The sequence below is a fragment of the Mangifera indica genome, chromosome 9, assembly GCF_011075055.1.
Source record: "Mangifera indica cultivar Alphonso chromosome 9, CATAS_Mindica_2.1, whole genome shotgun sequence".
Classification (NCBI taxonomy): domain Eukaryota; kingdom Viridiplantae; phylum Streptophyta; class Magnoliopsida; order Sapindales; family Anacardiaceae; genus Mangifera; species Mangifera indica.
The window spans coordinates 12240379-12472830 of NC_058145.1; the positions used below are offsets into that span (position 1 = coordinate 12240379).

Sequence of the window (232452 nt, forward strand, 5' to 3'; positions counted from 1 at the left end):
TAACCTAAAAGGATTGGAGAAGAATTATTTTCTATTGTACACAATTCTTCCGAAGAAGCAAGTTAAAGCATACTAATGTCCAAGAATAGCAAAGGGAGAAGGATGGGATTATAGTAACTTAGATCTTGCACATGAAACCAAAAAATAGAAAAATTACTTGCAAAGCGTTTTATAGATAGTCTATGGACATTGAAAATGATATTCCCATATTATTTTAATTTTTTTATTTTTAATCGAAATCAATGACGTTGGATGCAGTACCAGATCACAAATTAAGGTTATTTTAGTTTATCTCAAATAAAAATGGTTTAATTTGATCTAAATTTAAATTCATAATTTAAATATGTTATTTGAATTTGTGGTTTAGATTCACGAGTTTACTTTATAGTTTATTAAAAAAACGACATCATTTTTTTTAATTATAAATAACATAATGGTGATTTGAAAATTACTTGACATAACCTGAATTGAGTTGCGAACAAAATTTGAACTGAATTGAACCATCTTTGAGTTTGACTCGAATTTAAATTAAAACAAATTCAAATCAAATCAAACCGAATTGAATCAATTTTTAATATTGAACTAACTTGATTTAAATTTAACTTTACCAATAACAATAGGTTTGCAAATTTTTTAGTGAGAAATTTAAAAATCTATCATTAAAAATATAATTTATTTAGTTTTAATAAAAATATAAATAATTAACTACTAAAATTATAAAAATAATATTTATATTAACAATATATTCACCCTTTTCTATTTTTTCCTCACTTTAAGTTATTATTATTACCCTTTTTTTTTCTTTTTTAAGTGTAAGTAGGTAAGACTTCTATGCGAGTAAATGAGTATATTAATAAACTAAGGTGAAATGCTCAAAATTTCAATATAAAGATAAATATATATTTATGACAGTTAAAAAATATAAACATTTATTTAGTAGTAAAATTTTTTTGTTAATATTAAAGATAAAATTATTATTTTCTTAATAAAATTAAAAATATATAAATTTATCTAATTTTCTTCTAAATTTTAAAAATTCGCATTTAATCTCAACCTTTAATTTTAATAATAACTCTTTTTTTCTAAATCCTATGGTGCACTGCAAACTCCGGTGGCGGCCAATACGGATAAGAGTTTCCTATAACCAGAACAGAAAAATGTTCTATCCTTGACCCGCACAAGAATATTCCATTATCCAAACAAAGCAACCATTTAGGTTCGCGACAACGGTGTGTAATTTTTCTTTTTCTTGAGCATTTTTTTCCTCTATCGTTGGGACTCGTTGGCTCGGCATCTACAATGGATCGAGTACATCTCCTACTTCTTGGGCTCCCACTCTTTATCCTTTGCAGTGACCTCTTAAACCTCTTTACTCCACCCCCACCACCTCCGCCGTCGCACCTGAAACCCGACCACCACCACAAACCCCCACTTACTCCGAACCCAGAATTCCCTACACCGGTAATCTCATGAATCTTTAAGTTTTTTTATTGAAAGATTTATTTTTTAATATCTAGGGTTTTGTTGATTGTATGATTATTGGTATAATTTTTTTGCTTATTGCAGAAAGCTGTGCGAGGACTCGGGTATGGCAGTACAGTCAACATAAACTTTTGTGCTTCTTGCTCGTATAGGTATTTATCTATTTTTTTTGTTGGATTCATAAGTTGTTTGGTTTTAATGGTGTTTGATTGATGGTTGATGACGGGATAATAGAAATGTGTAGCATAGACTTTATCATGTGTTGATTGTAGATATGTTCAAGGCGTGGGTGCCATTATAGTGTGATTGGAAGTTTGTTTTTATGCATGTTGATTTGGAGCTTATTTGGCAATATAAACAAAGGAAGAGTGCTTGGTTGACTTGAATTTTTGAGGCTATTGGTTATTATTTACTAACATCTAGATATATTTGTTTGTGAATGATAGGAGCTGAGTGAATGGGCAAACTTGCTTGCAATAATAGGGATATGCTTACTGATTGTTTTGGGAACTTGAGTTCATTGTCTTTGGAGATTTGTTTGTGAATGATTGGTTTTTCACTTGGGTTGGATTGCATTTTTATAGATTGATTTACCTGGGAAAGTAAAATTAGTTACTTGGTTAAAATCTCCGAATGGAAGAAAGGGTTTAATTTTCTATCCTTGTTGAGTTTCACAGGGGCACTGCAGTGACAATGAAGAAGATGTTGGACGCTCAATTCCCTGGAATTGATGTTGTCCTTGAAAATTACCCCCCACCCATGCCCAAGCGTCTGCTCGCTAAAGTGGTCCCAGTTGTTCAGTTTGGAGTCATTGGGATCATCATGGCTGGTGAACAGATCTTTCCAATGATGGGAATCATGACTCCTCCTGCATGGTATTATTCATTACGTGCTAATAGATTTGGATCTATTGCATCCACCTGGCTTCTTGGAAACTTTTTGCAGTCCTTCCTACAAAGTTCTGGGGCTTTTGAAGTATACTGCAATGATGAATTGGTGAGTGACCTTTTTGTCCATCTCCTATAACCTTAAATATATATAAAAAAATTATATTCGCCTCTTTGTCTTTCAATTTGTGTCTGCAATACATATTTGCTTGATTCAAATGGTTTTTGCACTTGATTAATTGCTATGTTTGAGACAAATTTATGTCTCTACAAGTTCATGCTGGTGACGTATAAGCAGGCAAGGCTTCTGTGCTAATAAATGGATATACCAATGAACTAATTACTGAAAAATACATTTATATAGGTGACACTATTTTGTTAGATTTTGAATGCTTGACATTGAAGATCACCAAATATCTTACATTCTGCCATTTCTCAATGGTCGAATATCCTTTACATTGCTGTTAGTTTTTAATACCACTATTTCTACTGACTGTTTGAGAAAGCTGTTTTGATATTGTAAGTGATGAAGCATCCAATGTGAACTATTTACATTTCATTTCATTTGGGTGGCTTGACACACTTAAATTTGATCTCATGTTTCATTTCCTGAACTGGTTATTCTATACTTCTGAGAAATTCCTGTGTTTGCATGTTGGGAGAAATAAACCTTTAGCTTAACAAAATTTTCGTTCTTTTTACATACGTTCCCTCTTTACATTGTAGGTCTTCTCTAAGCTGAAGGAGGGCAGGTTTCCAGGTGAGATTGAGTTAAAGGATCTTGTTGCCAAAAAACTGTCAACATCGATAGTTATGGATGGCCTTGGAGAAGTATGGCCTTAGTTCATTGTCAGGTGATGGGGGGTTGAAACCAAAGGGATTGAAGTGTAACTTATAGTAGAGTAGCACCAAACATAAACAGATGTTATGCCAGTATGTTAATGTAAATTTGAACCTCTCATTAAGGTCATTCCAGGACAAGTGATCCACTAAAGTGAGCATCAGATGTAGGGAACATGTTGATTAACTATATTTTTCCGGGGTGAGTCAGATTTTCATAGTTAATTTATCTATCCTACATTCATGTTAGATCTCTTTAATGCTTCCCGATGTAAGAGAATCATTAGGAGGCAAGGTACTTTTGTTGAATAACTTAGACAAATAGGTTGTTTCAACTTGCATATTGTTTATAGCCCCATAAATGATTTGCTCATCATAAACCAATGTAATGGGGAGCTTTAAATTCAATAGGGGTGAATTTGAATCGAATTAGTTCGAGTTTGATTGTTAACTTGCTTAATCGAATCTAAAATGAGTTGCTATAGCTTGAACTTTAAAAATTTTCAAGCTTGAGTTAAAAAAAAAAAAAATTTAAATTTATGTTTTCTATTAAAAGAATATGTGTAAAAGTCTATTTGTTAAAAAAATTGAAAAGATCATAAATACTTTCAGTGGGTAGGGTGAATAATTTATATCCTTTTCACCAATTTGGGACAATTTGGAAAAGCCTCAATGCATATTTAACTATCTATCTTCTCATTATAAGTATACACTCAACTCAGTTTGGCTTTCAGATTGGATGAGAGGAATATGAATAACTTGTTTCACCCATTACGAATTTTTTTATATTTTCTTTCTGTTTCTCACATTTCAATTCTTTCTCAGATTTTATTTTATTTAAAAATAGGAATAAATATTAATTTAATAATTAACTTTTATTTTGCTGTAATAACAAAAAGAGCTCACCCTGGCTTCTTACTTTGGGTTCAAACATTACTTTATAAAAACTTGTTGAACTTAAATTAAGTTTGAGCTCAACTCCCTTGAACTGCTAAATTCGAACAAGCACAAACTCAAACTTAACTCAATTTGAATCCACCATTTTGCGCTAAGCCTAATTTGGACAACTTTTCCCATAATAGGATTATATATTCCTGTATCGAAGTCAAATAGAATGGAAACTTTACTTCTCTTTCTATTCTACTCGCAAACTAAAATAACATTGCTTCTTTCATGCAACTACCATTCGTCAGGTGATATTTGTACAATTTGCAATTGCAAACCCATGTTTTCATAACAAAAATTTTTCAATGTCTTCCAAAGAATGAAAAGATAAGATTGTGATTTAGAATTTCTTTTACTGAATAAACCCATTGCCCAGAGTAATTTCCAGGAAGAGACATGTCAGCGAAAACCCAAAATTTCATTAAAGTCATCTTCAAATATAGCTACTAAAAGTACTCAGTCACAAAGCATGAACAAATAATTTTAACAAATAATATCCAGTTGACAATAATCATCTCATGTGCTACTGAGACCTTTGGCATACTAAACTGAAGACACAAAAATTTTAAACATATTAAGTTTATGTTTAAGAACAGATGAGATGGTTCAAATACCGACCATACCCATTAGAATAAAACTTGTTAATTCCATAATCAATAAAGTTCTAAGATTAGTCACTTCTATACTAGCAAACTCTGGATTGAAAACAGTTTTCTGCAATACAAAATCACATCCTTGACACCTAAAACATAGTTCGAAGTTGGGATATTCAAATTATGTTATCACCAAATATTGCATACTAGGGCAGATAAACAGCACTTGCAGCAGGAACCATTACATATGATAATCATCTTTTCTTAAAACCATATTTCTTACGCTCATAAAACAAGTCTGTTTTGGCACTCCCCAAATTGACAATTTTAGGACAGCCATCTCTGTCTTTTTCTTGCTGTGTACACTCTTTGCAGTAGTAGGCATCAGAGATTCCCACTCCTCCACAGATAACACATCGACCTTGAAAGGACCCATAGTTGCATTCATCACAAACTCTCACAAGTGTGCAAGGACGCACATATGAGTCACAAATCACACACTTCCCATCACACTTCTCACAAAGCCTTCCAATAGCAATACCTGGCTGCTTCCTACACATAATCAAATCAGGATGATGCTTGGCCATGCTTTCTACAATAAACTAGTAGCTCCTATACGTCCTTGTGATCTGCAGATATATGTCTAACCAACAGTGTTAACAAGCCAAAATTTATATCAGAAATGCAACAAAATCACAATAAAACATAGCAAAAACCCATCATAAATTAGCATCATGGTTATGAAACTATCATATAAAGGTAAAAGTTTAACCAAACAATAAATTTAACTGCATTAATCATTTGTGAATGATCATATTCTAAATCATTAAGCCTAGTCATAACAGGGTTTTTTTCCTTTTTTTATTAAAAAACAATATGAAATATAGTAGACCATAAAATGGTGAAGAGATAGCCCATGCAGACTTGAAAATCCACATAACAAAGAAAACATGTGATTTGCTTCTCCACAGAAAGGACTGATGCAATCAGAAATAAGATCAAATATTACATCTATAAAGTGTAGCAGCTACACTAATTCCTAGAATCCTCTATTTGATACAATCAAGCGAAAATATATCTCCATCCCTTATAGAACCAGGTAAACTTCATTCACCTGCTCTATAGGCAGACTCCCTGGCTCCAAAGATAGAAATGAAGATCTCAGATAACTTTCAGGGAAAGTCTATCACAGTCCTCAAAATCAACTGAGGTGCTTTTGATGAGTTTCAAAGCAATGGGGTATCTTTGAGTTTCAGTTATATCTTGAAGAAGGTCAATGAATAAGATCAACCCAGCAGAAAAGACACATTTTCAATGGTAAAGAGAGGAGACAAGAGCGACTCAACATCTACAAAAACAAGACCAGGGATTAAATTACCTGGTAATCTAAAGATTACAAGGCACACCCAAAAACACTTCAGCATCGTTGAAATACTCTCCAATTTACCTAAGCTAAACTCCAACAAACATCTCATCCATTCAAGGATATTAGAAAAACACGGAAATGCAAACGCAGCTCCATTAAAGTTAGTTCTTCTTGGTAGAACATGATCATAATCTACGTTATACAAACATGGCATAGAATTCATAATATTTTCCATTTAAGCATTCCAATTCTTGAGCAACTTGAAGCTCAATGAAATCAAACATAACTTCAGACATGATTATAATACATGATCAGCTCATAAAATAAAACAATAATATAAAAAATTATTCCAAATAACCTAAATTTAGAAGCAACTTCATTCAATTTCAGCTCTCACAAACAGATAAATTAACTTAACCAGCCGAATTTTCATTTCGCTACAGTATATTCAAAGAAACAACTTTTTCCTGTATTTTCTTTTTTCTCATTTTCTTGAGCTTTCTCGGCTACCAAACCAAGGAACATCCATATAATTTCCCTTTCAATGCGACTCCAATCAAGATTTAAATAAAGCGTAAAGCTTGTAGAGAAGTACCTGCACTGAGAACAGTTGTTCTGGCTTCAAGGTATGCTAAAGTGCGCCGCGCCAAGTGAAATAACGTGAGAGCTCGGAGGTTAGAATCAGATTTGGTTTTGTATAATCAGCGTTTGTGAAATAGCAGGCGGAAGCTGCAGAACAATCGAGAGATTAGACGGAACTTTCATGTGTTGGGCCTTTTGAGCCCATTTATCAATTTGGGTTTGTTCCAAGGATCTTTGCCGCCTCCTGGATGAAGATTTATTTTTTGTACAAAATTGAATTTATTAATTATTTATAAGGCTAGATGACTATGTTCCACCCAAACTTTGACGAAATATTCTTGCTATCGTTTAAGTTTTAAAAGTTTATTTTCTTACCATGTGTTAATTTTGTTAATAAAATCTTTTTTTTTTTTTTATAAAGTTGTTAAACGGATAAAAAGACTTTTTTTTGGTCTTCAATGGAATTAAATAATAGTTTATCTCCTAAAATTTATAAAATTTTTATGATTCTCCCTACACATTTTATAGGGCTAGTCTGACCATCTCTTCATGACAAATTTGACTATACTAAATAAATAAAATCTTAAATTAAATAATTAATTTCATAATTATTGTATTGGATAAATTAATAATTTAATCTTAAATTATTGTAAGAAAAAATTTAAACCTTTATTCTTTCATATTTGAATCCCCTCATTTACTATTCAAACTACTGTAATTTTACACATTTTCCAGTAGTCAAAAATTGCATTATTATCATTTTGATTATGTACATTTTTTGACAATTTAAAATTGGAGCATTCTCATTTTAATTATGCACATTTTCCTGTGGCCAAAAATTGAAGATTTTTTTTTGGTTAGTTTTGTACACTTGAAAAAGATAAAAACCCCAAAAACTATTTAAAATCAATAATTTATTATTATTATTTTATTAGTACCAATTATTTAATTAATATATTTAAAATTAATTTTTATTTATTTTATATGATTTATGTTTAAAAATTATGACAAATATTTAATATTATTTAAAAAATATATAATAATTTGATAATAAATTAAATCCATTAATTACCAGAATAAATTTAAATGGACGAAACTGTAAACCATGAGAAGTCCAAATCAATTATAGGTTTGATTTAGAGAGATCCCATCCTGATAACAAATGAGGAGCCAGAGGGTATGTGTGGCAACCCTCTTTGCGGGCATACGGTATATCAGCAAGAATCTCCAACTCTTTTGTCTCTTCTCACAGACTTGTAGTTGCGAGGGAATGCCCGCATCAAATATGGACACGTTTCGATATACTACGCAACGCAAATGGCCCTCACTGTCACAGACGGATACAATACTCCTGCGTTAATTATTCTCTTCTTCAATATAATATATATCAACATCAACTTGTGAAAAAGAATAACAAAAGTCTGAAAAATGAGCAATCTTGAGTCTTACCCACCTGTGTTTCGCCACCAGAAATTGGAGGAAACACAGATATATGATCCACTTGATGAAGAGGATTCATCAGATCCTATTCCTGTGATAGATCTCCACTGTATGGACCTCCACAAACTTGGAGAGGCATGTAGAGATTGGGGTCTGTTTCGTTTGGTTAATCACCAAGTTCCTTTGACTCTTATGAGCCAACTTCAAGAACAAGCTAAAAAGATTTTTTCTCTATCGTTTGAATCCAAACAAGGGTTATTCACTAGTCCAGTGTCCTACTTTTGGGGGACTCCTGCTCTTACTCCTTCTGGAACTGCTCTATCAAGAGGCTCAAAATATATCAACTGGGTGGAAGGATTCAACGTTCTTCTCAGTCAACTCTCTCAGTTTCAAGCTGATGAAGATCCCATGCGTCATTCTTTCAGGTATATAGTCTTCAGTTGGGTTCTTGCCATTTGTTCTTTGATTGCCTGTTATTGGGAGTTTCATCTTTTTATTTTTTATTTTTTTATTTTCTGGTTTAAGATTTCTACTTCTCTCCTGTGGCAATGATAGAACATAGATGTGACATACAAATGTTGATTGGATAGTCTGGATCTAACTTTTGAACACAAAAGATTGCATGGTCAGCGTCAAAAACTTTTCCAAGCTACTGCCAGTTACTGTTTAAACTTTAAACAGAAAATAATAGAGTGACTTTAATTTCCCATCAATATGAATTCCCCCAACCAACGTCATTTCTACGTTTTGACCTGTGACTTTGATTTATGATTTATATTGCACTACTGTGAAATTATCTAGCTAGACTGGCCTAACTTTTTATAGCCAATCAATCTCCTTAAAAATATCAGGCCCCAGCTTGAAAATTTGAGCAACTTTTGGAGACTGCAATGGCCAATCTCCTATTGCTTGAAGCTCTAAGAAACAAAGTGTTGCTAGCGACCTGTTATTTTCCCTCTGATGAAATATATTTTGATTATATTGATGAAGCAAGATTTTATTCATTTATAATGTTTGATTGCTAGAGCTTTGTTGGAGGAATATGGGAGGCATATGGGAAGACTTGCGAGAGCACTATTTGAAGCAATGGTAAAGAACCTGAAATTGGGTTGGGAAACATCCAAGTCTAATCTGTCAGAATCCACTGGGCTTGTCAGAGTTTATCGCTACCCGAGTTTACCTAAAGCCACTGAGGCTATAGGCATGGAGATGCACACAGACAGCTCAGTTCTCTCTATATTGAACGCCCCGGACAAAGTGGGTGGCCTTGAATTTTTCAAAGACGATAAATGGTTCAGAGTTAAGCCCATCCCAGGCACCATGATCGTCAATCTTGGAGATATGATGCAGGCAATCAGCAACGATGAGTACATGAGCCCCAATCATAGAGTGAAGGTGAAGAAGGAGGTGGAGAGATTCTCAATCTGCTATTTTGTATTCCCAGAGAAGGGCAATGTGATTCGAAGCTCAAACTACAAGCCTTTTACTTACAGTGATTTCCAGGAGCAAGTGCAAAGTGACATCAAGACTTTAGGTTATAAAGTTGGGCTCAGAAGGTTCAGAATTAATGGGGATTAATGTTTGAGTACATGTTGAATTCTCTCAGCATTAATTTAATCCTGAACGCTTGAAGCATAATTCTGCTTCAATTCAATATTTATATATATAAATAAGAGTCCTAGTTTATTATCTTCAAAGATGGATGGAATATAATATATTCTCAAAAGCAATAGTATTATTTTTATAAATAATAGGTATAATTTTGTTTACAAATATTAATATATTATAGTATGATCAGATAATTTTAAATTAAAAATAAATAAATATTTAATTATATAATTATATGTCATTATTTATATACAAAATTATAATATTATAATTCTTAAAATATACTAGTATTATTTATAAACTGAGGTCATACAAATATTTTTCACCTGAACTTATTGAAAACCTTTTTCATACTTTTTTTAGTTTAAAAAGTCCATTTGTCGACAATTTCAACAGAGTCACATGGAAGGGCAAAATATTCTTCTTGCACAAACATTCAAAAAATAAAAAATATACTTTATTTTTTAACCAATGAAGTGTTGACATGTGGAAAGGTCAAATAACACTGCATTGGTTCAGGGCTTCATTTTCTAATCTCAATCATGTGACACTAGCCCACAAAAACCTGTCTCCCAAAGCCTATATCTTTTTAAAATTCTTCTCTTCTCTCTCCCGAGTCCCAATCCGAAAGGAACCCCATTACCGAACCGAAACTAGAAAGAGGGATTTCAGTGACCTTTTTCTCTCTACCCTTCCAATTGCCCAGCCACTAAGCTCGAAGACCCAACCCTTAAGGTATAGAAGACCAGTATAAGTTCAGGGGTGGGAATTTAAAACAGTGACAATAAACAAGCAATCTGACACGTTGTTTCAAATGAGGTAGCTGAGGACCAATCAACAAATGGGAAATTGTCTTGTGCAATAAGTAATCCACATTTTAAGAGAAGCTTGGTGCAATCAAATGCTCTCTCCAAAAATTTATATACCCAGACTTCTTCTGTGTCACAACCAAAAAAACCGACTAGAAAAAGACAACGTCCAATCCTCGAACTTCATTCTCTTGGTTACTTGATTACAGTGTCATACTACCAGGAGAAAAAGTGACTTATGGCACTAGAAAGACAACACCCAATTGCAGAAGGGCAAATAACTTGTGAGGGTATCGGGTGTAATTGTTGTGGGAAGGTTTATTTGGGTGGCTTTGAAGTCCATGCATGTAGTAATCTCGGTAGCTTAGACACGGCCCGTACCAGCTTCAACGTGGCCCACACAATAGTCTTTTGTACCAAGCTGGCCCACATAAAAGTTAAGGCCTACGGCATGGCCCGTGTTTAAAGGTCATGCATGCGAATTTTTCGATTCTTTTTATTAGTGAAACATATGAACAGTAACTATTTCGGATCTCAAATGTCAGATAAATCAAAAAGACGTAATTAAAAAAATAAGTTTTAATACAGCATCATCGATAAAATAAGAAATTTTTTAATTAAAATACGATCATTAATAATAAAAATTGATTTTACATCATTTGAAAATGTAAACAAAATATGATTTTGAGAATTGGCATGTTATTTACAATAATAAGTTATATTAATTTGAAAGAAAATTCTTTGAATTTAAGGCAACCTTTGATTGGTTGGTAAGCTACGATATGAGCAGGAGTGGAGTTGGTGTTGGGAGCACAAGCAATAAATCTAATTGTGCAAATTAATTAAGGGAAATACCAATTGCATACAGAATATAAAACAAAACAATCATAAACAAGAACATAAGATTTTTGTGGAAAACCCTCCGTTGTAAAAGGTGAAAACTATGAGCCAAATTTCAAATAAAATCTACTATAAAAAAAAAACCTAATTATAATCATTCTCAAGTTAACAATGAATTTGAGAACTTCGATAAAAAAATACTTAAATTATCTCTAGCTAAAACTCCACAATACTTTGTAATTATGAATCAATACAAAAAAAATAATATTTTAAATAATTCTTAAAATAAACCCAATGATTTTAATAATACCTACTGATGAATCAAAGACTAAAGAAAAATTTGATATTCTCTTTTTTAATTTGCATAGACAAAAGAGGCAAATTCTCTTATATACAATTCTTGCTTCGTCTGTGTCACCCAAAAAACCAAAACGAAACATATTTTTATTTCTTTATATTAAAACCATTAATGTAAAATTGGATTTTATGAGTAGTTATCCAATTTTAGCATGGGTGACCGCTCTTCAACTCAAGGCCATTAGACCAACAGTTGGCAGCTCCAACACTGTTTCATTTTAGAGTATTTATTCCGTCTAGAGGTTCCTAACAAATATGCTTGGTTCTTTTGGTCAATTCTTTTTTGAAGCACTTCTGTTGCAGAGGCAAATCACTAAGGAACCCATTCTAAAGGAAACTGGTGTCGCAGCAAGAAGTGTGAATAAGAATCTACAATTGTCTTTCCCTCCAATTGAATGATTTGTACAGTCATTTATTGCTTATTGTTAATAGTTATTGGTACCTAAACTTATTTACGTAATTTGCTTTGTAGTATAAGTTGTTACGTTGGAATACATGGCTATCAACAGAAGGAAAATTTTTATTGAAAAGTTCTCCAGCAGAAGTGAAGCTATCAACAAGTATGGAAATTTCAGTTACTGCATTATCTGAAGGAAAATTTTTTGTCACCATCCAACCTCATAAATTTTGTCTAACTTGGCAATTCACAGGATCTCAATCTGAAATTGAGAGTGTTGATAATGTTGATCTTGCTGAGTCTAGTCCTGTTTCTGAAGTGTGTCAAGCAGAACAGATTGGTGGAGTGTGTTTCATCTCTTTAATTAGATAATGGAATATCAGAAGCAAAATACATAAATTAGCGTAAGTGCTTTGTACTTAGGAATTCTATGTAAATGACGCTTGTGATTTTTCATTTTTTGCAGTGCTGCAGCGGAAAATGGCATCAGTGGTAGTGAAGGCTGGAATCTTCTTGTCACAATGGCACTTCTTCAAATGCCTGAGATCCCCCACCACCCTTTTTGACATGTAGTTTGACCTCAGGAGAAGCAGCTGCCATATCGGAATGTGAATCACAACATACCCACATGAGTCCACATTGTTCAGTTGTGGCTGCCACTTATAAGCAAGAAAGCTGGAATAAAGGAGATGACCTTGGCTGCTACAAGCGGAGGAAGATGGTAGCAATTATCAACTGCCACTGTGAAAAGGAGGAAGTGTGAGCCACACCAGTCTAGAATAAAAATATTATTCTCAAAGTCAGATCACATTGCTTATGTATAGTTTTGGTGATGTGATTCAAGTGAATACACAATTGATCATTGAGTTTCCTAATTTTTTGCAGAGATGAATGTTCTTAGGTGAATTGTAGAAGTTGCAGGGTTCTTTTTTTTGTTCATCAGGAGCCTTTACTCTGTTGTAAGAATATTTTCATCTTGTAGGCTGGAAGCTCTTAGTTACAATTCTTAATAGCAAGTGCGCATTACTCTTTGAATGCCTGCTGATATGTTTATTAGATCTATGTAGCCTCCCCATTCAGTGGAGTCTTCTTTGGATTGAGCTTCTTGGATAAATGCAGCAGCAAATTTTGCAGCTTATACACCCATCAAAATAGCACCATCACATGCTTTATTATCTCCTAACCTACACGACCCAAACTTAAAATGGTAACAAAAGTTATGTTACAGTAATTTGATGATGCATGAAGATTGCACCAAGATATTTTAAAATACCTTGACTCAAAGAGAATGATGTTCCATGCTTCATGAGCGAAGGAAAGCAAAGAACATGTGCTTTTCAAAAATATTCATTCTTTGTTAGAAAGGGGGCATGGCAAGAAGTGCTTTTCTTTTTGGTCGTCCGGCAAGTATTCTTCTCCTTTTTTATTAACAAGACATATTATTAACAAGATAAGACATATAATGCATTAGAGGTAGATTAAGTGGTAAAACATTTATAACCCCCAAGAGGAAGGTTTGAGTTCAAAACTCGACGGCAATCACTCTATCCAGAATTGTGCCTGCTCGGAATCAAGGACAGACCATTTTTCCAAGTGGGTTTTGAGTCAAAATTAATATCTCAGATATAAATACATAAAATACCAGAACTTGTGGACAAAAGGACTTGCTGACAAACTGCTTCACAAGTAGAATTAAGGAAGTCTTCTGAGTTTCAGAAGTCCAAATCAAATTCACCAATCCATTAACTCTAGTGATCCCATCTTACCTACCTTCAGATGCACACAGCAATATAAAAACCTCACTCTTTTATATGACTAAATACAAACTAAACCCCACTTTGTTATATATATAAGTATATACATTACAAAACATATACTTCCCTCCTCCCCTCATACTCTTTCTTCTGTTTAGCTTTTGCTTTTCTAATATGTCTCTTCTTATAATTCATTCTGAATCTTCTTCTTCTTCTTCTTCTTGCCATCTACTTGCTTCATTTTTTACTATCTTATGTTTGGTTTTGTTAGTTCAACCTCTGGTAGCTTCATCTGGTATGATAATGAGCAGGAGAAACCACCATATTAATCATCACCATAGAAGGCTAATGCTGCAAGCCAACCAAAACACATGCGCATTGTTTACAGGCACTTGGGTTCGTGATGACACATACCCCATGTACGAATCTTCTCAATGTCCCGTTATTGATGCAGAATTTAACTGCCAAATGAACGGTCGTCCTGACTCTGGTTATCTCAAATACAGATGGCAGCCTCTAAATTGTGAGCTCCCGAGGTAAACACAAAAGAAAAAAAAAAAAAAAACTGTGTTAAAACTCAACGACCATATTTAACATAGAATTCTTCAGGGCTTTTTCTTCTTAAAGGCTCCCAGTTGAAGTCTAAATTTTAAAGAAATCAGAATTTCCGCAAAAGGTTGACGTTATAGTAATTTTGAACTTCCCATGGCAGGTTCAATGGGTCTGAATTTTTGCTGAAGATGAAAGACAAAACAGTGATGTTTGTTGGTGACTCTTTGGGGAGAAATCAATGGGAGTCGTTGATTTGTATGATTTATGGAGGTGCACCAAGAACACAGACACAGATGATTAGGGGGGATCCTCTCTCTACATTCAAGTTCTTGGTTAGTCTCGTTGATTTAGATAGCTATTAATTAGAAGCATATATTTACAGTAGAAAAGATGTGGCTCTTACTTTGATTCTCTGTCAATTTCATGCAAAAGCTTGTCTGGCTCTTTAAAATTACTGAAATCATAAGTTTTCTTTTTGGAATAATGAAAGCAAAAGTAAAGTTCCCATCTCTCATGAAGCAAAAAGATACGCTCAAGAACTATTGCTTTTACCGCATTTTCAGTCTGTGGCAATCCACTGCAACTGCAATGCATAATACGCTCAAGAATAATGGTTTCTTACAATTAATTATGCAGGATTATGGTTTTTCTGTATCTTATTACAGAGCTCCGTATTTGGTAGACATAGACATGGTAGAAGGTAAGAGGGTTCTGAAGTTGGAAGACATTAATGAAAATGGCAAGTCCTGGCTTGATGCAGATGTGTTATCTTTCAATACTGGACACTGGTGGAGCCACAAAGGGTCTCACCAAGGGTGCATATCTTTCACTTTGCCCATATAATTCATATAAACTTACCATATTTTGAGTAATCCAATAAAGATACTATAGTTGAATTTGTTTAATTGAAAGATGTATGGTGAAAAAATGCAGATGGGATTTCATGGAATCAAATGGTACGTTTTACCAGGACACGGATCGATTAGTGGCTTTGGAGAAAGCCCTGAAAACATGGGCCAATTGGGTTGACACCAATGTTGACAGAAACAAAAAAAGAGTATTTTTCCAGTCAATTTCTCCTACACATTACAAGTAAGGATACTAAACGTATGCAGTACCCAGCAGAAAGACCAACTGGGTAGTGTTTTTCAATGCTTGCGTCAACTTCCAATGGACCAACTTTCCAAGTTTCATAACAGAGCATCCTTTCCCAGTAAATTCTGGAGGATGCCAAGTGTATAAGTTCATATCATTGAATCATTTTTTTTTTGTACAGTAATGTGAGTAATGTTGGTAAATGACATTGATTTGACAGTCCAAGTGAATGGAGTGCTGGAGGAACTTCGACCACAACAAAGAGTTGCTATGGAGAAACAGCACCGATGGGTGGAACGGCATACCCTGGAGCTTATCCGGAGCAAATGAGAGTGGTGAATACTGTGATGAGGGAGATGAGCAATCCTCCATATTTGTTAGATATAACTATGCTATCAGAGCTAAGGAAAGATGGGCACCCTTCAATCTATAGTGGCGATTTGAACCCTGAGCAAAAGGTTAACCCTGACAAGTCCGCTGATTGTAGCCATTGGTGCCTTCCAGGATTGCCTGATACTTGGAACCAACTCTTTTCTGCTGCTTTGTTCAACTAAAATAATTTTATGCAGTATATTAACTAGTTCAGATGATGCATAACAGCACTGGTATTTTTAGTTCCTTAACTAAGATGATCTGTATTAATTTTCTCCGATAAAATATGCAATATTATTTGTAAAAGGAAATAAGAGAATCATGTTTCTTTGAACTAAAGTGATCTCAGGGGTGCATATCTTACAAATTTCAACATTATCAAGTTCGTAGAGCTAAATTCTCTGATTAATCTTTGAACTTTTGTGTTTAGGCTGTGCCACCATGGCCAGTCCTTCATTACTCTTGCACCACCCGGCAGTTTATTCTTATTGATGACTACAGTGTAAATGAACTTTTGGTAACTATTTCCCACCTAAACTTCAATGAAATGATTTTTTTTCACCTTGTAAGTTGAAAAGTCTATCTTCTAACCCATATATTAAAGTGATACATTAGTTTAATAGTTGGAAGTGTATTTTGTTACGATAAAGTTAACATCATTTACACCCTTGATTGTACAATCAAATTATCCTTTCACCCTTAGTACATTTTTTTTTTCATTTTTCCTTTTTGTTTGCGTTTCTCTCCTTTCTTATTTCCTGGCTATCAAAAGACACTTAAGTTAAGACTAAACATCTCGACTTAACAAAATAAACAATCAACAATTAGAATTGAACATCAACCCAATGAGAGGGATGGTCTGTTCCAATCAGTAATTGAACCGATGAACTGTTTAAATAAATATTTAAAATAATTTTTATATAATTAATCATTAAATATATAATATGAATTGCTTAAAAAATAAACTTAGTTATATTTATAGATGATATATTGGGTTCAAGTCTGAACAATTACATATCTTTTATATTTTTATACGAGAGAATTTTTATTATTTTGATGACTTTTCAATATTATCTTTTTTTTAATAGTGTTTTTATATTTTTAACAATATTTTAATGACTTTTCAATTCTATCTTTTTTCTTTGTGATGTTATTTTTGTATTTTTAACACTTTTTTATAGTTTTTTTGGCATTGGACCTCAACTTTTGCACTGTTTTAATAGTTTTTTGACACTATTTTTCTCTTTTTTTGACACCGTTTTCTTATTTTTGGAGTCATTCTCCGATGTTTCCAATCTTTCATCACATACATTTTGAAAGCGAACTGCTATTTAGCTTAGAGACCATTTCTGTCTTCTACCAATTTTATTAAAGTTTAAAAGGTGAAAATCGGGTGGGAATTGGGACATGGTTATTTGGCATGTATAATTTTTCTTAAATCTAACAGTGCAGCTAATAAAAGGAATCATCCAACCGTTGTGGACGGATATGAACACAAAGGAAAGCTACCATTTTCATTTAAGCAAGTACAACACATGCATAGATGACACATCTGGGAAACAAGACCATGATAACACTCATTTAAACAACCCAACCACATCCATACAGTGCCTACACCAATATTGGAATACAAAGGATATCTAAACGATTCGTTGAAGCCATAGGTTTCACTCACTTTAACGTCCTCTAATAGGCGCTAGCCAGAGATTGCAAAAGTTCTGGGGTGCTAATTTCCTTCATCTGCGGCATATCATCAATGACTGTCGATGGCAGCTTCATAGCAGAAGTGTTAGCTGCCTGTTGGCTATAGGCTGAAAGATGGACTCCGAGGGCAGCTCTTCCTGAAGGATCAAGATTGTTCGCCCAAGCAGCATCCCACTCTATTGCTTTGGCTGTGCTACAGGCTATGCTTGGCCCTCCAGGGACGGTCAGCCTCGCTGAATTCTGTCGCAGGAGATAACAGAGAGATATAATATAATTAGCACATGCTAGAAAAATGACCAATTTTGAGCAAACAGTATTGTAAATTCAACTAGATTACCTGTGGGAAGAGCCTCTCAAAGATCATCCTGTAATAGTAGGCCTCTTTTGTAGCAGGGGTATTGTGAGGGAAGATGTGCTCAGCATTTTGCATCATCTTATCTGTCACCTATAAAATGCAAACAAGTCATTAATCATACAAGTTTACAATATTGATGATCCAAACAGAGAAGGGTATATGAATGTACATGTTGTGCAGCATGGGCTTTGAGGCCATCAATCCAACTATAGCCAACACCATCACTAAATTGTTCCTTCTGCCTGTACAGAATATGCTGCAGGAAATAGGGAACAGAACATGTAACATTAAACGATCAATCTTATTTGTGGATAGAAAGGCAGCAAATCTTTGATTATGCTTTACCTTTGGCAGATAGGGATGCTCATCATCATCAAAGGCCCTCCTAAGAACCCACTTCTCAATTCGACCTTGTTCTGGTTTGATCTGAAATTGATTAAAAATACAAGTATAACCAAATATTCTATAGGCTATAAGATCTGCCTGCTGTACAACTTATTTCATACCATTTTCCACTCAGGATCTATAGCCATTGCCACATTAATAAAATCTTTATCAAGGAAGGGTACTCGAGCTTCAAGACCCCAAGCAGATGTTGCTTTGTTTGCTCTCAAGCAATCATACTGGTGGAGGGCCTTTATCTGCATGTATAAAAAAGGAACCATTAATTTCCTTCAAATCTAAACGTCAGAGCCCTGTCCATGCTCACAGCTATTACCTTGCGACATGTTTCGCGGTGGAACTCTTCCTTGTTAGGGGCCTTGTGGAAGTACAAATAGCCACCAAAAACTTCATCAGAACCCTCACCAGACATCACCATCTTCACTCCAAGTGACTTAATCTTACGTGCCATCAGAAACATAGGGGTGCTAGCCCTGATGGTCGTCACATCATATGTTTCAATATGGTAAATAACATCTTCAATTGCATCAATTCCATCCTGCCATGCCAAGGCCATAGTTTACGGATGATCATAAAAGTGAGGGCCATTGTAGTTTGCACTAAGACAAAGAAAAACTTTCTTAATACCTGGACAGTAAAGTGAAATTCATGATGAACAGTGCCCAAGTAGTCTGCAACTTCTCTTGCAGACTTCAAATCTGGAGAACCCTGCAATAGATGGAGAGACCAAGTTTAGTAATAAGGAAACTGGTCTCAGGTTTCACGGTAATGTATCAGTATTTGCAGCCAACCTCTAGGCCAACACAAAAGGAATGAAGTTGTGTTCCCCATTGCTTAGCAGCCTTTGTGCCAGCTAAATGGCGTGCTGTTACAGAAGTAACCAGCGATGAATCAAGGCCCCCAGATAACAGGACTCCAAAAGGGACATCAGTCATTAGCCTTTTGATTACAGCCTGCGCATTTAGCATTCAACTTGATGTGAATTAAGAAAGATCTGAAAGAACATAATATTCCAGTTTGGACTGCAGGTTTTGAATCTTACATTTTCAAATGCTCGGCGTAGAGCAAGTGAGTCATATGGAGTTGAAGGAACGACCTCTGAGAACCATGGAGGATTATACCATTGCTTAAGCCCTCCAGATTTGCTCAAGTACAAGTGACCAGGAGGAAAAGTCTCAAAATGTTCACAGTCATCATTCAGACCCTTGAGTTCTGATGATATCCAAACAGAGCCTAGATAGACAGAGAACACAAAGTAATCAATTAGAACAAACTGCATTAATAAGAAATTACACAAACTTAAATAAATGTGCTTAGAGGCAAGATCTTAGAAGTTCATGTTACCATCTAGACCCCAGCCAATGTACAGGGAGGTGATTCCAATAGCATCCCGAGCAACAATAAAGCTATTATCACGGGTATCCAACAGCACAAATGAAAACATTCCATCCAACATGTCCACAAAATTTTCTCCATACTCTTCATACTAAAATTGGAAATTCACCAAGCAGAGTTTGATTAATTATCACAACCATCGAAGCATGAAAAAATAGACTGAAGAAAACTGAGAATAAATTTTTATGTTAAGGTGACCCACAAGATGAGCAATAACATCGCAATCACTGCCAGTATGAAACTTGTGATCCTTCAGATGGTTCCTCAGTTGTTCATGATTGTAAATTTCTCCATTAACCTGGTTACATTTTTAATCCATCAATCAAATATAATTAGATTAAATTAAACTTTTTTTTATTAATATCGAAAGTGTCGCCTACCGTGACAACGATCTTCATGTCTTCATTATAAAGAGGCTGATCACCAGAAGCAGGATCAATAATGGCGAGACGTTGATGAGCCAAATAAAAGTCTCCATGCTGGTAAAGTCCACTCCAGTCAGGACCACGATGCTTCAATCTGTTACAGTATTAACACAGACACATCAAATTTGGCAAAACATACTACTGCTGCACTGCATTTCACATGGGCCCCATAAACACCACATGAAGAACACATAAAAAAAGTGATGCTAACATATTTATCCATAACCAAACTCTAAGTTGATTATGAACATTAATCATATTCAAACCCGTAAACATAAGAAAAAAAACTCAGCTAAACAATTGGAAGATATAAACTTGCTGAAAGAAAGAACCTAAATACTAAAAAGGGAACGAAAATGTAGAAAAAGAAGGAAGAAAATTGCCTGCGAGAAAGCTCAAGCACGCGAACCCTTTTGGCCTGAGAGCCATCAGAGCAACCAAGCACAGCAAGTATTCCACACATTTTGCTCTTGAAAATAATCAAAAACCCAGAAAACAAATAATGCAAAGAAGAAGAACAAAGATTTGGAAATAAAAACGCAATAGTTTGATAGTACGCAGAGATGAACACGTACGTTGTGGAAGCAGTAAGTAAAAGACTCGCAACTGACGCCACGTATTTATACGAAAATTTGCATGGGAAAATGGACCTCGAAAGTCGGCCCCTACAAGAACGGCGTCGTTCATTGCGTCACATTATTTAGTCACTGGTTACCGGGCACCGGTTGTTCCCTGCACTCTTGGGGTGCCATGAGCTTGATTTTTCCGATCCTGAAACCTGTTGACGACGAATCTTACAAGAAAATGAAAATCGTCAAGTTTATCCACAAAGTGCTGAATCAGCAGTGAGGTTATTATTTTCCTAGACAAGTAAGTCAAAGTTGTCAGACTGTCAGTCAATTAGACACGTGGCACGTACTGAGGATGTTGGGCACCATCGAATTTATTACATGTCAAAAGAAGTTAAAGGAGTTTTACATTTTTAGTTTTTTCTTTTTTTCACACTGAATAAATACATTCATAAATTATGTAATATGTGTAATTTATAGCAAATTGGGTGATGATTTAAGCTAAAATAGAGGTGTTTTGGATATTTATTTATTTATTTATTTTTATATATAAATGGAAAAATGACATGATTGGAATTCTTGAGCAACGTTAGAGATATAGAAATAAAGCACAGGCCTAACTCAACCAATAATTCACCATCTGAAAGTGATAAAATAGTAATTTTGGAAGCATGGAAAATCATTTTCTGCCATGATTATTGATTCATTGAATCATAGATGTGTATAATTTGGTTTAAATTATAAAATCAAATCAAACTATTTAAAAATTATAATTTGATTTGATTTAGTTTGAGTCAGAAATTTTGTAAACTGTTTTTTTCAGTTTTGATTACGGTTTAAGTGATTTTCAAACCTAATCAAATTGTAAATTATATATATTTTTAAATATATATATATATAACTAAAATTAAGAGGATTTTTTATAAACAATTAAGTGTACAATTTATTTTTTTCATAGTTATTTTGTTATTTTTTTACATATATATTGTATAGATATTTCATATTTATTTTGCATATTTATATTATTTTTTAAAAAATTATAATTCAATAAAATTTGTTAAATAATATATATTTAAATATGAATAATTTTAATCAGTTCAAATCGTAATCCAAAATAAAATAAACTGTATATTTTTAGTTTAGTTTGAAATTTAAAATAGTTTGGTTTTATTTGAAAAAATTTTAGACTATTTTTTTAATTTAATTTGAAAAAAATCTTAAACTATATCAAAGAGGGTTGTGCATAACCTTGCATTGAATATTGAATGATTTTGGTGTCACACACACACACACAGACATATATATATATATAATTTTAATATCTCAAAATTATTAAAGATAAAAAAAATAAATTGGTAGTATAATAGTAATATATATATGCATTTTTAAATATAAATACGTAAATAAATATTATAATATAATTAAATATAATTTTATATTTAATTTAAAATTATTTAATTATATAATTACCTATAGTTTTATAATTAGTAATAATATGTCTTGCCTCGTGAAGAAATTGCAGATATTTATCTTTTTTTTTTTGCTTCCTTCAACCTTTCTTTTGAGGCAATTAGAGATCTTTTCTATTTCACTTTTTAGACAAATTTTGGAAATTATACTTGGTTTTGAGAAAGAGAAAATGAATGTTGTGATTAAGAACGAGAAAAAAGTCTCTCGATTTGAATAGCCTATATTCTTCAAAGTTTTCTTTGTAGCTAGAGAATCCGTTAGTAAGGGGGATCTCCATGCCCTTCTCCTCTTCTAGTTATTCATCGAGTCTATGACAATGTTTACTCACTATGAGAGATCGTAGACCAAACCCATAAGGGGAAGGGATGAGCCAAGCCAATCCATCATCTTATCATTAGCTTTTAATTGAATATAATTAAAGAAAAGTACTCTAATTTAATAAGTTCAAAGCATTTCATTAACACAAGGCACATTATCAATTGAAGATTTTGTACATATTAAACTAGACTTTAAGCTCTAAAAAGAAAACCTGGCTGAGAAAAATGACAGTATATATATTGAATCCTCCATGGAGAGGCAAATGTGTCATGCTCTAAATACCAACTCCTCTATTAATGGTGCATGTTCATTGAAGTATAGGATTTGATCTTTAAAGTAATCTTACCATAAAACTGAAGAAGACACTCATGTCATATATTTTTACAAACTCACTAGCTTGTTTTTCTATAATATATAATGTTCTGACATACGAAACTACTTTTTAAAAGTAAAGTCTATAAAGTAAAAGATTCATGACAAAACCAAATATTCGCTTGTAAAGATTGAAGATTTTCTGTAAAAGTTAAGATTCTTGCCTGCAAAAGTCCAATAATTCTTGTAAAGAATTCAAAATTTGTCATGATTATTTTTTTTAATATTTCAAAATTTGTAATATAAATGAATGAAAGTTTTGAGAGAGAACCAAGTGTTTTTTGTAAGTTATCTTTTAATATCAATAAAAATTCTTCGAAAGTTTTCTCGTTCAGATTTTGTCAAGACATTGGATTAGTAAGTAGTAAATATTCAAAATTTCAAAATTCTAATATTATGTGATCAAAAGTCGTAATAACTAGTATAAAGTAATTTCAAATCCAAGGGTCAAGGTTTGAGGAAAACTATTTTCTAGAAGTTTCTCGATGACATAAACAAGACCACTTACACAATAACTCTAATAATAACTTAACACAAAGAAGAATTTTTCTACAATCAATGAGATAATTGTATAAAATTCAATACCAACCTATAAATATATTTATTGTATCTACCGATTTAAAAGTAACTACTACATTATAATTTATAATTACTATATTTATTTAAATGTAATTTCGTCACTATAAATATAAGTACGGGATAAAAGAGAGACTAAGATAAGATTTAAAAAAGAAAAACCAAGCCAAATCTTGTCATTATCTTGTGTCACATTTCATTTAGAACAACAACATTATGGACATAGTCCCTTTATAAAGCTTTATGACCGAATTACGTAAAAATTACTTGCTTCATCTTTTCATATTAATTAATTAACAATGTGTTACACAAAAAGCAATGAGAGGGATCTTCAAGTCACTCTTCACATTAGGTCAAAGCATAAGGCATCGATCTTTAGTGTTTCCTTGTATGGGCAAACTCGAACATGCATAGAAAAGTTTGTGCCTTGAAATTAGACCCTAAACTATAATTATAAGCTTTCTTGTACATAAATGATAAGGTGTGAATGTAAAATCCTTTCATTGAATTATTATATAATTATATTTCACTCCCAATGTTCAAATGAAACTTATCGTTCATTGTACATAAATGATTACGTGTGAATGTAAAATATATTTGGGCAAAAGACTTATTCCCAGCCAAGGTGTATCTTCAAACTCTTATTTATTAAATTTTAAAAATTTAAATATCTATCCATTTGTTAAATTTTATTATTACTATTAAAGATAAAATTGTTATTTAAAAATTTTATTTAAAAAAAAAATATTTCTTTTTTCAATTTAAGTTTTAAAAATTAATAATTTTTTTTTCTAATTTAGTTTTAAAAAGTTATTTTTTTCACCTCACCATCTATGGTTTTCATATTTTAGGGTTAACAACTGTCTTCTCAATGTTTAAAATATTGTACTTACATCCCAAAAATTCGTTCTCTATTTTTGGTAACCGTTCTTTTTTATTATTCACTTTGATGTGTCATCAACTCATCATTGATACTCTTCTCTCTTTTTAGTGGTTTCCTGATGCAAAAACCAACAAAAATCTCATTGAAATGGTTGGATTTGTCACATGAATTTGTGTAACAAATCGTACAGATCCGTGTGACGGAGCTGTGCACCGGCCCAACATATATATGTTTCTTGCTAGCTTGTCTATCATATAATGCACGCAGGCATGATAATAGAGCTTACAGACATGAAAATATACGGTCAGATTCTTATGCCTTGAATAATATTATCCAGATGAGGTGGGTGACATGTGAAACGCACTTCAATCTTGGTTCACTTTTAATTAAAAAATAATGCTGCTCCTCATCATAGCATTTATGTTTAGATTGATGAAGAGAAACATGGCAATAATGGAGGCCCCAGAAAGCATTGCATGGAATGCTTATCTTATAGATATTAGGTGAGCTTGTACATTATTGGCAAACAAATTAAGGCTGCAAAGGCAAAACATGAGAAATGCCGTGCCAGGTAAGTTTCTGTTCGATCGATCTGCTCAAACCAGCCATCTGTTCAAACCCTGTTTTCATATTGATGGTTATCTTCTTTGACCCATTTCTTCTTTTTTCAAGCTATCAGAGTGAAATTATTCTCCCGTAGCCCTTCATTCTAATAAGACACACTGGACTTGAATGAAAAGTAAAATCTTCGATATTCCTTTTCTAAGTGATGAGTTGAATCCTGTTCATACCCTCCATTTTGTTCAAACCCTTATCTTCGTAGGTGAATTCCTTTTCTTCCTATTTAATCACGTCAATTTAATTTTTATATGATTGAAATGGTCCACCTGATGGGATTAAGAAGAAATATCTGAATATCAACCTCATCAATCATCATTAATGCCAATCAAAGGAGTCGGAGTATCTATCTTGCAACTCTAATTAAGTTGAAAATTGAGCTTTCCTTTGTAATCAACATCGGCCCCTGTCACGTATAATGTGACATTCGAGCTGACAATATAATAGGTCAATTACTTCACCAAATAAATGGAAAAATATATGGCCTATGTCATGTTGTTGAAATAGACTATGCTATATATTCTTTACTTTACGTACACAATTTTAAAAATAAAAAGTTATAGTGCTTCACTTGAAAGAAGAAATTGTTGGATAATGGAACACTTGAAAATTCCAATAATGCTTGTTTATATAATATTGATTTATCTGTTGAAGTTATTGTGAGTTTGCTCACTCCAGATTTATCCATTCAATCAATATAGACAGATCCCATTTGAAAAAAAAAAATCAATAATACTATTTTGGCTTGGTTTAGTAGATAAGACTAAATATATCGAAGCTTTTATTTGATATTTGATAGAGCTAATTAATAGTTTCTTCCTTCCTTTTTTTACCAATTTGATGCAGTTTTGGTTCAAAAGATAGGATTGACACACGATGGTCTATTGGGTAGATGTTGAAATTTCTGGGCACAGAAAATTGAATTATCCAGTTGAGGTCAGGTCTGATAAATTTCTGCTTGAATTCTTTACTCCCCTTATGAATGGATGGTTTGCCTTTGATTATATGGTGAGGGGAGGAGAATTGTTCTCCAATCTACATGAGTGAAAATTGACCCGAGATAACCTTTGACCACATTAAAAAAAAGGGTTAGATTTATTATTAATTTTGGCCCAACAATTATTTCTTACTCAAAGTTTGTCGAAACAACATTTTACCACTTTTTAAATTTAAAAAAATCTATTTTTTTTTTTTTGTCAATATGTTAAATTTGTTAATAAAAATTGCTAAAGTTTTTATATAGTTTGTAAAAATAATAAAGTATTCTCAATTTCTACTAAAGCTAAATAATGAAAAACTTTCACGATTTTTCATTTTCCAATGCATGGACTCTTCAAACTCTTGATGATTTGTTCACCTTCTTGGCAACTGTAAGGTTGTTGCCTTACTGTCGCTCGTATGTCCTGTGCCTCACTGGGCATGCAACGTCATCCCTAACCATATTGTCTTTTCCATTGGTTGTATCGCCCTCACCCCATTATATTACAGTGATTGCAGTTTGGTCGAACCCTATCGAATTCATCCATGCCGCCTTGCCTTGATTACTTGTATGTTGTGTCAAATTGTGACTTAGAGGACTTGGGGTTTGATTTTGTGTGATGATGCCACATTTTGTTCTCCACCATCCAATCCACTAGCGCCACCCTCTTCTGCACCGTGCATAGATGGCCACCCACCAGCCATTCTTTGTCACCTCTTCTCTCCCACACTTGAATTTGTTTTCGTGCGGCTTTTACCATCCACTGACAATCATCCAATTGTCTACCATTGCACGTTTGTCTCCACCACATTTTCACTAGTATGACCAACACTGTTAGTCGACTGTGTGCATACTAACACCCTTAGATGTGCACACACAGAATCCATAAGCCACGCTTCTTGTTGTTATTGCTATTGCTATATTTTGTTAATTTATTTGTGAGTTTGAAAATTTTTGTGATGGTGATTGTTGGTGAAGATGACGAAGGGTAGTGGGTGGTTTTCTTTGAATTGGTGGTGGAGACGAAGAGAGCCGAGAGAAGATAATTTTTTTTTTATTGAAAGATATAGACTTATATATTTTTAATAATATTTTTTATTAGTTGAAAATTTATTAATAATTGTTTATGTTGATTTTTGGACTTTGGTTTCGAGAGGAGGAATTGATGCGGTGGCGTTATGTGACAGTGCTGGTGTTATTTTTGCATGTATTATAAGATATTGATTATTATTTTAGAAGAATTTCATTTCGATGTTGAATTATGATGTCAATTTGTTAGTTACATTAAAATTTAAATCAATCACAACTTACATCTCCGATATGAAAGTTGCCGCTTTTGCTTCCAAATTTGTTAACGCTTCCTAAATGTTTTTCGGACAACCAAGAAATGAGGAATTGGTGTTCTTTTTAGAGGGTTTCTCATGTTGGGAAATCTAATTTATAGGTCCTCCCATCCAACAAAGATAATTTGAAGTTGAGTGATGTACTTTTAAGTCTTAATAAAAATCTTTCTAAGCATCAATACTAATTAATTTTTAAATTTTTAAATATATATTTAATTTTAATACTCGTTATTTTTTTTCTTTGTGAGTCCCGTTGCTAACCCAATCATTTGGGATTTTTCCATTAGGATAATTTTGGTCTCAATTATTTGTAAAGGTCAAGGATTTAAAAACCGGACCGAACCGGTCGGTCGAATCGGCCGATCAGTGAACCGGCACTGTAGCCGAGTGCTATTGAAGGATAAACTATTTTAGTGTAAAAATTGGATTGGACCGCGGTCCAACTTGGTCCAGGCAGAATCCGGTTCAATGCTGCATATAAAAACACTGTTTTTTCCTGTTCCTTGCAGTGCACGCAGAAGCAATCTCAATTGCTGCAACCGACGAATTTCACGGCTGAATTTCCTATTCTTTGCAAACGACGGTGGCTGAAGACGACCAACGACGACACTGCTGCCGAGGTGTGTTGGTTTGCAAGCTCACAAGACAGCAGTTTCACGGCTATATTTGCAATATTTGACGGCGACTTCTCTAGCTCAGACGGTGGCTGAAGATGACGATTTTTCGTTGTTGTTGTGACTGGCGACTTCTCAGGCAACAACGAGAAGCTGGTGTTTTATAAGGCTTTGTAAACTTTTGGATCAATTGCTTAATTAAGGTTGGGAAAACGTTTGAAAATTTTTCAAATTTAACTGCATGGCATGGATTTATGTTTGTACAGTGAATGTATTTATTGTTTTTAGATTTAAAACAAGGAGCTATCTCTGGTTTATATAAAATAATAGGTCAATTTATATAAACAAATATGAATTCTCAATTAGAAAATATTAGTTGATTTATTGTTAATTTGTAATTTTATATTACGAATTTGTAATTTTATTATACATATGTATTGAATGTCTAGATTGAATGTATTTCATTCGTAATATGGTTAGTTTCTAAGAATTTGAAAGTTGAATATCAGTCTTCTGTGATACCCTATTTACATATAATGAACCAATATATGATAATTTATAATAATTATTATTGTAAATAATGAATATTGAAATTCAAATTACGAATGCATGGAGATATGTATTGTGATCAAATTACGAATTAAAGAGTATTTGTATGAGAAACAGTAAGCAAAGCAACAATGTACAAATGCATATTTTATGACTAAACTGTAATTCCAGTCCAACCGACCGGTTTAAATGGTTCAACTGGTCCAATTGAAACCAGTACTTAAAATAGTTTTTATTTCGATTCAGTTTTAAAAACCTTGGTAAAGGTAAAATCCTAAGTTTCTATTGCTTTTTTTTTTTTTTTTGGCCTCACTGTCCCAAGTGCAATTGTGTGGAATTGAATTAAATAATATTTAACTTAAATTGAATTCAATTATTTTAAAGATAGGGCTTGAGCTTAAAACAAGATTGATTGACTTAAGTATTAGAATTTCTAGAGAAAAAATTTGGATTCAAGCTTTTATCATACTTATAAAATTTTAATTTATTTGATACATTGTGGCTCTGATCTAATTGAAGTAAAGTTTATGATATAATAGTGTTAAAAAATATTTACAAATAGTAGTGTTATGTGTATAATTTTTATACACAATTTTATGTATAAATAATGATATATCATCATGTGATTAAATAGCTAAAAATTAAAAATAAAATAATATTTAATTATATAATGATACATTATTATTTGTATATATAATTTTATTGATTTATAAATAATAGGTAAAACGGAGCTCTTATTGATGGACTTTCACTCAAGTTGCCCAATATAAAATAAGCCCAAATGGAGGAACTTAGGGTACTCTTTGTACTTTCTCTCATGGCCCAAGCAAAATTAGGGTAACACAACAGCATGAAATCTTAGCCGCTCCTCTAGACAAGCTGCATATAAACCGCCCGATCCTGCACCGGTCCCCCTATAAGAAAAAACCCACCCTGCGTTCTCTGTTGACTCCGTGGCGATTAGGGTTTGGTACTCTTCCCTGCAATTTTTCGGTCTACTTTTGGGTTTAATTGAAAAGATTGAAAATTCCAAATTAATTTTCAAATTGTTTAATGTGTTTCTCACCTGAGATGTCGATGCTTCACTATCTGGTCAGTGTGGATACATTCAGTTCCCACATGACTCGTTCCCTTGAAGCGATATTAATCGTGTTGTTTGCGTTTTAATATCTCTCCCTTAACTTTTTAACCCTATGTTGAGGGAGAACACTTGAGCAACTATATTTTTCTTCTTTAATTTTGACGTTTGGGAGTAAATGAGCAACGGTGATGAGCCTACAGACCTGTAATGATTTGCGGATATGATCGCAACTCTTTTGAACATCTAAGGGACTGAGTTACATCTTTTTGCTCCCATTTCAATTTGGTTTTATGTTAAAAGTTGGATAATCTCTTAGTGGATGTTGTGTGATTTGGGTGTCTGTGTGGATGCTTTAAGGCTTCAAGTTTTGATTTTGATAGTAATATTACTGACTGTTTTTGAGGTAATATCTACAATGGTGCCTATAAAAATGTTCCCCTCGCTATCCAGTGCAGCATTTGTTTTGCACTTGGACGTCGGGGAACTAAATCTGTTGGAACGATTGTTTGTGCCCGGAATTCAAGGAAATTCAATGGTTTCATGTAAGACCAGTTTAATTTATTGGAAGTCCAATGGAAAGGCTTGACTTGTTACATGCTGATAAATACAAGATGCCAATGAAGATCCAACTCAAACGTTGATTGGTGGAGTAAATTAAGTTTTCTTTCACAGTTGTGCAGACTAACTAATGGAGATGGACCAGGTAAAACTTGGACTGGATGACCACTTCTGGTACCAGTCATGATGGTGACACAAAACACAGCTAGTTTAGAGAGCTTATAGGTTAACATGCCTTGAGTTTGTCTGAAATGAACTAGTCTGAGTCAACTTGTATTTGAATACTCTATGATCCCTAACCATTCCATAGCCATGGCAACATGGCAACTTCACAATTCATTTTGGGAATATATGGAAATGATGTCAACTCTCTATACAAGATTTGTAAGTTTAGGTAGTGGGAAACACGTGTATCCACATAATATGATGGGTAGTGATGAAAATTTTCTGGGGAAAAATAGAACGAGGTCTTTTAGGAGGACTATATTTGCACAAAATAAAATACTCTTAATTATTTTATTTTATTTCATTTCAGTATTCTTGAAATAAAATAGAGGGTGTTTTTATTATCTATAGACTTCGAAAAGCTTTATTTAAGTAGAATAATGTCATTTACCTTTTAAAAAAGGTAACTAATGAGAATGATTGGATTTATACAAAATTGATCAATTTTTTAAAGGTTATAAATATATAGCTAAAACCCAAATTTATATACCAAAATACCATCACTCCCTAGTTTATAAATTCCAATGCTTTATATAAATCAACATGACAACTAAACTTTCCAAAGTTAAAAAATTTTCATTTTTGCTTAAATTCAAACATCATGGTTTCACAATCAGGGAAAAAAGTTTATTATTATTATTATTATTATTATTATTATTATTATTATTATACATGAACATTAACTCAAAATTTTATTTATGTGACGATTGTGTATTGATTTGATAAGTTTGAAGTACATTTCAAAATTATTTAGTGATGTTTAAAATTATATTTTTATAGTTAAAAAATGTTAGGGGGTTAGCTAATAGTTTACATATTGTGGGTTTAATTAATATTTTGAATATAGAGGGTTAATTGATATTTTATATATAGAAATTTTTTGATATTTTACATCTACAAGGTTAATTAATATTTTATCATATGGGGGTAAATGGATATTTTTTGAAAATTCATGTTGAATATGAAAAATGCTAAAAAATTCTAGGGGGTTTCATGTTTTTTTATTTTTAGGATTGATCAACATAATAAATTTTATTGTTATTTTGGTTTGGCATAAAGGGGAATGAAGACTGATGGACAGTAATAGAATGAAATAAGTTAGAAGTGAAAATAAAATAGTAAAGATTCTTGTGAACGGGATGTTGGAGAAATTAGTTTGATCAATGAGCAAATATCTTTATAAGTTAATGTTTATGATTTTTGACTTAGGAATCTAAATGTGAAATGATGAGGGGGTTGTCGCATGTTAGATACTTATGAGATATTTTATACACACGTTTGATATGAGGGCATTCATGGTAAGATGTCAATCTACAAGTCTAATTATTTTGTGTGCATAGAAACAGGGACTACACTAGTGATAGATTTCATACACATCCTCATAGTGGGAAACAACTTTACTTTAGTAGTCTAAGTATATTGTGTGCATGTAAAAAAAGACTATGAGAGTTTATATTCTCATGTGGTTAGGATATTTATGCATTACAACCACAGTCTAATATGTAAAGTGAAATAAAGTAAAGTGAATGTGTCTAAGATAGTAAATGAATAACCTCACTTTTATGAGAAGTTAAGGATAAGATTAACATATTTTTCATTATAGGAAAGGTTGATAAAGGAACCTTGATAACTTTAGCTATGAACAAATATACGCGAGCATTATAAAAAAGAGCGCTAAGAAAATTTGAATGATGAGCCATGTGCAATTTGAGGTACATTATGGACTATCAATTTACTAGGTGTTTAGCAGGGGTATAGGAGGGATGAGTTATACTTGTGTTACAGGTAGAAGATGAGTTATGCAAGGACATGGAGAAGTGAGAATAAGCTACAAAAGATTGCATGCATGAGGAGGGTATGACTAAATTCGAGTTGAATCAAGCCTAAACAGGGCTTGTTTTAAAATGGGTTTGGCTCATTTTTAGTTTAGACTCGTTGAGCATGAAGAAACATTAGTTCATATTTGTTTACTTTACAATTTAAGAGTTTGTGATCAACTCACACCTAACTCGAGTTCATGTGGATTGACTTGACTTGGCTCTGGTTCGCATGAGATGTTTAGCTTGACTCTTCTAAACGATGTCATTTCTTTTAGTTTTTTTAATGATGAAAGTCATGCTTAACTCATGAGTCGAGCATGACTTCTATTCAGGTTTGTTTTTCTTATTAGTTCTTTGTTCGTATTCGACTTCGTGTTTGCTTATCTCATGTTTGTATTTGAACTCGTTTGAGTTCAAACAAATTTGTTTCGAATCTAATTCCAAAAGAGGGTATTCGACTTGTTTAGATAATATTATGTATTTACTTATTTTATTATGTATTGCACATTTACTAAGATCATGATTTGAGTTTCATTGTATTAACACATTTCGCATGTCCATTTTCTATGTTTTGATCCTTGAGCATTTAGGTCACCAAAACAATTCGACAACCCTAGAGCAGGCAAGGCAGGGAATAAAAACAGAAGTGTAACGGTTGAATTTCAGGGCAGTAACGGTCATCTAGACAAAGACGCCTCTTTCTAACTGTAACTTCTGAGAAGGCGGTCTTTTAAGAGCCTGCCGGTGTGGAGCCAGCTAAGTCACAGCAAGTTCTTCATTATCAATATTAAGAAATCCACCGCCACCACAGCGTTCACACTCTTCAAACACTGAATTCTACACCTACTAACGTGTGTTTGACCCTTGTGTCCCTTTCACTATTCTCAAATTACCTTCAATTAAGGATTAAAAAAATATTAATAATGCACTACTTTGTGTAAACGAAGGGTAAAAGTGTAATTAAACTCTCAAATAAACTGGTCAAACAAGTGTAAAAATAACCCAAAAGCCCTTTTCCAACACGGAGAATTGGGAGTGAAGAGCCAGACTCTTCTCTCCCTACTCGTTTTATATATCTTCTCTGCTTCCTTCATCTTTAACGCTTCAACGCAAACAGAAAGCACTGAACTTTCGAACGTTGCAATTCGTTTGCAAGATCGTTTCATCGCAAAAACAGAAACAGTAACAATAATGTCGTGTACGTTAGCGGTTTCTAACTCTCCCGTGTTTTCTCCGTCATCGTCTCTGTTTGAACCGCTTGCTCTCCCGTTAGCCCACGTTAAGTTTTCGCCTTCGTCTGCGTTGTCTCCGACCCCTTCTTCTCCTTGTTCTCCTTTTCGGTTTCGTATTCAGAAGCCACTCACTAGAACGACGTCGTCGGCTGCAGTTGCGGCTGAGGCGTCCACACAGACGATACTGAAAAGAAAGAGGCCGGCGAAGCTTCATATTCCCGTTGCTGCCTTGGGCTTTGGAGGGTCGGTGACTCCCAGAGAAGGGAAAAGAGATGAAGTGGAAGAGGAAAGAGAAGGGTGTTACTCTGTTTATTGTAAAAGAGGGAGAAGAGAATTTATGGAGGATCGTTACTCTGCTGTCCTTGATTTCCAAGGAGATTCGAAACAGGTATTGTAAAATAAATTATTTTAGTACAATTTTAATTGATTTTTGAGTTTCAATGTTTAAAAGGAGAATTAGGATGCTGGATTTGATCAACAGATTTGCCAAAAAAGTATGTTAAATTGTGCCTTTAAAGGGGAATTTTAGCGATTAATACTGGGTTTTAGGGATAATTGATGAATATTCTCCTCAATTCAAGAATAAATTTTACAATAAATTCATATAAAAGAAATTATTCTCCTTTGAAAGCGAACTTTAGCAATAATTTTAGAGTTGAGTGGTGTTTGATATGCTTCAATTCTTTACTTGTAGGCTATCTTTGGTATTTTTGATGGACATGGAGGCGCCAAAGCTGCTGAATATGCAGCAGGGAATCTAGATAAGAACATTTTGGAGGAATTGACGAAGAATGGTGAACATGAAATTGCGGATGCAGTCAAACGTGGTTATTTGAATACAGATTCTGAGTTTCTAAAGGAAGATGTCCGTGGTGGCTCATGTTGTGTGACAGCTTTGATACGAAAAGGAACTCTTATTGTATCAAATGCTGGTGATTGTCGAGCTGTGATGAGCCATGGAGGCCTAGCTGAGGCCCTCACATCGGATCACCGCCCCTCAAGGGAGGATGAAAAGAACAGAATTGAGACTCTGGTAAGCAGCTAAACGATCTTGTCAATGCGCAAATTATAAGGGAGAGGCCTTATTTGAATTTCAGCTAATGTGTTGTTACAAAATTTGTTTTGCAGGGTGGCTATGTTGATTTGTGCCATGGTCTATGGAGAGTGCAGGGATCTCTTGCTGTGTCTAGAGGCATCGGTGATCGCCACCTTAAACAGTGGGTAATAGCTGAGCCAGAAACAACAATCATAAGAATCAAACCCGAATACGAGTTCCTAATTCTAGCATCTGATGGCTTGTGGGATAAGGTAACATATAGTTTGCTATCTATCACTCACTTCCAAAGCATTTTATATGAATTTCAATCCTCATAATCAGGTAAAATTTCAAAATCAATCTAAAGTAATTTTTTTCCTTCTGTGCTTTCAGGTTAGTAACCAGGAAGCAGTTGATATTGCTCGCCATTTTTGCAGAGACATTGATGTACCGGCACCGATGTTAGCTTGCAAAAAGCTTGTAGACCTCTCTGTGTCTCGAGGTTCTGTTGATGACATTAGTGTGATGCTGATTCAATTGAATAGCTACATTTGATTTTTCCCCATGACTACACATGATAGGAAAATCCAACCAATGCCCAGGCCGATAGTAATTTCTTCACTTTTTAGTACTCACCGGTGCTATGTTTTGAGGCTGAAGGTGAAGGGGGGGTTGGTGATGGGATGTTAAGAGTACTCCAATATTTAACCACTCACAGCAGAAGAAGAGAGAATTTGATACTTACATTCTTTTATTGATTTATTCATAGAGATTCATTGACCTTGAAATGTAAATAATAAGTTGATTAGAGATGCTTAGATTATTTTTCCCCTTTAATCAAATAATATCAGCTTCATTTTTTCCAGTACAAGTTCTATACTAAAACCCAGCCAGAATTATTGATACTACTTATTCTTGATTGATTGATGTTATGGTATAAGTTCTTAGATGTCAATCAAATTAGCACAAATAAACAGACTATGCACTCATCTTACAAGAAGAGAGAATTTTGTGGGAACAACATTAGGATAGAATTTTGTTGGAATGAAATGAAATATGTTTCAATCATCAAACACCTCTATGGACAGTTTTGAGCCAACATTTCCCTTTAGGCCTTTCTTTCCAAGCAAATGGCGGGGTCAAGTTAAGAACGGGGTGGATCAATATGGGTACGTTATATGGATAAAAAAAGAATAATGAATAGACCTATAAATTACCTGTATAATTTTATATTTAAATTTGTAAATAAAAAATTGTATTTACTATATCAATTACAATCTCCTTTTATTGGAATCTAATATATCAATTCCTATGAGAAATCCGATTGTTAAATATTTCAGTTTATAAAACTAAAGATTTTATGTATGTTGAATTTAATTTTTCGTGTTGTAGAGCATATCAAAGTTAAGGTACTTTAATCCGAGCTTGCAAGTCATGACTAGATATATATTGTATAGTAGTGTAGATATGTTAGACTTCATTTAAATGTTGTAATTATTGATATTATTTTCTTCTCTTTTCTTAGTTGGTTGTGAGTGTGAACAAAGACTCTCTTGTTATGGTTTTTTTTGCTTGTTCTCATTTTCTTTGCCAATTTCTTTCTTTGTTGGATGAATGAAATTTTGTAATAAAAATGGGAGAAAAGAGTTTTTGGTAAGATGTTTTCTTTTGATAAAAATGTTGAACAAGTTCTCAATTTGTGCTCCTATATGAAAAGTAAACCATGAATACAATGAAATATAAATAGGAGTGGATAAAAGAGGTAGGATATATATTTTGTAGTAGTTGAAATAAAGTGACATTGAAGTGATTAGACAATACTTGCAAGGATGTGTAGAGGAAGCATCACCCCATATCACGAGATGGCCTCCAAAATCATTGCCCCATCTAAGAGGACGTGTGTGGTGTAGGTAGTCCACTAATTTTCATAATTTGATGAAAGTGGAATAGTGATTCTTCATGCACTTTATATTTGTAGTCATTATAATGGATTGCCTCAATCACCATGACAATTTCTTCATTTGAGCTAGATGATAAGGAGTTTGTTCTTTATGGAGATTGATTTTGTTCAATTTTCTCTCCATTATGCTCAACCCTACTAGGTTGAGCCCTAATCTCAACTTCAACTGGTAGGTTTACTACAATTAGTTTAATAGTCATTCTCTTTATCAAAAAACCTTCGATAATTATGGATGAGACCTCTAAGTGAATAGGGTAAAACATTGTCTAAAGTTCTAAAAGACATCTATTAGTTCAACCTTAAGGTTCGACGAGTGTTCGACTACCTACAAGTCCAGAGAAAGGTACATAACCCTACTTACAAGTTTTACCATCACCGAAAACCTTAATGATGTTTTCTTGTCCTTAAAAAACTACCAAAAAGCCCTAAAATCTACCTAGATATCATATTTAGAAGCCTACCAAACAACTCAATAAACACACAAAGGAATGCGGGGATTTTAGAAGTTTACTGATAACTCAGGAAACACACAAAGAATGAAGACTATAAGGATTTTATAAAGTCATAGAACTTGATGGCTTGATAAATTTAGGATAGAGAAAAAATTGAAGAATGGGTTCAATGTTGCTTTTTATAAGCAATCTAGATTAAGCAAGAATAAACTTTAGTTATTTACGTTAAGTTGGTGATATATGTCATTGATCTAGTGAAATATATGAATCATGTCCAATAAGAAATCATGACAAGTTGAACCTGCGAGATAGACATACGATACACACATGTAGTTCATTGAATGCAAAGTAAAAAACATAATTTCTCATGACATGTTGTGAAACATGGATCTCGATTGTGTATGTGTTGTTCATCTGTGTAGAAAGGTGAAAAGTTTTTATAGTCGTACTTGCACCCTAGAAACTAAAGAGAAATTGTTGTGCGATTAAACTTTGTCTTAATCAAATGTATAAGAGTTGCAACAATGAAGTGACTAGCTCCATGATCAATGACTTGATATGTCACTTGTACACAACTAACTTGAAGTATGGATAAAAGTCCTTCTATTCAAAAGTAGCTAGAAGAATAACTCTTAACAATGTCAATTATTCACATAATCTCCTCAAGATATTTCAATTTTACTATTATAGGATCACAATCCATATCTATCCCCTATCATTATGAGGGAACAAAATTATCTCATATTTCAATGAAATAATACGATCAATTAGTCTTCTTAAATATTTAGATTTAATGAATTAGTATCTAGACATATCTTTTTATGTATTTACGTTATTATCTTTTATTCTTCTCCTATAATTGTTATAAAGTGACGACAGTTTATAATTTCTCACTCTACCAAATTTTCATTAGAGAAAATAATAAAATAAAAGTTAATGTAAGTTTTGAGTAGTTAATCAAACCATTTTAAAAATTCTATGTTTTTACTTATTTGCTTATTGCATTTTACAATTGAGCAATGCTATATGTATATATTTTAAATACATAAAATAGGTATACAAATAAAATATTCATATTAATTTAAAATCATCTAATCATATCACATATATATATATATATATATATATATATATATATATATATATATATATATATATATATATATATATATATATATATATATATATATATATATATATATATATATATAAAACGTGGTGGAAAAAGGATTTTGTCAGATTCAATTCAAAGCACAAGCACAACATGATTTAAACAAGGACCGATTCTCCTTTAACAACTGGCGAATTTGGTAACGCACATGAGCCTTAAATTAAAGCAACTATAGAGGAAACCGAGTTTTGAATGAGTGCGAGGTTTGCATGCCCACCGCCAAATATGGAACGCTGTCGTTCATGCACGCTGAATTGTCTACCGTCCGAAAATTTCTTCCCCCTTCTTGTCGTCCTGTCGCTCGACAATCATCCGTAACCCCGCCACATCTCTTTCACTTGTTTTGCATTAATTATGATCTTGCAAATGCACAAGACAAGACACACAGACAACCGCTTCGCAATAGATGAACGGCACTCCATCGGACTCCACCAAATTCGAAAGCTTTTCTTTTGCTTTGCCTCTCTTTCTGTTGTCTGTAGGGTAACCCAAACGATTGAGAAACTTTAATCAAATTATTTTTCATTTAACTACTTGAAGAAAAAAAAATATTTTAACTTAGTCTATCCATATCCTCTCCTTATTGTGACCAAGTCCGATTTTCTTTTCTATTGTTCTATCTTATCAAACATAGATACTATCATTGATACGTGTCTCACTCTCGTGTTACTAATACCCAATTAACTATGACATGTCAAGCCGTGCAATCAAAATATAGCTAATCCGACCGCCTCATTAAATTTTGAAATATAATGACATGAGGTCAAATATTATTCTTATTGTTATTTTATTTATTAGAGGTTAGTCGTGCACGTCAACAGACTTCCACTCAAACTCTCACTTCGAAGCCCAGGCCAGACACGTACAAGCACCAATATCATCTCTCTTCTTAATACGTGGACCTACCATTTTCTGCCACGTCACTATTCTTGTGGGGCCCATCAATCCTAAGATCTGAAATACCGGTCTCAATCAACCGAACCGTCTTTACATACAATGATCCAGTGTTACGCGTTTGCATGTAACTCTATGGGGTTGCTTTTATGATCATCGTTTAAATTAGTGATTAAGATTTCACAGCACTTAATCGAAGCACATGTTGCATGTAATTAAACTGATTACGACTAATTCGTAATCCCAACAAAATATGCCCACGGAGAACAAATGTGACCACATGTTAAATTACCAACCAACCAATCATAGACAAGGACCAACCTTGCACGTTAAAAAACTCTTATCTAATCCCATCAACGGCTCAGATTAACCCCACATGGCCTGGATATCGATGAAACCCAGTATCCTTCTCCCGTTCTTCCTTCGACATCAACACCTGACAAAACAGTTTCAGCGCTAGAAATATTTTTTGACATCCCCAAACAATTTTTCTTTTTTCCCCTGAATTATCCATTTTTATCATAAATACCACGTCACACCTCTAACTATATAGAAATATTCCATTTTCTTCAGCTTCACACACACATATACAGCCAGATACCCTCCTTCTGGGCCCTCAAAAAGCGAACGACAAAGCACATTTTCTCAGTTTCTCTTAACAATCTTTCTGTACTTTCACAGAGCAAAAATGGTTTCTTGGGTTGGGGGAAAGTGCGTCGGCAGAGGATCGTTTGGTACCGTGAATATAGCTGTCGACAGTTTAAACGGTACCGTTTTCGCGGTGAAGTCGGTTGATAGAAACGCTTGTCAACCAACTCAAATCGAGTGTTTAGAGAACGAAATCAGAATTCTTCGATCACTTTCTTCCCCTTACGTTGTTAAGTATCTCGGTGACGATGTTTCATACGAGGCTCCAACGACGTCGTACAGAAACCTCCACTTGGAGTACTTACCCGGTGGCACCGTTGCTACTGCAGCTGATGTGGCGACCTACGTGGACGAGATGATTTTACGGTCACACGCCTACTGTGTAGTCTCCGCATTGAGGTACTTACATTCTCGTAATATCGTCCACTGTGATGTTAAAGGGGAGAATATTCTCATTGGTCCGAGTTCAAGTTCGTGTAAACTCGCTGATTTCGGCTCTTCAAAGGAGATTGACGTCTCTGGTGTTCCCATTTTGCCACGTGGAAGTCCACTGTGGATGGCACCGGAGGTGGTAAGAGGTGAGTACCAAGGACCAGAGAGTGATGTCTGGTCCCTGGGTTGCACGATTATTGAGATGGTCACCGGAAGACCCGCGTGGGAAGATTTCGGTGTCGATACGCTAACTCGAATCGGGTTCTCTAAGGAATTGCCCCTTTTTCCGGTTCAGCTATCGGAAATGGATCGTGATTTTGTCGAAAAATGTTTAAGAAGGGAGCCTTGCGAACGGTGGAGTTGTGATCAGCTCTTACAGCATCCATTTTTACACTCTGTATATAATACAGCCACAGTCACTGAGTCATCCCCGCGTTGCGTCCTTGATCGGGTCAACTCGGAGTTCCAAGAAGAAGACGAGGACGATTTTGGTTGTGAAAAATTCGAAAGTTGTGCCAGGGAAAGGATCTCTAAATTGGCAAGTTCATCACGGGGAAATTGGGAATCAGACGGTTGGGTGGCAGTAAGAGATTACGAAGCAAAAGAAGAAAAGGCGACGAGGGAATATTCTAATGCTAAGAACAGAGAAGAGCAGAGGAGGTCAAATTGGGTAATTGACACAAGGGCAAATTCGAAAATTGAAAATATCGGCGGTGGGTGTAATGACGAGTGGTAAAAATTTGAATTAGCTGCGAAGAGTGAAGGAATGGGTGTATTAATGTACAAAAATGTGTAATTTATTAGCATGTTTGAGGATATCTAGATATATTTTATTGATAGTAAATATTTTTATTGTTTATATTGGTCACTTATTAGTCATTGCCTCGGTTCAAATTTAAATTCAATTTAGGCCAAGAGATACTCCCACCCAAGGTATAGAAAAACCCAATGTTGTCCTTCAACTTTCAAAAACTCAAATATCCACTCATAAAATAAATTATGTTAAAAATCTCAGGGTTAAAAGTAAAATAATCATTTAACAAAAAAATTTAAAAAACAAAATTTTTATCATATTCCCTTCCTCAAACTAAAAACTCAAAAGTTCCTCCCCAAATTTTTCTTCAAATTTTGAAAAGTGATAATTTTTTCTATAAAGTTTTTTCTTCTTTTCTTTGACAATGATCTGTTGTCTTCAGTCATCGACCTTTCTCTCTTCCGCCTTATTTTTCCTTCTCGACCTTTCTCCCTCTCCTCTCCAACAACTAATCGACAAAAATCATTTGGAAGTCATCGTCCAAAAGAACAATCACTTGTCGATGCTTCATTTGGATGACGAAGTAGTCATCTAAACGACGCTTTGTCTGACTGATAAAGGTGTTGCCTGGACGACGATGCTTTCATCATCTAAACGAATCATTTGGATTCATTCAATCCAACAAAATCTAAATGAGTCCAGATGATGTTATGGTTGAGGGAGAGATGACCAGACTTTTCCTTACGGATTAGGGCTAAAAGCGCCATCATTGATGGCCAAAGATGGTGGCTGGAGTGGGGAAAAGAAAACCTAAGTTTGGGGGTGAAAATGCTATTTTTCAAAGTTTGAAAACTTTAGGTAGAAGTGAATTTGTTAGTTTTTAAAACTTAGGAGCCGAAATGAATGAATTTTATGTTTTTAAAATTTTTTTGTTAAATTATAGTTTTGTCTTAACTTTAATTAAGTTTTTTAATGGAATTTTGCTTATGAGTGGGTGTTTGAGTTTTCAAAAGTTTGAAAGGGTTACTTGTGATTTCACTATATCTTAGGTAAGAACAAGTCTTTTAACCTTCAATTGATGCACATGAATGGAAGCAGTTCAATTTGGTTTGTATGTCTTTTGGGTTACCTTGCTTGAAACAATCTCACCATTTAACTTGCAAGTCATAAAATCAAAGTGTAAAACTAGAATAGACCAATAATTTTATGAATAAGAGGCAACGTAAAGCATGCTACTTAACATTGAGGATCCTCAAACGACATTAGTAATCTCAACTAATGGCTTCCACTTTTATTGAACTTAATCTTTATTGCCTTGTCTCTCACTCTTTGTTCACACAGTTACCCAACTAGAACTAAGTTGTTGGGACTGAGGAAATTTTAGGTTCACAACTATATTTCCTTAAAAAATGTACAAGAATTGTATAAAAAAGCTATCAGTTGTGATCAATATATAGTGATTAGACATGTTCTACACACGCAAATCAATCCAAGATACAGATAGAAGTTATACTCTCTAAAAGTAGTGAGGAGAGTAGGTATAGTAGTTTCAATCGTTCATACAATCTTCTTAATTAACATTTTCATATCCTATTATCATATAGTCACATTTCATCCCTATCATCTAACTTTATATGATAGCACAATTATCTCTTATTTCACTAGGATAATACAATCGTTAGACTTTCTTAAATATTCATATTTAACTTACAAGGATCTATGCATATCTTTTTATGAAATCACATAATAATCATTTCCTCTTGTCCTATAAATATCAAATTGTATTGAGACATATGGGATGACAATTTTACAATTCATAATTTCTTATTGTTACTTGAGTGAAATCTCACCTGATAATTAATAACATAACAATATTCATAGACATCGAAGCAACATGCCAAATATCTTTAAAAATTTTTTGTTCATCATTATTTGCTTGTGTAAGTTTACACCCTCAATCTTTTGTACTTCTTGTAAGTGGAATTTTCACCATCAACAATTTGGTGTATTTTCCAACAAACACATTCCCTTCCATCAATCTTTGATAAAACACTTTTCCCATGACACTCATTGAAGAAGATTAAAGAAAACTCTAAGTGATTAGGCTGCTAAAGTCAACTAAAGTGTTTCTCTTGTGGAATAACTCAAACATATTGAAAACCAATCCTCTCCCCTGCTAGAGACATTAGTAGAGTACTCTTGAGCAAAGGACCTAGATACTTCCTTAGTGTGCATCACATTGTAAACCTACCAATAATGATGCCCCAATAACTTTGTTAAGGACCTAGGTCTTTTCTGAATGGTTTGCCATTATGATAACATCAACTTCTTACACAACAACTTGTTGTCTTTGCTACTGGAGGCAACAACAAGGTGCTTCAAAACATAAGGCCTAGAAAGGACATTATCTAGTAAAATTGTTGCTTTCCTTTAATAAGTTGTAACAACCCCTTATGAAACACAACCATCCAAAAGAAATTGTTACGTATCTTAGTTAAATGAGCATGCATTCACTTAAAATTTCATCTATTCAATACATAATTTAAATAATTATCAAAATACCCTTTATTAAAATAACAAATAAAATGTGCAAAAGATGTCTAGTATAAAGTCATCAAGAACTTGCAAAACAAGGAAAGTAAGGAAGTGAGTGATAATCACTTAGTAAATAGAAGATTTTACTGATCAAACATGTCATATATTTTAGATAAGGGATGCTTATTCTTGATGGTGACTTTGTTCAACTATCTATAGTCTATGCACATTTTGAGGGATTTGTCTTTCTTTTTGACAAATAAGATAGGAGCACAAGTTTCCCACATTGGGTAGAAAGCAAGTGTCTTGACATAAAAAATGAATGTTGTAGCAGCACAAGTTGCCCAATGTTAGGCATGCTGCTTTACTTAATAATGCATGTTATGACAATGCCTTGTTTTTCATGAAAGCTCATTTAAGGCTTGTATTAACCCTCTTTATGAAGTAATGAGTGCTTGAAGGATACAAATATGATAAAAGAAGTGCACAAATGATATTATGAATGCTTTTATATTAATTAAAGAATGATATGTTTATAAAAATGATATGTTTATGGTAGAGATATCACAAAACATTCAATGAAAAGTTCAACCATGTACAAATTAAATTGCATGTTTTCTAAGTTAACATTATCATTTTTGCATGTAAAAAGGGGACTTGTTCTTGTATATTATTAAAGTTTTGAAAATGCTCATAAAAGCATGCTTTACATGAAAAGTGCATTTTTAAAATTTTATGAAAGTTGTTGTTATGCGGTAACCATTGGGTACCCTTTTTGCAAACCACCCTCAATAGGGGATGCTTTTCACAATCCATATGTCGTGTGGATAAAAAGAGGGATTGTAACTATGAAAGGTGAGCTCTTAGCCCCCATGCCTCAACAAGTCAACAAGCAGACAAAAAATGCTTTAAAAAAAAGGGTTTTAAGAAAAGAAAATGTCTCTTTATGAATAGCATTATAACATGAATGACTGAAATGTTTACATGACTTTATAGGTTAGATGTGATGTAAGGATAATGTTGCAACCAATTTATTAAGGATGTGGATTGAATTATGATATAAGGTTTAAACTGATCAACTATTTACTAAGTGATTACCATTCGCTTGATCTTCTATAATGTTTTGTAGGTAAGAGGAGGTCGAGAGATATGTTTGGTACAAGATTAGGAGGTACTTTATGAATGACTAATGTTTTATTGTTTCGTATAAATGTTGGTTTCTATTTGGATTGTTTAATTAATATGTTTAAAAAAACATGTTCAACGTTTTTACAACTTAAATATTGTTTTAGTTAAAATTATATTGAATAGTTGAATTGATATTTAATGAGATGAAATATTTTTTTAAATGTTTTGAATGTTCTATATTTCGATTTAATGTTATTTTTAAGTCATGTGTTTTTTTTTAAATATGAACTACTTAGGTGTAAATCTTCAAAACTCTCCTTTAAGGACACTTAGAAGGTACTTGATTAGAGAAGGGTTTTACACTTATCCTAGGTGAGTAGGGCATTTTAAGAAGCATTTTGGCGCAAGCCTTAGGAAAATGCTCGTGTTGAAGGGAGTGTGAAGTAAGCTTGACTAAAACACTAGTAAGAGCTTTTTCGAAAGCCTTTTTCTAACATAAAAAATTATTGACGTTAGAAAATGCAATAGCATAATTATGTAACCATTTGAAAATATTACGTAAGAGTTGTAATCAAAGTGTTATACAGAGTGTCCATGGAAGAAGAAAATACAATAAAACATTACAATAAGATGGAGTTTTTTCAATAGTTTGGTTGCCTGAACAAATCCTAAGTTCACTGTACTGTTATTTACTTTCATTTTTAATGTATTAATTGGGAACAATTACAAAGAGTGACTAAATATCTTTTAGAGGGGATTCAAAGAATGTATTATGTGTGAGCTTAAAAGACTACTAGTGAGATAACAATAAATCTTAGAGTGAGAGCTAGTAGTTCCAAAAGATCAAAGGTTCCCTCGCAGATGTTATTTATTTGGTTTATGTACTTGGATGAGTGGATGTTCTTGTCACCTAAGGGCACATGGTGCTTAGAATTTCACTAAGCTTCGATTCCCCTTTGATTAAGATAACACATGTATCATCAAAATTATTACATGTTAAGCGAGGTTGGGTACATGATTAACTCGAACATTCTTACACATAGAGCAAATACCTATGCTATACGGATATACACGTTCAGAAGATGTGAGTAATCTACATACTCTTAGCGTGGGTTGTTTGTACGTGTGTGATAGGATGCTAGGTTGCCAAACTGCTAGGCATAATAAAGGTAAACCTCAATATGCATATCCGTACTGAGTGTAATTGCTTGTAATGAATAATTTCAATTTAGCATAAAGTTCAAATGTTTTGGTTTGAGAATATGGCAAAATAGATTGGTGTTTTTTATTTTCTTTTCCTTAATGTCAGCTAGCATGGGATCATAAACTTTAAGGCTTGAAGTTAAACCCAATCTTTCTAGAATCGGAATGTATGTCAACCAAGTGAAGCGATGATTCGGTCCAATCAACAATCGAACCATTTGATTAATAGTCAAACATGTTAACTATTTAAAAATAATATATAAAACAATTTTGTATAACTAAAATAAATATATAATTTAAATTATTTTAATATAAAAATAAACTTAGTTTGATGTTATATATATTTAAAATAAATATACAGGGTTTTTGTTCAACTCTTAAAAATAATTTTTTTTAAAATTTTGATTTTTTCATCTTACTAACTGAGTCAAACTCAACTTTTTACTTGGTTTAACTGTTTAAACTGTCTAATTCAATCCGACTTAACTCCAACAATAATTTTCTAATGAACCGTAAACATTTTTCTTATAAGATGATAGTAGAACATTTTTAAAACCATGATTTAACCCACCAAAATCCAACAAAATGGTACCTGATTGGCCGTATATACCTAGCTAGAGATATTATGATTGTAAGCAAGTCTTTCATAGACATGGTCCATCATTAGTTGGGTTAGATTTGAGTTGAATGAAGTTTACCTAAACTTGAGCTTAACTTACTTGAAGAGAGTTGAGTTCGAATTTGATCTTAAATCAAGTTTTAAACTCAACTTGTTACTATAATCAAGTAAAAATAACTAAAACGATATTGTTTTAATGCGTGATGTTGTTTTAATTGATTTGTATCAAAATTTTTTAGGTTTGTGATTTGACAAGCTAAATCCCTTAAAACTCGAGTTTGAAAATATTTAACTCTTGACTCGAGCTTGAGCTCGAACTTAAAAATATTTAACTCTTGACTCAAACTTGAGCTCGAACTTAAAAATATTTAACTCTTGACTCGAATTTGAATTTGCTTAAATCGAACTTATTTAAAAACTTTTTAAGTCAAACTTATTTTTAAATTTAAATAAACTCGATTCGAATATAACTTGGATAATTAGTGTTATCATACTTAATCAAATTGATTCCTATGCAAGTATAAGGAGCCAAACACTCGTTTATTCTAAGCGTGGAGATATCTTGTTCTGGTATGGGGAACGGTTATTCCATCATCCAAACCTTCCCCTTAAAATAAAACAGTACATATGCTTTGTGCGTTAGACGCCACTTTGAACGTAAAAAACTCTCTTAATAGTATCTGTATAAAAACCCTACTTGCGTTCTAGCCTCCAAAAACACTCATCAGAGTTGAATCAGCGAGTTATCACAACCTCAGTCTTTAACTCAGAAATCAAATCTATGGCCAGCACCGAGGGCGATCACAGAGTAGAGGAGGATGCACCACACAACGAAGATGAAGACACCGGAGCTCAGGTCGCCCCTATCGTCAAACTTGAGGAGGTCTCTGTTACTACCGGCGAAGAGGACGAAGATCCTATCCTCGATCTGTAAGTGGCCTAGATCTGTTTCTTTTTTCTAATTCTAGGGTTTCGGTTTTTTATCTTTGTTTCGATTTTTTTTCTTAAAGGAAATCCAAACTGTACCGATTTGATAAGGACGGTAATCAGTGGAAAGAAAGAGGAGCTGGTACTGTTAAGCTTTTGAAACATAATCAGACCGGCAAGGTTCGTCTTCTCATGAGGCAATCCAAGACACTCAAGATCTGCGCCAATCATCTTGGTTCGTTTTTTTTTTTTTAATCTTTTGATATTTTAAATAATAATGCTATTCATTTATCTATCTGAATCTCTGTTTTGTCTTGCTGGCAGTTTTACCGACGATGTCTGTGCAAGAGCATCCTGGTAATGATAAGTCGTGTATCTGGCACGCCACTGACTTCGCTGATGGGGAATTGAAGGATGAGCTTTTCTGTATCAGATTCGGATCCGTTGAGAGTGAGTATAGTGAAATCTTCTCTATCATTGATTTACGTTGCTCGTTTAATAGTGCTGTATTTTGAAGTTTTGTAACTTTTGTTGGTAAATTAGTTGGTTTATTGATATGATTGTGTGGCAATGATTCTGTACAGTTTCTGCTGTTTTGTTTGATGAATCCCTAGTTTCATTACAACTAGTTTGATTACCCTAGATTGATTGATTTAAAGTTTTGATTATATAGGCTGTGATGTGATGTGATTATCAGCATTCCTATGAAAAATCTGAATCGTAGTTACTAAACAATGAAAAAATGGACATCTTATAGTATAAATGCTAAATTTTTAAATGTGAACATTTGCATTCTCTTATTGCCATAAAAGCACTTCTATACCTTGTAGATTTTAGTTACTGCTGTCATAGACAAATCATAGAGTTTGATGGTAACATGCTGAAGTATCTTCAGCTCTTTATTTACATGTAGGGCTTGATTTGAGCCGAGCTGGCTCAAGTTCAATCGCTAGCTCAGGTGCTCAACACAATCGAGCCTGAAATGATCTCGAGCATGGTTTTAAGATTTTATTGAGTTTGAGCCATGAGAGCTGAGCTCAACAAAAAAAAGAAAAACTTTAATATTTTTACATTTATGTTTTCTATTAAAAGAAAAACTTAGAATGAAATTGAATTTTGATGAGGAAGGAAAAAAGTAAGCTCATCTATAATGAGTGTGGTGAGTTGTTAAATTTCCTTTTACCTATGTTGTAGTTTTGGAATCAGGCTAGAAGCGTATTTATAATTGGTGAAGTGGGTTGTTGAGGTGTGTTTTCCCAATATAGGATTTATGTAAACCTAATTGTAAAAAATAGTTATGTTAAATAGTCTCATTCCTTAAATTAGGTATGTTAAATATTTTCCTATGAAAAAATTTTGGCATTTTGTTTTTATTTCTATCTTGATTTGTAAAAGAGTTTTTCTTTGAAGATGGGTTCTTGTTTGAACTATTGTTGGTTCTCCGTTCTAATCTTTGTGCATGCATAGTTAATTGTATAAATCAATGGTTTATGAAATGATAATTGACTTGTCATATTATTTAATAATCTAGGAACAGTGATTGACTGGAAATATTTCCTAATGTTCTTGATTAAGTAATTATATTTGCATGGGGGCTTAACAGTGAATATGCAAACCCAGAGAGACTAGGTGGTGTAAACTCAAATTTTGTTTCAAGAGGAGGTTTAATAGTGAATATATGTACCCAGAATGCGTTTTACCTTCTGTATGTGTATAAGAGAAGAAAGGTTTTTATGGTTAGATGCAGTAGATTTCAATGTAAGATGCATTGCTAGTTGTCTGATCTAAACTGCCTCTTTCTATTTTCTATAAAGATTATCATGCTGCTTAAAAGTTCGTGTGTGTGTAATGGGGGTGAGCAGATTTATCAGCAACTGGCTAAGTTGTTATTCTTTTTATATTTGTTATATAAAAAATTCTATTTTAGTTCTGTGAAAAATAGGAATAGAAAATTCTGTACAAGTTACAGCTTCTTTCCCTCCATTAATTGTCTGTTTCACGAGATGTTTTTCTATTTTTGTTTTTCAGATTGCAAAACCTTTATGGAAATGGTTACAGAAGTTGCTGAATCCCAAAAATCTAAAGAGGAAAATAAGGAAGCAACTTCAACTGCCGGTCTTCTTGAGAAGTTGAGTGTGGAAGAAAAGAAAACTGAGGACAAAGCTGAGGAAGAGACCCCTGAAGCCAAGAAGGAATCAAAAAGTGAAGACCCGGAGAAGAAAGTTGAGGATCCTGCTTCCTCAACTTAAGCGGTTTGTGTATGATGAAGTCAGTTTGTTGACTACATTTTGCCCATGCCTTGGCGCTTAAAGCTGGTGAAAACAGTCGGACCAATTTGTGGGGTTTAGTGGTTTGGGTCTATGTCCAATTTGAGTCTGTCAACAATTGGTCGAGCTCTGGGTCATGTTTGCATGTTGATGATTGTGTTTTGTAGTTGGTATTGTCAGAGAAGTTCAAGTAGGGCTTTTGAAAAAAATTACTTTTTATCATAGTGAGTTCAAGTCATATTTTTTTAAAGGGTTTCTGAAAAAAAAAATTTGCTAGAGTTTTTATTGAGCTTTACTTCCGGAACTTTGAAGAGTTTGGATTGTTATTTGTTTTGCAGTGATGAAAATGATAAATATAATGTCACTGAGAATTAGTGCCCGAAGTTTATTTCGCTGAATGCACTTATGTCTTGTGTTATGCATGTCTAAATTATTTTAAAATTTGCAATTTACATTCAAAAACAAAGGGTGATGGCTCATATGATGAACAATTGCCTGTGTCACAGGGCATACATATTAAGAGCAATATTATGTGTATTCATCTTGGGTTGTGTTATTATATAATTAGGTATTATTTTATTTATAATTCAAAATTATTAATTCAAGTGATAACACATATACCGCGTATACAAAGTAGATATATATGATTTAATTGTATATTAAAGTGCAAAAACGGTCACCAGTGAAGTAAATAAATCAAAATCAAATTGTAGTGCCATCAATGCCAATGCCAGTACTAGCACCAGCACCCCCACCGCCTCCATTGCTGTCTAAACTGCTAGGTGAGGCTAAGCAGTGCGGGGTGTGGCAGAAGTTGTTGAGTTGTGTCGCTCGCTTGCTTGCAAAGAAAGATGCCCACATGGACAACAAAACCAATTCTATAGCAGCTCCTGTAGCGTCTTTCAATGAGAACATGATTGGAGAGATTGAGAACCGCTCAAGCTGTCTTTCAGCTGTGAGTGTAACATTATCTTATTTTTTATTGAGTTTTTTCTCTTTTGTTTTGTAAGAATGAATTCTTTGTTTGACAATGTAATGTACATTCATTGATACATAGATAAAATCTGATGTTAAAAAAAGGAGTAGTTCATAAATTTTTTGATTAAAGAGGTTGAATCACCTGGCTTTTCAGAGATACCAGATGTGGAAACATTTGTTAAACGGCTAGATGGGGAGCTATTATACTTGGTTGATGAAAGGGCAGTGTTGAAGCACTTCCTACAATGGCCAGAGCGAAGAGCAGATGCTTTAAGAGAAGCTGCTTTCAGTTACAGGGACTTGAAGAACCTTGAAATCGAGGTTTTATCATTTGAGGACAACCGCGAAGAGTCTTTGGCTAAGGCAACAAGAAGGGTGCAAGAATGTTGACTGTTAGAAGATGAAACAAAGTTCATTGAGACTTGCAAAGGATTAAAAAAAAGTTATAAGCAAAGAGTTTATGTCCATTGATGAATGTTTGCAAGAACAGATTTTGATACTTTAAAGGGTTCGATTTGTCTATAAAATACACCAAGTAAACTCAAACTCAAACTCAAATTCAAACTCTTTATATTACCAAATCGTTCCATTTTCATCATCTCTTATACGAAAAATTGGAAAGTTTGGTTTTCAGTTGGGCTTGATACAGAGGCCATACATGCATTGAACAGCTGAAGAAAGTCGGTATGTGTAGTCATCATTATAAGAATGTATATTAAGTACTTGATAATGTTCATCAAGTGAGTGGACCATGAATTCCATCTAATTTGTTTGGACCTCGGCCTGGCCCGCCCGGCCCTATCCAAGGCCAACAACACCCGACTCGTCCACAGTAGACACCTCTAGCCAGTCTCGAATGGTAAAAGCAGCAACGACGCCACTCCATAAGGCAACGGAATCTGAGACCTGCCCACAGTTGGATCTTGCCTTTTTTGTCTACACGGTAAAGGTGCCCCTGGATTTTTCTCGGCCACACCAACAATATCCGAGCAAACAGAAAAGGCCAAAGGACTATTTTCCAGCCAAAGTTCAATAAAGACAAATTCTCACTTATTAAATTTTTTATATTTTTAATTAAATAATAATTTTTTTTCTAAATTTTAACAGTAAATTTTTTAATTTTTAAAAATTATCAATGTAAATTTGTGTTTTTTACTGAGGTTTGGTGGGGAATAATCCTTTGACCAACGGAAAATGAACATCCTACTCAGCATTTTTTATTGACACGTGTGCATATATCCGTCCCAATTACCTGTCACGTAAAAGCAAAGCAAGGAAACGTAGACAGAAGCATCATCTTCATTTCCTCTCCATCTCTCAATCTCTCTCGTTCATCAAAAACAGCAAACAAAAAATATAAACAACGGAATATACATTAATTGAGAAAGAATTTGAGAATGGGAACGGGAGTGTCGAAGAGTACAGAGGACTGTGACTCCCACGGTGCCGAAGAGAGAGAGGAGAACCTTGATCAAGCCGGTGGTCAACTCTATGTATCGTTAAAGATGGAGAATTATAGGCTTAAAGGCGAGCTTATTCCTCACATTTATGGTTCTGTCCCTCTCGTTGGCTCTTGGGACGCTTCTAAAGCTGTAAATTCACTTCGCTTATTCTAATTGTTTTAATCATTCTGTTCTAGTGACTTTTTTTTTTTTTTAAAATTTGATTTATAATTTTTATTTTTGTATTAAAAATTTGAATAGCTTTCAATGGAGCGTGAATCGGCGTCAATGTGGGAACTCAGCTTTGTTGTTCCTCCTAATCATGGTAAGAATGAGGTATGCTTGTTGTTTTATTTATTTATTTTTATTTTATTTCTTTGTGCTTGTTCTTTTGTTTGGTTCCTCAGAAAGCTGGCTGAGAGATTGTCAATATACAATGTAAAGGCATTGTTTAGTGCAACTTTTGGGATTGTTACTTTTTAACATATTTCTGAAAGCCTCTTTTCTTTTCAGTTATACTCTACATGGCTACTGTAGTGCTTTCTGATGCTTTTCACAATTAAGCTTAGTCGAGTGGACATTTTGATTTCCAAACAATGGAAAATATGAAGTTTATAAACCCAGTGAGAATACTTAGACATATAAACTACAAAGCAGTCTAAATTCTTAGTTTATAAGGAAGTATTCTACTTTCCTATTACAAGAGCCATACTCACAAAAATGTGGCAAAAGTAGATCAGCTAGTCCAAGTGCAGGTGCATTGATTTAGTTTTCAGGTCTGTCTTTTTCTTATTTTTCCAAGCTTTTACATGTCTTGTGTTGCGTGCAGAAACTTTGGATTTCAAGTTCCTTTTGAGGCCAAAATACAGCGATGGGCCCTGCATAGTTGAAGAGGGTCCAAACAGAGTTCTCACTGGCGGTACCTTGCAGGGGGATGTGAGGTTGGCGTTTTTTAGGTTAGGTGGTGAAGTTCTTGAGAGTCGAGTGTTCATTGAAGCAGATAGGGTTTCGCCCTTTGATCTAGCGGCTAGTTGGAGAGCTTACCAGGAGAACCTGCAGCCTTCAAGTGTGCGTGGAATTCCCGATGTTAGTATTAATTCAGAACGGCAAGTGGGTCCTGAGGTATGATAAACAAATACGGTTTCATTTTGTTGGCTTATTGATTGAGTAGGCATAAACATAATGCTTCCATAACATAATTTTCAAAACCAGCAAAGTGTATCAGATTAGCCAAAGCACTCTAGCATCTATTGTTACAAAAGAACTTTAAGTTGTATCTTTTGAGGTGGTTAATCATTGTTGTACCTTGAAAGTGATTTTCTATGATTTCTAAAACTAACCTGTCGAAATTTTGTAATGTTTGATGTTTTACAAGTGTGTAAACAGTGTAGGTAATGGTGAACTGATTGTCTTTCTAGTTCATTTGATTTTTTTTTTTTTTGGTAGAGTGACCTTAATGCTTAGGCCATTAATTCCAAACATTTGTTTCTTTTCTGTATAGTTTAGTTAGGATGTTTGAGTCTATGGCTATGCAATGTTGACTAAAATAATTTGTGTTTTTTATGCAGAGTGGCTCTTTAGCTAGTTTGGAGCTTGATCTTGAACATTATGTTGTGCCGGCTCCATCAACTTCTGCCAACTCAGGTCTGGTTTATGCAGCTAACAATACAGAGATTCCGAGGTTGTTAGGCCATACTGGTGTTTTCTCTAGTACTGATGGCTCAGGCAATGTTTCACATAGTGGAATTTCTTCCAATCGACCTGCAACTATAAAGGTTTATCTTGGTGACTGATCTTGTGAATTTATAGACATCTATAGATTTGCATCTATGCATTATTGTTTTTTGGGATATGTCTTGAAGAATATTATGCAGTCCTTGTCACTGCAAATTGTTAACATGGGCCTTCGATTTCATTGCTGCTACAAATTTAAATATTTTGCGGTCTGTCTGATCTTTATAAGGTGAACTTAATTTAACAACTTCGAGCATATCATGGTCAAACTCGCTGGTCGATTTGGTACATATAGATATTGATGCTCAACTTCTTCAATAGGACAGTATTTATTGTTACTAACTGTTTTTCTGCTTTGATGGCAGATATCTTCACAGTTTTCTATCTTATGTTCTTACTCTAATACTCTATATCTAATGATTTTTACACAGGAGATTGAGGTTATTGTTCCAGACCCATCAAAGGAGTATTCTGGTTCTGGGATGGTTGAATCAAAGTCAGTGGGTACATTTTTTCCTTTGCAAAAGCAAGACAGTCACAGGGGACTCTTTGTAGATAGGGGTGTTGGATCTCCTAGGCTAGTCAAATCAGCTAGTGCAAGTACTTTTGCTATGGACCTCAAATTGGATGATGAAACCAAGGTTTATTTTAGAGTACATATCTCCTCTTAGTGAATATTATGCAAGTTATATTTTATGCTGTTTCTGGCAGTCAATTGATGTTTTTATTTCTCTTTCTGTTAATTGTTAGAATTCAATGCCAGCAGCTGCCGGAGCTGTTGCAGCTGCGGCTGTAGCTGACCAGATGCTTGGGCCAAAGGAGGATCGACACTTGGCAATTGTCCTGGTATTTTTCTCCCAAGAGCAATGGGTCAGTTTGTGATAAGTTAAAGCCATCCTTTTTGCATGTTTCCTTAATCAAGTCTCTAACATCTCAACCAAAAAAGAAAAATAAAAAGAAAAAACATGTGCGGCTTGTGATAAATTCAAATACTGAATATCCCATTTTTCAGATAGTCTGAAAGTTGAGTTTTGGAAACAGCTACCCATACGTTTGTGTTCTATTAATTGTCTCAATAAATCATATGTATTGTCAAGAACAGGTTCTTAAAAAGTTGTCTGTTTATCAGGTTGGTTTGCCTGCACGAGGCAAGACTTTTACTGCTGCTAAACTTACAAGATATCTTCGCTGGTTGGGGCATGATACCAAACACTTCAATGTTGGGAAGGTTATTTCTATTGCAACCACAATAATGCTCATGCTTCTATTTTTACTCTGTGGGGTGATAATTTGTAGAGAAGATTAACTTGACCCTTTCTTTCATTTGGTTGTAACAGTATCGACGCCGTAAGCATGGAGCTAATCTGGTAAAACTAAGTTGCTTTTGGTTAGACTTTTATCAGCTATTGGCAAATGTTTTGGCAACAGGATAAAGTTATTGTTTCAGTGTTATTTTGCATGGATAAAATTCAGCTTGGATTATTGTTATTACTAATACCATAAAGAAGTTGATAATACTATCCTGACTTATTTCACTCTCTCTCTCTCTCTATGACATGCACATGCACACATCCTTTAGATGTAAAAGGAACATGTAGCCTCCTGTATTTGCTCTTAAACGTATTCCTATGGTACTTATGATCTTTTACCATTGTATGCATTTGGTGACTCTAGAAAACATATCACTTGGTTGCCTGAAATTGAATAAATTGCTGTAAGAAGAAATATAAATTGAAATATTTCTCTTTGAAATCTTTGTCCAATCATTGATGTTTGTTAGGAGATCTCTTCATAGTTCAAAAATTTTTAAGAATTTTCCCTTTGGTGTACATATTAAATTCTCTGTCCCTGAGTTATGTTAAATAAGCCTTCTTTCAATAATAAAAGATAGGATGTCTGTTCCACTTGAGCTAAGTACTTTGTAAAATTCTTCTCCTCAGAATAGGGATTTGATAGTGGGTAGGGTCCTGGACTTTTATGGTTAGAATGATGTAATTCTAAGCATTTATCATTTATAGTATTGCATTTTGATGATGTCTTTATATCATGGATGATATTATGTATGGCACATTTTTTGATGCAGTCTGCGGACTTTTTCCGAGCTGACAATCCTGAAGGCATGGAAGCACGTAATGAGGTGAATATCCACAGATGATTCTTTGTTTCATGTTACAACAGGTTTTGCTTTTATATTTAGTGCAAAGGCAGGTTCATTTATACTGTTGTTATTTGTAAAATACATAATTTAACCATTGACAAGTTTTGTGTAAGACTGAACTGGATATTTAGATTTTTATAGTTTGTAAAGTTTTCTTTTCCCATGAGATGTAACAATGAAACTTCATTGAATTTTAAAGGTTACATACTTGTGCATGTGATACTCATTGAATACATTTAGGCACTAGTCCCTTTATGGAAAAAATAACTATTGTGGTTCATTAATTGTTGAGAATTTATGGCTTTAACATTGGACCCTCCAGTACAATATCCCACTGTTATCCTTCTGAGGGAAAAAGAAACCAGAAAAGCGCAATAGCAATGCTCTGAAGAAATCATAAAGAGATTAATTGCAATGATATATTGTATTATATTCAATATTAAATGCTGGCATGTCATTCTTCAGTGTCTCACTTTCTCCTATAAATGCTAGTAAAACTGAATTTCATTTTTCTGGGTAATTGGTAAGCACCTATATCATATTAACCTTCTTCTCTGTACATAGTTTTAATATCTCACATGCTGCTAGGTAGCAGCCCTGGCAATGGAGGATATGATATCCTGGATGCAAGAAGGTGGCCAGGTAAGTTGAATTTAAATTTGATTTTGAGTGTTAGTTTTTTGCACTCCCTTCCCATTCCTATCAAATTTTTGTGCCCTTTTTTTTTGTGTAATTGTAGGTTGGAATATTTGATGCTACTAATAGTGCAAGGAAGCGTAGGAATATGCTGCTGAAAATGGCAGAAGGAAAATGCAAGGTACCATGTTATAGGCAGCCAATTAAGAATTCCCAAACGGGAAAATAACATGCTTGTTAAGGGAAGCAAATATGCTAGGGATCCATTACTTGCTAAATTCTGTATTCAAGTCTTTGTATTAGCCATTATGTTTGCATCAACAGCCTTAGCTGTGTTCACATCAAAAGAAGGAAAGTCTTAAAAGGGCCAGGTTCATACTTCATTGTTTTGGTAGACAAGATAAAAGTTACTGTATCAGATTCAAACAAAATGAAGGTTCATTTTTTTTTATACCTTTTCGCTAGTGAAGTTGTGATTTCAACTATCATTTTTTGATAGAGGTTTTGTGTTTTATTGATTCTTCTATAAGTCGCTATTTTTATTGATTTGAAATAATTTTCAAGGACTCCAAGAGTTGATGTATGTCCCCATGAGATACCTTGCTTAAGAGTATAGCCAAAATATGACTGGTCCTCTCATAAATCTGTTTTTTTTTTTCTCATTGCAGATTATATTTTTGGAAACAATTTGCAATGATCGAGACATTATTTTAAGAAACATACGTTTGAAAATTCAACAAAGCCCTGACTATGCTGGAGAGTATGGATACTCTCTTGAACCAATGTTATCTTATTTGGATTAAACAATGTGTATTCATTACTTAATAATAGGATTTGTTTATTTATTGCTTCGAAATTGATGTTTTTCTACAGGCCAGATTTTGAAGCTGGATCACAAGATTTCAAAAATCGACTAGCCAATTATGAAAAGGTACAGTTCTGACATATAAATTCTATAAATTGGTCTTGTTAATATTGTTCTTTGTGAATATTGAACAACATTTAAGATCTATGTGTATGTTTCTTTTATTAGGTTTATGAGCCAGTAGAAGAAGGCTCTTATATCAAAATGATTGATATGGTCAGTGGACACGGTGGACAAATACAAGTAAGTTTTACTGTTTATATTACCTTTTTGGCTATAATAATTTATAAATGTCTTAATAAGTTTGATTATATTCCAGCCCCTTTTTGAAATATAGTTGTTCAATTCAAAATTGATATGAAAGGCTTAATTGAGTACATTTTATATTTCATAATTCATATCATTAGCGCTTTATTGTTTCATGAAACCTGTCTTTGGAGATTGTATTGTGTTTATTAAACCACTTGTTAATGGTGGTAAAGAAATACTTTACCTGTGGACTTAGGTAGTTGTAGCATTCAGTTCTTCTTGGAAAATGGCCCATGCTTGACAACTGTCTGTATGGAAAATATATTTATACCTTTCTCCACCATCAAAATATAGTTTGTTAGATGGACAAGCATCTCTTTGTACTTTTTATTGTTTTTATCTAATTTGTCCATATTGTAATACCTGAATTGATATTTTATTACAAGAACTCATATTTTGCTTCAGGTCAACAATATCGGTGGCTATCTTCCAGGACGAATTGTTTTTTTCTTGGTAGGTTCTCCAATTAAATGTGTTCTCAAGTTGTACTTTATCTTATAATGTATATTCTCTAGATCCTAATGTAAATATTGTGAATTTTTATCCTTGTCTATTTGTTTTTAGGAAGTGTAACCAAATAAAGTATGTTTCACTTACCTAACATTTTAGACTTTGTATTTGAGATTTAACTAGCTTTACTGGAGTGTGAAATGTTGAGAGTTTTGATCTTAGCTTTAGTGATATATTGTTTGGTATTGATTTAAAAGAACATAATATTGTAACATCAAATCTCTTATTAGATTAGCTTTAGTAATATTGTGAGGTATAGGAGGAATCCTCAAAAGAGATGGATCATATATGCATGGCTTGCAGACATCTATATGTGACGATCCATAGTATATATATATCAGCATTAATATCTATACTTTTTCACCTCTTTTGCAGGTGAATACACATCTTACACCCCGTCCAATATTGCTTACTAGGCATGGAGAGAGTCGGGATAATGTTAGAGGTCGAATTGGGGGTGACACTGTATTGAGGTATATGTTTCTACTGATTGTTCAAATTTGACTTGTTTGGTGTCGATTTTGTTAAATTTTGAAGCTTGCGAGTGATTCTCATTTTTTTTTCCCTCTGGAAATGAATTCTTTGTATGGTTAGACTTTCTATCTGCAATGATGCAATGATGGTTTTTGCATGTTCTGTTGTTTAATTACAAATGTTGACTTTGGCATGTGCAGCTGTGCCATCCCTATTTCCTTTGATCAGGCACCCTGTAGATCCAAAACCCTACTGAAATGATAATTTCTGAAGCCCTACTTGAGGTGTTTGGTGAATGTTTATTTGTCATTTATTGACAGGCTTCTTTGCAATGAAAATTAAAATAAAATGAATTGCACCAGCTTGCTTTTGATTCTAATGTGGCTACATCTAACTCTCTGTCAATTATCGTAGAGAGTTAACACTGTTGTTGAGTTGCAGTCTTATTTAGTTTTAGAAAAGGAAGCTTACACTGATTAGCAGCATGTGTAGAACTCAGAAATCTCCTAATAATTTCTTCCGGATGAAGTATATAGTTGGTTGAATGACTTTGCATTTGTGACTTACTGATGTTATTTGCAAATTGTTATGACAGTGATAAAGGAGAAATTTATGCAAGGAAACTCACTAACTTCATTGAGAAGCGACTGAAATCTGAAAGGGCTGCTTCTGTAAGTTTTAAGGAACGTAAAAAATTAATTTTGTAAATGGAGTTCAATTGTATTATTACTTAGAACCCAAATTAAAAAAAAAAAGGTTTTATGGTGATCCTTCACAATTTTTATGATGGTCATCTACAGAATCTTGTTATATCATTATTTCTGGCAAACAAAACTGTACATGCTTTAGAAATCTTTGTTATAATCTTATGCTTAAGTTTCAGATATGTTTGAAAGTGGCAACTATTAATTTGTTTTCCTAATTAGGGATTTCCATACTGTGAAATAGTGAGGTTGAAGATTGGCTTTGGGAAGAATTTGAGCACTGGGTTCAAATAACTAAAAATATCTGGGCCATGTCTGTACAATAGTATATTGTTTTACCTTTCAAGATTTGAAACTAACTTTTATTATAATGTTTCTTGGGATATCTGAACAGTCTTGTTTATGATTAAAATGCCTAGTGTCATAATGGCAAATGAGTTAATTTTCTTTTCCCTCTGTATTGCTGTGGTCTAGATATGGACTAGCACATTGCAGAGGACGATTTTGACAGCCGGTCCAATTGTTGGATTTCCCAAGGTCAGTAAGAATATGTGAAAATGTCATTAACTTGTTGACTCTCGAAGTTATTGTTTTCAACTTTCATGGGTAATGTGACCCTAAAGCTAGACATTTCTCTATAATCAAATATGGAGCTTCTAACGAATCTTAAGATCTTTTGTGTAGATACAATGGCGTGCACTTGACGAGATAAATGCTGGAGTTTGTGATGGAATGACATATGAAGAGATAAAGAAGAATATGCCTGAGGAGTATGAGTAAGTTCTTCTTCTTCTTTTCTGATTAATAAGATTGAATGCTACTCATTTTATTATGTCAGACTTTTTTTGGTGAGCTGGTGGTTTATGAGTATTGGTCAACTAAAACTACGTGTGCTGAAGTTTGACATTTGTTTCTATGTTTCTTTTGTAAATACAGGGCTCGTAAGATGGACAAACTGAGGTATCGGTATCCACGTGGAGAATCTTATCTTGATGTCATTCAAAGGTTTGCAGTTTGTTTGTTATTTTTCTAGGATTTTGAATATTTTGTCTGCTAACTTGTTCAGCAAAAATTAACTTCCTGCATTTGTGCAGGCTTGAACCTGTAATCATTGAGCTTGAAAGACAACGGGCACCAGTTGTGGTGATATCTCACCAGGTTATATGCATAAATTTATCTAGCTCATGCTATTTTCAATATATATATAATCTCAAATTTTTTTCTTTAATGTTGCAGGCGGTATTAAGAGCATTATATGCTTATTTTGCTGATAGGCCTCTCAAAGAAATTCCCCACATCGAGGTAATCAACAAACAATCCAAAATGGCACTTCTTTGTATATTTTAACTGCTTGCAACCTTGATTGTGGCTTGCATTTACTCCAGTAGAGATAAAACAGAATTGCTCCCCATCTAGATAGATTTACAGTGTTGAGTTAAAAGTGCAACCCTGATTTAATCTTTTTACTGCTGTTCCCAAACTCTTCTTGTCTGGTGGATGTTCGAGGGTGACAGTTATGTTAAAGACTATTTGTTAGTGTTGAATAAGGTTTTAAATTTCTTAGTACGCAATGGTTAATGGAACACTTGTATTTGAATTTTGGCCTATACTGTGAGAGTTTCATACTGACAGAAGTATTTTTTTTTTTCCCCTATTTTCAGATGCCGCTTCACACTATAATCGAGATACAGATGGGAGTTACCGGTGTCCAAGAGAAACGATACAAACTCATGGACTGAACCAAATTGAAAGAAAAACTCAAATTTGCAATTTAGGAACTGAATTTCGAGGTAATTTTCCATTCATTTAATCACAATTCACAAGGAAAATGTAATTTTTCTAGAAATGCTATACTAATTATTGAATTTAAGTTCTTGGGCAAAACCCAAGTTCTTTCATAAATCCCACTCTACCTTGCCATAGATAAATGTTTATTCTACGTTTTAAAGTGAAAATTGGTTACTTTTGAGAGGAAGAAGACCAAATCTTGATTCTTCAGTTTGAATTAAAGACCAAACAAATGCACACAAATTTATTTGAAATGGGATCAATTGCAAAGAGGCCAGACCACATTAAATTGTTAAATTAACACAATTAGGAGATGGAAATTAGTTGTTTCATTCTTTCAATACTCTTTCGGCCTTAATTTAAGCCATGATAAATGATAGAAAACATGGAGAGAAGCTCTACAAAGAGGGGAGCTCGAATGGATGGTCAGCCATTTGTCAAGCCAATCACTGCGATAAACATGTTTGACATTCTGGGAAATTCTTTATTATCTCCTCCTTTTCAAAAACCCCAAGACATATATATAGAGCACTCAGAAAATTCCAACCTTACCCTATTGGTTGTGATTTGAGGATGGTGCAAGGAAGCTGTCGATGATGCTCAGTTCCACCCCAAGTGCTGATGATCTTGTGGCGCCACCACCCTCCACTCCTCGCACTGGTGAAACAATTATAGTATTGGTGGTTGGTCTTTCCCTTAAATTTGACACCTGAAAATGGTGGTGCCAACGCCATATACACAATGGAGAAGGTGATGAGGATGAAGTTTGGGATTTTCATAAGGAGAGGCCATGAGGATTAGTGAGGAAAAATGCACATAATAACAAGTGTTTATACATTAAATAGCTGGCTCCATATTCATGTTAGGTATGGTTCAGAAATTGAATAAAAGGTCCCATCAACACAAAAGGTCAGCCATGGTCCCGGCGGGGCTCGAACCCGCGACCTTCGGCTCATAAGACCAACGCTCTAGACCAACTGAGCTACGGGACCGTTTATTGAACTTTTTCAAATTATAGGAAAAAACTTACATATACGATTCATTGTGATGGGAACTGCAACCATAAATTTTTCCTTCTTCACTGATTATTATCTTATTAGGATTAAACAGAAGTTTTAGGGCCAAAGTCGAGAATCGACGCTAAAAATTAAAGCAATGAAGGACGCCTTCTTCAATCATGCATGATACGAAAGCAATGAGATCCACTAGACCCATATATACACTATCCCTATTGGCGTTGTCACTGAGACCATGAAGAACATGCATATATGCCACTGTTCCAATCTGACTAAAAATGAAAGCAATGAAGGATGCCTTCTTCAACCATGCACGACACTAAAGCAATGAGATCCACCAGACCCATATATATATAAGTAAGTCCATGACGACTGCTGTCATTCCTAACGCTATTCCCTTTGTCGTTGTCACTGAGAACATGAAGCACATGTATGCCACTGTTCCAGTCTGAATCCTGTCTGCATTCGAAAACATTATCTCTCACCATAAATACTTGTTCAATGTTCAAGAAATATTTATACAAAACATATTATTTGCAATTCATTTGAACCCTCTTGCTTCTTCGATTCATTTTTCATAGTTATTGATGTACTCATCTAGATCTAGATCCTGGTCCATTTTTTTTTTCTAGTTTTCACATTTAATATCAAATTTTCAGACCGTCTCTCTGTATCAATACATAAAAAATGTTCATATATATAAGGCAAGGCTAAACTGGCGTGTGAATGCTGCAATTTCATCTATTTGAAAAGCAAAAATCTAAAGAAAATCAACAACGTAGATGAGCTGTAGGAGGGAGGGATCTCCGTTAGTTTGCAGTCAATTAAGCCATGCAAGTTGCTATGAATAAGTTTTTGTCTAAAGCACGTGATTGAGTGAGGCGTATGTGCAGGAAATAAAGTCCACAGATGACAACGTCTGCATATAAAGAATAAGGAGTAGTTTTAGCAGCCCCTTTGAGAAAATTTATGCCGCAGCTTGGAGTTGTCAAAGAAAGCTACATAAGAACGGAGCAGCATTGATTATTTGTGAATGCAAAGTCAGGATAATCCATTTCAGATATGATTTTTTCCTTCTCTTTGATTTTTGTTTCTTGTAAGTGAATAAGATTAATCATGCATATGCTGCAAAATCAATGTAGCTAGAAGCATGGTCTTTGTGGTCCATGACCATGACAAGAGGTTTCACCTACACTCTTGAAGATCCAACATTAGCTAGCTACATTTGTCAATATTGTCACACCTAGCTAGGAATGTTTTTTTCCTGTGTTATATATGTAAATAAAATTTTTTATTTTTTAAAAAAAATGTGTGCTTGTGGGTTATATAAACCCAAAAAAAAAAAAAATTTACAAATAATATAAGCGACTATTTCCTACCTACCTAGGGTTTGGCGAAATAAAAAATTTTTACCCTTTAAATTTGAAATTTTTAATTTTTTCACATGTTATTTATTTTTTGTAAATAAAGTTTATTATGTAAAAGGTTAAAAGGTAATTTTAACACAAATAAAAAACAACAATTATAGAAATATTTACATGTTTTTATTTTCTCATTTTTCCAATATTGTATGTTCCTCTTCTTCTTTCACCAATTTATTTTCAATAAATCTCAACATCCTCTTCCACTTATTTCTCTCATTCATTTTTCATTACCATATTTTCTCTTTTCTTTTCCCAATTTTTTATATTTTATAAATGTCAATGTCTCTCTTTCTCTTCTTTTTCCCACTAATTTTCCATTATTGTCTCTTCTCTTTTATTTTCCCACTCATTTTGTTTCAATAATTTCTAATCTATCTCTTCCTCTTTTCTTTTTTTTTAATTCATTTCATTTTAATTAAGTAAATGTAAGTTTAGAGTTATTGAAATTTTTTTTTTAAGAAATTAAAAAATGAAAAAGATAATGAAAATGACAAGGAAAAGGATGGTGAAAATGACTGAAAGAGAATGATGAGGGTGGTGTTAATGGTGAAGATGACTATAAGAGAAGGATGATCAACGGTTGGTGATGAAAATGATAAGAGGAGAAAAGGGATGACTTAAAGTTGGTGGTAAAGAAGTGTAGATGATTGGAGAAGAAGGAATAAAAAAGAAAAATTAATGAAAAATTATTTTTTCAAAAATAAAAATAGTAAATTATAATTATAATTACTGGAGGATAAATTAGTAAATTAAATATTATTGTAAGATAAACTGGTCAATCAAATTTCCATTTTTGATTAGATACTTTTTATAATTTTAATGAAATTAAAAACAAATTGAAAATTGAATTTGTATTAAATGACAGGGAATTTTTATCATTATATTAACAAATGATAAAACAATAATTTACACTAAAATTAAATGAAATTCACTAATAAAAATAAACTAAGAGTAAAAAAATTAATTTTTTAAATTAAAAACTTATTGATTTACCAAACCTTCATGAAAAATAGTCATTTGGCCAAAATATATATAAGTCCAATCGATCACCAAATAGTTATAAATAATATATATTAGCATAATACATAATTACCATTGTATCAATTGATTATCTTTTTCTATATTATTAAAGAATTGTTGCTAAAAGATACATGATTATCGATTTTAATATATAAATATATATATATTTGATATCTGTCATTAACAATAAAATAATACTTAATACATTATAGCATCATTTTTAGAAAATTTTCCATCACTGATGCGTTAATTATATGTAAGAAAGATTATTAAGAGTCTGCATGCAAGTATTGACATGATCGTCAAGTAAATATGAACCGCTTGTTTAGCAGTCATGTGACCCATGACATGAAACTAACTGTATTCCATATTCCACTTACTGCAAAATATTCAACCCAGGACAAATAAATGTTTATTAATCTGAAGAATAAAAGTGTCCAAATGGGCATGATCTTAATCTTATCTCTGTTATAATTGGCCTTCAATGAACTTTCTCTCTTTCCTCAAACCAATGAGAATGAATATTAATTTACTCATTATTGTTATCATCAATCTATCAGTCATAAATATTATCATTTTAATGATAAATAGTGCGTATTATCAAACACTCATTGGCACATCCAGACGTATTGGTGTTTAAGCGAAAAAAAATCAAGTAATAAATGATGAATATGAAGAGGGTTCCATTGTTTGGTGAGAGAGAATATGTGCCTAACCCTATTGCTTTATCTAAACATAGTAACGACTGTGACTAGTGACTTGAAACGCTAACCAACTTTGTTTTATCCGCATGAACAAGAACAATAGCTAGCTGGGGTTGTGAAAAATGGAGCTACGGTGGCGAGGTTGACATCTTCCCAACTAAACAAAGCATTTATTATATATAGCAATGAAAAAAAACAAATGCGCCGAAATATTGATATACTAATGTCTTACAAAAAACAAGCATGAAAATATATGGATATCTAAAATCGAAGTTGTGAAGAGACCCACTTTGTATATATTGATAGATTTCATTTCAAGTGAATGAAAATCTCAATGTTTTACATTAGCAAGTTAGGTGGTGAAGGGTTGCAATTGATGGAAGGGTGTAGTGAATTGTGCTACCTGAGGAGAAAGACAAAAAAGGACCACAAGCCATGCTTGATTAGTCTAAATCATGAGGCACAAAATTGAATTGAGAACAAGGACATGGAAGGTGGCTCCTAATTAAGGAAATCTTTTAGAGATTTTATATCTTGGATGTGAAAGGAACAAGAGAAAAACCCCCACCAGGAGAGATACACGGACTTATCAATCAATACATGAGGTGGGGTTTGACTCAGGCAGGCAAAAGGGTGGGGATATTTTTTGTTCATACCTCTCTTGGGTCTACAAAAAGAGCTATTGTTGGTGGGATTTTTGTCAATTCATGGAGGGTGTTCTTCTTTTCATTTTTCAAGGCCTTAATGCACCACAAATCTTCTGGACATGAGAGTAATTTCCAATGCGGGATGTGAACTTTCAAGCTGTCGTTTCCTCCAACTTCTGTAACAACGACCTTACAATCCTTAGACTTTGTAGCCATGTTGTGCACAAATTGGCACAAGCTTCGAACCAGCCTTCCTGAAAATGGCCCTTCATGGTGCACCCCATACATAAAATAGAACCCAAAGGGGTGATAAAAATCTGGTATTGCTGGCAGTTTAAAGCATGGGAAAAATTTGTCAATCAATTTTGAGCTCTTTGTGTATATTAAACATGATAAGGGTGCCTTCCCCAACCTTAGCTTGAAAAGTTCTCCACTATTCCACACACTAAGCATTGCCCAACTATTTGGAACTTGCCCATTTAACCCAAATTCTCCCCTTGATTCACCTCTGAAATACGCCACCCATGTCCCCAAACTCAGTTTATTTCTTAATATATTGCCTATGTCATATGGGAAGAATTCTGTTGAAGCCATGAACTTCTTATAGAGATGCTCAGCTTCTTCAATCTTCAGCTTTGCTATTTCAATATCTGATGATGTATGGAAGATGCGATTGTTAACTGGATATACGAGAATTGCCGGAGTTCTGAACTTGACATAGCCGAGCTTTTTTGTGAAAAGTTTAACTGAAGCTTCGTTGTCTTTCTCAGTAGCCATGTATGCATAATCAACATCATATGCAACGAACCATTCTTCTATTTTCCGAACCAGGCTCAACCCAATTCCCTTTCGTCGATGAACTGGTGCAACCCTTAAACCCAAGATGTAACCCACGTTGGCTAGATTATCAGGAGGCTTGTGGAGCACGGTTACACGCTTTATAGAGCCTTGAATGACACCAACTAACTCATTGTCCGACTCGGCTACCTACCATATATAAAAAACAATGAGAATGGGGAAATGGAATTAAGAGAGAGAGATGATATAAATTGAAGTAATGGAGTTAATTACCAGCATCTTGTATATCGGACTGTTTCTGATTCTGCAAATGGGGTCACCCAAAGTGTCTGTAAAGAGAAAAACTCTTTCAGTTGGGCCTACCTCACATCTTCTCTCGAGATTTTCCACTCTAGCTCGATCGATTTGCCCATCATAGCTTCGTATTGTGAGTTCTCCGTATCCCATTCTACGAATTCATCAATAAACTCAAACCATAAGCATGATGAAGCATAACAACAAGACTGCTCATAATAAAATTAAAAGAGAGAAAGAGAGGAGAAGAAACGAAAACGTACTACTAGGCTAAGTGAAAGCTTTCTGTAGCAGTTGAAAATAAAGAAAGGGTTGGATTGAAATTGTTATTAATCATCATTTATACGCAGAGACGGAAGTGGGGAAATGTGGAATGTTCTCTGTTATCAACATCAACCTACAATTCAATAATAGTATAATTAGACAAAAGGTAATTAATAATAAGATGTGCCTTTTGTCCCTCTTCGTAATTGACCTAAAATTAATTCTATCCACGCTAGGATAACCTCAGCCTCACGCCACAATGCAAGCCTAAGAATATCAAGACTTGGCCCTTCTTCATTCGTTAATTGCCGCCATTAAAATTACTTCAATATTCATACATCCGGAAAACCTGCAAACACAGAGATTCCGATGAAACAAAGATTTCATTAATTAATGAATTGATTAAGCTTAATTACTTCTTCAGCTACGTGTAACCGTATAAATCCATGGTAGCATAATTAAGTATACATAAAAAAGAATGATAATGCAGTTGGGATTGGATTAAAATATTGAGTTAATTAAGGGATTTGTTAGTTTGAGAGATTTTTCTAAGAGGGGAAGTCGTTTTCTGTTCACACTAATAATAAACTATTTGAGTGCACTAGTTTATTTATGATTTGTTTTTCTTTGTATGCAGTGTGGCAATGGGTGGTCCATCTTCCTTTTCGACACTTAGATTCGAAAGTGAAAGTGAAACCCCACTCAACTCTTAATTGTTCTTCTTCTTTCTCAATCTGTAATTATTATATAACCTAAATTATTATTTAATTACATTAATTAATCACTATCTCAACTCAATGTGCCCCAAGGGCTTGTGATTGATTTCCCAGAAAAAAATGCAAAAGCTCACAAAGCATTATCGATCGTTGTAAATGTTTTAAGTCTAAAACCAATAATTAAGAAGAAGAAAGAGTGAAAAGATTGTGGAGATCAATCATTAATTGAGCAATTTCATAAAGATTAATCAAAAGCTCCTTTATCTGTTGTAAGTGCATTAAATCCTTCAACGTGGATTCAACAAATCAATAAAGAATTCATTTTTCTTGTTCATCTGATCGAGCAGTAACTTAAAGCCCTAGCTATATTGGGTTGAATGGCTTAATTTTAAACCCTAATTACTGGAAATTTTAGTCATAAAAGTAGATGAATAAATAGCTAACTTTGGAACCTAATTTATGACTGATCATCTAAAATATTAATTGTCATGTTGATATGCCATAACATATGGTTTTTAAGACTATATAATTAATAACTTTTAATGGATAGACCCAACATGTTTTGTTGTTGGATTAAAATTTTTAATTAAACAAAAATTAACATGAAATAGACGTGCTGATGCTGTAATTACAATAAAATTATACATATTCATATTTGATATACACATAAGTATATATTTGATATATATCATTATGTGATTGAATAATTTTAAATTAAAAATAACGTAATATTCAATCATATAAAAATCGTATATGCTCATAATAGATGTATTTAGTGTTGCTCCTGAGATTAATGGTTAAACAGTTTGAACATGTAGACATGATGAACCCATGATAAAACAGATATAAAAAATATATATATCATCAAATAGAAACCCCAATATCAGAAAATGGCTGACGAAGTCCCTAACCATCGCTATTAAACAGCCTTTTATCTTTTCTTTTGGCCCCCCTTTAACACTAACTGTGTAGTTCAACTACCTCACTACAATTCTCATCTTAATTCAATTTAATAATAAAAAGATCCCATTGAAGAGATAACACGTGTGCAAAACTAAAAGCTTCACCACATGCACGATCTAGTTATGCAAAAAACAATGAAAGGGTCCTACCATTATAATCAAAGAGTGGTGAGATCTTAGCCAAAACAAAATGTTAGGCCCGCATACATGATTTAACGTCTCCACAAAATGGACTAAGAAGTGAACAATCTGTTTTTGTGTTTTTCTTTGCATGCATTATGTTGTCTGCTTCTCATTGTTTTTGCGATGGATACTTTGGAAGAATGTGAAGGGGAGACCCCACATTTTGGGGCATACAAGAAAGTGGGTCATTTATGCCTTAATTTTTATGTTTTCAATAATATTATATACATAAATATCGATGTATTACTATATGATTTAGTATTATTTTATCTTTAATCTTCATTATTCAATCACATAATAATATATTATTATTTATATACGAAATTGTATACATAACATTATTCTTTATGTTTAAAGAGAATTTCTATAGTTAGAGTTTTGTTATTAGATAAGATTTCTTAAGAGAGTAATGTTATATGTATAAACTAATTATACAAATTTATTTATATAATTTGATGGAATAACATTTGATTGAGTAATTTTAAAATAAAAAAAAATAAGCGATCATATTAAGTAATTATAAACTATTACATCAGTTTATATAATTTATTTGCACGTAAATGTGTTTATGCCTCTTTTTTTTCATTTTGGATCCATCGAATCAAATTCTTATCTTCTTTATAAAATATATATCATTTCTCTCCAAACCCTTTGCTCATTCCAACACTTGAATCATCCTACTTAGAATGAATACATAGATAAGTCATCAAATATTTTAATCACCCATTCTTGATTGCATACCATTCATTTTGATTATGACCCACTTTATATTTGTAAACACATATAGGCAGTTCAGCAAAAATATTGTTTAACCTATTAAACAAACAAATCCCCATATCCAAGTATGTAGAGAAAGATAGAGATCTATAGATAGAAATACAAGAAAAATGTAATATAGAAATATTAATCTAGATGACCTTGTACAATTACATTGGTGGGATTGGCAATATCAACGTAAGAAATGAGAAGACAAAATTGGTACGCAAGCCAAGTAATGCCACTAAAGATTGTAGGTTATCTAATTAGATTGAGTTGGTGATTATCTCAAGATTTTTTGTGTATTTGTTTTTCCATTAATTGTCACTTTTATTTTCTTCCACGAACATTTGATGGTCTTCACTTGTCTCTGGCTACCACAAACGTTTTTGTGGACCTAAACTTTTGGTTTTATATTATCCGTTCGAATATATATAAATTAAAATAATAGTATTTATGAATACAAACAAGAATTAAAGCTGAGATCCGGAAAATAGGAAGGAACTTCAAACAACTACGATGAGCCTATGGGCCTTGTGTTGGCAAATTGGGCCCAATATTGTATCTTCTTTTTTTGGGCCCAATATGTGAGATCACTAATTTTGATCCACTTGAGTCCTGCTTTCTTGCTCTAGTTATTGTTACCTTCTTGCTGAAGTTGGGCCCAATTTTGTTGTTAGGAAGGTTAATCAATAAACAATGAGCAATTGTAATTGGACTTAATTTTGAGTATCTACCAACTATTTATATAATTTTAAATTACAATAAAATTATAATTATATATTTTAAAGGCATAAATGGGTAATCATTTGTTATTGTCATCAAGTGATTAAAATGGAAAATAAAATAATATTTAATCATATGATAATATATATCAAATATACATTCATTTATCATCAAATGATTATATGACGATATATTATTTAAATATTTAATTAAATATTTAAATTTGAGTGTATATAGCTTTATTATAAACAAAAAAGTAATAATAATAATAATAATGTTGAGAAACAAGACTAACATACCTTATAATAAATCTATAAAATTATTTATACCTAATTTTAAATATTTAATTAAACATTCAGATAATATATTATTTTATAATTAGGTAATTTAAATTTAGCATTGCGCATGCTATGAACCTCAAACTTTGTACCCGAGCTCAAATGCTCCTGACTTCCTGAAATGAGTAAAATGGGAAATATTTCTTCACCTTTCAAAAACAAGATAATAAAGGGAAAAAAATCAACTTCAATAATACGATTCCAACTATCAAAAACCAGGGATCCTGAATGTTGAATCTCATGAGGTGGAAAAAATTAAAACTCTCTCTCTGTAGATTAAGGAAATTTTTTTTTTATTTGAAACAACCAACCAACTGCTAAATCCTCTCAACTTTTGTCTTGAAGCACTTTTGTTTGCTTACTCTACTCCCCCTAGTCTTTACTCTTTCACATTACAGTTCACCTCTCCTTCTCTCGACCAACTTCTCTCTCTTTTTTGGTAAAATAAACCTGTTTTTATGATCTTTTCCGTCCCCTTTTTTAATATGAAAAGATCATCAGTTTCAAAAGGTGTGCTAGCGAACAATGAGTATAACAGGGAGATAAAGTGGGAGCTGAGACCCGGTGGCATGCTTGTTCAAAAGAGAGATGCTGGAAATGGCTCTTCCAGGGCCATGATCAACATCAAGGTCTCTTATGGTTCTCATCTCCATGACCTCACTGTCCCTGCTCAATCCACCTTTGGTAAAACTTTGGTTTTCTTTTCTTTTCTTTTTTTTTTTTCAAGGTTTTTAATTTTAATTTTATTTTCACTTAATTGTTAGACTGCTGTGTGATCAAACTGCTTTTGGCCAATTAGCTACAATGTTTAGTGTGATATAATATTTTCACATTTTGGATTCCCATGTGCAAATGGATTTATATAGTATTTAGAAGTTGCAAATGAAGTTGAATGAGGCATAAATTGATGCTGAATGGCTATTTGGTTCAATGGAAGGGGATTTGAAAAGGGTTCTTGCCCAGGAGACTGGTCTGGAGCCAAAAGAGCAGAGATTGCTATTTAGGGGTAAAGAGAAAGATGATGAAGAATGTTTACACATGGTGGGTGTAAAAGATATGTCAAAAGTAATATTGTTCGAAGACCCGGCTAGCAAAGAGAGGAAACTTGAGGAGATGAAGAGAAATCAAAGTATACTTAAAGCTTATGAAGATGTTGCCAAAGTCAGAATAGATGTTGATAAACTTGCAGAGAAGGTTGGCTGCCATTAATTTATGAGGCATAACCTTGTGTCTATGCAGCACCACTGAAACTAATTGGCCTTTTTGACAATCCTTTTAGGTTGTTGCCTTAGAGGCAGCTATTCGTGGTGGCGCCAAGGTTGCGGACAAGGAATTCATCGTCTTAACAGATTTACTTATGATGCAGTTGCTTAAACTGGACTCCATGGAGGTGGATGGGGAAGCTAAAGCTCAGAGGAGGATTGAGGTGAGACGAAATTTGCTGTCAACCTTCATGAAAATTTTTCTTTCTTACTATATTTAGAAATTGTTATTTCCTGTTTTATTTTCTATATTGTTTTTCTTACTATATAATGATATGTTTTCCTCATTTAGGGTATTATTAATGTATAAATTCAATACGTAATTTATACAAAATTTATTACATTTAATTCCTTTCATGATATTAGAGCATTAATATTTTTTTTCACACGTTACTAGTTTATTAGTTTAAATACAGCTAATTTTACCAGTAAAATTAAGGTTTCCATATTTTCTCTATTAAAAATACCACCCCTTAAGTTTAAAAACTTTTTTTCAACCCCCACATGAAGGAAGATTCTCTTCTTGACTTCCCTATTTATTTATTTTTTATTTTTTAGCATTGTTATCTTAGTTTTCAGCCATAAACACGATCCTTCGTGGGTCTCTTCTTACCAGTTCTCCTTTTTCACCGTTGTTCTCTAGTCTTTTGGTCATCGGTTACTAGTTTCACTAGTTATTTTCTTTCTTTATGTTATTCCCTTATCTTCCAGCTACAAACAATCACGGCCTTAGTGGGTTTCTTCTCACTAGTGATCTAATTCCGACCACAAACACCCATGGTTCTCCTTTTAGATGAGTTTTGTCTTCTGACAAACGAGTTTTATCTCCAACAAACGAGTTTTAGTTTTCCTCTTTCAAAATTTCACTTTTCTAGTGGCTAACAACACTTTTTGAAATGATTGGATCTCTAATGATTCAACTTCCTGACAACATTTGGATGTATTACGAGTTGTGTTTAAGTTCTTTATGGTTTCTAACACTTTGGGTTTACTTGGTTGAACTATATATTTTTGATACATCATTTAGTGTTATTTGGTTGAACTAAATATGTTACTAACATTTTATCTAGCGTTAGTCTAAGCTTTCTCCTAAGGAGGGAATTATTTTTAATAATCTTACTTTTTATATACAATTAGTTGAAAGTCTTATTTATCTAATGATCACTTGACCAAATATAACATATGTCATGTAAATTATTAATCAATTCGTGGTTGCTCTTTATACTATTCACTTTGTGACAGTGTTTTGTGTCCTTTGATATATAAAAAATACTTGATTCGCATTTTTCATTTCTATGTTCAATTATCACTTATATTACATTCATATTATAATATTGATTGGGTGAGTGATCCTAAAATTAGACAATCCACCATTGGTTATTGATTTTTTCTAAAATATTCTCTCATCTCTTGGCGTAATAAGAAGTAAATATTAGTTTTTTGTTCAAGTACTGAAACACACTATCAAACACGCAAACATTACTTCCAAACCTTTTTGGCTTCGTCTAAATATGGGAGTTCTTCAATTCAAAACTATAAGCATCTACTATAATAATCAAAGTGTCATTTAAATTCTCATAATGATATTTTTCATGAGTATACTAAATACATTAAGATTAATTATCACTTTATACACCATCGTTTGGTTGAAGACACCCTTCATCTAGTTTCAGTACCTTCTATTGATTGATTAATAGTTGACGTTTTTGCAAAGTTCCTTCTCCAAGATGCTTTCACGACTTATATTACAAATTCAAGTTGGCAAAATCTTTGTTCACTTAAGTTTGAAGGCGGATGTTGGAATGCATGTAGAATATAATATTTCCGACCTTATTCTATATATTGTTTTTACTATTATATAATTTTCTGTTTTATTTGTATAGGGTAGTATTCATATATATATATATATATATATATATATATATATATATATATATATATATATATATATATATATAAATTAAATCATGAATCAATACACAGTATATACAAAATTTATTCGTTTCGATTCTTTACAATAATGCAGTTGGACCATTAAAAAGAAGCTTGCTCTCCATGTGCCAAAAGTTGAAGTGATCCACCCTACTTCCACTAACATATCTATTCTGGAAAATGAATGCTGCTGATTCGATATGATTAAAAGTTAGAAAACCTAACATGGGTTTAGTCTATAGCCCATCTGTCTACTTCACATCAATTTATTGAAGAAAAAATGTAACTTAATTGACTGGTTTAGATAAAGACATCGACTAGATCCAATCAAATCTATCTCTGATTGAGTGATTCCAATTTAGATTCAAATAATTGAGCTTGCTGATAGTAAATTTGATATGGCTTTCTACTGAAGAAAGGAAGCTGAGCAATAATTGCTATATGTTTTCCTGTCTACAGGCAATTTAGGCACATCGAAAATACCAGTGAATTCTCTGGAAAGGGTTGTCTTATCATGTCGCCTGCAGACCGCTGCAATGGCCCTTTCTTTTAGTTATTTTTCAATTCAGTAATGAAGAACAATGCAGAGTTTAATCAATATAAATATCCCTAGACTTTTTAAAACGATGTGCTTATTTTTTGCTGGAAGGTTAACCTTAAAAAACTATCCAATGTGTTCTCAATTTGATGTACAGGTCCGGCGAGTGCAGAGTTTTGTGGACACAATAGACAGTCTCAAGGCAAGAAACTCTAATCCCTTCAGCAGTAGTAGCAATGCAGCATCACTGAAAACCAAATGGGAGACTTTCGAGTCCGGAGTCGGAAGCTTAAGCTCTGCAACCCCCTTACAATCTTCCACAAAAATAACTCAGGATTGGGAAGTGTTTGACTGAGAAGGCAAGGAAGCTAAATATGTACTTTGATATTAATACTAGACGTTAGACACTGTAACTATTAGGGCTTTGTTTCCTGCTCTTAGTCACAAAAAGGCTGTTTAATGGATGTGTTGATAGGTTTGAGATGAAGATTAAACCTTCTAACTGCTATGATATTGTACAAAGTTGAGATGGCTTCAATGTTTTGGTATTATGTTTCTCTGCTATTATATATTTTCATATTCTCATAATCCTATTATGAGAGCTACACATCCTAGTCTCATGGGAGAAAATTTTCTCACACATAGGTTCTCCTTACATCCAATCAATACAATCTGAAAATTTTCCTTTTAATAATGAGTGACCTCGATCATTGTGGTACAATATTTTTCTCCATTGTTAATTTGTTCGATATGTTTATACTTAATAGAGGGATTCCACTACCAACCTGAAGTAATAGCCTTCTTCATAGGCAAAGATTTCCTGTTAATTTGTTGTATGGCAAACTAGAGAGCTCCCATTCTGGGTTTTATTTCTTGTAGAAATCATTTCCTTGCACGGGAGAAAATTGCTATTTGTTATTTGTTGATGGCTTCTGAAAACTCAATTGATAGATTGACAAAGTTTGATCTTTTATAGAAGAGGCACTCTGTGATTCTTGGGATGCATTCAACAGAAAATATTTTGTATCCAGGATCTGTTTAATCGCCAAAACACGTTTAATCAGAGTCATATGGAAGAATGAAAAGACTTGCAACACTAGTCCTTCAAAACTCTTCCCACTGGAAGCAATTATATATTCAGAAGATGTAAAGGATTACACCATTGTGGTAGATTTGAATGTCTTCCATGAACCTGCATTCTTTTCTCTTAATTTTCTGGGTAAATATTACAGTTAATCCAATGGAACTACCACTGGCTGCTTTCCAATCTGATAGCAATATCCTGGATATGATACTAACACATAAACACATGGGAAAACTTCCCAAACAAGTTGGAAAACATCTATATTCTTTTCTCATCAGAGTTGAGTCCTGAGTTCAAATTACATATTGTAACAGAATATGGTGATAGCTTCTGAAACAGCTAACATCAAGTTCTTAATTCCCAATAATTTTGAAGAATGATAAAACCCTTCAAGGCATGAATATTCAACAAGCAACTGCATTGGCTGAGTTGCTTGCCTGACCTTCAAGAAGTTAGCTAGCCCTTCTCTGCTTATCCTTCTGTCTCACAGCTCTTCAAATGAGCCATTTGAATAATCCTCACCCGCGACACCAGGTGCTCCATTTGATAGCCGATTCATGTTGGTGGAATTTGAATAAGAAAATGTGGAACCAGGGCTTCCTCGCATCTGTCGATTCTGTGCAGCTGTGCTGCTTCTTGTCACCTTTTGACGAGCCTTTCGACCCTGCAGTAGAGTACAAATGCAAAGTTGAATTCAAATAACATTGTAACATGAATCTCACCAGATCATTACATCTATCAAAACTGAGATTTTGAATACTAGGATGACCTTTCCCATGCACTTCTCTAAATGAGGAGCAAACCTTCCGGCCATGATTGACCGCCCACAATTCATGCAATCAAATATTTCATTGGCTACAGGAGGATGAGTTTGCCCAAATATATCAACTACATACTTGCTATTTGTTTCACCACTATTACTAGAATCAGCTACCATGGCTCGCGCTTGTGCTGACAACCTCAGTTCCTGCTCTTCTTCCTCCAAATTACGATCAAGCCCCAACCTTGCTATCCGGTGACACTCAGATGCAACATCAACAATTATTGAATCTAGAAGATCCCCAAAGAAATGAGATGAAAGCTGAAAACACAACACCACAATTAACCCAATCAACTCTCTGCTCAGATGCCAGCAAGAAACTCCATCTAAAATAAAGGGATTTCTCAAATAGTATCCGAATAGAATAATTAAAGATTTCTTTCAAATTCAGAAAATCGTAATTATTTTATTAATGTGGTACAGATTTAAACTCAACCTTCCTCAGCAGGTGATAGAAATCCAAGACACTATTGTTCCTTTTTTAAGTCCAATAAATCAGATACAATCACTCCCTATGTCAAATCCTAAAATAAAAACATACAAGAAGCCACAAAACCATCACTAGATACATCTCATTTTTCATTTTCTCTTCAGACAGTCAAACAAGAAGTCAAGAAAATAAACAGAATCGATCTTTTCGAGCAATCTACAGCAGATGAATAAATTTCCATTGCAAACCTGAGCATGAGAAGACATATTCCCCTCGTTCGGCCCAGACATGGATCAGCTAGTCCAAAAGATTTCTGCTCCAGTAATTCATTGCGGCAACGCAAAAGCAATATAAAAAATGAATCGAAAATCGGCGATCATCAATTTCAACGGAATCGCGATTAATTTATTAACAAATCGAGAGCGTACCTGAATAATTAAAAGGCGGAGAACGGCAGAGAGTTGTTTAGTCCGATTTACTTACTTGGTTGATTGTTTAGAGAGGGCTCTGTGCGGTGAGCTTTGTTGGAGAAAAAGCACTCAAATATTGATTAAATTTGTTTTTTATGTTTAATAATGTGGTAAATATGCACTCAACACAAAATTTACTTTTATGGGTTTGATGTGAATTATTTGATCATTCAGTAACAAATAAATATATTTTATATTATAATTATTAATTTAAATTACGAATATGCACAAATATAAGTAATTGGGCTTTGATGAGAGAGTTTAATTAACCTATCTGATTTTAAATAAAAAAAAAATATAAGTCATCTTTTTTAATAAATAAACAAAACATAAAACATTTGACACCCTATTTTGTTAAACTGGACAAGGAACACTACTCAAAATTGATACTCAATCACTTTTGCATCAATTTTTTGCAACAAAACAATAAAAACAGGTTTGTTTTAATCTCTTGATCATGAATTACATGATTTTATAATCTACTGTGATTGAATTGAGTAAAATTGAGCAGAATAATCATGATTTGTAATTTTGTGATATTATGTTAATTTTGCTTACATTTGGTATCAGAGTATCACATTTAGGTTATAAAGTCTGTGAATTTTAAAGAAGTCATTTCTAGTGGTTTGAGGCTATGAAAAAAATACAATCTATAAGCAACAATGTTGTATAGAATTTTTTGGAGTCACCTGATGGGGTAAGACCTGTTTGTTGTAAATGGGTTTTTCAAGACCAAGAAAAACTTTAAAGGCAAAATTAATAAATTTAAAGTTAGATTAGTTGTTAAGGGTTTTACCTAGAAAGAATGTATAGACTTCAATGAGACTTTTTTCCAGTGTCCACTAAGGGTTCATTTAGAATTATTATAACTTTAATGACTCATTTTGATTTAAAGTTTCACCAAATGGATGTAAATACAGTTTTTTTGAATGGAAATCTTTATAAAAAAGTTTATATAAAACAACTAAAAGGTTTTGAAGCTGAAGGAAAAGTGCATATAGTATGCAGACTAAATAAATCTATCTATGGTTTAAAATAGGCATCTCGACAGTTGTATTTGAAGTTTGATGAGGTAATAACTTTATATGGGTTTATTGAAAACAAATTTGATCAGTGTGCATATATCTAAGTTAATGAGAGGAGATTCATTTTTTTAGTCCTTTATATTGATGATATTTTGTTAGCCAACAATGATGGTAATTTACTACATGAGTTGAAGTTTACTTTTTGTCTAAGTTTTTTATTTGAAAGACTTTGAATAAACATCTTTTGCCGTCAATATTAAGATTCATCATGATAGAGATCATAAGTTAGCGAGAGTATCACCAAAGACTTACATTGAATGAGTGTTTATGAGGTTTTATAAACACAATTGTAAAAGTGATGAGGTACCTACAGTGAAAGGAGATACGCTTAGTATTAAGTGATGTTTTAAGAATGACGTGTAGAAGGCATCTATGTCTCATGTTCCTTTTACTAGTGCAAGTGGAAGCTTGATGTATACTCAAGTCTGTACTGCACTAAACATTGCATTTATTGTGAATGCACTTGGTCATTATCTTTTTAATCCACGTACTGATCACTGAATTGTAGCCGATAAAGTCATAAAATATTTATAGAGGACAAAAAATTTCAAGTTGATATACAAAAAGGTTGAAAATCTTAAAGTAGTAGAGTATTTTGATTCAGACTTTAATAGTTGTGTGAATGATTACAAGTTTACTTCATGATTCTTGTTCCTACTCAGTGGTGGGGTCATATCATAAAAAAATGTAAGACAGACTTTGATAACATATTCAATCATGTATGCAATAGTTGTTGCATGTTATGAAGCAACCATACAAACAATGTGGTTGAAGGATTTTATTATTGTATTTCGGGTAATTTCATCTTTAGGTCTTTGATGATTTATTGTGATAATAATGCAATTATATTCGTTTCTAAAATAATAAAATTAACATTAAATCAAAGCATATGGAAATAAAACATTTAACAGTTAAGGACTTGGTAAAAAAAGATAACATTATTGTATAATACATCAGTACATACATTATTTTGGCAAAATCTCTAATTAAAGAACTAAGACATATTGTTTTTAAATAACATGTAGAGAATAATGGTGTCCTGAAATTTTTTGATATGTTTGGTTACTGAGAGGAGTCACTAATGTATTTTTTGTTATTTTAATAAAATTTATTGTGATTAAACATTCATATACATTTCTTGTATGATATATATATATATATATATATATATATATATATATATATATATATATATATATATTAAAAATTTGTACATATCATTGTATATAACATGTATCTCAAGAATAAATATTCTCTTGAATATGACATTTGTATAGTTAATGATGCTATGATATAAGTATAATATGTCTTTTAAAAATAAGGTTTATTGAGTATGATAGTTGTCAATATGATAGTTGTGTGAACTTTTTTTTTTTGTATATCTCAAGATTATTGATAAAATGTGTAGACTTCATTGGAAGTTGACTTCGTTGGAAGTTGTGAAATTTCTCTTGTTTCTTTTAAAACATAAATGTTAAAGATAAATCATAAAAAAAATTGACGATAATAACATATATTTATTATGATTACATTTAAATGTTATTCCTACCACACCTGAAGATCCATATAATGTAATTGTAAATAATTGTAATTATAAACGTCTAGTGTTGTTTTTGAAATATAAATATTGTCTTGATTCATTATTGACAATTGTACTAATAAGATTATTTTATATTAAAATGTTGTTTCTGAACTATATTATTTCCTTACAAATTAGTGGCTAATTTAAAAAAATAAAAACGTCATAAACCTTAAAAAAGTTTTTGAATTTTTTTAAAAGAATTATTTTTTATATGTGTGTGTATATATATATTTTAATCTATGTTGTGTATATATGTTTTAACTAATATTGCTTAAGTGGGCAAATGTTAGAAAAATATGAATATATAATTGATTAAATTTTTTTTTATATCGTTTAAAAAAATCGGGTGGATGTATAGTTAAGAAAAAAATTTATTTTATGGATTTAATGTAATCATTCAGAAACAGACTGATACACTTTATATTATAGTTATTAATTTAGGATATAAGTATGAGTTAATATAGATTATTAAGTTTTTGAAGGGAGAGCCCAATTAACTCATTTGATTTTAAATAACAGTAGAGGTCCCATTTTTTAGTGAATAAAAAAAGCATAAAACATTTATCACCGCATTCTACTACACATTCAGTAAACTAAAAAATGAAAACTCTGCTCAACATTGATAATCAATTACTTTTATATCGATTTTTTACAACAAAATGATAAAAACATATTTGTTTTAAGAGTAATATTATACGTATCTATTTTAAATAAATAAATAAATATATTTATCATATGATTAAATATTATTTTATTTTTAATTTAAAATTATTTAATTATAGAATAATTTATATTAAATATATATTTATTTATATATAATTTTGTTGTTCTTTTAATTTTTAATATTAAATTACATGAATTTACAATCTATTATAATTGGATTAAATAAAATTTAGTATAATAATCGTAATTTATAATTACGTAATTTTGTGATGTTACGCTGACATTGCTTACAAGCTTTACACCGAAGAATCAAAGAACTAACGATGGCTTGCCACGTAAGAAAGTAATTGTACTGTTAGATTTGATTGGTTTCGTGAATTGTTTATCTTAATCATTAAGAATGAAGAATTAATAGCAGAAGAAATTATTGAAGCCAATCCCGACCATTCTATGATTGGAGATATCTGATGAGGGCGGCCGCCCCTACCGGATGGACCACCCAACTTGTTTTTACCTCAAACTATCAGAAACCCCTTGTATTTTTTCCCTTATTCCACAAGTAAAACAAAATGATAAGCCCATTAGTTTTGATTAACCCCATGAATTATGTACTTCCAGGGGTATAATTGCAATTTTATAACTCCTATGGATGTATTTGTTCTTTTAGTTTTATATGTGAATGTCCTTTGTAAAATCATGGGGAACATTAAGGATGGCCTTGAAGAAGAAGAAGACGAATAAACGGGTCCAGCTAATGTCCACCCAAAGAGAAATAAATAACAAAAGCTTAAACTGTTTTCACATCATTATTGACTTTACAAAACACCCTTTAAGAAAGAAACAAAACACAATTTTGGTGTATGTGCAATGGACTCTCACCTTTAGCATGAGAGAGTCTCAGCACTGAATGAAAGAATGTGAATAAACATAAGATGACAGAAACCAAAATATTGAAATTTCCAAGGAGATTCTTATCATCATCTGCATCTTCATCAGCAGTCTCACCAACCCTCTATCCTGGTAATGAAGATGGGGAGTTTCTTTTGATTGTGCATGACAAGGCTTATGGGTTCCATGGTAAAATCCTGATGCTTGTTCTGGTACTTTCTTTTGCTCTTTTCCTTGTCATAGTTGTTGCACTTCCTTTTCTCAAACGCAATACAGATTTTCATTTACAACACTCTGACTCCATTGATGAGCTTTGAAATTGCCACTCACGATTAAGGAAAGCAAGAAGAATTAGTGGCGATGCTGCATCAGGAGAGAGCCTGCATTGCAGTAACCATATTAGCAGAATATCAAAGCATGATTAGTATGAGTGTGAAATGAGAAAATCTTAAGTAGCCTTTCCATTCTATTAGCTTAAAAAATGAAAGATAATATCGTGTGCAAGTCTCTATCTTGATGGGTCTGTAGAAATTCATGACTTTGTGGTGTTTTGGATAATAAAATTGTGTTTCCTCTATCTTTTTTTCTTTCTCTTGGCTGGAGAGGTAATAATTGCAGAAAATTGAGTAGTGTAAGAGAAGAAACCAAATCGAATGGCTACTGCAGCTCATTTCACACTCATATCAAAGCATGATTAGTATGAGTGTGAAATGAGAAAATCTTAAGTAGCCTTTCCATTCTATTAGCTTAAAGAATGAAAGATAATATCGTGTGCAAGTCTCTATCTTGATGGGTTTGTAGAAATTCATGACTTTGTGGTGTTTTGGATAATAAAATTGTGTTTCCTCTTATCTTTTTTTCTTTCTCTTGGCTGGAGAGGTAATAATTGCGGAAAATTGAGTAGTGTCAGAGAAGAGACCAAATCGAATGGATACGGCAGCTCAATTTTCTTTATATAAGGAAGACTTATGCCGCACTTGACTTCCACAATCAGATAGTTTAATTGATATGGTCCAGAAAAGATCAACATGGTAAGTCTATTTGACCCTTCGAATCCACAAAATTTCAGTATCTTAAGATCTTCTATAACATTGGTGAAATCATTTGCTTAATTTTATCCAGATGTAGAAAATGTTAGAACTTACAACACAGAAAGTATACATCATCAACCTCTGCATTAACCAAAATTATTAAAGATATCCAGACCTTTGTTTCAAAGCTATTACAATTCCTCAACTGTATTTGCATTTCCTAACATCAAAAAACAAGACTGCCCACCGATATAGATGTTAGAGTTGCCTTAAGGTTGTCATCTAGCTGAGTACTTATTGGGAGTGATTCTTCCAAGGCCGAGGCAAGAGACACAACCAAGAAACGGAAAACCAATTCCCAACTGCACTGAAGATATCCAAATGATGCGAAATAGTACATGTGCCTGCAGCGAGATTACTTGCCAGAAACAAAGCAATAAATTGGGCAGAGACTCGACTCACTACATCGAGTGAAACAAGTGAAACTTACCCAATAGAAGCTAAAAAACCAGCTGATGCCATAGCAATGCTACCAGCTACAGATTTCTATTGGCTGTAAGGAAGTTTCATTCTGCCAAGCCGTCTTCCCACAACATCAGCCATACCTGAAACAGAGCATGTGATATATAATTCAAGCAACAATTTATTTGCAAATATATAAAAGATTTCGTCAAGATCATAAGTTCTATTACCGTCTGCAATTGCATATTGCGCAGAGATTACATATTTCTGCAATTGCATTTAGGGAAGACCTCCAATAGACTACACAAGCCAAAGTAATTGTCATAGCATAGTACAGCGGTCCCTTGAGAAGTTCCCTGATGAATGGAACAGGCTTAAGGACAAACTGAGAAATCATATCAGACTTAAATAGCCTATAATAGCCGAAAGAAAAGAAACAAGGAGAAGTAAAATAAACCAAATGGCCAAAGGACTATTTCCCATCAAAGTTTTAGCTCAATTTTAAAAACAAACCCATAACAGTTTAAAAATTCAAATATTCATCTATTCCTAAATTTCATTAACATAACTATTAAATATAAGAATAAAATTATTATTTTAATAATATTATTAAAAATATATATAATTTTTTCTCATTTTACCTCCTCAAGTTTTGAAAATTAACATTTCACCCCAGAGCTTAACTTTGTTTGTGGGTGAAATGGTTAGTTTTTAGGGTTTTTGGGGGACAAAGAGATTAAATTTTAATTTACTTTTAATATTATAGGTAAACAATGATTTCATCTGTAAAACCGTTAATTTTAATCAGTTATAAGTAGGTATTTAAGATTTTCAAAGTTAAAAGACAAAAACTTGAGATAAGAGAATACTTTGGGTGGGAATAAGTCCTTTGGCCTATTCAAAATGATAGCATAAGTAGATGGATGGCTAGGTCTAGCTCACCCTAGTTGTGTTGGTTCGAAGCAAACTAAATCCCCTACTTGGGAACAAGACCAATGGAAGAGCCACAAGTGAACTTACATGTTTAAAAGATTCTCAATATCTGCATTGTGAACCATAAAAATATTGTATTCAAGTTGTAACCTGTGGTCTCCATATCTGCTCGTTGACTTCACGGTGGCTCCATCTATCCAGATTCCAGAGCCCTCAAGGAGCATCCGAATTATATTATCGCTTGGTGCAAGACTTGCTAAAATGGCTCCCTGAGGGCCAGAACTGCAATGAGAAAGTAACAGCTGTTTCATCAGGCAGATATCCCGTGCAATTTAAAGCTTCTTCAGTCATGAGAGTACCTGAACATTGGCCAAAAAAGCATGAAAACTAGCCCGTTACTAACATGGACAAGCTTCCTATTAAAATACTAAACAAGAAAAAAAAATTAAGGATAAGAAATCCCTGTTGATGATCAAAACACAAAAAAGGTTTCATTGGCTAGAGTTCTAGCCACATGAAGTGATGATAAGAGTGATATCCTTGCACAAACAATGCGTACAAATAATGATATATCACTATGTAATTGAATAATTATAAATTTGAGATAAAATTATTTCCAATTATATGATAACATATAATTGTTTGTATACAAAATTATGCACATTATTTGTATGTATTGTACTAGAGCTAAATTCGAAACGAGTTTGTTTTAGTTCAAAACAAGTTTTGTTCGAACAAGCTCAAATATAAAACGTAAGTAAACGAACACGAACCTGAATAGGAGTTGAGTAGTAGGGAAAACGAACCTTAGTTTGAACCCAAACAGAGATAGTGCTTAGCATGACTCGCACTATTAAAAAAATTAAAAGGAATGACATGGTTTAAGGGAGCCAAGTTGAACATCTCATATGAACCTGAGCTAAGTCTGACCCATTCACATGAATCCAAGCCAAGTGCAAACCAATTATAAACTCTAAATCTTGAAGCAAATTAAACACAAACTGATATTTCTTCTTACTCAATGAATTCAAACTAAAGATGAGCTTCACCTTATTCAGCTTCGATTTAATTTGAATTCAACCCTATATAACACTGCTCATATACATTAGTACTTGCTTCTGATATGTATATCTCCCATTTGTTTTTTTTTTGGTTTGTGGGCTTTCATTGATTTTGTTCTTAACGTCTGGACTGTCAGTCTTTTGCTATTATTTACTTCTCTATGAAGTGCCTTAAGAGGGAAGGATAATTTAGTGATGAGTTCACTTCGACCTTGCCATTGAAGGGATTTCTTTCTGAGAGGGGGCCTCTTCAGTTTTGTAACTAAAATGAAAGGCTTCTCTAAAATTAGGATTTTTTTTTCATTTATGGGTTTCCATAAAATGTTAAAGTACAATATATTCATTATTTTTCGTCCTCTCTCTCCAATCCATTTGCCTCGTCTATATATACACATATATTCTTCCCTAAATTTGCGCAAATGCAGCAACACTTAATTTCACTATATTAATTTATGGAATAGATATTTTTCCATCAAGATGTTTTATTTTTGTTCTCAGTTTTGTAGATGATTCATTGAAATTAAGTAATAAGAGTGTACACTTCATTAGTGTAGATTACCTTAAAGAGTATATCAATTATTGTGAGTTTATGAGGCAGTCTAAGTGGTATAATTAAGCTGACTCATTGCCTGTGTGAATCAAAAACTTGAACTACACAGTTTCTTCAATAGACCCTAGATTCAAATCAAAGTTATTTAAACTCAAAGATTCATTATCAATCAACTACCAAACATATTTTAACATTTCTACAAGAAGTAGAAACAAACTACAAATCAATCATTTGATACGAATAACTTACAGACAGAGGCTTGCATTCTGAATATACCTCTTTTTCATCAACCGAAAAATAAGAAATAACTAGTTTTTATACAAGATTCGATTGATTACAACCTATAAATAACTAATCATAATAGATATCAACAATTCATTCATAACCAAAAAAAAAAAAAAAAGTCAGTTCTAGATTAAAAAAATCAATAGATCGCTCTTATCTTGATCTGATGATGTGTAGCTATGATTTTTATCAATATTATCAACTTCTCAATGTTTTCTAGTAGTCTAGACAAAAACGCTAACCCATAAAGGATGAGAGTTTATGAGAGAGAGAGAGAGAGAGAGTGTGTGTGTGCAAAGAGAGAGATGAAACAATCTCAAACTCTCTTCCCCTATTGCTTTAAACATTTTTTTTGTTAAATTTCTTTAAAATGCACTGTTTTAATGTATAGTCAACTAACACACAGTCTTCACCACTACTAACTCTTTTTGCTTACATTGTAACCGTCTGTACTATCATGATTAAATTTTCATAGTTAGCTATTATTCAGTTTAGACACTCTTGTGTTTCTCGTGCATTGAAATGGTCCATGATAATTACCGGAGAACCTTTGTTTAAGAGATAAGCATGAATTTGGAATGAATAAAACCAAGTTATTTTCTCATAATGTTTGGGCAATTTTTTAATTTTAGCCTTGCCCATATGAAGGCCATATTTGGTAACTTGACTGGTATTCTCTGTATAAATATGGGTCTAGAAACTCATATTAAAGTCAAGTTATTTCATTTGTTATTACAACATTTTAGGGTTAGTAATATATTTTTCTTGACAAGGTTTTCAATGTTCCTTTGGTACTTCTAGTGATGCCTTGCTTGTTTTTGCCTTTTTCGCAGGTGATAGATATATGGAAGGCATAAACAAATTACAAAATAATGGGAAGGGATTGCCACCATGCTACCCTAAAAGCACCGCTAGTAGAAGTTCATCCTTCTCTGCAAAGGCTTCAGCAAGCCTTCCTTCAACTCTTGATGCATTTCAAGTTTGGAAAAAATCCTACTTCATGAACCATGGTGGCAGAGAGGCCAGTAGCAGTGGTGGCAATAAGTCCTATTTTTCACATTTTGGTCCTAAAACTATTTATTCACCATTGGTAAATGATCTTAATGACAAAAATATACAGAACCCATCTCCACCGTCTGATAAGAATACGATGGCTTGTGATGCTGATGTAAATTCTGCCAAAACTCAGCCTGGGCGCGCTGCCCTCCCTCGCTTCTATCGTGACATTGACCCCAACATGGACCCAAAGAAGCTTCGAAGGTGATAATTCATCCACAGTTATCTCTCTTTCTTTGATTTGCACGTAAAAGTTGTGATATTATCTTCTTAATGAATATTCAAGAATTTTCATTTCATGTTTTCTTTGAAGGATCATTTCAAATCGGATCTCTGCCCAGAAATCTAGATTTAAGAAGCTTCCGCCAAAACTCAGCCAGGGCGTGCTACCCTCCCTCGCTTGGATCGTAACATTGACCCTAACGTGGACCCAAAGAAGCTGCGAAGGTGATAATTCATCCATGTTATCTCTCTTTCTTTGGTTTGCGCGTAAAAATTGTGATATTAGCTTCTTAATGAATATTCAAGAATTTTCATTTCATGTTTTCTTTGAAGGATCATTTCAAATCCGATCTCTGCCCAGAAATCTAGATTGAAGAAGCTTCAGTATGTCGCTGATATGGAAAAGAAGGTGAAAGTTTTAGAGGTAACCACATATGTCTTTGTTTATAAGATTTGGTTGAATCGTTGGAAGTTCTTAATTTTAACCATGTTAACTTGATCTCTTTCTATCACAGGCTCAGATAAGCGTGCTCAATCCTCAGGTGGAATTTTACAAAAAACATTATTAAATGTTAGAAATGGAGCATAAGAAATTGAATCAACGTATGGCCACTTACACAAACAACACCATGCTTAGAAATGGTAATCAACCAGTTAAAGTCTCACCATGTGTGTATGTAGTCTCAAAACCAAATGACAAACTTTTTTCATTTTTCATTTTTTTTTCCTTTTCCAGCTGAAATTGAAGCGAACAAAGCAGAACGCACCAGACTGCTGCAACTTCACTGGACCCAACAGCAGGAGAGAATACAAACACAAATTATGATGCCCTTTTGGGAGTCAGCTGGGCTGGCGGAAATGGTCATTCCCAGCATATATAGATCTGGACAAGAATTTAATCATCAATTATGCATTCATCATGTTAATTAGCCATTTAGCCTAGGTCAATTTATTGATGGATCCTTTGAACAATTAGCTTAATTTTCTCTCCTTGGGGGTTTCTTTTGGGGCAATTTTAAGGTTTAGATAATATGTTTGTTCTCTTAATTTCTCTATAATTTCTCTATGAAACTCATGAATTTGTTATTACTTCTTTTTATCATAAATGAAAGCTTTTGAGAGTTGATTCAAGAAGTAAGAATCAGAACATAATCTTTTTTAATTATTCTTTTTATTCAATTTTGCAAAAGGAGATTACAATATTTTTATACGTTTTTTCATTTCTTAGCTGGTGATCTTTGTCATTCTTAATCTGAACCATTTATTCTGATTTGATAAAACACAAAAAATAACAGCTTTTAGACTACTGAACCTAAGCAAAGGCAAACTATAGAAAAAAGAAAGAAAGATAGAGAAGAAGAGGAACAATGTTCTTCAAATCAAAGTGAAACTTCTACTTGGCTGGTAAAGTTGATAAAACAGTGAGTTTTGATATTCAACCTTGAAAGAGTAAGCCAAAAACATTAAATTGAAATTCAATATATATGTCACCCCTTTTCAATTTCCCCTCAAAATGAAAAATATTCTTCATATTCTCTCCAAAGTTTAATGTGGAATTTTCACAGAAGTATGTGTTTTCTAGCCTCCCTCAATTGACAAAACAAATCTAAAATTTATCTAAAACACACAATTGAATTTGCAGCTGAAGAAATTAATATATACTCCCTCTGCCTTTAAAAATAATCTGACAAAAAATGTGAACTAAAACTCATAAAATAATATATTGTTAAGTCTGATTTAATTTATGGAGTTGTCAACAATATTCAGCTTGTTTCTTAAAAACTCAAACCTGGCTATAGAAAAAGATTTAGTGAGTATATTTGTAGTTTGAAACTATGTGGGAACATAATGAACTTTAAGAATTTTTTAAGCTATCTGCTCTCTTACGCAATGCACATCAAGCAATATGTTTAATTCTCTCATGGAGAACTAAATTTGAGGCTAGAGATCCAGTACTAAAATTATCACACCATACCACTATATTATCAAAGGATGATATGCCAATATCTTTGAATAAATTCCTTAACCAAGCTACTTATGTGGACTTTGTATTCATATTCCATAGAGGAGAGTGTAACAAGTTTTTGTTTTCTAGAGCACCAGTGTATTAGGTTATCTCCTAGATATAACTGCAATAGCCATTTGTGGATCTTCCATCTCTAATGTTATCAGCCCAATCAGCATAAGAAAAAGTTTCTATTTTCAATAAATCAGTAGCTAGGTTTGAGCAAAAGATCATATTAAAGGGTTTCCCTAACGTACCTAAGAGCTATTTAACAGCTTGTCATTGCAATTGTGAAAGATCTTTAAGAAACTGACTTAACTTATAAATGACAAAGAAATATCAGACTTGGTCAAGGTAAGGTATGGGATTTTCATAAGAGAGACTAACACCTATGAATAAATTGATTCATGCAACCATAAAAATGTTACAAGGGTTTGCATCCTGATTTTGACTCTTAACCAAGAGTACATTGGTGTAGTTGGTTTGACAAAGAATTAACCTTATGACATATCTATGGGTTTTAATGCCCAAAAAATAATTCAAGGTTCCCAAATCTTTGACTGAAAACTAATAATAAGATCTTTAATTATGGATTGAATATCTCTGAATTAAGCCCAATCAAAAGAATATCATTCACATATATGAGAACATAAACTACAAAGACTTCTTTCTTAAAAACAAAAAGACCAGAATTAGTTACAAAGTTAAAGAAGTCTATCTCTAGTAAAGACAGTTTCAACTGCTCATACCAAGATCTAGGAGTCTTGCAACCCATAGGGAGATTTAGTAAATTTTGCAAAAATAGACAGAATGCTCTTCATCTACAAAACCTTGAGGTTGTATCATATAGACCTATTATTAAGGAACTTCATTTAGGAATGTATTGTTCACATCCACTTGATATATTTTCCAATTAAAAAAACAATTAAGGTGAGCATGACTCTAATAGTGACTGATTTCACAACTGAACTGATAGATAATCTATTTATGGAGTCTTTTTTTTTTAATCTTTGCTACTAACCTAGCTTTTGGCTTCTATAAGGGTCCATTTGAATTCAATTTCATCAGGAAAGCCAACTTTTGATCAATAATATGTTGATGTATGGTAATAAGAACTAAAGTCTAGGTTTCATTTCTTATTATAGGCATCATTTTCATCTTGTGTATTCTTGAACCATTGAGGATGGGCTATGAAAGTCTATGTATGATCAACAATACGTTGTTGTATGGTAATAGGAACAATTTTGTTGATAGATTCTACTAAGGAAACCACACCAACAAAATTGTTATTGATATGTAAATGACCAGATTATGATCTAGTGATCATAGGATGAGTTGACAAAGGGGGACTAATCTAAGTTGTCATGAACTCTTTTAAACATGTTCTTTCTAAATTTATAAAAATACAACTATTGATAGGTAGAAAATGGTATATCAGCTATGGTATGAGTTACACTAAGTAAAACAACTTCCACATTGATAATTTGGTGTGTTTGTAGAATTAATGGTTTGGAGTGAATCTAGAGAGATAAATGAGGTATGAGTTGTTTGGGGTGATGCAAAGATTGAATTAGAGGGAAAATATTTAAGGTGGGTGGTTCTTTAGAAGAGCTGTCAAATGACACTTTATTAGGACTGTATATGTGATCAAAATAGAGAATTTCTTCTTCAGTTACACTTAAAGAGCCCATATCAACATATATTATTGACAAATAAGGATTGTTCATGTAGAAACTGTTTTTGGATAGACCATGAGAGCCTAAATAAGATGTCTCATTGTGATATTGTTTGAAAAAATGAGGATTCTCTTTAAAAGGAAAGTGAGACTCATCAAAATTGATACTTGTTGAGATATACACTCTACCATTTACACTCTAACACTTATAACTTTTGCGAGTTAAGTTGTAGCCAATGAAGACAATGTTTTGTTTTAGAAGCTTAAACTTATATTTATTGTATGGTCCAAGGATATTATAGCAAGCTCAGCTAAACATTTTGAACATTTTATAATTGGAGAATGATTAAAAAGAGTTTGCAAAGGTGAAAAATTATAAAAAATTGAAGAAGGTTTTCTATTAATATCAAAAACTACAATTCGGAAGGAATACCACCAATAAGAAAATTTAGTGTGAGAAAATTTAGTTGAATCTTAAGAAATCATCAATGAATTGTACATAGTATTTGTACCTTTCTTGAGAAATGTAAATAGAAGACTCACAAACATCACTATGTATTAGTTCAAGTGGTGTGGATGCTCTAAAGGAAGAAGAAAAAGAGGTGGTTCGATGGTGTTTACTAAAATAACAATTATGGAAGAAGGTTTACTTATTTATGTCACTGGTAAAGATGTTTTTAGAACTCAAAAAAATTTAAAAAAATTGTTTGTAAGGACGACCTTATCTCTTATGCCAAACAGACATTTGAACAACTAGTTTGAAACACTACATTGTTTATCAAAGAATTTTTTGATGATAATAGTCCTTGTTTGTGAAAAGAAAAATACAAGTGAATAGGTATACTGATTGAAATATTTAAAGAGAAATCAAACTTATCCAAACTAACCATCTTTAAATGTTCCTCAAAGGAGAATTATGTTGGTTATTTTGTCTCTGACTAGACACATATCACCAGAGAACTTAATCAGGAAATAATTGTCTTTAGTAAATCTTGCTACAACAAGTAATATTTTGTTTTTTGCAATCTTAGGCACACAAAATATTTTTAAGTAATGCGCATTTATTTGATGTTAGTAGAGAATGAAAAACCAGCATGGGCAGTAGTGAGATGCTTACCACTTTTGACTTGGAGCTATTGATTGCCAGCATATGCAGAGTTGACATTAAGTTTATTGAGATCCCCACCACATGATTTGTACCTCCTCAATCCATGTACCAACTTGAATCATTCACAACCTCTGTTGTGACCACAAACCTTTGGGCTGAAATCACGAGTTGTAGGAATAACATTTGATGGATTTAAACTGGAATGAGAATTATGTTATCCACCATTTGGAGAAAAAAGATGAGTTTGTGATGGGTAAAACTGATAGGACTCATCCCGACCCGTTAATCCTATAATCTCTAAGAATACTGTTATAGGCTTAGAAGGGCGAAATGTATCCTGTATTTCTGTTTGAAAAACTTTTCTACACCATATTTTAACACGTAATATAATATCATCTATAGGCCTCCGGCCTGTATATGAGTACATGTCAAATACATCCTGATTAAAACCAAGAAAATCATAAAATAAACCTGTAATCAGGCCTCCGGCCTTATCATATACATAACAAAATAATTTACATCTTTACTCATTTAAAAAAAAATCATAAGAATATTGACATTAGGCCTCCGACCTTTCAACATTTCATAAGTTTATCAAAAAAAAAAAAAAAACAACAAAAAGTCTATATGAATGTGTGCAAATGAGGACATCCACTAAAGATGCTACACCGTGGCACAACCCAACACGATTTGGAGGATGTCCTGGAGGGAGGGAAACATTTATAAGGGTGAGCTAAAAACTCAGTGAGTAGGAAATTTAAATCATTGAGAATATTAATGCATGTCAAAATATAATTGTATGTCATAATATGAGCCAACACTATGCTAATTATGCTTAAACCACATGCTTCTCATGTATATTAACTTGAAATGTTCATCACACAATAACATCACATAAGTTGATTGTCATAAAAATGAAATTTACAATACTACCTTTATCTCATAGGAACATATCAATCATTCATAAATTTCCACTTCCAACTCAATAGCAATACTATCTTTATCTTATAGGTTTCCTTCCATATCAAGATTCTAAAATATAAAGATATCACACCATTCCAATATAAAGATATATATCAAAATATCATATAAAAGGAAATCTGTCATACCCAGGGGTATCCCCACCTAGGCAGAGCAAGAGGAAAACAACTGTCATACCCGGTATAATCTCTCACGGGTAGAACACTCAAATCTGTCATACTTAGCATGAAATAAAGCACAAGCAGAGCACTAAATCTGTAGTACCTGTATAGATATCACACAGGCAGAACATCTAAATTTGTCGTACCTGGTATAAATATTGCACAGGCAGAGCATTTTATTGTATAATAAGTAATAACCAAATCTTATCACCATATATATATATAAGAAAATGACTTGATATTATGACCTTTTTGGACAATACTCATCGGCAAGTGCCACAACCACCATAAGCAAATGTAAATCACACATGAAGCTCAAGTAAACACTTCCATCTCACATAAAGCTCAACTAAACACTTCCAACTCAACCACAACACAAAATATCAATTTAATAATTTCCAGAATTCACTTGGTCACCAGATAACTTAATTAAGCATTCTGAATCCATAGAATAATGTAACTTTTACTTTATAGCCACCAAAATCCTAAATTCATAACATGCATAAAGGAAACTATATATATATATATATATATATATATATATATATATATATATATTTTAGAGATTTCCACCAATCCATGCTACTATTTTTCAAGGATTCACAATAAATACCATAAAATTTCACAAGATTATAAATGAAATTTATGCCCAAAAATTTTAAAGAAAGAAAAATCTATTCCCACTCACTGATTTGGGTTATCTCCAAGCCGGTGTTAAAATCTCTTGTTAATTCTCCTTCTTCTTCACCTATTCAAACCAATTGGAAACAATATAGTTAGAATTTTGGAAATCCCTAAATTAAACAATGAAATCAAACCCTAAAATTTTTTGAACAAAAATTGAATATCCCAACCCCTTTTCCTATCAAATTCTCTTTCTCTTCCTTCTCCTTTTCCCTTCTTTTCTTCTTTTTTCTTCTTCCTTCTTTCTTTTCTCCTTCTCTTCTCTCTTTTTATTTTCCTTCTTCTCTCCGTCGGTGGCTCTAGTGCTTTTCGTTGAAAAATGAAAGCAACTAAGCCTAATGGCTTAATTAATATATGGAAAATTTCCTTTAAGCCCATACTTATAAAAAAAATTAACATAGCCCCCTTAAGTTTCATATAACTATATATTTTTTTCTTTGGGCATTTCAACTCTCCCTCCCTAAAGAACAATTTCGTCCCCGAAATTATATACCTGATTGAAACAATTCTGGATATTGAGCCCGCATATCCTCTTCTCGTTCCCAAGTCGCTTCTTCTACCAAGTGATTTTTCCATTGCACCTTAACCTAATGAATGGTTCTAGTACGAATCACTTGTTGTTTTATATCGATAATTCTCTTTGGCCCTTCTTGGTAACTCAAATCCTCTTTTAATTGGAACGGTTGATGCTGAAGAACATGAGTGGGATCGGGCATATACTTGCGAAGCATGGAAGCATGAAAAACATTATGAATCTTAGATAACTCAGGTGGTAAGGCTAGTCGATAAGCGACAACACCTACTCTTTCAAGAATTTCATATAGGCCAATACATCTTGGGCTCAATTTACCTCGTTTCATGAATCTTAGTAAGCTTTTCCAAGGTGAAACTCGTAGAAACACTTTTTCACGCACTTGGAACTCCAATTCTCTTCTACGCTTATCAGCATAGCTTTTTTGTCTATCTTGGGCTGCTTTCAGCCGTTGTCGAATAAGACAAATTTTTTCATTTGTGTCTCACACAATCTCAGAGCCTAGCAATACTCTCTCACCCACTTCATTCCAACACACTGAAGTTCTGCATTTTCTACCATACAAGGTTTCATATGAAGGCATTCCAATGCTAGCTTGATAGCTATTGTTGTAGGCAAATTCTGCTAAAGGTAAATAGTTATCCCAACTACCTTTGAACTTTATCACACAAGCCCTTAACATATCTTCTAAGGTCTGGATAGTTCTTTCTGACTGTCCATCAGTTTGAGGGTGAAAGGCTGTGCTAAATTTCAACTTTGTACCCAAGGCATTTTGTGAACTTGGCCAAAACTGAGAAGTAAACCTAGGATCTCTGTCTGATACTATGGATACTGGAGCACCATGGAGACGTACAATCTCTGCTACATAAATACTTGCCAACTTATCAAGTGAGTGTGTGGTTTTGATTAGCAGAAAATAGGCTGATTTTGTTAGATGATCCACAATGACCCAAATGCCATCATACCCACTCTTGGTACGGGGAAGGGTTGACACAAAATCTATGGTGATATGCTCCCATTTCCATTGAGGAATAGGAAGCGGTTGCAAAAGTCCAACAGGTCTTTGATGTTCAGCTTTCACTTGCTGGCACACTAAACATCTGGAAACAAATTCTGCGATCTCTCTTTTCATTCCTTGCCACCAAAAATAATCCTTCAAGGTACGATACATTTTAGTACTACCTGGATGTAGGGCATAGGCTGAGGCATGAACCTCTTCTAAAATGTCCTTCTTTAATTCCTTGTGATCTGGCACACAAATTTTATCTCCCATTATAAGCATGCCATCATTTTTTATTATAAAATCCGTTCGCAATCCTTTATGTACTTCATCCTTTAACTTTACTAGATGAGGGTCTAAATGTTGCGTTTCTTGGATTCGATCAATTAAGATGGGTCGAATTTGAAGACTAGCTAATAAGACTCATGAAATACTCATACTCAGTTTCACCCTGAGGGTCCTTAATTCCATCAACAAGGAACAAGGTTTCACCTTCACATGTGCTACAACACCTTGAGATTTTCTACTAAGTGCATCTGCGATGACATTTGCCTTTCCCGGATGATAATCAATTGAACAATCATAATCTTTAATAAGCTCAATTCATCTCCTCTACCAAAGGTTCAACTCTTTCTGTGTAAATAAGTATTTCAAGCTTTTGTGATCCATATAAATTTGACAAGTTGCCCCATAGAGATAATGTCTCCATATTTTAATGCCTATACTACAGCTGCAAGTTCTAAGTCATGAGTTGGGTAGTTCATCTCGTGCTTCTTGAGTTGTCTAGAGGCATATGCTATCACCTTCCCATGTTGCATCAGTACACAACCCAAACCCTGTTTAGAAGCATCACTATAAACCACAAATCCATCTGTACTCGAGGGTAAGGTAAGTACAGGGGTAAAAGTCAATCTTGCTTTCAACTCTTGAAAACTTTGCTCATATTCGACATTCCAGTCAAACTTTACCTTCTTTCGAGTTAGGCTAGTTAACGGTGCTGCTATTTTAGAGAATCTTTCAATAAATCTTCGATAATACCCAGCAAAACCAAGAAAACTTCTAATTTTAGTAACATTAGTAGGTCTTTCCCATTTCAAAACTGCTTCCACCTTCTGTGGGTCGATACAAACAGCCTCTGCTAAAATGACATGCCCCAAAAATGCAACTTTATCTAGCCAAAATTGACACTTACTAAATTTAGCATAAAGGTGTTTGTATCGTAAAATTTGTAAGACCATTTTAAGGTGTTCTTCATGCTCCATCTTACTTCGAGAATAAACCAAAATATCATCAATAAATACCACGACAAAACGGCCCAAGAAAGAGCAAAACACTTTGTTCATCAAATCCATAAATGTTGTCGATGCATTAGTTAATCTAAAAGGCATCACCAAGAACTCATAATGTCTATAACGAGTCCTAAAAGCAGTCTTTGGAACATCTAACTCTTTAATCTTTAGTTGATGGTATCCTGAGCACAAGTCTATCTTAGAGAAAACCTTAGCGCCTTGTAACTGATCAAACAAATCAGTAATCTGAGGCAGTGGATACTTATTACGTACTGTCACTTTGTTTAATTGTCTAAAATCAATATATAATCTGAAAGTTCCATCCTTCTTCTTAACAAATAACACCGGTGCTCCCCATGGAGATACACTAGGCCTAATGAATCATTTCTCCACTAGTTCTTACAATTGTACCTTTAATTCCCTTAGCTTAAGCGGAACCATTCTATAAGGGGCCAATGATATAAGAGTTGTACCAGGAATCAAATCTATTGAAAACTCAACCTCTCTGTCGGGTGGTAGTCTAGGTAGATCATCAGGGAATACATCTAGAAAATCTCTAACCACTAGAATATCTTTTATCTTTGATTCATCAACTCTAGTGTCTACAACATGTGTTATATAAGCTTGATATCCCTTTTGAAGGAATCGTCTAACAACAGCAGTAGAGATGACACAAGAAGGAATAATGCGACGTTCCCCATAGAAAATGAACTCTGGTTTATCCGGCTTTTTAAAGGTTACTTTCTTGTGCAAACAATCAATGGTAGCACGATGACAAGCTAACCAGTCCATCCTTAGAATCACATCAAAATCTTGGATGGACAAAGGAATCAAATCTGCCTCTAACTCGTGGATTCCCACATTTACCTTGCTACCCTTGTAGACATTCTCTACTAAAATTGACTCTCCTACAGGAGTAGCTACCTCCAATTTACATTCCAAGGGTTCTAACTCTTTATTGGCATGTTTAGCAAATGCATAAGAAACAAAAGAATGAGTAGAACTAGGATCAATTAAAGTAAAAGCTTCTCAGTCAAAGATGAACAACATACCCATAACCACATCTGGAGAGGCATAGGCTTCTTGTTGAGTCAAAGAAAAAACACGTGCTTGGGCTTGAGGTAGTCCCGGTCTCGATCTCTTTTGCTGACTACTGCCACTATGAGTACTACTAACCTGCCCTTGAGTGCCCACACTAGACCCCTCTCTAATCTGAGGCCCTTGGTGTCTTTGATACTGACCACTACTCCTTTGGAAATTCTGTTTGACTGATCCTTGAGTGACACTCCAGACTTAAGATGACAAAGGGTAATCTCTTTTAAAATGACCAAACTGTCTACAACGATAATAACTTAGGGCCCCTTTCTGGCATTGTCCCGAATGGAATCTATCATAATTATTACATTGAGAGTATTGACCTTTACTACCTTGAGGTGTACCTCCTAAAGACCCTTGATTCCAAGTGTTACTCCCTATTGACTGTTGCCTTTGAAATTGTCTTTGACCCTTTTGAGATTTAGATCTCACACTCTGGAATGATTCACTTGATTGTCCAAAAAATTTGCCTTCTTTTTTCTGCATTCTCTCCTTATGCCCACCTGGTATCCAACCACTAACCCTTCGTTTTTACCCTTGGAACTCTCTTTTCTCTATCTCTGTGAGGCTTCCTTCAACTCTCATGGCTGCTTCTACCAATTTCCTAAACTCTGAGTGAGAGCTTGTAGTCACTACTATTCTAATTCGTCCTCGAAGACCTTCTTCAAACTTTCTACACCTTTCTTTCATCTCTTGCAATCAACGGGGCAAATCGAGAAAGCTCGATGAATTTATTCATATATTCCTCTACCGACATACTTCTTTGGGTCAGTCTAAGAAATTTATTTTTTTTTTGTATCTTGATACACCCTTGAATAATAGTGATCTGAAAACTCTTGACAAAAGTTTTCCCAAGTTATTGTTGTCGAATCCCTGTATTTTTATTATACCATTTTCCACCAATGATATGTCTTACCCTCCAAAAGAAAGGTAGCGAACTGTAGTTTCTGAGAGTTTGAACACTCTATTACCTCAAATATACGTTCGATCATAATCATCCAGGACTCTGTAATTGTAGGATCTCCAATCTCATCAAAGGTTTTGGCACCTAATTTTCTTGCCCTTTCAATGGTGTTGACACTCTCTTGATGCACTGGAATCTGATTTTGAGCCACTCGAGTGACTAACTGAGCTAGTCTGCCAATAGTTTGCTCTACATTAATCCCATCAGATTGAAGCACCACATTTGGCTCAGTTACTGGTTCAACACCTATATTAGGACTATGTACAACAGAGTTGACAAGTGGCACTTGAGAATCTGGTCCATGGGCAACTGACTCTCTCACCACATCCTCTACTAGTTCATTTTCCCTTCTTACAACTTGAGGAGTTAATAAATCCCCAAGAGGTCTCGTGTGAGCTTGGCCACGTCGCCTCATATTGGTGTCTACAAATACAATTTAAAGTGATTTAGAAAACATTATATGCATGCTTCTTGAAATGCCCTTAGAATCTCAAACCTTTACTCTGATACCAAGTTGACAGGATGCATTTCGCCCTTCTAAGCCTATAACAATATTCTCAGAGGTTATAGGATTAGCGGGTCGGGATGAGTTCTGTCAAAAACGCTAAAATATTTTGTGTTCCATTTGATTGGACAACTAAGTTTGTCTCATAGTGGGCCTTTTGGCTATAAATATTGTTGGGACTAGGTAGAGGTGAAGAATTCCCTGCATAAGTGTTATCGAAATGATGGTAACATTGTAAAGCAATGTGATCTATTTTATCACACACTTGGTAGAATATCTTAGGCTTATTGAAGAACTTCCCTTTCCCTTGGCTTGAGAACCTTGTTGCAATTCTTTTTGGCCACTTCCTTTTTCATTATTGGGGCCAATTCATCAAAGCTCATTTTTATTGGTTATATTCATACATCCCATGGAGTATTGACTAATTTCGTATACACTTCCTCAAATATGACTATTTTAGTTAATTACCCTAAAATATAACACTCTCTCAATCGGTTTTCAACTTTTATATTAAAAAATATGGATGAGCAAATGAGTGTGAGATCGATTGACTAACAATAGCTATATGATAGGCATGTCTTTCTCATTAAAAATATACTTTTCAAGGAAAAAAAAAAACAGATAATCAATTTTTCAATTTCAAGCATAAGATTAGGCAGTATTGATTGAATAGAGGAAAGCTAGAGCAAGAGTCGAGTGAAATGAACATTTTAACTAATTAAAAGATAGTTTAGTTTCAAAAGAGAAAGGGTAAGTAGTACATTTAGATGATAATTCATAGAAAGTTATTGATATTACCTCTCATTCCCACTACATAACAATGATCTTTAGATATCCTTCTAGTTGTGCAAGTACCAACAAGATCTGACTAAGAATTCTGTATTTCATATAGTCAGACCCAGGGTACTCGCCAATTTCGAATTTATTATGTCACAATCTTCTTTCAACCTCCCACGCTTTCTCAAATTTGTAGAAAACACTTCCCTCTTTGAAGGCCAGGAAGACAAAGAAAGATGCAAATTGCTTTCCACCTCTTCCTGATCACCCCACAGCTTTTCCTTATCTTCTGTAAATTTTGTTCCCAGTGAAAGGCTCAAATCAAGATCATCTTGAATTTGTGCTTTTCTTTTTGTTGTTCTTTTATCATCTTCTCCCTTAATTCTACATTTTGTGTCCGGGCTAGTAATGGGATAGCTAAAGCATTTTATTCTTTCATCTGTCTCGTTGCATATGCTCCACGTCCTTGTTTGGATGGAATCACGGTCGTATGATAATTGAAATTCTTCAGGGTATCCCTGTGTTCTCCTGATATTGGGTCCACTGAAAGGAAAATTTTCATTAATGTAGAGAGCTTCAATATTCCTTATTTGATTTGAACCTCCTCTTCTAATATACATTTCAGTAGTCATATTTGGCCAGAGCATAAAGTTCCCTTGGCCATTCCAAGAAGCACCATCACTATACCAAATGAGGATTAATAAATAGAGAGATCATAGGTAAATTAAATATTCAGAATGTTTATACGCTCAAGTTGGTGAAATTATAATTCAATATATACCTGATGTTATGGGAACGTCTGGCCCTTTGATCAACAGTCTGCAGCATGGGATAGTGCCAAAGATTCAGTGAAAACTGATCTGGATGATCACTTCCGATAGTATGCCCTCTCGAGTTCGCTGCTGTTTAAGAGAACAAAAAAGAAGTTGCACAGATTAGAGACACTAGTAGATTACCAGATAAACCCTAATTTTCAGATTGTAAAGCTGTGTTTACCTTTACCCTGGTCATCAATCTTCTTGCTCCGGTACATCTGCTCCCAAACGCCAGAAAGAACAATTAAAATTGAGAATATTTTGAAACAAGAGATAGTGGTGAATGGTTCAGAATTAAGAGAGTACAATCTTGCCTGTAAATGGCTCTTGACATGAGCTATACTAAGTCCTTTGACATTCATTAGTTGCAAAACCAGTTTGGGGGTTGCTCCTAAACGAAATGAAGTTTAGAAAACTGAACAGATTATTTAGTACAAAAATTAAGAAAATAAAACCATAAGAGTCAATCTTACTTTCTTGACCCCCTGATCTCTCCACAGCTTGAACAAAACAAAGATGGAGCTCAGGTGTCCATCTTAGCCTTGGCACCTTGGATCGTGCATATGGGCGCACCCCAGTACTAGAGCTGCTGATCTTCTTTTGTTCACCTTCTTCAACTACGCTGTTACTTGAGATTATACTAATTTTAGTCTTTCTCTCACCTTCATCTTCATCATCCAGTTCATCTGACAATAAATTCATGTTCAAGCCACCAACATTAATCTTACTTTCTCCCATGCCTAGCATTTTTCTATCAGAAAGCTTCAAGAAAGAAAATGATACGCTTCATTAGAAGTGACTGACTCTAATAAACAACAGTTAAACATCATGGATTTGTGCAGGATGTTTGTTGATAATTCCTTCCCTTCTTTTTTTCTCCCCCTTCAGCTCCAAAGGGTTTGCAGAGCAACAGTTTCTACAACTAAAGAAGCTAAGTTCATGACAAATGATAATTGCCCTAACATAGCACATGCTTTGAAAAAATAAATAAATAAAAAAGGTGAAAACAGATGATCCAGTTATATAAAGGAGAGAATTTGAGATACACCAATATTTTCTGCATGGAATTTCATGTACATGATGTCTAATGATGAATGTATTATGTACACATACATGTGATCCCATTACCATGCTTGCATATGAGGCAGTAGATAAATTCAGGTCATCAACTAGTTGTTAAATAATTTGGGTAGTGGAGAGGTTTCAGATAATTATATTTAAATTAGCGAAAAGGCAAAACATGCACCAAATGATAAATCCAAGAGCAATACAACACCCAGACACCGCCAAGCACATGGATATCAAAAATATATACACCACATATAATGTTAATGAGCTAACTAATACTTCAACAAAATTTATTGTATTCCCAAAAAAACTTTCTTCCAAAACTTCAAATAAAAATTAAATCCACCAAATTCTTTTCAGATATATTAATCCAAATTTATTCAAATAATGAACTTGTTATTGTTTCCAGGGTGTTCTTTGGGCGGGCAAGTGGGAAGACAAAAACTGAAATAGATGAAGCCTAGAAATGCGAATGGAAGACATATCGATTGGGCGAGGCGTGGAGAAGATTGTGCTGATGATTCTTGCTGTCGGTGTTCACGGATTTGTCCCTTTGCCTCTTCCCAATATGAATAAACACCTAATATATAACAAGACTGGTTTTTTTGACCTTCTCAGAGATTCCTTTCAACCTCGTGAGGACTTTATTTTATATATCTAATATTGTCCTAGACATGCATTGGAATCAATGCTCTTTCCTTATCCTACGGAAGTTACTTGTTTGGTTCTCTGTAAGCACAAAAATTCACGGATTTGGGCCGGTTGCTCTGCGCCATACAGTAAAAAATAATATCGCAGACTCTCGTCCTTGAGTTTTAATATAAAATATAAAGCCTCCTCTCCAACATACGTATGCACTACTATCAAAAGGATTACACCGAGAAGAGAAGATCAATGATAAATTAACAAAAGATAGAAATATCTTGACGGTATTAATTTTGTATGAAATTAGCTCAACGGCTGACATCTTTGGTCCTCAACGGTACCTATAATTTGGATTTGAAGGTAACTTATAATATTAAGACAAGTCAAATCCTATCTTGAAATAGGGATAAAATACAATCAATCTGAATGAAAATATATTATTATTATTATTGGAATAATGTTTAAGTTTGGACACTTGATACTTGGATTCTAAATAGGCGTTTCAAGTTAAAGGAACAAATGTTCCAAATATTAGAGTTGGTACTCTAGAGTTAATTTTTGTTACGATACAAATTTATAATTAAATTATATTTACAACTTTTTATATCTCTTTATTTATAAATGTATATGCATACCAAAATAATGTCCTTAAGATGGTGGAACAGTGATTAGAGATCAATGTATATCAATTGATTGTAAGAACTTTATGTTCACATATGATGGTTATAATCACTACAATAGTGTTGAATGACTTTACTAAAAAGTGGTGACAGATTTTATATATCAAATTTGTTTGCAAAAGACTTGATATAACACATGGGTGCATATTGTGTGGTTGTGTCCACTAAACTGACCACTAAGAGGATTTCATATGGATAGTTACCTTAGTATCTATAGGATACATCATTTAAAAAATGACGGTACATGTGATCTTTCAATTAAAGGTCATTAGACTATCTTGTATAAGGATATATATAGTTTAACATTAACCTAATATAATCCTTGAGAAAAGATTGCTACAACAGTAGTGATTGGTCATATTGAAAGATGTACACAAACTATAACAGATCAATAGATGATCCATTACTCTTGGATATCAAAGCTGTGTTTGAGTCATTATTATGCAATAATGATGTGTGTTTGCATGTTTCAATTTATTACATGTATATATTAGAATATATGTAAATTGTGTACCGGGAAATATAAACCCATGTTAATTGATGGCATGTTGATGCATGTCCATTTGATGTCTTGTGAAAACGTTAATGTGTTGTTTTCATTGTTTTGAATAGTTCATGTTGTAAATGTAACATAATAAATTAAAGAAAATCGAAATACAAAACAAAGGATCGAAATATAAGGGATCTCTCTAAGTTTTCTTTTAACTTTTCAGCAAGAAAATATGTAGATAGGATGGGGTAGGGGCTATTTATAGGATTTACTTCCCACTGCTTTTAATAGGCTATTTATTTTCTATTAAAAAAACTATTGTTTCCTATGGTGAGAAATTATATTTTATAACAATAAAAATATATACACAATTTTATGTATAAATAATAATATGATCTCATATAATTACTTATTATTTTATCTTTAATTTTTAACTATACAATTATACGATGATATATCGTTATTTATACACAAAATTATATACATAATACTACTTATTTTTTAATAATAATAATAATCAAGTTATATTTGGTGAGCAAAGAGTGGGAGAATTAGACCATTTGTAGTTATCAAAAGGGTGCATCCCAAGTCTTGCATGTCAAGAATTTTGTAACCTAAACGATTTGCTTTGTTGTGGTGATAGAGAATTGAAATTTGGGAAGCTCAAATATAAGGTCAACTCTTGGAAATATTTTTGCCTTTAAATAATTACAATAATATAATGCATGAGAATACGTAACCCTATTAATGCGGAGCAAACCACTATTCCAACAGTGAGCATGTTTGTCGTTTTCCTATCCTTTACACATGACCCTTCTCCCCTACATTTTATAATAGATCAAAAATGTTTTAGTCAAATCTCAAAGTGTTATTATTTAATTTTTAAAAACTCAAATATCTATCTATCAACTAAATTCTATTAAAAATTTCAGTTAAAATTAAAAATAAAATAATTCTTTAATAAAAATATTTAAAAAACAAAAAAATTACACATTTTCTCTCATAGGTATTAAAAATTAACAATTTTCTCTTTGTTTAAAGTTTAAAAACTAACCTTTTCACCCCTAGAATTTGTTTTTCTCCTCTAACGACATCTTTGCTTTGGCTGCCGATTGGCTTCCCACCATCTTAAAGGCCAATTGATCTTTTCTCTTTAGCGATTGTTTTCATCGGACGAAAATGAATCAACTTCATCCGATAAAGAGACGAAAAGTCTATTTTTGTCTTTTCAACCAGATGAAGATGATTCATCTTTGTCTAACCAAATATCAACAACAGATTGAGCTTATATGGTCGAAGACTTGTCGTCTAGATGATTTAGGGTAAGGAATGCAACAACCAGCATTGGTGACTATTAAGGATGAAAAGGGGATGTCGTCGACACCGGAGATGGTGACTAAAGGTGAAGAAAAAAAAAACTTAGATTTGAGAAGGGGGGGTCGGGAGAATGCGATTTTTTAAACTTGAAAATGTTGTTAGAATGGGTGAATTTGGTAGTTTTTTAAACCTAGGGAGAGAAATAATAAATTATATATATTTAATAATATTATTAAAATAACGATTTTTTCTCTAATTCTAATTAAAATTTTTAATAAAATTTAATTTATAAATAAGTATTTAAATTTTTAAAAGTTGGGGAATAACACTGAGATTATATTATGAGTAAGGTGGAAACAAGTCTGTTGGCCTTTACAATATTTGCCGGCATCATCTATAAACTATCTCATCATGGCATGAACGTGTGATGTGAATCACCCAGCCCACCCACCATTTAACATAGGCATGAAAGAGAGGCCTGCAATTTAATCTCAGTCTCTCAGCTACTCGATTACAGGCTTGGGCCTCATCAACTAATACGGACCTATCTCCTTTACCTATATTATGCATATTAATTTAAAATGTAGACTGAAACGTTACCATTCGAAAGCAGTGAGATTCAGTAGTTCCAACCATTTTCACGACCTCTTGAATGTGTAAATTCAATATCCTAGATCACATTATCACATCCCACTTTTATCTCACACCTTTTCCCGACGAAGTTCTTCGTCTCTCTTCCCGTTTCCGACGTCGATGTAGCCTCCAAATGGGAGGAAAGTATTCGCCGGAAGGAGAGACTGCTTCGGGAGGGAGAGACCGTCGGCAACGGAGCTGGAACGGTCGCCGGAGATTTCAAAACCAAACCCTAGGGTGAAACTGCGATTTTTTAAAACTTAGGCTGAGGGAAAATTTTAGTTTTTAAAGTTTAGGGGGGTAAAAAGAGATAAAATTTTTAGGCGTTAGGGTTTGGTTAAATCTAACCGGCCATGGGTGGGTGTTTGGTGTTTCCATAGTTAAAGGGGGTACATTTGAGAAAACGCTAAACCTTGGGTGGGACATAGTCGTTTGGCCTTTTCATTAAGTATAATCAATTGTGTTCCAATTACCAAAGTAAGTTGGTTTTCAATGACAAGATCAAATGATTTTGGTCCTGGAATAAAGGTGTTGTGATTAGGATTGAATTCCTCGATCACTTGTTTACTTAAAGTTTTCTTAATTTTTCTTCTATGAAACATTAGAAAAAGAGCTTTGTAGGAGGTTGACAAAAAAAAATATTGCTTTTATTGGAAAATATTGCTTCGTAGAAAAATATTGCTTTGATACCATCATTATTGAAAAAACAAAAACCGGAATCAAATTAGAGCAAATGCAGGGAAATCACAACCGTGTAAACTTGGTCATGGCAATAAAACATTATCTGTTGATGAAAGTCAATTAAATTAAAAAAATATTTTATTTTTTATAAAGAAAGAAAACGTTTAATTCAAGAAATATTAATGAAGTAGAAGACTTGCGGGCAGTGTCAGCAGGAGTCGATTGTGAGTTCAGTGAGTAGTCTTCGTTCGGACACGTCTCAACTTGTTTAAAACATTCTCACAAAGACAATTTTGTCTTGCTTGAATTTGGTGGCAAGCTGCACCCATTTGGAGCAACCTTTTATGAACCAACACTGCCTAATCTTAACCATTTATCTAGGATTTCTGATAATCCCTCAAAGCGTTTTGTCTTGTGTTCACTACGAGAATCGGTAAGTTTCACTTTCTTTTATTCTCTATTTTCAGTATGGGTTCTTTCTTCGAATTTATTTGGGGTTTAATTTCTGAAGAACTGAAACTTTAAATTTCTGCTTGGGCGCTGAGAAGTTGTTGGAAAAGAATAGAAAAGGGTTAAATTTTGGTTTTTGATATAGAGTATTTTGAGAAAAAAATGCTTTATTGGAAGTTGAAGATAAGAATTTTGACTTAGTTTGCGTGAGTTTATGTTACGCGTCAGTTTAGGTTTACAGATCAAAGATATTGTGTTCTTTCTTTTGTTTTCTCAGCAACAAAACAGTGTGTTTCGACTTTTTTTTTTTCTTTTAATTGGGAATTCGATACAGAATTAGAGGAAATGGCTTCATTTACTGAACTGGGTTTTGCATTTTCTCCTTCTTTTTCGATACATCGGTACAAATTTCTTGCTCCTCACGTTCATCTTTCTTTTTCTATAAAACCCTCTTCAAGAATTTCTACAAGAACCACGAACCACCATAAACCTTGTTTTATAGTCACTAAGCTGAGTAAAACTCGAGAATTGAGGTTGCGTAAATCAGTTGAATTGGACCAATTTGTGAAAAGTGATGATGAAGAAGAAATGAGCGAAGAGTTTTTTGTGGCAATTGAAGAGCTAGAAAGAATGACAAGGGAGCCCTCTGATATATTAGAGGAAATGAATGATCGTTTATCAGCCAGAGAACTGCAGTTAGTGCTAGTGTACTTCTCTCAGGAGGGGAGAGATTCATGGTGTGCACTCGAGGTTTTTGAGTGGCTTAAAAAGGAGAACCGAGTTGATAAGGAAACCATGGAGCTTATGGTTTCAATAATGTGTAGTTGGGTTAAGAAGTTGATTGATGAGGAGCGTGAGGTTGGGGATGTGATTGACCTTCTTGTGGACATGGATTGTGTTGGGCTGAAGCCAGGGTTTAGTATGATTGAGAAGGTGATTTCATTGTATTGGGAAGTGGGAAAGAAGGAGAGAGCAATTTTGTTCGTGAAAGAGGTCTTGAGACGGCAAATTAGTTATGCTGAGGATAATGGAGAAGGACAGAAAGGAGGACCAACCGGATATCTTGCATGGAAGATGATGGTAAGCCCTTTGTCTATTTTAGCTATATATGTATTCTGGCCATTGAGTTTTCTTTCTTTTGTTGGAAATTTGATTTTGGTTCTATATGTGCAACAAAATCTTTAACATCTATGAACGGCAATTTGGCAAATTTTCTTGCACTGCTTGTCATGTTTCAGGGATAACATTGCTAGAATATTTTTAGTCGAGTGGAATTTCTTAGCCTAACCATTGTTTGTGTTTGCTGTAATCTGTTTGCCATTTCAGTTTTCCATTATCTAGTATTTGAATTTGCTAAAGTGGTCCTTATCTCTTGTAATATGAATTTCTCTTTCAATTCTTTAACATGTCCTAGTATTTTTACTTTTTGCTTTTGAACAGCATGATAAATATGTATTTTGATGCCCATCTGAACTTTGTGTTTCAAGTTTCTGATTGTCGCACATGCTTCTATCTGTTATTACAAATTATTCATCAAACAATGTTGTCATTATTGGTTTCTTACTGTATTACATTGGTCAAGTGAATTATTGCTAACCAAATTAATTCAATCTTATTATTTATTGCAAAATGTAATGATTTGGTGAATTTTATATGAATAACAACTTCAATTTGGTTCTGTCAGGTTGAGGGAAACTACAAGGAGGCAGTCAATATGGTGATCCACCTTAGAGAATCTGGATTGATTCCAGAGGTGTACAGCTACCTTATTGCAATGACAGCTGTAGTTAAAGAGCTAAATGAATTTGCAAAGGCTTTACGGAAATTGAAAGGTTATGCTAGGAATGGTTTGATAGCCAAACTCAATGCCGAAGATGTGAGACTTATTGAAAACTACCAATCAGATCTTCTGGTTGATGGGGCACGCTTGTCTAGTTGGGCAATTCAAGAGGGTGGTGCTTCATTTAATGGGGTAGTTCATGAGAGGCTTCTTGCAATGTATATCTGTGCTGGTCGTGGACTTGAAGCTGAAAGACAATTGTGGGAAATGAAACTAGCGGGTAAAGAAGCTGATGGAGACCTTTATGACATTGTTTTGGCTATCTGTGCTTCGCAAAAAGAGGCCGGTGTCATTTCAAGGTTGCTTACGAGACTTGAAGTTATGAACTCTTTGCAAAAGAAGAAAACTTTATCCTGGTTGTTAAGAGGTTATGTAAAAGGAGGACATTTCAGTGATGCTGCAGAAACACTGACTAAAATGCTTGATTTGGGTTTGTATCCGGAGTATTTAGACAGGGTAGCTGTTCTTCAGGGACTGAGAAAAAACATCCAACAATCAGGGGATATTGAAGCTTATCTTAATCTTAGCAAGCGCTTATCTGATGCAAGTCTAATCGGATCTTCTCTTGTATATCTGTATATAAAGAAATACAAGCTCTGGATAATAAAAATGCTGTAAGTCACTCAGATGACAGCCATAAGATTCCTGATCCCAGATTTGTAAGGGCAATCTGGGAGCTTTTTCAATTTGATTTTTGTATAGATATGGATGGCTTCAGGAGCAGTGTCTCCATCTTGGGGTCACCTAAATACTAGCAGATTTAATGGCTGCTGTATACATAATGTGGAATATACTTGGATAAATAATGACGGTAAAGCTACATATTTGTGCTGTGTGTGTGTACTCAGCATTCTCCGCTCTATATTAGCTTGAAATGTATCATGTTCTCCAGTGTTTCTAATTACAAGTCCAAGGTATAATTTTTCCGCTTGTATACAAGTAATTGTTATGTTTACTTGCTACCAAAGATTACCATGTGTAAATAGGCTACATGCAAAAGCTGGATTTACTTTGAGCTGCTTTAGTTCAAATTCAAGTTTAAATTGAACAAATTGAGTTCAAGCTTATGATTGGGTTCGTTTTTATAAAGTGAGTTGAGTCTGAAGCAATACGAACATTCAAGTTTGAGTTAATTTAGGTTAATGATAAAGTAAAATTGTTTTCCGATTAAGTTCAAGCTAACTCATCTAGTTAAGCATTATTCAGACTGAGCCTGAATTGAATCTAACCCTACTTCATGATGTTATGGACACTGCGATTTAGCACAAAGGCTAGTACCAACCCAGCTAGGTGGGTGGGCAATTATAATTGTCTACAATGAGTCATTGTCAATCCATTTCATTTACAGGCTCCCTGAGACCCACTCCTACAGGTTGTTTTCACTTGGCGGCCCAATTTGTTAATGATATGAACACTAGGGACCATCGAGTGTTTTCAGGGTTTGCTTTGAGTGCCCATCATCAAATGTTGCCTACTAAAAGCATTAAAGAATAACAACTTGCAAGAAAAGGTTCCTCTGTTTGAACTATTGAATCATCTGTTCATCTTAGATCCTTGATCCAAGGGTTGGCGTTGAGAATTAGCATTGCCAAATCCCAGCTTTACTGAAAATTATTTTTTATGTTTTTCCTAGTCATTTTCATTATGTAGTTTATTATTAGTATATCTTTCTTTTTGTGTTCAACTCTTTTTGGTATTCTTTGCCAATCATCACGTCAAATCCTTATGATTCCAATATGAAGCGACGGCTTCATGGGGCCATGACCTCACATATTTTGCATATGGTTGAAAGAGTGGTGACTAAACTCGGTAAACTATAATTTACATTAGATTCTTTGCAAATTTTCTGCCGTCCTTGGCCTGTGAAATTAGTCTGTGACTCTACCCTCTCAATCATCAAGCAGTCCCAGCAAGAAAAACTGATGAAGACTGGCTGTTTCAGCCCTCTCTCAAATGGTATCTTAAGCACGTGATTCCATTCCTTGTCTGTTTGCTCCTTCCTGAGCTGGTGTATATTCTGTTTTAGATGGTTTGCAAGTGGCAATAATGTTACAACAAATTGGAAATGTTCAACGAAAATCAATTGCTTAGTCTTCCAATCACTATTAGAATATCATTTTGGGAGAAAAATAAAAGCTAACTTATTCAAACTTTGCAGGTTATTCTTAGATCTAATAGTGCTATTTACCCAACAACAATTTGAAGACCAAAAGACTTATTCACACCCAAGGTTTGGTGTATTTTTAAACTCTCACTTGTAAGGTTTTAAAAACTCAAATACTCATAAATCTGTTAAAATTCTTTGTTACTGGTAAAGGTAAAACTGTCATTTAACAAAAGAAAATTTAAAAAAACTAAAATTTTATCTTGTTTTCTCTAATTAGTTTAAAAAATTAATAATTTTTCTACACCAAACTTTGAAAAGTTAACATTTTTCCTTAGGTTTTTTCTCTTTTCCGACCACCTCCTCCGATTCGACCGACAACCGGTGCTTCCCACCCATCTTCTCGTCCCATCGCTTGGGAGAACTTGTCAACAGCTGAAGAAATGAAGATAGATGGATTCGTTTTCATCCAATCAAGAGACGAAGACGATTCATTTTCATTCGTCCAAGTAGATGATTCATCTCATCTCCTTGGCAGATGAAGATGAATTTATCGTCATCTCTTTATCGGACGAAGACAAATCTAATTTCGTTTGTCGATGGCTTCTCTCAAGTGACTTAGATGGGAATATGGGTGGGAAGTGCCGGTCGTTAGCCAAAACGGAGGAGGTGGCTGGAGAATAGAAAAAATAAGGGGAAAAATGTTAACTTTTCATATTTTAGATTAAAAAAATTATTAATTTTTTAAACTAAACAAGAGAAATGAAAAAAAAAAATTTAATTATTTTTATTTTTATTAAATAATGATTATACCTTCAATCTTAATAAATTTTTTTATAAAATAATAAAATTTTAAAATCTTACAGAAAAAAGTTTAAAAATATGTCAAATCTTAGGTGGGGATAAATCTTTTGGCCTAATTTGAACGATAAGTGGCTGTGCCCCCTTTTCTATTTGTATTTTAGTAAATAATTGGCACCACATCTTTGTCACATGAATGTGTTTTTTAAGAGATTAAGAAATGAAATAAATATTACCTCCAGATGCGATCTACATATTATTGTTTATTTATATGATAAGATCGGTGGTTATGATGGGAACGTGCCTTTATGTAAACTTCATTATACCCATGATTTAGACATTTTACCATGTCTATCCATAAAGTATGAAAAGAGAGTAAATTATTATTTTTTATTCTTAGGTGCGGGAAAATCCCAAAGTTTTGACTCCAATTACAGACTCTTACTTAAAACTTAATTTCGTAAAATAATAATAATATTAATAATTAAAGAACTTAAACGCTATTTTCTTTCTAAAATATTAAAAAAATAATAAATTAGAAAAAACTATCGACCAAAAAAGATGCAATTTTGTCTGAAATACTAAAAAATATATATGTAATCTTATAAAAAAAAAAATCACACATACATAGAGATTTTATATTTTGATAATTTCTAAAAGTGAAATAGTTTAAGATAATTTACTTATAACTCTCGTTAAGTTGGATAATTTCTTCAAGGGTATATTGATCATAAGGTTGAGTAACCAATCCCACAATTAATGTACCAGATAAATCAAAGTTTAATCTCAATATAGGTTTGAGTCTTATAGACTTGTACCTAAGACTATCTTTTTGGAGATTCCAAGTAGGGATGACAACAAGGAGAGGTAGAGTCAAATATCTCATTCTTTGTCCCTATCTTTGTTAAATATATCAATCATCATCCTTGTTACAAAAATTATAAGGATTCTTTGTCCTCTATCTACGGAAAAAGTCTTCTCTCCATCCCCAAACTATGGGAAAAAAATCTTGTTTCTGCCCTTGTCCCTATACCCATAAGAAAAAATTTTTCTCTTAAATTTTTTAAATACAACATAAATATATAAATAACAAAATTAAATAAAACTATAACAAATCTATTATGTCAATTGCCACAAATTTTTAAACCGTATGTTTTGTTTTCTCAAATTATATGTGAATTGTTTTGTTTTCTAAGTATCTCCTATCAATGGCCAAAACTTTCAATGCAATAAAATGACTTGTGCTATACTTTGACATTACCCTTGGGTTAGATAAATTTACACCTATGTTATTCATTGGGTTGAGATTCACTTGTTTCATCATGTCAAAGACTCATCAAAAAAACAACTTTAACTCAGACCAATTTGCTTATGGGGGACCTTATCCCTTCTTCATCCTCAACTATAAAGAAATCGCATTGGCTCAATTTTTACACTCCCTTCTTACATAACACTTCCCTGATGAAGAATTTATGAATCATTGTCAAGTGATAGGAGAAAACATTCTCCACATCTCAATTATTACACCTCACTTGAATGTTTCATCAAACCACACAATCTTGTGTATTCTCCACACATGTTGCTCTTATCATAATGCAACAAAATAAAATGGTGACACTCTTTTACACCCATTTTATGAATATTCTCGTGCATATAATTTTTGTGAACTCCTGTTAGATAGTCATACAAGTTTTTGACTTGTGGCGCTACTAAATGACTAGAAGGATGCTAGTTACTTTAAATATAACTTCATTGTTGTGTCAATCTCTTACAACATCTTGAATAATAACTACTTTTACCTTTAATAGTTAAATGGACATCAATGACTTTTAGACACAATTCATTATTATGTCAATCAATTATAACACCCTAAAAGATAGCTTCTTTTGTCTTATGATACAAAAGACCTCTTCCAATATATGCTCCCAAACATGCTCATTGGACTTTGCATGTTGCATGCCATTAGTCTCACTTGTTGCACTCCCATGTGTGAACTTTCCACTACTCACAATTCTTAACGTGCATCTTAATGACCCCAACATATTTTTACAATTGTAAAGTAGACCTCTTTGGCCAAAATCATTTAAAAAGGAACGTCATAATGCTGACAACTTATTTCTCTTGTTTTGATATTAGTTGTCACAAGCTTAGAGTTTTGAAGCAATGAAATAACTTGGATTACACTCCAACATCTCTCTTGAATACCTATAGGGATGTCATTTATTGATTTAAGGTTTATTAGTGTCATCCTATCATGAAAATAACTTTGATGGTTGACTAATTTATGCAGAGATAATCTAATAACTCTTTAATGTTAACTATGAAAACTCTTATAGACTCAAATGTCTCACACACACACACACCAAGTTTTCTACTCTTTTCACCTAGTTGCAGAATAAAGTTGCAACACCCTACCTAAAAAAGTTTCCTGAAGTAAAGGAAGGGCTGATTGGTGATGATGAGACTCAACAAGTTTAATAAATTAGGTGGTCCAAATGTTACTCCGTCTGAGTTCCACTTTGCCTTGCATGCAATTCAACACATTACTTCTTCCACTTTTTGCTGTTTACAATGAAGCAAGTAGTTAAGGTAAAGGTACCCTCATCATCATTAACCAACTGTCTCCCTGGTTGACCAGTACTTTCTTTCATATCCAAAATGGATGACGTGGCAATAATGCAGTGGGTAGGACTGGATACTCAAAACTATTTTGCTTTTGGAGTGAGTCACCTAAATCAATACAAAAACTTCTGGCAACCAAAACCGACAAGTTTAGAATAATAAAGTTAAGGACCCTACCTAAGGTATCTTTTGAGGTAGATAGAGAGGGAGAGAGAGACTCACACAGTGAAAGAGAACTCGTCAAGAAAACGAATCTCTTTCCAGTTCACCATCAAAGAGAGAGCGAGAAAACGTTTAGTTTGAAAAATCTTCAACAATCTTATTTATCTTTTCCGAGAAACAAGCACCCTTTTGGGCTGTAACCTGCAACTGTTCTATCTCTTTCCTTCTCTCTTTTGCAAGGCAGAGAGGTAAATAGAGCTTCTTTATTGAAATCTTCATTTATATGCTTTTTTTTTTTTTTAAGGGGGGCGGGGATAAAGAGTTGAGATTTCTATATCGAAACTGTTAGTGTTAGAAATCTTATCTTTTTTCAAACGTGTAACTGCACATATTCCTGCAAAATAGTATATTTTGATGTGAAAATGCGTGGATTTAAGTTCACAGAAAGATTCAAGAGCACCCAAGTGCACGCTTTAAATTCACCGGAAAATAAGCTTAACAATCACAAAATAACCAAATTTATTGGGTTAAAGTCAAATAAGAGCAGCTCTGTCTCTGTGGCTCATACCCTACTCCCGTTTGGACTGCCAACAACTGACCTGATTGAACCAACCATTGACCCTAATCTCAAGCCCATAGATTATGTAAAAGCCTTAGCTCATGTTTATCAGCGACTCGAAACCTGTTTAGAGTCCGATAAATCATTTTTATGCATTGAGCAGTATGCTTACTTGTGTCACTTAGGTGATGCCAAGTTATTAAGAAGGTGTCTCAGATCTGCAAGGCAGTATGCAATAGATGTGCACTCAAAGGTTGTGCTCTCAGCTTGGTTAAGGTTTGAGAGCAGAGAAGATGAACTCGTTGGTGCTTCATCTATGGATTGCAGTGGATTCATCCTTGAATGTCCAGTGGTTGCTTTGGTATCTGGGTATGAACCAAATTCAGTCTATGATCATTGCAAATGTTGGGAAGGATGTTCAAAGCCAACTGAAGCACAAGTTGTAGAGGAGAATGAATGTTTGAATTCAGAGGAAGAGGAGGTGAATAAGGATTTTGCATTTTGTATTGGTGATGAGGAGATTAATTTTAATCGCTATAAAATTGCAGCACTTTCTAGTTCATTTAAGGCCATGCTATATGGTGAATTTATTGAGTCTAAAAGGGATAAGATTGATTTTTCGAAGGTCGAGATATCTGTTAAGGGACTGGGGGCATTGGAAATGTATAGTAGGAGTGGAAGAGTAGATTTGTTTTGCCCAGAGATCATTTTGGAGCTGCTTTCTTTTGCAAATAGGTTCTGTTGTGAGGAGATGAAGTCTGCCTGTGATGCTCATTTAGCTTCACTTGTTGTTAATATTGAGGATGCACTGATTCTTATTGAATATGGTTTGGAGGAAAGGGCAAATCTTCTAGTAGCTTCTTGCTTGCAGGTGTTGCTACGAGAGCTCCCGAGCTCTTTTTATAATCCAGAAGTGCTGAATATATTTTGTGGCCCTGAGGCTAGGCAGAGATTGGCCAATGTGGGGCATGCTTCTTTCCTATTGTATTACTTCCTGAGCCAGGTGGCTATGGAAGAGAACTTGACATCGTGCACAACAGTTATGTTGTTAAAAAGGTTAGAGGAATGTGCAACTGAACGGTGGCAAAGGATGCTTGCTTTGCATCAATTGGGTTGTGTGATGCTTGAGAGAAAAGAGTACCAGGATGCTCAGTATTATTTTGAGGCTGCTGCTGAGATGGGTCATTTTTATTCATTGGCTGGACTTGCTAGAACGAAGTACAGGCAAGGGCAACAGTTCTCAGCCTATAAGTTGATGCACTCTCTTATCTCTGAGCATGAACCAATTGGGTGGATGTACCAAGAGCGGTCTTTATATAATCTTGGACAGGAGAAACTTTTAGATTTGAACACTGCAACTGAATTGGATCCCACCCTTTCATTTCCATATAAATACAGAGCTGTTGCAAAGGTAGAAGAGAGGGAAATTAGAGCTGCAATCACAGAGATCAACAGAATCATTGGCTTTAAGCTCTCAGCCGACTGTCTTGAATTACGAGCTTGGTTCTTCCTTGCACTTGAGGATTATGAAAGTGCTCTGAGAGACATCCTAGCGCTGTTAACTTTAGAACCCAACTACATGATGTTTCATGGCAGGGTGAATGGAGGCCATATGGTTGACCTTCTCAGCCATCGTTTTCAGCAGTGGAGTCCAGCTGATTGCTGGATGCAACTTTATGATAGATGGTCTTCTGTTGATGATATTGGCTCTCTGGCTGCCATACACCAGATGCTAGTGCATGACCCAGGAAAAAGCTTCTTACGATTTCGGCAATCTTTGCTTCTACTAAGGTATCTTTAACGATACTTACAGTTCATTGTCTTGTATAATTAGACTATTATATACTTATAGTTCAGAAGACTGCATGCCTGTAAAATTGAGATCATTATTTTCTCAACTTCATCCTATTCCACATGTCCTCTTAGGTGAAAATCACGATTTTTTTGTGAGACTATATACTAATCGTTTTAAACTGAATAATAAATCATGACCTCATGGATTCACTTACAAAATCTACTGTTAGCTGCATGTGTATGGTCAGTTGCATCCATTATATGTGTTCCTTTTTAGCCCTGCATATGCATCTTTCATTGTTTCCCTGGATGTTGGTGATTAGTTGTTAACATAGTACTGTTATTTTGCGTATAAAATGGGAATTCTGCCTTGTGGCTGTTGTCAACAATGAACTTATATTACCCAATAGCTTGAATAATATTGGGTGCCTATTTATTTATAGGTTGAATTGTCAGAAGGCCGCAATGCGCTGTTTAAGGTTGGCTAGAAATCATTCCAAGCCCAAACATGAAAGATTGGTATATGAAGGGTGGATTTTATATGACACTGGCCATCGAGTAGAAGCTCTCTCTAGGGCTGAGAAGTCTATTTTAATTGAAAGGTCTTTTGAAGCCTTTTTCCTTAAAGCATATATACTGGCAGACACAAGTGTGGATCGTGAATGTTCCACTAATGTTATCCAACTATTGGAAGAAGCTCTCAAGTGTCCCTCAGATGGTCTCCGAAAAGGACAAGTGAGTTCCGAATGTACAGAAACCCTTTATCATTTGACCATGTGTGCCTTGAAGCACTTATTTCACGATATTTGTTACATTTTGCAGGCATTGAATAATTTAGGCAGTATTTATGTAGATTGTGGCAAGCTAGATCTGGCTGCAAATTGCTACATAAATGCTCTTGGCATCAAACATACAAGAGCCCATCAAGGCTTAGCACGTGTATATTATTTGAAAAATCAGCAAAAAGCTGCATATGACGAGATGACTAAGCTAATAGAAAAGGCACATAATGCTGCATCAGCGTACGAGAAACGATCAGAATATTGTGAGCGTGAGACTGCAATGGATGATCTTAAAATGGCAACACAACTGGATCCACTTAGGACATACCCTTACAGATATAGGGCAGCTGGTAATTTTATGCACCAATTTTATGCATTTGGATTCTAATTGAAAATCTACCTTTTTTTGGTCTTTATTATTTTCCTTTGTTCAAGTGTGCTTGACTTCTTACATACAAGTACTAGCTGCTCTGTAACCTAAATACTTAATTGCATGTTGTAATCATCATGGGTGATGAATATTAAGATATTCTGGGTTCTTTCCATCTGATATATGCTTTTGCATGATACATTTCACTTGATCTTGTCTAGGAACCTGTACTTGGATATTTTTTAATTATTTTCATTTATGGACTGATTCAGCAGAGGAAATTGAGTGAGAGTGTCTTATCATGTGGACTGTTTGAGTTCTGGTTAAAAATGATACTAGTGTTTCTGAGTGATTTGTTGACATTTATGTTGTAAGTGTTTTTGAGGAATTAGTTGACATTTATAATTTATGTCACTTCAGTAATTTTCATTTGTTACCTGGTAAAATCAAAACTTTTCTGACTTGGATTATCTTCATACTCAGTATTAATGGATGACCAAAAACAAGCTGAAGCTGTAGAAGAGCTCACAAAGGCACTAGCTTTCAAGCCTGACTTACAAATGCTTCATCTCAGAGCAGCTTTTTACGAGTCAATGGGGGACCTGGCATCTGCTATCCAAGACTCTGCAGCAGCTCTTTGCTTGGACCCAAATCACATGGACACGCTTGATCTGTATAATAGAGCAAGAGACCAAACCAATCATACACGTAAGTGAGATTCATTCGCTTGTTGGCCAATGAAGTTATTTTGCATTGAAGAAGGCTATATTGCTAGGCTTTAGGGGAGAATTGTAAGGAATTCCTGTTCAGCTAAAATTTTCCTGGACTTCTTGAGCTTTATTAACATCCAACGAGTTTAGCCTGCAATAGCAGTGAGAAGAGAAATGAATCAAGAGAAGACTGGCGGGGGTATTTATATATACATTACGGAATTATGAGGAATCTGTGGAACAAAGAACTGCAAGCTACCACTCTGACCACTCTGGTGAAAATTGTTAAATAGAATATATCCTCCTATTGGCATATAGAGATAGCAACAGTGTTCACTCACAACTTTTGATATTGTTCTTGGAAGCCTGTAGGATTCACAAATTGTCTTTCATTATGAACAGATTTTTTTTCTTTTCGAGGAAAAAAATTAAAATCCATCTTGTAAATAAAGGTTATTAAAAGATTTTTGTCTCTTTTTTTATTTGTTAATCCATTATTTTTTAGTTTTGAACATTCAGAAGACTGTATGTTCATCTGAGAAAATATTCTAAGCTGCCCAAGTTGATATTTGAAAGTAATGGCGGTAATTGACTCAACTGAGACGACCAACAGATGCATTAGCAGCCTTGAAAAGAAAGAATACACCCAAATTTATTGATGTTATAAATATAAACTATTTGCGGAAATTTATTCAGTCAAATTTAGATCAGAGGAAGAAAGCAAACAAAACAAAGCCATCAGGTCTCTCTCAGTGAATTACGATGACCTTTCCTCTAAGACAGTAACATCTAATCTACTTACCACTGCTTCTGAGACCAACAACAGAAACAGGGAAAAGAAAAGGTCAAGATCATTTGAAACTTATATAAGATTAAATTTCACTTCGGAACTTGCTTCAGTGGACATAATTTCTAGTTCTGCCCACCAGAGAGGGGATAATTTTGGTACTGCTCCATCAGGTCCCATTGCTGTTATTTCTTTTAACTTGGCTGCAATGTCTCTCATTGTTGGTCTCTGTTTGGGATCAGGGTGGACACAGTCCTTGATAACTTCAAGCAATTTCTCAATCTCATTCTCCTGGAAAGATTTTAGAGTTGGATCCACCATTTCTTTTAATGGCTGTTCCACTTTCAGATATGCTGATGCCCAGTCCTCCACAGGGCTGTCATCCACCGCAAAAGGGATCCTACCAGTTATCATTTCAAACAAAATAACTCCAAAATTGTAGACATTGCTTTCTGGATAATTCGCTGACATTTCTAACAGTTCCATGGAAGCTGATCCAGTCTTTGCTGTTGTTGTGTCATTCCAGAAACTGAAGTCTGATACTTTGGCTGCATAGTCTTCAGTCAGGTAGATGGAGGAAGATTGCAGTTTTCTATGAGCAACAGGTGGTGTCAACTGATGCAAGTGCTCAAGGCAGTAGGCCATGCCCATAGCTACGCGTAGCCTCATTCTCCAGTCCAGATGCTCAGCTTCTTGTACTGCAAGAAATCCAGATTTTAATGTCACCCAAATCATAGAGCAATTCGGATAGCTTCATTTATTGTGAGTTTTAAGGTTCTTTATGCTCATGTCATAGTTTCTTTTCATGTAATATAAGCAGGTTCTGCAATATATCACATTCAAATTGAAGAAATGTTGGTCAAAGTTGAAGGAACTTACTGTGAAGATGCTCAAAGAGTGTTCCATTTGGAGCATACTCAAAAACCATCATTCTTGTGAAAGGATTGTCTTCTACACAGAACCCAATAAGGTTCACAAAATTTTTGTGATTTACTTTTGATAATGTGTCTATCTGTAAACAAGGCTAAAAGTGACATTCAGAAACTGAGTTTATTATACTGCATCCTAGAAATTTAATTAAATTTACAATTACCTTCTTTCTGAATTGCGTTTCTAAACTTTTTGACCAATCTGCTCTCGATTTGATAGAAGTAGATGTTACAGCTATTTCAACCCCACTTGATAAAGTTCCCTTATACACAGTACCATCCCAATAAGAGCCAATTATGTTACTGAAGCCTTCACATGCTGCTTCAAGTTCTGCTCGCTTGACTTTAGGTACACCTGAAATGAAGACTTAATATATGAGTATCCAAGTATATGTACATGCTAGAAGCAAAAGTAAATACCTGTTACAAATGCTTTCTGAAGCTGCCCACTTAACCCTGTTACCCAAGGTTTAACAGTAACCACTTTACTGCTTCTGAGGAAGATAATGCCAATAGCCAAAATCAGAGTTAAGACTGAGCCTCCCACAATTCCGGCCAAAACCAGAACTATGTGATGCTTTGACTTGGAATGAATCCCTGCTGTTTGGCTTGGACTTAAATCAGGAGAAGACGTTGGAGATGCAAGCAATTGAGGTGGTGTAGCAACAACAGTTGGTGGATTTGCAGGAGGTAGAGATGGTAATGGAAAGTTTGAAGGTGATGGTGATGGAAAGTGTGAAGGCGACGGGGAGGGAGAATGCGATGGCAATGGTGGAAGAGAAATATGAGGTCCTGCAGCAGGTGCTGCCGCTACCCGCTGCAGCAGCCTCCTGTAAGTGGTATCTCCAGATCGGATAGTTTTCCTGACAAAGAAAAACAGGTACTATAAGTGAAGTTCCTGCAAATGGAATGATTACACCATGAAAGATTTTCAGAGAAGGGATTAATTAACAGGGAGCAGATTAAACCAACAAGAAAAGTACCACTCGCTTACCATGAAAATAATAGTTTTCTGTCACAAGATGCTCTTAAAGCATTAGTGGTTAGCTGGTTCTCTTCCACCTGAAGCTCAGAAAGTGTCTTAAGCTCATATGCTTCAGGAGATACGCTGCCAAGGTATTGATTGTTGTCCAGTAAACTGCAGAAATTAAACAATCCTAATATAATTTAATCAAAAAGCTTCCAAAAGATGAACTAGCTTAAGAAACATTGAATGGTCAAATTACAGGTTTTGTAGAGACGGATTATTGCCAAAATCAGAAGGAAACGACCCAGTAAAGTTGTTATATCCCAAATCCAACACTTCCAACTCCTTCAGTTCTCCAATCTCTTTAGGAATGGTCCCAAAAAATGAATTGTTGCGAAGAATACTGCAGAAAAAAGCAGGAGACTCAGAACAATGTAGAAAATGAGAATCATATATATACATAATTAGGCCAAGTTACAAGCTCTCACATAGATTTTAATTTTGGAATTTTTCCAATTTCCGGTGTCAGCGTCCCTCCAAGGCAAAGATCTCTCAAATTCCTGCAATTGATTGAGCATACGTGAGTTCATGGGCAGCGAATTAAACCACATCTAATGAAGGTAAATAAGAAATGAAAGAATTACTCTCTGCTCCACCATGGGAGGTCTTAAAATTACATAGAATATCAACAGCAACTAAGGTTAATACTTAAAATGTCGATACAGTAAATCAAACAAGAGAACGAGGAAACAATGGCTGGACGATTCCTTCAAAGAAACATTACAAACGCAGCATTAATATTTGTCATCACTTAAAAAAAGGGAGTCCTCATATGATTTTCCATTCTTCATCAACCACTCCATAAACCAAAACAAGCTAGAAAAAATACCTTCTTTAGATCTTCCACGCAAACTCAATAATTGGCATTAATAAACGTGCCAGTGATTCGTTGAAAGATGATAAATGTTATTCAAGAACACATCAGTGTACATATATTACGTGATATCAAAGTTATCAAAATACTTCATAAAGAAAATGATTACGGATAAAAAAAAATCAAAAAACAGTAAAATCTTTCAGTCTCACTAACAAATTTAGAAATGCAGACGAAAAAAGCAACGCTTTATTTTATCTTATGAAGAAAGAGGTGAGATTCTTGAGGAGATAAAATAAGATACTCACAAGATGACTACTTTCCCATTTGAGCACTCAACACCGAACCACGAACAGGGATCAATATCTGCGCCACTGCCATCCCAGTTCGATAACGCCCCAAAAGGGTCTCTCACCACTCTCTCTCGAAACCTCAACAGTGCCAAACCTGTACATTCATACAACTCTCTTTCACTTTTTTTTTTTCAATTCAAAAGCTTGCCTGAAACTTTACGGACGTGCAAAGGAAAGGTTTATGTGTATATATATATATATATATATACCTTCGCTGTTGAGAGACGAAGAAAAACTCAGATGCTGAAGAAATAGCAATAAGACCACCATGAACACCGCCGTGTTGAAGCTCCAATGATGCCCAATTCTCCACCCTTCTTCCATTCCCAATAGTAGTTTCGGAATATTTCTGTTACCAACTATTTTTATTTTTGTTTTCTCTGCTGTTTTATATTAACTACCCATTACCTAACTTGAGGTAAAGAAAAAAGAAGAATTTATATGCAGAAACTGAGAAATTTATTAGTTGTAAGTTTAGCTGAAATCAAGAGACACAGACATCTTAAGTTTTTGAGTTGAGTTGTGTTGGCGTGTAAAAAGTTCTAACGCGGCGATCCATTGACATAGGATTTGAGAAGTCGTGTAATGTGATCAGGCTAGAGCTAGGATCTTATCGTGCCATATCAGTTTAAGTTTTATATTTAATTTCAACCAAATCTAAAATAAAATTATATCAAAATTTTTTAATTTTAATTTAACTTTTTAATATTTGAGTTAACCTGACATGATTTAAATTGACTCAAAATTATATATTATTTTTACTCTCCAAATAAGTATTTTTACCATTTTAATTTATTTATCAAATTAACTCAATATACTATTAATAAAACTCACAATATTACATTTTATCTTATTTACAAATGATTTAAAAATTATATACTAAAAATTTTAAAACGTGTCAATAATCTAATTAACAAAATTATATTTTTAATACTTAATAATAAAATAAAATATTCAAATAAAAATAAAAAATAATATGATTAATTATAATTATATGAAGATACAACTATATATAATTTGTAAAGATTTCAATTAATATTGATATAATTTTTCAACATTTCTATAATTTATAAATAAAACTATGGATACACATTTTTAATACATAATTTGGTATACAGATAATGTGTCATCATATGATTAGATATTTTTGAATTAAAAATAAAATAATACCAAATCACATAATAACATATCATTTGTATACTCAAATTATACACTAAAAGTGTATACATATAGCATTGCTCATAATTTATCTTTAACAGATTCTATTAAAATAACATTTTCTTAAAATATTAGAGTCAATTTATATTGTTTCGGATTACTTTTACATGAACTCTAACACTATTCGATTTAATTTTGAAACATGTCAGATTAACTTGAAATAAATTTTATATTAGAAAATTTTAATCTTAGCTGAATTTTTTTATATTATATCATATTAAATTAACGGATCAGGTTAAAAATTACCAGCTCTAGGATTTTGTTTTTAAAAAAAGAAAATATTCAAACTAAAACCATATTTTAAAATTCTAATAATTGATAATTGATATTATGGTTAGGGAGTTAACAACCAAATTATTCTTTCTAGAAAATTTGTGTATTTTTCAAGTGCTAAAATTAAGTATTTAGTCCTTAAATATTTAAATTTATTATCAGGATTATTTCATGATGTAGTTTTCCTTTGAATTTGATTTTAATTAGTAGATTTGGGAAATTATTGGGGTAAAAGAATTTTTATATATATATTAAAAAAATAAACCCCTTAAATTGACAGCTTCGGAATCACCCGGTAGAGTTTCATTTTTAAACATTATATTATATATGAGATTTTGACTCCAATATCAAAGTATTTTTTAATGATAAAAAACATTTAAAATGTTTCCAATAAATATATTATTTGGAAACATTTTATTAAGAAAATACTAATTCAACGAGGCAAATCTAATCCAAAATGCCGTGTCATGTGCTCCTTTGGCAAGCTGGCATCTTGTGTATGCCAATTGGGAGGTACAGTTTTCCCTTAAGTTTCGCTATTGACTTGTTTGAATAAGTCAGTGTTACGAATTGTTACTATTTCAGAGGTGATAGATTTGCTCCTTATAAGTACATACATGGCTATCAATGAACCCAGAGTGCAAGCAAACCTTTTTGACTAAATTTCTCAAGATGGAAACTATGATTGTTTGGTTTGTTAATAATAAAAGATTATAGTAATCTTTTATTACCAATGCTAACGTGACATGTAATATAAGTAGTAATCTGATTACCACCTTCACCTTAAATATTTAAGGATTACTAAGGTAATCTTGAGTTTATTATAATTATATTATTATTTATTAATTTATTTAGATAAAAATAAATTTATTTTTAATTAATATGACAAATAATATAAAAAATATTTAAAAATAATTATATTCAAAGGCATTTAAGTAAAATAATTTACTAGTAATCTTTTATTACATTTAACCAAACATAATAATTATTTATACATACCAAATTTTATCAAACATAGTAATCATTTATATCCAGTAATCTTCTAAATAATCTATCTTCAAAGTAATCTTTCTATTTTAGTCATAAAATATTATCCAAACCAAACGCCCCCTTAATATTCTTTATTGTTGGAGAATAAATGAAATTAAACACCGTTATTATATTGCATTCATCTGAACCTGCTTGCTCTTGGGGATGTTTTGGCCTTGTTTCTCTATTATGCAATTATAAGGTTCAAACATGGGATATCGATTGTTGACATTGACACACTGCATGTAGCCATCCTATGTGAGAAACCAAGTGTGATATCGTCACCCATTGTTAGTGCAAAGAATGTACGATTAGATGGCAATGTGTATGCGGAAGATATCAATGGCGATAGTTGCATAATTCTCTTAGATGCATTGAGGAAGTGAAGGAAGTGACTTTCACATAGAAACAAAATATGAAGTGTACAACCAAAAAGTAAAGGGTTGTGCATTCAATCAGGGAAGCTCGTTTTAAAAGTTTATCATTCTTTGTTTGTAATTTTCAGTAAATGCTCATCTTGAATTTATGATGATGCAAAAGTATGTATCAAGATGGTAATGATGATGAATTAGATGTAGTAAGTGACCGTAAGTTCTAATCTTCTGGGTGTTACATTTTGGTTCTTTATGTTAAAACTCCTGATAGAACAAGAAGAAATGGGGAAAGAATGCACGGGTGATGGTTTCACCCAAAAAAAAAAAAGAAAACTCACTTTTGTTTTGTGCGTGTTAATTTCAAAAATCATATTTGCGATTATTGTGATAGATATAACCCATATTTGAAAGTTGCCTTGACGTCTACCAAGGGGATAGTTGGCCCTCGTCTTTCTTGGATTTACTTCATAGGTTTGCTAGATATAAGACTAGATTCGAGTCAAACCAGTTAAAATTTTTTAAAACTATATTTTATTTAAAAAATGAGAGAAAATTATAATAGATATAACATTCTATTATTGGGACAAGATAATATATCAACAACACAATAATTGAAAACCAAATTGTCAATTTTTTGGTCGTAAGTCCTCAATTATTTATCGTATTTTAAGCCAATTTAAATGTTTGCCATGTGCTCCACCTATAAATATTATGAATGAAGATGAATCTGGGACCTTATATTTGGGAGTGTTCTCAACGCTATCAACATTATAATTTTAAAATTATGTGTGTTAAAGTATTTTTTAAACCTATTTTAAAGTATTATTATAAGAAATAAAAATATTAAATTCCTTTGGAAATCTTTTTTTCACTTGGCAAATGTTCTTGGAATAAGTTTTATATGGTTACAATGAATTAATTAATCAATAAAACTATGTGAATATATTTTTTATATATAATTTGGATATACAGATAATATGTTATTATATGATTAGATGATTTTGAATTAAAAATAAAGTAATATTATCCAAATTGTGTAGTAAAAGTGTATACATATAATACTATTTTTAACAAATTAATGTGAAAAGACGAAAGAAAATAAGAGTGAAAGGCAAGAAACCCAAGTGAATTTTATGAATTATAAGATCTTGGTCCACATTATGAATGTTTGATGAAAGAGCACTAGAAGGGGAAGTCATGGCGTGGAAGATAAGTAGTGAAGTTGGGATTCTTCAATCATATGATTGAGAAGAAGAAAAAGAAATTGACTTTTAGTCTTCTTTCTGTATATTTGAGATGAAACATTAATTTCTTTTGATCTTTCTTGACAACAATGAGCATGGTATAGTTTTCATTTTGAAGAGGATACTGATGACAAGTCAAGGAGGGTGATAGGAGAATGAAAAGCAGAAAAGGGGACATTTGGTGCACCCACATAGATGTGCCCCTTCACCATTCATAAACAACAGATGCATTTTCTTTAAAGCATGTTTGGAAGGCGATGGGTAATTAATCATAATATAAAATCTTGTTATGTTACATGCTAACGTACAAATGGAAGCTTAGGGTTTGGTTCAGATTACCACTTAAAAGCTCATGTAAGTCTGATAATTAAGTCGGACAAACTCAAGACCCAATTGTTTGGTTGAAAAATTCAGTTTTGGATGAACAAAAATTAGGCCTTAGTGGCCCTAGACAAAAAAATTTACCTATTAAGCTATTGGGTTCAAGTTTGAATTGAAGTTGTTTAAACCCAAAGCTTAATAAACCAAGAAATTCATTATAGATGGAGGTGTATTTGTCAGGTTTTACACCTATTAGGAAATTATATGATTGTTTTTGTAAATTTTTTAAGCTGGTTTAGGTTTGAATTAAAGTTGTTCAAACCCAAGGTCTAATAGACCAAGAAATTCATTATGGGTAAGGGTGTATTTGTTAGGTTTTACACCTGTTAGAAAATTATTGAGTATTTTTACAGATTTTTTAAGTTATAAAACATGCCAACAAAAATTTAACAAACCAGACTTGAACAAAAAATCTTTGGTCTAAATGGGCAAACCCGAAGCCTGAGCCTTAAATTTTTTATGGGCTCAGACTTGAATAAGCCAGGGCCGATTGACAGCCTACTCATGCCGTTCTGGTTGGGTTTCTCTGGACCATAATAAATTACTTGGTCTTTAATTTTTGTAAGTGTAATTTGAAGTGGGCCTCAATTTGGTGAGGTCTTAAATTAAAGAAACAGACAAGACAAACCTCTTAGTTGTAGAAAATGGCATATGACAATACATGTTGAGACATTAAACCAGCAAAGAGTACAAAGTCATGTTCACTTTCCATTAGCTTGTCGAGGGAAAACTCATCTTTTTAGAAGATGCCAGGTTGGAGAAATTTATTTAATTATTTTTTTACTTTATTTTTTTCAAATTTCGAGTGAAATTATAATAAGTTTTTGAAAATTAAAAGCATTGGATAGAGGACAAATTGATGAGCTCCTGTGAATTTCTCTTGGGTATGCATAAAAGGAGAGGACTAGGTGTTGTTCCCAACCAGGCTTCATGCAGCATTTTTGGGCTCGCAGAATTGTAGCCAACCCATGGACTCCCTGCCAGTCCAGGCAGCAGAGGCAATTTCTATGAACTTCTTACTGTTTAATGTAATCCAAAGAGTCGAGGCCTGAGGGTCTTGAGGATTTTGGCACTATTTTTGTTTGGAATCTTTGGATTAGTCAGGGACAGACTAATCAAATGAGCATTCAAAGGTCTTCATCAAATCATTTTCCATGAGACAGCCCAAACTAGACTTCTAAATTTATAATTATCAAATCTATTCAAGTCTCTATATTAAAATATATTCACCTTCTACATCAACATCTCTTTCCAAAGGTTTCCATCACAATGTTTGAACAATTGAACTGCATTCAAACTAATTACTTAACTAATAAAATAATAAATATATTATACAAGTGATTAAAATATTAAATATCATGTCATTTTACCGTGTTCGATAAATTTATCTAATATTTAAAAAAAATTAATAGAAAAAGAGCATTTGTTGCTTATATTATAAGTTAACATATGTTGAATCTAATATTTTAAAGAAATTAATGATTAAGTTATCTCATTAAAATAGAAGATAAATGTTACCCCCTAAAAATATGAGATAGGGACGGAATGTTGTTGGATAAATTACAAAATTATTAAAGACTCAATTTTCTTCCAAAACAAGGGCTAGGTGAGCCCATTTTGCAAGAGCTTGCCTACATCTACACGTTGAAGGAGCATCTTACAGCGAACAACTTTTACTTCTTATCAAAGTGGACAAAGAAGGACTTAAGGGGATCAGCAACATGCAAGAAAAAAAGGGTGACTGGTATAGCAAATACTTCTTCTTCTTGTACTCACAGAAAGGGAAATTTAAAATAAATAATAGGTCTTAGTGTTTTTCACTTTACATTTTTTCTTTATCTGATTTTAACCATACTTGCTCTTTCTTGCAATTAACCATTATATGTTGTTTCCATAACTAGTAACTTACATTATGACTAGATGCTTCTTTGATGTAGTCTTTGTGTAATTTTCTGAGGTAAAATTTGAGCACACAACAATTGATAAAGAAATAACCTTCTTATTTATTATTGTACATGTCTTATTATGATACATACAAATCAATTAATGCAGCAAACTTTGAATCAATGTGTTCTAAACTTCTACAGCTTTCATCTATGTATCAATCTCTCTACAAACTTTACAAAAAAATTTTCATCAAGTAATATATATGTCTTCCAAAACCATTTCCCTATCTCCAGCTTGAAACTTTAACCAATGAGGTTCCCATACAGCCCAAAACCATCTCATTTTCGATTGTATTTTTCACCCAATATAGACTGTTACCTTCACTAACCAGCTCCTTAGCCTCCATAAGATTATCTTGGGATAATCTCCAGGCTTTCAACCCCATCTCAGAGAGAGCCCTCCCATTCCTGGCACTAATTTCCTCCAAATTCTGAAAGCCAGCGAGTGAAGAAACTTGGGGTGCCATAAAGAGACATTCCATCGCTACTCTTGCTTCCAAAAGGTGAGCTGGTAAATGCCACTCCATTAATTGGAAAAATGCTTGGAGTTGAAGTAACTTCTCTTCAAACAAAGAACCAATTCGACTGCAGTCTAGTCTTCCTACGTCATTTACATTCCCAAAAGTTATAATACCAGTGTTATTGAGGGAGTCCTTAGCCACCTTCAGAAAATCCATGAGATGCTTATCACTTCTCAGTCTCCCCATGTGAGGGAGACCAACCATGCAGTTGAAGGCTACCCATTCATTTCTTCTACTACATTTCTTTGCTATCTTCATCTCACTCACCAAGCTCTCCATGTCCATCTTTTCTATCATCAATATCACATCACAAGTTCGCGCGTGTTCATATAGCCTCCTTTTTATCTCCTCAAAACTGTCTGTGGGAGGAAAGTAACTGCCATCTTCTTCCTCCCATTTTATTGAAGTCAGTTGCACCAAACGTTGACCTCTCCTCCCAAGTGCTTCGATAAGTGGAGGCCATTGAATACCTTGGCCAATGTCAAAATCAATGATATGAACCATACCAGCATCCTGAGGAATAGCTTCTAGTATCATTGAATTAGCAGTGAAGTGAGCAAACCTTCCATAAGGGAAAATCTGATAGAAGGCTCTGAAGGCCGCCTCATAGTTCTTGTTTGATTCTTGACTCAGATAGTCTACTTTCTTCTCAAAGGCTTGGATAAAAAATTATGCAAGACGTTCAAGGGTTGCACCAGTTGGACAGGCCTTCTCAGTCAATCGCCCGATAATTTCTGTTGCTAGATCTTTCTGTTCTAGCTCCACTGCTTCTCCATAAGCCTTTAGCAGATGAAGAATGCTCAATTGGTCATCAATCTCCATTTCTTCCGAGGGGAAAACCAGGGATGTTTGATCTGATGAGAGAACTGAGACATCAATAGATGATGCCTCACTTGATACTGGTGACAGGTTCAGGCTCTTAGCATCCTCTTCTGCAAATAGTTGTGGTGACACAGGGCTGGTGCCACTCACCAACAACTCAGAAAAATCTTCGAAATCATCAGCCATAAACTGATCATTCAGAGGAATGTCAACCTCATCCAAACTGAGTAAATACTCCTCCACTGGAAAGATAACAGGTGAATCATCGCTATAAATTGCGAGATTATGTGAGTCATCATCATCATATACAGGGGAGGATAACAAGACAGAAGAAACGTCATTGGAGAAATCCTCCATGGAGATTGATGGAGAAGGGAACTCAAAGCAACCCTCATGGGCAGATTTATCTGCAAAATAAAGTCCTATTTCTTCTAGGGGTGAGTCTGTTGAATTGTAATTTTCAGGCCAGTACAGAAAAGGCTCAACTTGCATCATCTCTGAAATTAGAAAAGAATGTAACAGTTGTTAATTTTTGCAGCAATGGATTTTGTATATATAGCCATGATCGAGCACTAGAGACCAAAAGGGCAATAGAAAAAAATTGTAGCCATCATTGTCATTCACACTACACTTTATCCCACATCTGCATCATTGTAGTTTTCATTTGATTCCTACTCTCAATAGTGCCCTCTCAGGAATTATACTGATTTATATTTTATTTTTCTTCCAGATTATGTCTTTGTCATCTGATTTTCCATACAGGTCAAGAAGAACATAAAATGAAGATACACACAAATACAAAGCATAATTTTGCATCAAGTCTTGGTCTCATTTAATTTTCTTTCTATTTTCTATTTATTTTCAGTGAAATTATTATATGTTTTTGGTAATTAAGAGCATTGAATAGAGGAAAATTGATGGACTCTTGTGAATTTCTGTTGTGTATGTACTACATGGGAAGACAAATTTCAATCATAATGTGGCTCCTGGTTGTAGTCAATGGCAACCGAGATTACTTTCAGCTAGTTCAAATGTCAAGCTCTGATAGGGCCTCCAGGATTTTGGCATTTTGTTTGTTTGGAATCTTTGGTTTAGGCAGAGAGAGACCAATCAAATGAGCATTCAAAGGTCTTCATCAAAGCATTTCCAATTAGACAGCCCAAAATAGACCACTAAATTTATAATTATCAAATCTTTTCATGCAATATTCTATATTAATATATGTTCGCCTTCGACATCAACGTCTCTTTCTAAACGTTACTATCATAATTTTTAAATAATTGAATTGCATTCAAACTTATTACTTAACCAATAAAAAAATAAATATGTTATACTAGGGATCAAGATATTAAATATCATGCTGTTTTACCGTATTCAATAAATTTACCCACTATTTTTTTTTTAATTTTTAATAAAAAATTGTTAATTGACGTTGATGTTGATGGCATTTTCAACATTCTAAATATCAGATAAATAGAATAGTTGTTTGTATTCTAAATCAACCTTCATTGATTCGTCCTTTGGTACTTTGGCCTTGATCCCCTCCGATTAATGGCCAATTTGTATCTATGCATAATTGGCATACATGTTGCATACATGGAACAAGGGTAGTCTAGCCCATTATACGAGAGCTCGCTTATGTCTACATGTTGAAGGAGCATCCTACAATAAACAACTTCTACCTCTTGTCTAAGTGGACAATGAGGGACTTGAAGAACATCACTAACATGTGGGACAATATGAGCAACTTATGTAGCTAATAGTTTTTCTTCTTATACTTATAGATTGAGAAATTTAGAATAGCAAATAGGTCAAGGTGTTTTTTGTTTTGCATTTTTTCTTTATATGATTCTAACCATATTTGCTCTTTTTTTTCAATTAACCGCTATATGTTATTTGCATAACCAATCACTTACATCATGATTAGACATTTCTTTGATGCAATCTTTGTAACATCTTTGATTCAATAATTCAGTCCACTATTAAGATATTGTTCATTTACAATCACTTCCCTTATGGGTTACAGGACTTATCATCTTTACTTCTTCTCATTGAAGTTTGTCCTACCATCGCTTAAGAGGATATGCGGAGTAATTTTGATACCATTTATAATATCCTTAGCCCAATAGCATAACCCACTATCAAGACACTATCCACTTTGAATATACAATCCATCGTGGTTTTGTTTTTGAGGTTTGCAATCTATAACATATCTTGACAGTTTAAAATTTTCATAAACTATTTAATTAATTTTATCTTAATATCTCTAAATGATGTGGGATACACATTCAAACCTAACATTTTTTTCATACTTTGCTGATATGAGATTTGTATAAGGATGTCACACCATCAGCCATCCCAATCTAAGTTATAGTCACAATCCCATTTCTTATTGATTGATTTATGCAATTGAAAGGAAAATTTTCTTAGGCTTCACTAGTAGAGAGCAAGAGCAACAAATATGCCTAAAATAGGTGAGCTTAATATGAAAAGTTTTTGAGTAAGAAGGAGCTATTTACATTCACGACATTACAATATCACTAGAACATTTTGTTATTTTTCCTTCACCAAACTACCATAATGACTCTTTAATTTTGAACCAAATACATCAACCGCTAATTTTTTAATATATTAATTGTAACGATGATATAATAGGTTTTTGTGGCCTCTTCATCTATGGTAATGTAACCTAACAAAAGATTATCCAATGAAATCCTAGAATCTATAGTCTTTGCTATGCTCATAATGTCGATGTCTCACTATTTCAATTTCTTTTTTGGAGAACTATTTTTCACTCAAATTATGCAAAAACAACAATCACATAGCTGAAAATGATAAATTTCTACTTTTTGTTCAATTTTTTCTGTAACTTTAATTGCCAAAGGGCATTCAAGCAATTTTTTCTATCTAACTTTAAAAGTTTATTTTAATTATATTATTATATTATTTCCCCTTTTTATTTTTGTTTTTTTTCATTTCTTCTTCTTCGGTCTTTGTCACCACCAACACAAGCATTCAAGTAAGTATTAATCTCTTTGTTCCAGGTTATGGTTAAATGTCAAAAGCTTAACCATTAACATAAACTCTATTGATAGGCGTTGGAGGTGCTAAACCAGATTTGTTGGCCTTTTTAGGGGATATTTGGTTAAAATATTTAAAGAATACTTTAATAGTCTTTATTTTATTGTTGATATTATTTTATTTAGTTTGTCTAGTAATAAAAAATTACGATAATTTTTTATTATTAATAACAATATATCGGGTATTATAAAGTTAATCTTAATTTTGATTTTGTTACAATTTTATTATTAATTTTATAGGACAAAAAAATAATCATATTTTACTAATATAATAAGTGGCATAAATAATATTTTAAAATAACTATACCCAAAGACATTTTAGTAAAATAATAGCTTATTATTCATTTATTACATCTAACTAAATATAATAATTATTTATATATATTTATATTTATTAAATATAATAATAATTTAAATAATTTATCATTATGATAATATTTATTTTTTAAAATAAAAAATTCTCTAAACTATGTGCAATATTGTAATCTCAATATTATAATCCTCATTAATCTATTTCATCGACAGATTCACCAAAGTTGCAATCAAACTTACAAGATGGCAGGTCATATAGTACTTCCAAAAGAGAAATCCAAGATCTTAATTCCAGACTAGGAAATAACCACAAAGTTCCTGCATTAAACTAAATAACAATTTATTAATAAACTGTTGCTCATTTAGCAAGAATTGTGTTTACCAAAATCATTAGGAGAGAGTTCCCATCAACTGTAAGATGTGCCTCCATAATTCAGCAAAGAAAATTGGACAAATGTTAATCCACAGAAGTAGAATTCTTTCAAGAAATTTGAGATTAGCCTTTAGATTAAGCCTAATCCTAGTTATGACATCTTCTATAAGCATATTGTAATAAACAATTAGATTAGCCTTTGAAGAAATGCTAAAGAGCACCTGTCTTGATTAACTGATGATTGGCCAGGCAGTAACTTTAGCTAGACAGGTGGGTTAGGTTAGGTGGGGAGAGATTACCAGCCGCATTCAATAATCTTTGGTGAGAAATTTTGATACGTATCATTGAAAGAACCCCTTTATTTTAATCCCATTTCTGTAGTAGCCAAGTATGAAAGAACAGTCTCATTATATTATTAAGAAAGAGATGGTGATAAAGAAGGCTTGGGAGACAGTGATATTTAATTATTTAAAGAGACATGATGCAAAAATATGCTTTGTATTTGGATATATATTCATTTTATGTTCTTCTTGACCTGTATGAATAATCAGATGACAAAGACTTGCATTATTATTTTGACGAATAATCTGGAAGAAATATAAAATATGCATCAGTATAATTCCAGAGAGGGCACTATTGAGAGTTGGAATCAAATGAGAACTACTATGATGCAGATGTGGGAGAAAGTGTAGTGTGAATGACAATGATGGCTACAATTTTTTTCTTTGGCCCTTTTGGTCTCCAGTGCTCGATCATGGCTATATATGCCTAATCCATGGCTGCAAAAATTAACAACTGTTATATTCTTTTCTGATTTCAAAGATGATGCAAGTTGAGCCTTTTCAGTACTGGCCTGAAAATTACAATTCAACAGACTCACCCCTGGAAGAAATAGGACTTTATTTTGCAGATAAATATGCCCAAGAGGGTTGCTTTGAGTTCCCTTCTCCATCAATCTCCATGGAGGATTTCTCCAATGATGGTTCTCCTGTCTTGTTATCATCCCCTGTATATGATGATGACGACTCACAAAATCTCGCAATTTATAGCGATGATTCGCCTGTTATGTTCCCAGTGGAGGAGTATTTACTAAGTTCGGATGATGTTGACATCCCTCTAAATGATCAGTTGATGGCTGATGATTTCGAAGATTTTTCTGAGTTGATGGTGAGTGTTACCAGCCCTGTGTCACCACAACTACGTACAGAAGAGGATGCTAAGAGCCTGAACCTGTCACCGATATCAAGCGAGGCATCATCTATTGATGTCTCAATTCTCACATCAGATCAAACGTCCCTGGTTTTTCCCTCAGAAGACATGGAGGTTGATGACCAATTGAGCCTTCTTCATCTGCTGAACGCTTATGGAGAAGCAATGGGGCTGGAACAGAAAGATCTAGCAACAGAAATTATCCGGCGATTGACTGAGAAGGCCGGTCCAACCGGCGCAACCCTTGAACGTCTTGCATATTATTTGATCCAAGCCTTTGAGAATAAATTAGACTACCTGAGTCAGGAATCAAACAAGAACTATGCGGCGGCTTTCAGAGCCTTCTATCAGATTTTCCCTTATGGAAGGTTTGCTCACTTCACTGCTAATTCAATGATACTAGAAGCTACTCCTCAGGATGCTGGGATGGTTCATATCATTGATTTTGACATTGGCCAAGGTATTCAATGGCCTCCATTAATCGAAGCACTTGGGAGAAGAGGTCAACGTTTGGTCCAATTGACTTCAATAAAATGGGAGGAAGAAGATGGCAGTTACTTTCCTCCCACAGACAGCTTTGAGGAGACAAAGAGGAGGCTATATGAACACGCGCGAACTTTTGATGTGATATTGATGATAGAAGAGATGGACATGGAGAGCTTGGTAACTGAGATGAAGATAGCAAAGAAATGTAGTAGAAGAAATGAATGGTTAGCCTTCAACTGCATGGTTGGTCTCCCTCACATAGGGAGACTGAGGAGTAAGAAGCATGTTAAGGATTTTCTGAAGGTGGCTAAGGACTCGCTCAATAACACAGGTATTGTAACTTTTGGGAATGTAAGTGAAGTAGGAGGATTAGACTGCGATGGAATTGGTTCTTTGTTTGAAGAGAAGTTACTTCAACTCCAAGCATTTTTCCAATCAATGGAGTGGCATTTTCCAGCTTACCTTTTGGAAGCAAGAGTAGCGATGGAATGTCTCTTTATGGCACCTCAAGTTTCTTCACTAGCTGCCTTTCAGAATTTAGAAGAAAATAGTGCCAGGACTGGTGGGGTTCTCTCTGAAATGGGGTTGAAAGCCTGGAGATTATCTAAATATAATCTTATGGAGGCTAAGGAGCTGGTTAGTGAAGGTAACAGTCTATATTGGGTGAAAAATACAGGCGAAAATGAGATGGTTTTGGGCTTTGTGGGAACCTCATTGGTGAAAGTTTCAAGCTGGAGATGAGGAAATGGCTTTGGAAGACATATATATTACTTATCTCCCATGAAAAACAAAATTATATTGTAAATTTGTAGAGATTGATAAATAGATGTAAGCTATATTAGTTTAGCACACATTGATTCAAAGTTCGCTGCATTAATTGATCTGTACCTATCATATTAAGGCATATACAATTATAAATTAGAATGTTAATTTTTTTTAATCCATTGTTGTGCACTCAAATTTTCCTTTAGAAAATTTTATGAAGATTGCGACACTTTTAAGTAAATTCTACATTGATAAAATACAAGAGAGATATTGGGTTTGTATATGTATCTTATATCACTTAGAAATACTAAGATAAGACTAATTAAATAGTCTGTGAACTGTTAAGATGTATATTAGATTGTAAAGTAAAACCTATTTTGAGTTGTAAAACCTATTAATAAAAATCACGATGAACTTGGATAATATTTTGATAGTCATTTTATTTTTAATTCAAAATTATTTATCTAACAAACGTGTACCCACTTGGAGCAATGGAGGCTAATTGATGCATATTGAAATGGGATTGAGTGGGCCAGACTTTGAAGGCTAGATTTTTAGATAGTTTTTTGGCTTGCTAGAGATAAGAAGTGAAATTAGATTAAAGAGAAAAAAAAAAAAAAAAAAAACCTAGTAAACAAACAAAGAACATAAGATAGAAGTCAAACAAGAACTCTAAGACCTAAAAGCCAAGCCACCAATCAAAAAGGAGCTTCAATGTCATGCATGGCTAGAGATTCCATAAATAAATAAACACGATACAAGAAATTCTTTTGATCTTTTCGATTCTTTTGATCTTTTATTAAAATACTGAAGGTCTATTTATAATTTATTGAACACCCACCAAATTTAATATAATTTAACTAATAAATAACATAGAATCATTTATGAGTATAACTTAGTAGGCTACTTTATAAAAAAAAAAAAAATGGAAATGGCAAATATACCCATAAAGCTTGGATATTGGATTTAGTTGTCTTGGAAATTTGAGATCAATTGATGTTTGTACATGTTGTTGATTTCTTCCTCCTTCAATTTCTTTTTCCAACCTTGTATCCATTTTGTAGTCAATGAGATGGTTTAGCTTTAGAGGTGTTAAAAAAGCTTGAGCCTAAGACCAAACTTAGTCAGGATTAGGCCCAGAAGGAAGGGCCGACCCAAGATGGGCCACAAAGAGGGCCGAAACTCAGCTTGGGCCTTCGCCCCAAATCTCAGATCTAAGGATGTGGGCCACAGAACCAGCCTAGGGCCCAAATGTCTAGGACCGAGGCCTAAAATTAAAAAAAAATACATCAACAGTCAAATAATCGCTGAAAGGCAATCATTTGACCATTGGGTGAGCGAAAACTGCAACGAAATTTTATTTTATATTTTGCCCAACCTACTATATCCCACGTAAGTTTAGGTGCGATTTCAAACTTATATCTATAAAATTTAAAAAACCTAAAATTTCACCTATTGATCAATTAAAATTAAAATTTTTAATTAAAAATAAGGATAAAATGATTATTTTATTAATAATCTTAAAAAAATAAAATGTATTATATTTTTCTATCTTAAATTTTAAAAATTAATATTTCACCCTTCAAAAATTTTTAAACATTAACAAATCACATTTTCCCCCCTAAGCCTTTGAATTCTTTCATTCCCCTCAGACCACTTTCTCCGATAATCTGAAAAGGACGACGACGAAGTTTATTCGCCGATGAAAAGATCTAGGTCTCTTTATCGACAAGAACGAAAAGATATGAGCGAAGAGATTCCAAATCTCTTTGTTTTGTCAACAAAAAGATCTAGATCTCGTTGTTTCGTCAATGAAGAGATCTGGACTTCTTCATTGACGAGGAGATCTAAACGTTTCATCATCTTTTTGTCGATGAAGAGATCTGGATCTCGTACGAAGAGTTTAGATCTCTTTGCCGATCTTTTCATCTCTGACAAAGAAATTAGTTTCAAAGTTGTCTACGTGCGTCGACCAACAATTTAGGGTGGAGAGTGGAGGTCATCAGCACCAGAGATAATGGTCAGAGAGGTAAAGAAAAAATTTATGAGAAAAATGTGACTTTTCAAAATTAAACAACTTTAGTTATGAATAAAGTTGTTAGTTTTTAAAACTTATAAGAGAAAATATAATAAATTTTATATTTTTTAATATTATTAATAAAATAACTATTTTACTCTTGTTTCTAATTGAGAATTTTAACAGTAGTTACGTCATAGGTAAGACTTTGAAATTTTCAAAATCTATATTATGACTTTGAGAACACACTTAAACTTGGATAAAAAATAGTCCTTTAGCCTTATATTTCTTTCGATTCCACCCCAGCGCACTTTACACACACACACACCACATTGACCTTAAATTAAGAGGATTGAGAATTTGGGCATGTATAAAATTAACAGTAGTGGTTCAATGTATTAGTAGCACCAACGAAGGGGTGTTCAAAATTATTCGGTAATCAAATCGAACTAGTTTTTAAATCGAAAAATCGGTTCAGATACCGGTTCAAAAATATATACAAACCAAATTTTTAATTCGGTTACTGGTTTATCTAATTTTCAAAACTGATTAACCAAACCGAACCGGTTTTTAAAAAATTGAATAAAATTTTAATAGAATACTGAATATATTTTCAAGAAATTAGAAAAAATAATAAAATATGATAATTTTTTGAAATTCGATTCAAAAATCAGTTAACCAAAATTTCGGTTCGGTTAATTGATATTTTCAATTCGATTTTGGTTCATAACTTTTTCCAAACCAAAAATTTGGTTCGATTAAAAAAATTGATAAAACGGTTTGATTAACCAATTTTAAACACCTCTAGCCAACGCAAACATCCATAGATCAACATTATTTTTAAATGAATATATTTTACATGATCAAGAAATAACTGTGAATCAATGGTAAACACCGAAACACGTGTTGATTCCCATTGAAGGCCAAATGACATGACACATGATATTTTATGGATCCCAATTTCAATAATCATGTTCAAATTAATATTCTCAATTAGTACTTCTATCATAGTAGATGAAAAATACTTTTTAACCTACCAGATAGATAGTTGAAATGATTCTATGTTTATGCGATTGAATGCATGATGACAGAAAACTACAATATTAGTTTAAAGATTCCAAGCATCTCAACTTATTTAAAAATACAATTTTGGCAGATAATACATTGTCAACCAATAATAATTAATTCAATTTTTATTTTCTTTATTCAATTTGTAACATTGCATTTTTTATTCTTAATCAACAATTAGTATAAATTATTGTATTAAATTTTTTTTATATGTATTTATAAAAAACATGAAAATAAATATAATTATTTTTATATGTTAAATTTTTAGTAACATTTACCAAATTACTATTAAGTAATTAATAATATTAATATAATTCAATTTATAAATATAATTGTAAAATATTTTAATCTTAATATAAAATAAAAAATTATATTTATTAATGACCGAGCCTAATGGCTTATCCTGGGCCCAACTAGCTAAGGGTTCGTATAGGATCCAGACCTAGGACTAATCCAGGCCTTGTATATTTATAGAGGACGTGGGCCGGTCCCTCTCTCCAAGGACTCAGACCTTGGAGGCCCAACCCAATTCTGGGACATTTAATTTTAAGCAAAAAATGGAAGGAAAAAACCCCAAAATTTTATCAGGCGGTTGAAAATGGCGCAAAAGAACAACATGGGTACCTGACGAGGCCGTTCGCGTTACAAACAGTACAAGACTTAATCCCGCCAGCTTTCTCCGTGTACATCTTGTGGCTACCGTGACACTCATTGCACAGAATAAATCTGTAACCACCGCACATGTCACAAGCTTCCATATCAGCTGTGGTTAACCCTTCCACAAACTTCTTGAGCTTACCCGTCTCGTGCAGTTGCCGAATTTCCTCGGCCCCACCAATGTACCTACCGCCGACAAACACCCTCGGCAAAGTCAACTTACTTTGACTAACGCCCAGAATTGTCTGTAACTCGTTTACGAAACTTGAGTCCATCGACAGATCTCGTTCGTCCACTTGTACACGAAACCCTCTCAGAATGGATCGGACGGACTTACAATCTTCGAACGTTGAACGGACGACACGTAGAGTGGTGAAGTACAGCACAATGCGCTTCTCTGCTCCCGGGATTGTGATTGGCGGTGGTTGTAAGGGTTCTAAATCTGGAGAGTGAGGTAATCTTTTGTTATCGTGGAAAGATGAGGTGTCGGGTTGTGGTGGGCGAGGGGCGAAGGCGCGTATGATAGAGTTAACGAGGCGAACACGGTGGAAAATGGAGGGATTTTTGGTGGGGGTGTTGGCGGTTAGGATAGGATCTTCTGTGCAGAGGTTTTGGATGTCTTTGAAGGATGAGCATGAGAATTGAGATGAGGTGCGGTGGATTTTCATGGGCGTTTTAGTCCAAAGCGGCCACATTGAGAAACTGGGGTTTGTGAACAATTGAAGAGGAAGTTCGATTGAGAGGAAAAGATGAAATCTTGGAGGAGATGTCATATCATGTCATCCGTGTGTTTGGGACTTGGAACAGTGAATGAAATCTGGGCTTGTTTTGCTTTGGGTTTGGGGTGTGAAAAAGACAGATAAAATTTAAAATGTTCGGTTGGTGTTGAGTTTGACAAAGAAAAGGGTTTGTGTTTTGTGCTTGGAAAGGGCATATTTTAGGCCTAATTTTAGATGAGATTAAATCTCTCTCCTTTCACTCTTAAATAAAATTAGCAGATGAAATTAAACTCATTTAAGTTTTGCTAATAATTTTGTTTGAGCAATGCATATATATACTTTTAATATATAATTAATATATTATCATGTGATTAAATGTTATTTTCTTCATAATTCAAAATCACTCAATCATTTAATAATATATCAACTCTGTACTCAAAAGTGTATATATATAGTTTTATTAACTTTGTTAATGGGCACATTGAAAAACTTTTGTTTATATTCTTGGACCTGGTTGCCTCTGCAATTGTCAACTCTACCAACAACACTCTTGCTTGGTAAATTTAAGGAACGTAAGGATTATGGACTAATACAATGAAGAGATGATCTAAATTCATTTTAACATGTGAGGTCTTGTGTTTACAGGTTCCGTTTCGTTGCAATATCAAAACTTGTGTTTCAAATTTGAACCTTGACGTCTTGATAGTCAATTTTGTGTTGAGAAGCCAACTTATGGAGAACGATAAGTCTCTGAGAGAATCAGGGATCAACAATGTAACAAGATTATGCTTGTGGGCAGAAATGGTTTACACCTATGGGTAAAATTTGCATTTATGTCTTGTCCATTTTAACTAGAAGGTTACTAATGTATGATGATTTAGGAGTTATGAATTGAACACTTTCATAACTTCTTATACAAGTATAGACTTGAGAAAGGGTGCTATTTCAGCTTCTTTCTTGTTTAAATTGTCTAAGTAGTGAACACCTAGCAAAACAGATTACGTACACAGCAATAACACAAGCAGCAAATATAACAAATAACAACAATCAAAGTTGTTTTCTGTCAACATTTAAAGGGTGTAACTGTTGTAAACATTTTCTTTCTGTGTCCTCTTCAATATAAAACAGAGCCAAAGATGCTACTGTGAATCATAGGGTTCTCATTCTAACATCGCAGTTTGACTAGTTCAATGGAATGGGAAAGCAACATTAACAGAAGTAAATTGATACCAGAGGAATATCAATATCATTATCCTCATCGTCCTCACATGCCACAACAACATCCAAGTGATGACGGTATGGAGGCAATTCTACTTTTGCCACTTTCAGTGGAATGGGAAAGCAACATTAACAGAAGTAAATTGATACCAGAGGAATATCAATATCATTATCCTCATCGTCCTCACATGCCACAACAACATCCAAGTGATGACGGTATGGAGGCAATTCTACTTTCGCCACTTCTCTTGCAAGATCAACCACTTTCTTGTCCATCCGTTCTCTGTGCCGAGGGAACATACTATTAAAGAGTAAGCAACTTCCACAAGAGATGCTATATGCATTCAGCCCTTTCTTCTTGAGCCATTGGATAAGATCCCTGAGGGTGGGATTGTCTTTCAGGATCCATCTATCCCAAACAGTCCAGCTCAAATCACAGTGCTTCATGACCTTGGGAGGGACAGGCTCAGCCATGGAAAACAGAGGCAATGCTAGGTTAGCAAATGTGTTGCGGTAGTCTTCCACTTTGTGCCCTCCATTCAGAACCTTGTATAGCTCCAGGCACACAAGACCTGTCGCCATTGCAGTGGAGGTTGCAATAGCAGGAATGATCCTTCCAGCAATAAACTTAGCTTTTAGCTTGTCAACCTCAGGAATGCTATAGTTTCTTGCTCTCATGTTAGCCAGCCCAGCTATCATATCCATGTGATAATTAGTGTCATCATCCTGCACATTCACAAAAGTGCTAGAGTTTAGATGTAAAAATTAAAATTAGAAAGAACTTAAATCCACCTTGATTCTGAAAGGAACATGCATGGTACAGTAAAAATAATCTGGACCAAGGGATGGAAAGATATTAACCTTTTCAAACTGAATAGGTTTCATCCTGAACTCCAGTGGTAGGTTCTGCCTGCACTTCTCTAACTTAGTGATTAAATCATTGATAACCACCGTATCATCCAAAGAAGCAGTGGAGAGAGTAGTAGCTTTCTCATCAGTTACAATTTTTGCATTTTTCTTAGGCTGAAATTCTGGGACAATGACTTTGTTAACAGCCTCGGCCAACATTCTAGGATTCTTGGCCCAGTCAGAAACTGGGATGCCGAATGTCTCAGCTCGTAGCATTGATGCAGCCAATAGAAAATGGAGATGACTAGGATCAGCAGCTGAGAACTGCAGAGGGTGAGGGAATCGCTTCGGGGCTGACCAGAACGGGGCCCCAGTACTGGTAGCAGCATCTTCAGGAAACGTGTATATCAACTGCTTTACACGGTTGGAAAAATAATCTTCAAACCTGATTACACCAGAATCATAACAATATGCAAGAAATCATATAACAAAACACATTTGTAATCACAAAGACAATTTCAGTTATCAAGGAAATTACTTTAGACGAGCCCAGGCAATGCAGTCCTGAAACGTCTCACATTTTTCCCTGTCAAGGCACTCAAGAACGCGTTCCAAGTTATCCCTAGCTTGAGCATCACCAGCATTGGTCATTGCAGTAGTGTATTCCGCAGGGTTGGATAGATAAGCATTCACTTCTGCAGGAGTTTTCTCAAGCAATCCCTCAAACTCAGATCGGGCCCATGTCAAGCAGTGGTCAATATTGTGAGGGAATGAATGCACAGTGCACATGGGTGCTTGTTTCTCTGGTGGGTCCCTTGAGGCACCATAGTTTTCTGTTAAGTGAGGAATGACCATTTGAGAGTTGCATTTGGCACCTAGAGTCCCTGACTCAAGAAGTGGTTTCTGGAAATATAAGCACCTTTGATCAACATATAGCCTAGCATTGACATTGTCTAAAGCATTGATAACAACAGATAAATTCTCCCAGAAGTTATCATCAAATACGTTCTCCGTTTCCGGACCCACACGGTTTTGCAAGGCTTCAATGTTCAAACAAGGATTTATTGATGCAGCGGCAGAAGCAGCAACTGTGGATTTAGCCTGGCCAATATTCCAATCACGGAAAAGAAACTGCCGACTGAGGTTACTCTTCTCAATTACATCATCATCAGTTATCGTTAGTTTTCCTTGATCACCACATGAAACTCCCATCAGTGCTACATTCTTCAAGAATTCACATCCTAGAGCACCAGATCCTACAATGAACACTTTAGCATCCTCCAGTTTCCTCTGAAGCTTGGCGCCAAACACAGAAATTTGTGCATCATAACGGCTATTTATTGGTTTAAACTCACTGGAGTCCAGAGGCTCTGTAGGGAGTGACTCCACTGAGTCAAAATAGAAAAACTGTAAAACAAGTAAAAAAAATGTTAGTTAAACAGAACAACAAAGAGTGCATGTCATTAGAGAAAGCTCTGAAAAATGGTCATAAGATTCTCATGCAACTAAAATTAAGCAAGTTAACAAGGTAAACAGCAAAATGACGTATTAACAGGCTTCATAACCATTTGTCTAGAGTTTTCAGAAGTTCAAGTGACTAATTACTTCACATCTAGATCACAGTATTTTTGCATATAAGCATAAGCCTGCTTTAATGTGTACATGTGTCTTTTGTGTATGAGAAACAGATAAATAAACCTCCAAATTTTCGCACAACAGAAGGCCTACAATAAAGTCTATTGATGCAATAACAGCAGGCTTGATCATGCAGAATAACAAGCAGAGCAAGTGTCCCAACTCTGAAAACCACTCTTGTGAAACAAAACCAACAACCAACCTGAAAAAGAGGATGAAACTTGCCAGAGCATGCTTTTACAACCTCTTGTCCAACAATACCACCAAACATGGCAGCCATGGGATTCAACACTGCCCTGGCACCAAAGGCAAAGAACCGCAGAAGTTTTGGGTTAATATCTTCCACTTTCCCATCTCCCAAGCTATCATTAATATTAGTGGCAACAGAGATAAGCTTCTGAGCGTCCTCTTCTGAACCAGCAACAGGGAAGCAACCCAACTCAGAGACAAACTTATCTAGTGATTGAAATGCTAAGTGCAAAAGAGGTGGGCGGTCAAATTTGGAAAAATCACTCAGAAGGAAATCACCAGGATCTTTGATAGCTTCTCTTAGTGGCTTAAAGTTCAACACCTTGGGCTGCTTCACCTGTGTGACTATACCACCTTTAACATACGTACCGTAATTTGTAGTGTCTTCGTCAAGAGTAAACGAATATGGCCTTGCATTTTTAATCTTCCTTGGTTTCCCATCATTAAGCTCTGTCGTTCCATGAACTTCAGAGAACACAACAAGATCCCCATCCTGAAACTCGAGCCTTTCATCATCAACACATGAAACTAGTGCTGGGTTGTCATTGCTAACGGATGCAATGATGCCTGTGTGTGGCTCTTCTCCATCAACATCAAAAACTGTAAACTCAGGACCAAAATCGCAAAATACAGAGCCAAAAAGGCCTCTAACTTCTGCTTTGATGAAAGAGATGGGTGGCTGATGATTATGGCAGTAGTCATTGAACTCAATGGCTTTTTCAAGACTGATATCAGTGAATACAACAGCCTGCATCACCCAAAGTGAACACAATAAACAATAAAATATGAAAACAAACAAACCTTTCCATAAAAATAATAGTACAAGACATGGATCAGACATCACAAGTGAAATAAACTTAAAAGCTAATATGTTCCTCATTCCCTATCACAGGAAAAAAAAAAATTTAAAAACATAGCCCTAATGTGTTGCGCGATTCCTTTCTTATAAAATTACAAGATCTTCTCAAACTAGATTAAAACATCTAAATTAGCTAGAAAAGACCCTAATCAACCGGCAACCTTCAATTTTTGAACTAGAAACATCATTTCCTTCAATCAGAATGCAATAAAGATTAAGCTTCTCAAACAAACAAACATACTGCCAAAAAAATGAGGTTATTAATCTTCATTAAAACAATCCAGGTGACAGAAGTTTTAAGGCAAGTCAACTCGAGTAAGACCTTAACGGACAGAAGATGTTAAAATCTAATATATCCAGATTTTTGCAGAAAACAGGTTCAAACAACAGCATATTGCAGACAAACAAAGAGAAATATGTCTTTTGTTGTAATCTTTTATGTTCAATGGATTTGGGTTTCTAGGCTGTTACAATTAGCATCTTCAAATGAAAATATGCAGTTTTTCTCTTTACCATTATTATTATTTTTTGACAAGATTAGTTTCTCTTATCATCGCATAGTAAATTTCAAATCTGAGAATTTCCGATAAGTCTCAAATTCCAGATATTGATCCTTCATTAATCTAATTTCAGTCTTGTCTGTATCTTTGCTATGAACTGCTATATTGTCAGAAGTTCCTCTTAAATCTTGTTCAACAACAAAGAATAATTAACTGGTGAAATATGTTCACTATCTTATCTGTTAATGAACAGAATCAGTATTATATGATGAATTTGTCTAAAATACAATTCAAACAGAACAAGTCAGAACAACTTCAAATATGCCCCAACAGTTGTCTTCATAAATAAAAACTGCTACTAAACAATTCATAGGATTAATCTAGGAAAAAAATGGGAGAAGTACCTGGAAATCAGAAAGTTGTTCTTTGGCCAACTTTGAGGTTAAGGTAGAAATGACAACTGCATTATTGAGCTCCTGCAACTTCTGAACAGAGGCCAGAGCCCTGTTCTTACCAACATCATTCTCTGAAAATATGAAATTACTGGACAAATCCCACAATTCCACCGACCCTTCATCATGCAAGGTCACAGACTTGACACCAGCAAGAATAAGATTCTTTGCTGCAAGTAACAAAAATAAAATTAGCTAAATCTCCAAATCACAGACCTCATAGCAGCTCGCAGGAAGTCCATGTCAAATTTACCAAGCCACATATGCTGTCACACGGTAAAATGCATTCTAAACCTAGCATGTCAAGGCCAATTACTTCATAACAGATTGTATGTAGAACAGAACTCATATCTTCAACATAGATTCTAATACCCGTACAACAAACAACCAAAAACAAGGTGAAGACACCAATCACATTTCATTGTTTTCCCATCAAGCATAGAGCAATTATTCACAAACTTTAACCAGAAAAGTAGTCCAAGATATCAAAACCAAAACATTTCAAAGAGCAATCAAAAAATTTAACAAAAAAATCATAAACCCCAAAACTGAAATTTATGGTCTATGTAAAGATTAGCTGAATGTAAATTTACAACCATCAAAACATTACCAATCTCAGCACCAAGGCCCTGCATCCCAGAAACAAGGATATTGGAAGCGAAAAGACGTCTCATTGTCTCACGGCCATACACGGCCAGCTGGCGGCTGTGCAGATCTTCATCTATGTCAGTGTGATTAGAATCGCCGAGGGCCATAATTGGGATTTCAACTAGGGTAGTACTGCTGCTGTGATTACTGTCGTCTAAAACAACGGTGTTGTTAGTCTCGGTAGGCGTCGATTCAGAGATCCGATGCTTCTTAATAACAGACGAGGCGTTATCGCTATCGGTAGAGATGTTTAGAGTTTGATCTTCGTTGACAACAACCACTCCTTCACTGGCTCTCTTTCTAGGAAGCATATAGTGCAGTAAGCTACCAAAGACGGCACAAAACCCCATAAAAATTACAATCAATGACACAAACCAAGAAATGATGCATCTATTACCAGAAATACAATCAACAACCGAGTTACCATACAGATATCCGAAGATAATCGGAAATAAAACCATAAACCCTAACGCTAACTTGTTAAACTTCATTTAGAGTATAGAAATGTTAATAATAATAATAAAAAAAAATGTTAAAGAAAAGGGGAAAAGAAACGTACCGATGAGGCCTGTGTGATTAGGAGAAGAAGAATAGAATCTGAGGGGAGAAGAGAGAGAAATCTAGTTGTTAAATTGAAATGGAGGGGTTACTTGGTTGGACGACCATGGAGAAGCGAGGGTATTTATGGATTTGCATTGTTTTTTAGCAGGGGTGGGCAGGTGCTAATTGGAAATTTCACTACTGAGAATCATCTGCTCAGAAACAAGAATTTGGGTGGCGAGACACGGGAAAGGAGGGTAGATCATAAAGTCAAGATGATAATGGTGGGTCATTTCCCTCTAAACGTCGTCGTTTTAGAATAAAAAATTTTGATTTGTTTTTTACTTGCTAATTGATAATTAAAAAAATAAAAAAATGAGGTGTTTGAATTCAATTTTATGAATGGGAATTTTGAGACAGGCTGGTATTACAGCTTACTTACATTTGGAATGGATGTGGTTTTAGCTTTGGTTAGAGGTTAATATTGTAAATTTTGAGAACCAATTTTATTTGAGTGAAAGAGAGTAGCACGAAGATGTAGTTTGAATAGCAAAGAATTTGAGGTTTCGTTTGTGGTTGTAAGACTAGAGAATTAGATTTAAGGTTTTACATATAGTTATGGGTCATCGTATCTGAATCTAAAAAGGAATTAGACAAGGGTGGATAATGTTTTATTTCTCACTTTCCATTTAGACCCGTTAATTTTTGACATGCTATAGTTTTGGCCTAAACATTCCAAAGGCTTCTCAAATGGCTCTCGATCGATGCGATAAATAACAAATTAACAATGTTCTCAGAATTTTTATCTTTGTCTAGTCTTATAACGCCGCAAAAATCATAAACAAACCCCAAGTTTTGGAATCAATCTCCTCCTTAAGTTTGAAGAAATTAATTGGGGGCTAGGATTCATTAATTGGATACCACTCTAACTAATATAATTAATAGCTGTTTTAATATAGAAAAATTTTAGAATAAAAAAACATATTACCCTTACTTACTTATTGTGCTAATTTATTAATACTGAGTTACTTTTTCCCTTTTCATATTCAGGTATAAAATTGAACAAGTGAAATTACTTTACTAAAAATTAATAATAAAAAAATAGGGGTTAAAATGGTCAGGTAAAAAAAATGAATTTTTTAAAATAATGTTATAATTCGTTTTTTATCTGCTACAGTAATAGGCCATGTTGGCCTAACTTGCGGGCCTGGTAATCAGACACATGGAACCGGTCAGTCTATGGACCCGACACGACCCACTACAGTAGTGGACTGTGCCTTCCTTCCATGGGGTAGGCTAAAAAAGATGGCCCGGGCCGGCCTTGCCACCCCTAGGTTAATGAAAGCAGCAGATATGGCAGAAGAATAAAATAGAACTTATTTAGGGACTTAAAGACAATCTACACATGCGTACACGTAAGAGTAGACACACAGACCACTTGTTGGTCAGTGTCAGAGTTAGTGTTCACACTATTTTCTTCTCAATTTTGATATTATATTGACAATCTTGCAGCTGTTACTTTGTCAGATGTTGAAACTATATCAGAGGCTTTGAACTTAATGGTCACAAGCACATGCCATGTGCCTGTTTCATACTTCTTGACTGATAATCATGTGATCCAATCTGGGGCTTAGAAATGGGATTTGAATAACTAGACCAAAACCCAAGTCCTCTGCCATTGTGAAGCTCAAACAATTACATGACCTTCCTATGGGTATAAAGGAAGAAGGCAATTCTAATGGAACACAAAAATAAGGGGGCATCATTTGGGGCCCTCAGATGGCCACTATAGAAACAGAAAGAAAAGTTGTAACGCAATATGCTTTGTATCACTAAGTCTTGTAGGCATAAGATCACACAGAAATCGCATCTCCTTGTCGCTTTTTCCCTTTTCCTAAGCTAATAATCCTAGCCCTTCGACACCAACACGAAATGCCTATTAGTCACTCAATATGATGCACACGAGGAGAAATTTTTTTTTAAATGTTTACATAACTTTCATATCCATCCTATAGAATTATAGTATGCATATGAAGCTAAACACATCCTAAGAAAACCATAAAGGCAAAAGTGTTCTTTTTTTTTTTTTTTTTTTTTTTGTCTTGACAGTTATGATGAACAGATTTACTTGGTAGACTAAGAGAAATTGGATATAACATTGAATTAAAATGATGAAATTAAATCTTCATTTCTGCTATATGAACTTCCCAACTCAACATTTATGCATAAAAAAATTAAATTGATAAGGGACTTATTTTACACAAATATCTCGAGAGTAGATTATGTTTTGTGGAATTTAGAGATTTCTACCTATTACTGTTGTTGGATTGCAGTAATACTGATATAATCTCAGAGAACTGAGGGCGCTTCGTCGGGAGATTGTTCCAGCACTTAGTCATGAGAGATTTCAGCATTTGTGGGCAGTCCTTGGGGATCTCAGGCCTTAGACCACAAGCAGCTATTCCAACTGCTGCCTGCACAGGTGAAAATGCAGCATAGGCTGCCTCACCAGTCACCATCTCCCAAATCACCATTCCAAAACTATATACATTACTCATCCATGTCTCGGAAACACTCTCTGGGTCACCAGCTATAATCTGCACTCACCAAAAAGAGATTAGAGTAAGGCACCAATTCAGATCTGCATCAATAATTTGACAGAATTAGAATCTCTTAAAAAGAAATAAAGTTTGCACACCTACAATCATCACATAATGAGTTGAAACTTATTGCAAAGGAGAACTAAAGTAAAGGTATTTTATTACTCCTTTATCAAAATCTACTTCAAACTAGGCAGATTCATGTTACACGCCCTAATTATGCTTCCGGGTAAGTGAAGAAATTCGGCAAAAAACTTTCATTCACACGGTTACTAGTTAGGTCAGGAAAGAGATCATTAATTATGCTAAATACCTGAAAGCTCCATTAAGTGGGCTCCACTAATTAAAAAATTTGCTAAAATTGACACTACTATAAAACTGTGGCAAAGCTGATTAGTCTAATGGAAGATATATGATTGCTTAGATAAAGGGTAAACAACACATTATATATGAAAGCAATAACAATTATCATGACATGTTACGCGTGCTCAAACAATGATTTTGAGGTAACTCACCGAAAAAAACAATGATTTTGAGGTAAATGATACAATGTCTCTTTATAAGAGTTTACTAAACCTCAAAGAACTGTACCAAGGTACAATGAATCTAGATAGCATCCAGAAACATAAGAAAACAACATAATTTTCCATAAAAAATAAGTCCTTATGTTAAACACTGGAAAGGTTTATTCAGGTGAAACTGCTGTATTTTAATTTAGCATAACACAATTGTTTTACTTTAAAGGATTAAAGGTTAAACTATATCCTTACTAGCCCAATATATCAAGTTCAAGTCTCCATTTACATAATTAAAGATGTAGGGCATATCAGCAAGATATCTTGCAATTTACCATACATCCACTGAAGACAAAGGTTCCTAGTCTTCTAACACTGGCACTGCCCTGTGTTCTATAAACATTGGACCACAACAACAGAACCCTGAAATCATGGAAAAAAGAACCAGTTTAGACAACAGCGCTTTGGGGTATTCGAATGGGATGAGTGTTACATTATCAATTCTTTTAACATTTGAGGTATGGAAATGGTATCATCAACATGTCCAATGTATACAGGCTCTAGATTGTTAGATATTACTGAGATGAAGAGATTTTGTATATACTGAACGATTAAGATCAATGTTAACTTTTTGTGGTAAAATGAGATTAGGAAATAACAGAATACAAACCTCAGGAGCTAGCCACCTGTAACCATCTGTTTCATACTCCAATGCCTCGCCAACACGCTTGCAAGCAGTGACAATACCCATGTCCCCCAAGCAAGCATTTCCATGTCTATCTAATAGAATCCTCTGTGTGTTCAGGTCTCTGTATGCAACACCATGGTCATTCATGAACTTGATCCCTTCAGCTACATCAGCACCAATCCTAATTATCTCCTTAGTCTGAAGCTTCTTGCTTTTCATCATTAAGTCATGAACTGAACCACCCTCCATTAACTTCGTCACTACACACAACCCATGACTTTCATCCACACAAACACCATAAAACTCTAAAATATTCTTGTGCCCACAAGTCATCAACTCCAAAAGATCTTTTCTTAGCTCAAACTCATATGAATTCCCCTTGTCACACCCTTTGAGCTTTTCAATTCCCACTTTTTTCCCCTTGTAAACTCCTTTAAAGGAATTAGGTCCAATCTGATCAATAAACTCAAGATTATCTGAGTTCAACAGCCACTTCCCAATCTCTTCCCCACCCGATTGGATTGTCTGCCATTCATCAACAGATACAACAATCGAAGAAGTAGGTAATGGCATCTGAAGCTGAATTTTCATATTCAAATTCTCAAACCCACTTCTAATGTTCTCCTCACCATCCTCGTCCTCAATCTCTCCAAAATATCTCCCCTTGGTATTCTCCTCTTGGCACCCACAAAGCCCAAATGGCAGCTTCACTGGTGTTTGTTTAGGCTTCTTTATAGCAGACTTAATTGCACTTTCAATCCTAGATCTGAACGACTTCTCTTGCCCAGCTTGAACCAAGAGAAGAATAACCCCAAGAGTACAGCCTTTCTTTTCAAAGATCTGTATCTTTTTGCAACAAATAGAAGCGTTGTCTAATGCACCAGACATGGTTGGCCATGAAATTGATGAGGTACATGCAAATGTAAGCTTAAATACAGAGCCCTGTGCTTCATCATGAGACACTTCTTGAATCATTACAGCAGGACGCTCATCCCTTGAAGCTTGCTCCATCAATTTTATATGTAAAAATACTTCTTTCATATCAAATCCAGCTTGCGCATAACTGTTTACATATTCATAATAATTAGAATGTCAAAATATAAAACAAAATTAGTTAAAACACATTTATCTGTCTCAGTAACAAGACCTGAGCGGCAACGAATCATAATGCTTTCTAATGTTAGACACGAGTTTCTCCGGTAACTGGCTTCCAGGATATAACTGCGTCAAGTTCCTTACAAAACTCCCCCAAACAACCTTCCGACAACTCTCGATCTTAGACGACGCCGTTTGATCGTCACGTGCTCCACCAGACGCACCCACGACTGTCGAAGAGTCCAGATTCAACGTGTTCTTAAGCGACGCAATCGCCTCCGATACATTCCGACTCAACCGCTGAAACCGTTTCTGCACAACGGAAGAGTATTCCTTGGTCGATCCGATATCCGGCGCTGCCGAGGTCTCCAGCGCTCCCTCGGACCTGTCGTTGGTCCGCATCAAGACTTGCTCGACCATGTCCTCATCCGTGCTGGTCCGACTCGACCAGCATTCTAAAGCTGCAGCCATTGGTCGATTGAATTCACTTGGAAATATAAACTGCTCAGTCGAGTTGAGTTAAAGGCGTGGAGTTAAGTAATAGTAGATTTTACAGTGACGTTGGTCATGTTGTGGTTTGGTTCCCGACAAAGAGCGGGGGAGATGAGATGGGATGAGATGAGAGTAATAAATAAATGCTACAATTCAGGGAGGCTGACTATCTCGTTCATTTTGTATGTAAAGCATAATGTTATGCTTTCCACTTCCTTAATAATATATTATTATATTGGGGAAAAACACTATTTCCCACCCAAAGTTTAGCACAATGTCAAAGTCACACCCATGGAAGATGAAAAGCCCAAACTCCCACTCATGACCAAACAACCATCCAAATTTTCAAATAAAGACAAGGATAAAATCGTTATTTTATTTATAAACTTTAAAACTTCAAAATTTTATCATTTCCCCCCTCCAAATTTTAAAAACTAATACTTCAACCTATCTTTCAAGTTTGAAAAGTTTAGATTTCACCTTTAGGGTTTGCTTCCTTCTTTGGCTACCACCAACTGCTGACGGTTTTCACCGATCTCCTTTCTCTAGTTATAAAGAACGATGAAGGACAAACATTCATCACCCAAATCTAGACGACAAAGCGTCGTCTAGATCTAGAAGAACAGACACAAAATGACATTTTGTCATCTTTTATCATCGCATCTGGACAATGCGACGAGCGACGAAGGATGATGAAACATCGTCCTTCGTTATTTGGGTTGTGCGACAAAGAAATAAAGATCTCTTCATCGCACCAAGAGAAGGAGGAGGTCAGAGACAATGCTGGAGACGACGTCGAAAGATAAAATTGAAGAGTGAGGGTGAAATTGTTGTTTTTGAAAGTTATAAGGGGCAGCTAAGTTTTAAAAAATATGAAAACCCTAGGTTTGGGGGTGAAAATATTACTTTTCAAAGTTTAAAAACTTTAAGAAAGGTAAAATATTAGTTTCTAAAACCTTGGGAGAGCGAAAAGTAATAAACTTTATAATTTTTAATATAAACAGTAAAAAGACTATTTTACTTCTCCCTTTGACAGAAAAAATTAACAGAAGTTTGGTTATAGGTAGGAGTTTAAACTTTTCATCTCCCATGGGTGTGGGTTTGAATTTGGGCTAAAAATTGGGTGGGAATAGTGCTTTTCCCTATTATATTGTATTAAAAAAATGATTAATTACATTAGTCAAATTTAACCAGCACTCATGATTATGTGGATTGGCCAAGAGAATGAAATATTATCCATTATACTTCCTTTAATCTATCAACGCTCAAACCTTCTTATCCACAAAATTTGATAATAATTTCATCTAAATTCAATGAATGATATGTAGAGGAGATATATATAATTTTATATAAAAATAATTATTATTATTATATGATTAAGTATTATTTTATCTTTAATTTAAAATTATTTAATTATATAAAAATATATTATTATTTATAATAAAATTATGTATATAATACTATTCTTTAAATAAATAATTTTTTTCCTCCGTTCTTTTTTTTTTATTAAAGATTTTTATAAAATTTAGTTAGAATTTATGTAAAAATATCAAGAAATTATATATAGACACAAGTAACTTCTTTGTGCCTAATAGAATTAAACAAGCATGTTTTGTGTCAATTTTACTTTTTAATTGAGGATTGTTTTGAATTTAATTTCGATGTGTGATTTTTCTCATTGTTTTTACGTCAATTCTCTATTTATATTGACAATTGCCATAAAATTGAGTTAGAAATTGTGCAAAAACGTGGATAAGAATGATTCGGTGAAATGGGTGTCTTTATGTCTAGTAAAGTTAAGTATAATTTTGATTCACATTTTTAAATCAATTCTATATTTTTTATTAAGGATTCTTGTGAATTTGAGTTAGAAAAGCCTTATTTTTATATTCATTCTCAATTTTTATAAAGGATGAAGTGAGTTTAAGTTAGATTTTATATGAAATGTCAAGAAATCATGGGTAGCCACGATTTTGTGCATTAGGTGTAATCTAGTTTACTTTTAGTAGGTTTAAGTGTAATTTTGAAAAATTTTGGGTGTCATATGATAATTTCTTATATATGGGTTTATTTTATATTATATGATAGATGTTATTTGATATTTTATAAATAAAAAATTACATGATATATAATGATACTTATCATGTAAACTTTTCTTATGAAAAGATTACAAGATGTTATAATTACTTTTTTGCCCTTACAATATTGTTTAATATGCCTAAAATAGTAGTTTTGGTTTGTTATATAGGATAATGGATTTCAATAGGTGATAACACGGAGATTTATAGTGGAGGGAGACAAAGATAAGTAATTATTCAACAATACACGAAATACTAAGAATTAATGAAAGCATTAAGCTCCCATTTTAAAATAAACGTAAACCAAAGTGCATCCACATAGTGATGAAGTTTGAAATCTCCGTAATTGAATTGTCGTATGAGATTCGAGAAGATCATGACATCTGATACATTATAGTGTTAACTAAAAATATGACACAAACTATACATATTTATATAACAATTAGTCGTAAGGAAAAAAGAACAAAATTTTAAGAAGATGGTTTCGAAGAATAAATCATTGTTAGATCTTTCATTTATAACACCTCTCTCTAGACAATTACCTTCTAAGCAAGATCTTTCGTTAATTCATATTTGAAAAGTTACGTGTGAAAATCTCATATATTATATATAAAACTTCAATAATCAACATTAAATTAAAATATCATTAATGAAGTATGCAAAAAGTGTGAAACGCCACTGAAAACATTGTGCAAATATAATAAATCATAAATAATAAAACTATATGTATATATTTTTTATACATAATTTAGGTACACAGATGATATATTATTATATAAATTAAAGATAAAATAATTCTCAATTATATGATGACACATTATTTATATATCAAAATTATGTATGCATAACATTGCTCAAACACAAAATGATTGATAACATAACATAATCTTTCTAGTTCCATTAGGGTTGCATATGAAAGTATCTCATCGTCAGTGCTTTTGAATCAAATTGTATGTAATGAATGGATCTTTTATGTGGGTTACAATTCTTGAATCTCATCAAGGCACTATTAATGGCAACGCTTTCAATTATTCAAACTCTGTTTCAATTATTCAAACCTAGGGGATATGTGATAAAGTTTTAGTTTTTTTAAAAATAATTTTGTTATATAATATTTTTACTTTTAATCCTAAAAATAAATTTTAATAGATAAATGCATATTTAAGTTTTTTAAAATTAACATATGAGAATTATTATCTCCTTGGACCTTGGGTGGGAAATAGTCCTTTGGCCTTAAAAATATTAGTACTATAACGGAAAAATTTTGAATATAAATTATATCTTCATCACTTATGGTTGGGGACGGGTATAGCTAGATTTGAGTCAAATCAAATTAGAGCTCGATTTGATTTATATATGATTAAACTCGAGTTCAAATTTGGATTTGTTGAGCTCGTTGCAAATAAGTTTGAATTCAATTTGAGTTCAGTTGGAATTGTTTTGAGTTTAAAATTTTAATTAACTCGTTATTAAAATGATGTCGTTTTAATACATATTGGGCAAAATGACTTTTTTTGTATTAAATTTTTAATTTGCAAGCTCAAACTCGCTCAAGCTTGTTTAAAACTGACTCATTTTAGCCTTATTCGAGCTAAGTTTGAGGTTAAATTCAAATAAATTCTATTCGAATCCAACTGTAGGGATGGAGGCATGTGGTACGATTACAAGAAATAGAAAGCGCTTCAAGAAAATGTGGAATTAATTAAGAATAAATGTAATTATAATATTTACTCGGGGAGGTGATTACAATTTACTCAAAGTTTTCACAAAGCTTCGTCTTCTTCCCTCCCCTCATATCAGTCTCTGATCTCTGAAACCTTAATCAACAAGGTCAGAATCGCACCATCTTTCAGTGAGGATAATAAATTTTCAAATGTATTAATCTAACTTTCACCTTTGAATAATTTTTAGTTTTTGCATTTAGCTGTTCATCATTTTCATGGCATCCACTAGCAAGGTTAGATCTGAAGAAGACGAGGTGAATCACTTTAAGTTCTTAATATTCATTTGTTATGCTAATCATTAAAATTGCGTATGAAATTATTATTGCTATCGTTTTGTATTGCTGCAGTTTGAACGGTTTGATGATTTCACTCTCGCTTCTTCGTGGCAGTGGTATATTTTAAACATGCTATTAATGATTTTTTTATGTTACTAATGTTATTTTATGAAGCTGATATAGTTAAATTTATGGTTAGTTTAAGGTTCATTATGAAATAGAAGCAATTTGTAGGCAGTGGTTGGCTGACGGACCAAAGAATTTGCTGGTATGCTTTGTCTGTTTTGCAAGTTCTATTTTATAATTTACTTAGACGACTTAATGGTATTAAATATTGTTCCATATCCTTTTGTGTTGTTGTAAATAATCTGGAGTAAGATGCTGGTGTTCATATTGCTTTTAGCTTTTAAATTTCTCGTTAAGAGTGCAAGTAAGTCGTATCCCTGTCAATTACCCAAAAAAAAAGTCCTATCCCTGTCATCTTGTTTTTCATTTTATTTCAATTTTCACATTTTCTATACTATGTGGCTGTGGGAAAAAGGAGGCAGTTTAGTTCGCTTCTTCATAGATCATATGTAAGACTAAACCTGAGTTGAAAGTACTATATGAAAAGCTACGGCATAGAGTATTGTTTTATTACACTAAAAATTTAATAAGTTTTATAGACTATTTCATTTTTGTTTTTCTTGACTTGAGTTCAGGTTGCTGCTGGCAAATTCCTAGATTAGGATTGGAGTTTGCATGATTTGCATTTGTGCTTTGGAGTAAAGGAATTTTTGGTATGCTTCTATCTGCATCTTATACTCCACATGGCATTGATACTTAGTTGCTTTACACTTAATGTGTGTAAGGTTATTACTCCTCAGTGCCAGTGGTTTGGTGCTTGATGTACCAGAGGCTGGCAAGCTTTTAAGTGCAATTGCAATAGCCTTGTCAAATACTTCCAGGTAGGGCTTTGGGTCGAAATTATTACCAGATAATTTTTGTCAGAGCATGTAAGCAAATATACTTCCATGGTATATATGCTAAGTACACTGCATCAGCTTTTGATGTTTGGTTTCTGAATCATTTTACTTGTCTCAACATACGTAACATTTTAACTTCTATTGTTTCCCCTAAACTTTAGTCATTGGATGGTTGTAGGCTAAATTTGTTCGTGTCTTCTACTTTATTTTTGTATTAGCTTGTATTTTTCTTTTTATCAGCATTTGACTACTGAAATAAAAAATTTCATTTGTACATTTGGTTATTCAGTTTGTTGCCAGAGTTTTTCCCAGCTCATGATCCTTCTGAAAATGCATTTATTGGAATCCAAAATATGAGAACAGTTTTTACTAGGAGGTTTGACGCATATATATATATATATATATATATATATATATATATATATATATATATATATATATATATATATATATGTATAATCTGATTCCAATAAAACTCATGCATTTGGAAAGCTTGTATGAGTTGTTTGTTTCAAAGTTTGCAAGTCCTACCATCCTTTCTATTTCTACCTAGTTTGTAATAGGGATATATATCTCATTTTGAAATGCCCTATTATTGATATACCTGTTCTGCTATGTCATTTGCCCTCTATGTATCCTTCATTGGACTGCTATGGTTCTTATCATTCTAATTGATTAAGAGGAACATATTAATGGGTTTCAATCGAATTATTGATTAAAGTTCCTTTAAGATAATGTTGGACATATTGTCAATGCCCTCACAATAGATAAATTTTTTATTTCTTGTTGTTTGTATTAGTTTTCTTGCCCAGTTTGTTTAGGAACATTTACATCGAAGTATGCTTTACATGTACTATAACAAAGTGAAATCCTAATTTACTTGGTGCAGTGATTGTGAGTCCAATCACTGTGTTACAGGGTTTATTAGTCTGGGGAAGTTGGGTAGGTTCCCTCGGCCATTAAAAAAAAAAAGTATGTTTTACAGTCTCGTGTACTTTTGAATTCTTGTCCTCGCAAAAGCATTACTTAAATTTCATCTAATGTTGAAGGCCTACTCCACATTGGACTTCTCGATACATCTTTTCAAAGTTCTGTTTACAATGAAGCTAACTTACCAAACACTTCTCTATAATGATAATTAATAAGAGAGAGTTGAAGCTGAAAACGCAGAATCTGATCATTGTTCTGGTGAAATCAGCAGCCAAAAGCATTTGGATGATTGTCCTTGGAGTGAATGGTATTCTACAGAAGACCCAATAAGAGGTAAACTTATGTCTGTGATATTCATATTCTTCTATTCCTAACTAATATAAAAAGGGTGAATTTTCAGTTTAGGTTGTTTTGAGAATGAAAGTTCTGTTTTGCGAAAGTATACGAATACCAAGTTGGAGGACTTACTCTCCCACACTAACTCAATTTGACATTAATATATCAAAATAAAGATCTTTTTCTAGATCTTTTTTCTTTTTCCTAGGAGCAAGCGAGGTATATGAAGTTTTTAAGGTTGTGTGTACTTGGCCTATTTACATAAAAATGTTGGTTTCTCAAGCTTGGAAAGTGTTCTTCTTACTTTAAGCCTTTGCTACAAATATTGATTTCTTTCTTATACCTGGTGCATTATGTGCACGCAGGATTTGATTTGATTGCCTTATGATAAGAGAAGATGGTTGAAAGCTCATTAGAAATGGTTGAATTGGAAAATACTCCACCTCATGAGGCTGAGAACTGGCTTTTATTTTCAACTATGTAAGAACTGTCTTTCACTAGATGGTATATGGAGACGCTGACGAAGACATTCTAATGTTATGACCAAATTAATGTTTGTGAATATACATTCTTACATATTGTTGGACAACATTGGTTTTCATTGTTGAAAACTAAAAAGACTTGGTTATACTTTGTAGGATATGATGGCTTTGAATTCTTTTGATAATCATTTATAGTCTAATGGACCTCTTATACGACATTTATATCACAAGAAGCGTAGAGTTGAAGGCAACAGATTGGTAGCTCCTCATTAGCTAGGAATTAGCAAATCATAGGGAAGCATGTGGTTGTCCAAGATTGGAAGATTGGGAAAGTTGATTAGAAGGTGCTTTGACTGTTGAAGAAAAGCTGGAGAAAAAAAGAAGAGACAAGGAGAAAAAAAAGTTAAATGGAGGATTGAAGGAAGAAGTCGACTCCCAAATTGCCAATACCCTTATTTCTTGTATAGACTAATTAAGAGTTTACCCGTATGCTTGTAATAAACTGAGGATGAGCAATGAATACAATCTTGCGTTCATTTTTTTGTGTATGTGAGTGTATTTGAGTTATTTTTTTGGGTTTGTCTGTGATTGCTTTTGGGTTCTTTTCTGGGTTTGAGTCTATTATCTTTCCATGTAGTATTACTCCTTGCTATACTCCTCCATCTTTGCCTCCTCCTCCGCCTCTCCTCCACCATCACCCAAAAAGAATATTGTAATTGGTTTGATAACAACTATTCTACTTATCACCGTGGTCTCACCGTCCTGATTTTAGCATTAATTTTTCTAAGTAAGGATAAAAAGGCTCTACTGTTCTAAAAAACATGCAAAAGCAGCGATTTATTCTCAATATGGAACTATGATGGTAAGATTGCATTTGAAGACATAATTGAAACAACAGAGGATTTTGATATCAATTTGCATTGGAACTAAAGGTTATGACAACGTTTACAAAGCACAACTACCCAAAGGTAAAGTAGTTGCTTTGAAGAAGCTTCATGGTTCATAAATTGAGGAGTTACCTTTCCTCAACAGTTTCCAAAATGAGGCTCATGTATTATCTGAAATACAAAAATGGAATATTATCAGACTTTATGGATTTTGTTTACATAAGAAATGCATATTTTTGATATATGAGTACATGGAGAGGGGAAGCTTGTCTTGTGTTTTACGGAATCATGATAAAGCTCTTGAGTTAGACTGGACTACCAAGGTGAACATTGTAATGTCTTACATCATGATTGTAAACCATGAATTGTTCACCGTAACATATCAAGCAACAACATTTTGTTGAACTCTAAATTTGATGCATTTGTTGTGATTGGGCATTGCAAAAGATCATCCCAAAAGCTAGAAGCATTAAGCAAAGCATCAATATCAGGATTAAGAGAAAGTTCATCAATTTCTATAGGGACTGAACTATTTATTACCAATGACGTCAAATCCATATAATCTTCATTACCCATCTTGGGTACCATGTAATTGTCTCCAATAATATCAATGAACACTCACATTAGCTATTCCTTCGAAATCCCTTAGGCCATTATTGACATCTTCTCAAATTATTCCTTATAATCTACTTCAGTGCCAGTTTCCTCAAGACTAATTAATTTTTCAAGAGGCATTCTCATTTGAGTGGACCCAAATTTATTCTTTCGTTCCTCCGACAACTCTGGCCAACTATTGAATGGTTTGCATTGTTTCCAAAACTGATACCATTCAAGGGCAACTCTTTCAAACTATAAAAGTATAGAAGCTAGCTTCTCCACTTCTATCATTTGGTTTATTTGGAAATAGTGTTCCACTTGACCAAACAACCATATGAGTCTTCGCCAAAAAACGTGGGTAGCTCAAACCAACAATGAGAGTGTTCCTGTCTTTAATTTTCTTGTCATATAGGGTGAGTTCTGGTGATCGTCGGTGAATCGTCAATAGTGTCTGTTTGCTTACCCTTCACTTCCTTCCGCAATTATTGTCGGATTTCTGTTGTAAACCCATCTAAAAACATCGAACCAATTCTTTTTTTTTTCAATCATCGATGACAGTTCATCCAACCGTATTCTTATTGTCCCCGTTCTGTCAACCAATCCTTGATTCCCATGTTCCAGTTCATCCACTCAATTCTCCATTCTCGTCAATACCATTCCACAGGTCAAGGATCTGATACCACTTTTGATGAGTATCTAACTCAGTCTTAATTTTTCAATATTAACAAATGTGTTTCTAGTATGAAAATGAGTTATAAGAACAATAAAAGATATACAAAGGAACTGATAAACACAAACAATTTTGGGAAATCTACTGCAAGTGCTTTCATTAAACAGTAAAATTGGTCATCAATGGCTACAGAGTGAATCCGCATAAACCAATATCAAGTTCAACACACAACTCTATTAAATTCTGATAATTTGAAAGGCCAGATCTCTCTTGTACATCAAATTAATCTTGGCTGTTTAAGAGGCCAGTTTTCTCCTTACTCAAGACAATCAACACAATAACTTTCAACTCCTTTTCTTTCCTCTTCTTTTTATTCTCCTCCTTGTGTGAAGGAGATCTAATATAAATATTATTAATATTAAATAATATAATGCTAATAACAAAAGGTATCAACTCCTCCTCTAAGCTTATAGTTTCCCTATCAGCCAAAGACTACCCAAAATACCAAATATTAATATTCTTTTTCCCCTATTTCAGTCCAATTACCTCTATTTATACTACTCTATCTAACTTCCAAATTCAAATATTTATCCAAGTAATTTATTTTATATTAATCTTAAATATATTATCACAATCTTATTCTAATATTAAATATCTTATCCAAATGAAGTATGTTATCCTAATAAAATATTTAATTAGTATTAATATTATTATTATAATAATTTTTATTATCTAATCAAATCCTAATATTTCATGTCTTTTTGAAACTCACCATGTCCTCAAGGTGGCAAAATTGGAAAATCTATTTTTTTTTTACCTAATTTGAGAGTGTCCCACCCATTTTGTCATTACTTCAGTTGTCACAACTGATTAGAAAAGTCAATCTTATAGTATTCATCATCACCAAAAGCAACACTTTGGCATCGTCATCCTAGGCATTGTCATGCTTAAATTTTGGCATTGTAAACCCTTTCTTGCCAAGTTCAACATCATTCACTGTCCAAAATATACCGAGAACTCTAAATTCAATCTTGATCATATCGTCTTCCTTCTCAATCGTCTCTCTTTTTGCAACTTTCTCAGATAATGACGATGGTAGGTGAGCCTTAATCTCTTCGCATTCTTCCTCAATCACCTACCTTTCCACGACTTTTTTCATAAACAACAACAATGGTGGTGATAGATGCAACTTCTTCAATTCCTTCATACACCCTTTTATATCCTTAAATCCTTTGGCCAGACAATCCAAACTAGCATTAAATCTATTGGCTAATCCATTTGTCCATCCAAACTAGCGTCGTTGTGTCCAACTTATTCATTATCATCCCTATAATCTCTAGGTCAATACTTTTATTTTCCGAATTCTTCTTGATCATGCCCAATTTAAATGTGCTTTGATACTAATTTGGTGAAGACCCAATATAATATTATTAGTTTTAAATAAAATAATATTGACAATAAGAGATGTCAACTTTTCTTCTAAGATCATAGCCTCCCTATCAACCAAAGGCTACCTAAAATACCAAATACCAATATTCATCTCCCCTGGTTCAATTCAGTCACATTTATTTATACTACCCTATATAACTTCCAAATTCAAATATTCATCCAAATCATTTATTTTATCCTAATCTTAAATATCTTATCCAAATCAAATATATTATCCTTATAAAATATTTTATTAATTAATTAATCAGTATTAATATTATTGTTGTAATAATTATAATTATCTAATCAAATCCTAATGCTCTCCTAACAATTTTCTGGCCTTCGCCACTCATGTATTGCCATGCGGGGTTGCTGGTATGATCTTGGAATCTTCTTGCTCCTGGAGCACCACTTTTTGATGTCGAACTACTGCTATTTCCCCATTCTCAGCTTTTTGGTGTTCCTTTGCTGCTGCCCCTTCATTCCTCCCTCTCTTTCTCCTACGTGAATAAACGTTTTTGGTCAGAGTTCTATGAGTTTGTGAGTAGGAAGTCTTACAATTTGTTTGATTTTCAGGTAGAGTTATGTTTTGTTGCTAATGTCAAAACTCTAATTAATTTGTGTGCCCATTGAAAGATCAACTATCTTATCGATTGGAACTTAAGTGAAAAATTTAGTTTATTCTTGGTTTTGGTCAACTAATATTTTTCTTGACAGACTATAAGACTGATTATGATTTGTTGGTCATTGGTTGTGGCACATTAAACTTCATAATTTTATCCATGTCATGCTCTATCTGTAATATGAATGAGATGCTATCTGCTTTCTCAATGTCTTGTTGAAAAAATTCATCATAATCAGCTGAGAAAGCATTGTCTACAGGTTTTATTTCAGGACTTCTCTACTCCGTTGGAGAGAGATATTTTATCATCAGGTAATTAATAATTTTAACAGCTATTTTTCATCAGTCTGATAATGTCATGTAGTTTGATGCTTCATTTTCTGGCCATCTTTTTTACCCTGAGTTATATGTTTTTTTCTTAAGATAATCCTCGGAGGTACAAGGCAATTGATTAATATAAATAGAGTTAAATTAATGAAGAAGAACGGGAAATCAAATAGAATAAAAAGTTAGATATTCTGATGTGTTTGATGTGTAACTTAATCAATACTTTTATTTTATCTATGTTTTTTCACTAATATCTGCTCAAAATTGGGAGTAGATATGTCAGCATATAATGTGGCGATGCTGCTTTTGAAGATTTTATTAGGTGGCATTCCCCTGGAGATTGGGTCAATGATGAAAGTGAAAGAAGTGGTGGATCTGGAGTTCTGACATCGAAGGGTTCACAGGATAATTGGCTTCTTTGATGACTTTCACAACGAATGTTTAAGCGTGGGGAACTTGTGGCAAAATTTTTGGAATAATGGCCCCATTCGCCAGCTTCTGAGCTGAAGCCACTCTTGGATCCAAATCGGGAATGAGAAAAAAGTCGGGAAAAAAAAAAAGTACCCAACAAGAAGCACTCATGAGCATGGGAACTTGTATTCACAATTTTCCCAGTATTTCCTTTAGCTTTAATCCTCACTCATTACAGTATCTTGAATTCCACAGATCTTTACCTTGAAACATTGTGACCCTATCAGCTGCTTGAACAAATGGTTTGCATCGCCTTCAGAGCATCAGCCAATACACAAAGTCAGACTAATTTTGGAGGCTTGAAGCAGATGACAATGAAAAAAGAGCTAATTTACATTACTATGGCATCTGTACTGAAGCCTTTGCAAGGTGCAACCCTTTTTTTCTCTTCAATATCTTGTTTGCCAGTATTTGGCCTAGTTTAGTGAAGTGTGGATTGTATTGGCTGCGGTGAATAATTTATCTGTGGATTGTATTGGCTGTGGTGAATAATTTATCTGGCGACAGCAAGACTGTAGAAGACCTAAGAAAGCTTTGTGTTGTCTTTGAGCACATTGAAAGCTGATAACTCTAGCAGCTCTTTAGCATAAGATCTTGCATGCACCACTCCTTGCTGAAGCAATTTTTAATGAATATTACAACTTTTAGCTTCCAAAATGGGAATAAGTTCAATGGAAGTTGATGTTCAGATGGTAAAATACTCCATGACTACTTGCCATTGATAATAATCTAGCAGGTTTCTCCCACGCTGCTGTGAAGCACCATTCTGATTGTTCAATTTGAAATTCTGAATCTCCCTGCGAACCTAATTTTGACAGGAGGATGAAAATCAAAATTACCATTAAAAAATATTTTCAAATTCTTACCAGTAATAGGCCATTGCTTGTTATTTTTTTGACTGAAATGGTGCTATGCCTCTTTCATTTTTGACTTAAATGGTGTTATTTTTTTGCTGCCTCTTGCCTCATGTGATTGATTAATCTCTTCCAAATTATGTACATTATTCATTGATTCTTGCCTGTATAGATCTGATTTTCATTTCTTCAGAAAATTTTCAATTGTGTATATCATGGGATGACCCAATCGTTGTCATTCTTTTCATTCTTCACTACTTTTGAAATTAATTTGTTGGTTCTGAATTGGACTTTTGTTGTATTTCTTGTGGGGTTTATTTGATTGCGTTTGAAATTATGGGTTGCAATTTGAATTTGGTAGCTGCCCCTTCATTCACGCACTACCGATTGCAATGCTTTTCAATTATTTCGTCTTGATCTTGATTGCTTACATAACATTTGAAAACGTTACTGCTACTTTTGAAATTATTCCTGAAAAACAACATAATATACCAACTCTACTAATTAGAGAACCATACATCTTAGGGGCTACAGTAGACCCTCTACAATTAAAATTTAAAGAATTTCCCAATAGTATTTGAGTGATAAAAGAGCGATTAATTTATTTAAAATTTTACTGTAAAGTAATTAAATTAATTTTAAGAAAAAAATCCATTTAAAATAAGATTTTTTTGTGTAAAAAAAAACTTTGAGTAGCCTTTGAAGGTAGACATTTTGGTATGGTGGGGACAGGATCCTCCATCAGAAAATAGAGCTTTCACAAAGATGTAGACAGCGCAAAAGCAAGGCCTATGCACTCATGAAATATTCTTCCCTAATCCCCATTTTTCTGCCAATCATGATTCCTCTTGCTCCCAACCCTATTTTAAAAGCAGAAAATAAGAAACAAAATATGGGGTATCTAAAAGTGGCAAATTAGCAACTAAATGATTAAGAATTCCCTGATTTTAATTCATGGGTATCTTAAATTATATAGTGAAGCACATGATAGAGTTTACAGGTTAAAACTTTCGGCAAAATACATAACATGTTTATTTAAAATTAAATGACATTAAACTTTAGGCTCTAATTGAAATTTTCATATAAGGGTCTTATTGATTGGTGGGTGGGCACCTAGATATAGATTTTAGATGAATTTGTGATTACTTCATTTCTAACTCAACCCTACTATGTTTTTCTAATTCTCCGCAATATTTGTACAATTTCATCTGACATCATTTAATCAACACAACAATAAATGAAAAATGTGTTTACACTAACTTAGCTATCTGTATCTGTTACCAAACCCTCATCTCTCCCTTGATAGGTGTTAATCTTTGTTACATGGGAGGGCAAATTGTCAAGAGCTTTGTTTGTTCAATAACTCATTCATGTCTCTATTATTTGAATAATTTGGGGAAATCTATTGAAAAATATATAAAATCTTATTAGATCCAATGATCGATTCTATAACTATTATATTATAAAATAACAATTTTGTTTAAACGGGTTTGATTATTTATTATGTCATAAAAACTCACTTTTTTAAGATCTCTTCCTTCTCTTCAGAATTGAATATCAATTGCAACAATTCAATAAACAGTTCATTGAGATAGATATAAATAAACAATACCCTCGTAAAAACGTATAAAAGGTTTTCTTCTCATATATCTTGAAAAAAAAAAATCGATAGTTTAATTTTAAAATATCGTTAGAAGATAGATATTTTAATTTATGATCTCTAGAATTTCTTCTATTATTATTCAAACTATCATATAAGATAGATACAGTTACCAAATTTTCTCAAAATTACTGCAAAATTTAAAAAAAAATGCTGGTGAAAAAAATCTTTTTTAGAGATTTACAAGCTACAAAAGTACTCCTAATATATTCGTCTTAAGAATATACCATTAGCAAATTTATTAAGAAGCAATAAAGGGCTTGATTGAAGATGGTGAATGACTAAAAAGGAGGAATCGTTGGTGGTGGGTCAAGGCAAGTTATGAAAATAAGAAACGCATATAAATTCACTGTGAAAAGAAGAAAATTTGTGGGGGCTCCGAAGTTGACATCTTTCTTTGTCTTGAATTTAGGGTCTATGAGTATGAATGAATTCTATATCTAAGCATTGGATGCTTTTTTTTTTTCTTAATTTAATAAAAATGACCTTTTTTTTTTTGCTTAACACCGTACGATATAACCACTATCTTCACTTAGGCTACACTTTAATTTATTCATTCCTTGCTTGCTTTCTTTTTTATTATTATCTTCTCATTCATGCAATCTTATATTTTTGAGGACACATAATTAAAGAAACTCCTTTGCTTTGTGTCCCCATTTCTGATACCCTTCCTAGCTCGCTTTCTTTCTTTACCTTTTGATCAGCAGCTTGTTATCATCATCTTCCCTAAGGTACCTTCGCTAATCACATGAGAAATTAAAACCCGCTAACAAAACAATTTCAGAAAGTGATTTGTCATGTTAAATAGTTCATTATATTGTCACAATTTTTTCTTATCTGATTTAATATTAATTATAACTTTGGTTTAAATAAAACTAAAATATTAATTAGAAACATATAATATTAGTGTGAGTCTTAAGGTTTATTTAACTTTTGAGAAGTTTCAATAATCTACTATATATGAGTTATATCTCCTTTCCAAAACCTATACAATATAACATTAAATGAAATATATTATTAGAGAATGTTTCAGAGTAGAAAATCAATCACTTCAATACAGATAATTTTAAGAGTTTTACAGTTTTAAAATAGCATAATATTTCAGATATTTCCATAATCTTAAAATTTTAGTATTGTATACCATAAACGTATACCTATCAAATTAGGTCTTTGTGATTTATTTAGTTTATGCAAAATATATTTTACATATATCACATTGAATTTATAGTTAACTGTGGCACATATTTGTGAACTAGGTGACCGGAGTTCTCATCCAATCCGGAATACCCTATTTTTGTCCCTCTTGTCCTAGATCCATTGCATGGAAACCTGAAAATACAAGAGAGACTGAACCATCAAATCAGAAAAACCTAACTGTTTGTTATTCTATGGATCTAGCTCCATGGAAGAGAGAAACCCTTTTGATTAATCTTGAATCAAACAGACAGCAATAGTCAAATGAGGACAAGCTAGCGGGGACACAGTGATGATGAGTAATCTTATATGCATAATTTTGTATATAATTAATAATATATTATAATATGATTAGATAATTTAAAATTTAAAATAAAATAATATTTAATAATACGATAACATGCCATTAGTTATACACAAAATTATGCATATGAGTTGTGCATATAATTTTATTGACGGATGGATGATATATTAGAAAGCCCAAAAACTCACAATGGGGTGCATTTCCATTTTTTGTAAACATTTCTGTTTTGAAAACTCTCTAAAACTTGTATTAAATGTTTCAGAGGGTTTCAAAATTTTTGAATGCGTTTCTTTTAAAAGAAAAATAATAAAATTGATTAAACACATATCTTTTATATTTTCAAATCTGAAGTATCTTTAAATCTTTTGCTGAATTTATCTCATCTCTACTCTTTAATGTGTTACTCATTTTCTCTCCAACATATTATATAGATTAGTATGTATTATTATTAGAGATTCTATAATTCCATTTTATAGTAATTTTCTGCTTCATTATTTTTTTATTATTTATTTTTATACTATACAAATTTATGTTTTTTTTGTTATAAAAAATTTAGTATTTTAAAAAAACTTTTATTTTCATATGTAAAAGTTTTCTTACTTTTTCATTTCTTCTATTTTTCAGAAAGAGCAATACTACGTGTATCCACTGTGGGTACACAAATATATACACACTCATATATGTCATCATATGATTGATTATTGTTTTATTCTTAATTCAAAATTATCCAATCACATGATGTCATATATAAATATATATATATTTATGTACCCAAAATAGGTACACATAATTTTATTGTTTCAGAAAATATGTTTTTATGTTTTTATTTTTGTATTTTCATTTCTGTGCTACATAAATTTTATATATATATATATATATATATATATATATATATATATATATATATATATATATATATTAATATAATGCCCTCGTATTCTCTTGGTGGTTCAGTTTTGTCAACTATTTCATGCATTGAACAGAAAAACTTTACTCAGAATCACACGTAATCTCTCATCGCCATTGCTCTTCTTCTCATCTTTCGCCCCACTTTTAATTCGTTGTTGTTTCCACTGACACTTGGAATCCCACTAGGACAGACACGCACCCAATAATACACTCGACCACTGCCCCACATTCATAAAAATATATTGAAGTCAGTAATATTAGAGTCAAGTTTCTTTCAGTCTTTTACACGTTTTACAGTCAAATCAATGCCTCTGCCCCAACCCTAAGTCAGACTCCCTCTTGTTGCTTTCACCAAGTGACAAAACTCAGATTTGGAAAAGTTTTGCTTTCTATAGTTTTCACTTTACTGTTTCTATTTTTCCTTCAAGGGTTTAACTACAAGATTCATTTTTTACAAACCCAGATTGAATTTGACATTCAAATATTATTAAGGTTTATTTTATATGCTTTGGAAGATCTATTAATATTAAAATTAATGTAAAGATTTTAACAATAATCGATCTCACATGATATACAAATAAACCCTGAGTTATATATTTTTTGTTTAATATTATTGATATTTTTAGCAATATGTCATAATGAGTTTCACGTTCAATGTTGGAAGTTATAGGTCAATGAAATATTCAATTATTCATAAAATTATTTATCATTGTTTTTTAAATGAATAATACAAGACAGAATAAGTATTTTCATCTAAACTTTAATGAAACGATGATTTATCATTCTCTATAGGTATTAGTTTTAATTATAAAAAGTATTTTAATCATTTTGTACAATATATAAAAAAATAATTAATATTATTATACTCTTGATAGTGCAAACAAATTACATTTTCACTATTAACAATTTTATGTTTTTTCTTTTTTATCTTTTTTCTTGCCCGCCTCCGCCTAATCTTGTTGCCACAATTGCTTCACAACCCAAATCGGCTTTTTTCTCTACTACATTGATCAATCCCAATTGTTGTTTTTGTTGCTAACAACCGATTTCGATCATGGATGCCCCCACCTATGTTAATTGCAACCTCGCCAACATCTACTAGCCCCTCCTATGTTGACCACCTAATGAGTGGTACTAGTCAAGTCACACCTCCCATTTGTGCCATGCACACATTTGAGTGAGCGAAATTTAACGGATTTATGTCAAGGTAACGATAAGCAAAAACATTAGTATCAGAAAACTATGTATAAGGTTGATAAAAAATCTATAAATTTTTTTTAGAAAGGGAGAAATCGTTATTTAGTTTCAGTGAAAAAACAAACTTTTTTATCTTTTCATCAATTTTATAAAAAAAAAAATTAGTGTTAATGAATAGAAAATTAAACTTTTTAAACTTAAATAATGGAAAATCATGGTTTCATCAAATTAAGTTAGGGTGGGTGGAATTTTTGACAGACATATTTTTTATACAAGGCTAAACACGTTTAGGATTCACATCTATCTTTGATTAGCTCTAAGTCATTCAACATGATGAATTACAGAATATGATAACCAGAAAAGGAACAAAAACTTTATTCAAGACAAATGTATCACGGGAGGAACTAATGACTTTGACAAAACAAATTTATAATTTTAATTTGATTTGATTTGATTATTCATCCACAGCTGAACCTGAACTCAGCCATTCATATAAATAAAATACTGTTGATGAACTAAACCTGTAAACAAATATGGGAATCCTGAGATTCTGTGAGTCAAGTTGCTTGGAAATTAAGATGACATGTGAATCCTCGATCATCATCATCATCTTGTGTTTGGGTTTTTTTAGTATTTATTTATGAATTAGCTTTGAAAATCCACATGAAGAAGAATGTTACTTTGAGATGAATTTCAACAAATTAATGCTTTTTTAAGAGAAGAATTATGCTAATTAATTAACTGAATAAGATGATTCGTTGAGTCCTCAGAAATTATAGGCTACTCTAGCTTGGTTGGTGGCTGACACTGACAACCAAATGTCATTTAAATTTATAAATTAATTATGAATATTTATACATCTCACAAATAAAAATGTACAGCTATTAAGAGAATATATCAACTATGTCATCCTATTGTAGCGTAGGTTTTCTCTAAGAATTCTTAATATTATCTCCTTATCCTAAAAAATAAGTGTAATATTATATATATACATATTTGTAATATAAAAATTAGATGGATAAATAATATATTATTATTTGATTTAATAATATTTTATTTTTAATTTAAAATTATTTAATTATATAATAATATTATATATATATATATATATATATATATATATATAATTTTATTATAAAAATGATAAAACAAATTATATTTCTCTTTACTCGTTATATTTCTTTTTTCTTAAATGCTTTATTCTAGAAATGTCTTTACTGGTTGAAATGTAAGTTGCCTTTTTTATGAAAATAAGAAAAAGAGCTTCGTACCAACATAGGTTTATTCTCTACATTCCCGTGAATCAAATAAATAAATTTAGTTTATTTTTGTCTTTTTGATTTTTTTTTTTTTTGATATTGTAATAAAAACTATAGATTTTAGAAAATTCTCTTCATCAAATCATTAATTATACAAAATAACAATGATTGGTGGTTGATAAAATTTAAAAGAAAAAAAGAAGAAATGAATATCAATTGTTTATTTCTATTGATATACAGTTCCAATTAAATATGTATATGTGTGTGTATACACAGGTTAAAAGACTTATTTTCATCCAAAGTTTTAAAAACTTTTACCTATTAAATTTTAAAAATTTAAATATTTATCCGTCATTCAACTTTTGATAAAATTCTCTATTATAATTTTATCTCATTTTTCTTTTAAAGTTTTAAAAACTGACAATTTCATCTTTATCTTAGGGTTTGCATTTAATGCATATTATTTTCCTTATTAAGTGAGAATTTGGGTATGGACCAACCAATTTGATAAGAATAAGTGTTTCAGGAATATATACATATATATATATATATATATATATATATATATATATATATATATATATATATATACACATACATACAAAAAAATGGTGTCCATCTCTTAAATGGTCCGTATAGATAAATAAGACGTGAGATAATATCAGCTTTTCTAATAAACACCATCATTAAAGTCTGTAATTCTTTTTTTTTTCAATAAAATTTATTTAACTCCTAATTAAATCATTGATCTAATTACTAATCACTCTCAAGGTTGTTTTATGTACATTTCTAAGAATGACTTTTCCATGTAGAGATTTTGTCAAAACCTTGCATTAATATTAAAATATATTTGGATACTACTCTCTTCAACATATATAATCACTCCTAAAAGTTATAATAAAAAAAAAATTGTCAATGAACTTAATTTAAACCTTTTTTTTTAATTGCCATGGAAGATTATGTTATTTGGTTAATGTAAATTATCGAGTTCATTGATATTGTAATTTGTAATAAAATGAAAAATAAAAAAAATATAATTAATATATAAAAGTGAAGAAGGATGCACAAAGAAAGATGAGTCATTTTATGATATATGATATGTAATTTATGATATAATACAATATATATAAAAAATAATATATATTATAAAGTATATAAAATTAATATAATATAATAGATATACTTCATATACAATATGTATTTTTATAATACAATATAGATTAATATATATTTCTAATAATAATATTATTAATAAATATATAAAAAATTTTAAAGATATTTATAATATTTTAAAAATAAAATTATAATAATTAAAAAATTTTATTATTTTATTTAAAAATATATACTATATATAGTTTATAAAATAAAATTAATTTTTTTTTATATGTAATACGATTGTGATTTGACCACTATCAAGGGGAAACTTTACGGACGGCAATGCCTTGCAGAGGAAGGACGAAAGAAAATAAAGGGAGACGTGCAGGAAATGAAGTGAGAATGAGAAGGAGAGAAACCTTAAGAGAAAAAGGTGCATGAGATTTCTAAATATAGTTAAGGCGAAGACGGCGAGTAATGACCATTTTTGTTTTCTACTCATCTCATCTCTGTCATTTCAATATCTGAATGTCATTTCTGTCAAATCATCTCTCCCTTTTATACCATGCCATCCAACAATTTCCCTTTTATTGGTATTAGCTAAAGAAATTCCATTTTCCTCACCTTCCAAACTTGGCTTTTTTCTTTTTACCCAAAAACACTCCATTTTAATGGTTTTAACGTCCCTTAAAAGGCATCAAAATTTTGACATTTTTATATTAATGGATCAGATGATTTGTTCGTTTATCTTCAAATTAAGTTATTTTTTATATTTTTTAATTTAAAATTGTATGTGCTTTCAACCTTGTGTCTCTCCCTAGCAAAGGCAATCCACAATTTAGGTGGTAAAGTTTGTTAAAACGTATGGAGATTATTAATTTATATCATTTGATTGACAATATCTTATTAAACCGATTAGTTAATAATTGAATGTTACAATAATATTCCGATTAATGAAATAATTTGTTTATTTATTGTGAGCATTGATACCAAGATACATGATATATTTTATAATATAATACGATATGATAATATACGATATGATATATATTATCATATGATGTATTAAATTAATATAATATAATAAATATATCATACGATATGATATATATTATCGATACGAATCAATATATATTTTTAGAAAAAATATTGATATAATATAAATGTATATGAATATTTTAAAAGTCTTTGTAATATTTTTTAGAATAATAACATATTAATTATTGTTGTTTATTATTTTATTTTTTTAAAATATATATAATAGATATCATAGTATATAATTTATGGGGCTAATTAAATCAATGCCAAAAACTTTTACTTTTATCATGTCCTTTGAAATTATACTTTATTCATTAAAATATGTAACATTGTACAACCTTCAGGAACCGATCTGAAAAGAAAACACTCAAGAATTACCAAAAAAAAAAAAACAAAACAAAACAAAATACAGAGAAAACAGAAGCATGTGACATATGACATATACCATACAGATACATATCATACAAGCATAACAAAGAAAGCCAAAGTGTGTACCATAAAAATAAGAGGAACCAGAAGCATATGATATTTAATGTATGTTATCGTATAATTAGAAGATTTTGAATTAAGAATGAAACAACATATAATATATGATTTAGTAATATACATAAGTTACTTATTTGTATACTCAAAGTTGATATACATTATATTACTTTTTAAAAAAATAATATAACTATGTATACTCATTTTGAATATATAAATGAGTATATATTTTATTTATGTTATCATATGATTGAATGATTTTAAATTAAAAATAAAGTAACACATATTTACTTGATGATATACATAAATATGTACTCATTTATATACTGAATGATAATACATATAATATTACTCTTTCTAAAATAAAAGTACTTATAACCATATTTTCTCTAAAACAATAAGGAAATCAAAATAATGGTTTCCTTTAATAATTGAAAATGTCAAATATCCTATATGCACCAACATTCATAATACCCTATCGATATATCTGAATGAATACATATGATTTCTACGCTTCCTCTCTAGTTGGGATGCGTATATTAATGATGGATTGTTCACAACTTGTTTACTAAATCTTAGAAAACCGAGCCATGAACATAACCCATACAATTTGTTATCTCACTTAAATTGTGTTTCTATCTTTTTTAGAATCTTGATCTTTGATGGCTTCCACTCATGAACAAGTGTCCCTCCAATTGGAATGGGTATTCAAAGCATCATTTTTTATTTAAATTAGAGATTGGTTCTAAAACTCAAACTTGACTAACTAGTTCAACCTATTTGGGTTAAGTTTTATTTAAGTATTTACTATTGAACTAGATGGATCCATGATTAAATTGGGTTAATTATGTTAAGTTATGATTCAATCGTCAGATTAATTCAATCAAACCCTTGCATTGACATTAGTATAATATCTTGCTAACTTTAGCATGATATTATGTTTATGCTAGGGTAATTTTTTTTTCTTTGCAATTGATGGGCAATTACAAAGCGTGCACTATATCACCAAGCTATATTTCCATCTAGTTATAACTTGTTCTAAACGAAGGAAACTTTTTCTAAGCTAGCACCTTGCAAATGGGTCTGGTCCTATGAGCCACTAGGCCAAATTTTGATTTTCATTAAATGTAATTCAAAGTTCGTATTCAATTATTGAATAACAAAATTTTTTTAATATTATTTTAATATTTATTTAAACAGTTCATTAGTTTAATCATTGATCAAACTATAATAGACTAAAACCAGTCCAAGGTCTAAAATCGTTGCCAAATACCTCATTTTTTGTGCTCATTCTTGTGTTTCTTCAAGAATAGGTTAAAGAGAAAAAGAAGGAATATCAAGTAGATTTGTAGTTTTTGATAACAAACCTATAGTTTTTTGAAAATGATAAAGATAAATCATCACTTTCTGAGGGCTACTTCTATGTTTCCAACTACGACGAAGGATTACAAACCAACTTGGAAACTTTTTGGCTCTTCTAGCCGTTTTTGAACCTTTTAGGGCAATGTCTAAGATTTTTTGGAGAAAGTTTGGGTTTTTCTAACAGGTTTTGAGTTTTTTTGATCAATTCTAGACTTTTCTAGTGACATTTAAACCTTTTGGATAGTGTTTGTAACTTTTTCCAACAAAATTAGTGTTTTTCGGTAGCTTATGAATTTTTTTTAACAACTTCAAGATTTTTTCGATTGTGTATGTTCTTTTTCGACAAGTTGTGAAATATTTTTTTGACAATAAAGAGATTACAATGATTTATGCTTTTCTGGTGAACTCATAATAACATCTCCTCAAGAAAATTAGCCAATTCTTGATTTAGATTTGTGGCTCTAATACCATGGAGCTAATTTGGAGAGAGTATACAACTCTTGATTTTTAATTTCTCAACGAAGGATACAATATATAGCAAGTTGACACACCCTATAATATCGTGAAAAGGAAACAAGTTAAAACTTTTAATATTGTAAACATATTCATTCTAAAATAATAAAAAGATTAAATTAGTAATTTTCTATCAAAAATACTCAACTACCATTTATAGGGAAATATTTAGAGTAAAGTAATATTTTATGTATAAATAATAACGTGTTATTATGTAATTAAATAGTTAAAAATTAAAGATGAACTAATATTCAATCACAAAAAGACAAATCATAATTTATATATAAAATTATACCCAAAAATTGCACATATAATTTTGTTAATTTAGAATAACCTAACAATATATACTAATGATTACCTAAAATTTCTCTAAGTAAAAAACCCGATTGGGTCGATGAACTCACTTCACAAGTTACACTCCTACTCGAAGAATCGAAGGAGTTGACCCCCGCCTGGATTATACATAAGAAAAAAAAATTAAATTAAATTATGATGGTGAAGATGAATGAACTTCATTAAGGTTATTAATTGCGTGTAATTAACAATAAACCCATCCTATAAATACATGAGTGTGCATCATTATCCAATGGTACAAGACAAAATGCTACTAATTATTCTCATTAATGTTTTTTTTTTTTTTATATTGTAAGTGCTTTTGCAACACTAGTCATCAAAGTGAAATGTTGAATTAAGTTGGTATGAAGGAGATCTCTACTCTAAATCTATTTCAAATGTTTTTAAGAATTTATCTAACGATAAAAATATATACATATTTTTAAATATATAATTGATATATCATTATATAATTAAGTAATTTTTATAAGTTAATGATAATATATAATCATATAATGATAAATAAATTATGTATTCAATTATACTATCAAAAGTATATAGTTATAACATTAACTTTTACAAAAATTATACTTACCAATACTGTTTTTAAAATCGGATCGGATAGTTTGGTTCGACTGGTTAAATCATAAAATAATTTATAATCTGATTTGATTTCACAATCCGATCAAGTTTATATATAAATATTCACTTATTTGAAATTCGGTTAAACCCAATAAATTCATTGAATAAAAAAATTAAAAACTAATAATTTATAATTAGTTTTTTTAATCTATATAATGAAATATCAATTATTTGATTAATATATTTAAAATTATATTTTATATAATAAATTAATAATAAATTAAATTAATTTATTATTTAATTAAATTATAAATTAATAAGATAATTGATTTAATAACCGACCGAAGTTTAAAAATACTGCTCTGCAGTTTAACCTTGCCATGAAAATTTTAGGCTCCATTAATTACAATCCATGGACGTGGTAGTCCTCCGCAGGTGGAGTCACTCGCCGGTTGAATGTAAGCCACACGCTCCACATATGAAGAAAGCGAACCTGGAGTGTGCCGCCGAGGGTGAATTGGAAACATGTCACGTCCTCTGGGCCACCCGGTAATTTTTTGAATTCATTCATAAAATACAGATATATACAGTAGCTCTTCTGAGAGATTGAAAACCATTCCAATGGAATTTGAAAAATAAGTTAAAAAAAAAAAAAAACGAAGTTGAAGTACGTGTAGATTTACCTGGTTTGTATTTGGGATGAGGGACCGAAGGGAGAGAGAGTCTCAGTCATTCATCTTTAACATTTTTTTTTTTTAAAGTAGTATTATTAATATAATTTTTATATAAAAATAATAATATATGAAATAATTTAAAATTAATAATTATATTAAATAATTAAAAATTAATAAGATATATTTTTATTTATATATAAATAATATTATTTTTTCTATTTACGTCCCATCAACACATACACCAAACGCCATTTTTCTTTCTTTATTTCTCTCTCCTCCTTTTCTCTTAAATTTTCTTCCCCCAAACCCTCTTCTTCCTCAGGAATAAAGAAAACACAATACCTGTCTTCCTCGTGAACAAATTGATAGTTTTAAGATTCAAATTTCACTTAAAACACCGCCAGATCAAACTGAAAGTGGCAACACACAGAGAGAGAAGAGATTACATATTATGGTAATTCATTCGTGAAGAGAGTTGAAAATAGGTCTAAATAATACCGTTTTCTCATGGATTCTGCTTCTGGAGGGGGTGCACCTGAGTCAAATACCGGTGAAGCTTCATCATCGGGTCCTCCTGCTGGTTCTAGTTCAGGTGGAGCTTCAGTTCCATCACAACAACCACCGGAATCGTCTTCTCCAGCTCCACCAAGTCGGTATGAATCTCAAAAGAGGAGAGACTGGAACACGTTCTTGCAGTATCTTAAAAACCACAAGCCACCATTAACACTTGCTCGCTGCAGCGGCGCACACGTTATAGAGTTTTTGAAATACCTTGACCAATTTGGGAAAACGAAGGTTCATGTTTCGGGGTGTCCTTATTTCGGGCACCCAAATCCTCCGGCTCCATGTGCTTGCCCGTCAAAGCAGGCGTGGGGGAGTCTTGATGCGTTGATCGGACGGCTGAGAGCAGCTTATGAAGAGAACGATGGACGGCCGGAGTCAAACCCCTTTGGAGCCAGGGCTGTGAGGATTTACTTGAGGGAGGTTAAGGAAGGACAGGGAAAAGCTAGAGGAATACCTTATGAGAAGAAGAAGCGAAAGAGGCCAGCTGTTGCAGTTACTGCCGCTGCTGTCTCTTTAACAGGGAGTACTGGTGCTAATGATGGTGGTGGTGGTGGTGGTGGTGATGGAGGTGGAGGTAAGGTTGCTCGGAATGCTGCTGCTTCGACTACAACAGTATAATTTCACCCTTTTTTATTTTATTTTATTTATTTTTATTTTTGTTATGATTATCTGTTGCTATTGAGACGATCAATATGAGCAATATATTTCTGGCAATCGATTCTCTTATAATTGGATCGAGAACCCAAAATAGATAGAATTACAGAGAGAAAATCTCTCTTTCTCACACTTATTTCCCATCATCACTCCTCTCTTTTCCCCAATATACTATTTATTTATTTATTTTAATTTTACTTTGTTTCATAATTAGAACATCTGCATGGGTTAAAACCCTTCTTCTTTGTTTCACTGATCACACTGTTGTTTACAGGAAAACTAGGCGTCATTATTCTTAATTACTGTATAGATTTTATCTGTTTATTATTTTGACTTGGTAAACTTGATCCAATAAAAACTATATTTTATATATATATACATATATTCCCCTTTCTGTGTACAAGAAAACCCATCCAAGTACTTGGTTTTCTTCCTCAATATTTAAAGCCTAGAGATTAGAAATTGACCCTTAATATTTTTTGCCTTTTTCTTGTTTTCTTTGTGGCACTGCTTGGCAAGGTTTTTTCATAGCTCTAACACTGAGTGAGAGGACTGCTGGCATATAAGTTTGTTTTGTAATTATGCACACATGAGCCTGTGATTTTTACTCTTCTTTGAGTTCTCAGTTTCAGGTGCTGTATATATATGTATATATCTCCTTTTTAACTTGATCTAAGATTTTGTTTTTAGATTTTAAGATTTCTGGGGCTTTTGGGTATTTGCAACTGAATTGGGGTATCTTACCCATTTGGATCTCTCTCTTCTTCTTCTGAAAGCAACATTTCTCTGATAATAACATCTAGAAAAAGATAATGGGGGCTGCAAACATCAATTATTTTGAAAAAATATAATCAAAATCCTTTGTGATTGCTTCTCTTATTTGATTTGTGTAATCACCTCCTCAATACGATAAGGACCTATTGCCAACCGTTGCTTTCCATTTCTTATTTTATAATATAGTTTTATTATTTTCTATATAATAATAATAATAATTTAATGTTTTTGTTATTATACATAGACCCACGCTGGTCACCCCCCAACAAAACCCATTTCTCAACTCCACTGCATACCCATATCCAATAAAATTATATAACATTTATTGCCCTATTCAATAGTCGTCTTTGATTGTATTTTGTATTATTTATTTGTCTGGTTCTTCACTTGTTCCCTTTTTTTTTCTTCATTTTTTTAGTACATGATATTGTGCCTTCTGCACAAAGCCATTTCTTCTTTTTGTTCTATCTTTTTGTATAATCACATTATTTCATTTATATTACTTTATTTCACATTTTTTTCTTTGCATTTTATCTTTAACCATATCTATTTTTCAAAAGTCAAAAGAAAAGAGAAGGCATCTTTTCATTTTCTTAAATTAAAATTAAGGTTCACCAATTACACTCAAATCTTTTGATGCTAACGAGGTGATATGCAAAGAGAAAGAGTATTGAAATAGAAGAACAAGGAACAAAAAGAGATCAATTAATCTCTTTTGTTTGATGTTCTTTGTATACGTGGGGCAGGAAATTTCTGATTGAATTAAGTGCAAAAGCAGCAATGTCACAAGATACATTGTGAGACCGAGAAAACCCTGTTCACATATTCAGTAGCTGCACCTCTATAACTATAACCTGTTTCTCTTGTCGTGATATGAAGCAATATTCATTATATTCTAATTAGATCACTTTTTTAACGTGAAAGCAATTATATTGAATAAATTAAAATTTTAATTTAATGGTTGATTTTATAATTATTAAATTAAATAATTCAAAAATTTTATCTTGATATAATATATGCATGCGAATCTTAAGTCTAATCCCTCATAAAACTCTTTCAAGTATTTCATATTTAACCAGTGGAACTAGCCTTTTTAGCATATTCATTACACACTTGGTTTAAGCCACTGGTATACATTCTTCCATACAAGGAGAGAGGGAGAGAGAGAGAAAGAATGTAGGTGGCCTTGGTGTGGGGGCTTTCTAAAGGGCGCCTGCATCGAGTAGTTTAGCCCTTGGTTTTGGTTATTGGATGTGATTGATGTCGGATTGAATAGGGTGAATTGATTGTACCGTTGTTTTGCAACTCAGTCAACGAAAACTAGGGTTTGTGTACTCCAATTTGAATTCTTCGTTAACATTTTTCGAAACTCGAAACTAGTTTATTTGGTGAGAAATATTTTTCGTATATGATTCAATTATAATTTTATTTAAATAAATATTATTTTAAAATATATTTAAATAGTCCATCAAACAGATTAAATAATACCCAAGTTGATCTTTTAATCATGTTAGGATCTTGTCCTATGGAAAAACGTTGGGCAGTCTAATCTATCACCTTTCCCAATCACAAATGGTTTTCCAAAATTTCCAATCACACCAAACCTTTATGTTGTTTAACCCAAAAATAAAATTAAAAAAAAAAAAATAAAAGACTATAAAATTACAGTTTAATCAGTAGTTTTGCTTTACAGTTTAGGCCTAAAAGATAAATTACACATTATTATTAATGATGTGTTACAAATCATATTTTTAAAATTTTATTCCTCTGTAACGTTTTTAAAATTTTGTTTATCTTGGTTCAAACTATCTCAAGCTAAGTGTATTAAAAATTAGGAATATGAATTATTATTTGTATATTTAATTGTTAATTGTGAATAAACAAAGTGAAATAAAAATTTTGAATCTTGATTAGTTCGTATTCAATTTTAATTAAAATACTACTATTAATTTAAAAAATTCTTTTTTTTTTAACTTGGGTGCGTCTATTTGTAATTTTTAAATTTTTAATAAATTCTTCTATTTTTTTAATATATATTTTTCTTAAACTGAATTTAATTTAGTGATGTTATTTTGTTTTTAAATATAATTTTTCTTTGTTTTTTTTGTACATTGTTGAATTATAATTAAAAGCTTTGTATTATACCATACAATCTTTTAAATGTTTTTTTAAAGATATTTTGTATTATTATATTTATCAATATAGTTTACTTAGTGCAGTGGTTGTGGGTCCTATCACTGTGCCTTGAGTTTATCTGTCCAACAAATATGGGCGAGATCTCGATTATAAAAAAAAAAAGATATGTTGGTCATGTGATTGGGCGTAATATTCTTTAATTTAAAACTAGTCAATCATATAATAACATATCATTGTTTGTACATAAAATTATACATATTGTCTGTGTATATATCACTATTCATCCAAATCAAACCATTTTTAAAATTTTTTTTAATAGAAACTAAACCATTTTTTGCTTTAAACTAAGTTATATTGCAAATTTCAAACAATTAGATTCCAATTTTACATATGAATTATTTTATGAATTAATAAAACTATATACATAATTTTACATATAAATAATAATATATCATATATGACTGAATATTATTGTTTTTAATTTTTAACTATTAAATTACAAAAAAATATATCATTGTTTGTGCTTTCCATGCATTACCCTACCTAGATGTAATTGAAAGGAATATGTTCTTTGTTTATTTGGTTTCCTATCAATTTACATAACAAAAAGGCAACCACATGCCCTTGTTTGTAGGCACAAAAACAAATGGACGATACACTAAGACGTGGGGCAATGTTGTTGCAGCTACGCAGATCTGATACTAACCAATATGTAAACCAGTTTTGCTCCACTTACATTACAACATTTAGTACTTGTCCATGAATTGGAGTTCTTCATGAATATGGTTCATTATGAATGGATTCCAAAGACCAAATTTCAGTAAGGGCCCTAGCTATTAAGTCTTTGTTTATGGTTATGTTTTGTTTGGTTTTTGGTCAGTCAAATCATACCGAACTTGAGCCTGCTTCTGCAAAACTATCCATTTCTGCAGCAGTCTCAGGACTGTATCTGTAAGTTTAGACAACAGCAGTATTAATCTTTCTGTGTTTTCCACCAGTTAAAAGTTTGTCCCATAATCACTCCTTTTTTTTAAATAAATTAAGAATAAAAAGGTTAGAGAATTTTCAAATCAAATTAAATTATTTTAAATTTAAAAAAAAAATTCATATCAAACTGAAAATATATAATTTGGTCTATTTTAAAATACGATTGAAATATATTAAAATAATTCATTTTTAAATATATCGTATTTAACAAATAATAATTAAATTATAGTGTTTTAAAACATAAAATAAATATGAAATATATATACAATAAACATGTAAATAAAATGATAAAATAAATATAAAAATCAAATTACATATCAAATAATTCATAAGAAAATTCTATCAAGTACGGCTATATATATATAATTAACGGTTTGGTTCGTTTTGCAAACCATTTGAACTACAACCCAACTCATAAAACTATTTTTTTAAATTTTATTAAGCTAAATCAAATATTTTATAAATCAAATCAAATGAAACAGTAATTTTAAATAATTTAATTTTATGGTTTAAAACGAATTACGTATACTCTTACGTTAAACTACTTTTTAAAAGAAAAAATAATGATTTAATAGCACTAATTATGATTCAAAACTGGGTATTTAAATTACCGGGAAATGAATTTGAAATTTAAACTTGAGTAATTTAATTGACAAAGTGAATTAGTAGTGGTTAAGAATCCATCCAAAAGTTAATACTACTTTGGAAAAGTCTTTGTTTTAGGCGTAACACTTCACATGCTAATGTTAGGTTCATGAATATAAAAAATGAAAATGATGTTGATGAACAAAATTCAAATGCGTGTGGATTGTACTGTATATGCATTTCAAAAAGGCCAAAATACTTATTCCCACCCAAGGTATAGTGAATTACCAAATTCTCACCCATCAACTTTTAAAAACTCAAACACCCACTCACAATCAAATTTTCATTAAAAATTTTGATTAATGTTAGGGATAAAATTATCATTTAGCAAAAAATTAAAGTTTTATCACATTTTTCTTCTCCATATTTGAAAACTTACATTTTCCCCCCCAACCCAAGGTTTGAAAAGTGACAAAAACCTCCCTAGGATTTGTTCCTCTTCCTTCGGTGCTGATCTCTCTTTCCCCGGCCATCGGCTGTCCTCCCTTCCCCTCTTATCTCTCCTCCGGTCTCTCTCTATAGCACCTTCAGCCGTCTTCAACCAAAGATGAAAACTGATCATCTTCATCTGAGACGAAGATGATTTCATCTTAATGAAATAAATATGAATTTAAGACTGAGCTAAAAGACTTATTCTCATTGAAGGCTTGGCCTACACCCAAGTTTCTATGGGCAAGATTTAAAAAATTCAAATACCAACTTTTTTGTTAAATTTTTTTACTAGAATTAAAGGTGCAAATATTATTTAATTATAAATATTTAAAAAATAATATTTATCATACATTTTTTTAGTTTAAAAAAACTAATAATTTTTTTTACCTAAAGTTTGAAAAATTATATTTGTTCCATAGAGTTTTTTTCCTCTTCTCTGACAACCATCTTTGCTTTAGTCGTTAGTCAGTCTTTGCATCATCTTTTGTTCCTACTAATCTTCTCTCTTTGGTGACCCTTTTTGTTAGATAAAAATAAATCTTTTTTGTTTGATGAAGTGATAAAGACATCGACACAGGGGCTATCGGAGGGAGAAATAGAAAATTGATAAATAAAAAATATAAGATTTCAAAGTTTGATTCTAAAGAAAATTATTATTTTTTAAAATTTAACAAAGAAATAAATAAAGTTTTATTATTTTAAATATATTATTGATTACGTACAGATTTTATTCTAAAATTAATTAATTTTAATAATTTATTAATAAGAATTTAAATTTTTAATGTTTAGTAAATATCCGTTTGAATTTTTAATAAACCTTGGATGGGAATAAATCTGGGCCTAAATTAATTATGGAATGAAATCACTGATTGAGGAAGGAAGAGGGAAATTATTGGTGGTTACAGGACGATGAACTGATTGGCTGTTATCAGATTAATCATTGATGAGTATTATTTTATTTTATTTTATTCTAGAAGAAAATAAAATAAAGAATATTTATATAGTATTTAGTACAAGCAACGCGTCAGCTGTTATTAGACTATTAGTTTAGGTATGCACTCACCTGAATGTCGTTTTTCTCTGCAACCAGGACAAACTAATGTCGTTTCGTGTCCTGCTTAATTTAATTAACCTGTTATTTGTGACTTATAAACGGTGTGATGTGAGGCTGCCATACGATGTCGTGTGTAACACGATGTTGTAAAGTCTGCGAAATGAAATCATTGTCTGTTTTAAAGGCTTATTCATATTCGTTGGAAAAAATGAATTAATTTGCATTCTCACAAGAGGAATGCAATCCCGTAAGACGCCAAGCAAATGAAGCCCACAAAAATTGGAATTTTCCCACCCAAGGTTTAGTGAAAATTTAATGACTCTGACTAATTTGTAAAAACTCAAATATCTGTCTATTAATTAGTTTTGGCTAATTTTTAAAAACTCAAATAACTTATTCCAATTATTTTGATCGAATTTTCAATAGTTTTCACACCAAAAACCATTAGAGAGGAAAAAAGATGTTGTTAAAAAGAAATATCAAGAAGAATGGTCGTTACAAAGATGTAATAAAGTTTTTGAGGTATATGTATAATATTTTAAAGTTTGAGGTGACGACTGTTTATTCTACAATATAAAACTTTAAAATCCATATATAATGAGGGTGAAAATTTAATTTTTTAAGATTAAGCTAAGAGAGAAATTATTAGTTTTTAAAACAAAGAGAAAAAAAAAAAATATTTTCTTTGTTTAAATAAAAATTATAAATGATAATTTTAACCCTAAATGTAACAATTAAAACTAACAGATGAGTGGGTATTTGATTTTAAAAAATTAGCAGAGTTTATTTTGGGTTTTCACTATACCTTAGGTGGGAATAAGTCTTTTGGCCAATTGGAAATGAAATAATTCATTGGACTTTTTATATAATATAAAATATGACACATTTAAACAAATTTCATATCAATTAAAACATGATAAAAATGTTAGGTTTGTCTGTATACCACATATAGTTTTGAAATTAAAAAATTTAACTAGTTAAATAAGCTATGAGCCAAGTCACATTTTGAGCATTTTGGCTTGCTAAACCCATAAGCATTTTGACTTACAAACCTCATAACCAAAACCAGGCTATTGAACCAGAGACATTTCACAAAATGTGTGAAATATAGATGAAAACACCATGCAAGCGTCCATGGTTTCAAAAATATAGAAGAGACAAAGTTCAAGAAGGTTGCAAATTCTCTTCGTGGATTTCACTTGGGCTCTGCCTTCGTCTTGTGGGTAGTAATAAGGCTTAATGTTGCTGCAAGCCTCCGGGTGAGAAGTGCCATTATAAGCCTTGCAGATATAGCTGATGAAGTTTTCATAGTCCTGCAGCAAGAGAAATAATGTCATTTCTTGTAGATTTTTGTTATCCCTGGATTCTGCCTATTCATCATTCAATCTTTCTGATGCCAAGACATCGAAGAGTTTTAAGGTAATCTTGGAAATTACGGACAAAGTGAAAGAAGCTAATTACCTCATGAAGTGGCTGTCCATCAACTACTCGCCAGGGCACGTACTGATGAGGAGGCTCAGGGGAATTGGTTTTAGCTGCGTGTTGTAACTCAAGCTGCATCATAAATTGAGGAGAAAGTTGGGCTTAGAAGAAGTAAATAACAGCAGGCAAGAAAAATGAAATAAAAAACAAACAAAAGGAGTTTCCCAGAGATGATACAATTTTCATAACCTTGGAACAGTGCATATATACACAAGCTGCTCCTGCAGCTTAATACAAACATACAAGCCAATTCTTGATAGGATACTGATATTTATGATTAGACCAAACTAACGAATCCAACTCACTCACAACTTGAATAAACATTGAAAAAGCACAGAACTAACCTCTGTCCCTTTTCCACTGGTATAGCAATCAGAGATGGCTTTTGGATCCAATCCCAATTTCTCAAAGCATGTTTCCCATTCGGGCTACTTATGCTCAAACACTAAGGTCTCAACGCAATAGATGAATTGGAAATGCTCGTTCTGCATCACAACACCATGTTGTTAACAAAATTTTGACATGTCAAGGCTTTATAGAAAATTTCCCTAATGTGGGCAAACATTGCTGTTGTTTAAATTTAATAAAACCCACGTAAATGTGTAGTCCAATGGATTAAGTTTTATGGGCATACCCTAACTATTTTGTTGAATGTCCGTATACTTTATAGAAAAATTTGCATAAAAACGATGCAAATATAAGCTATTGAGTTTATTAGACTTTTGATGAGAAGATCTAATAAACTATTACAAAAGAGACTAAGTCTTATTTTTCGATGCACATACCATTATTCATCCAACAATATATCATCATTTTGAGAACATATGGGGAAAAAAGACTAATTTCAATATATTGATAATCGATTTATCTCAGAGATAATTATACATCAATCATGACTTATCAAGTTTGTTTGAATCTCCAACTTCTATTCTATAACATATATGTGTATGAATTACATAATCGTGTTTAGATTCAATTGATTAGTTGCATGAATATATATGTTCAAGTTCATGTGATTAATCCTACAAAGGCAAGGCAAATGAATTCACTTTAGTCATTCCAAAACATCAAGACTGCTACATATTAAAGTTATATGTCTTACAAATTAAAATTGAATCAGGAAATGTCTCACTGTATTGTCTTCAAATTATCATAAGGTGTTATAGGATCATATTGAAACCAAAGGCATACCACTTCAGGCCAGATATCAATAGCAGTCCACAGTGTTCAACAAGCATTCAGATGGACCATGCTGCAACAAACATCAAAACATATTTTTCAAAAAATTGAATTGCCAATATAAATCAAAACTTTCTTTAACTCAATTTTAGGACTTTCTTCTTATTTCATTTTCCGGGAAAGAAAACTAAACTCTATTGAGATTGATGATAAAAATTTAGTGGGACCTGGCAATCGAAGGTGCTGTTGGTGGTGTTTGTGTTTCTGATTTTGGCATTACCCCAAGGGTAAAATGAAGATCAACGATGGAGAGGAGATCATCTTCTTCAAAGACCTTAACTAAATAATTGATATTATCAACAAATTCATTCCCAATAGTTTCTCATTTTGTATAAATTTAAGCTACAACTTGTCTAACTCACAGTTAATTTGTACTAAATTTGAGCTTACCAGAGAAAAAAAAAACAAAACCTGGCAAGTGATGGAAGAGTTGGGTCCAATCCTGGCGTTGCCATATTGGATGAGCTTGAGATCAACTACAGTGATGAATCCATTCTGGAAGAGCTTATTCAGGCAATTGACTATGAAATTTGAGCAATAAGGACAGGGGGTTTCATAGTATAGCTCCAGAGAGACTTTTACATTCTGGGGATTGGATAAAACCACCCTAGAATTAGCTGGTGATACAGAATTGATGATCATAAACAGGTGCAGGAGAAGGGAGAGGATTTTCTTTGAATTCATGAGACTCAGATTTGAATGTAAAATGTGCAAATGTCATCCAAATAGTAGGTAAAATATTCTGTTAGCCTTGGATATGCCTTTCAAGCTTTTGTTATGGGCTCTTGGAAGATTGTCTTCACATGAATAGATAATTCTGTCAGGATACTGATAATATCTGCCCCCAAGAAATATTATTAACGAGCCAGGTTGGGTATCCTAAAACTACAAGAAAATGCAGGCAAATAAGCTTTTGCAGTTGATGGTGTCAAATCACTTGCAGTTATACCAGGGGAATTACTTTATACAGTCACAAGTCATAGGATTATCGACATTTGAGGGGGCAGTTATAAAATTCATGTGACAGTTTGCTGCATAATGAACTTAAAAAAGCTCAATTTTGTGATCGATATAATCAATTATTCAGATATATTCAGATTAATTTTTGATAAAACTTCTTCATTTATGGCGTAAGGTATTGACGTTAGTATATTTTCACAAAGCCATTTGCCTGCATACTGATTTCCATTTGAGAGACAAGATTTGTGCATTGGTTTTATAGGAGAAGAGGGGAGACTTTTGTTCTCTTAAAAATTAGCATAATTTTGCCTTGGGAGGCAGTTTGGACTTTAAATAAGAGTTCAACTGTCAATTATCAACCCCCAATAATTGCCTCTTGAGAGTTAAGAAAATCAGATCGGATCGATCCGTCATGGGGGGACTCGAATCCAATATCTCCCACTCACACATGATGAAAGACCCGTACCAAATACTTAGCCACCTAAATCTCATATAACAGTACGATCAGTTTGATCATCAATCAAACTATAATAGACTAAAACCAGTCCAAGGTCTAAAATCATTGCCAGGTACCTCATTTTTTGTGCTCATTGTTGTGCTTCTTCATAAATAGGTTGAAGAGAAGAATAAGGGATATCAAGTAGATTTGTAGTTTTTATCAATGATAGAGATAAATAAGAACTTTCTAAGGGCTACTTTTGTGTTTCCAACAACGACGAAGGACTGCAAACTTTTTTTGGAAACTTTTTGGCTCTTCACAATTAAATTAACATACTCAACTATCGTTTATAAAGAAATATTCAGAATAAAGTAATATTATATGTATAAACATTAATATATTATTATATGATTAGATAGTTAAAAATTAAAGATAAACTAACATGTAATCACGAAAAGAAAAGTTATAATTTATATATATAATTATATCTAAAAATTGTATATATAATTTTATTGATTAAAAATAACCTATACCTAAGATTTCACTTCACAATTGGTTCCATGAACTCACTTCACAAGTTACACTCCTACTTGAAGAATTGAAGGAGGGGACCCCTACCTTGAGTATACATAAAAAAAAAAAATTAAATTAAATTATGATGGTGAAGGGGAATGGACTTCATTAAGGTTATTAATTGCGTGTAATTAACAATAACCCCATCCAATGAATACACGATTATGCATCATTATCCAATGGGACAAGACAAAATGGTACTAATTATTCTCATTAATTTTTTTGTACAGCAAGTGTTTTTGGAACATTAGTCATCAAAGTAAAATGTTGAATTAAGTTAGTAAGAAGGAGATCGCTACTCTGAATCTATTTCAAATGTTTTAAATAATTTATATAACCATCAAAATATATATATTTTTGAATATATAATTAATATGTAATTACGTAATTAAATGATTTATAAGTTAATAATAATATATAATCATAGAATGATAAATTAATTATGTATTTACTTGTATTCTCAATAGCATTGTTATTAAAATTGGATCATATTACTCGGTTTGATCGATTGAAAGATAAATTAATTTACAATCTAATCCGATTTATATATAAATATTGATTTACTTGAAATTTGATTAAATTTAAATAAATTTGTTAAACAAAAAAATATTTAAAATCTATAATTTATAATTAATTTTTTATTAAATATATTTAAAATTATATTTTATATGTTTCATATAATAATTTAATAATATATTGAATCAATTTATTATTTGAATTGAATTATAAACTTATGAAATAACTGATTTGATGGGCAATTCGGTTTTAAAAATACTGTTCAACAGCTTAATCTTGCCGTGAAAATTTTATGCTCCATTAATTACAATCTATGCTCGTGGTAGTCCTCCGCAGGTGGACTCGCCGGTTGAATGTAAGGCACACGCTCCACATATGAAGAAAGCGAACTGGAGGGTGCCGCCGAGGGTGAATTAGAAACATGTCACCGTCCTCTGGGCCACCCGGTAATTTTTTGAATTCATTCATAAAATACAGATATATACAGTAGCTCTTCTGAGAGATTGAAAACCATTCCAATGGAATTTGAAAAATAAATTTTAAAAAAAAAAAAAGTGAAGTTGAAGTACGTGTAGATTTACCTAGTTTGTATTTGGGTTGAGGGACCGAAGGGAAGGGAGAGAGTCTCAATCATTCATCTTTAACATTTTTTTTTCTTTTTAATTTTTAAATAGTATTATTAATATAATTTTTATATATAATTTTTTATGTAAATAATGATATATTATTATATAATTAAATAATTAAAAATTATATTAAAAGATTAAAAATTAATAAATATAAAAATTATGTAAAAATTATTATTTTTTCTATTTACGTCCCATCAACAAGTACACCAAACACCATTTTCTTTCTTTATTTCTCTCTCCTTTCCTCTAAAATTTTCTTCCCCAAAACCCTCTTCTTCCTCCGGAATAAAGAAAATACAATGCCTGTCTTCCTTGTGAAAAAATTGATAGTTTTAAGATTCAAATTTCACTTAAAACACCGCCAGATCAAACTGAAAGTAGGACTTGATTCCCTTGTTCAAACAAACACAGAGAGAAGAGATTACATATTATGGTAATTCATTCGTGAAGAGAGTTGAAAATAGGTCTAAATAATACTGTATCTCATGGATTCTGCTTCTGAAGGGGGTGCACCTGAGTCAAATACCGGTGAAGCTTCATCATCAGCTCCTCCTGCTGGTTCTAGTTCAGGTGGAGCTTCACCAAATCGGTATAAATCTCAAAAGCGGAGAGACTGGAACACTTTCTTGCAGTATCTTAAAAACCACAAGCCACCATTAACGCTTGCTGACTGCAGCGGCGCACACGTTATAGAGTTTTTGAAATACCTTGACCGATCTGGGAAAACGAGGGTTCATGTTTCGGGGTGTCCTTATTTCGGGCACCCAAATCCTCCGGCTCCATGTGCTTGCCCGATAAAGAAAGCGTGGGGGAGTCTTGATGCGTTGATCGGAAAGCTGAGAGCAGCTTATAAAGAGAACGGTCGACCGCAGGAGTCAAACCCTTTTGGAGACGACGGTGTGGGGATTTACTTGGGGGAGGTTAAGGAAGGACAGGCAAAAGCTAGAGGAATATCTTCTGAGAAGAAGAAGCGAAAGAGGCCAGCTGTTGTAGTTACTGCCGCTGCAAATAGCGGTGAAGCTTCATCATCAGCTCCTCCTGCTGGTTCTAGTTCAGGTGGAGCTTCAGTTCCATCACAACAACCACCGGAATCGTCTTCTCCAGCTCCAACAAGTCGGTATAAATCTCAAAAGTGGAGAGACTGGAACACGTTCTTGCAGTATCTTAAAAACCACAAGCCACCATTAACACTTGCTGACTGCAGCGGCGCACACGTTATAGAGTTTTTGAAATACCTTGACCGATCTGGGAAAACGAGGGTTCATGTTTCGGGGTGTCCTTATTTTGGGCACCCAAATCCTCCGGCTCCATGTGCTTGCCCGATAAAGCAAGCGTGGGGGAGTCTTGATGCGTTGATCGGAAAGCTGAAAGCAGCTTATAAAGAGAACGATGTACGACAGGAGTCAAACCCTTTTGGAGATGAGGCTGTGGGGATTTACTTGGGGGAGGTTAAGGAAGGACAGGCAAAAGCTAGAGGAATATCTTATGGGAAGAAGAAGCGAAAGAGGCCAGCTGTTGCAATTACTGCCGCTGCTGTCTCTTTAACAGGGAGTACTGGTGCTAATGATGGTCGTGGTAGTGGTGGTGGTGATGGAGGTGGAGGTGAGGTTGCTCGGAGTGCCGCTGCTCCGACTACAACAGTATAATTTCACCTTTTTTATTTTATTTTATTTATTTTTATTTTTCTTATGATTATCTGTTGCTATTGAGACGATCAATATGAGCAATCTATTTCTGGCAATCGATTCTCTTATAACTGGATCGTGAACCCAAAATAGATAGAATTACAGAGAGAAAATCTCTCTTTCTCCACACTTATTTCCCATCATCACTCCTCTCTTTTCTCCAATATACTATTTATTTTTTTATTTTAATTTTACTTTGTTTCATAATTAGAACATTTGTATGGGTTAAAACCCTTCTACTTCTCCTTTGTTTCATTGATCACACTGTCGTTTTGAGGAAAACTAGGTGCCATTATTTTTAATTACTGTTTAGATTTTGTTTATTATTTTGACTTGGTAAACTTGATCCAATAAAAACTATATATATATATATATATATATATATATTCCTCTTCCTGTGTACAAGACAATTCATCCAAGTACTTGGTTTTCTTCCTCAATATTTAAAGCCTAGAGATTAGAAATTGACCATTAATATTTTTTGCCTTTTTCTTGTTTTCTTTGTGGCACTGCTGGGCAAGGTTTGTTTATAGCTCTAACCGTGAGTGAGAGGACTCCTGGCATATAAGTTTGTTCTGTAATTATGCACACGTGGGCCTCTGATTTTTACTCTTCTTTGAGTTCTCTGTTTCAGTTGCTGTATACATATGTCCTTTTTAACTTGATCTAAGATTTTATTTTCAGATTTTAAGATTTCTGGGGCTTTTCGGTATTGGTAACTTAATTGGGGTGTCTTACCCGTTTGGATCTCTCTCTTCTTCGTCTGAAAACAACATTTCTCTGATAATAACATCTATAAAAAGATATAGGGGGCTCCAAACATCAATTATTTTGAAAAAATATAATCAAAAATATAATCAAAATCCTTTGTGATTGCTTCTCTTATTTGATTTGTTTAATCGCCTCCTCAATATGATAAGGACCTATTGCCAACCGATGCTTTCCATTTCTTATTTTATAATATAGTTTCATTATTTTCTATATAATAATAATAATAATAATAATTTAATTTTTTTGTTATTATACATAGACCCACACTGGTCACTCCCCAACAAAACCCATTTCTCTACTCCACTGTACACCCATATCCAACAAAATTATATCACATTTATTGCCCTCCTATTCAGTAGTCATCTTTGATTGTATTTTGTATTATTTATTTGTTTGGTTCTTCACTTGTTTTGTTCTATCTTTTTGTAGAATCACATTATTTCACATCTTTTTTCTTTGCATTTTATCCTTAACCATATCTATTCTTCGAAAGTCAAAAGAAAAGAGAAGTCATCTTTTCATTTTCTTAAATTAAAATTAAGGTTCACCAATCTTCTTCCTGGGGTTGACAGCAGAAAAACCTTACACTCAAATCTTTTGATGCTAACGAGGGGATCTGCAAAGAGGAAGAGTATTGACATAGAAGAACAAGGAACAAAAAGTGATCAATTAATCTCCTTTGTTTGATGTTCTTTGTATACGTGGGGCACGAAATTTCTGATTGAATTAAGTGCAAAAGCAGCAATGTCACAAGATACATTGTAAGACGGAGAAAACCCTATTCACATATTCAGTAGCCGCACCTCTATAGCCTGTTTCTCTTGTCGTGATATGACGCAATATTCATTATATTCTAATTGGATAACTTTTTTAACGTGAAAGCAATTATATTGAATAAATTAAAATTTTAATTTAATGATTAATTTTATAATTATTAAATTAGATAATTCAAAATTTTTATCTTAATATAATATATGCATGCGAATCTTAAGTCTAATCCCCCATAAAAATTTTAGCATATTCATTTTACACTTGATTTAAGCCAATGGTATACATTCTTCCTTACAAGGAGAAACAGAGAGAGAGAGAAAGAATGAGTAGGTGGCCTTGGTGTGGGGGCTTTCTAAAGGGCGCCTGCATCGAGTGGTTTAGTCCCTGGTTTTGGTTAGGCCAAACGACTATTTTCCACTTAAGATATGCTATAATGTCAAGTTTTCATCTTTTAATTATAAAAATATCAAATACTCACTTATGATCAGTTAAATTTAATAGAACCCTAACACCTAAAAATTTTATCTCTTTTTGCCCCCCTAAACTTTAAAAACCTCAGCCTAAGTTTTAAAAAATAGCAGTTTCACCCTAGGGTTTGGTTTTGAAATCTCCGGTGACCTTTTCGGCTCCATTGCCGACGGTCTCTCTCTCCCGAAGCATCCTCTCCTCCCGAAGCATCATCTCCTTCCGACGATCTCTTTTCTCCTATTTGGAGGGTCGATCGACATCGAAGATGCCTTGAGAGACGAAGAACTTCATCAGGGAAGACGATCGTCTTCCTAGAAGAAGACCTTTGGGAAGACGACCGTCTTCCCAGACAAAGACGACGGCTTCATCTTCGTCTTCCCCGACGAAGTTCTTCGTCTCCCCTGACGAAGTTCTTCATCTCCCAAAGCGTCTCCGACGTCGATCGACCTTTTAAATGAGAGGAAAGAGATCGCTGGAAGGAGAGGATGTCTTGGGAGAGAGAGGTCGTCGGCAATGGAGTCGGAGATTTCAAAGCCAAACCCTAGAGTGAAACTGTCATTTTTTAAAACTTAGGCTAGGGGAAAATTTTAGTTTTCAAAGTTTAGGGGGTAAAAACAGATTATATTTTAGTTTATTTTTTAATATTATAGAGAAAATGATGATTTTACCCTTACCACCATTATTTTTAACTGGTCATGGGTGAGTATTTGATATTTTTATAGTTAAATAGTGAAAATTTATCATTACAGCATACCTTGGGTGGAAAATAGTAGTTTGGCCTTTTGGTTATTGGATGTGATTGATGTCGGGTTGAATAGGATGAATTGAATGTGACGGTTTTCTGCAAGCCAATCAACTTAAACTATCTCAAGCTAAGTGTATTAAAAATTAGGAATATGAATTATTATTTGTATATTTAATTGTTAATTTTGAATAAACAAAGTGAAATAAAAATTTAGAATCTTGATTAGCAACCGCATAGTTTTCGTATTAAATTTTAATTAAAATACTACTGTTAATTTAAAATTTTTTTTTTAAACTAAAAGTATGGTAGGTATGAATAGAAAATTTGGATGCATCTATTTGTAATTTTTTAATTTTCGATAAATCCTTCTATTTTTTTAATATATAGTTTTCCTAAACTAAATTTAATTTAAAAGATTGAAATATTAAGATGTCATTTTTTTTAATATAATTTTCTCTTTTTTTTTTTTGTATATTTAGTATTTGTTTGATATAGCTTAAGATGTAATGTTATTTTTAATTTAAAAATAGTTGATTATATAATGATATATCATTTTTTGTATATAAAATTTTACATATATATATCACTATTCATCCAAATCAAACCATTTAAAAAAAAATTTTAGTCGAAACTAAATCATTTTTAACTTTAAACTAAGTTATACTACAAATTTCAAACAATTAGATTCTAATTTTACATATGAAACATTTTATATATTAATAAAATTATATACATAATTCTATACATAAATAATAAGATATTATTAGATAATTAAGTATTATTTTTTTAATTTTTAATTATCTAATTATATAAAATACGTTATTATTTATATATTCTTTGTTTATTTGGTTTCTTCTCAATTGGCATCCAAAAAAGGCAGCCACGTGCCCTGTGATATTGTATCGTTTAGACAGCAGTTAAAAGTTTTAATCTCTCTGTGTTTTCCGTCTGTTAAAAAGTTTGTCCCATAATCATTCCGAAATGCGGCAAAGGGGGTTTCTATTAGTCCTGACTCCTGGGATATTGCATCGTGACTTGTTGCACTATTGGTCGGGTCCAGGACTGACCAAAACCCGAAATTGGTATGAATCCGTTTTTGTTTCCACGTTCATGACACTCCAGGTTGAATTAATGATGCGTTTGGTTAAAGGTTTTTAAGATTATCTTGATAATCTATCTTTTATTCCCTTGTTTGGTTTATCAGTAATAAAAGATTACAGTAATCTTTTATTACCAATGCTGACGTAGCAAGTAATATAGGTGGTAATCTGATTACCACCTTCACCTTAGGTATTTAAAGATTACTGGGGTAATCTTGAGTTTATTATAGAAAAATTATTATTTATTAATTTTTTGAGATAAAAATAAATTTATTTTTAATCAATATGACAAATAATATAAAAAATATTTAAAAATAATTATATTCAAGGGCATTTAAGTAAAATATTTTACTAGTAATCTTTTATTATCTTTAACCAAACACAATAATTATTTATACCTATCAAATTTTATCAAACATAGTAATCATTTATACTCAGTAATCTTCTAAGTAATCTATCTTTAAGATAATCTTTATATTTTAGTAATTAAACATTATCCAAACCAAACGCCCCCTAAGGGTATAAGCAATCCGGTTGAACGAGATTTAAGACTTTCTTTTTTAAATAAATTAAGAATAAAAAGATTAGAGAATTTTCAAATCAAATTAAATTATTTTAGATTTAAAAATAAATCATATCAAACTAAAAATATACAATTTGGTCTGTTTTTTAAATTATTAAAATAATTTATTTTTAAATATATCGTATTTAACAAATAATAATTAAATTATAGTTTTTTAAAATATAAAATAAATATGAAATATATATACAATAAATATTTAAATAAAATAATAAAATAGAAATAAAAAACAAATTGCACATCAAATGATTCATTAGAAAATTCTATTATCAAATATGGCTATATATATATAAAATTAACGGTTTGGTTCGTTTTGCAAACCGTTTGAACTACAACCCAATTTGTAAAACTATTTTTCTAAAATTTATTAAACTAAACCAGACATTTTATAAATCAAATAAAATTAAACAGTAATTTTAAATAATTTAATTTTATGGTTTAAATCGAATTACGTATACTCTTACGTAAAACTATTCTTTAAAAGAAAAAATAATGATTTAATAAGACTAATTATGATTCAAAACTGTGTATTTAAATTACTGGGAAATGAATTAGAAATTTAAACTTAAGTAATTTAACGGACAAAATGAATTAGTAGTGGTTAAGAATCCATCTAGAAGTAATTTAAAAATTAATATTTTATCATATTTTTTTTTTAATTTAAACAATTAATAATTTTTCTCTGCACAAAGTTCGAAAAATTACTTTTTCCTCCTGAGATATTTTTCTCCTCCTTTGGCAACCATCTTTGCTTTGGTCGTTGGTCAACCTTCACACCATCTTTTTTCTCTTGTTGATCTTCTCTCTTCGATGACCTTTTTGTTAGACAAAATTGAATTATTTTCATTCGATAAAAAGATAAAAACATTGACCTAGGGGTCAGTGGAGGGAAAAATAAAAATCTAGTAGATGGAAAATGTAAAATTTTAAAGTTAAATTGTAAAGGAAATTGTTATTTTTTTAAATCTAAAAAGGAAATAAATAAAAATTTATTATTTTTAATAAATTGTTAGTTAAATAATGATTTTATCTTTAAAATTAACTAATTTAGTTAATTTTAATAATTTACAAATGAGAATTTTAGTTTTTAATATTTAATTGATATTGGTTCGGTTTTAATAAACCTTGGTTGGGAGTAAGTCTGGGCCTAAATCTAATTATGGAACGAAATCAGTGATTAAAAAAAGAAGAGGGAAATTACAAAGATGAGGTACTGACTAGGAGTTGTCAGATTAATCATTGATGAGTCTTATTTTATTTTATTTTATTCTGGAAGAAAATAAAATAAAGAATATTTATATAGTATTTAGTACAAGCAACGCGTCAGCTGGCATTAGACTATTAGTTTAGGTATGCACTCACCTCAATGTCGTTTTTCTCTGCAACCAAGACAAACTAATGTCGTTTCGTGTCCTGTTTAATTTAATTAACTTGTGTGATGTGAGGCTGCTATACGATGTCGTGTGTAACACGATGTTATAAAGTTTGCGAAATGAAATTATTGTCTGTTTTAAAGGCTTATTCATTTTCGTCGGAAAAAATGAATTAATTTCCCTTCTCACAATGGGACTGCAATTCCATAAGACGCCAAGCAAATCAAGCCCACAAAAATTGGAAGGGCCAAGTGAGTTATTCCCACATAGGGTTTAACGAAAACCCAAATTTTTTAAAATTTAAATACTTATTTATCTATTAGTTTTGAGAATTATAATTAAAGATAAAATTATTATTTAAAATTTATATTTAAATAAAAAAATATTATTTTTTTCTTTTTAATTTTAAAAACTAACAATTTTTCTTTGTCTTAATTTAAAAAAATTAATCTTTTACTGTCACTTTATATGAATTTTAAGATTTTATATTTTAGAATGAACAATCACTTTCTCAAACTTTAAAATATTACATTTATATACTAAAAACTTCATTCTATCTTTTCAATGACCGTTCTTTCCAACGTTCCTCTTCGTGATATCTCTCCCCTTCCCTGGTGGTTTTTCGGTATAAAAACCATTGAAAATTTGATCAAAATGACTAGATTCTTATGCATAGATAGGTCCAATGGCCTCGCAAAGTTGTGGTCAACATCTGTGTGACACTGTCCGATTGATTTATGTGTCTGTCGATGCATAGATTGTCACAGATATGTACAATTTTTGCATAGATTCGTGCATAAAAATCCAACAATTTTGGTTATATTTTTGGTGAGTTTTGCATTGAAAAACCACTAGGGAGAGGGAAGATGCCACTAGAGAAGAATGCCGAAAAGAACAATAGCCAGAAAGATGTAATGAAGTTTTGGGGTGTAAGTGAATGTTTCAAAGTTTGGGAGGGTGGTTGTTCATTCTAAAATATAACCACCTCCCTAGTGGCTATATACGGTGGGGGTGAAAGATTAATTTTTTAAAATTAAGTTTGAGAGAAATTGTTAGTTTTTAAAACTAAGGGGAAAAAAAGAAATAATTTTTTCTTTGTTTAAATAAAAATTATAAATGACAATTTCATCCCTAATTGTAACAACTAAAACTAACAGATGGATGAGTATTTAGGTTTTCCGAAGTTAACTGAATTCATTTTAGGTTTTTACTATACCTTAGATGAGAATAAGTTTTCTGGCCAATTGAAAATGATATAATCTATTTGACTTTTTATATAATACAAAATATAACACATTTAGATAAATTTCACATCGACAAAATATGAAATAGATTTTGAGTTTGTCTATACATCCTATATGGCTTCGGGATAAAAAAATTTAATTAGTTAAATAACTTGTAAGCCAAGACAAATTTTGAGCATTTTGGCTTGCAAAACTTAGAAGCGTTTTGACTTACAAACCTCATAGCCAAAACTGAGGCTATTGAACCAGGGACGTAACACAAAATGTGTGAAATATAGATGAAAACACCATGCAAGCGTCCATGGTTTCAAAAACATAGAAGAGACAAAGTTCAAGAAGGTTGCAAATTTTCTTCGTGGATTTCACTGAGGCTCTGCCTTCGTCTTGTGGATAGTAATAAGGCTTAATATTGCTGCAAGCCTCCGGGTGAGAAGTGCCATTATAAGCGTTGCAGATATAGCTGAAGAAGTTTTCATAGTCCTGCAGCAAGAGAAATAATGTCATTTCTTGTAGATTTTTGTTATCCCTGGATTCTGCCTATTAATCATTCAATCTTTCTGATGCCAAGACATCGAAGAGTTTTAAGGTAATCTTGGAAATTACAGACAAAGTGAAAGAAGCTAATTACGTCATGAAGTGGCTGTCCATCAACTACTCGCCAGGGCACGTACTGATGAGGAGGCTCAGGGGAATTGGTTTTAGCTGCGTGTTGTAACTCAAGCTGCATCATTCATTGAGGAGAAAGTTGGGCTTAGAAGAAGTAAATAACAGCAGGCAAGAAAAATGAAATAAAAAACAAACAAAAGGAGTTTCCCAGAGATGATACAATTTTCATATCCTTGGAACAGTGCATATATACACAAGCTGCTCCTGCAGCTTAATACAAACATACAAGCCAATTCTTGATAGGATACTGATATTAATGATTAGACCAAACTAACGAATCCAACTCACTCACAACTTGAACTTGAATAAACATTGAAAAAGCACAGAACTAACCTCTGTCCCTTTTCCACTGGTATAGCAATCAGAGATGGCTTTGGATCCAATCCCAATTTCTCAAAGCAAATGAATTCACTTTAGTCATTCTAAAACATCAAGGCTGCTACATATTAAAGTTATATGTCTTACAAATTAAAAATGAATCAGGAAATGTCTCACTGTATTATCTTCAAATTATCATAAGGTGTTCTAAGCTCATATTAAAACCAAAGGCATGCCACTTGAGGCCAGATATCAATAGCACAAGCTTCCAGAGTGTTCAACAACCATTCAGATGGACCATGCTGCAACAAACATTAAAACATATTTTTCAAAAAATCCAATTGCCAATATAAATCAAAACTTTCTTTAACTCAATTTTAGGACTTTCTTCTTATTTCATTTTCCGGGAAAGAAAACTAAACTCAATTGAGATTGATGATAAAAATTTAGTGGGGCCTGGCAATCCAAGGCGCTGTTGGTGGTGTTTGTGTTTCTGATTTTGGCATTACCCCAAAGGTAAAATGAAGATCAACGATGGAGAGGAGATCATCTTCTTCAAAGACCTTAACTAAATAATTGATATTGTCAACAAATCCATTCCCAATAGTTTCCCATTTTGTATAAATTTAAGCTACAACTTGTCTCACAGTTAATTTGTACTAAATTTGAGCTTGACAGATATTAAAAAAAAAACAACAACCTGGCAAGTGATGGAACAGTTGGGTCCAATCCTGGCGTTGCCATATGGGATGAGCTTGAGATCAACTACAGAGATGAGTCCATTCTGGAAGAGCTTATTCAGGTAATTGACTATGAAATTTGAGCAATAGGGACAGAAGGTTTCATAGTATAGCTCCAGAGAGAATTTTACATTCTGGGGATTGGATAAAACCACCCTGGAATTAGCTGGTGATAGAGAATTGATGATCATAAACAGGTGCTGGATAAGGGAGAGGATTTTGTTTGAATTCATGAGACTTAGATTTGAATGTAAAATGTGCAAATGCCATCCGAATTGTAGGTAAAATATTCTATCAGCCTTGGATATGCCTTTCAAGCTTCTGTTATGGGCCCTGGGAAGATTGTCTTCACATGAATAGATAATTTTGTCAGCATACTGATAATATCTGCCCGAAGAAATAATATTAACAAGCCAGGTTGGGTATCCTTCAGAAAACTACAAGAAAATGCAGGCAAATAAGCTTTTGCAGTTGATGGTGTCAAATCAGTTGCAGTTATACCAGGGGAATTACTTTATACACTGACAAGTAATAGGATTATCGACATTTGAGAGAGCACTTATGGAATTCACGTGACAGTTTGCTGCATAAAGAACTTAAAAAGGCTCAATTTTGTGATCGATAGAATCAAATGTCCCGACATTTGTCTTCTCCATGAAGTCCCGGTTGCTAACTTTTTTACAGAGATCAAAGGTTTGTTCAAAAAGTGATATGTGGGGGTGACAAAATGTCATTCAATATGATGGGCAGTCTCAAAAATCCGATTTTTTTATGGCACATAAAATCAAAGTTCTAGATATAACAAACCAGCATTATCTTGTTGTAATTCTATTATGTAGGTTTGAAAGATTAGTAATATTAGTAAAATATTAGAATTTTTAAAGAGATATCTGGATTCAAACCTTTGTCATAATTTATGAAACTCTATCATGATATAGTGACTGTGGATTTGATCACTAAACTTGGGTTTATCTGTCTGACTAAATGGACAGGTTCCGGTTAAACAAAAGTTTCTATCATGTAGTGTAGGAAGTTTGACTTGTTACTTGGGTACATTATACTCAGGATAAAGTTCTGCAACCTTGGCCACAAAGTCTCCATAGTGAGATATGGCTTCAACACACAAGTGCCTTACTGATGCTGATGGGCTCTCTTAAACCAAGATACGTGCTAAGGCAACACCTTTAAAGTGAACTAGTCATGGCATTGAGAAATCTCTCAAGGACTAGTCCAAAATTTCATTTTGTTTTTCGAATAGTTTATTTGAATGAACTCACAAAAGAACATGGACAAAAATTACAAAAGATCAATTTCACCAGTTATTCACTAGTCAAACACACCCTAATGAATCCCGCAAGTTAGAAGTTGGTAAAGAGGATTACCCTGGAGAAGACGTACAAGCATTGAGTGTAGGTGGAATAACAGGGGCCATCACAGTCCCATGATTCACCACCACAACATCCAATCCATTTTCCTTGGCATATTCCCAGTCTACTTTCTCAGCTAATCTTAATTCTCTTTTTATTTAACACTGTAGCTGATTTTGCTATCGAATACGAGTACATTGTATTGTTATATACGACTAAAGAGGTGGTTTGGATCATGGAGTTTGTGACTAAGGTTAGAGTAGTTCCGAGTATTGTTGATCCGTTCGATGTATACTATGACAACAATGGCACTATTGCTCAAGCTAAGGAGCCAATGTCTTACCAACACTCCAAACATATTCTCATAAGGTTTCATCCTATCAAAAAAATTGCTTAGTGTGGAGACATACAGACATATAAAGTTAATTCGGATGAAAATATAGTTGATTGATTGACAAAATCTCAATTGCAACAAAAACATAAAAAACAGTGTCACTTAGTGTTAGATTAACAAGTGTAACTGAGAGATTTTAAAAGTAAGTGATCTAGAGCCACTCTATTGAGACTATATATGTATTTGCACCATATGATGTATTTATTTTATTATTAATAAAAGACAACTAATAATCTATTACTCATATGTGTATATATGTTTGACAAATCTTTTAAAATTGGTAGATCCATAACAAGAGAATCAATGTGTAACTCGATCATGAGAATTCTATGAACATATATGAGAACCGATTTAAAAATGGTTGTAATCTTAATATTATTCTGACAAAAGAAAAAATAACTTAAGCCCTCATACAAAAAATCAAGACAAACTTTTAAAATAAATGAGTAAACATTAGTTGAGCGGTTGATGATCACGTAATTGATATATTCAAAATTATATGGTCAGTAGTGGTCATATTTCCTATTGACCGTACAATCATTTAATACACTTAAATGATATATTAAAAAATATATATAAATAGTATTCCTTTTTATTTTTTTTATAACTATACCCATATAAGCCTTGTATCATTAACCAAAATTGTATAAACCCACCGTACCCTATTTATCTTAATTAACTATCTTTAAAATAATAAATAATATTATATATATTTATTTTAAATATATAAATATATATTATTATATAATTTAATATTATTTAATATTTATATTTACATCTCTAAAATACATACGATAAGTTTAGGGTAAAATAAGTGCACACCAGTCTAGTACAAGAGTTAAACAGTATTTTTCTGTCTACGTCTTGAAGAACAAAAATACCAAAAGCCCCACAAACTGAGTAAGCATAGTAATGTTTCCCACCAGCTGCCAAAAGTCCTTTGTTCTGGGTGTCCAAGAACAACCAGCCACACACTGACATGCCTCCAAATCTGAGTCTACTAATCTATTTTCTCCTCTTAAACTTCACTTCAATCTGCTCGCTGGGTCTATCCATTGGTGTGAATTGGGGCACTGCATCCTCTCACCCCCTCCCACCTCCCAAAGTGGTGGAGCTCTTGAAGTCTAATGACATCACCAAAGTTAAGCTCTTTGATGCTGACCCAGTTGTTCTTCAAGCACTCTCTGGCTCCAACATTGCTGTCACTGTAGCCATCCCCAATTCTATGCTCAAAAGCTTGAATTCTTCCAAGAAAGCTGCTGAAAGTTGGGTCCATGATAATGTCACTAGATACATTTCTCCTGACGGTGGCTCTAGAGTTAGGATTGAGTATGCTTTTATTGCTTTTGTTGATTTTATTAACATGTTTCTGGGTTTATTATTATTTTTATTTTTTTGGCTTTAATTTTTTTTCTGTTTCTATTTATGGAAGCCGTTCTCTTTCATTCTGCAAGTGCTATTAGACATTTTTTTATATATATACATTCAATGTTAGGGTTCGGAGGAAATTGCTGGTGCTTGTAATTAAATGGTGTGATTAAAGTTTGGTTTTTACAATAATGCAATGTGTCTGTTTATGTTGTCAGCTGCAGGTTTCATTTGGGCACCTTCGCTGAATCCTTGTCTTAATGTGAAATTCATTAATCAGCTTAGAACGAGGACTGCTTAGAAATTTAATATTCTCAATTTAGAACTTCCCTTCTCTCTCTCTCTTAAATATATTCGAAAATAAAATAATAGCTTTTTAACACCATTGAAGATTCAAAGTATTCTATCAAGTATCATATTAACTCACCAATTTGTTCTTCTGGATCATTATTCTGCAATACTAGAAGTCAATATGCACTTTCTTGTAGCTCAAATGTGTTAAGAATTGGACTGAGGAAATTAAGTCAGGTGATGCATATTCACATGACATCTAGTTTTATCACCCTTGGTGTTATAAAATTTCCTGTATAACTAAAAGAAAGGGTCATGATTCTATTTAGAATCAGTCACATGAGTTGATATTATATTATACTGTATTAATGAGTTTGATTCAAGGGGCTTAGAAATGTCAGAAGCTTCCTAAAGTGTTCAATATTAGGAATTTTAGGAGCTGCACCACCTTCGGTTATATATGCCACAAATTGGTTTTTGGTGCTGTAGCCTATAAACCACATTTATAGGCTCTGTATAGTGTCCCTTTGTGAGGTTGTGTTGGTCTACTTTAGCCATTTACTTGGACATAAGCTTACCTCTGTAAGATGAACTTTGAATTAATTGCATTCAGATGTCTATGAGACGGTCCCCAAAATTTCCCTAGCTTTTGTTTCTATTGTTATAGTAGGTTTTGATTCAACTTAGTCATGCTTCACTTTATGAGTAAAATTTCATGACAGAGCTAGCATTTGTGATTCATTTTTTGCATTCATCTCTGTGCAATATTGGATATATATCCAGTTTGACTTGATTGGAAAACTTGGGTTAGAGCAAACAAGTTCATGACATAGGACAACTGAGAAGGGTGGAAAGATGCCTCTCCTGTGATCTAGTTTAGTTTTCAATGGAAATTAAGGGATTAAAAAAATAGTTTTTTAGATGACTTCATTTTACACTGCAGTAACTAAAGACAATTGTTTTCTTGATGTGAAAATTGTCAGAGGAAAATTTTGCATCAGTGTTGCTTCTCTTCTTACATATTACTAACTCTTTACAGGTATGTTGCTGTTGGGGATGATCCATTTCTCCTAAGCTACGGTGAGCAGTTCCTTCCCTTTGTTATTGGAGCCGCCATGAACATCCAAGCAGCCTTGAGCAGAGCAGGCTTGGCTAGTGAAGTGAAAGTGGTGGTTCCATGCAGTTTTGATTCATTCCAGTCAGAGTCTGGCCTGCCATCAAAAGGACACTTTAGGCCTGGACTCAACAAAACCATGATTGAACTCCTTACATTTCTTCGCAAGCATCACTCACCTTTCTTTGTGGCCATCTCACCATTTTCAAGTTTCCACCAAAACAAGAATATTTCTCTTGACTTTGCTCTCTTCAAAGGAACTGCACACCCTCGTAATGATAGTCACAAAACATACAAAAACAGCTTTGACTTAAGCTATGACACCCTAGTTACTGCATTATCAACAGTTGGTTTTCCAGAAATGGATATTGTTGTGGCACAAATTGGGTGGCCAACAGATGGAGCTGCAAATGCAACTGTATCTACTGCAGAGACCTTCATGAATGGCTTGCTGGATCACCTTCACAGCAAAGTGGGGACCCCACTTAGACCTCGAGATCCACCAATGGAAGTATACATTTTAAGCCTTTTAGATGAGGATCAAAGACACATAGCAACTGGAAATTTTGAGAGGCATTGGGGTGTGTTCTCTTTTGATGGCCAAGCCAAGTACAATATAAAATTTGGGCAGGATGCAAAAAACCTTGTGAATGAACAAAATGTTGAGTACCTTCCTTCCAGGTGGTGTGTTGCAAACAATAATAAAGACTTGTCTAATGCAACAGCAAGGGCTCTGGAGGCATGTAATGCTGCTGATTGCTCTGCACTCTCTCCTGGTGGATCTTGCTACAATATCAGTTGGCCCCAGAACATATCATATGCATTTAATAGCTACTATCAGCAGCATGATCAAACGCCTACTAGCTGTGATTTTGGTGGGTTAGGTTTGATCACCACTGTCGATCCATCAGTGGATAATTGCAGATTTCCAATTGAAATTCGCACTTCTCATTCTTCTCTTCACAGAGCCTATCTTTTCCAATGCACGATACTGCTAACACTCAATACTTTTGCCATTTTATTTAGTTTTTCATGGTAGAAAGACATCTGCAGCCACATGTGCTCCACATAATCAGCCTCAGTTCTGTGGTTATGGTTATGGATATTTGTTGTTGTACAAGGTTTCAACTTGCTTAAAAACTTAATCGTGTGGATTTGAAGTTGGAAAAGAAGGAAGCAATTATTAAGAGGTCCCATTTTTTGGTAACTTTGTGGTTAGGATCTTTCCCAGTTGTCACTATGTCTTTTTCAGAAATGAGAGAGTACTTGACTGAGTTTTTATCCCGGTGCCATGACAGTACCCTCCCCTCTTCTTTTGATGTTGTGATGTTAAAATTGAAGTGTATGGTACAATTAGTTTACGGCATCCCCATTACCATATCTTAGTAACCATTTTTGTATCATGCGTTTGAAGTAATGGATGTGATGCAATGAATATTTTTTAACACTAGTAGACATTTGAAAGCTTGCTGGAGTTGGATTAAACCGATGTGTGATTTGGTCTCTTGAAAGTTGGAAAACATAAAGATCTTTGTGATATATGGTAAAATCTTCCCATTGACCGAGCTCGCAAAAGGACACTTGACGGGGCGACGATAAGTTACAGGCACAACAATCAAACATTTTGCATATCCATCAAGTCATACGGAAATGCACACGATGAAATGTGTTCATCAAGACTCCTTAGTGATATGGATTGCTGTATGATTGGTGGACAGTGCAAGCATAAGATGCATTAAATATTGTGTACGAATGTCGTCATCACATCGTCTCATTCGTGAAAAAAAAATAAAGAGTTTTAAAATTCTACCCACACTTCATAAATTAGAGATAAATTGTTATAGTGTAAAATTTTTTCCTTAACCAAACTCACAAAACACCATTAGAAGACACAACAAGCTATAAATATAACGCTTATACACTTTGCTGTATCTATCAAATCATCTAAGAACTTGAGTAAAAATTCCATTGGTTAAGGACCGTGGGAAGAACTACACATGGTAAAATATCTTTTCGATATCTATTAAATTCATTTCCTATTTTATTTAATGTTTATAGGAAAAAATAATAATTTTTTATTAAACCGAGATTATGTTATTATTGTAATTACCCTATTATGTATGAATTTAACTAAAATATGAGCAACTCTCTACAATCATATTTGAATTAATAATGTTTAAATATCGTGATTGCATGTAACTCCACTTGTCCATTCTATGACCACCATAGAGGTAGGAAGGAAGAAAAAAGAACCATAAGGAAAAAGGTACGTAAAGCTTCTGGCAATGTAATCCTATGATTCTCTCTAAGCAATCAATATATGACACTATTGTAGGCGCATTTAGACCATCGGTCGAATCATATTATAAACATTTCATTTCTTTATTATTTATTCTCCTACTTTGAATTTTATTTAATCCTAAATATGGTGAAAATAAGAATATTTATTTTAGGCCAAGTGACTATTTCTTGCTCAAGGTTTGATGTAAACTTAATTTCTCATCTGTTAACTATCAAAAATTCAAATACTCACTTATCTATTAAATTTTACTGTTATTATCAGAGGTAAATTGTCATTTAATAAAAATATTTAAAAAAAGTTATAAATTCATTAATCCCTCCCCAAAAAAATTTAAAAACTAGTAATTCCCTCTTCAAACCTAAAGTTTGAAAAATAATTATTTTTCCCTTAAGGTTTGCATTTTCTCCCTTGTCGCTTCTCCAGCAACTAGAGCCGACCAGCGTCTTTCCTCCCATCTCTCAAACGAGGACAAATCATTAACCTACCAGAGGTTAGCCAATGATTCATTGGCCAACACAAATCAACCAAACCGATCTCTGAAACCCTTGGTTGACAAATCATTGGTCGACCACAAGTTTGTTGGCTATTCGTCTTCGTTCAAGAGATAGGAGGGAGGAAGTTGACTAGCTCTGATTGTCGGAGATGCGACAAGGGAGAAAATGCAAACCCTAGAGGGTAAATAAATATTTTTCAAACTTTGGATTGAAGAGAAATTATTAGTTTTTAAACTTGGAAAAAAACTATGATGAATTTATAATTTTTTTAAATATTTTTATTAAACAATATGTTACTCTTGACAGTGACAATGAAATTTAATAGATAAATAAATATTTAAATTTGTTATAGTTAATAAGTGAAAAATTGGTTTTGCGTCAAACCTTGGGTGGGAAATAGTCATTTGGCCTTTGTTTTACTACAATCACCATTTCAAAAAGCTGGAATTTGCTTTCAACAATACTTTCGGTGGGGGAAAAATGACGTAACGGATTATCAAATTAATTCAAAGATCATTTTATATTCCTAATTAAGCAAAATTATTCACTTCAGACCACACCTTACAAGTTGACCGTTATAAAAACCTAGAGTTAATCGGACGGTGTAATTAACTAACTACATTTCTAAATAGAAGATCCAACGCTTAAATTTTCCCACACGCGTACAAATTATACAGTTCACGACACGTGCAATAGTTTGTTTTAATTTTTCGTCGGTACTCGGTACATTAGAATTTAGAATTTATAAATATGTAAGCTATAACCCATCACTCCATTTACCTGATAAACTCATCATAACCTAATATTTATCTTTTTATCTTGATCTTTTCTACCTTGAAGAAACAAGTTTTGGGTAAAACCCTAGATCTTCATGTCTGGCATGTACAACCAAGACGGCGGAGATCCTGCCTACGGCGGGGGTTATGGAGGCAGCGGAGGCGGAGTTGGTGGTTATGGGGGCTATGGAGGCGATAGTGGTGGAGGATATGGTGGCGGTCGTGGTGGTGGGGGATATGGTGGTGGACGAGGAGGCGGACGTGGAGGTGGTGGTGGAGGAGGAGCATACGGTGGTCATTCGCAAAATCGAGGTGCCTAGCTTTTTCGTGCTTCTTTTATTTTGTGTATAGTTGATTTATTTCCTTTAAAAAATCATTTTGGTTCATTTAACGTTGTTCATTGGATCTTTGTTTAAAGGAGGGGATCGTGGTGGAAGAGGAGGAGGAGGAGGTGGCAGAGGAGGCGGAGGCCGTGGTGGAGGCGGCAGAGACGGGGACTGGAAGTGCCCTAATCCTAGGTGATTTTTTCTTTCTGTTTTATCAAATATGATCATTTTAATTGTATTAGGGTTGATTGTACATCGATTTGAACGGTTCATAATTCAATTTATTGATTTGTGATAAAATTAAAACAATTTAGTTCAGGTAGATTCTGTTTCTTGGGATAATAATTTTAGTTGGTTAATATAATCTTCAAGAATGGTAGTGTTAAAATAAGTGATGATCAGGTTGTAAGAGAGTCTTAATACCCAGACAAGGCAACTTAACTGCTTCAATTCAAAGTCTAACCACTGAGAAGTGTAGGAGGTTCTCAGTAAAAGAATATTCTCAATTTATTTTTCATTTTAAGGTTTTTAAACACTTTGTACGGTTAGACTACGTGGTTAGAATGTTCTGTAAAGCTTTTATCACTATTAGATGTTTAACATCCACATATTAGGGTATCTTTTCTTGATGATTTAATTTTCACACACGAGTGAAACATGTGATTGAAACTTGCATATTTCTATGTAGCTGTGGGAATTTGAACTTTGCAAGACGGGTTGAGTGTAACAAATGTGGTGCACCCTCACCTGTGGGTGCTGGTGATCGCAGTGGCAATGGCAGAAGTTATAACAGGGGAGGAAACAGTGGTGAATATGGTGGTAATCGAGGTGGTAGAGGTGATGGTGGTCGAAGCGGCAATTATGAAGGAGGTAGAGGAAGTAATTATGAAGGTCGAAATTGGGCCAATAGAGGTGGTTCCTATGGTGGTAATCAGGGAAGAGAAGATAGCGGTTATGTTCAGGTCCCTACACCTGCTCCTGCATCTTATGGTGGCGCTGCAGAAAATTATCCGCCACCTAATTCTTATGGTGGGAGTACAAATTATGGGATGGAGGCAGTTCCTCCACCAAGTAGTTACACTGGTGGCCCCGCATCATATCCCCCATCCTATGGTGGTCCTGCAGGTGGTTATGGTGGTGATGGTTTCAGTGATGCAAGGGGTAGTGGACGGAGTGGCCCGCCTGGTGGACATGATGGTGGGTATGGTGCTGGTGGTACTCGAAATCAGGGAGGTGGTTATGGTAATGGTCCTGCTGATGCCTTGGCTAAGATCAAACAGTGTGATGGTGACTGTGATAGTTCCTGTGATAACTCAAGAATATACATATCAAATCTGCCGCCAGATGTGACTGTTGAAGAATTGAGAGAACTTTTTGGAGGCATTGGAATGGTAATAGTCAAATCTTTTCTTTTAAAGTTCAAAGTGCTTGTAGAATTATATTCATTTTATTTCATATTAGGAGTTGTTTTAGATGAATGTTCCAATTTAATGGAATTTTCAATTGATTCTTTTGCAGGGGTCTCTGTATTGCTGGCAGAGTTTTCTTATTTCTTTATTTTAATGGTTTTTATGATTTTGTTTAGTTCATTTTGTGTAATTTTAAAGAGATAGATATTGTTTTGACAATTTTTTTTCTAATAAATCCATCATTATAATTTAAGAATGGAGGCGTTTAGTTGACTGTGGAGTGTTAATTGTTTTCCAGAATGCCCATTTAGATCATGCAGTCCATTGTGTTGGTCTGCTGATTGACTGCTAGTCTACATATTTCAACTGATTATGAAGGATGATGTTAGTATATTCTCTTGGTGGATTTTTGTTACTGTAATATTGAGTATATAATGGATGTTTTCTGGATGACATATTCTTTTTCTGTTCTCTTTAGAATGATGTTTGCGATACAATGGGATTCTAACATTGCCTTTTTTTGTATGTTAGGTTGGAAGAATCAAGCAGAAGAGAGGATACAAAGATCAGTGGCCATGGAATATAAAGATATACACAGATGAGAAAGGAAACAACAAGGGTGATGCAGTTTTATCCTATGAAGATCCAGCTGCTGCACATGCAGCTGGTGGATTTTTTCAAGGTATTCTAAAGATCTTTTTCTTGGATATTTCAGTATGATATCATAAAACTTTCACCTCATTCATTTGTTATTTTTAACAGATCATGAACTGAGAGGTCATAAAATTAGTGTTGTGATGGCAGAGAAGACCGCCCTAAGACGTGAACATGGGTATCTCTACAAACTTATTCTTTTTCTTTATAGTTTGGATGGTCAAAGTTGTCTCTTAACTAAATTTAAGTTTGCAGTGTTTTTATCATTAGCCATTGATGGTGGAATGCTTCATTGACACATCTCATCCTTTATTCTTCTTTGTGATATGTAAATTGTTTGATTTCTTTATCAAAGCTAAGTTATACTAAGATATTTTTAATTGTGTGATCCCAGAAGAAACATTATTGTATTCCTTATTACGTTTAGCCCATATAACACTTTCTTAAATAGCTGTGATAATTTATGAGTCACTGAGAAATTTGCCTATTATGAGACAAAATGATTGAAAATGGCTTTTGAATGAGTTGGAGCGTTCTACTTCATAGAGTAGAGGAACTGTTGATTATTTAAAATAAATTTTTTGTCTTTTAATTTTTTCTTCTTGGACTCAATTTCATCATTGGTGTATTCAAGGTTTTTTAGTCCTTTTTTATCTGCTTTTGGCCCTTTAATAATTATATGCTTGTGTTGGAACTAATAAAAGGATTTAGACACTTTGGACTTTATTGCTTTGTTTTCCTTTTTGTCCATATTGGGAGTGATGCAACTTAATACTCTTGCAACAGGGGTGGTGGTAGAGGTGGCTATGGCAATGGTGGAGAGAGGCGCAACAATTACAGAGATGGTGGAGGTTCGGGGCCAGATAGACATTACCATGGAGGAAACCGCTCTCGTCCATACTGAGAGAATTTGAGCTCTGAACGTTTTATGTACTAAAAATAGTGGTCTGAGGGATTTTAATAATGTTTCATTGGCGAGGTTGTTCTTTAACTGTGGAGACTAAGAGGTAGGTTGTTCACTTAACCTGGACAATGCCCCTTCTCCTTAATCATTTATCTGCCACTACTTGGAGGGATTTATATTCTAGGTTTGGGATTGATTTAACTCTGTGAATGTTTTTTATAGAGGCAAGTGGAATAATCAAATTGCTTGCTGCTAAGGTAGGTTGATATTTTCAGGTGAGTGCTGCTCTTTCATATCACTTGTTTGCAAAATTAACCCTGCACTATAGTGCATTTTGTAGAGCTTGCTCACATCTCAGCCAGATCATCTGTCATTGATACGAGTGGTCGAAATGATCAGTGTAAACATGCATGTGCTGGTTTAGTCGGTTTTACAAATTTTGCTTTGGGATATTACTACAAGGCCTTCCCCATGTTCTGGCTGAACAAAGTCATATGCCATTTGTGAGACAGTTGCCATCAAATTATTTTAAATTAGTAGTAAGAAATTCCAAACTTAAATTGGAATTTTTTGATGCTGCTTATAAATTTGGGGATTTTGTTGATGGCGCTCAGTCTTGTGGTGCAGCAATCACCTGACAGTTTGACGGATAGGTCTAGCTTTGAAAATATTGCAAATGGGGTTGAATTCGATGCTTTTACCGTGACGAGTTTCATCAAATGTGTATTTAAGTGTTTGACAAATGTAATTGCTCAAGAAAAACAATAAGCATGGCTGCTGCTCCATTGTTGTACGGGGAGTGGAGTTTGCATAACGAAACATTTGTCATGGTCACGTATAGCTGCTTCACTTCTGTGGTAAAGGGGGGGAAGTCGGCAAATGGAATGGCCGTTGTATCCAAAAGTGGCAGTGCGCGGTGAAGCTTCTATGAGCCTGTGATCCACATGTTGGAAGTATTCCGACTTTGTCAATTGTATTTATCTCCGATGTAATTCTGTTTCCTTTCATAAGTGTTGTACAAGACGTTGGGCTTTCATGGACTTCTCTTGGGTTAATTTTTTATTTTTTATTTTAGTTTTTTAATTAATAGATATAATAATCCAATAGGGATAGGAGAAAGAGAAAAAAGGGTCGGAGAGACCTGATTTATATGTATTGCACTTCTTGAACTTAAAAATTGATGGTCAGTGGCTTCATATAAATCTTGCATGTAATTTATTAGTTAAAAAACAAAGCATGCCTAAAGGAAAAGATTAACAAGAGGCCTAAAGACATTCCCACCTAAGGATTAGTCTAGTTCCGAAATCGCATTTATGGAATTTAAAAAATCTAAACGGCTGTTTGTGGATTGTTGTTAGACTTAACTAAAGTCATTAATTATAAGAGATAAAATAATCACTTTATCACTAATCCCTTAAAACATTAAAGTTTGTATCATTTCTTTCACTTTGTTTAAAAAATTAATAATTTTTCTCATAATTAAGTTTAAAGCTTTGAAAATTTTATTTTTCCTTTTAACTCTAGGGTTTTATATTTTTCAAATTTTTTCTTTTACAATTGCGTTTTAAACTTTTTGAAACTTTGTTTTACCTCTCATTTTCAGGGTTTTATCTTTGGTGGCTATAGGGAATTTGGTTGGTGATGAATCTTCTTTGTCAAATTGTTGACTTTGAATTGATTTATCGTTCAGATGATGTTTCGTTGTCCAGAAGAATTGATGAAGGACGACGTTTCGTCCTTCAAACTTGGTTCTTTTATTGGAATTTTAGATAACACTTTTTTTTCTGGATGTAAAGACATTGTCCTTTTGTCGTTTGCACGTTGTCCGTTTGCCGAATTAGTTTTCCAAACCCTAGGAGAAAAATGGTAACTCTTCAAAACTTAATCCTAGAGGAAATTGTTAGTTTTTCAAATTAATAGAGAAATTATATAAATTTTTAAGGTTTTAGAGTTTATAGGTAAAATAATGGTTTTATCCTTACATTTAACTAAAAATTTAGGGATAAATAAATATTTGAATTTTTAAAATCCTATAGGTAAAACTTTGGAAGTGAACTAAAACTTGGGTGAGAATAATTGTTTTGGCCCTAATAATAATTACAATTGTCATGTAGTTCGATTTTGGTTATATTAAGTAATTGTTAAAATGATATTGTTTTGTCAAAAAGTTACAAATTTAAATCACAAATTTGAGCTACAAATCTAAGTTACAGATTTTAACTATAAACTTAAATTGAATTAAACCGAACTATTTTTCATTCGAATCAAAATCAAACTATCTTTATTTTTGATTTAACGAACTAAAGTCAAACTTAAGTAAGAAGATATTCAAGTTTGACCTAGTTCTTATCCATCCCTTCAACTTTAATTATCGTTTCAAACATTTTAAGTTTTACCTAGTCCTCCATGTAACAAAGTTATGCGTTACAACAACATAAACCACCCTACATAGTCCCATGATGCATATAAATTTCAAATCCCCAGGGTACCCGCCAATTTCTTCCTAAAAATGTCCAGCGCAGGGTTTGATCATCAAATCTCCTTATTTCGCTCTCAAATCAATGACAGAAGGTTCACTAATCTGTTTTACTTTGTCAGTTAATCGTCTCGCTTTCGCTAAATCTCTGAAAATCTTTCTTGTTTAATTTTCGTAGATTTGATGGCGGAACCATTCAAATTCTCGAATCGTTGCTCGTCTGTAAGGATGTTAAATCATTAATTGAAGTGCAATCGAATTTGAGAGAGTTTCTAAGATCCGAATCGATGTCCGTTCTTCGTGAAATTGCGGAGAAAACTCTAGAGCAGAAGCTCTTGATTCTCGAGTTCTTCGTTCTTGCTTTTGCTGTTATAGGCGATACCGAGGTATACTGCAAATCCTTCGTTAGCAATTTCATTTTCATTATTTCAACTTGGAATCAATTTTAATCAAAATTTGGGCGCTTTATTATGGTTCATAGAGTTGTTTGGCTTTAAGATATGAGGCCTTGCTTATGCGTGATATCAAGTCTGCAAGTTGCAATTGGCTTCAAGTTGCATACGTCGAATGGCTGAACTTAGCTGAGCACTCACTAGAGAATGGTTTTCATGCTATAGCTATAAAGGTAGAATCTTAGTCAGATGTGCTAGTGCTTGAAAAGTTTCATTTGTGGTACAGATGAATAATGAACTCATCCAGTTGTTCAATTGCGCAGAACATAACACATGAAGCAAGCATATATCATTGAGAATATTCTTGGCATTTGCCATAATTTTTCTTTTTAATTTGGAATACTTTCGATTTTTTTTCTATGGCTGACTGAATTTACCGAGTGAATATATCCTCAGCTGTTAACTTTCAATGGCTATTGGAATTTTCTTTTAATTGTTTATATGTTTCCAGTTGAACTACTCTCCTGAACTGTGCTGGAAGCTCAAGTCCAGTGCAAGGTCTTTCGGAACATAAATTATAATGACAAAGTACACTGTATTCTTCCTAATTATTCCAATGTTATCTAGTCTTGTTGAGTTAGGTATAGAAATTTTTATACCATGGTTGTAAATCTTGTATTTGAATTTTCAAGGGCTTGGTATTTTTTTCTTTCAACCTAGCTTCAATTTTGACATTTGCTTGTGTAGGCTTGTGAAAATGCACAATCATGTCTCCAGAGGAATGATATTGTGGATCTAAACACTGTTGAAATCTCTGAATATGTGCAAGCTACTGAAAACACGAGGAGACTCAAAGATTGTGCTGTGACCTCTGTAGCTTCGCTCTCTGGTATGCCTTATATGTTGTGTCAATTTCTTAAGATTCATGTCACGATTCATTGACAGTTATCCGTGCTATCTGTTACGTTGGAATGTGAAAACGGACATACTGTGTTGGTCAACTTTGTATTTTATTAAAAAATGTGATCAGTCTATTGCAAAGTGAACAACAGTTAATTTCTTCAATTTAAGTCATGTACTCTGCCTATCAAACAGAGGCAACCGTTTGTGTGGTCTACTGGGTGAATTTGGAACCTGATGATTGAAGGGACCCTTCCTATCACGAGCTCCTAATCATGCTTTTCAGAACAGCATTAGTACTCTATTTTGCTGTTATGTTTCAGTGTTAGCCAATTTTTCTTTTAAAAAGCAATTATTATTCTTCAATTATTCGATGAAAAACTGAAGTAAATATACTAATATTTGTAGAGAAGGCTGTGATGTCTATAAAAAAACCTAGTCTTATTTGCAGACAGTTAACAAGTGAAATGAGAACTCGCATTGTAGAAAAATGTCTATGATATTTTTTTGGGAGACTAATCTTTTGTGTTCAAGACTTGTATGAACTCCTTTGAGTTGTCTACGAGACCTGATGCTGTGATTTGATCATAAAAAATTTTGCTCAATCTTATCAGTTCAGGCACAGGCAACAGAGTATTTGAAAAAGAAAATTATTGTGAGCCACACAAAGCATTCTCCATGTTGTAAAGGAACCAAGCGTGCGGCAAGCACTCTGTTCAGAAATGGAATTAAAAGGCGAAATGTGAACCGGTTGCTTGAACTTCAAGGCTTGCGGTAGATTACAGGTGGCTTGGACTCCATTCAACGTTGAGGTGGTTGCCAAGTTTCTTATGTGCATTGCAGTTTTATTGCATAAGCTAGCTCATCTGATTGGATTTACGCAAAAAACAAAAAAAAAAAAGACCCTTACATGACCGGGTAAACATTGCATGATGGCCTTTTAATGCAAGTTTCACGCTTTGTAGGTGGTCCAACTTCAAAATTATAAGAGTTTAGTATTTTGTTAGGCATGTTACAGCCTATTGGTAGGGGCACAAGGATGGTCATTGGCATATCTCTCGGCTTGACTTCTTAGACATTTTTTATCATTTGTCTTAGATTTCCACATGCTAAAGGACAATTACTCGCACTAGCTCTCTCTTGAATCTGTTTGCATTGAAAATTTCATCTGTTTGAGCAAAACAGCAGCAAACTATATCCATATGACTTTCATATATATAGAGACTGATGAAACCGTTCTTTCAGGGCAAGCACATCATTCATGACTAATTTAGGAAGAAATGAACGAAAAGAAAGACAAAGGGTTCAGGCAATCTGGAAAGCATCTTGTTGGTACTGTTTTAAGTCAAAATTAGATGATTGCCATATTAAGGAAATTAATTAAAATAAACTGTTAGTTTACCGCGTAAACCTTTTTCGGTAAGAATTTTTAGTTTTTACCTTTTTAAGTAAATCATATTTTTCATTCTAAAATACCCCTCATCTTATATCTCAACGTTTATAGTAACTTTCGTAAATTAATCTCTTATATTTCAGAGGATACATATTAAGCTTAATTTTTCTGTAATGAATAAGATTAATTTTTTTATATAATAATTGATTCTTATATACTTTTATACAATTACAAAATGATAGATCTACCGAACGTTTTATCAAAACGGTGCGTTTTTCCAAGCGGATGCGAAAATGTGTGAAATGTTGCGGCAACGCTGAAGGGGTGTGTGAAAGGGTGCGAGTGCATGGAAGGTGTGACACGTTTGAAAGGGTGCGGGTGCGAGTGCGTGGAAGGGTGCGACAATTTAGAAAGAGTGCATGAAGGAGTGTGAAAAGGGATACGAGTGTGCAAAAGGGTGTGGGTATGTGGAAGGATGCGACAATTTGAAAAAGATACATGAAATGATACGAGTGTATGAAATATAAAAAATATATTATATTTTATATATATATATATATATATATATATATATATATATATATATATATATATAAATGCAAAGGGACACCCCTTATATATAAATAAAATGGTGCGTACAGGGGTATGAGAAATACAAAGGACCTGCACCCCTTTATATATAATATATAATATATTTTATATATAAATATATATTATATTATATTATATAATATATAATTATTATTACGCACTTCTTTATATTTGATGTATTTTTTCATATTTTCATACACACTTTCACAGTTTCATATACCCTTTCACATTTTCACACACCTTTTTACACTTTCACGCACCCCATTCATAGTTTTATACACATTTTTACACTTTCACGCACCTTTTCATAGTTTCATACACCCATTTATAATTTCAGGCACTCCTTCATAATTTAACACACCCCTTTATACTTTCACTCATCTCTTTAGCGTTGTTGCACCCTTTCACGTACCCCTTCAAGTTATGACGCACCCTTTGAAAATGTCGCACCCTTTCATGCACCCCTTCAAAGGTTGACGCACCTCTTTCAGAAGCTGACTCACCCTTTTAAGATTTCACGCATCCCTTAAGAGAATGACACACCCTTTTACGATTTCACGCACCCCTTTGGAGTTGACCCTCCCTTTTACGATTTCACATACCCCTTTACGATTTCACGCACCATTTTATGATTTCACACACCCCTTTAGAGTTGATGCACCCCTTCGCATTTTCATACACCATTTTACACTTTCTCATATTTTTGCACCCACTAAAAAAAACATACTGTTTTATGTTTATCATTTTGTAAAAGTATATAAATATCAATTATCACATCCTAAATTAATATGTTTTTCATCTGTAAATCTTATTCATTGCAAAAAAATTAAACTTAATCCGTATACTTTGAAATATAAAAGTTTAATATGTGAAAACTGTTATAAATAAAAAGAAATAGGATAAAGAGTATTTTTGGAATGAAAAATATCATTTGCTCAAAAAAGTAAAAGTTGAGAAATTTTGTCAAAAAAAGTTTAAACAGTAAATTCGATATCTATTTTAATTAATTTCCCCCGTATTAAAGTATGAGGCAAAGTGATAGGTAGATGGTGTCTGCTTTTTCTATGTATATTTGTGATGTTGGGACCTCCATCCTGATTTGATCATGTCGTTTACAATATTTCATAGATGGAGTTGATAACGGAGATTCGCATTTTGAATTAATAGCAATATATATAAAGTTAGCATTGGAAATCCAACACGGGTCAGTTGAGTGGGGACTTTAGCCCCCCTCTTGGGTAGGGTGTGTATTGTCAAACATTGCCTTCTGATTTCTATACTACACCGCTCTCTAGATTTGAAAACCATCACTGCAGATTTCAATAATCGAATCTTCCGTTTTCACCAAAGCTTATTAAATGTTGGCATCCAACCTCGCATGTCTTAATTTCCTCTAACATGGTGAAAGATGTCTGTTTTTTTCGCTCTACTTTTATTCAGTTGCTTAAAAAAATTAGCCTAGTTTCCATTGGTGCATGCTTTGGGGTTAAAATTCAGCTTGGAAGTTTAGCACAAATGTCTATTTCCCACCCAAACTTTCATCAAATGACAATTTTTCATTTTTTAATATCGAAAAGTTCATTTCCCACATGTAGTTCATTTTGTTAGTATAAACCATTTGATTTCATAACAATTAGTTTATTGTTTTAGTAAAATTACAAAACTGTTCTTTATACTTAACACAAGGATCAAATATCAATTTGTTTTTATTTTTATTAAAATTATCAAAATATTTTGAACTAATATTGAATATGAATAATAATTATTTGATTTTATTATCCATTTCTTTTTTACTTCTCCTCCTTACTTGATTCTCTTATTTTCACTTTTCACTTTTTTCACTTCTTCTCTTTACCTGATTCCATATCTTTACTGCTATTACCACATCTTCACCACTAACATACCATCATTTCATCATTGTCATGCTTAATTACAATGCCGTCTAGAGTTTTATAGTGTCATCCCACCACCACACTAGCATCCTCACATCATCAAACGACTACCATCTTTAACCTTCTTACATTGTCAAACAATCATCACTTTATTACTATTTTCACTTGCTTCATAGTTTTTTATTTATCTGTTGGCTTCGGATTGACGATTAATCAAATATCTTATAGATTTGATAATTAAAATGATAGGTTTGATGGGTTATTGTGAAAAATTAATTGGGAAATTGGGTGTAGGTGAATTTGTGGCTAGACAAAAAAAATTAATTGATGATGACAAGAGTGAATGTGCAGTATAAGTGGTAGATGCATTTGGTGGATGAAGGATTTGGGGGATATGGTGTTGAGTGGATGCTGGGACAGTAAAGAGTGAGTTTGGTGGTGGGCTTCTGGGTGGAATTGATAATAAAATTGATTCGAAATTTGATAGTAGTGTTATGGGTAATGGTGATCAGAGTGTGTGAGTTGGGTATGTTGAGTTGATGTTTGACTTGGTTAGAGAATTAAGGGATGACTATTAGGTGATCAGTTATGTTGGTGTGTAGTGGGTTTAATAGAGACAATTGAATTAGGTTGAATTAGTGTGTATATTGACTAATGATTGTATGATTGACAATTGGTAGGACCGTTTGTGGACAAACCGAATTGCTTTGGTTAAAGTTTAAATCAATTTGTGAACGATTGTGCAATTGTATGTGAATACAATGTCAGGATTTTGAGGTTTTTGGCCTTTTATTGTTTAACATGGAACTAGAAAAAGATAATGAAAGAGGCACGTGGTGAGAAAAAGAAAGGGAGGAAAGAGAAGATAAAAGAAAAAAAAATGAGATGATGAGATTGTAAATAATAAAGTAAATTACTATTATAATCTTTAGATATCTAATTAGATTTGAAGACATGCTAGAATTTTAGAAAATTTTTGGCAAAATAATCTTTTTGGCCCTTTAATCAATAGTTTCAACTAACGAAAGTGGTGAGAAAATAGATTTTTCAAACATAAAGACAAAAAATGTTATTTCTTTAAAGTTAGGAGGAAAAACAGTCATTCAGCCTCGTTATGAGACAGAGATAATATACAAATAAAAAAACAAATGGAATACAGAGGGTATGACAACTAGGAAAACGAAGCTGTTTTCTCGGTATAGAAGATTAGAAGCTTGGAATCTCGTGGACCGCATTTAATTCTAGAGTGAGATTCTTGTTTCCTCTTACTTTTTCAATCTCTCTCAAAAGGGGTTGATTTCCTTTTTAATATATTCTTAACCCTTCTCTCTGTAGATGAAGGTTTTTTTTTTTTTTTAAATCTCTGTAAATTGTTTGGTTGCATTTAATTGATTATGGATATGGAACTAAAGTTGGACTCGAACCAAGCTTGGTTCAGACAAACTTAAAATTAGTTGATCTTAATTAAGTTATTTTGATCAATATATATTAAAATGATATAATTTAATAATAAAAAATTAATCAAATTGAATTCAAATTTAGCTTTCATGAGTTATATGAGTTCAAACTTAAATTCGAATTCAATTATATATGAATCAAGAGTTTAAATTTAATTCAGTTCGAATCTACCCTTATATGAACTCATCTTATCTCACCATTGTGTGGTTGAAGTTGATCTCAGAAGGTACTGTGCATGAAGCATCGAAGTCGATAATTTAGATGCCTTTTGCAGCATTAATTAATTAATTAATTGATACAGCATTGATTAACGATACATTAATTAGAGTCACTGTATTTAATTTTTGAGTTCATCAAATTAAGAGAGGAAAGAGTCACGTACCAACAAACATTCATGTTGGTTGAGTTGAGCCTATTTCTCATAGTCATGGAGTCTCGTTCCTGCTTAAATTTTCACATCTATACTTCTAATTCTACTAGTAAATATATGTATTATTCACATTCTCATATTATTTATATATTAAATATATTTAAAAAAATTTTAAACCTAAATTATATTAAACACAAATTATACATTATATTTTATTTTTACTATATTTTAAAACTTTTTACTAAACTTAGAGTATAAAATTATTTATTATATTTTTAATTATTTATAAGATACCACTGTTATTTAAAAAAAAGCTCATAAATATTTCTTTTTTAATTCTTAGTCTTATTTTTGCATTTTTCTCTCCTATGACTTATACAGAGATTCATTTTGATTTAAAATTTAAAATCTAAACTGATTAATTTGTTTGTTTTTCTCAACTGACTAGTAAGTTGTTTATTATAAAAAGAATTTTAATTATATATTATGTTATATTAGGTTTAATATTTAATTAAATACTTTATATTTGAATTGTTATATTGATTTTTAATAAGAGATTCGTGAAAGGTACTAAAATTATTATGATATTATTATATTTTTAGAAACGTATTATTAATGATATATCATATTAAACTTATATATATTTTTTATATTTTTCCTATATTTAAATTTTAGAGAATTTTTACATAAAGTTATTTTTTATTATTCACCGTATTATACCCATATAATTTACGTATCATTTTTTTCTTGTTTCCGTATTTATCAACTAGGCTTGTGATTAGTAAAAGCTCTAATCTTAATCACACTAATTATCAAATTAACACATTTAATTATGGTCAAACCAGAGAGTGGAAATTAAAGTTGCATGGATGACAACTATCACTCCTGTAGGCGGTGGTCAAACTTCTCTATCTCCTCTTCACGAGGTCTATCTGTCTATTACTATGTTGGCCCTCAAGATTCGGTCTAAGCATGGTTATAATTGTCTAAGACGTACAACCAAAACTTGTTTAAGTATGATCATAATCTTTGATTATTGTTTAATAAAGTATGCATGTGGACCCATTCTACAATGTGAAATAGAATATATGTAGTACTTGCAAACCATTATAAATACGCAATTCATTTTCGTTTCTCTTCAACAAAAAACTTTATCTTTTGTTTCAGCCAGATGGGAGGCTCTTCACCATGCGCGTCCTGCAAGTTATTAAGGCGCCGCTGCACCAAGGACTGCATCTTTGCCCCTTACTTTCCTTCCGATGATCCCCAAAAGTTTGCCATCGTTCACAAGGTCTTCGGCGCCAGCAACGTCAGTAAAATGTTGCAGGTTCGTGTTTAATTTGTAGTTAATTTCAGATACGGAAGTTGAAACCTTCTTTCAAGTTTTCATGTAAACTGATATGCAGGAGCTTCCAGTTCACCACAGAGTGGATGCAGTGAGCAGTTTGGTTTATGAAGCAAATGCAAGAATGAGAGACCCCGTTTATGGATGTGTTGGGGCAATATCTTATCTACAAAGCCAAGTATCACAGTTGCAAATGCAGCTCGCAGTGGCTCAAACAGAAATTCTTTTCATTCAGACGCAGCAAGGCCCTAATCCTTTGCCGACGATGTCGCCCCAAACAGACGTTCAAAACGACAAGTCACTTCTTTTTTCCTGCAATAACTTCAATACCATTCCTCAGTACCTTGGTCATGCTTCTTCTAGCAATGTAATCCAAGATCCTCTCAAAAGAGATTCTCTTTGGACGTAATTAAGTTGCTTTCTTTTATAAAAATAATTCTCTTCTGTTATTGCTTAATGTCTGGCTTTGTTGAGAAGGTAACGGTTTGAACGTGTTATGTATTAAATTTGAAAATGGTGGCTGCACGTTCAAGTATTCAACTCCTGCATGTGCGACATGGAGTAAATTAGGGTTAACCAAAGCCTTTTCTTTTCTTATCATCCAGATGTAAGATTTTACGACTCATAACTTAGAATAATAAGCCCTTTTCAGTCGATTAATTTATAAATATACTTACTATATAATAATATCGATGGTATTTTTCGTTACCAATAAGAAGTATGTAATTTAGAGTTTTACATAACTTTCTTTATTTTATTACGGTGGTTAGAATTACCTAAATAATTCTTGTATCTATTATATATACACAAATGTAATCAGAAGTATGATAGAAGAATATCGTAAATAAGGGAGATTTTTAATGTGGTTTAACTTGTTACTTGATAATTTACGTTTATGGTTTTGTTATTTATCTTCTAGGTAGCGTTCCAACACATTTTGTGTAGTAAATACAAGAAAGTCTCCTGAATCTTTTTATAAGAGCGTGCGGAAGAATAATAAAAACGAGAGGTTTTTAATATGATTTGATCTATTGTTTGGAAGTTCACATCTACAATTATGTTATTTATTTCTAAGGAAAATTTTTCAATGGACTTTGTGTAATGAATATAAAAAAGTATATCATGTATCTAACATCTTTAATAGAGATTTATATCCTAGCTGGATTGCTAGCTTCTCTCTTGGATCATGATCTTAGATGCCCTCACCCTTGTGTTGGTGTTTAATTAATATTTAATGGATGAAAAGGTAGAATTGCATGTATCTAAATATTTCTAATTGAAATTTGATTCTATTTATTTATTCATATTGTAATTGCATAAAAAAAAAAAACAAGGATAATTACATCAATGACATGATCTTGATTAGACAGGAGACAATTATTTTTCCTACACCAGACAAAATATCAAATGACATTTCTTAGATGCTAAAAGATATATTGTCGTATAGAGTTTTTCTCGCTGGCTTTGAGTGACAGTTTTTACTAATTACCCGCATTCTTAGATATTTGACGAATATCCAAGTGCTCTTGTAACCTATTGGAATATTACATTAAATGTCTAGCTAGATTGTGTTCCATTCGACAAACATGGTTGCCTTCAGAATAATCTTTCCTTGTTGCTGCCATGTTTACGTGAGGAGTGGTGTACTCATGGAAAGAATCTTAATTAATTAATTAATTTAATGACATTGCACAATCGTTTTGACTTTTCCTTTTCAGTCATTTTCTTGGTTGATTTTTCTGGTTTTTGATTTAGATTACTTTTGATCACTTATATTTTATTATTGATATTATTTTAATTGATTTATCAAATAATAAAATATTTTAATTATATTTTATTATTAATGATGATATGACAGATAATATAATAATGTATTTTGTTTGAATACTCTTTAATTATAAAAAATAAAAAATTATTATACAAATAAATTACTTAAAATATTACTAGATATAAATAATTATTATATTTGATTAGATGAAATTTATTATTACTTAAATATTATTAGGTATAATTATTTTAAAATTAATTTTTATATTAAAAAAAATAAGAATATTTTTATGCTTAAAAAATTAATAAATAAAATAAGATTGTAATAAAAATAATATTATATTGATAATATCAAATTATTTTCTATATTATGTGTTACATCATTATTGATAATAAAACTAAAAATTTTTATTTAACATAATAATAATTTATTTTTAATAATCATTTAAATAATCTATATTTTTTTATAATATTTCACTTTGATTAATAAAAAATTACACACCTTAAATATATGGTTAGACTAAACTATTAAATATTCATTTTGTTTAGCCCTTGTATTAAGGTGTTATAACGTATGCCTAATTTTTTCCAAGGCTAGAAAATTTTCAGTATCACGTTTTCCTTTCCACGTAAATCATGATGGGATTGGAGAGTAGCCTTTTTCTTTTTTGACCTTTCATCCATTCCTGTGCTCGTTGATTTTGGTACCAATTTACACTTGGTCTGGTGGGCTATCATTTTCACCCCTGGAAATTCTACCAACTACACCGTCAGATTTCAAACAGTATGATGCCCCATTGTCCAATGATGATTTCCTCAGCTTTAACATTAACAATTTGATACAATTCCCAAGTCGCGAGGCTACAGCAGCAACCAAATGGGGACGGCTAAATCACTAAGAAACAAAAGCCACTTTCAGTACCCACAAAAATTTCATCGGCATTCAGCCAAAAGAGGGAAACCCACCTGCACAAATTCACTAACGCCATTTCTATATTGGACTGGTAAATCAATGTCACCTTTTTTTTGCAGCTAGGTCAATTAAGATCTTCTTCTTCCCATCACGTGCTTCTAGATATATACGACACTCATCAAAAAGCTCATTATTTGGCCTCCTTTTCCCTTTTATTTGAGCACAAACAACCAATAGATTGAAGATAAGGTGCCATGTAGATGCCCTTTTTTCTACCTTTTTATGGAAGAGAGAAAATATCATTAATCTGTTAGGGATATAGCTTCATGCTTCTTTTGAATGTTTTGCCATGCATGTAAAGAGTAAGAGGAACTGAGTGATTGTGAGATAAGAGAGGGAGGTGACATGGGGTATATCTCATTGTTAAGAGGTCCAAAGAAGGAAGAAGAACAAGTTCTTGACACCATGGAAACTGAATTTGTTAACTTGAAAGGTGATGTTTATGGCCCGGAGAACATAGATATCATGGATGAATTGGAGGGCATTCGGGGGTTTAATGAAAATGATGAGAATTTTTCAGAAGATAACGCACATCAGCAGCTGGCTCAACTTAGTTGGGATTTCATGCACAGGGAAAAGGGAGAACAGCAAGAGGAAGAGGAGCAAAAAGAAGAAAGATCAGAAGAACAGCTTGATGAATTTACAAGTAAGTTCTTTCCAGAAGTGGCATCTTTGAACTTGAATTTAAACTATCAAGAAGTCTTAGATGCATGGTCTGATCGAGGGCCTCTTTGGGCTGATGAATACTCTCTTTTAATGGTAAGCAATGGCTACTACGTTACTACTCAATCAACTACTTAACTTTCATTCATTTCACAAGTTTTGTGGTATTCATTTCTAGTACATATAAATGAAATTTGTATTGAATTTTCCATAGATGGGAGAGGTTCCAGTGATGGACGAAGAGAAAGCAAGAAGAGAAGCAAGTGTTTTAAGGTACAAAGAGAAACGTCAGACAAGATTGTTCTCCAAGAAGATAAGGCACCAAGTTCGCAAACTCAACGCAGATAAAAGACCAAGACTTAAGGTTAATTAATTCTTCTTCTCCTCTCTTTTCCTAATTCTATATGTTTTGTACCTATATCCTAAGAGTAATATTGTATATATATACTAAGATAAATTATATATGTATAAATAAATTATATATTTATATCTGTATAAATTAAGATAATAATATTGACAAGATGATTTTGAAATAAGAGAAAAAGTATATAATCATATCTTCTAATTAAAAATTATGATTTTAGTTTATATAAACAAGTTTATATAATTTATTTATACATATAATTTTATTATTTATTAAAGTGCTAATCAAAATTAATTTGGATGTTAATCATATGCTACCTATTTTTATTTGCTTGTTGGTTGCCGCAGGGTCGATTTGTGAAGAGAGTTTCCTGAGAAGATAGTCAAAATTGAGATTAAAAATATCTGAAAAATATCTGAAAAATATGCTTTGTTAAATTGTGCTTATTGTTTGACTAGAAAAAAAAATCTTTGTACCTTATAAAAACATGAAATATCCATTCAATCATTCAGACTTTCTGGGAACTTACTTGTGCAACTTTTTTGCGGAGGACCCCCCCTTGAGCAATTCCATCATGTGTTTATAATTGATCTGACCCTACTGTGATAAATATCTCAGCATGATTTATTTTTGCCATTTTCTAACGAAAAAAGAGTTGAGTTCAGAGAATTTAGTATCTGGGTATGCTTGATTTCTGGTGGGATTCAATCATTTTACACAAAAAGTGGTCCATTTATATAAAATTTGGTTGTGGGGTTGGTTCAGCTTTGCACTTTTTTTTTTTGTTTTCTTCATGGCTGGTGTCATTTTCTATGTAGACAATTCAGCTGCAAGGAAATATTATTTTGGGAACATATGTTCTCTATAGTCTATATTACGGATGATTCATATAACAATATTTTTTGAATTTTTTTTTCATATATAGAGATAAAAGTAAATTTTGGAAATGGGTATCCAAATTAATTGAAAATAATCCATCAGTTTTATATGAAAATAATTAAACCATTTCGAATAAATTTGTTTGTAGGTTCAATAAGAAATAAGTAGCATCATCTTAACAAATGACATACTACGGATTTGGTGAAAAAGAAAGTGAGAAGACAAAAAATATAGGAAAATAATCCAAAAATATTAGAGTACATGAAAATGCAATGTTTAGATAGTATAGAACTTTAATATAATAAGGTATATTTGTCATACTTTTAAAATTTTTCCAAATTTAGAAAAAAAAATGACAAATATGCCTTAAGATGTGTATTACATAAGTTTTTATCATAAATTTATGGATTTAAATAGACATCTCATAATTGGGATAGCAATATTTAAAGGTAACAAATTATCATTTTATTTTTAGTGAAGAGAGTGAATTTTATTTTATTTTTTTGGTTGAATAAACCAAATTTTATAAGATAATGTTTACAATTTGTTAAATGATATCAACATTTGCAACCAATAAAAATCTCAAATTATACTTTTTTTTTAAATTTATTTTCACAAAACATATACAAAATAATAAAACTTACCATGAATAAGTAAAACCCAAATAAAATTAATTGGTTCATTTGTTTTGATAGTAGGATTTCTTTAAAGTTGAAAGTTTGTAATTTCTTTATTATTTAGGCTTATTAAGAAAACTCATTCTAGGTTAAAAGAATTTAAATAAACAATATACACTTAAAATAAAAGGAAGCAAAGTTTAATATCAATGAACATCATTATATTTAAAAAAATTGTAAATAGATATGTTATATAATAAAGAAGTTTGAAAGACATTTTGCACATTTATATGTTAGATTCATTTTTGCGTGACAAATACAAATTTGGTTTCTGTAGAAACTGAAATTCAGAGTATATTTTTATTCATATATTTATTATTACAGAGATAAATTTATATATACACATTAGGTATTCTAGACTAGGAAACAAAATATTTGATTCCTATAATTGAGATCCTAAAATCAGCGTCTACCATAATTAATTCCTATAATTAAGCTCTATATCCACTAATGCACATATTTACAGATTCTGTAACACTCCCCCCCAAGTTGGAGCATAAATGTTAATCATGCCCAACTTTTAACAAATATAATTAATCCGAACCCCATTTATAGCCTTAGTGAAAATATCCCTTAACTGTTCTCCGGTTTTCACATATCTTGTAGAAATAAAGTTTTGTTCTCGAACGAAATGACAGTCAATCTCAATATGTTTAGTTCGTTCATGAAACACGAGATTAGAGGCAATATGAAGAGCAGCTTGATTATCACACCATAATTGCACTGGTAAGGACATCTGGAAACCTACTTCAGTCAAGAGTTGATATACCACATTATTTCACACACTGACTAAGCCATAGCTTTATATTCTGATTCTGCACTAGATCGGGACACAACACTTTGCTTCTTGCTCTTCCATGATACCAAATTTGCTTCTTGCTCTTCCATGATACCAAATTTCCTCCAACAAAGACACAATAACCAGTGGTGGATCTTCTATATACTTTGGAACCAACCTAATCTGTATCTGAAAACATTCAATATTAGTGTGACCATGATTTCCATACAATATACCACGTCCAGGAACACCTTTTAAGTAGCACAAAATTTGCTCCAAGGTTGCCCAATGATCGACTGTTAGAGATGACATGAATTGACTTACAACACTGACAAAATATGCAATGTCAAGATGAGTCACTGTAAGATAATTCAACTTTTCTACCAATCTTCTATACTTTTCAGGTTCTTCAAACAGTTCACCATCTTTTGTAAGCTGTAGATTAGGAACCATTGAAGTGCTACATGGTTTGGCTCCCAATTTTCCTGTCTCAGTCAATAAGTCAAGCACATATTTTCTCTGAGATAGAAAAATGTCTTTCTTGCTTCTTGTTACTTCAATGCCCAAGAAATACTTCAACCCCCCTAAATCTTTTGTTTGAAACTACGTGTGAAGAAATGATTTAAGAGAAGAAATTCCCATAGTATCGCTTCTAGTAATGATAATATCATCAACATACACAACCAAAAGAATACTACCAGTTTCAGACTGTCTATAGAAAATTAAATGATCACATTTGCTCTTTATCATATCAAACTTTTGAACTGTCTGACTAAATTTTTCAAACCAAGCACGAGGACTTTGTTTCAAACTATACAAAGATTTACGAAGCCGACAAACCTTTCCATACTCCCTCTGAGCAACAAAACCAGGTGGTTGCTCCATGTAAACTTCATCTTGAAGGTCACCATGCAAGAACGCATTCTTGATATCCAGCTGGTGTAAAGGCCAATTATAGGTAGCTGCCATAGAAATAAATAAATGAACAGAGGTCAACTTAGCAACAGGAGAGAAAGTATTAGAATAATCCACCCCATAAGTCTGTGCATATCCTTTAGCAACCAACCGAGCTTTAAGGTGAGCCACTGATCCATCTGGATTAACTTTAACTGTGAACACCCATTTACATCCAATGACTTTCTTTCCTGCAAGTAGATTGACCAAGTCTCAAGTACCATTATCAGTTAAGGCATTCATTTCCTCTATCATAGCCTCACGCCAACCAGGATGAGATAGAGTTTCATGAGTGGTGTTAGGAATAGAAATAGAATCAAGTGATGTAATAAAGGAACAAGAAATAAGGGATAAGTGACCATAAGAAACAAAAGAAAAGATAGGATAAGTACACTGCCTTTTACCTTTTTGAAGAGCAATTAGTAGATCAATATCATTAGGAACTGGATCAGACGACGAAAAGAATGGTTCAGGACATGTATCCGAAGGTTGTTGTCATCTAGAGTACACCTGCGTAATGGGTGGTCTGGTAGGAGTAGACTTTTCAGGTAGAGGAATTTCTAGAGAACTAACGGATGTAGAAACATTCTCTTGAGGGCGAGATGAGGTAACAGTATACACCAACAAATCATCATCCTCCCCTTGAATGCTGTAAGTAGGAGAAGTAGAGAAGAAAAAAATGTTTTCCAAAAATGTAACATCAGATGACACTAGATATTTGTTTAGTGTGGGGCAAAAACACCTATATCCTTTTTGAAGACTAGAGTAGCTAAGAAACACGCATTTTAAAGACTTAAGATCTAACTTTGTGATAGTAGGACGAATATCTCGAACAAAACACGTACTACCAAATATTTTCGATTCAATAGAAAATAAAGATTTATTTGAAAAAAAAGACAGTGTAAGGAATTTGACCTTGGAGAACTGATGATGACATGCGGTTAATTAAAAAACAAGATATGAAAACCACATCAGCCCAAAATTATTTGGGAACTTGCATTTGAAACAAAAGTGTTTTAGCTGTTTCAAGCAAGTGTCTATTTTTCCTCTTAGCTACTCCATTTTGAGATGGTGTGGCAACACAAGAGGATTGATGAAGAATGCCATTTTG

The 232452-nt window shown here is 32.9% G+C and overlaps 28 protein-coding genes, 3 long non-coding RNA genes, 3 other non-coding genes and 4 pseudogenes across 46 annotated transcripts; 24 read left to right on the forward strand and 14 right to left on the reverse strand.

The window, feature by feature from the left end:
- Positions 1-1229: 1229 nt before the first annotated feature.
- On the forward strand, positions 1230-3458 carry LOC123224835 (selT-like protein). Its single transcript, XM_044648559.1, has 4 exons — positions 1230-1461; positions 1567-1634; positions 2160-2478; positions 3096-3458. Exons 1-4 carry the CDS (start codon positions 1300-1302, stop codon positions 3210-3212), a joined length of 666 nt encoding a protein of 221 aa, XP_044504494.1. The 5' UTR covers positions 1230-1299; the 3' UTR covers positions 3213-3458.
- A 1298-nt stretch (positions 3459-4756) lies between these two features.
- On the reverse strand, positions 4757-5390 carry LOC123224914 (PHD finger-like domain-containing protein 5A). Its single transcript, XM_044648684.1, has one exon. The coding sequence runs from the start codon at positions 5332-5334 to the stop codon at positions 5002-5004; it is 333 nt and encodes a 110-aa protein (XP_044504619.1). The 5' UTR covers positions 5335-5390; the 3' UTR covers positions 4757-5001.
- A 2668-nt stretch (positions 5391-8058) lies between these two features.
- On the forward strand, positions 8059-9832 carry LOC123225356 (gibberellin 2-beta-dioxygenase 8). The gene is made up of 2 exons (XM_044649292.1): positions 8059-8560; positions 9161-9832. The coding sequence occupies exons 1-2, from the start codon at positions 8124-8126 to the stop codon at positions 9711-9713; spliced, it is 990 nt and encodes a 329-aa protein (XP_044505227.1). The 5' UTR covers positions 8059-8123; the 3' UTR covers positions 9714-9832.
- Positions 9833-13907: 4075 nt separating this feature from the next.
- On the forward strand, positions 13908-16213 carry LOC123226438 (protein PMR5-like). Its single transcript, XM_044650955.1, has 5 exons — positions 13908-14436; positions 14613-14784; positions 15089-15267; positions 15386-15544; positions 15768-16213. Exons 1-5 carry the CDS (start codon positions 14075-14077, stop codon positions 16099-16101), a joined length of 1206 nt encoding a protein of 401 aa, XP_044506890.1. The 5' UTR covers positions 13908-14074; the 3' UTR covers positions 16102-16213.
- Positions 16214-17408: 1195 nt separating this feature from the next.
- On the reverse strand, positions 17409-20972 carry LOC123225284 (asparagine synthetase [glutamine-hydrolyzing] 1). 2 transcript variants are annotated; one of them, XM_044649210.1, is made up of 14 exons: positions 20776-20972; positions 20584-20669; positions 20156-20294; positions 19978-20073; positions 19725-19866; positions 19423-19613; positions 19172-19333; positions 19008-19088; positions 18697-18918; positions 18485-18619; positions 18324-18404; positions 18148-18234; positions 17961-18068; positions 17409-17863 (listed from the first exon to the last, which is right to left on the reverse strand). In XM_044649210.1, the coding sequence occupies exons 2-14, from the start codon at positions 20661-20663 to the stop codon at positions 17606-17608; spliced, it is 1782 nt and encodes a 593-aa protein (XP_044505145.1). In that variant the 5' UTR covers positions 20664-20669; positions 20776-20972; the 3' UTR covers positions 17409-17605. The 2 variants fall into 2 exon arrangements, with proteins under 2 accessions (XP_044505145.1, XP_044505144.1); XM_044649209.1 differs by having other exon boundaries at positions 20584-20972.
- Positions 20973-29750: 8778 nt separating this feature from the next.
- On the forward strand, positions 29751-29833 carry LOC123226616. Its single transcript, XR_006504365.1, has one exon. It is a non-coding gene; the product is annotated as a small nucleolar RNA SNORD25 (small nucleolar RNA).
- A 93-nt stretch (positions 29834-29926) lies between these two features.
- On the forward strand, positions 29927-30064 carry LOC123226623. Its single transcript, XR_006504372.1, has one exon. It is a non-coding gene; the product is annotated as a small nucleolar RNA snoR136 (small nucleolar RNA).
- A 3154-nt stretch (positions 30065-33218) lies between these two features.
- On the forward strand, positions 33219-35308 carry LOC123224811 (probable protein phosphatase 2C 25). The gene is made up of 4 exons (XM_044648535.1): positions 33219-33795; positions 34102-34440; positions 34536-34715; positions 34837-35308. Exons 1-4 carry the CDS (start codon positions 33367-33369, stop codon positions 34996-34998), a joined length of 1110 nt encoding a protein of 369 aa, XP_044504470.1. The 5' UTR covers positions 33219-33366; the 3' UTR covers positions 34999-35308.
- A 3852-nt stretch (positions 35309-39160) lies between these two features.
- LOC123225214 (mitogen-activated protein kinase kinase kinase 18-like) lies at positions 39161-40859 on the forward strand. The gene has a single exon (XM_044649120.1). It carries the CDS (start codon positions 39609-39611, stop codon positions 40734-40736), a length of 1128 nt encoding a protein of 375 aa, XP_044505055.1. The 5' UTR covers positions 39161-39608; the 3' UTR covers positions 40737-40859.
- A 6020-nt stretch (positions 40860-46879) lies between these two features.
- On the forward strand, positions 46880-49813 carry LOC123226453 (ran-binding protein 1 homolog a-like). Its single transcript, XM_044650972.1, has 4 exons — positions 46880-47169; positions 47250-47401; positions 47491-47616; positions 49195-49813. The coding sequence occupies exons 1-4, from the start codon at positions 47021-47023 to the stop codon at positions 49413-49415; spliced, it is 648 nt and encodes a 215-aa protein (XP_044506907.1). The 5' UTR covers positions 46880-47020; the 3' UTR covers positions 49416-49813.
- A 341-nt stretch (positions 49814-50154) lies between these two features.
- Positions 50155-50801, forward strand: LOC123226269 (protein CHUP1, chloroplastic-like). Its single transcript, XM_044650793.1, has 2 exons — positions 50155-50388; positions 50520-50801. Exons 1-2 carry the CDS (start codon positions 50155-50157, stop codon positions 50799-50801), a joined length of 516 nt encoding a protein of 171 aa, XP_044506728.1.
- Positions 50802-51696: 895 nt separating this feature from the next.
- On the forward strand, positions 51697-61145 carry LOC123226582 (6-phosphofructo-2-kinase/fructose-2,6-bisphosphatase-like). 2 transcript variants are annotated; one of them, XM_044651127.1, is made up of 23 exons: positions 51697-52003; positions 52115-52178; positions 52683-52975; positions 53422-53628; positions 54019-54240; positions 54338-54433; positions 54717-54815; positions 54925-54954; positions 55671-55724; positions 56334-56387; positions 56485-56562; positions 57050-57141; positions 57255-57312; positions 57415-57489; positions 57961-58008; positions 58441-58538; positions 59135-59210; positions 59718-59780; positions 59928-60019; positions 60180-60248; positions 60338-60401; positions 60480-60545; positions 60905-61145. In XM_044651127.1, exons 1-23 carry the CDS (start codon positions 51809-51811, stop codon positions 60980-60982), a joined length of 2271 nt encoding a protein of 756 aa, XP_044507062.1. In that variant the 5' UTR covers positions 51697-51808; the 3' UTR covers positions 60983-61145. The 2 variants fall into 2 exon arrangements, with proteins under 2 accessions (XP_044507062.1, XP_044507064.1); XM_044651129.1 differs by having other exon boundaries at positions 54019-54228.
- Positions 61146-61948: 803 nt separating this feature from the next.
- Positions 61949-62023, reverse strand: TRNAI-UAU. The gene has a single exon. It is a non-coding gene; the product is annotated as a tRNA-Ile (tRNA).
- Positions 62024-65468: 3445 nt separating this feature from the next.
- LOC123225203 (probable N-acetyltransferase HLS1) lies at positions 65469-67341 on the reverse strand. The gene is made up of 3 exons (XM_044649106.1): positions 67198-67341; positions 66914-67088; positions 65469-66829 (listed from the first exon to the last, which is right to left on the reverse strand). The coding sequence occupies exons 2-3, from the start codon at positions 67085-67087 to the stop codon at positions 65846-65848; spliced, it is 1158 nt and encodes a 385-aa protein (XP_044505041.1). The 5' UTR covers position 67088; positions 67198-67341; the 3' UTR covers positions 65469-65845.
- A 3660-nt stretch (positions 67342-71001) lies between these two features.
- LOC123225986 (BAG family molecular chaperone regulator 4-like) lies at positions 71002-75149 on the forward strand. Its single transcript, XM_044650390.1, has 4 exons — positions 71002-71563; positions 71817-72073; positions 72159-72305; positions 74769-75149. The coding sequence occupies exons 1-4, from the start codon at positions 71338-71340 to the stop codon at positions 74964-74966; spliced, it is 828 nt and encodes a 275-aa protein (XP_044506325.1). The 5' UTR covers positions 71002-71337; the 3' UTR covers positions 74967-75149.
- Positions 75150-75921: 772 nt separating this feature from the next.
- Positions 75922-77527, reverse strand: LOC123225987 (SAGA-associated factor 11). The gene is made up of 4 exons (XM_044650391.1): positions 77374-77527; positions 77194-77258; positions 76465-76776; positions 75922-76359 (listed from the first exon to the last, which is right to left on the reverse strand). The coding sequence occupies exons 2-4, from the start codon at positions 77233-77235 to the stop codon at positions 76180-76182; spliced, it is 534 nt and encodes a 177-aa protein (XP_044506326.1). The 5' UTR covers positions 77236-77258; positions 77374-77527; the 3' UTR covers positions 75922-76179.
- Positions 77528-82840: 5313 nt separating this feature from the next.
- LOC123226270 lies at positions 82841-84901 on the reverse strand (annotated as a pseudogene).
- Positions 84902-87325: 2424 nt separating this feature from the next.
- LOC123224778 lies at positions 87326-88234 on the forward strand. The gene is made up of 4 exons (XR_006504057.1): positions 87326-87458; positions 87567-87657; positions 87749-87875; positions 87970-88234. It is a non-coding gene; the product is annotated as an uncharacterized LOC123224778 (long non-coding RNA).
- A 5603-nt stretch (positions 88235-93837) lies between these two features.
- Positions 93838-101562, reverse strand: LOC123226271 (annotated as a pseudogene).
- Positions 101563-106510: 4948 nt separating this feature from the next.
- LOC123226147 (pentatricopeptide repeat-containing protein At2g30100, chloroplastic) lies at positions 106511-109529 on the forward strand. Of its 2 annotated transcripts, XM_044650646.1 has the most exons (3): positions 106511-106771; positions 107247-107868; positions 108473-109529. In XM_044650646.1, the coding sequence occupies exons 1-3, from the start codon at positions 106683-106685 to the stop codon at positions 109244-109246; spliced, it is 1485 nt and encodes a 494-aa protein (XP_044506581.1). In that variant the 5' UTR covers positions 106511-106682; the 3' UTR covers positions 109247-109529. The 2 variants fall into 2 exon arrangements, with proteins under 2 accessions (XP_044506581.1, XP_044506580.1); XM_044650645.1 differs by having other exon boundaries at positions 106512-107868.
- A 4806-nt stretch (positions 109530-114335) lies between these two features.
- On the forward strand, positions 114336-119004 carry LOC123225596 (ethylene-overproduction protein 1-like). Of its 2 annotated transcripts, XM_044649688.1 has the most exons (5): positions 114340-114565; positions 115062-116667; positions 117114-117405; positions 117493-117802; positions 118306-119004. In XM_044649688.1, the coding sequence occupies exons 2-5, from the start codon at positions 115193-115195 to the stop codon at positions 118536-118538; spliced, it is 2310 nt and encodes a 769-aa protein (XP_044505623.1). In that variant the 5' UTR covers positions 114340-114565; positions 115062-115192; the 3' UTR covers positions 118539-119004. The 2 variants fall into 2 exon arrangements, with proteins under 2 accessions (XP_044505621.1, XP_044505623.1); XM_044649686.1 differs by having other exon boundaries at positions 114336-116667.
- A 155-nt stretch (positions 119005-119159) lies between these two features.
- On the reverse strand, positions 119160-123015 carry LOC123225597 (inactive receptor-like serine/threonine-protein kinase At2g40270). Of its 2 annotated transcripts, none has more exons than XM_044649689.1 (9): positions 122652-123015; positions 122398-122536; positions 121704-121775; positions 121475-121618; positions 121243-121386; positions 120669-121111; positions 120413-120603; positions 120199-120343; positions 119160-120017 (listed from the first exon to the last, which is right to left on the reverse strand). In XM_044649689.1, exons 1-9 carry the CDS (start codon positions 122764-122766, stop codon positions 119395-119397), a joined length of 2016 nt encoding a protein of 671 aa, XP_044505624.1. In that variant the 5' UTR covers positions 122767-123015; the 3' UTR covers positions 119160-119394. The 2 variants fall into 2 exon arrangements, with proteins under 2 accessions (XP_044505624.1, XP_044505625.1); XM_044649690.1 differs by having other exon boundaries at positions 120199-120331; positions 122652-123014.
- Positions 123016-129131: 6116 nt separating this feature from the next.
- Positions 129132-129965, reverse strand: LOC123226272 (protein NODULATION SIGNALING PATHWAY 2-like). The gene has a single exon (XM_044650795.1). The coding sequence runs from the start codon at positions 129963-129965 to the stop codon at positions 129132-129134; it is 834 nt and encodes a 277-aa protein (XP_044506730.1).
- Positions 129966-134746: 4781 nt separating this feature from the next.
- LOC123225481 (protein NODULATION SIGNALING PATHWAY 2-like) lies at positions 134747-136654 on the forward strand. The gene has a single exon (XM_044649439.1). The coding sequence runs from the start codon at positions 134838-134840 to the stop codon at positions 136449-136451; it is 1614 nt and encodes a 537-aa protein (XP_044505374.1). The 5' UTR covers positions 134747-134837; the 3' UTR covers positions 136452-136654.
- Positions 136655-139916: 3262 nt separating this feature from the next.
- Positions 139917-141228, reverse strand: LOC123225372 (uncharacterized protein At5g39865-like). The gene has a single exon (XM_044649305.1). It carries the CDS (start codon positions 140988-140990, stop codon positions 140145-140147), a length of 846 nt encoding a protein of 281 aa, XP_044505240.1. The 5' UTR covers positions 140991-141228; the 3' UTR covers positions 139917-140144.
- A 792-nt stretch (positions 141229-142020) lies between these two features.
- On the reverse strand, positions 142021-148137 carry LOC123225504 (ubiquitin-activating enzyme E1 1). Of its 2 annotated transcripts, XM_044649475.1 has the most exons (7): positions 147906-148137; positions 147309-147646; positions 146651-146868; positions 144841-145635; positions 143542-144410; positions 143016-143448; positions 142021-142880 (listed from the first exon to the last, which is right to left on the reverse strand). In XM_044649475.1, exons 2-7 carry the CDS (start codon positions 147451-147453, stop codon positions 142284-142286), a joined length of 3057 nt encoding a protein of 1018 aa, XP_044505410.1. In that variant the 5' UTR covers positions 147454-147646; positions 147906-148137; the 3' UTR covers positions 142021-142283. The 2 variants fall into 2 exon arrangements, with proteins under 2 accessions (XP_044505410.1, XP_044505408.1); XM_044649473.1 differs by lacking the exon at positions 147906-148137 and having other exon boundaries at positions 147309-147711.
- Positions 148138-150049: 1912 nt separating this feature from the next.
- Positions 150050-153471, reverse strand: LOC123225032 (dual specificity protein kinase shkB-like). 2 transcript variants are annotated; one of them, XR_006504094.1, is made up of 4 exons: positions 152837-153471; positions 151672-152752; positions 151337-151424; positions 150372-150483 (listed from the first exon to the last, which is right to left on the reverse strand). XR_006504094.1 is itself a non-coding variant. In XM_044648877.1 (3 exons), the coding sequence occupies exons 1-3, from the start codon at positions 153253-153255 to the stop codon at positions 150193-150195; spliced, it is 1791 nt and encodes a 596-aa protein (XP_044504812.1). In that variant the 5' UTR covers positions 153256-153469; the 3' UTR covers positions 150050-150192. The 2 variants fall into 2 exon arrangements, 1 of the variants encoding a protein (XP_044504812.1); XM_044648877.1 differs by lacking the exon at positions 151337-151424 and having other exon boundaries at positions 150050-150483; positions 152837-153469.
- A 3601-nt stretch (positions 153472-157072) lies between these two features.
- Positions 157073-160614, forward strand: LOC123225828. Of its 5 annotated transcripts, none has more exons than XR_006504207.1 (8): positions 157073-157184; positions 157266-157332; positions 157426-157469; positions 157553-157621; positions 158055-158300; positions 159208-159581; positions 159950-160064; positions 160223-160614. It is a non-coding gene; the product is annotated as an uncharacterized LOC123225828 (long non-coding RNA). The 5 variants fall into 5 exon arrangements; XR_006504208.1 differs by having other exon boundaries at positions 159208-159290; positions 159368-159581; positions 159950-160614; XR_006504206.1 differs by having other exon boundaries at positions 159950-160614.
- A 2891-nt stretch (positions 160615-163505) lies between these two features.
- On the forward strand, positions 163506-165725 carry LOC123225827. The gene is made up of 2 exons (XR_006504205.1): positions 163506-164582; positions 164872-165725. It is a non-coding gene; the product is annotated as an uncharacterized LOC123225827 (long non-coding RNA).
- A 13025-nt stretch (positions 165726-178750) lies between these two features.
- LOC123225267 (protein LIGHT-DEPENDENT SHORT HYPOCOTYLS 6-like) lies at positions 178751-179875 on the forward strand. Its single transcript, XM_044649189.1, has one exon. It carries the CDS (start codon positions 179033-179035, stop codon positions 179705-179707), a length of 675 nt encoding a protein of 224 aa, XP_044505124.1. The 5' UTR covers positions 178751-179032; the 3' UTR covers positions 179708-179875.
- Positions 179876-186710: 6835 nt separating this feature from the next.
- On the reverse strand, positions 186711-189134 carry LOC123226273 (annotated as a pseudogene).
- A 2699-nt stretch (positions 189135-191833) lies between these two features.
- Positions 191834-193423, forward strand: LOC123225268 (protein G1-like7). The gene has a single exon (XM_044649191.1). The coding sequence runs from the start codon at positions 192095-192097 to the stop codon at positions 193253-193255; it is 1161 nt and encodes a 386-aa protein (XP_044505126.1). The 5' UTR covers positions 191834-192094; the 3' UTR covers positions 193256-193423.
- Positions 193424-200465: 7042 nt separating this feature from the next.
- Positions 200466-201618, reverse strand: LOC123226274 (annotated as a pseudogene).
- Positions 201619-204724: 3106 nt separating this feature from the next.
- LOC123225152 (glucan endo-1,3-beta-glucosidase 9-like) lies at positions 204725-208049 on the forward strand. The gene is made up of 2 exons (XM_044649024.1): positions 204725-205160; positions 206530-208049. The coding sequence occupies exons 1-2, from the start codon at positions 204811-204813 to the stop codon at positions 207641-207643; spliced, it is 1464 nt and encodes a 487-aa protein (XP_044504959.1). The 5' UTR covers positions 204725-204810; the 3' UTR covers positions 207644-208049.
- A 2118-nt stretch (positions 208050-210167) lies between these two features.
- LOC123225767 (transcription initiation factor TFIID subunit 15b-like) lies at positions 210168-214509 on the forward strand. 2 transcript variants are annotated; one of them, XR_006504181.1, is made up of 8 exons: positions 210168-210488; positions 210595-210694; positions 211191-211893; positions 212443-212593; positions 212674-212743; positions 213352-213572; positions 213692-213726; positions 213810-214509. XR_006504181.1 is itself a non-coding variant. In XM_044649992.1 (6 exons), exons 1-6 carry the CDS (start codon positions 210272-210274, stop codon positions 213467-213469), a joined length of 1359 nt encoding a protein of 452 aa, XP_044505927.1. In that variant the 5' UTR covers positions 210168-210271; the 3' UTR covers positions 213470-214509. The 2 variants fall into 2 exon arrangements, 1 of the variants encoding a protein (XP_044505927.1); XM_044649992.1 differs by having other exon boundaries at positions 213352-214509.
- Positions 214510-215978: 1469 nt separating this feature from the next.
- Positions 215979-218404, forward strand: LOC123226275 (protein DOUBLE-STRAND BREAK FORMATION). Its single transcript, XM_044650796.1, has 5 exons — positions 215979-216040; positions 216124-216331; positions 216427-216570; positions 217085-217226; positions 217852-218404. The coding sequence occupies exons 1-5, from the start codon at positions 215979-215981 to the stop codon at positions 218013-218015; spliced, it is 720 nt and encodes a 239-aa protein (XP_044506731.1). The 3' UTR covers positions 218016-218404.
- A 5699-nt stretch (positions 218405-224103) lies between these two features.
- Positions 224104-224773, forward strand: LOC123226460 (LOB domain-containing protein 12-like). Its single transcript, XM_044650979.1, has 2 exons — positions 224104-224268; positions 224348-224773. Exons 1-2 carry the CDS (start codon positions 224113-224115, stop codon positions 224693-224695), a joined length of 504 nt encoding a protein of 167 aa, XP_044506914.1. The 5' UTR covers positions 224104-224112; the 3' UTR covers positions 224696-224773.
- A 2314-nt stretch (positions 224774-227087) lies between these two features.
- LOC123224718 (zinc finger protein CONSTANS-LIKE 7-like) lies at positions 227088-228534 on the forward strand. Its single transcript, XM_044648415.1, has 3 exons — positions 227088-227785; positions 227904-228053; positions 228401-228534. Exons 1-3 carry the CDS (start codon positions 227372-227374, stop codon positions 228425-228427), a joined length of 591 nt encoding a protein of 196 aa, XP_044504350.1. The 5' UTR covers positions 227088-227371; the 3' UTR covers positions 228428-228534.
- Positions 228535-232452: the final 3918 nt, after the last annotated feature.

Coding starts and splice junctions, on each gene's coding strand:
- LOC123225356 (XM_044649292.1), top strand. CDS start 8,124: ATGAGCAATCTTGAGTCTTACCCACCTGTGTTTCGCCACCAGAAATTG. Junction 8,561..9,160: donor CCCATGCGTCATTCTTTCAG/GTATATAGTCTT, acceptor TTTGATTGCTAG/AGCTTTGTTGGAGGAATATG.
- LOC123225596 (XM_044649686.1), top strand. CDS start 114,740: ATGCGTGGATTTAAGTTCACAGAAAGATTCAAGAGCACCCAAGTGCAC. Junction 116,668..117,113: donor CAATCTTTGCTTCTACTAAG/GTATCTTTAACG, acceptor ATTTATTTATAG/GTTGAATTGTCAGAAGGCCG. Junction 117,803..118,305: donor TTACAGATATAGGGCAGCTG/GTAATTTTATGC, acceptor CTTCATACTCAG/TATTAATGGATGACCAAAAA.
- LOC123226460 (XM_044650979.1), top strand. CDS start 224,113: ATGGGAGGCTCTTCACCATGCGCGTCCTGCAAGTTATTAAGGCGCCGC. Junction 224,269..224,347: donor ACGTCAGTAAAATGTTGCAG/GTTCGTGTTTAA, acceptor ACTGATATGCAG/GAGCTTCCAGTTCACCACAG.
- LOC123225767 (XM_044649992.1), top strand. CDS start 210,272: ATGTCTGGCATGTACAACCAAGACGGCGGAGATCCTGCCTACGGCGGG. Junction 210,695..211,190: donor TGGAAGTGCCCTAATCCTAG/GTGATTTTTTCT, acceptor ATTTCTATGTAG/CTGTGGGAATTTGAACTTTG. Junction 211,894..212,442: donor TTTTTGGAGGCATTGGAATG/GTAATAGTCAAA, acceptor TTTGTATGTTAG/GTTGGAAGAATCAAGCAGAA.
- LOC123225987 (XM_044650391.1), bottom strand. CDS start 77,235: ATGTCTGGGCCGAACGAGGGGAATATGTCTTCTCATGCTCAG. Junction 76,777..77,193: donor ATATGTCTTCTCATGCTCAG/GTTTGCAATGGA, acceptor TTGTGTTTTCAG/CTTTCATCTCATTTCTTTGG. Junction 76,360..76,464: donor TAGAGAAGTGCATGGGAAAG/GTCATCCTAGTA, acceptor ACTCTACTGCAG/GGTCGAAAGGCTCGTCAAAA.
- LOC123224718 (XM_044648415.1), top strand. CDS start 227,372: ATGGGGTATATCTCATTGTTAAGAGGTCCAAAGAAGGAAGAAGAACAA. Junction 227,786..227,903: donor ATGAATACTCTCTTTTAATG/GTAAGCAATGGC, acceptor AATTTTCCATAG/ATGGGAGAGGTTCCAGTGAT. Junction 228,054..228,400: donor ATAAAAGACCAAGACTTAAG/GTTAATTAATTC, acceptor TGGTTGCCGCAG/GGTCGATTTGTGAAGAGAGT.
- LOC123225986 (XM_044650390.1), top strand. CDS start 71,338: ATGATCTTTTCCGTCCCCTTTTTTAATATGAAAAGATCATCAGTTTCA. Junction 72,074..72,158: donor TTGATAAACTTGCAGAGAAG/GTTGGCTGCCAT, acceptor CAATCCTTTTAG/GTTGTTGCCTTAGAGGCAGC. Junction 72,306..74,768: donor AAGCTCAGAGGAGGATTGAG/GTGAGACGAAAT, acceptor TTTGATGTACAG/GTCCGGCGAGTGCAGAGTTT.
- LOC123226453 (XM_044650972.1), top strand. CDS start 47,021: ATGGCCAGCACCGAGGGCGATCACAGAGTAGAGGAGGATGCACCACAC. Junction 47,170..47,249: donor GAAGATCCTATCCTCGATCT/GTAAGTGGCCTA, acceptor TTTTTCTTAAAG/GAAATCCAAACTGTACCGAT. Junction 47,402..47,490: donor GATCTGCGCCAATCATCTTG/GTTCGTTTTTTT, acceptor TCTTGCTGGCAG/TTTTACCGACGATGTCTGTG.
- LOC123224835 (XM_044648559.1), top strand. CDS start 1,300: ATGGATCGAGTACATCTCCTACTTCTTGGGCTCCCACTCTTTATCCTT. Junction 1,635..2,159: donor TGTGCTTCTTGCTCGTATAG/GTATTTATCTAT, acceptor TGAGTTTCACAG/GGGCACTGCAGTGACAATGA. Junction 2,479..3,095: donor TATACTGCAATGATGAATTG/GTGAGTGACCTT, acceptor TTTACATTGTAG/GTCTTCTCTAAGCTGAAGGA.
- LOC123224811 (XM_044648535.1), top strand. CDS start 33,367: ATGTCGTGTACGTTAGCGGTTTCTAACTCTCCCGTGTTTTCTCCGTCA. Junction 33,796..34,101: donor TCCAAGGAGATTCGAAACAG/GTATTGTAAAAT, acceptor CTTTACTTGTAG/GCTATCTTTGGTATTTTTGA. Junction 34,441..34,535: donor AGAACAGAATTGAGACTCTG/GTAAGCAGCTAA, acceptor TTTGTTTTGCAG/GGTGGCTATGTTGATTTGTG.
- LOC123225032 (XM_044648877.1), bottom strand. CDS start 153,255: ATGGCTGCAGCTTTAGAATGCTGGTCGAGTCGGACCAGCACGGATGAG. Junction 152,753..152,836: donor TATGATTCGTTGCCGCTCAG/GTCTTGTTACTG, acceptor ATATGTAAACAG/TTATGCGCAAGCTGGATTTG. Junction 150,484..151,671: donor ACAGGTGGCTAGCTCCTGAG/GTTTGTATTCTG, acceptor TGGTGAGTGCAG/ATTATAGCTGGTGACCCAGA.
- LOC123225284 (XM_044649210.1), bottom strand. CDS start 20,663: ATGTGTGGAATACTTGCTGTGCTTGGTTGCTCTGATGGCTCTCAGGCC. Junction 19,614..19,724: donor CATTGGCTGGGGTCTAGATG/GTAACATGAACT, acceptor CTGTCTATCTAG/GCTCTGTTTGGATATCATCA. Junction 18,919..19,007: donor AATTTCACTTTACTGTCCAG/GTATTAAGAAAG, acceptor TTGGCATGGCAG/GATGGAATTGATGCAATTGA.
- LOC123226582 (XM_044651127.1), top strand. CDS start 51,809: ATGGGAACGGGAGTGTCGAAGAGTACAGAGGACTGTGACTCCCACGGT. Junction 54,241..54,337: donor AAACCAAGGTTTATTTTAGA/GTACATATCTCC, acceptor GTTAATTGTTAG/AATTCAATGCCAGCAGCTGC. Junction 59,781..59,927: donor CAATTGTTGGATTTCCCAAG/GTCAGTAAGAAT, acceptor TCTTTTGTGTAG/ATACAATGGCGTGCACTTGA.
- LOC123225481 (XM_044649439.1), top strand. CDS start 134,838: ATGATGCAAGTTGAGCCTTTTCAGTACTGGCCTGAAAATTACAATTCA.
- LOC123226275 (XM_044650796.1), top strand. CDS start 215,979: ATGTCCAGCGCAGGGTTTGATCATCAAATCTCCTTATTTCGCTCTCAA. Junction 216,041..216,123: donor TCTCAAATCAATGACAGAAG/GTTCACTAATCT, acceptor TAATTTTCGTAG/ATTTGATGGCGGAACCATTC. Junction 217,227..217,851: donor CTCTGTAGCTTCGCTCTCTG/GTATGCCTTATA, acceptor CAATCTTATCAG/TTCAGGCACAGGCAACAGAG.
- LOC123225267 (XM_044649189.1), top strand. CDS start 179,033: ATGGATTCTGCTTCTGGAGGGGGTGCACCTGAGTCAAATACCGGTGAA.
- LOC123226269 (XM_044650793.1), top strand. CDS start 50,155: ATGCCAATGCCAGTACTAGCACCAGCACCCCCACCGCCTCCATTGCTG. Junction 50,389..50,519: donor GCTCAAGCTGTCTTTCAGCT/GTGAGTGTAACA, acceptor AAAAAGGAGTAG/TTCATAAATTTTTTGATTAA.
- LOC123225597 (XM_044649689.1), bottom strand. CDS start 122,766: ATGGAAGAAGGGTGGAGAATTGGGCATCATTGGAGCTTCAACACGGCG. Junction 122,537..122,651: donor TTCGTCTCTCAACAGCGAAG/GTATATATATAT, acceptor ATGAATGTACAG/GTTTGGCACTGTTGAGGTTT. Junction 121,619..121,703: donor ATTCCAAAATTAAAATCTAT/GTGAGAGCTTGT, acceptor TTTTTTCTGCAG/TATTCTTCGCAACAATTCAT.
- LOC123224914 (XM_044648684.1), bottom strand. CDS start 5,334: ATGGCCAAGCATCATCCTGATTTGATTATGTGTAGGAAGCAGCCAGGT.
- LOC123226272 (XM_044650795.1), bottom strand. CDS start 129,965: ATGATACTAGAAGCTATTCCTCAGGATGCTGGTATGGTTCATATCATT.
- LOC123225372 (XM_044649305.1), bottom strand. CDS start 140,990: ATGACATCTCCTCCAAGATTTCATCTTTTCCTCTCAATCGAACTTCCT.
- LOC123225504 (XM_044649473.1), bottom strand. CDS start 147,696: ATGGGGTTTTGTGCCGTCTTTGGTAGCTTACTGCACTATATGCTTCCT. Junction 144,411..144,840: donor AGTTTCATCCTCTTTTTCAG/GTTGGTTGTTGG, acceptor CTTGTTTTACAG/TTTTTCTATTTTGACTCAGT. Junction 142,881..143,015: donor AACCTATTCAGTTTGAAAAG/GTTAATATCTTT, acceptor GTGAATGTGCAG/GATGATGACACTAATTATCA.
- LOC123225152 (XM_044649024.1), top strand. CDS start 204,811: ATGCCTCCAAATCTGAGTCTACTAATCTATTTTCTCCTCTTAAACTTC. Junction 205,161..206,529: donor GGCTCTAGAGTTAGGATTGA/GTATGCTTTTAT, acceptor AACTCTTTACAG/GTATGTTGCTGTTGGGGATG.
- LOC123226147 (XM_044650645.1), top strand. CDS start 107,134: ATGGCTTCATTTACTGAACTGGGTTTTGCATTTTCTCCTTCTTTTTCG. Junction 107,869..108,472: donor ATCTTGCATGGAAGATGATG/GTAAGCCCTTTG, acceptor TGGTTCTGTCAG/GTTGAGGGAAACTACAAGGA.
- LOC123225203 (XM_044649106.1), bottom strand. CDS start 67,087: ATGGGATACGGAGAACTCACAATACGAAGCTATGATGGGCAAATCGAT. Junction 66,830..66,913: donor GTCCGATATACAAGATGCTG/GTAATTAACTCC, acceptor TATATATGGTAG/GTAGCCGAGTCGGACAATGA.
- LOC123225268 (XM_044649191.1), top strand. CDS start 192,095: ATGGATTCTGCTTCTGAAGGGGGTGCACCTGAGTCAAATACCGGTGAA.
- LOC123226438 (XM_044650955.1), top strand. CDS start 14,075: ATGTCTCTTCTTATAATTCATTCTGAATCTTCTTCTTCTTCTTCTTCT. Junction 15,268..15,385: donor CACAAAGGGTCTCACCAAGG/GTGCATATCTTT, acceptor GAAAAAATGCAG/ATGGGATTTCATGGAATCAA. Junction 15,545..15,767: donor ATTTCTCCTACACATTACAA/GTAAGGATACTA, acceptor TTGATTTGACAG/TCCAAGTGAATGGAGTGCTG.
- LOC123225214 (XM_044649120.1), top strand. CDS start 39,609: ATGGTTTCTTGGGTTGGGGGAAAGTGCGTCGGCAGAGGATCGTTTGGT.